The sequence below is a fragment of the Gymnoscopelus braueri genome, assembly GCF_963280865.1.
Source record: "Gymnoscopelus braueri genome assembly, chromosome: 8".
In the NCBI taxonomy this organism is placed as follows: domain Eukaryota; kingdom Metazoa; phylum Chordata; class Actinopteri; order Myctophiformes; family Myctophidae; genus Gymnoscopelus; species Gymnoscopelus braueri.
In genome coordinates, this window is record NC_137609.1 from 19032390 (window position 1) to 19293484 (window position 261095).

General features: G+C 41.1%; 3 protein-coding genes across 4 annotated transcripts in view; 2 read left to right on the forward strand and 1 right to left on the reverse strand.

Annotated features, from left to right (window-relative positions):
- The window catches only part of ntm (neurotrimin), a gene marked incomplete at its 5' end in the record, with an annotated part of 459203 nt that extends 453082 nt beyond the window's left edge, over nt 1–6121 (forward strand). For both annotated transcript variants that reach the window (XM_080436290.1, XM_080436289.1), the window contains one exon: nt 815–6121. In XM_080436290.1, coding sequence (XP_080292416.1) covers nt 815–915 — 101 coding nt within the window. In that variant the 3' untranslated portion in view covers nt 916–6121. The remainder of the gene's footprint in view (nt 1–814) is intronic.
- Nucleotides 6122–27906: 21785 nt separating this feature from the next.
- On the forward strand, nt 27907–33736 carry LOC308089814 (uncharacterized protein). The gene is made up of 5 exons (XM_080434742.1): nt 27907–28018; nt 29102–29173; nt 29265–29366; nt 29845–30470; nt 31023–33736. Exons 4-5 carry the CDS (start codon nt 30179–30181, stop codon nt 31952–31954), a joined length of 1224 nt encoding a protein of 407 aa, XP_080290868.1. The 5' UTR covers nt 27907–28018; nt 29102–29173; nt 29265–29366; nt 29845–30178; the 3' UTR covers nt 31955–33736.
- Nucleotides 33737–41808: 8072 nt separating this feature from the next.
- On the reverse strand, nt 41809–224265 carry opcml (opioid binding protein/cell adhesion molecule-like). The gene is made up of 7 exons (XM_080436391.1): nt 223854–224265; nt 138557–138792; nt 109229–109354; nt 55839–55976; nt 55417–55537; nt 46751–46902; nt 41809–43063 (listed from the first exon to the last, which is right to left on the reverse strand). Exons 1-7 carry the CDS (start codon nt 224009–224011, stop codon nt 42966–42968), a joined length of 1029 nt encoding a protein of 342 aa, XP_080292517.1. The 5' UTR covers nt 224012–224265; the 3' UTR covers nt 41809–42965.
- Between the last annotated feature and the right edge of the window lie 36830 nt (nt 224266–261095).

Below are 261095 nucleotides of genomic sequence, written 5' to 3' on the forward strand. Positions count from 1 at the left end.
CCAATCACCAGTTCTGTCACAGCAAACTAATGATCACCATTTAAGTTCCAGTGCAAGCAGTGAAACATGCACTGTTATGTAAACCTTTCACTGAGTGACCATATTCACACCACAGCCGTTGCTCTAACGTCACACACCCAAGTTTGATGCAAGCAGAATGACCGCCGTGTGAATATGGTCAATATAACCTCTCTTTTAGAAAGGTCAGCATCTGTTTTAGATGTGACCTCGTCTCTTCTTCAAAAGGCAGCCTCTGACACCAATACTATACAGGCAGGTTTGTGATGAATAAAACCTCACAATTTTAACCTAATCCTGGACTAATTGTAAGGAATGGAATATAACCTCCCAACAGTAGAAAATAATCTGTAGATTTCTAGATGTTAACACTAGTTACACTAGTTAGATGAGCAAACAAAGGAAAGCAAGGAAGCAAGTATGCATACAGTATACATACTTGAATGCAAGCTCTACACTGCTCTCTTCATGAAGGAGGTAGAGATTTTGTCAGTACTGTAAAGGTACTCACAAGGAGCTGACGTGTGAATGTGGTCAGTTAAGGTAGTGGTACTTCTAACATCAGTTCATACCAAAACTTGGTGTAATGCCTGATTTATATTTAGTTGTGTGCCGGTGTCGCGCCAAAATTAGCCGAACCTTAAGCTCACCTCGCATTGGAGCGCGACACGTTGTGTGTGAGCTTGTAGATCTGCTGTCGTCAGTGCAACTAAATATAACTCAGGTTGAAGAAGATGGTTGAAGCTAATCCGAAAAGGTGAATCTTATCCTGTTGTTGTTTCCTTGCCTCTGACAGGGCCGAGAGCAGTTCAAGATGGGAACGGTGGGGCGATGGGAATGCACTCACACAGCTGTCTACTCCTCGTTGCGCTTCTGCCATTTCTGCTTCGATTTTGAAGTGGAATGTGGGTCCGGAAGGAGTGTTTTTGTGGTGTTTTTTTTCTTTTCTTTTTTTTCCACCTGAACCACAAACTGATGCACAAAGTGCATGAGGTATTCTACTACATAACCATGTTGAACAACTAAAAGAAAGTATGTAACGAAAGTTTCTGTTTATATTATTTTCCCACTTTTTTACGTGAAGGATGTAACAAGTGTTTAATTTCTTGTTTTGATTATGTTTAATATTATTCCTCCCTAAATTGTATAATTTTATGACTGTTTATGTCAAAACAGACTTTTTAATTGTGGTGTGTCTTATTCAATTTTATTTTTATTTTATTTTATTTTTTCATCTCAACTCCACAAAGTCAAATTTACAGCAAGTAAAGAGGTGAATGTTAAATACCTCAAAGTCAAACAGAGACAATGAATCAGTATCACCCTGAGGCTTAAAGCCTGATATTATCATATTTTAATGTATAGTAATTATGATTCAATATGGTGATTTGTGAGAGGAAGTTGTTTTTGACCTTGAAGCATTTTTGTTCTCAGCATTATAGTGATATATTTTCAGTTGTGTTATGGTAATCATTTTTAACATATTTGTGAGAAGGGAAAATATAATTATCTAGGCAAATAGCCTGTTTTAATTTCTTTGTTTGTTTTTTGTTTGTTCTTTTTTTCTTTTTTACTAGTACAGTTGTACACAACATGGTGTGAAGAATAATTGTGTCATAATTAACTAGTTACTGGGAGAGGAAGACCATTCCAGTTGCGTGGAATCAAACTTAAGTAATGCAAATGTATTAACACCGCTGCAGTTGGCGGGAGGTTTTAAGTTATAATGTATTCACACGTTTACTACGCAGTTATTTCGGAAATGTTCTTCTTTTACCAGACCAGTACTAGAGGCCGAGGGGCCATTCACTAGAATCATGTGATAAAATGAACCCTCTTCCCATACTTTTTAAGTATAAATGCCAATAACCCAAAGAGACGTGAATTGTTTATACTACACAATACTTTCATAGTATTTCTGTTTTCACCAAGTCTCATAACCAAACAAATACTTAAATTAATCAATTATTTCATAGTTTTGTTTTTTAATTGGAAGAATAGATATGGGGTGTCAACCAAATCCGTATGCAATTTTGACTTAAACATAAATATCATCACAGTACATGATTTCTTCAGCTGCTCAAAGTTAATACCACTAGAGGCATCATGTGAAAATGTTGCAGTTCCTTAGTCTGGCTAGAGAAACAATAGATTTGTGCAAATGGCCTACCTCTGTTATCACAGTAGACATTAGCTTGTGATCACTAATGGCTGTCATGTAATGTGTCAAAATAGCGTAAGGAAAACCAAGAATATTCCCCCAAAAAACATACAACCTGACATCATGGGATTTTTACTTATACATGAAGCCAATCAATCCTGAGTACAAAGGTTTTTTGTTTTTTGTTTGCCATTAGAAGTAGTTTAATTAGAGTCTAAAGTTTGTATCTGTACAATCATCAAATAAGTACCAAACCTCTTATTACCATCCAATCATGAACTACAGAGTTTTTATAGCAACCAGAAACTTCTCACAACATGACTGCAGTGAATTACTTATTCCTTACTAATTATTTCTCATTCATTTTAAAGCAAATGTACAGTTTATTATAGCAACTACTACCCCAGCAGTAGGAAAAATAATTAATTAGAATAAAAGCATATTTCATATAGGGTACTTTTTATGTTTTAAAATGTCAGCTAAGGAATACAAGGAAACGGACATCATGCACCTAAAGGTGTGCAGTACTTTTATGCACTTGGCCACTGTGAGAGCTGCACACATAACACTGTTTGATTGTGTACTGCGCTGAATCATTGGAGGACTTGGATTACAACAAAATATCAATCAAGAACAACAAAGTATAACGAACAAACAAAAAGTTTGTGTTAGGTATGCTTTTACAGTCACACTGGGTGTTTTCAAAACATGGTTCTTTTCTTAGTTTTTTCCCTTGAACTCATTCTGCTTCTGGCTGACCAAAATGAACAGCGAAAACTGAAATTTTGTACATTTTGTCTGCTCCATTTTGGCTCTGACGAGGTCTGTCCTTTTTTTTTCTATTTACAGCTGGGTTTCTCTTTAGCTCAGGCCTTTTGTTGTTTATTTGGGTGCCGACGTGTGCTTCTTGATATGGGAAGGAGCCAACATCAAAATCAGAAGGCCCTATTCATTGAATTTTATTTCGCTAATCAGGGTCTTTCTTCTCCCACACAAGACAAGGAGGCAATGACAGCTATTGCGCACCAATATTCATCTGTAGCACAGTGATGTTTAAAACAAAAAAATCCCCTTTAATTCAGCCTTAAAAGATGTCGATCATATCTCATCTCATATATAATATCTGATTTAATCAGTAGACAGACTGTCAACAATTACTGGAAGTAACAGCAGTTCACAATGCACAACTCAAGTGCCCTGAGTAATAGAAATAGAGTTTTAAATGAGTACAGTATGTACCTTTCTGAACAGTCTGAGGTCACTAGGAATATGTGCATATTAAAACAATAACTAATTGCTTTGAGTTCTGCCAAAAGACTGAAACAGGCCATGTGTGAAAACACCTTGAATTTGGTGGACCTAAGGTGAAACATTATACTGTATATATATGTCTGCCCAACAAGGCTAATTTCTTTTGTAGGACAGCCAAGCACACATCGTAAAATCTGGGTCATTTATTTTTTTACTACCTCTGAGCAGTTTTTCAGCAATTTGTCTAATTACTTAATTGCACAGCAATTACCTGAAAATAATATGGACTTTTAGTTATACTACAAGTGGAAAGCTACGTTTATTTCAGGAGTATGGCTACTTTGAAATGTTATCACTCCATAGATTTCTTAAAGGACATTGGAGACAAGTAAATGTTGGCATATTATTATTTTATCCTTAATAATGTAGTTGTGCTACTTCTGCTGAGTTTAATGTCACATATCAAACACCACAGAGTTGGATTTCATGAGCACATATTGAGGACAAAGCCGTGTTAAAGGGATTACCTTAAGTTAAAAGGATTTGTATGACCCAGCGGAGCTGTTGTCAAAATATAGCATGCATTTGTGTGAAAGTGAAATAAAAGGAATTTATTAAAGGGCATTATTTATTTAAAAATCAATCAGCAATCAGGATGTTATGGTTATATGACTGACTATAAATTAACTTAGAAACAAAAATGCCATAAGGCAACTGTGACTGCATTTCAGAGTTAAGCCTGTACAGCGGTGACTTGCAACTAAAATGGAAATTCATTTTTGGTATTAAAAGTGGGATATGGCCACTTTTTTGGGAGACATCTGTTCTCAGAGACACGTAATGAAGCAAAGAACAGGAGACGTTTAGTAGTTTTATATTTACTTTTTTTTGGCATACTGTGCAGGACAAACATGACATTGACATGTCTCACCAGATGATTAAAGTGTAATTGTGCACTGGTTTATCTGTTGTTCCATTGGGGGTGACTATAGTGCATGTCTCAAATCACATCAATCCCCAGCATTACCTTTCTCCTATTTTTGGTGGGGTGTTCTTGAACTTTAATGCAAGAAAACATCGCTGTTCTGACAGATTGGCATTTGACAATGGTCATTGAAGCATGTGGAGGTTGCCTGTAGCTTGTATGAGGTACTTTGAGGGTTAGTTTGGATTTGGATGCAAAATGCTCCGTATTACTCATCACTAATGGATAGGGGGCAGATGTGGCCTAAAGGTTTGCAGAGAAATTAAATATATATAATGGCATTGAATTTAATTATATTTTCTGTAACACAACGGACCTCCAGTGCATTCTTTGGTTTAGTCGCTTGGGAAAATATGATTCTGTAACAACTCTAATAAGCTTTCAGTAGTCACCCTGTTATTATCATTGGCATTTGCTTGCGCCATTGACATTGCATTGTGCTGCATAGGGGGTGTGTCTGTCTCACCCAGCTCATTACAGGATTCCCAATTCTATACTTCAGAATAAACAGCTTGTTGACCACACAGATATTCCCTGGGGTAGCAGTCACATAGGAGTCAAACCAGAATGTTTTTTTGTGATGTTCGCTTAAAGGAGCACTTGACCCATTTTCAACCTTATCTTAATATAATTGGTCCTCACTAATGCTCATTATAAGAAATATACCATTTCGGTCTACTCGCTCTGTGTCTCAGAGGAGGGCCGTGGACAGTTCAGAAACCTGCCTACCAATGACATCATCTGCAGGCTTGATTTCAAACTTTTTTATTGATGCAAAGGCTTCTACTTCTGCGTGCTTACTTTCCGAGAACAGAAAGACTGTAGCTTGAAATCCCCATCCATGATGTCATTGGTAGGCAGGTTTCTGAACTATCCACAGCCCACCTCTGAGACAGACTGAGTAGATAGAAGCTGTGGCATCTTAAACAAGTGTTGGTGAGGACCAAATGGCCTATTTCAATATTCTTGGTTCGCCGCCAAAGTTAAATGACAAGAACTTGCACAGAGCACGTCTGAACACTCATTGATTTTTCTTTTGTCCCATCTGACAGGCGTGTGACTTGTGTCAGACAACTCTGAATTGCAGTCTGTGAATGGATAATTTGTTGTTAATATGACCAATGCCAGTGAATATTTGATAGACTCATCATTCACTCACTGTCTAGCAAAGTAAAGACGAGCGAGTGAAAACAAATGCTTAGGGTAGATTCAATAAAAGTTTAAAATGTTTATTTTTTTATGTATATATTTGTTTCTGTCTCCAGACATAATGCATTAAAAAAGACCATGTTTCTAGGAAAGTTTTAATCCATTAATTATGAAAAACAAATACTGACAAAGCTTGTATTGTACCTACCCTATAGTACTATTGATTCTAGGTGTTGTGTGACATTTGTTCAATATGAGTTGGAGAGTGGAAGAATTTATGAATGTGAACTTTGGTTAGACATGGAAAATCTAACTTTTGTCTGGAATAACAGCGGATGTCATCATAGCAGATGCATGAAGTAGTCTCATGATCTGTTTGACTTTTATTTTGAAGGATCGGCATTCATTCTGCCCTTTGCCTAGTTACAAGTTCACAAGGCTCTCTTTGATTCTGGATTATTCCAAAGTGGAGGGAAGATAATGTTCTATTCGACTCCCTGCAATGTAAAGGATTGTTGGTACATGTGTATTTTCTTTATGAAAAGTGTGTGCTCATATTTAAGACTGACAATAATAAAATGTTGTATCTTAACATCATGTCTTTGACATTTCTGTCTGAACATTTGCTTTTTAATGCACAAATGCACATGTAGATGTAAGTCTGATAACGTCTGTGTTTTCAATGAACAATTCAAGACGATATCGGGTTATATGTCCATAACGCAAATACTACTCTGCAAACAGACCAGACAACATCCCAAGACACACATACACGCACAACACAGTTGTCTTCAGTTGCAGCTGTCACAGCAATGAGAGCCCCATCGATTTCCTTGGCCCTCGGAAGCCCTGACCTTGGGCTGAGCTCATTGTGGGCTGTCCAGTACATTGCCAACGACCGCTAACTGCAGTGCCCTAAATGACATGCCTCTGTCTCTGAGCGTGCACACACAGTGTATTTCAAGGGTTCTGGGGGCCATCAATTATGCACTGCTACAGCAGGGGGCTGCCGTAGTGGGCTGAATCTGTTTCTCTGCCCCCACCATGAATGTTAATTGCATAGCTGTGCGGAACAGCAATTTCCTATTCTCATTCATTTTCTGTATAGATAATAATGCAACAGGAACATGGAGTGCTCCACTCAGCTCAGTCATCACTGGCAGAGCAGTTCTGGCCTTAGAGGAATGTTTTACTGTAAGATAAATTATTCAAAGTTAGACAGAGACAGACAGAGTTCTGTTATGTTCGTTTTTGGATTTGCGTGTTTTCTGGTGCAATTTCTTGCAGCTTTACAGACATTTACAAAACAGAGCTTTGCAGTTGATAAGCCACTGCTAAACTTTGGTTAGACAAATTAATTTTCTCTCAGTGGTTGAGAGTTGTTAAATAACCAATGCACTGTTGAATAGTTTCACTACTTACCAAACTTGAACCTTAGCTAGAACATCTGAACTCTGAAGTCACAATTACATACAGTGCAGTGCAGTACCACTGTATTAGGCCCACAAAACCATCTACAATGTTGTCTGTACAACTGGCAGCCATTAAAATTAGATCCGTTTATTTTGTCGTATTTCATACAGGAACGCTGCCCTGCCCCCTTTTTATCCCAATAAGTGCAGGTAGTAACTTTCTCAATTTAGGGAGTTGAAAATAAATAAATAAATACACTTGCACTTTTTATATCCCTTGTTTACGCCAGGCTGTCAGCATGTAAAGCCTTTGTATCTTTCTTTGATTTTCTCTGGGTGATTCACAAATCCTGGGTCAGTCCCATCTGGCAGAGAGCACTCTAGCTTCTTGTTGAGAAGAGCAGACTTGCCAGAGGCTGTTTTGGTCAGGGTTGCTGTTCTCTGACTTCAGCTTTTGAGAAAACTTTAGTCAGTCATTTTCAGTTATCATTTCTTCAGTTGTAAATAATTTTTACAGTCTTACTCAATACCTTGATGAAAAATACAGTGTGTTATGGTTTGTTGAGAGAGAGAAAAACTGTCATGAAATATACAGTATGTTTGTGTGAGAGAGAGAAAAAGAAGAAGATATGTATTTTCTTACAGCCCTTGTGATTACATAGTAGAAATGACAAGCCCTCAGTCTCAAATGAAACAAAAGGACTGCCCGACAGCAGGATTTACGAATGGCTCCATGCCAATATGTCAAAAGTCCTTTACTGCAGCCAAGCTGCTTCCAGCAGCAGATATATTATATATATATATTTATGTTTGATAATATAACAATTTAACTACATTTAATAAAAAATATAGTTGAACTACATTAACCCTGCTGTCCCTATTTTGGCCGAATTCATTCAAAAGTAGTGAAAACAGCAGATCCACAAGCTCACAACACGTTGCAATGTGATCCCTGAGCGCTATTTGTCGTATGAATAAGTATAGGCTCCTTTTTTCTTTTTTAAATGGAACCCTGACAACAACCACTTACATATAGGCTTTACAGGAGCCCACGATAGACGTTTAAACACAGGAGACAAGGCATTTGAACCTCCCAACTCCCAGCAGATGCAGTCTCCTCCCTCTCTCTCCCTTTCAGTATATTTCATCCTAATTAATGTCAAAATGGAGTCAAGAAATTAACGAGCCGTCCCCCCCATCAGTTGTGGATTTCTCATTCTACCTTCCCCATTTCCTCATCAAGGCATGGTCTTAATAGCTGGTAAACATTTTTGATTGTCTCACAGGACTGTGTGGGTGTGCTGTGGTTGACTGAAGACAAGAACACAGTAAGCTTATGAAAAACCAAAGAGAATACCATCTGTGCTGAAAGGAGGTGGGCTGCTGCTTCCTCCACACAAATTCAACTTGTTACTTATTGTTTTCCATATTCACACTCGTCCTGTTATTATCTCTGTCACAGAGAAAGGAATATTTACTAAAAAACTGGTTAAATTACCTTTTGAATCGACCTGAAATGGAAAAGTAAAGGGTATATTTTACTTTAGAAAACAAATCGGTCTCTCAGCCTGTGAAAATCTGTCCATATCTTGTATAATTGGACAAGATGATAACACAGAACAAAGCCTGGCAAGATTTACCAACTTTAAATCGATTGTTCAATAGTAATCAGAAGGATTTGTTTGAAGGAATGAAAAATTACATCTGTGGCTGTCTTTCACAGGGAGGCACTTAAAGGTAGGGTAAGTGATTTTCTTTGGTTAAAATAAGTGTTAAATAGCTCTATATTCTGATAGTACTCATTGCTATAGAGTGTTTGTTCAGTAAAAGGAGTCTCCTTGTCTCTCCAGCTCTTTATAAAACAGAAAATGCATTTTCGTTTCAGTTTCAGTTTCATTTCCAATTTTATCCGATCAGAATAGAGAACTCAATCATGATATAGATTAAACAAGTGAAATTGGAAGTGATGACACAAAGAAATGAGCAAGCAAAATTGGAACTGGAACACTATAAAAATGAAGCTTAAAAATGGGTACTTTCTCCTGATTGGCTGAGATTTTGACACCTACCGGAAAATGTATTTTCTGTTTATTAAAGAGCTGGAGAGACAGGGAGACTCCTGTTACTGAACAAACACTCTATAGCAATGATTAGTATCAGAATAAAGTGCTTTAACCTTTTAACAAAATACTTTTTGTTTTAACCCAAAAATATCACTTACCCTACCTTTAACCAGTTTCATCCTGTCCCTATTTTGCGCTTGTCATAGCAGTCACAGGTGAAAATAAAAACATAAAAATAATTATTTATAAGTTGTTTCTTTTTTTGTGCAGATTTATCCGCTCATGACGTTGACAACAATGTGATGTAAACACGTTGGATGCTTGTAGATTGGATATACTGTACTGTATATGAACAAGAATTGGCTTAAGGGTAACTGGGGTCTATTCCACGAAAGCAGAATTAAATTATCCTGGTTTGAAAGGCAAATCCAGGTTTGACAAGCCTGCGCTGTTCAGCCTGGTTTATTCAGTTCCACGAACGCCAAGCCGGGCTGAGAAGGAGAGGTTTGTCGAGCCAGGATCGTTAAACCAGGCTGAATGTGAGTTCACATATTCCTATAAAAGACCATGAAAGTCGATAGCAGAATCCTTGAACTTGACCAATCATGGAGCCCAAAACCAGAGCGGCGTTCTTCTCTGTGGCTGAACAGCAGCACTGCAGCAGCTCATGAAATCATACAAGGAAGTAAAATGTATAATAAGCAAGAGAGGAAACACAGCCGCAATAACTATAGATCCAGGGAGAAAGCGTGGCAAAGTATTGCAGACAAATTAAATGCACAAGTTGTCCAAAAATATGCAATTAATTTATATACAAATCCATAAATATATAATTCAGTTAGGCTTAAACATAAGGAGTTTAAGTGAATGTTGGAATTATAATTACACACTTTGAATAATTTTCTAATTTCTAATTTCTAAAATCGATGATCTACAAGTGAAAAGCTTGCCTTTTGGCGGCCGGGGGTCCCCGGTCCACGGGGGTCAACGGGGGGCGGGGGTCCGGGAGTACCCGGCCCCCCGTGTACTCCCAGACCCCCGTTGACCCCCAACAGAGGTCCGGGGTATACGGGGGTCCGGGGGTCCACGGGGGTCCGGAGGTACACAGGGGGCCGGGGTACAAGGGGGTCCGGGGGTCCACGGGGGCGGGGGTACACGGGGGCGGGGGTCCATGGGGGGCCGGGGACCCCCGGCCGCCATAAGACAAAAACATTTCGGGCTTGTAGATCTTCGATTTTCGCATAAGAATTGAATAAGTGTGGAAAAACTCATTGGTTTATGATTGGAGTCATTGGACTAACAGCTATTTCACAAAACTTGAAGAACAAGGCACTGGATTAATAAAGCTTGGCTGTTAGCCTGGTCCGGACCAGGCTAACTTCACAGCTAAATTGCCATGGTAACTAAGGCAGGATTGCTTCAATTTTCTTTTGTGAAACAGGATCATGGATAAACATATCCAGGTTTACTGGCTAAGTTAATCTGCCGAGCTAACTCAGCTTTCGTGAAACCGATTCATGGATAATTTAAGCCAGGATAGCCGATTAAACCCGGTTTATCCCTAATCCAGGTTTCGTGGAATAGACCCCTGTTTAAATCAACAGTGTTTTGACACTGAGGAAAGTATGAATGCTTTCTGTAAAAATAAATAAATAAAGGAAAAAATATAGCTGCAAGCAGCAATAAACGGGTCCGAGGCATGAGAGGCAAAAAGCGATATGCAACAATAGCACAATAAGACGTACAAACAGAATAGATTGAACTTGAGACAAAGCAGCCCATGCAACTAACAATGAAATGAGCATTCTCAACAGCTGAGCAAAGTGCTGAGGGATTGTGGCTAGCAATCCAGGGTTAAGAACATTACTCATGGACACTTCAACCCATGGCCATAGACAGGAATCGAATCCTCAACCTTCGGACTCACAGGCTGTCACATTAGTGATTGAGCTAAGGCTTCATCCAGCCTGACGGTGTCTGTTGAAGATCATAGGCTCTTGCCTTCTGCCATGAACCGAGCCCCTGTTTCATTAAAACTAAGATCAGTGGTTCACAAAGCATTTATCAATAGAGAAATGTGATGTCTCCTCTGTACCAAAACTAGTGAAAGTAGCCGATCTACAAACTCAGAAAGCGTTGCTAAAAAGGTTGTGAGATTGCAGAGGCCTCGAACCCTCAAATTTAGCGATAAGCGCGAGAGAGAGAGAGAGAGACACAGACAGACAGACAAAGTGATAGAGACAGACAGACAGACAGACAAAGTGATAGAGAAAGACAGATAGACAAACAGACAGACAGACAGAGTGATAAAGAAAGACAGACAGACAGACAAAGTGATAGAGAAAGACAGACAGAGAGAGAGACAGACAAAGTGATAGAGAAAGATAGACAGCCAAAGTGATATAAAAAAATAAAAAAAAAACATTGTTTGGGGGTACAAAATCATGGGATAAAAAAATAAAAAAATAAAATACCCAGGAGGACCCCCCCCCCCCCCTTGGGGGACCTACAGACACGGCGAAGGAAAACTGTAAAGCCACAGCCACGCATGCAAGCTGTTGCACATGAACTCTGCAGCCGCACTGAGGCGCTCCAACACAAACACTCTGACATTAAGCTTCACACAACAAACATCAGCACCACACACAACATTCACCACACTAACGTTCATTGTAGACAAAGTGATTGCACAGCCGCTTACAGCCATGACAACCACGTTAGCGTTAGCTACATGCTAACGTTGAAAGTGCGTTAGCGTTAGCCGCATGCTAAAGGCTCATGTTAAGCATCCTTGGGAAGTAAGCAGTGAAATACAACGATCGCTATCACAGTAGTGGACATAAACATGCGTTACATTAGTAGGAGGCTGCAGTGACCTCAAAGTGTTGACAATATGAATGACAGGGCGATTTATTAGAGACATGACGGTGATTGTGCTATCCAGCTGGGCTCGGTGCGTCCGACTGTAATGGCGGCAGCGAGCTATGTGAGGCAGTACTTGATGCTGCTGTCTGGAGACTGCCCTAAGCATGACACGACCAATGAGAGATAGCGCTTAGGTTGTTGCTAAGATACGGTGTATGGCACAAAGCGTCTCTGCCCCATAGCTTGTAGATCTCGCACACATGATTGGCGTAGCCTGCTTTGCCAGGTCTGCCTTTTGTATAAGCGATTTTGGGCGTATTTGGGCGTGCTTTTGGGGCTCGTTTGCATAGACCACGGCAGCGCTTGTTTCTCGCCCGTTTCACGGATGTGGCAAGGAAGGTGTTGGGTTGCGCTGCGCTGTGGGGTAGTTGGGGTTGCTCGTGCACGCGCATCCAGGCAGACACACACACAACCACAATCCACAATTGTCAGCCAAATTGTCAGTGGCGCATGCGCAGGTTTGCGGATTGTAAGAAAGGATAGCTTCGTCCAGGCTGATGTTGTCTGTTGAAGATCATAAACTCTTGCCTTCTGTCATGAACCAAACCCCTGTTTCACTCACACTAAGATCACTCGTTCACAAACCATTTACCAATAGAGAAATTGTATGTCTCCTCGGAACCGAAACTAGTGAAAGTAGCCGATCTATAAGCTCAGAAACACGTTGCTATCTGAAAAGTTGTGTGATTGTAGATCGGCTATTTTCACAATGAAGTATGTCATACATTGTAAAAACATACTCTCAAATAAGCATTTCATGTTATCTTTAACAATTGCACATGTATTAATTGATGCAGTCATGTTTGTGCGATGCAATTGAAAAGTAGCCTGCCCGCAGTGAGGTTTGAACTGCCGACCTTGGGGTTGTAAGGCAGATGCTGTAGCTAGAAGCCATTGGATCAACAGACCTGATGTTGTAAAAAAAGGAGGTCACACAGATGACACAGCTTCACGCAAATTGCTCCGAAATTTTGGGTTTTTCAAAACTGCTCAATATGACGGGAAATCTAAGGGCGGAGCTTACTGGTCAAAGTGATAGATGTGTTCCTCATGAGTCAAGGCACATGTGTAAGCAAGTTGCATGGCTTTCGGCCAAACGAGGCATGACTTAGGCCTGTTTAAAGATGGCATTTTCAAAAAATTGCTATAGCACCCCCCTTTGGCCAATTGGAGTAAGATTGGTTTCAGTGATATTTGGAATGACCCTCTACATTACTGTAAAGTTTCAAGCAAATGTGAGTCTGCATGTATGTGTTAGCGGCAGATGAATAATAATCATAAAACTGCAATATTCATTGGCTCATAAAAGCTTAATGTTTTCATTTATGAAGAATCCGCCACTAACCTTTTGTCGACATAGGTCCAAAGTACATGTATAGAAAGTTTCGTGCAGATTGCTCAAAAATCCCCGGAGTATAGTTTTTTCGCTGCTTTTCATATAATTCAAAATGGTGGGAGATCTAAAGGTCAGTGGTCAAAAGTCAGAGTGTGAAAGTTGTTCGGTATGAGGAGACGCATGTGTGTATCGAATTGAGTGCTACAGCGCCACCCTTTGGCCAATGGTTGTGAGTTTCGTGTCTTGGCCGAGATGCATAGCCCTCTACCATATTGCCGAGTTTCGTAAAAAGCGTATGCACGGTTAGACCGTGACAGAAAAAACGGCGGAAGAATAATGAAAGCCAACAGTTTCAAAGAGGTTTCGAGCCTGATAGGCCTCGAACCCTCAATAATGCCCTGTCAGTTTACTTATTCTGTAATTTCTGCTTTATTGCGCCTATAGAAGAAATCAAGTAGGAAAGTCTGCAAACAGAGAATGATGTTAAGCACAGATCAAGACTCACTCATCACGTCATAAATTATTAGCATTCACCTTAGCTCACTGAGCTGCCAAGATAATCAATACTTTGTCACTTTAATTGTCTCAATACGGATAGGGAATAGAACTGATTCATTCATTCAGACTCATTTGTCAAAGTGTCTAAAAAGTTTTTCTTGTGGAATCTCCTCAACAGTGAAGTATGATATAAGTTTTCTCTTCTCTGTTGGGAGAAAACTGAAAAAGTGATTGATGTGACAGTCATCAACCTTCACGGTCCCCATTCATTTTGTCCAAGGCCAGTGAAGGTGCATCGAGGACAAAGAAAATAGGAGTCCAGGGAATTACTGTATCATACTGTGCTTCCAGATTTCAATTCAAAGCCAATTCCAACCTATCATCTGTTGCACATGCATGTTTATGGGACCCAGAATATACAGTATGTACAGTGTGGACTGACAGACAGACAGACAAGAATATGTCATCGCTGTCAGGCATAAATGGCATAAAATGCACAAAAACGCAGCAATATATTCAGAATAGCTGACATCCTCTTGGGTGGGGGAGTAGTTTTCACAGTGGACCCTTGAATGAGCTGGATCCCTGAATCAGCCTGTCAGACCCGGACCCAAATGCCAGGGGGCCCTCTAGAAAATTGGACCAACAGAGACCTTTAATTTCAACCAAAAAGACCCCACATACAGTACAGAGGCACATTTTATGAACAGTAGGCAAGTCCTGTACTTGGAGCCCAGAGCTATAAGGGGCCCCCGAGGGCTCATTCAAGTTGGTCAGAAGGGCCCAATGGAATTTTCTGCTTGGCGTCTCAAGAATAGTCTCTGCTCACAAAAGGCTTTGCTGTCCTTTCTGGTTGCCCAAGGTCCCTGGACCTTCTATATACTTTAGATTAGAATAACTGGTTACACATGGCTGGTCACTATATTATGGTCTGAATGATGTACATACAGTATGTCTCAGGCTATAAAGCACCTGCTAGCTCATGTCATTATACTGTTACAGAGATCCTATAGATATAATAAATGTAGATATTGCATTTACCGTTGCTGTTCATTGGAGCGATGTGTCAGCACAGCTGCCATATTGGTTTGATATGATTAGGATATAGCATACTTAGTTAAAAAAAATCATACCAAAATACTTCATCTTAGTAGAAGTAGTTTAATGGTAATAAAACAAACAAACAAATAAAAAATGTTCTGCAGGTACTTGTATACAGCCCCAAACTGCATATAATAATAATAATAATAATAAACTTTATTTGTATAGCACCTTTCATGACATGAAATGCAGCTCAAAGTGCTTTACAGAGCAAGGATACAATTACAGTTAGAACCAATTTAACAATAAAGCAAACAAAAATAAAATAAAATAAAATAAAAGCAGTAAAATGCAGTAAAATGCAGTGGCCCTCGCCACTACACAACTACAACACAAATGGATATAACTTAAATGTAGTGACCACTGTCCTCTACAACACAGCTAAAGAAATATCCACACTTCACACAATTGCCAATATTACATGTGTACCTTGTGTACCTTAGTAATATATCTTCACACAATTGTCAATATTACACCTTAGTAATATATTTTCACTTAGTAATATTACACCTTAGTAATATATTTTCACCATGTTTACCACGTGTGGACTAGCCCAGGGGATCTGCTAACTTATCACATATGACTCTTAGGTTGTGAGCTCAGGTCAGATAGGGCCAGTAGGTACTAGCTGGATGACCCCATTCGTTTCCATTAGCGTTATACACTACAAAATGCTAACACGCTTCCAGTGGACATTTCTCAGTAACCGTAGTGCTGATTTAAAAGCGGTTTTCAACAAGAAACATTTTTACAATGTTTTCATGTGATGTGGTGCAGTCCTACCCCTCATTGACATATTTCATATTTGGGATCCTTTTCTAAAATGCGCTTTCTGTCACTCCCCAGGGACACACGTGAGATGCACGGCATGTGTGTCCTTGTGCACGTTGGAAAAGATGTGATACTGGACCTGATTAGCTCAATAGTGGGAAAAATAAGTCAAATAATTCACTAATTAAGGAATGCACTGTTTTGCGCATTTCCTGCTACTGTTTTTCTCATAGACGCCTCCTCCGACTCTGGGGCGTCTGTATCTACGGGTGCCATAACTGCCTATCAAAGTGACTACTGGCCAATCACAGCGCGTATTTTCCGGGACTTGGCAGAATCTAGTTGTATAAAAATATAACTGATTATATTAGCAACTAGTTAGTTGGAACTTGTCGAACTCACCTTTCGGATTTCTGAACTAAATCGGATTTTACTGCAGTCTAAACAGGGCCCCAGACCAAAGACGTGGTCAGTTTGTGTGCAGCTTGGGATGAGATTGGTTCAGAACGAAGATGTATTCAACAGCCTTCATCATGTTATGTTTTTGTCATTACTTAGTTGTGTCTTAAATTTACAAAGTGAGGCTTCACCACATCATCACCAAACTATAAATTACAGAGTGGCAACACGGCAAAAGTTTTGCTAAATAGTTATCTTCCAGGGATTTTTTTTATTTTACTTTATTTATTTGTTTGTTTACTTATATATTATAATGCTCTGCGACTTTGATGTTATAATTGCTTTCAACTGTCTTGGAGTCGTATGTGTTCTGTTTCAGTGCCATTAAAATATAGAACACAGGCTCATTTGTATTTGCTGTTTTTGTAAAAAGAAACAAAAAATAAAACTCAGGATGGTCAATTATTTCAGTCTTTCAAAGTTGATAACAAATAGAAATGTTTTGGTCCAAAGATGAAATAATAAATATAAAATTCATTGTTGTTTATTTATTTAATTGTGGTATTTATTATTTTATGTTTGGACCTAAAAACATCCATAGATTACCTGAATAGCATGATGAGGATGTTGGATATAGACAGAAAAGGCAATTCTGCAATGTGGCCTGCATATTTCATGTAGGCTATATTATTATCTATTTCAGTGACTGGAGACAGAAATGTTTTCTGACCATTACTGTTACTTGGATTAGATAAGGGTATTCTGGTTTGAAAATATGCATTTTAGATACCAAGTATACTTGATCCATAACTCCATGTCTGACATTTGTTACAAAGAAAATTGGTTGAAAACTCAGGGAGTTGTGATGATTTTAATAGTGGAGAGACCGTCTGCTTCAATGGACATGCAAGCATTAGAAGGCTGGCTGCCTTCCCGAATATGGTGGCCGCGGATATAGGTCGCTCCAATGAACTGCAGCAGCCAATGAGGTATCTAGCTTTGTATATCTATGTTTTTTCTGGGTGGGGCTAAACACCTCACCTGATGAGCGTCGACGATGACATGCTCAGGTGAGTTTCAGTGATGTCATCAGAGTCACTGAATAACTACACCAGTCTTTTGCCAAGGTACACCAGTCTTCTGATGCTACACCCGAGAGTGCATCGCCATCTTTTGGCTAAAATAATTATTCACTGCCTTTAGTGGACACCCCCCACAGTCATTAGCAGAAAAACTACAGCCTATATTTCATGACTTTGAAACCAATTTGTATATACTTAACAACTGTTTTTCAATGATTATAATTTGGCTGGGTGGTTTATAACATATTATTCTGTGGTCCGACACAAATTTAATACATAATACTGCTTATAGGCCTACTCATACTGGGTTAAGGTACTTCCTGTTTACGGGACCTTTAAGTCACGAAACCACCTCAACGGTGTATCACAGCTTTTCCATCATGGGACATGACAGGACACACATGCATGGGGAATGACAGAAACGATTTTGAAAGGGAGCTTGAATATGAAATGTGTCAATCAAAGGGGTGGGGCTGCACCACACCACATATAAACATTGTAATGTTTCTTGTATAATAACTGAAAACTGTTTTTAAATCACCACTACGGTTACTGAGAAATGTCCAGCTGCTTGATTCTCATGTCCTTTTTTTCTGTCAGCATTTTGTGCAAAGTTAATGGAAACTACTGGGGTCAGCTAGCCAGTAGGCTACCTTCACTATCTGACAAGATGGGATGTGCAAAATTAACCCAAATCTAAATAATAGCTATTACGCAGCAATTCGACTTCCACATGAAGCCACCCCATTATCTTCCTTGTTTTTTATTATTTTCTTCAATACACTGTAGCGCAGCATGTGGTATTTTTGATGAGATAGCAGGCTATTATATAACAGGTTATATTTACGGTATGGCACTGTAATTGTATTACACCACCATACTGTATTAAATAGAGGTTTTAGTGTTGAGTTTAATGTCTCCCTTTTTGAAGCAAGGGTTTAACATGTCTTTAGAGAGAGTGCTTCAAGAGATCAAATGATTATCCTTGGCGCCAGACACCTGATAGGATCGGCCAAGTAGCCTACTGGTCCGTTCCCTCTATAAGGTAAGCTTTCAAACACTTACTCGACCTTATTCATCATCTCACCCTCCAATCAATTTACAACATCACATGCCTGTCTCCTGGGTATTAGTGCAGCGGCTTAGCAATAAAATCGTGCACTTTTTGTAGTTGACGCATGAAACTTTCAGCATACAGTAGTTAGTAAATACCATAACATACATTTTCAGAAGGGGAGGGAAGTCAGATTTGACCTCTGAGAGGTCAAATACAAGATAATAATAATAATAATAATAATACATTTTATTTGTATAGCACCTTTCATGACATGAATTGCAGCTCAAAGTGCTTTACAGAGCAAGAATACAGATGGCCAAACACATATAATTTTGGAACTAAATACTGCAGAAAAACATTTAAGGCGTTCTTTCCAACTAAGTTGGGATTCATTTAGCTCCCATTCATTTGATGATACTTTGGAGATTGCCAGAACCCAAGGACACCCATTAAATCAAGGTCAAGGTTGTAATAAGTATATTTTATCTTGGACACTGGATTATACTGCAATATAGTGAAGTAGTAAGTAAGTAATATGCACAATAAGCCATAGAAACATAGAAGACTGAACTTGAGAGAAAGAAAACCATGCAATTAACATGAGCATTTTAAACCCTCACTAACAGTAAAACTATGCCTACCCCTAACCTCAAGAAATACTATGCGTAAGCCTAAGAATGACAAATCATGATCACCTCAACACATCGTCGGGGACAGGGATCGAAACAGTGACCTCCGGACTCATGGGCTGCCTTTCTTCTCATTGAGCTAGAGATCTGATAGCCCTGGCAATGTATTGGACCAACAGACCTGATGTAGTGAAAAAGGAGAAGACACAGATGATACCGTTTCACGCAAATAGACAAAAAATCCTAGGTTTAAGTGTTCTTCAAACTGCTAAACATTGCGGAAAATCTAAGGGCGGAGCTTACTGGTCAAAGTGATACATGTGTTCCTCATGAGTCAAGGCACAAGTGTAAGCAAGCTTCACGACTTTCGGCCAAACGAGGCATGACTTATGCCTGTTTAAAGTTTGCATTTTCAAAAAATTGCTATAGCGCCCCAATTGGCCAATTGGAGTAAGATTGGTTTCAGTGATATTTGGAATGACCCTCTACATTTCTGCAAAGTTTCAAAGAAATGTGAGTCTGCATGTATGTGTTAGGGGCAGATGAATAATTTTCATAAAACTGCAAGAGTTAAAATCTATCTCCTGGGATTTTTGCACGAAACAATTTACACATTGGACCTCTGCCGACAAAACGTTAGTGGCGGATTTTCCATAAGTGAAACAATGAAGCTTTTAAGAGCCAATGACTGTTTTTCATATAATTCAAAATGGTGGGAGATCTAAAGGTCAGAGGTCAAAAGTCAGAGTGTGAAAGTTCAGCATGAGGAGATGCATGTGTATCCAAGTTTCATGGCTGTAGGTCAAACAGTTCAAAGTTGGCATTTTCAATTGAGTGCTATAGCGCCAACCTTTGACGAATGAGTGTGAGAATTATTTCTTGATCATTTTTCATGACCATCTACCATATGGCAGAGTTTCGTAAAAAGCGTATGCACGGTTAAGCCAGAACTGCCAAAAACGGAAGAAGAAGGAACAGAATAATGCCAATAACAAAACGGAGCCTTGAAAAAAAAAAACATGCAATTAATGACAATAATCGAGGTTCAAGGTTGTCACATCTTGTGTACAGGAAAGAGAGGAAAACAAGACCAAAAAAATCGTTGTGATAATAATGATAATGATAATACATTTGAGTGCCGATTTGGCACACTTGCATCGACCAGTACACTCTTTCATGCAGTGACAGCAGATCAATTCATGGCACGATTTTGATGCTTCAGTGAGAGTGGTCCAAAACTGTTGCCAACCAGTTGTTTCCTTTGTCCAGCCCCAATCAAATGGCTCTGGCATCTCTGGTTCCAGGACCAATGCCTGGTTCCAACAGTCGACCTGGGGCCTGTTCCTCAAAAGGTGAATTAGAGCTAAAGCCTGGCTTTTCCACCTATCCTGGCTTAATTTAGCCAGGATTAGAGCTGAGTCGGTTCCTCAAAAGGTGAATTATCTTGAAGATTAGTTTAGCCAGTTCACCCTGGCTAAGTTTAGCCTTATCCGATTCCTCAAAAGAGAATTGAAGCAAGCCTAGCTTAGTTACCATGGTAATTTAGCTGTGAAGTTAGCCTGGTCAGGAGCAGGCTAACAGCCAAGCTTACTTAATCTAGTGCCTTGTTCTTCAAGTTTTTCCACAGTTAATTCAAAACATGTGTTTGTATATGGACTCATTTTAATGACCCTGCATTCAAATAAAATGAAATAAATACAATAAGATATAATCAAATTAATTACTGAAATAGTGTGTGACCATGAATCATAATCATAATTGTTTCACAATGACTCATGTGATATGTAATTGTCACTCTGTTATAGTTAAAACTATAGTTCATCTTGTTGTTAGATGTTTGATAATATATTACATTTTTTTTTAAATATTATAAAAAATGTCTGACACATACATACACACACATATACCCGTAACTAATAATTTATATATATATATATATATATATATATATATATATATATATATAAATTATTAGTTAAGGGTTTAAAGGAGCCTCTTTGTAAGTCAATGAGGAGCATATTTTAAATTATCAATTTCTAGTCAATGGAGAAATTATTTTTTATTTCTTGTCCACCTTTGGAGTTACATCATGATGGCAAGGTAACTACACAACCCAAACCTCTACCAAAGTGGTCTTGCAAATGTGGGGTTATTTATTGCGTGTCTCGTCCCGTCCCGTCCCCCCCCACTCATCCCGTCATGGCCCCCTGTCGCGGTCAACCCCCCCCCCCGTCCCGTCCTGTCCCGTTGTGGCCCCCGTCGCAGTACACCCGTCCCCCCCCGTCCCCCCCCGTCCCGTTCCCGTTCGTCCCGTTCGTCCCGTTGCCCGTCCGTCTCAAACACACACACACACACACACACACACACACACACACACACACACACACACACACACACACTGTGTGTGCTTGCAATACTTTGCCATGCTTTCTCCCTGGATCTATTTATTGCGGTCGCGTTTCCTTTCTTGCTTAAATACATTTTACTTCCTTGTATGATTTCATGAGCTGCTGCAGTGCTGCTATTCAGCCACAGAGAAGAACGCTGCTCTGGTTTTGGACTCCGTGATTGGTCAAGTTCAAGGAATCTGCGCTCGAGTTCATGGTCTTTTATAGAAATACGTCGCCGGCGAATCCCCGCCCATTCAGCCTGGCTTCATTATCCTGGCTGGACACAGCCTGTCTTGACATAGCCTAGCTCGACAAAGTTGCTCCTTTTCAGCCTGGCTTGGCGTCTGAGTAACGGAATAAACGAGGCTTTTCGGACCCGACTTTGTCAAGCCTGGATTTGGCTTAAGGCCAGGCTTTTTTAATTCACCTTTTGAGGAACAGGCCCCTGGTAGCAAGTGCACTTTATGTTGATGTGTTGCTTGACTGCTGCCTGGGTTGGAGGAATGTTCTCTAGTGTTCTTGACTTCTGTGTGAAGAGCTGTTTCCTGCTATCATTCACTTCCATGCACTCACTGGTTCGGTCATACATGAGCCCCACAAATTGAACTCACTTGGCATGCATAGGAGTTCACTGAAAGCCTCATTCACCTCTGGGAATGACTTCCAAGTTTCTTCTTTCCTCTGTCAGGGAACGAAGATACAGTGTCACACCCGGTGAAAGCGTGAAAGACTGAGAGAGTCAGACACTGTGTTGGAGTCATTGTGGCAACCATTTCACGAACAGCATGTACCAAAAGCTTGATCCAACACCAAAGGCAACCCACAGCTCAGTGTTACCTATCTTGCTGAATGAAGCCAAAGCCAGTACATACAGCCACATCAATATCAACAGTAGCCACGTATGGTCACCTTCTTACACCCCTTTTGCACAACATCTGCCACATGCAGAAGCAGAGGAGTGTCAGCCTCCTCTTACGTACATGGGGCAAGGCAGGCCAAGTTTGAATCAGCAGGAGAACAGAGCACTCCCCTTCCATTGGTTGCATAAAGTTCCTTGCCCTCTGCTAGAGGAATGTTAATACATTAATTGTCTGAACCACATCAGTGTGTCATTGTTGGTGTTGCCTATATAAAAAACCAGTGTTTGTTACACTGCCATTTGTTGATTCTGAGGAAATCACTGCATTTTGTTGGGGCATATTTTTTCAACCTAAATGCATTTCCTTTAAATCTGATATTTTAAACGTTTTTCTACTGTGTTTGGTTCCCAATTTAAGTTGGACAAGCGGCCATTTTGGATTTGACCTCTCACGGTCCTCAGGGGTCAAATCTGACTTCCCTCCCCTTATGAAAAGTAACATTATGGCATATAACTATGCTGAAAGTTTCATGCTTCTTACAAAAAGTGCACGATTTGAAAAAAAAAAACTGGGAGCTTAACCGCCGTACTATATCAGTTTGTTTCCCTCACTGGGCTGCTGCTGTATCTCACAATTAGAGCATTGTACTTGTGTGGTCTCCAGAACTGTCCCTCCTTGCTGCCATTCTCATCAACTGGCCCAATCAGCCTCGACTGCCAGGATGGCTTCTGCTCCTGGTCGGATACCGCTTCCGAGGGTGTCATTCTGCATAATCCCTCACACCAAGCCTGAATGTGCTCCTATATGTCAGCTTGCAGTTTGGCTTTCACTTCTCCCAGTGCACAGGTGGGCTCTCGCCATTTCTGTCCCATGCCTTCTTGGCATTCTCTCTCTCATTTTCACTGCTTGATTCTCTTGTTTATTCTGTCAGCTTCTTGGCATTAAGCACCCAGTTTCATGGCTCTGTCTTTCCTGCCTTCTCAGTGCGGGCAAACAGCCCTATCGCTGCTGCCCTCTCTGCATGATAGCAGTTTGTTGCTGATGCACGTGTTCTTGCAACACCTCCCTCTACTTTTGGACTCTTCTGACCTCTGCATCACATCTAACAACTAACTGGCCTGTTAAGGAATCATGTCTAATTTGTCCTCACATAAAGTTTCACAGCAACAGCAGACTGGTATCAGTTATATGTATCTTGCCAAACCAGTTAAATCCTTATTTACAAATACATAGAGTAGAAAAGTGTTCAAGGTTCATTGTGAAACTGAGACCAACAATTATTTATTTCTGAACCATAGCAGTTATTGTGTAGGCATTTTATCTCCCCTATAAGAACATACAAAATGCCAGGATGTGATCATGTTGAGTCAGCACTGTAAAAGCAGAATACTATACCAATAATCATAGCTGTGGTTACAGTATGTTTATGGATTTACACAACAGGAGAAGTAGTCCTTGGGCCCTATTTTCGCCTTATATTCGGTGCCTTACCCATTATTCCTAAACTTGTTTGGCATTTTTTACTATTTTTAAAAACATTTTCAAATAACAATTAGCCAATCTACATCGACATTGTGTGGGCTTGTATATTGTCTATTTGAACATTTTGAAAATGTTTTGTGAAAAAAATGTCAAAGAAGTTTAGGGATAATGGGTAAGGCACTGGCGAAAATAGGGCCCCCAGACTCTTCTCCCTTCTGGCTGTGGAACAAACTCCCAATTGCAGTTAGAACTGCAGACTCACTCCCAATCTTCCGCCGTAATCTGAAGACTCACCTCTTCAGACTCACCTCTTCAGACTCCACCTTAGCCCGTAGCCTTGAGGACCTTGCAAGCTTATGCAAAGGCTAAAATGTTAGATAGCATGTTATGTAGAGATGCCAGGTTCATTTGTAGACCAGGGCCCTATTCCACGAAAGGTGAATTAAATAAGCCTGACCTTAAGTCAAATCCAGGCTTGACAAAGTCGGGTCCGTATAGCCTGGTTTATTCGGTTCCATGAACGCCAGGCTGAAAAGGAGCGACTTTGTCGAGCTAGGCCTTGTCAAGCCAGCCTGTGTCGAGCCAGGATAATGAAGCCAGGCTTCACGTATTTCTATAAAAGACCATGAAAGTCGATAGCAGAATCCTTGAACTTGACCAATCATGGAGTCCAAAACCAGAGCGGCGTTCTCTTCTCTGTGGCTGAATAGCAGCACTGCAGCAGCTCATGAAATCATACAAGGAAGTAAAATGTATAATAAGCAAGAAAGGAAACACGACCGCAATAAATAGATCCAGGGAGAAAGCGTGGCAAAGTATTGCAAGCACACACAGAGTGTGTGTGTGTGTGTGTGTGTGTGTGTGTGTGTGTGTGTGTGTGTGTGTGTGTGTGTGTGTGTGTGTGTGTGTGTGTGTGTGTTTGCGACGGGACGGGATGGGGGGGCAACGGGACGCCCGGGGACGGGGGGTGACGCGACGGGGCGCACGGGGGGGGGGGGGGGGGGGGGGCTGGTGTTGACGCGCGATAACCCCACATTTGCAAGACCACTTTGGTAGAGGTTTGGGTTGTGTAGTTACCTTGCTATCATGATGTACCTCCAAAGGTGGACAAGAAATAAAAAATAATTTCTCCATTGACTAGAAATATAATTTAAAATATGTTCCTCATTGACTTACATTCAGTGAAGAGGCTCTTTTAAACCCGTAACTAATTATATATATATATATATATATATATATATATATATATATATATATATATATATATATATATATATATATATATATATATATATATATATATATATATATATATATATATATATGTCAGACAAAAATCTGTAATATATTATCAAACATCTAACAACAATATGAACTATATAGTGTTAACAGAGTGACAATGACATATCACATGAGTCGTTGTGAAACAATTATGATTCATGGTCACACACTATTTCAGTAATATAATTAATTTGATTATATCTTATTGTATTTATTTCATTTTATTTGAATGCAGGGTCATTAAAAATGAGTCCATATACAAACACATTGAATTGACTGTGGAAAAACTTGAAGAACAAGGCACTGGATTAAGTAAGCTTGGCTGTTAGCCTGCTCCTGACCAGGCTAACTTCACAGCTAAATTGCCATGGTAACTAAGGTAGGCTTGCTTCAATTCTCTTTCGTGGAATCGAGTCATGGCTAAACTTAGCCAGGGTGAACTGGCTAAACTAATCTTCAAGATAATTCAGCTTTCATGGAACCGATTCATCCCTAATCCTGGCTAAATTAAGCCAGGATAGGTGTTAAAGCCAGGCTTTAGCTCTAATTCACCTTTCGTGGAATAGGGCCCTGGCATCCTATAGTGTGTACAGGATAGTTTCAATGTACAGATGATTGATATTTTATGTATTATTATACTGTTTAGACTGATGATAGGTTCTTGGTTTACCTATGATCCTAGATTACTATTGCTATGCATTTGATGTATTACCATGTGTTTTCCTTGCTTACTGTAAATCGCTCTGGATTAAGAGTGTCTGCTAAATGCCTAAATTGTAAATTGTAGTGAACTTAATCTGTCATATAAGAAGCACATGATATGATGAATACTGCTACTTCAAGCCACTTGAAATGGGATCTGAAAAATCTAACTTATATATCTTGATCACATGACCCCAGAGATGAATTTTGGACAAAGTCTGTAGGAGTAGTAGCAAAAAGTGTGTTTTGAAGAAAACACTATGGCAGTAAATGTAATCGTTTATATTTTACATGTAAGTCGTGTCATGATCCAAGGAGTCCAGAGGAAAACTAGAAAAAGTGCTCCTCGGAGCACAGGTCTCCGCCAGGTCAGGTACTTATTGTGGCCTCCTGGTGGCGCTATAATAGGCCAATGTGAAAAGGGTAGCATTTCTTCAAGGAATTATCCTTCTTAGGCCTTTCACGGCAATCGGACACTGCATTCATGATTTGAGTCATTTTGTTCCAAAAATTTGTTTTGCTAAATTAGACCTGCTGGTGGCGCTATAACAGGCCAATGCGAAAAGGGTGGCATTTCTTCCTCGGCCTAGTGGGAATGCGCGTGTGAAATTTCACGGAAATCGCAAGCTGCGTTCATGATTTGAGGCATTTTGGCCAACTTTAGCCAATCAGGATATAATCTGGGATAACAGATCCGGGTTGATCACATGACTATAGAGATACTGTGTACCGATTTGCATGATGTTTGGATAAAATCTGTGGAGTAATATAAAAAAATTGGTTTTGCACAAATCGGCCTCCTGGTGGCGCTATAACAGGCCCATGTGAAAGATTTGGCCGGGCCAACGGTGCCGGAGATTAGCTGCTCACAGACAGATGGACGGACGGACACACAGACACACGGACGGACGGACTCGCCATTTCCGGCCTGGCGGAGGCAAATATGTTGATTGGTTTAAGAGTTATAGGCCAAAACATGAAGTAGACTATTGGAGCGCCACCATGAGGAGATTTGAACAATTTGGGGTGGAGGTTCTTCCTTGGCTTAGTGGGAATGTGCGTGCAAAATTTCCCAGGGAATGGGTGCTGCATTCATGATGTGTGGCATTTTGTGCAAACTTTGGAAGCCAATCATAGCCAATTGGAATGGAATATGAGAAATGTGACAGATATTTCTTGATCACATGACTACAGAGATCATGTATAATGATTTGCGTGGGGTTGGACAAAATCTGTCGGAGTTGTAACAGGAAATGTGCGTTGCAAAAATCTGTCTCATGGTGGCGCTATAACTGGCCATTTTGAAAACTAAGATGGGTGGAGATTCTTCCTTGGCCTACTGGGAGTGTGCGTGCAAGTTTCCTGCCTGCCGGTCTAGTGGTGCTTGTAGCACAGTGATATTCAACTGGCGGCCCGCAGGCCAAATCCGGCCCCAGCTGAGCTTTCTTGTGGCCCCTGGAACATGTTCTTGTTACATGTTCCAATGTTAAATTAAATGTCAATATTTTGTATTATATGGTTGGTTGTACAGGATGACAATTTTGAATGTTTTTCTTAACCGTTAACTGAAGCTTGTTAATGGTTAATCTACGGAGCCCCTTAGGGGACATTACTAGGTAGATTGTTTTAAGGGTAGGTACATTATTTTAAGAGCTAGGTAGATTGTTTTAAGGGTAGGTACATTATTTTAAGAGCTGGTGGTTTATGTTTTCTGGTATGGAAAAAAAAAACATAGGCTATAACATTTTTTTTGAGGGATGAGTTTTTTTTTTTGAGGGATGAGTTTTTTTTTTTGAGGGATGATTTTTTTTTTTTTGAGGGATGAGTTTTTTTTTTTGAGGGATGAGTTTTTTTTTTTGAGGGATGAGTTTTTTTTTTTGAGGGATGAGTTATTTTTTTTGAGGGATGAGTTTTTTTTTTGAGGGATGAGTTTTTTTTTTTGAGGGATGAGTTTTTTTTTTTGAGGGATGAGTTTATTTTTTTGAGGGATGAGTTTATTTTTTTGAGGGATGAGTTTTTTTTTTTTGAGGGATGAGTTTTTTTTTGAGGGATGAGTTTTTTTTTTAAAAGAGGGATGAGTTTTTTTTTTAAAAGAGGGATGAGTTTTTTTTTAGGAGGGATGATTTTTTTTTTTAAGAGGGATGATATTTTTTTTTTAGGTTATTTTTTTTTTTCATGCATGACATAAAAAAAAAACTTTGAAAAAAAAAAAAAAACTTGGACCAAAACAAAATATTATACCTATCTTGAAAATAAAACCTCTCCTTTTCAAAGTCGCTATTTATAGCATTTATAGCACTATAAATAGCATTTTATTTTATTTTGAAGGACAGGCCGTCCGTCAAAGGAGTTCCGGGTAAGTACGTCCCTTCCTCTTTGACCAAACTTGGTCACCGGACTTTCCACTCTCCACCACGGAGGAAATAGCTGGTCAGCTAACGTTTACTTGTTTACAAGGAAATTATTGTAAGTGATAATATGCTCTCATTAATCTACCGCTATCTGGGATAATGAATGAATGAATGAATGCTTGTGTACAGCTTGCTTACTAACGTTAGCCATTATGCTAGCTAACGCTAACATTAGCACCGTTAGCTCCATGGGTAGCACCCAGCTAGCACTGGCACTCAACGCCAAACCCACTACGTTAATGTACGTTGCCGATCATATTTATGTTGTATATGGAGTGCAGCGTTTCAAAGTGATTTAATTCTAGGGAAAGAATGTCATCATATTGGCTAGCAGCTGACAGGCGCAAGCTAGCATAGCTGAGCTATTGTATACGTTCGTGTTCTATCACATACATAACGTTGACATCGAAAATAGCAGATCTATAAGTTCACAACATGTTGCGTCCGCGACGCGCTGTGAGCTTGTAGATCTGCTATTTTTGGGGCCGACAACGTTGTGCGATGTAGCATATACCTACTGTAGCTTATTGAGGTGTTGTTGCTATTCTGTACTGTACTTGTAGCTTAATGAGGTGCTGTTGCTATACTCTACTGTACATGTAGCTTAATGAGGTGTTGTTGCTATACTCTACTGTACATGTAGCTTAATGTGGTGTTGTTGCTATACTGTACTGTACATGTAGCTTAATGAGGTTGTTGCTATGATACTTAACATTATTATTATAATGATGTACCGTGCATGTTCACATCATGTATACTTTACATTATTATTATTATCATTATTATTATGTACTGTGCATGTTCACATCATGTATACTTAACATTATTATTATAATGATGTACCGTGCATGGTCACATCATGTATACTTAACATTACTTGAGACCATTTTTCTTTTTTTACATGTTGGACAAAATAGCCAATTTTACATACATGTGTTTGGTGAGGTGGAATGCTGTGCGACGAATGGGAAAAGTTAGAGGACGACAGGATTAAAAAGTTGCACTCATCTTAGCTAGGTTGAAGGACAAATCCTCACATACTGTACATTCAGCAGTATTAGGGATGTGTTGTAAACACATTGATTAAAATAAATTAATAAATGGAGTGTAATTGTTTTGTATTTGGCCACCACTGCAGACTGCAGATGGGACAAATTCAATCCAAGCCATAATCAAAGAGTTGCCGCATCTAGTGGACACTCAAGGCATGGTGAGCTTACATCTCACAGAATAAGTTTAGTACAGACTAAATCGATTATTGTTTGTGCCTTACACATTTTTTTGTCTTTACCTGTCTGTAGATTTCTCATGATTTTCGATGTTAAATCCTGAGTGTACTGGGAGATGAACCCTGAATTCTCCGCGAAGATCACTCACATGGCCGGCCAGGAAGGAGAAGACGGGTGACCTTTGCGTCAACATACAGTAGATTTGCTCTCAGCAGGTATTCACATAGAGCTCACATATTCCGGGAGCAGTATGGGTTAGCGCCCCAGCCTTGGTCTCCAGCCTTGGTCTTCCGTGAGGAAGAAGCCCAACAAACAGTTGGATCATGCAGACACATTTTTTTGTAATATAGCCTAATATATAAGTTGGCATAAGATATTGATAGCTAATTGCAGTGACATTATTTTAATGCTGTTTAAGGGAAGGCATGTGTGTTCCACCTACATGTGCATGCACACTCATGTTCAGTAACTTTGGACTCAGACTCAGTTAATGTGGACTCTATTTGGACTTGAGCACTGCTGGGGAATTGACTCAACCTAGACTCCAGATATAGTGACTTGACTACAGCACTGGAGCTTTGGAGTTCAATTTAACCTGTTGTATCAACTTGTAATAATCTTGTTCTTTCCTCTCTTTTCTTTTCTTCTTCAGCCTGTGACAAACCTGGTGCAGTAGCTGACCGCAGCAACCACAGAGTATCCATATGTTTTTATGCTAGGGGAGGGGCATCAGTGTTCCCAAGCTTATGTGATAATAAATGGGGCGGCCTTGGCGCACCCATCTCTTTTGGGTGATGGGTGTTTTAATGGAGTTGGTACAATGTATGTTCAGGAGGAAGACTACGCCTTCAAGCTATGAGATTGTTACTAACCTTGCCCCTCACTCTACTCCCATGATCTATTTCCATTCCTAGCTCACTCTCTAGGTTACAAGCTTGATCGATCACCATGGTAACTGAGTCAACTCCGCCCTCGATTTATCTGCCATGGTAACCGATCACAGCTCCACCCTTGCCACTCACAAGCCAATCCGCGATTGGACCGTGATATCACTCAAAAAGGCATTAAGAGAGAAGAGCGTCGCTTTTTCCAGCACCGCAAACAAAGGACAACTTTTTCATCTTTACACCACAGCAGCGAGAGTTTCCTCTTCTCCAGCGGGACCTTCACAGGCGCGCCATGATGACGTCAGACAGCCGGCACGGGGTCCATCTACCAGCAGACACGACGGCAGCAGAGCGGACACTACAACGCCCGCTCGAAACACACGTTCATCAGGTGAGCCTGTGTTGTTTCCTATTAATGCAAACCATCCACCAGCATTGTCCATAATTACACAAGATATTTGCCAATCGAATTCATCTCCACCTACAGGTCGCACTCTGCTGAGCCGCCTCAGACCCCCAACTCAAGCAGAGGAGACCAGGCTTGTTCCCACTACCCCCATGCATCTCCCTCCACCCCCTGTGCCTGCTCCCCTCCCCTCCTTCCCTACCTTTAATCCTCTTTCCCCCATCCCTTCCCCCTCTTACCAAAACCCTCTGCAAAGGTTTTCACCCCCGTCAATGCAGGCTTCACTGTCATCCCACCCCCCTGCACAATCATCCAACTTCCCCCACACTTCTGTCTCTTTTTCTGTTTCCGTCCCCGAGGCCGCTAGCCAGCCCAACACCCAGATGGCTATCGCACGGGGCCGGCTAGCACCTTCACCCCCCACTCAGGTGCCCCCCCAAACAGCCATCGGCATCCTGAGCAACTTAACTCTCTCTTCTTTCCCTCCCTCCCCCGCCCTTGTGTTTCCAACCCCCCCCTTTTCTCTCTCCTCCGCAGTCGCAGCCCAGGTGCCACTGAACGCGCTGGCCCTCAACCCACAACCCATATCCAACCACCTCCGTCAACAAATCATCCAGGGTATGGACATCGACCTCTCTGCAATTCTAAAACCATCCACCCACACCTTCCAACCCCGGACAGTCGACTGCGGAGGCATCTCGATCACCCTCCGAGACCTTTCATCCACTGCCCCACCCCACAACACCCTCACCTGCACCAAATTCACCCTAGCCTTCTCAATTTTCAGAAATGTCATCTGCTCCCTATTCCCCCACAGAAGGCAAGAGCTAGACGACTACCTTTCCCTAATCATGGACATGGCAGTGCGGTTTGGTGGCACCTTATTTTATGAATACCATCGGCAGTTCGCAGCGAGGGCGGCTGCCCGTATCCAACAGTGGAACCTCGCTACCTACTGGGGAGCGCTGGACATAGAACTTTACAGCCGGCTGTTCACAGGCAGCGCCGCCATAGCATGCAACATCTGCGGCTGCCCCTCCCACCCCACCACCGACTGCGTGCTCACCGCACACCAGCCTGCACCTGTAGCCCAACCTAAAAGAGAGCCAGCAGCCCCAGTTCATTATTACAATCGCCCCACCCCATTCTCCATCCCTCCATCAGTCCCCGCCCTCATGGGAATAGGAACACAACAGTACCAGCCAGGCCGGGACAAGCGATCCAAACCCGGCCGCCCCATCGCCCAACCAGCCTCCTCTCAAGCCACGGACAAGCGTGGCAGGAAGATTATGTTTGTAGGCTCCCGCATGCTATGCAATAATTTCAACGATGCAGGATGCGACTCATCATTTTGCAAGCTCCTGCACGTATGCACCTACTGCGGAGGAGCCCATGCCCGCCACATGCCCCCACAACCCAACCAAACCTTCCAAAAGTTGACTGTCGCACCATCTGGCCACCCCCATTAACATCCCTGCCCTGGCCAAGGAGCTCGCATTCCACCCAGACCCCACATTCGTCCATTTTTTCATTGACGGTCTCAATCATGGTTTTTCACCCGGCCTCATCACACTTCCCGATCATTCCCACTCTTGCAATAACCTCCAGTCCGCACTAACAGAACCTGAAATCGTCACCACCCTGCTTGAGAAAGAAGTCAAGCAAGGGTTCATGATCGGTCCGTTCGATTCCCCCCCATTCCCCATCTACCGCATCAGCCCAATAGGAGTGGCCACTAGGAAGTATTCAGGGAAGAAAAGATTAATTATCGATCTATCTTCCCCACACGGTTCATCCATCCCCAGTATTAATAGCCTCATCCCCAGTGCAGATTTCACACTTCATTATTCAACCGTTGATCATGCCATTGCCCTGATCCGGCTGCCTGGCTATCAAAAGCCAACATCACGTCTGCCTTCAAAGTCCTCCACCTCCACCCAGACTCATGGCACCTTTTCGGCGTCTGCTGGCAGTCAAAATTTTATTTTGCAGTAATTTGGCTGTAAAAGTAGCCCAAAACTTTTCGACAATCTCTCAGAGCTCCTTTGCTGGATATTAAGCAACAATTACCGCATCCCGCACCTAGTCCATCTCCTGGATGACTTCCTCACAGTCGACCCCCCATCAGCCCCCCCCGCACGCAGTATCACGTGCCTCAAGACCGCTTTTGCGGCACTCGGAGTTCCCCTGGCCGATGAAAAAACAGTAGGTCCATTTTAAAAAATTGAATTCTTAGGAATCAATTTGGACTCCATCTCATTTCAAGCCTCACTCCCTACAGAGAAACTAGACCGTATTACACTACTCATTTCCAATTTTCTACAAATCACATCCTGCACCAAGCAGCAACTACTTCAGTTACTAGGTCACCTCAATTTCGCCACTAGAATCATCCCACAAGGCCGTTCATTTATTTCCCACCTCCTCCACCTCGCTGCATCCGTGCTATCCCTCCACCATCATATCATGTTAGACCTAGAATGCCGCTCAGAGCTTAGGCTCTGGCACCTCCTGTTATCCAACTGGAATGGCATTTCTTTTTTCTACAACGATTTCCACTCCTCACCAGAGGATTTGCAATTATACACCGATGCAGCGCCCTCTGTAGGTTTCGGGGGTTACTACAGAGGGAGATGGTTTGCAGATAATTGGCCCTTAGATTTTGTTTCCCCCCCGTTCGACACCGCCCACTCTTCAGCTTTGTTCGAATTATATCCAATCATTGTCGCGGCCTCTCTTTGGGGCCATGAATGGACCAGCCGCTCTGTTCTCATACACTCCGATAACCAGTCCACAGTCCACATCATCAATAAAGGTCGGTCAGCATCACTACCCATCATGGCTCTTCTCAGGCGTCTAACATGGCTCTCAGTCACCAATAACTTCATAATCCGAGCAGCCCATGTCCCAGGTTACCACAACACGGTAGCTGATTCACTCTCACGTTTCTCCTTCCAAAGATTCAGAGCCTTGGCACCATCCGCAGACCTCCACCCGACTCCAGTTCCTTCATTTTCCGAGATGACCTTCCCATAAACCATTCTCTCCATAACCTGGTATCCATCTCCCAAAATCACATCCTGCAAGGTATAGCTCCCTCCACACTCTCCTCCTACTGGACAGCTTGGAACAATTTCCAATCCTTTCACTCTACAGCCTGCCATTTCCGTCTCTGGACCTCGTTACACTCACCTCCTACATCAGCTACAGCCATTCTTCTCGGGCCATGCATCCACCAACCATCCGCGTCTATCTATCAGGTATACATTTTATTACTAAGATCCTAACAGGAGCACCTCACCCCTTTGCCCAGCACTCACACGTCACCCTGCTCCTTTAGAGCCTGAGAAGGAACAAGCCACGTAATCCTCCAGGCCGCCAACCTATTACCTCTGATGTTCTCGCAGGATGCATCAACATACTCCGCTCTGGCTATGTAAACCCATCTGTAGACTCCACACTGGAAGCAATGTTTCTCTTAGCTTTCTTTGGGTTTCTAAGATGTTCAGAATTCACTACCTCTAATTCTACATTCATTCCTCACTACCATCCCTGTTTATCTGATCTGACCATTCCAGATTCCTCCACACTAGTATTCTTGCTAAAACATAGCAAAACAGACCAATTCGGCAGAACAACGCCAATTTACATGTTTAAACTCAACTCCTACCTCAGCCCTTACGAACCCTTGGTCCATCACCTCCATACCAGGCACTCCTCCCACGCCTCTCCTTCCGACCCGTTATTTACCACTGATACCGGTTCAGTCGCGACCCGTCACTGGTTCCTCTACCACCTCCGGCAAGTTCTGACCAAGGCCGGATATCCCGCAGGTAACTTCTCCGGCCATTCGTTCCGAATCGGTGCTGCTTCTTCTGCATCTAGAAGAGGCATCACCGACCACACCGTCCAACTCCTAGGGCGTTGGACTTCCCAAGCATACCACACTTACATTAGAACCAATGTCCAAGACCTCAGGAACGCCCACACATCCATGGTCCAGTAAATGTTCTAATTAATGTCTGACTAATTATGCTTTCTCTTTTGGGGTCTCGAGTGATGGTGCGTCCACAGATTACTGCCAAGACGGACGCCTATCTCCTCAGACCCTAAGCCAAATACTCAGGTCCCATTCCCCTGGAGCCCCATGGTTATGCCTCCCCCCTCTCTGGGCTTCACGCGCCCTTCCACCCCTCATCAGGGCTACGCCCTTCCTCCCCCACCAGGGCTACGCCCTTCCTCCCCCACCAGGGCTTTGCCCTTCCCTCCCCCAGGGCCGCGCCCCCACTGGGCCCCGTCCTTCATCCCTCCCCAGGGCTACGACGCCCTCCGTCCCACACTCCCATTTGCGCCCCTTATCCAGGCTTCACATGCCCCTTCATCCCCACCTCCCCTTCCTCTGTTCTCACTCCCTCAAGCTCACCTCACCCTAGCCATCCTCTCACCATCCTCACACCTTACATCCTTCACTTACCCTCCTCACTAGATAAATCGTACCCCTTGTCTTCACTTCCTCATCCTCACCCCCTTCCTCATCACCTCCCTGTCTACACATCATCTCCTCCTCCATCTCCACTCCTACATCCCCACCCCTAAAGCCTCCCTTCCTTCCCCCCCCCCTTCCTTCCCTTCCTTCCCTCCATCTCCTAATCCATGCATAACCAATTCCTTTCCTGACAGGTCCATCTCCTTCTTTTCTAAATAAAGAATGTTAAACAATGTTTGGTTTGAAGGCGTGGTCTGTACTCGTGAAAAGCATTTTATGTCTTCGATCTCAATTTCCCTGAAACCATGTTCCCAGGTTTGGGAGTTCATTCAGACTTTCATCTTTGACATCCCAGGAAGCGAATCCAATGCAGTTAAATTAATGAGATCTCAACTTGCTGTTATGTAGGATGACATTTTGTTAAGGTGCATGGAAGGAGCTAGTAGGCTTCCAAGATTTCAAAAATGGGTTACCCCCCACACCCCTGTTCAATGGTTCAAGTCATCCTGATGATAGTAAAGTACACTAGCTTCCAAGAGTTACCCCCCTCCAATGGTTTGAGTCTTTGTCATGTAAGCTAAGTATACTTCAAGTGCAAACGAAAAAAGTTTTTTAATTGGTCAATATTTTTTTGCCAAAGGCTTTCTGTTAGCAACATGAATGTGGGAATGTATGTCAGCATAGCATGAGATAAATGCAACATTTAGCATGTAATGACTTATGTAATGAACTAAGATATAGATGTTTTGTGGGGTAATACTATTCAACAGAGTTCAACGTGACATAAGCAATTGATAATGTAGGAAACAGCAGTCATGAACATGGCAAAGCACAAATGTCTATTTGTAATTCTTGTATGCACTTTTAATTTAAGCTGTCATTTATATCAGTGTGTATATATATGTGTGTGTGTATATATATGTACACACACACACACACACACACACACACACACACACACACACACACACACACACACACACACACACACAGGACACGGTGCGCTTTGGTGGAAAACATCGGATTGCTGCATGGACGCCCTGCCAAGGTTACAACCTGACCTGACCATGTCTACAGCCAGCCATCTAAGAGGGCTTGAACAACACACCCAAAATGATGACACAGTGATTGCTGATGTATACATTTCTGCAAAGAGTGGCAAATAAAGACCCTGATTTTGTAGGCTATACGTGTTATTTCATGTACTTAACATGATTCTGTAGGCTACATGGTTGTTGTGATGATGAGGAGTTAAAGTGACCTATCTATTTGATGTATTTCAATAACTTCAATGACAACAGCTGTACCTGAGCATGTCAATGAATTAGAAAGATGACCCAAGACGACTCACCTCTGTGCATTCACATGCCATTTGAGGTACTTAATAGCTGCAATAGCAGAACATGACCCAAGATGATGAGACGATGATTAGCATGTTAATTAATTAGAAAGATGATTGTTAGAGTGAATCACCTCTCTTTCACTTGTAGAAGTAACTTATTTTTGATCAAAGTAGTTTTTCAATTCTGTAATCTCATTCACATAATATGGGCTCCAGCAGTAGTTAAATATGGTTATACTGTATACATGCATGCATGTATGTTTTTATTCTTTTTTAATTGGTAGAAGTGATTCTATAAATAGGCGAAGCTCTCTATAAGCCTATCTAGTTTTAGTTCTCCAATAGCTGCAATAGCAGAAGCATGAGGCATGTTAATGAATTAGAAAGATGGGGGCATTATATAGGGTATTTCGTCCCGGATAGAGAATTAGTCAAAGTTCCTAAGTTGTTCCCTGGGGTCATATTAGCCAAGAACAGTTGAGATATTCTCTCCTAAATTAAGTGCATACATATCTTAGCCAGGTCCTAGACTAAGCTGAGCACCGGCCGCCACGGAGAGCCCCGTGGACCCCCGGCCGCCACGGGGACCCCCGTGGACCCCTGGCCGGTCCACGGGGACCTCGGTGGAACCCCGGCCGCCACCCCCGCCACGGGGACCCCTGTGGACCCCCGGCCGTTGAAAATAAAAACTTTGAAGATGAAACAATACTTGGGAAAAAAAATAAAAAATTAACTAAAAAATGAAAAAGAAAAATTTGTATTGAAAAAAAAAATCTCCTTTTGAAAAACTCATCCCTCAAAAAAAAAACTCATCCCTCAAAAAAAAAAAACTCATCCCTCAAAAAAAAAACTCATCCCTCAAAAAAAAAAACTCATCCCTCAAAAAAAAAAACCTCATCCCTCAAAAAAAAAAACTCATCCCTCAAAAAAAAAAACTCATCCCTCAAAAAAAAAAACTCATCCCTCAAAAAAAAAAAACTCATCCCTCAAAAAAAAAAAACTCATCCCTAAAAAAAAAAAACTCATCCCTAAAAAAAAAAAACTCATCCCTCAAAAAAAAAAACTCATCCCTCAAAAAAAAAAAACTCATCCCTCAAAAAAAAAAACTTAGCCCTCAAAAAAAAAAAATCATCCCTCAAAAAAAAAAACTCATCCCTCAAAAAAAATGTTATAGCCTATGTTTTTTTTTTCCATACCAGAAAACATAAACCACCAGCTCTTAAAATAATGTACCTACCCTTAAAACAATCTACCTAGCTCTTAAAATAATGTACCTACCCTTAAAACAATCTACCTAGTAATGTCCCCTAAGGGGCTCCGTATTAATCAACCATTAACAGATAAGAATAAAATGTAGGCTACTATTTAGAATGGAGGAATATTAGTGACTCATTCAGGGTCCAAATTAACACCTACCAGCACTGCATTTGCAGTCAAGACACTGCTACAGGAACCCAAATGCGGGTAAATGTAAGTCACCCATAAGAATCACTTGGGTCAAATTGTTAAAGTAGCTCACTTCATGTACACAGGTGTTAAAATATGTATTAAGTATCAAAACGTATTGGGGTGCTGCTGGCCTACCGGTCCAGGCACATACCTCATAGTCTTCCAGTGTGTTGCGGGTTCGACTCCCGATCCCGACAGTGTTTGCTGTGTGTCACCCCCCTATCGCTCTCCCTATTTCCTGTTCTCCTACTGTCCTCTTAAATAAAGGCAGAACAAGCCCCAGAAATATCTTTAAAAAGTAAAAGTATAAAGACCTTTTCATGGTACAAAGAAACAAAACAGCCGGAAATGTTGTCTACTTCCATACTTCTAACTACTTTCAATGTAGCTTTCAAGTAGTTCGGCAATTATTATTATTATTTTCACCATGTCACTACAAACCACAACAGGCACATACCTCATAGTCTTCCAGTGTGTTGCGGGTTCGACTCCCGATCCCGACGGACGGTGTTTGCTGTGTGTCACCCCCCTATCGCTCTCCCTATTTCCTGTTCTCCTCCATCTTTGCCATCTTCATCCACTTCAAATACATCATAAGACCTTGTGCCCTTATCACCCGGGCGCTCAAAACAAACAAAATGAAAAATCCTTTCATTCATACGAACATGTAAACACTTCACCTGGCCCCTCACGTATTAGGAGGGCAGGGTGAGTCACCAGAACCAAGGACGGGTTTTTGATGAATCTAACATGGTTAAAATGGAGTTTGAAGTTACAATGGGTTTGTATAGGAAGGGGGCGTGTCTGATAAAATGAATATCAAATATCTAAATAATTAATCAAGCAACTTAGAAACTGTCTGAGGGGTTCACAAAGGCCTGAGTAGATGATAAAATGACCAAAAGTTTTTTTGAAAGTGAAATATCCCTTTAATATCAAAATCTAAGCCTGTGCACTATAAAGGACTGACAGAAATGTTCCTCTCAAACATCAAAATGCATGAATGCAGTGAAGCAGGCCCTAATAAGTTACCATAATGGACATAATGTGTCCATTATTGGGTCTAATCGCACCTATAGCACACAACAAACAGTAAACGGTTTTGTTGTCACGGTCTTGTGGCCCCTGACTTCAAGTAATTTTACGATTGTGGCCCCCTGCCTAATCTAGTTGTAGCATGTCGAGCAAAACGGCCCCTCCAACAAACTTTGAAAGCAAATCGTAGTCAATCGGAATAGAATCCGAAATATCGGACAGATGCATCTTGATCACATGAATACAGAGATAATGTGTACCAATTTGGGTGAGGTTTGGACAAAATCGGTAGGATTAGTAGCAAAAAAAATGTTTTGCAAAGAAAACACAAAACAGCAGAAAACTTGTCAGGTGGAAATGTACATGGCTTATTTGGGGAGTTTTCGGTCCAACAGTACTGAAGATTAGCTGTTCACAAACACACGGACGGACAGGGGCAAAAACATAGTCCATGGATTTTTTTAATTATATGACTGTTCAAGAGTTATACAGTAGGCCAAAACATGAATGGGCCTGTTATAGGCTTTCTCTTCCTTGGTCAAGTGGGAATATGCATGCAAAGTATCACGGCAATCGGATATTGCGTTCATGATTTGCGGCATTTTGTGCAAAACGGCCACTCTCGCAAACTTTGGAAGCCAATCAGCCAAATCGGACTGATAGGTCAACATGTTGATCACATGTGTGCTGATTTGCATGAGGTTTGGACAAAATTTGTATGAGTAATATAAAATAATGTGTTGGCCACCTCGTAGTGGCGCTATAACAAAAATGTGGAGCAGAGGTTTTTCCTTGGCCTCCTGGGAGTGTTCGGTCCAACAGTACCGAAGATTAGCTGTTCACAAACACATGGACGGACAGGGGCAAAAACATAAGTCTCCGGCCTGGCGGAGACAACCATGCACAATGTCAGATAGCAAATAAATAATTGGCAACTTGAACTCATATTTTATCATTTTATGGACAATTATACCATCTCTCCATCAAATGATATTTCATACCACAGAAATAATAATACTGAACTTTGTGGACTAAAATGACATCATGAAGTCATACTGTGTTTTGTTACTTAGGGTCAGATGACACGTATCAAACAGTGTGCAGAAATGGGAATGGGATCACACATTGTAAAGGCCAGACCGCACCAATGCAACTCCTTGCAACTGCCATTGGGGATAAAGGTTACAAGTAGTTGCATGTTGCAAGGAATTGCATTGGTGTGGACTGGCCTTAAACTTAAGTTAAAGAGGAGCATTGTGAACATTTGAAATGCTCAGAGGAATAGTATTCAAGCTCATTGTGGAATACATTAAAAGTAAACATCCCTTAAAGTTACAAGAGCTATTACTCTTAAACGGAAGTACTTTCTCTCTGTGTCATATGCAAAAACACACCTTAATTGTATTCCAGTATCATATTTCATTTTAATAGGGACTTGAAACAAGAAGACTCAAGCTCACTGACATCAATAGTATATCATTGTCATCTATCCGGCATAAAAAGGGTTAGAATAACCCATAACATTTTTTTTCTTATTATTCTTTTTGTATTACAGGCAAGAGTCTTACCTGGTTTTTGCACAAACCTTCAAAAGTTAGTTTACATCCTGTGGCATAGTTTGTGACGGACCACTTCATCACCATTCCAAACACATAATGCAACAGTTGAGTATAACAAAAGCATTTCCAATGACACCAATCCGACTTCTTTTGTTAGAGCCTGAAGACACTTATTCATAGGAATGCATACAGAACTTACTGTAGAATGTGGACTACAACAGGGTTCTCAAAGTGGGGTCCAGGGACCCTCAGGGTTCCTTGAGGGGGGTTCTAAATGGACCATTACAGGTCTGTAACTCGGAGAGTGTACAAATGTAACCAATTGGACCCTTAAGTGTTCATTTGGTTCCATTTGTACTCTCTCAGAGTTATAGGGGTCCTTAAAAAAATAAAATAGAACCACTGGACTACTGTATAATGCCTAATTTATGCTCCGTCATAAGATGAAGCATGAGTCAGGCTTAACAAAGCATCACATTATGAGTCACTTGTGCGGTAGGCTATGTATGTTTTTGCTGGAAAATTTCTTTTTTTTAACATCAGCCGAGAAAACCTAAAAGGTCTCCTGAAAAAGCACCCATCATCAGAGAACACAACAGTCATGGTAGCAGTATTGTGTGCTCTGAGGTTCTTACTGTACACTTTCACCCAGGCTGATAACATACCATTCATAACACCTAAACAAAAGCTTTGTGGTAGCTAAATTATTCAAGCTGATTAAACTCTCATTCTCAAACCTTTCCTAAGATATTCATGTAACATCTACTCCATTTGCAGCTTATAGAGGTGGAGGTTTGTACCAATTTAGCCGGGAATGTTTTTTTCTTTTTTTTTGTCCTCGGTTCTACTAATGGAGATGTATTTAGCCCTCCAACGCTACAGAGGTCACTTACTGTGATTCAAAACGCATTACTTGTCTACTTGACTAACATAGCTTGTGTGACTTTTAATCCAACTCATAATTGTATTATTCACATTAAATAAAATAGCAGGAGACTTCAGGTAGATAGCTGCATTAAAAAATAATAAATAAAATTTAACAGCCACTTGCCAGAAGCGAATACTTACTAATATGCCAAAACTGAAATGACTTATGCCACCTATGCTAATAACCGGTGGTCAGTGGGTGTAGGTGTACATACCACGGACTGGACTGTGTCATATTCTTTTTTTAATCATTCATGATGCAGAGATGGATAGCCACCCCCCATACCCTTTTACCCCCCACAGAAGCTTCAGAACCAACTTTGTTCTGCCGGTGACCCTGCACTTTAAAGCTGCATTGTGCGTTACATGGCCCCTACTGATAAACAAGGGCACAAATTATGATAACAAGCCCTTGAGTTTCAAAACAAGACAGCTCTCCCCCTCCGCTATGGCACTTCCCCCAGGCTCCCCAGCCATTGTCTATCAAAACACACACTGACTACTGCAGCCAAAGCCGAAAATAAAACTATGGGGAAACCAAGAATAAACAAATCAACCCCAGAGTTGGGGAGGAGGGGGGCTGTCTGGCAATAGTGTTAGTGACTATGCTGTGCTTGAAATGTAACTGCTATATAGAGTATGAAGGTCTAAACCGCATTTTGAGTTGCTAAATCATCATCAGCTGGATCACTTCATTGGAAAGATTCACTGCACTGTTTTAAAGCTAACTAAGCCATCTCCTAGTTACTTAGCCGCATTAATTATACTGTCTATTAGGCAGCCATATTAATGTAGCTATTAGATCTTGTCAACTTTACTACAACACATTAAATCAATTTAGAATGAGTAGGGTCTGTAGGCAGTTTGGGGGGCTTAATTCCTGCACATTAAACTGGCACACGGTTCCACATCTATGACATAATGACGCATATTTTACATGAATACTTTATTTAATCTGACTAAATGGCGTGAATATTCAAAAAAATAAAATCACAAAGGTGTTACAAATGTCCTATTAACCAGATTTTAAGTGTTCTCATTTGACATTTTGAGGACAAAGTTCTGTCAATACTGTGCATAATTCAGTTTCCATTGTACACACACAACAGTAGAATGAAATATTCAGATGAAATATGCTGTAGGACTTTGCCTGAGAAATTATATATTATATATGATTCAGAGTTTTGTATCGTTTATAGTGAATGACCTGTTATTCTTTCTGCATACAACTGTAAAAATACAGTAAAATTCAACAATTACATTATATTTCCCCGTTTTTTTCCTTTTTCTTTACTTAAAAAAAGCTTATGGTATCATACAGAGATCATACAGGACGTGACACACTATTAATCTGAATGTACACTTCAATATTGGGCAAAAACAGTCAACTATCAACGGGTACTTTTTTTTTTCCCTTCTCACATACAAAAGGTTGGGGAGACATAAACTCAGTAGTTCTACCATCATCAATTAGTGCATGATTCAAATCCTCCCCTCCCCAGTTGGACGCGTCATCTCGTCTCTTGGCAGGCCAACAGAGGACATACCCTGACGCAAAGCCAGAAAGAACACAAAAAAAGAGGGACCCACTGCCATTCTTGGATTTTCATTCTTCTTACAGGACTGAGAGTCTGTTGTTGCTGTTCAACACTGAGAGAGGCTTGACGATGCTCATTGTCATATCAGAACTTGAGCAGACACAATAAGGTTAGTGTCAGGGGGTATACAGAGCAGTGGGGGAGTAGTGCCGCTCGGCTGACATCGTGAATGGCACCAGGACCTGCCGGGGAAACATTTTCAACATGAATACCAAAGTAGATCAAACACACCTTGCCTGCATCACCTTTCTATTGCTCTCTGTGCCCTCAGATGCGACCAAGTAGTATAGGGCTGGGCAATATGACAATTTTGTACAATTTTGTACAACAAAGTATAATGTAAGCTTAAAGGGGTAGTTCACCCCCAAAATAACTTTTTTTCTATGGATTACTCACCCCATGGAGCCTTGAATTCATGGATATTTTTTTGTTTTTGTCGCATTCCTTCCTTTATTATTTGATTATAATAAATTTAGCCCCATTGATTCCGGTAGGAGACACAAATGCATTTGTGTCTCCTACCGGAATCAATGGGGACAAATTTATTATAATCAAATTATTGGCTTAGGAATGTGACAAAAACAAAAAAATATCTATGAATTCAAGGCTCCAGGTGGTGAGGAATACATAGAAAAAAAGTTATTTTGGGGGTGAACTACCCCTTTAAGTGGTTATCAAACGAATCAATTCAGTCGCTTATAAGAAATCAATTAGAACTTTTTTTGCGTTGATTGCTTGATATAAGAAATGAAAAACAATCATCGATTCTCATTTACTCGATTATATTTTATATATTTTTTCAGTTAATTGCCCAGCCCTATCGGGTATTGCCTGATTTATTGTTGTGTGTCGGTGTCTCACACCGAAAATAGTCTGACGTGTTGTGAGCTTGTAGATCAGCTATTTTCAGTGCAAAACATGATGCACTATAAATCAGGCTTATATGATTTTAGACTAAAAGGTTCGCAATCTCTTCCAGACAACCTACCGATCATTCCCACAAAGTTTCATGAACATCCACTATTTTGTTCACACACACACACACACACACACACACACACACACACACACACACACACACACACACACACACACACACACACACACACACACACACACACACACACACACACACACACACACACACACACACACACACACACACACACACACACACACACAGAGGAGTGATTACCCTGCCACAAATCACTGTGGGCAGGGTAATAATTCAGGAACTTATTCATTCTTCACAGTGTGCATGTTTTATTCTGATGCAACACACTAGATTAAATCATTCCTTGTCCTCAGGACAAACTACAGTATGAGTAGCTGAGGTTAAAGTGTCAGTGGAAGACAACTAGACTACCCGTCCTGTCAATTACGGTCAGGGTTACAATGTTTATTAATTTTTTTACCCTGCAAGTGAACGATGCTGATCCATGGAGCAAAGTGACAATCAAAAACCAAGAATGAATCCCACACATGTACAGTATATGCTTATTAAAATTGAAATGAAATATAGCAACCAGTAGCAGAGCTGCTGTGAGGGCAAAGGGTGTCAGCGCCCTAGATGCCATGGCTCAGTCCCGTAAGGGCTGTTTTTTTAGTTTGTTCGTTTTCTCAATGAAGATGTGCCGACCAAAGGAGAAAAAAACTTTAGTATGCTATAAAACATGGCAAAATGGATGAATAATTGTATTTCATTACAATCTGGAATCGATCCGAGTTTAAAAACATGTGCAGCTGTGTCTGTCATGACCGCTGTATTGCCGTGTCTACTTTATCTTTAAATAGGCTTCATGATGTTTTAGACTGCCGCATCTTACCATGTCTTTCAATGTTTTTAACTTTTGTTAAGAGCTTTGTATTTGCGCCAAATACAAAGAGTATTCTACACAATGACAACTAATTTTTCAACCACAATATAGCTCGCATTCTATGTGACTTCTATCTCTTTGCATCTATCGCTGAATCTGCAGTGTTGGTAATGGCCTAACTGCATACATATTGCCTCCGTGGAGACTGAACGCAATTCATACTTTGTCGCACGATGGTGTTGCACGTCAAAAATAGCACACCTACAAGCCCACAACGCCTTGCATCCGCAACGCATTGTGGGCTTGTAGGTCTGCTATTTTCTGTGCGCTGTGGGCAAAAATCAGACTTGAGACAGTCAGGCGCCGGCTCTCTATGCTGCTTTGCTCTCTTGGGTATTATTTGCATGTATAAACGGCACGGTGCTGCTGGGTCACGTCGCACATGGCCTGTCGCTGTCCACAGGCGGTGGTGCTGAACTAACCACCAATCGATGCATGTAGACTGTTATAGAGCGACGTGTGCTGTCCTTGGTTTGTCCATTGTATCGTGACCTGTTTTCTTTTGTGTGTCCTTCAGCACAAGTGTGTCTTGCAGCTTACTTAGCTCAACAAGTGTTTGTGTTTATTAAAGGATTTCATCTATTTTACAGTCATCAACATATACTGCACTTGTGTGAGATCAATTGTTGTTTCTTGTTTGTTGATGAATTGAAGTACAGGAAGACAACATGGCTCTCTCTTAACCACTTAAACCTAATATCGTTGCAATGGGGCAGAAATCATGTATCTCCATATTTCCACTTTTCATGTTCTTTGTAAATTGATGCCCAACTTCATTGTATAAGGGTCATGCAAAAATAACAATAGCTGATCTATAAGCTCATAACAAGCTTGTAGATCGGCTATTTTAGATTTTTTTTTTAAGTGAAAGTGGTTAAGTGTGTCTGAGTATTTTATAATTATTGAACCAATGGAAAGTATTAACTAGCCTGGTAAACCCTCCCTCCGGAAATCTCAATTCCATTTCATTTCAGGAGTGAGTCTGGCATGATCCGCCTTTCTGCAATATTGGCTCTGTATGCCAAACGGCCGGGCCTATCAGCGTCGTCGCTCATTGTTCTGTGATTGACAGCTTACGTTGGCCAATCAGGTGGCGAGTTCGAGTGAGCCCAAAACACGAACGGCAGCCATCTTTTTCTTGTGCGGCCAATTCTCCGCTATTTTTTTACTTCAAAAAGCTCTCTAACTTCTATTTTGAGGCACGGAATTTACTTATAAGATATCGTTTGGATAGAATTTAGTTGTTTAACTTCATATATGTGGTCAATTAATCATGACAAAGCCTATCTAAAAAAAAATAATTAGAGAACCGGTAGGGGCGGGCAGTGACACCATTGTACCCGAAAAAGGCAACCCATTTTGGGTATGGCTGTCTCAAAAGTCCCGTCGCGTCACATTAAGACTGGTGAACTGCTGATTGGCTGAAGGGGAAAAATTATCATTGGCTGAAGGGGTTGTCAGTCAACGGTATTACTCCCGCCCAACTCCAGCACAGCCAATATTGCAGACAGGCGGATCAGGCCAGACTCACTCCTGAAATCAAATGGAAATGAGATTTCCGGAGGGAGGGTTTACCAGGCTAAGTATTAACAAGAGCTTGAGACTGAATAGTAACAACATTTGATCCATTGGAATACAGGAGATTTTTTTCCATTTCCTGAACATTTACCATATCCGACTATCCGACAGCGGCGATATACTTCATTGACCGTGGTCTCCCAGGGGTCCATACTTGGTCAGACCTTTTTTCCCTCTACACCAAATCTCTTTGCCGAGAATAGCCGATCTACAAGCTACAAGCTTGTACAGTTGATCTCCTTGAATGTTCGTCCCAAAATAGGGAAGCTGGGGTTCATGTGGTTAAGATGACAACTCATATTATCTTGCTGTGTGCAGTTTTACTGCATGTTGCAGTTCATTAGAATGCAGAACGGACAGAATGGCACTACTGTTATGCTAATTCTGTTCTATATTTAACATTAAACAGCTTACCATAAAGGATTATGCTGGCATTGGTGTTTCCCATGGCATTCATGGCCACACACGTATAGTTTCCATAGTCTTCTTCCGAGACATTGAAAAAGACAAGCATGGATTGTTTACCTTCGTTCTCTATTTTCACTCCATTCAGTCCATTGGAAAGCCTGTGAAAAAAAAGTAGGCATGTTGAAGGTTTAAACATAAAATGCAAAACAGGCAGCATTATCTTTAATTTAATAGGGTTTACTGTTGCCAGAGTTCTTTACAAATGAAGCATCTGCTGCTTCTATTTATCCTCATTGTCAAATAATTGGATTGCAGTATGTATTGATTTGACTGTATATGTCTACATACTACACAGAACAAGTGAGGACTCCAACACGTTCCATTTCTGGAGCAATATGTCTGCATCTCTTTTTTTTGTACTACTGCACAGCACTCTTACAATTTATTTAGTACAGTATACACCACATTATCTGTTTGTTTGCAAACAGTAAATGTTGCATTGCAATATTTACTGTTTTGCAGGTAGCTGCAGAAATAGCGGCAAAGACAATAAACTGAATCTTAACATGTGTGGAATATCAGCATCACAGTAAGAAGATTCATTAAAAGAAATAAATCCATCCCTTGCAGTACCTGAGCTGAAACCCTACATGCAGTTCATGCGTATGTTAAATCAACAACCTTGCTGCACAGCAGTCATCAGGGTTCTCCAAAGCTCATATGACATGTTTTTGCTTGTTACACAGTTACGCCTGATTTATACTTGGCTGCACATCAACAAGCTCATCTAAAAGCTCACAACGGGTCGCGATGAGACGCATTGTGAGCTTGCTGCTGAGCTTGCTTGATCGGCTATTTTCGGTGCGCGACACCGGCGAGCAGCTAAATATAAATCAGGCTTTTCTCTTCCTGTGCCTTTATTTCCTTGTTCCATGTTTGCAAGTGGTACACCATTTATCGCGACAGTGTTGTCAGTGGGGACTGCAGGGGTGTAAATATAGACGGTACAGGCAGTGCATTTGTGCTGGGGCCCGTGGGGGGTGGGGAGGGCCCGTGGGGAGAACAGGGCCCTCCAACAATGTGTTGGCGGCGGAATACGGGCTCTCGCCAGTGATTCACATACTGTATAGCCACCTCATAAGTGCGCCGGTGTTCCAACTCATGTTAAATTAAAGAATTTCTATACTGTATGCCCTTGAAAAGTTTTTGTTTTGGTGAACTAGTCAGTTGCAATCTATAACAAAATGTATGCTTATTCTACAGCATAAACTATTCAATTAAATGAATAATTTATAATAATATCTCTGGTATTATGTACTATGTACTGATATGCAATGACGAGATGATATGAGTGGTTACCAGTGGTTCTCAAACCTTTTCATGTCAAGCGTGCAAAATGTTGTATTAGCTGTGGGCCTCCATCTGATTTTTTTTTGTGCCAGGGACTCCCATGGAAATGTGTTGTTTAGAAAATATTAAACAATGTTTCAAGATTGTTTTGAAAATAGCAGCTACTTTCAAATAGCCGATGTACTGTTTAACGTGGTTAAACTGATCCTATATTAACTCATTTTGACGGGCCTAAATGGAACCCCCTCAAGAACCCCAGATGGTCCCCGGTCCCCACTTTAAGAACCACTGGTTTAGACTGAACGTCAAGACGTCAAGGAGCAGAGCACATCTATCTGGGAGTGGCAGTAAGAAACGACCAGGACCAGAGAGAAAAGAACAGGGGGAGAAGGTAGTGTAGCAAAGCTCCCTAAATTAGATTCATTTTTTTATAAACTGTCACCAGCCCCCTCCCCCCCTCCTCCTATAGCAGCAATGCAGCAGCTCAGCTGGCAGCAGCATCACAGCATCGCTGCCATCAGTGAGAACATCCACCCAACAACTACCTTATGGCACTGGTGGGGACCGTCAGTTAACCACTTAAACCCTAGCATCCCTATTCTAGGGGGAACATTTGCCGAAAATAGCCGATCTACAAGCTCGTAGATCGGCTATTTTTGGCAAAGAGATTTGATGTAGAGGGGTAAAAAAAAAAAGAGTGGATCAAGTAGAGCCAACTCAGGTCAATATATATATATTATATATACGTTTATAAGTGGTTAAAGTATTGTGTATCGACCAGTGCGACCACATAAATGCAAAGTTTTTATTTCTTTATGACAGGATCGGTTTACAGCATTTAGATGCAGCTATAAAGATATATATAATGTGTATATAAGTTCTTTCTTTGATTGTATTCATTTAATTGAATATCCTACAATGTATTAATCCAATGTGTAATATGTCTGACAGTCCTTATCAGTTAGTAAGTTTCCACTCCTCTGTACTCCTCTGTCCCCTCCCCTTTTCTAATAAAGTGCTTGGACGGAGGGGAGTGCGCCATTGTGATTTTGGACCTTGTGAAGTGATTTTACATGGTGGTCACAATCCTCGTCGAGTAAAAGAGATCTCATGTGTCACGTGTATAATTCTTTATCTGTGTGTGATTAACAGCAAGGGGGTTTAAGATTACGATCAAGAACCTATCATTTCACTGGTCCTTCGTGTCGGATTTCTACGTCGTTTTTGGAAGAGGAGAAGAGGACGCATCGCAAGTCTATCGATAGCCAGAGATCCATGAGGGTCCTGCAAAGCCCTGGGGTGTAAATTCGCACCAGGCCGGTGTCCCAAGCAAGTCCGAAATCTTCTCTTCGACGAACGACTGCCGAAATCTGAACGTGATCACACGCCTATAAGAAACACGTAAGTGGTCCTGGTGTGGACATATTGTTGTTATTACTAAGGTGTAATATTGACAAGTGTGTTGTAGTTGTGCATAGATAAGCAACTACAGTTATAGTTGTGTTGTAGTGGCGAGGGCCACTGCATTTTATTATCTGCAATTGTATACTGAGAAACGAGTTTTGTGTGAGTGCAAGAGAGAGTCACGGTAGTTAAAAGATAAAGAGTCTGATAGCTCCCTCCGGAGGATTTAGTGAATTATCCTTTGGGGCAAGTCGACACGTAGTGGACCTTCCAGGGCATGATCCTTTTGTCTATGTTTAGTCTATATATCTTGTATAACCCCCATAAGACTCTCAGGGGTGTACGGTGTGTGGTTTGAATGTGATAAGTTAGCTGATCCCCTGGGCTAGTCCAACACGTGGTGAACTGGTGAATATTTGGGTGTGATACAGTTTTTGACCAGTATACAGCAGTGCCTAGAAACGTTGAAATACACTTAGTTAGGATAAGAACAAGATATTTACAGTGATTAAAATAATTTCTACACATTGAACAGAACATTATAATAACCACACATATTTAAGTTTTCACCCACATAATAGTAATTGACTGCTAATATGGAGAAGGAAAAAGAAGATACAGGTGCTCCTGTGAAACAAGTGATTGTAGTCGATGTTACCAACGAAGGAAATAAGCCAAAGCAGGGCAAGAAGAGAGGCCAGCCAAGGGCCCCCAACTCATGTTTTAGGTGTGGTCGTTTAGGCCATTTTGTGGCTGATTGTAGATCAAGCACAACAGTACATGGATGGGATGATATGAGGAAAGAGAAAGGCCAAACAAGGGCCCCCAACTCATGTTGTATATGTGGTCGTAAGGGCCATCTTCTCTTCGGACTGGCTCTTTGCGAGTCATGCAATATGTCTGGCTGGGATGATTAGAGAAGAGAGAAAGAGAAGAAGCTAGGAGGCTGTGCGCATCAGAGCGACAGCTACAAAGAGAGAGATTGTAGTAAGAAGAAAACGTTTTGTTTTGTCTAAAAGATGTGTGAATGAGAGAGTGGAATGTGCATTTTTGTGATCTGTATGAATGCCCCAAATAGATGCAGTAATCATTTAAACATTTCAAAATTCCATGTCGTGGTGCACAACGACATGTAAGGAGTGATGTTTAAATGAGAGTGAGAGAGAAGAGGAAGAGAGAGAGTGTGCATGTGTGTTCAGGTGTTAGTGTACATGAATTGTAAGTGAATGTGGTGTTTGGGTGTAATACATATGTACTATATGTAAAGTGTGAAGGGTAGCAAAAGTAGTGTGAACAAATGGGTTATGACGTGCGTGTGTGCTTGTATACGTGCATGTGTGTAGTTTCATGTACCGAAAAGACTGTGTGTGTTTGAAGCATGTGGAATGACGTCACTTACGTTGGAGAGTGTCAGGTACTGTATGTGTGCAGATTGTATGTGTGTCTGTCTGACTGTCTGTGTGTGCGCATGTGTGCGCATGTGTGTGTGTGTTCACATGTGTGCGTGAGTGTGCGCGCGTGTGAGCATGTGTGTGTGCTCGCATGCATGAGTGAGAGAGAGAGAGAGAGAATAAGAGAGTGAGAGCAATTCAGTGAGCCTGGCTCTGTGTGCGTGTGCGTGTGCGTGTGTGTGTGTGTGTGTGCGTGTGCGTGTGAAGTCCAGCCAGTTTCTCAAGGGAAATAGCTAAATGTTAAGGCCACGTTGTCAGGTTTCGTCTCACGTTATCTCGTGTGTTGATTTAGTAGTAGAATCTCCCACATGTGAAAGTATGGGGGAAGAGTAGCAGGCCACTGTTTACATTCAGATAGAAGAGCAGCTTAGATACAAGCACCAAAACCCAAGAATAAGAGAGAGCTCCTTGCAGTATGCCCCATATAGTTTGAATTGCGTTGGTAGAAGACGTTTTTGTTAATTTAAGACAGATGATGCACATTTTGGTCTCTGTGTTGGCCCTTCCTGATTATACTAAGTCCTTTATCCAAACTGCTGAAGTTAAAGAAGTTTTTTTAAATGATTTATGTCTTGTTGAAAGAGTAAGGTGCTAAGTGAAGGCCTCTAGGTTTTACTCCAAATGTCTCTTAACCCATTAAGACCTGGAACCTGTGTAAATTTTTGATATGTACTCAACCTCATCTCACTAAAGTTCGTTGTGGTATTTTTGAACCCCAAGGCCGCTAAGGGCATCGATGTTAAATGTCTGACTCTACAATAATAGCCAAGATGCATTTTCTACTTTGTTTTTTTTTTTGCTGCACAGTAGACTAGCAGAGGCACTTTTACGCCTGGGAAACGCTTATGTAGATAAGATAAAAAGGAACCTAGTCGCGCTTCACATTGAGAGTTTTTATTTGTTATGTCTGCCACCAGTGACACAGACCATTTCACACTTAGGATCTGAAGTTGAGTCATGACCATAGGTCATATCTCAAACAGGAGGGATGGTACACATATAATATATAATTAAGCAGCATTTTCACACTTATAATTTTCAAAATTATGCTAAACAGTTTTGTACATGTTTTTAGACAATGAAAAGGTAACGAAAGGCCATATGTAAGACTATTATTTCCACTTATTGAAAAGTGATGATACTGTAAAACTAGATTGAAGTACAGATGTGTCAAAACGGCCATAGCCATAATGCATCACATTAGTGGAGCTTTACATGAAAATAGTCCAAAGTGCAAATTATCTGTCTAGTCTTTTCTCTCTCCCTACAGGGACTGAAGCACTGGTGATCTGCATGCCGTGATAAAGATCATCAAGCGACAGGACCAGGACCAACTCTGCGCTGAGAGGGTCCGTTCCGAGTCCTGGTCACCAACACAATTGCTGTGAAACGTGTTATTTGGATCCACAAAAGGCCACTGTAAATTGGTTCGAACATTATCAGACATTTAAGTAATAGGAGTGCTAAAGCCAGCAGCGGGTGGGGCCGAGCTGATAGCGCTACGGTCAGACCCAAACCTGGAGAAGACTCCCATTAGAAAATCCCCTTCCCCATTCCTATTACACCTAGAATTGCACCCCTGGTATTTTTGTGAGTTTTTTTAATTTCTATGAGTGTATTATATATTTGTATTATTAAAGTTACTCGTAAATCGAGGAGTGTTGACGAAAATGTTACTCACCGCCTAAATCTAAATGCTTGGTATAATTACGCTAATCAAATTGCTAAGACTAATGGTGACAAGGAGTGTTATGTTTGCACACACATGCCTACATCTGCATCACATCCTACGTTAAATGCTGTACCGTTGACTGGTCGTGAATGTGATTGCCTCGAATCCAAAATCGCTGGTGAGCCTTGGGAGAAAATGACTTTGAAGTACATGCACCTGAATGGAACCAACAGCAGCTATCTGCCGTGTAAACCGTACCATCAGTTTAAATACGACCTAAATAGCACACTGTTGAGTCCTTATGTCACTCTGAAACCTAACGTAGTGTTCCCTACTTGTTATGTTCGCGCTGGCTCTGTGAATTTGGGTCAGATCAACGAACACAACTGTAAAAAGACATTAATGCTGACTCCCCCGTGTTTGTTTAGATCAACTAAGAATTGGAGGTTGTAAGAAAAATACAATCTCACTGGTAATCCCGTGCCAATAAGGTTGGTTTGTCTCTCTTTCCCCATCTTGGAGTGGGAAAGCTTATGTTACGTGTAGAGACAATTAACTATAGACGTAGCCTGTTCCTCAATGCTACAATGACCATGAAGAGGCCCAAAACCGTGAGTTTGAGTCAGCGTCGTTAATGGCCGTCCAGAATAGATGGACTCTTGACCTTTTGACTGCTGCGAGTGGGGGGGTCTGCGTTCTTATAAACACGACCTGTTGTGTTTATATTTCAGATGACATTAATTCCAAGAATGTTAGTGACGCAATGCAAAACCTTCGTGACCTCCAAAAAGCTATCAAAGGTGACTATCACCCTGCTCTAGAACAGGGGTGGCTGACGTGGCTATTTGGGGGGGGGTGGGTCCAAAGTCTGTGTAAAATCGGAACAATACTGCTTTGTGTTCTGTTGTTACTATGCGTGGTATCTGTCTGTGTAGGACCATGTATCAAAGCATTAGTGAACCGTATGGTCAATGAAAAGGTCGTTCAGACATATGCGGCGGTGTCTCAGACTGATGACGAGATGTGTCCTAAGAGCTCCACTCCACACGAGAGTGTGTATTCTCTTCGAGCCCTATTTGAGAGTGACATAGAAAGTAGTCCCAAGGCCACTGGAAGCGAAGAGGCAGATGGTTGAGTTGTTGGTTTGATTAATAAAAATCCTGGTATGATATCCATTGTGAAAATGTGAAAGCAAGAAAAATGTGATTGATGTTTTTAGGAGTATTAATTAAATGAACAAAAGCAGGAAATGACAGGATCGGTTTACAGCATTTAGATGCAGCTATAAAGATATATATAATGTGTATATAAGTTCTTTCTTTGATTGTATTCATTTAATTGAATATCCTACAATGTATTAATCCAATGTGTAATATGTCTGACAGTCCTTATCAGTTAGTAAGTTTCCACTCCTCTGTACTCCTCTGTCCCCTCCCCTTTTCTAATAAAGTGCTTGGACGGAGGGGAGTGCGCCATTGTGATTTTGGACCTTGTGAAGTGATTTTACATGGTGGTCACAATCCTCGTCGAGTAAAAGAGATCTCATGTGTCACGTGTATAATTCTTTATCTGTGTGTGATTAACAGCAAGGGGGTTTAAGATTACGATCAAGAACCTATCACTTTATTTTTGGTCCTACAATCCTCTTTCATGTCTGTATATTTTTGCGACACTGTAAATTATTATAAGGTATTACAACTATGAATATGATAGTTATAATACACTATAATAGATTATAACTGTGATTATAATACAATTTGAAGTCTTATAATGTATTACAACTATGATAATTATAATACACTATAATATAACAGTGATTATAATGCAATATAATCTATTTATAATGTATTACAACTATGATAATTATAATACACTAATAATACAATTATAACTGTGATTATAATACAATATGAAGTCTTAAAATGCAATACAACTACAGTATGATCATTATAAAACACTATGATCCTGGTCTAAATAAAAAGTCAGTGAGTGATCAGTCATTATGAAGTGTTTGGCCCCGTTTGGCCTAGCTCAGAGCTAACCTGGAATGGTGCCAAAATTGGCACCCTTTTCGGACCCCTTTGGCCCCACTGAGCCCACTTTGGCCCCACAATTTGCAAACCCATAAACTTTGCTGCCGATAAACACTATAAATACCACTTCAAAATAGAGGCCTCATAGTGAAATTAACACAGGATTCGGCTGTGCATCATGTTCTGTAATATCCTCTAAACCCAGCAGGGTAACCCATTCACATAAACACATTACATAAACACAAATATAATTTGCCTTTGGTGGCCATGGCTGTTTAGCGAAGGGTGTGACTATGAGGAAATGCATTTGAATAGTAAGCCGATAATGTAATTAGATCAGGTCGTTGCCCAGGGAGAGCAGAAAATCACGGAGAGAATCTTATGTTAATGAAACAATATGGGGAAAAAGCCATCACCTACAGTAGTATTGCTAGTGTGGGTCCTTTTAAATGCAGTAAATCAATGCCCTACCTGCACAGTAAAATCCTTAGTGTTCATTTATCCATGTGTAAAACAACAAATTTAACCAATTGGACCCGTACAGTTAAATTAACACTCAGGATTCTATGGCGTGCTTTTTTTTAAACTAGTTGGTGTCCCAATTGTGGACATCAGATTATGGGTGGAAGAAGATGAAGAAGAAGAAGAAGAAGACCACAACCTGTTTTGTGGTCAAGCGGTTGAAGTGGTGCAGTGTTTAAAAAGCAGTGACAAAACAAGGCCAGTCCTAAGATAATCACTGAACTGAAAAGAGGGACTTGCCTCCGGTCTTCTTTGTACCACTCAAAATCTGCTGTTGGTACAGCAGATGCCTCGCATTGGAGAATTCCTTTCTGTCCAACCGGAGTACCCGTACCTCTTGTCTTGGAAATGAACGGAGGGTCTGCAGAATGGATAACGCATTACAGTTGAATAAGTTGTACAGTAACATGCTATAATCTGCAAAATATACTGTACATAATAGTACAGGACAGCAACACTCTACAATACATGATGTCTGACACCTTCATATCATACTGGGTGAAGACATTATAGTGACTGCAAGGTAAAGATTGTAGGGTACCATTGCCCACAGTCACACAACGGTCATACTTGAGTATGACGTAAGAAGTACAGTAAGAGAAAACATGGCCACCACGTGAATACAGTCAATGGTGAGAGGTTGGTTTTGTTTTTGTTCTTACAGTTGACGGTGACTTGAACTGTCCTGGTGTCTGTAGCAGAGATGTCACTGGAGGCAATACATTCATACGTTCCCGACTGTTCTTTGGTGATGGCTGCCAACTCCAGATGTTCCCCCTCAGTGACAAATCTATGTACGCCTGTAGAAAATGAAAGGATATAGAAATAATACATCAAATTCAACACATACAAAAGCTTCAGAAGGAGAGTAGAACTTAGTTTAAAAGAGGCGACAGTGTTTCTTATTTCTTAGTATTTGAGCCAGTCATGTACAGTAAAACATGTAACACTTGCATGTTTTGCCCCCCTTTGTTGGGCGACAGGTTAAAACAATGATGATATTTTTGTATTGACTACTGGAAGATCGAAAAGAGTGAATGAAAAAAGAGCACATAGCTGGGCTTCCGCTTCCCACCTCCTGAGTATGACATAAGAGGAAAAATGGCTGCCGTGTGACTATGATCAGCTAAGTGTCAGGGCAATAAAAAAAATCTAAAAACTTTAATAATCGCACATGGACTGACACTCAAGGGGCACAAAATCACCATGTTAAACAGGTGTCTTCTTAAACACATCGTCCCTATTCTGGTCAAGTTAATCTAGGCAAACATTCTGAAAAAATATGTAAACATTTGGCTCACAGCACGTTGCGTTGAGAACTTGTAGATCGGCAAATTTTGACGAAGATATTAAAAGGAGGGGATGTATGGTCCCCGGGCAATGAATGATATACTGTAGTGTTTAAGAGGTTGAAAATATGCATGACCAAAGATGTAGATTTTATACATAGGCTACACAGGTCTGTGACTTAGACCTACTGCATGTTCAAGTTTGTCAACAAGTTATCAGACTGTGCGGAACACAAACAAACTGTGATGACTACTCACTTTCCTTTCAACATGACAAGGAAGAAAAATGCAGACAATTTATGCTAATTTTACAAAGAAAACTAATTAATTGCAATCAAACTACTCCGCTTGAGTAAGACCACAAATTGTCCCAGTCACTAGCAATGCTCAAAGCATGTTCTGGTGACAGTTAAACCCTAAGCTAGCGCTTGTGTGGGTGGGAAAATAGATAGGAGCACTTATCCCAATCAGTGGAAATGTCAATCCAGCAATATCTCTACATTAGCATAATATCATTATGTTTTCCCCAAATCCTCTACTGCTGCTGGCTGGGGATTCACAGGAAAGGTTGTAGGCTATGGATAATCAGCTTGTCGCATAGAACACCATGGGAACTGCTAGAAAGGAGAATTGAGTTATGTGTATCTATGTAATGCAAATTGAGGAAGAAAAGATGAGGTTATTGACCAATATTATGTTGATGATGATGATGATGATGATGATGATGATGAGGATGATTATTATTTAATACCATGGTCTGGCTGAATACTTGTTTCTGACGGGCTGGAATGTGTGCCTTAAAAGTGTGTATAGCCATGGAGAATGCTTGTTTCTGATTGGTTGATTATTTTCAGATAACTGCACACCTTAGACTAGAGCACATAGTTGGCATGTTTCTAGGTCTTCTCAGCTTTTCCCACTTGCTGGAGTGGTATGTCATGTTTAGTCCAAGGTTGTTGGAGATAGTGCCAACACAATTAACATTTACAGCCCCAAAATACGAATAATCACTTACATTGTAAATGTTGTTAAGTAGCAATGGTTTAAGCAGGATAGTCACCAACTCTGAGCTCTGTGGTTATTGAAAAAATAATGCATTCTGCGGAGGTAACTCAACACATTGTGAACACCATCAATTACTGTCAGGGAGTTGAGAGTCACATATAACAATCACCATCACCGTACATCTGCTATTTTTGTACTTTTTTATTTTATTTCAGACATGCACAGTACAAACATGCACACAAATATGGATGCCAGGTTGAAAGTGGTTAAAGGTAATGAGGATTGTGAAAATTGTTTTCAAAATCATCTAATCAACGTTTGATGAATTATTCCTTGACAAACTAAAGCTTTAACAGGCGATTTGTCCAGAGTTTGTCAATAGGCTCATTACAATTGTATTACCGTTTGATCAAGGTCTAGGTAAACATAAGAATCCCCAAGGAACAATTTGTTTACACAGCCAGCAGTAGATATGTACAATCATCATCAACAATCAACACACAAACAATACACATAAGAAAGAGAATTACATTGAAAAGGCCACTAGCAGTAGGGACAAATTAGCTTTAAAATCTCTTGGTCCTGCATCTTGGCAGATTGTATCTGCGACCAGATGGGAGTAAGCTGAACTCACTGAACGGGGGGTGACTGGCGTCAGCAAGAATAGACAGGGCTGTTTTTGTAACTCTGACTCTGAGGTGAAGTTGTGCCCGCAATTTTACTGCACATTCTGACAATACCTTCCAGCCTGTTCCAGTTTTTCATAGTAGGTGACACCCAAACCAGGAAATAAAAGAGAAGTTTAAAACAGATTCAATAAAACAAGTATAAACAGCCTCATAAAGGTGGTGTCAACATTGAAACTTCTAAGCTTTAGTGCATGCTTTAAATGCACTGAAGGGCCTCAGTGTTGTGTTCAGAAGTTAACTTGTCGTCAGTCTGAGTCAGACACATTCTAACTACTCCAACTTGGGTTATTTATATTTTGCCCCCAGACATGGCAGCATCTTTAGCATAACATAGAACACAAAATAACAGACGACAACAAACATTTGAGCGCTGAGAGGAATTTTGTTTGTCAAGCAGCAACTTCTTTACACAATACATGACAAGGTAACACTGTTGGAAATCTAAAACATGCTGTAATTGGTTCCCGGTAGTCTAGACCTGCCTATCATTTAAATGACAATAACATTATGTCTGCCACTGAAACCGTAACGTAACTGTTATCTAAATTATAGCTGTCATAATCATCATCATCATCAATACCAGATCAAAATGAAATTCTGGGTTGATCCAGATGTTGCAAAAATAGTAATAAGAAATACATGTATTACAAGAGCTCACAGTGTGTGTACAGACACATCCAAAAAGCCTCTCTCTGTTCCTCACAACAGAGAAATTAGTATATAACAAATATTTGGCACTTGTCCTTGGCAGTATATCCTCACATCACATGCCAGTTAAAGTCCCCAGAACATTTTTGTGCCATCCGTTTAGCCTAAATGTCTGACTGTACCTCGTGCTGTTTACATTTCTGTCGAATAAAGTATTCAATCAATCAATCAAAAATATACAGTACATGATCATGATATTGCACTGCAAGAAGAGGTATTAAGCTCACCGCCTGGGATGCAAGGCATGAAGTCAAGACTGAATTGTTCACTGGACTGTTCTTGAACCAAAGACACCTGAGATGAGGCGCCAGGACTAGCATGAAAGGAACCAGCAGGTAATTCCAGAATTTCATGAGTTGAACCGTTGCAGAGCCCTGCGGTCAGTCTCCAATTTTCTCACTAGCAGCTTGTATTGCCACAACCTACAGTATGGATCATTTGATGGCATAGACACTTCGCCTGCCCAGCTGAGTGCTGTGTGTCCCACAGGGACACTTTTCTCCCGTGCAAGGCCACTGGCCTTTTCTCATCTCCCTCACCTTGCGACAACGCACTACTAGTCCCCCTGCCTGAGGCGTCAGTCTGCATGGTGAAGGGCAGACTAGAGCTTGGATACCACCTGCTGCCATCTTTTATCCTGTGTGATGACCTTCTTGTCCTACCTTTAACTGTCCCTTTCATGGCTCCCTCTGGAACTGAAGCCAGCACCACCACCGCACGGAGGTGAATGCAGCCATGTCCTCCGGCACCACTCCATCCCTTATGGGACGGCAACACTCATATAGCCTCTTCCTCTTGACCCTCCGCTGAGGGTATCACTGAATTCCTGATGACTTCATACTGCAGCTTCCATCCCATGGCAGACCCCCTTCTCAATGGTACGTTCCTCCACCCTTTTACCCCTCCATCTCCATGTAGCCCCGACTATCTCTCTGGAGACACCAGATGTAAGGTCTCTAGGTCTCTGGAACTCTAGATTAAGAAATGACAGACAGCAGCTCTACACATACTGTAGTAGTGCGAGGTGAATTTAATACATGTTTAAATGTTTGAGAGCTCTTGTTTGCAATTGATTTGTTTGTAACCTCTTTCTTTGTAGCAACTCACTGGTCAATAAATACATAACTAAATAAATAAATATAGCATTACTAATAATAAATACATGGATCCTTTTCTCCAAGGAGCGATATACTGTAGAATGGAGGGGGTCTGGTTATAAAATAAAAAATAATCATGTGGATCTTGGGATCTAGCATCTATGACGTAGGTATTTGGGCAAGGTGTATTTGGGCAAAAATTGTAGTGTACTTCTGTGGACTATTGGCAGTGTGCATACAAAATGTGGTGCTGACAATAATTGTGAGATAAGATACACAGATACACACACACACACACACACACACACACACACACACACACACACACACACACACACACACACACACACACACACACACACACACACACACACACGCGCGCACACACACGCACACACACACACACACATCCCATACATGACTAGCCTCTCGCAGAGCCACGGCGTAAAAAAAAAAATCAAACCACTTCCCTCCTAAGACATCCATGATTCACCCCTCATCTAAACCTCTAATAAAGCCATTTAAGTGCCAGCATCCGAGTGGGGCACAAGTATTCTCACATGTTAGGATGCACAACCTTGCTACTGCTCAGTACAAGTGGGATGCTCATTTACAAGGGAAAGTGGGCTTCCCCATCACACTTCATAACTCTCCAAAATAATGGAAGTTTTATGAAGTGTCCATATTTCACTGAAGGACATTTTTACTCTCTCCACTGAAGCCCATCTCTCTTCCTCCTTACGCTGATTTATACTCCATCATGCAACGTTGTCTTGTGCCGAAAATAGCTGATTTAGAAGTTCACAATGCGTCGCATCCATAGATAGATAGAATAGATAGAATAATTTATTGGCAGTTTAAAAAAATCACAACAATGTCATTATTTAGGATAAACGGCAACGTGGATTATACACAAAAAGCCGAAGCTTGTTTCCATTGTGGCCCACATTGAGACATAGAACAACACGCAACAAACTGTACAAACAACCATGAAACAAAGAAAAAGAAACCCTTATATATAAAGTTGGGAGCAATACATATAAGGACAAGAGGTACCCTAAGAGAAGAATTCAATGCAGAGTGGGCTCTCCGGGGTAGGGATCTAACTATGACCAGTTAGTGTTAAGATGGAGCCATGATTTGAGATAATTCTTAGGGATTCTAGGGCTGAAGGGAGGGCATTCCACTATAGTGGCTGTGCGATAAAATGCATTTTTCCCATTAAGCGTCCCGAAACTGGGGGGATACGAGGTCATATAAACTTCCCCTGGTTTGGTACCTGTGAGCACCCCTCACTCTGGGCAGGTAATAAGTATTTGGGAAGAGAAGCATCTAGGATCTTGAAGACCAGACACAGTGAGAGATGAGATACTCTCTCCTCCACTCTTAGCCATCCCAGACTACTGAAGTGGACGGAGGTAAGATGAGACTTGGGGTTCAATTTTAGAAGTAATAGTCCAGGGGCCAAGCCATATTTTGGTACCACCTAAGGTGACCGTAAAGTTTTTGTATTTTTGTCTTCCTACATGTCTCTAGTTTATATTTTGGTATGATAGCCCTTCCAATCTTGTAGCTTAATGGCAGTTATCACTACCTACCGGCTAATGTATCCGGTAGGAGACACAAAGTAGAATCTTTGTGTCTCCTACCCCGGGCATCAAATTTTTGCGACAAAAAACAAAATATATCCATGTATTCAAGGCTTCATGGGGTGTGCAATTGATAGAAAATCATTGGGTAAACTCCTCCTTTAGGTTTCCCAGGGGGACTCTCTACCCATTCAGCTATGACCACCCTAGACCGAAGGAGTGTCAACTTTTACAAGCTTATGGAAAGCAGTCTTTTTGCAAACACCAGAAATCTGAGAAGTTATCAATTGCACACCCCATGAAGCCTTGAATACATGGATATATTTTGTTTTTTGTCGCAATAATTTGATGCCCGGGGTAGGAGACACAAAGATTCTACTTTGTGTCTCCTACTGGATACATTAGCCGGTAGGTAGTGATAACTGTCATTAAGCTACAAGATTGGAAGGGCTATCATACCAAAATATAAACTAGAGACATGTAGGAAGACAAAAATACAAAAACTTTACGGCCACCTTAGGTGGTACCAATTTGTGAAAATATCAGTGTTGGCCCCTGGACTATAACCTCACAAGCTTGTTTTGGGAGGTCTGCAGCTTTGTCTTCAGAGACTTGGAGATACCCCTGTAAAGTGAGGCGTGAGGTACATGCATAGTCAAAGTGACACTGAATGAGAGCACCGGCCAAGGTCCTCATTGCACTGCTGTTGACATGGAAATATCCTGCCCAAGAATCTTGTTCTTTGGTTGACCATCGAGATCACCTTCAACGTCATGTTTTCACCCGTGAGTTTGTTATCCAATAAACAACCTAAGTGACCTCTTCCTTATTTGTGACAACATTGTCACCGACTCTAACCGTGAAACCTGGGGACTTGTTGAGGTTGATACTTGACCCAAACAGAATGGATTCAGTTTTTCCGAGGTGCAATGACAATTTGTTATCTGAGAGCCATGATGCTGTGTGAGCTTGTATCTTGCCTTTTTTTGGCGTGCGACGCCGTTGTACGAATAAGCATTACGCCTCTCATCGGCCTTGTGGTACAGTAGTCCACAGCATGTCTGTTTACTATATCACTGTTGAACAGGCATGCCAACCTTTCTCTCACAGGGCTGTAATACTTCAGATAACGGCCATGGTGTAGTGATGGGGGTTGTATAATATTCTGATACTTTCTAAAACTATTTTTCATCCGTTTCATCTGTTTATTTATTACCACAAGCATAGCTTCAAGCAAACTCATAAATCGTAAACACAATGCTACTTATTTTAAGGTCATATTTTGCTCTGTGCCATGCCCATGAAAGCTCTTTACCAAAGTTCTTGACTGTCTGAGTAGAGCAGAGCAATGGTCACAGAGTTATATCCATTTGAAGTGTTAAGAGTTTTTACAGAGCAAATACAGGCAACGGAATTCAACCCCTTTAACCCCAAGGCCTCCTTCAGTGAATATACTGTACAATGAATGCCTCACCCCCAGTGAGAGTGGGCGCTCTAATCTTGTGTGTTCAAGCTACTGTACCTTAGTCTGATCAGATATCTTATATACCACTTAGATATCTTTACCACCTATGTCTTCCTACCAATCGTCTGGATATATTTAAATTAATTGTATGGGCTAAGCTTGGACGGACGGCAAAGGCAACCAGTGACAAAACCACGCCCTAATGTTTTTTTGTTGTTGTTTTTTTTAGGACAAGAGAGTAAGAGACTGTATGACCGATTAGTAAGGACCGCCCTCCATCCTTTGCATTATTTGAGTTTTCTTTTTTTCTTTTCCCGATTTGTTACCACCCATCTCTATCTAGCCCACACAGAATTAGAGCATAACCAGATTTATCAGTAGGCAGAGATCTCTTTGATCTGGTTGTGAGCAGCAGCATAGCCAGCTAGTAGGGATTTTAGACACTTCATGTGCTCTATTATATATATCTCTGCTGTTCGGCCGGAACCAGCTAAATCCAAAATGGTAATTGTTCAGGAAATGAAAAACAAAATATAAATTTTTCAGAAAATGAAGAAAACCTTATATTTTTAAAACAAAGCAATACTGCCTCATCAAACTTGGTATTGTGACTTTATATATTATCAGATACTTGCATGTGTCATTACATTATCACCACTTTACCCAAATCCAGTGCAAGTGGAGTTAGGAGGTTTTGTCCATCATTGATAAGAACAGCTGGCAATGGATCTCAAAGCTCACAACACATCACAACGCATTGTGAGCTTGGAGATCAGCTATTTATGGTGAGCGCCATCCTCATATACTATAGATCAAGCTGAATTCTGTACTTAAACAACTTTTATTTTAACATGCATTGTAAACAACTGTTACCACTGTTGTTCTTCTACAGTTGAGTGCAACAAACAATTCTGCCTCAATACTCAATCATGTATTTAACAAAAGCGATCATGGCACACCAACAATAAAAAAATGGCATATAAATACAAAATACATTCATGAAAAATAGAATCTTTAGCCTATCAAATCTGTAGCCTACTGCACTAACAATAACAACCACAGTTGAATTTACCTATCATATACCTATCAACATTTTATTATCACACTGTTGTGTGTTGTGTGTTGCGTGTGTGTGGTGGGTGTTTCTTAGTGCTTTAGATTGTCATAAAAGCTGTGAAAGTCTTTTGGCATGATCTCCTTGAGCTCTTGGAGATGTTTGAAACAAACTCCTGCACACACTCATTCTCTGTCCATTAACATTTAAAAAGAAAACACGAGCAGATGACCTTTGTGAAGACACCCTTCTCCTCTTTACTGGGGTGACATCTATCAAACCTTGCACATACATTCTCTTCTCTTCCCAGTTTATGTTCTCCCAAAAGCATTGAAAAATCTTCTCCCTGTCTGCCTCATACAGAGCAGAGCTTCTCGAGAGCCTGAGAGGAGGGGGGAGTTGTTTGTTTTTGACGGACAGTTTGAGGGTCCAATGGAGTTAGGAGTTTTCGTCAGAGGCTCTTTTTAATACTTTTCATATGTTATTATAAAAAAAAAATTACACAGATGTAGAGGGGGTTCAATAGCGTTGATTTATGAAAAAAAAAAAAAAAAACTGAAAAAGGAGTTAGCTGGTCCCGGCTGGACACTGACGATATATATATATACTGTATATATATATATATATATATATATATATATATATATATATACACTTATTATTATTATAACACCCTGGCTATTGGAAACAGTGTTTTTTTTTCAGTCAAACTGCAGTAGATTGTCACAACAGGAAGCCTAATTAAAATAATTAATGGGTGCTGCATACTTTGTGCAAAAGAATCCGGTTGTCTGAGCAACCAAAGCCGTTTCACTGGAAAAACTGGACACAATGTGACTGTGATGTGAAGCCATTCAAAGAAATCTTCACTCATTTGAAACTGCTAAACTGGAAAGTTATCCTTATTATGTAAACTAAACAAAAGGAACTTGAATTTTTAAATATTTTTAATAATGGTGTGGCTTCCCTAGCTAGGCTTACAAACAGTTTCAGACTTGTCAGCAGTTATCTGACTAACTGGTTTGAATCCCCACAATAAAAAGCAATATCTTAAAATCAACTGAAAACGTGAAAACAAATGTAAAATGGATCAATGTTCCATTTGGTTCCAGTTGTACACTCTCAGAGTTACAGAGCCATAAGACGTTGAGAACCAGTGTTCTCTAGATGACTGGCCCCTTCAACACCACACTGTAAATATATTTGACCCCATTTATACTTCATTCACATTTCACACTCATGTGTCTCTTATCAGGTTTCCACTATTTCTCACCCTAACCATAACATCATGAATGGACTTGTACGTGAAACATCACTCCAATTCACTGATTTATGTACCACTGCTATGAAAAGAGATTCTTTGTAATCTTTTAAATAGATTTGAAGAAGTCAATGTACAGGTGATAACATGTTTGTCCAGGCAGTTTGTTTTCCCTGTTGCTGTTTGAGCATTATCCCTGCTGCAAAACAGAGTAGACCCAGCAAGCACAGTCAGGACCCGGACCAATCAGTGACGTCTCGATTGGGGCTAGATCAAGTCAAACCAAGACAAGTCAGATCTGGCCCAGAATATCACCTGATTTCAACCAAAATGAATCCTGACCACAAAAACGTCACTTCCAGGACGTCATCTAAACACATTTCTCATCACCCAAAATTGCTGTCCAAATGTCCATATGATGTCCCGGTGATGACGTCCTGTAAATGACGTAAAAATCATCCCCATATGGGCTGTGATCTGGCCTAGTCCTGAACGTCACGGGGTGATGACCGGGCGTCATCATAACGTCATCATGACGTCATTGAGCTTGCTGGGGAAGCAATCATATTTCCTTATACTCATATACTGTATATATTTGCTTCCAAAAAGACACCTGACGTGCTCTTTCTTTTAACACATTGGGTGCCAGAGGTTTATTCAAATATTATACGTTCAGTGCCGGCTATTCTTCCATCCACTTACGTTGATACGTTTCGTGCTGTAGAAGCCCCAACGCGGAAGTGCATGTAAACAAAGCGTGCGTGCGAGACGGCGGAGGGTCCCGACTAACGCCTGGAACAATAATATTTCTAACGCGATCCTCCATTGCAGAGTGATCGGTGATCGAAAACGGCTCGCTTCCACCACGTTAAAAAGAAATGGAGATATTAAGCTTTTAGTCAAGGAGATAACATTGGAAAGGCCGACCGGAAGGATTTTTGACATGGATCCACATCCGGCCTCTCCTTCTCAGAAACTCCTTGGATGATCCCAAAGTTTCGTTAGAGTGCCCCACGTGGGCCCCACGTATAAAAATAAAATTGGGTCAAAAACGGTCCGGCACTCCTCGTTTGGATTCTCAAAAACGGTCCGGACCGTTTTTGGCACCCGATGTGTTAACCACTTAACTGATTCACTGCCAATCACGTAGATCTACGCGAATCTATTTAAAGCCGCCACGTGCCAATCGCGTAGATCTACGTGAACTAAAAAAAAAAAGTTTATTTTATATGTATTTTTTCCAATTTGACCCAAAGACCAAGGAGATATGATTTTTCGAAGATCTAGACTCCTATCCACTTCCTTGTTAACTTAAAACTTAAAAATTCTGTGTCTCGGCTACTGAGTACTTTTTTTTTCAATGAAAAATCTCTGGCACTGGCTAAAAAAATATGAAAATACCTCTGGCAGTTAAAGGTAGGGTAAGTGATTTGCGTTGGTTAAAATAAGTGTTAAATAGCTCTATATTCTGATAGTACTCATTGCTATAGAGTGTTTGTTCAGTATTAGGAGTCTCCTTGTCTCTCCACCTCTTTATTAAACAGAAAATGCATTTTCGTTTCAGTTTCAGTTTCATTTCCAATTGTATCCAACCAGGATAGAGAACTCAATCAGGATACAGATTAAACAAGTGAAATTGGAAGTGATGACACAAAGAAATGAGCAGGCAAAATTGGAACTGGAACACTACACAAATTAAGCTTAAAAATGGGTACTTTCTCCTGATTGGCTGAGATCTTGACACCTACCGAAACATTTATTTTCTGTTTATTAAAGAGCTATTAAAGAGCTGGAGAGACAGGGAGACATCTGTTACTGAAAAAACACTCTATAGCAATGATTACTATCAGAATATAGTATTTTAACCTTTTAACAAAATACTTTTTGTTTTAACCCAAAAATATCACTTACCCTACCTTTAATGGGTTAAAGGTTCTATGACATTCATTTTAACTTTTTTAATTTTTCATGTTTTTTGGGGGGTTTATGACCTCAAAATCTGAACTTTTAACATTCAGTGGATTTTCTGTGGTCTGAGGTTTTCTGAATAATTAGGCTGAAAAGTAATCTGAGCTTGGCCCTTGGGCAGTGAAGTCACAGGCTATTAATCCCACCCACTCTCCTCCTCGCCCCTCCCCTCCCCTATCCTTTCCTTTGGGGGGGGGGGGGCGGAGCAGAGGCGATGATTGACAGGCAAAATCCCTCAACAGCGACACCCGCAGACAAAGATTTCTTTTTTTCATTGCAGTTGAAAAGGCTTTAGAAATGTGAGAGAAAAACACTTGCCATGGATCACTGGAGTGGAATTTTTTGTTAAAACTTTTTATACACGTTTGAAGGACCATGAAATAGACTTTTAATGTGTGGTAAAATTGAATGTCATGAAACCTTTAAACCCCATACTGTATTGACCAGGGTCCCCCAGGGCTCAATACGCCTCTCCCATTTCTCCTCTTCGCAAAAATAGCCAATCTACAGTACAAGCTCGCAACACGTCACAAAGCGATGTGTGCGGTGATCTTGTAGATTGACTATTTTTCGCCAAATGTTCCCCTATTATGACGTGCTCAGAATATGGAGGCTAGGGTTCATGTGGGAGGTTGAATGTGACTTTAGTGTCCCTAGGGGAAATCTGTCATACACACATACATACATGTGGTTAAATGTGTTCCTTAATAAAAATCCTCTCTGACACATGTAAAATGACAGTGTTCATTTCACATACTACAGTATAAGACAAACCTTTTACAGATTTTTCACACGTGGTTACCTTAAAACACAGTATATAATGTACTGTACTGCACGTACTTTTGAGAGTGACCCATGTGAGAGTGAGATCATCACATCAGGTTCTTAGGGATAATATCAATTAACTGTAACATGCAAAGTTTTCAGTCAAGTCTGGAATTTAACAGCTTTTTTATGTTAACTGTAGATTCTCTAGTCCGATATTGCGCTGAGCAGAGCAATGGTCACTGAGTTATAGCCATTTGAAGTGTTAAACACTGTTGTAACACTGCTGTAGTGCCCCATATGTGTGCAATTTAGGTTTTTATTCTCATGCCAGACCTGAACGGTTTGTGCCAGGTTTGGTGCGGTTTGGCAGGATACAACAATTGTTGTTAGTAGTCATGACCATCAAAGCGATATTTTTGCTCAAAGATCACAATGTAATCTATGTGTATGTTACGGTATATTTAATGCATATTAAATATCAGACTTTTGTGGTGTTTAATTTTCATATTTAAAGGGATAATTCACGTTTGGGGTAATTTTTTACATCTACAGTGAGCACCCGAGACAGTTTTTAAGTTGCTTGATTCATTATTTAGATATTTGATATTCATTTCATCAGACACACCCCCTTCCTATACAAACCCATTGTAACATTAAAAAAAAAAAACATTTTAGATTTTTTTCATGTATTTATTTATTTTATTATTTTATTGTTATACGTGCGTGCTTGTCTGTCTGTCTGTTTCACACATAACTGACTATAATAACTGACTATATAACTGTCTATAATCATAGACTGGCCTCCAAGTTAAGTTTATTACCGGAACACGATACGTTCCCAACGACATCATTCCCAGCCTAGTACAGAAAGGTTCATGGGCTTGAAATTGTGACCTATCTTTTTAGTTATTGTGTGCAACTGCTGTAGTTAAAAAGATCAGCAAATGGTATCCCAATGTGCACCCTTTGGGCGGCAAAAGTAGGCAATAGAAAACTAAGATAAATTATGCAGATCTAGCCTGGTAAACCCTCCCTCCGGAAATCTAATTTCTATTTGATTCCTGGAGTGAGTCTGGCATGAACCGCCTCTCTGCAATATTGGCTGTATATGCCAAACGACCGCGCCTATCAGCGTCGTCGCACATCGTTCTGTGATTGACAGCGACAGTTGGCCAATCAGGTGGCGAGTTCGAGTGAGCCCAAAACACGAACGGCAGCCATCTTTTTCTGTGGGCAGTTTTCTCCGCTATTTTTTTACTTCAAAAAGCTCTCTAACTTCTATTTTGAGGCACGGAATTTACTTATAAGATATCGTTTGGATAGAATGTAGTTGTTTAACTTCATATATGTGGTCAATTAATCATGACAAAGCCTATTTAAAAAAAATAAATTAGAGAACCGGTAGGGGCGGGCAGTGACACCATTGTACCCGAAAAAGGCAACCCATTTTGGGTATGGCTGTCTCAAAAGTCCCGTCGCGTCACATTAAGACTGGTGAACTGCTGATTGGCTGAAGGGGAAAAATTATCATTGGCTGAAGGGGTTGTCAGTCAACGGTATTACTCCCGCCCAACTCCAGCACAGCCAATATTGCAGACAGGCGGATCAGGCCAGACTCACTCCTGAAATGAAATGGAATTGAGATTTCCGGAGGGAGGGTTTACCAGGCTAATGCAGATCAGGAAGAGCCTAAAAATACCTCACATTTCTTTGGATGATGCCATTATATTGAAAAGGATACCGCTGCTTAGACATTTACTCTAATCAAACAAATATACAGTAGTTGCTGTGGGCTACAAAACTAAAGGAGATTACAGTATATGTATTTTTTCCCCTGTTTGTTCTTCCTTCAAGTGTAAACAGTATGCAGAGAAATAGGACACTAACAGTATTTACAACAACAATAAATCCCCCTTTGCATAAAACATAGGCTAAAGGGTCAAAGATGGTGTGATATTTTTTGTTAAAATAAGTGGTAAATAGCTCTATATTCTAATAGCAATAATTGCTATACAGTTCAGTGACGGGTCTCCCTCTCTCTCCAGCTCTTTAGTAAACAGAAAACACATTTTCAGGTTAGGATACCAATATTATCCAATCAGGATAGAGAACTCGCACAGGACACAGGATAAATAAGTGCAATTGGAAGTGATGAAACAAAGAAAATGAGCAGACAATATTGGAACTGGAACACTATAAAATTCTCTACAAGCTCACAATGTGTCGCACTGTGACGCATTGCCTGCTATTTTCGCCTATTATGTCATACCCAAAATATGGACGCTAGGGTTCATGATTGCATTTGATTACATACAGTATAGCATATAGTCTTGGAAAACGTATTCCTCATAGATGTTTAATATCATCCTAATTATTAGACTGGAATTTGGAGCATATTCACAAAACCTGTCACCTTTTCTCCACAAGAGTGTAAAATTGCAGTGCATTATTCAAAGCTGCTATTGTCAGCTTAAAAGGGGGAAGAAATATTGGCCTTCTGCACCCACCAGCCATTTAATTCCTGTATGACTTCTGCCATATGCCCTTTAAATCTGGAGTGGTCGTTTAGCATTCTCCCTAAATATTAACTACCAAAGCTTCATTGAGATACCATCTGTCCGGGGGAGAAAAAAAATATTTTTCAGTCACAGCTGACTTTGGAAGGACACAGGAAACTGTCGGTGTCAAATGCATACAAAAGGCCTTCAGAAATGTTTTAAATGAATGGTGTGTGTGTGTGTGTGTGTGTGTTAGGGCATTCACCGAATAGTCGAATATTCGAATATTCGAATATGAAACCGACTATTCGACTATCAAACCACTATTTTTTTTTTTTGGGCTTTTCTACAGCAGACACGCAGCTGTGAGCTCTGGTGTGACGTCAACTCGCATTCCTTGAGTCGAGTCATCAATGCCATTAAAAATATATATATATATATATATATATATATATATATATATATATATATATATATATATATTATTTTATTTTTTATAATCAAATCGATTAATCGAATATTCTAATACTTATAGGTTCGAATACTAAAAATCACTATTCGTGAATGCCCTAGTGTGTGTGTGTGTGTGTGTGTGTGTGTGTGTGTGTGTGTGTGTGTGTGTGTGTGTGTGTGTGTGTGTGTGTGTGCACACACACTTTTAATTACAATATTTATACAATATCCTATTTTTTATGTAATAGGTGTGTGCTTGGTAAAAAAGCAACGTCCATATTATGATCTTTAAAGAGCAACGTCTGTGATTGATGGGGTCATAATGGCCTTGATTGGAGGACATATTATTTTATTTTCTCCGGCTCAGGCTGGTTCAACAGTCAGTCACTGTGTAACCTCTACCTCACATGCCTCACAGCCCCTACAGTTTGCCATCATTTAATATAAACACATCACAGGATGACAATTATGAGATTCCCCAGTGCCAATGATTAACGATGAATTGCTGACCATTATTGTTGCCCAAAACATCTAATTGTGAAATGCAATCATCCATGAATGTAAAAGGGCCTTTCAAATGACAATTATGACTTCTGTGTGAGTAAACTACACTAATTAAAAGACTGCTGACATTTGATAAGGGTGTAGCTGTGTTGAAAGTAATGGGTGCTGCAGTGCACCAGCACATGTGTTACTCTGCAATGCAATGGAAAACTAAACATTATCTTTGCCGAATAGAGGCCACACGCAAATCTAATCCTAATTTCCACTCATTTACAAACCATCTGTTAAAACATGATTTGTTTACCAATATTACAGTAAGTAACTCTTCTTCACCCAGTGAAGGTGTGTTTAGTTTAAACCCTATATATACTTAATTGACTGGAGTCACCCAGTGGTCTATAAGTCCCTTTCTCTTTTCCTTCTATACCAGAAAGGGCAGATCTACAAGCTCACAACGTGTCTCGCATAACACTTGTAGTTTGGCTATTTTTGCAGATTATTCTCCACAGAATAGGGACACTGGGGTTCATGTGGTTAAATAATGGGTTAATCCAACATGTGTGAGATTGTGGCCATGGATCAGGAGGTAGAGCGGCCATCTGGGAATAGGAAGGTCACAGGTTCGATCCTCGGCTCCTCCAGGCTCGGCGTCGAAGTATCCCTGAACAAGACACTTAACCCCAAACTGCTCCCCGGGCGATGTTAAAAATAGTCACCCACTGCTCCTAATACTTAGGATGGGTAAATGCACATGATGAATTCCAGGCATGTGCTGTTGGGCGGAAACCTTGTATGTCTAAAATCGTTACCTTTCAGGAAATAGAAAAAGGAACCTGTGTTCCAATGGATCCAATGTACAGTAATTATTATTTAGTCACAAGCTCATCTTGTTTCATTGGTTATAAAAACCCTCATCAGACAGACTTAACCACCTTCACTAAAAACCAAACATTTAAAAAGTGTGTTCATATGTGGTTATTATCTTGTTGAACAAAATGTATGAATAAGTCAAGAGAAGTGGGAACGCATGGTGGAGGAAACTTCCACGTTGGTACAGTGCCCCTCTCTATGATTTATTAAATGAAAGCTTATTCTGGGCATGTCATGAGAACATTCAGCAAAAATAGCATATCTAGAAGCTCACAAGGATACTACGTAATTATAGACACCTGGGGGACCCTGGTCAACAAAGCATATACATAGCCAAACTAGCCAAAAAACTGAGGTGACAGAGCCTTTGCAGCAGCTGCCCATAGGCTCTGGAACAGCTTGCCTCCTCATATTCATGGTGCCCAGTCACTGGAGGTTTTTAAAGCATCCTTAAAGACTCTCTTCTTCTCTATGGCTTTCAACTATAACTGAGTGTGTATTTATGGCCCTTCTTATGAGTTGCTTGCCTTGATGGATGGATGGAGATGGATATTTCATAAAGTTTGAGTGGAGTTGAGAGTTGAGTAGGCTTTACGTGGTTAATGTCGGTTACATAAAAATCTGGTACACTTTTGCTTGCTAAAAGCAGCAACCAACCATCAAGAACGTCCAGACATCAAATGTGACAAATAGTTTTCCAATTCATTGTCTTAATGACCACATGGTATATGGTAATGTTTTTGCCCCTGTCTGTCTGTCTGTCTGTCTGTCTGACATATCAAGCACAGCAGTTATGAGTTGCACAAAACCGGGGTGAAAGGTTGGCCCTGGGGCCCTGGAACTTCGCGCCGATTGGTCAAAAGAAAAAAAAAATCACACAAATTTAAATAACAGTTTAATATAGATTAACATAACACTACAATACTTTGAAAACATTGTTTATTATAGACCCAAGAAGAACTGATCCCGATGCAACTCGTTGTGAGCTTTTAGAAAAGAAAAAAAAAGTTTGGAAATGTTTATTTATTTTTGCCCCCAGCTGAAAACACAAGGTGCTCTTTTAAAATGCTGATCTGGGAGTGCATGAGGGTGGAGCGATTTTTCAGCAGAGATACGCACCACTTGAGATCGACAGAAAGGGACTTCAATAGAACTGTATGGAAAGTACAGAATATTGATAGTTTTTAACTAGCAGGTGTACATTTTCTTAATCACTTAACCCATATTTATAGTACTTCATAGACAAATAGCATAGCAAACATAGCCAATCTATAAGCTCACAACATGTGAACTGGCTATTTTCACTATTTTTTAATAAAAAAAAATATAATAGGGTACCATTTTCTAAAATTCTAAAATAGCAGATCTACTGTACAAACTCACAAGAGCTTGCAAATGTGTTAGGGTATAGGGTATAGGGCTTAAATGGTCACTTTTTTGCCACCTTCTAGTGTTTCTTTTTTCCCCCCAGAAATGACGCCTCTGTGTGCTTGCATATGAAAGAATAATAATCTGAGGAAGCATAATTTCTGTCATAACTAGGAAGGTTCCCTCGGTAGAGATGCCATGAGGCACGCTCTAATACTAATAGCAATGTATTAAGTAAAATTTCTACCTACAGCCATGAAAATATCCCTATTGTCTACTTTAGACTCTCTCATATACATTCATTGTCTACCTCTTTCCATCCTTCTCTCTGTCTGGGGTACTGTATGTGATGACAATGTTTTGGGGTTGTGCACAAGTATGAAAAAAATTCAGGGCAATGGTGGGAAGGGATATAAAAAAGGACGGTCATCACATTATTATAGCAGATGGCTATTTGGAGACAAATCTTTGGACACTGAATAGGCCTACTTCGAAGTAGTCATCACGAAGACAAACATGATATATCAGGCAATGACCCTTCCAGCAAAACATTTCGTAAGATCTCACATGTACTGTAATGTTGAACTGACTTCTGTCATTCAAATGTCTCTGTAATCCACAAATTCTGCTTGTTAATGCTTTGTGTCAATTATGTTTATCACCAGTCAATCAAAAGTTACGATATGAAATGTGTAAGTGTCAGGTTTTGCTGTCCCACTTCCTTCGCGATAAGCAAGGCATGTACTACAACACTGTCTGCTGTTATATCTGTTTCAAACAGGACACATTAATTGTAAGTAATAGTCGAATATAGATGCAGAAACTTGACTTGTTGTAATGACATAAGACTGGAGGAGGTGGGCTATGTTTGTGTTCATGCAGCAGCATTGTTTAACGTGCATGTCTCCGATTGGCTAGTTCCATTCCATAGCCTGGTGGGACCCTTATGATGATTGCTCTGTGCTTATTAAAACATTGTTCTTTTTAAATATTCAGGAATGTATGTGCTTGGCCTGCTTAGCATGCACAAAGAATATGACGCTAATCTGCCTAGCAGTATGCAAGATTAGCTGTGGACAGACAGACACGCAGGACCGAACGCATGATCTCTTAAGCTCGCAAAATAATATAGAATTTATTTTTACTGACCTACTCAATTTAAAGCGGGTTAGCTCTGCTTTCATGCCTGTCACATAAAATAAGAAAACAGTCGCACATCTATGAACAGCCGCTGCTCGTGTCAGCAAAGCCCGCCCAAATCAACACCCGCACACAAAAGCACCAAAAATCCCAAGATATACAGCTTGACAGTGGGGCGTGAAATTCCCAGGCTTCTGTTGCGTCAGTGCGATAATTCTACCTGATGATAATTAATAACGATCCACCAGTGAGGCATTCATGCACACGATCTCAGCTGTACCCTGGTGGCATTTGACAATGCCCCGGCGGAGACAGTAGTTACACATGTGAAATGAAAGGGGAAGTGATGTGTACAGGGAATACACATTGCATTCAGGCTTCATCAGGTATGCGACTGGTTTAATAATATGTAGAAAAGACTGATTGTGCATAAAATTCAGCGAAGGATGGCCCTGGTAATGATGCGATATGGGAGCTAGAGGAGATAAAGTTTAGAGAGCTCTCGGGAGAGGCCCTAACCCATTAGCAATTGCTTTTGGGACCAAAGAGCCTGAGTGCATTGAACAGTTCATTAATGTTTTTGTTCCTTTGAAACCTACAAGAAGAATAGCGTTCAATGAAATGTGCTCGTGGGGTTTCTGTTCAGGTGAGCAGGATTTAAGAACAAAGGACATTAGGCTACTGTTGAGTGGAAAAAGGAAGCGGACTGCGAACTAAAGCAAGCATCCATTACGTACACCTGAGCCCATACAGTATGTATATATTGCAGTGTGTGCAATATATAGCGTTGGTGGTACCTATTCAGAGTAACTGCTAACATGATGTCAGATTTGTACCACGAATTAAGTTAAATATTGTATACTACCACGTCAAAATGCATTTCTGGTCATAGGCAACTCTTGAGTGGCCATGCTATAAATTCAATTATGTTTACCTGGACACGGGTGGCTTGCCATGTGATGACCTCCATGAAATAAAATATATTTTAATACAGAATCTCATGGGGTGCTGAAGTACTCATTATGCGAAAAGGCAAGAGTATTTCAAAACCTTTACGGGGAAGCTGTGATATTTAATCACACGTTACCCTTTACCCTCACTCTGGAGATCAGAGTGGAAAATCTTTCTGACAGGCATCACCTATACAAGAATGACTGCAGTCTGCTCTCTTGTAACTAACGTCTGACAGCCACTCAGCATGTGGCCCTTTTCCCCTGTCTGCCAATGGCTCTGTCATCCCAGTAGGGCCAGGCGGACGTTATGTCAGAGGCTCTGTCATAAAGAAAAGCTTTTCACTTAGCTGCTACATTAGTTTAAGTGGAAATGCCACATCGACTTAGGAGACATTGCATTACCCACACTTATCTGTAATACCACATTCTGTCAAACAGAAGGTTCAACACATCTATCAAGACTTTTAAAATCACTTGCTTGGGTGTAAAATATATAACCATAACAGCAAGTGTGCTGAAACTTTAATGGCATGTATTCATCTCAAAGTCTACAGTATAAAAGGCTGAATCTGTTTGCTTTTGTTTATTGCAAAAGCCATTATGTAGAACCTATATTGATAGTCCAGAACAGCCACACTGCACTACTTCTTCTTTATTCATTTAATTAAATAGAATTCATGTAATTTTCAGTGGACACTGTACATCTGTTATCTGTATAATTCACAGCTATTTAGCGGACAGCAAATGGTTACTTCACTTTGGAAAAGTGCTACTACTGTAGCTACTAGCCTAGTGATCTTCCAGTAATACAAATGGGTTTATTCCTCTCACAAACAATCTAGCCTTAGTTTAGTAGCTCTACCTCTTGATGGCAGAATAATTGTCATACTGATAATGTTTTTTTTTTAAAGGGTTTTATTCATATTGTAGACTTAAGAGTCTATTAGTTATTCATTCAATATCTGGCTTACTGAAGTGGTGGTTTTAACCTGAACCAGTCAGTGTAAGGCAGGGCTACTCAACTTAAGATGGCTAAGGGGCCACTCAGCAAAATACCAAAAGTCCAAGGGGCCGCCATAAAAATTACGGTCCTATTTTGGATTTTTCGATTTTGTAACACACAATAAAATGTACATTTTGACATCATATTCAGGGGTGCACATAACTTTCCGTTTTGTCAACGGGGGGGGGGGGGGGGGTTTCAGCACGGTGCCCACCGGGACAGTTTTGTCAACGGGGGGGGGGGGGGGGGGGGGTGCTGCGCGAGAAAAAATTTGCTTCCAAATTCCGAATTTCGCCGTTTTTTTTTTCACTCACGCTGTTTGGTGAACCCCCCAAGGTTGGTGCCCTGTGCTGCGCTGCTTTTATCCGCCAAATTTGGGACGTTCACGGGACATTTTTGCACCATTACGGTACGTTCATCATCGGTGACTGACGAGTGCCTCTAACAGCCGCTGCGTGCAGCGGGCTGCGAGTCGCAGCCTGTCTGTGTGTCAGGATGCGAGGCTCACACAATCACAGCATGCGTCCCCCTGCGCCTATGGCTGTACATGGGGCCGACACGTGCTTTAGCGTGAGTGTGTGAGTGTGGCTTCAGGAAGTAAATCTCCAGGCTTTTATTTTTTAGTTTTGCTAAAAAATAAAAGCTTGGAAATTCCGGTCCCAGCTGTTGGTACGCAAAAGCGCCTCGCGTCGTCTGATGTGGTGCTCATTATTTATTTTGGGTGCGCATGCGCACCTGCGCACCAGTTATGTGCACCCCTGATCATATTCTTTTCACTGTACCAGTTTATTTTGTGTGTATGTCCAGTGGCATCAGTTCAGCAAAAGCTAAGGTATGGCAAGGTTAGGGTTGCCAACTCCCAGAGATTGAAATAAGGGACACCTATCCTGGGCGGGAAAATGTGGGGGTCAAACCCCCCCAAAAACCCCAAATGCATAGAAAACTATGCATTATACCTGTAACAATTGACGCACCTGTATGTATGTCTGTCTGTTTGTTTTTGAAAAATGTTTTAGCAACCCATACATTTGAACGGAAATGTATATTTTTAAAATGTATATTTTTATTTAAATAAAAATATACCATCGGGGTTTGACCATCGGGCCGCCAAGACGCGGCGTGCGGGCCGCATGCGGCCCGCGGGCCGCGTGTTGAGTAGCGCTGGTGTAAGGGAACCTTATTCTACAGTATATTTAAAAACATACTTTTAATATTAATTTAAAAGATAATGGTCTTCCACCTACCCCCCCAATCCCTGAAACTAATTTAAACTCTACCTACTGAAAATGTACAGCTACTAAGTGGTGGGGAATCCGTAATCTATAATGATGATGATCTTGAATGATAATGGCAGGGGACTATCATTAAGAAGTAGACATTTGCATATCTAGCTAATTTTAGAATATTCACAATTCTTAGTACTTGTGAAAGTACAAGTTAGTGGAAGTAGGGACTGGCTTTTCCCTATTGCTGTTATCCTGTAACAGAAGCTTAATCAACATCATCACACTGACAGGGATCCATTGATCTTTATCCCACAGCTAATGTAGTCCTGACCGGCTTCCCTCAAATCCCTGGGTCAAAAAGCTTCATCAATGAAGCTACAGTTTACCATTACAGTACAACCCCCATACCTTAAATGTATGTTAATGCACTTCCAAGCTTTGAATGTGCTACTCTACTGTATAGTTTGGTCAAATTGTCAAGCTCAGTTACAAAGATACCGTCACTGTCAGGCAGTAACCTTGTATCGCTATATTTCATTAGCTATTATCAGCTATTTACTATTCGCAATGTATGAAAAAATTGGGGAAAATTTGCAAGATTTCTTCTATAATCACATGCCCAAAATAGAGAGGCTAGGTTGAAAGTGGTTACGTCTGTCTGTGGATTTGATAAATATTTAAACAATGAAAAATATTAACAAGAGCTTGTGACTATAATAAACGGCACTGGATCCACTGGAATAAAGGTTATTTTTTTCCATTTCCTGAAAAATAACGGTTTTCGGCTTAGTTTCCACCCAAAAGCGACGCTACACTAAATAATACAGTTGGGTGTCCTTGGAATAACATTTCACAATAGAATGTGAGGAAACAGCAGCCCCGTTGGGCAGGACTAAATTGTAAAGCAGAGTAAATGAAGTGAATTGGGAATAAGGTCCCGAGGCTGCATTTTGACCTTATAAGTTATGTCCAACACACATACAGCAGTCTCCAGAGGCCTGGAATGAAAATATGACTACAGACATAATTCCTACTGGTACAACGTATCACAATCTCAGTAGAGATGACTTTAAAATGTGTTTTTAAAAAAAGTCTTAAAAGGAAATACAGAAGAGTAAGAAAGATTAATCAAATCAATTCATTTTAAGTGCTTCTGATTTAATGACAACATCTGTTTGTGCCTTCATTTTCTGGTGACCCATATCCTTGCTGAACAGGAGGAAAAAAAATCCATTCACAGCCAAGAAAGTGCTCTCACTTTCTTGGTTGGATCTTCTTAGAAGTTGACAGAATGGGGACAGTCTAATTTGATATATGGCGATAAAAATCTTGCTTTCTCAGCAGTGCATAACAAATTATATATTGAAAAATGGTTACACTTTATTTCACAATGCCCTAATTATGGCAAGATAACAGCATAATTATGAAGAAGAAAAAATTGCTTCACTTTGCCGGTAAGTAGGTTGTTTAAATGTTTGATAAATAATGCACGGAGAAACAAAAGTTGGAGGTTGCATACTTCAAAAGTACCGTATTGTATACTCCACAAACACACACCCAAATGATCCTGCAAGCTCACATGCAACAGGAAAACATAAAATAAAACAACAAAACAAAAACAGAACAACTTTTCTCTTCGCTATGTAGGAGTACTGAATGTATCATAGCTACAGTACAATGTTATTGAACAGCTGGGGGAATTTGCACGCCTGAGTCAGCAACCCAGTGTTCCACAGGCATTTATGACTAAAATACACACATAGCCTAGTAGAGAGATGAGGATAAATTGAGTTTCTGCGGTCTCAGTCCATGGTAAAAAGCAATATCATACTAGGGACAGCTCTGGGTGTGTGGAAATATATTAAACTTATTTGTGCTTTCTCCCTGTCGTCAAAGTGCAACATAGATTTAGATTCACAGGTCACATATGGCTGATACGACTAAGCGATTTCCCCACAACTCAAAATCTGCCTGACATAAATCCATTAAGGATTCAAAATACAGGCGATCTACCGGCTCAGTTCCCCAGAAATCCTCATTTGAGAAATTTAGGGGAAGCTGAAACATAATTGATTCATTTCTGGTGCCACCATTTCCCCCCTTGTATACATTTATACTTTCCTATGTTTAGGTTCCTGAAATAAATAATAGGCTAATAGTAAAGCACTTATGTTTATTTGGGCATAGCAATTTCCAATGACTTGTGTCTAATAAACCCAATATTGTCTTTTGCTGCTGTGGCCCTCCATGCATGTGCAGTCAATGCACATTACACACCACACAGTAAGTGTTCTGATGTCTGAGGCTGTGGGCATGATACAATGCAGGATGCAACCTAGGTTTGCTCTGTTTAACAAAGTGATGCAAACCAGAGCTCGTCCACTGGGTTTTTGCATTTGTATTGTTTCTCAGCAGAGAGAGATAAAACATTGAACGGTAACTAACTTCTCTGTTTCGTTAATGTCCCAGACTAAACATTCTCTGTATAAATTAAATTGATGGTATATTTTAGAAGTAGTAATAGTATAGTAATAGTATATTGTATGCGTGTGCATGTACTTGCGTGTGCAACCCTCCAACACCCACCCCCGAAAGCCACAATGTAATTCGACCACTGAAGTCATGTCATGAGCACCATGACATGACTTCAAGCCATTTCGAACTGTCCACTATATTGAGAAAAGCGAACCAGTAGCTATCAGTGATTCCATCCTTTCATTTAAACAAAACGTTGTCATAGCCACCATTAGCATATAAAAGAAAAACTTAACATCCTTTCATTGTGATGCCCTCACCAAATATCTGACTTCTTCGACACATCTAATAATGAGTGTGTCTGTCCATCTGTCTCTGTGCCAGTCTGTTTGTGTGTTAGTGCTATTAGTGGTGAATTAAAATGTCAGCTGTGTCATGAGCACCATGAGCACCATGAGCACCATGACATGACTTCAAGCCATTTCAAACTGTCCACTATATTGAGAAAAGCGAACCAGTAGCTATCAGTGATTCCATCCTTTCATTTAAACAAAACGTTGTCATAGCCACCATTAGCCTATAAAAGAAAAACTTAACATCCTTTCATTGTGATGCCCTCACCAAATATCTGACTTCTTCGACACATCTAATAATGAGTGTGTCTGTCCATCTGTCTCTGTGCCAGTCTGTTTGTGTGTTAGTGCTATTAGTGGTGAATTAAAATGTCAGCTGTGTCATGAGCACCATGAGCACCATGAGCACCATGACATGACTTCAAGCCATTTCAAACTGTCCACTATATTGAGAAAAGCGAACCAGTAGCTATCAGTGATTCCATCCTTTCATTTAAACAAAACGTTGTCATAGCCACCATTAGCCTATAAAAGAAAAACTTAACATCCTTTCATTGTGATGCCCTCACCAAATATCTGACTTCTTCGACACATCTAATAATGAGTGTGTCTGTCCATCTGTCGCTGTGCCAGTCTGTTTGTGTGTTAGTGCTATTAGTGGTGAATTAAAATGTCAGCTGGGGTCGTAATGTTTCCAACCCCAGATTGCCTTGTCTCTCCCAATACTGCCCTTGCTCATTTGACAGAAGCATAATTTTCCTCTGGTTCCCTGGGCCTTTCATGATCTCTCAGTCTTGCTATGATGGATTCACTGGTCGTTCTTTGAAGTTCGGCCCCAACTCCCCGACCCCTCGATACACACCGCCCCCGCTAATCTGTGGATGTCGTAATTTAATCACGGGACATTATTGCTGTCTCTCAAACCACCTCATTCACTTCAAATGCATGACCTTTACAGAAAATAATACTCAATCAGTAGTTGTGTTTTTCCCCTCAATCAGACCTGTTCTGATTAAAGCCAACCGCTAGATTAAAAAAAACTGTGTTATGAAATGCCGCTGCCACTGTGTGGGCTGATTACCCCATATGGAGATAAAAATCGTTTGATGCACTTTCTGAAGATTATGTCATTAAGTATTCAAACAAGCTTGTCCATAAATAAAACTACTAATTAACAGCACATTCTATACCTTCTGAATCCATTTCAGTTCCTTCTGGAAACTGCAGGCCTTACACTACTTTTAAAGCAAGAACAGCAACTTCCCTAGAGTCATTCAATACATTTAACTAATATCCACTAAGTTTCAATGAATTCGGTTTCTTGTATCTGTGCACACATTTCTCTCAGGAATTGCCTGTAGTACAATGATTCACCAGAATCACCACAGGCTACTGCATTATTAATACGCTTTCTTAAAACACCTGGTTCTGCATCTGGGCATATTTATAGGTCTACCTACTCTGATATCTTGCCTTCTGTTATTAGGGAGGCAATCTGTGGACCATGTCCAGTGCAATAAGGAGAGTGCACATTTATAGAAAATAAGTGTCTTTGCCAAATAATCTAGTTCAAGAACTTGAAAAACACATTTCTTCACTGCTGGTTTTACAGCTAGATGTTGCTGCTATGTGGAAAATAAGGGTTGCCCAGGAGGTTCTTCATACTGCTGCAATTGTCTGAAACCGTTTTGGAAATGTTGACTCATTCGGAACTTAACCCATTAAGACCTGGAACGCATCTGTGTCACTTTTTCATATGAGCTAAAAAGCATTATTTCAGACTTTGGCTATTCAAAAATAGCAGATATACAAGCTCATAGCTTGTAGATCTGCTATTTTTGAAAAATCGTGAAAATGTGTGCAAATCTTTGAATATATATTCTTTTAAAGCAAACATTAACTCAAATCTTTGCTTCTGGGGGTCCCTGGAACAAAATATTTTGAGATGGGGGTCCGCGGCCAAATTCATATCATTTTGGGGGTCCTTGACATGAAAAAGTTTGAAAACCACTGGTATAGAAACATACGTTTTTCAGAAAACCGTTAGATTTAGAAGACATTTTACGTGACAGCAAAGTCTACTTATCAGACTACACTGGATGTTGAATACGGATGAACAAGTGATGCCAAGGGGTCCATGACAAGAGTTGTGGGTGAGAATGCGTTGTTTTGGTGCATGAGATCTACTTTGCCCTTTGTATAGCTGGACTCCAGCCTATACACTGACGATGGTAGATCTCTCGAGCCGCTGGAGAGATCTACCATCATCAGTCTAACAGACAGTGAAACCACCATTGCTTTTAAGTGTTATTGTAGACTGCTAATCAGAATAATGCAAAAATAGAAAGTCAATTTACAAAACTAAAAAAACATCCATACCAATAATAAATCAAGATACATTCTGACTACAGTGTGTATGGATAATAATAATATTGATAACAATAATAATTATAATATTATAATAACTAGGCCGATGCCCATTGGGAACGTGGTACGCCACAAAATAATGATTTATACAGTAATGCCATATTCTCTTATTTCACAGGAAAATGAAGAATACTTAAGCAGTGGTTGTTATTGGCCTTCAATATAAAATGCAGAATGTGCAACACATCTGTTTTGCAGACAGATACAGTAGCATGACATCTCTTTGTTCTCCTGGAAAACTGAAGGTTGTGGGTGGTATCCATTATCGCCGGTAGCTGTAAGAAATGCCTCCTTCAATATCTCATCATCCTGAGATGATATGTTGTGTTTGGCAATGTGGATACCAAAAGAAGAATGTGTCCACACACTCACCAGGAAACAGACTGCAGCTAAACTAAATTTGGTCCAAAATATAAGTCCACATTTGTCAAACATATTCAGCTCTTCTCCTGTACTACATGAGAGAAACGCTGAATACTCTCTTGATTCACTCTCAGTGCATGGGGAAAAAGGTCTCAAAATACCACTTTTAGCACATAAACAAACACAAACTATGAGGACTTTGCCTAAACACAACAAAGGTGGATGCTGTATCTGGTTGGTAATATTATGTAAATAACTTTTAAATGTCACTAGGTGTCAGTGTAGGTCAAATTGACATGTTGGCTTGGTATGCATACACATAGCATAGGATGCTGGGTTTTATTGTATTGCCACACTATTCAAGAACTTATAAATGGCCCAGACACACTGTGTCATTGGCGCAAGCATTACTGAAGCACGTCAAATTAGTCCACTTGCCTTTAGAATGTTACAGTATAAGAGAGCCATAAAGATAAAAAAAAAAACACATTCTGTAGGTACCATCACTGCAACATCCTAAAAAAGAAATAGTTTATTTACCTTTGATAACTGAAGCTCTTCAAACAGACATGTGTCGTGTATAAAATATTACATGGGTTATGCCCGCCTTCTATAGGTGAATTTATAAAACGGAATCACAAGGGAGCATTGTGAGGTGCAATTCAGACGCACAACCTTTGCGTAAAATTCCTTTTCGGTTCAAGGAAGCGCTAAATGGAACAATCTACCCAATCTAAAAAAATGGACCATGGACAATGAAACATTTTTAAATAGGCTAACATTAAGGTTTCTCTAGTGTTCTTGGGTATCCTTGTATTTTAGGTCAAAACTAGGCCATTTTTACTGTTAATAGTTTTTTCTCCTGTTTTGGACCCTTTTATACTCTTTTGTAACGAGGGATAACAAAAGACACACACGCAAGCACATACACACGCCCACTGGGACTGTCTGTTACGTACCTCCATCATGCCATTCACTCTCTTCTCTTTCTCTCTCTCTCTCTGTTCTACTGTACATGGACTTATGCTGGCAAACTTAAAGAGCTATTGAACTTGAACTCGTTGTATCAGCAGGGTAGCCTGCTTTTGTACATCGTTCTCCTCATCCATATTTTTGCCATTTAAAGCGCTACCTTCAGCAGCTAAATATGCAAAGGAAGACAGCACTACTGTAGTTTCCACACACACACAAAATCTGTGCTGACCTTCGTCTACAATTCAAAATTATTTCAAACGATAATGTAGAACGGTAATACTTTACACACTGCAATGCAAGTTTGAACGATTTAATAACTTGATGCAATGTACACAGGTTTTGGCACGTCCACTTGATGCCTCCATTGTTGCTACAACCGTTAAAAACAATTAGTGCGTTTGATGACGGGAGCGTCTTGACAAAATCTTGTCAAAATCAGTCACAACCTGTACAGTCAACATCCACCACTCAAACTATCTTTCTAGACTCGGAAGGAAGACTACTACTCACATCATCTCCCAATAACAGTAGCCTGGCTTTGAATGACTTGGAAGAGTTATGAGTCAATTACTCCAATGTTCTCCATGCTCAAGGTTAAGTTAGAACATTGATGAATGGATCATTGCTACATTCAGTCTCCTGCAAATGGTTTCTGATCTTTTTCTCAGTTGATTTCTAGGGAAATAAGTCTTTCGTTCAAGTGCGACTCAATAGGCACTTGAGCCTAGCCTGGTAGCCTAGCCCTCCGTAAATCTAATTTCCAAGATTTCCGGAGGGTGGGGCTTTACCAGGCTAACTTGAGCCCGCAATAGTGGCGCAACGGAGAACCATCATTAGTGCCGGGTATAACCCAACAGCGTCAGTGTCTAGTGTTATGCTTTTTAAACTTTACAGTAAGTGGACAGCTGCTGTTGTCGGTAGATCGATTACATTTACATATCTATTGGAGTGTGGGTGGGTGGGGTGGGAGGCAATTGTTGCAATGATGGCTCATACATTGCCCCTACATTTTTTTCCCCCCTCTTTTTATTTTTTGTTGTACATAGTGATATTTATTTTGCTGATTTTTTTTGTAATGATATTCGAACTGTGGTGCCACTATATATGTATATGAATTGAATACCAAGGCCCTCATTGGAAACAAGTCCGCAAGGACTTTTATGAACGGACCTGTTAGACAAAGTATTTTTAAATGTAACTGTGCTGTTTTAATTTATTTGCCTAATAAAATATTCAATCAATCAAATACATACAATGGGTACATGAAGCTAGCTAACTTGACATTGTCACATAACATTGTACAATTTGTTTATTTCTTTATTCAGCTCACGTAGCAATATCTCCAGTATAATAATCAGCGTCTGTCAATCAGAGCCCTGAGCGCAGACGCTGATTGGCTCTTCCACTTTTTGGTTTCTGCAAAACGCTCAGACCGGTCCGCAAAAGACACATGATAATGTGAATTAAAGTTACAAAACTCACTTCATCATGATGTAATTTCACTCTCTCTCCCTTTCTCTCATTTGCTCGCTCTTTCTCTCTCTCTCTCTCTCTCCCTCTCTCTCTAGCTGTCTCTCACATATGCACAAGATGATAGCTGACTTTAGACTTTTTTGCCTAAATATCCAATGATTTATTTCACAAAATACAGACTTGTGATTTGTGTAGCATATTGTTATTCATTTAGGGCAGGTGAATTGATTTAAATCTGTTGTTCTTGTAGGTTAGGACTGACTCGTGTCTCAACCATTTTGTCATGAATTAAAAGCTTTGTATTTTTCAACAGAAAATACTCTGTCTCTGTCTTTATTGACAGCAGTTCAGGATTGGTTGTGAAAATAACAATGTGTTCACTATTTACAAATACATTAGAGGAGAAATTGAATCGAAGCAGGGAGAGGTTCAAGGCAGAAATGTGTGCAGACCTTGGACAAGTGCTTTGCAAACGGTGTGTGGTGGCCCACTGGTGTGCTGTGAGACTGTAAGGTGTGCCTTGGGATTTTGTGTCAACCATATATTATTATTGCAATATATAAAATTATACAAAACGTAATGTCCCAATACAGAGGCAAATTCTATTAAAACAAATTTTAACCACATTAAAATATAGATATTTATTAAAAAATAGTGAAAATAGCCAATCTACAAGCTCACAACACGTCACGATACGACACGTGAGCTTTTAGATCTGCTATTTTGACTATGAATACAGGTGTGCCTTGAGATTTTGACTTGCACATTGGCGTGCTTTGGGCACAAAAAAAATTAAAATCACTGGCTTTAGACATTACACCCCTGTCCCACCCTGGCGGCTGTGTCTTTTACACTGACATTGATTCGGCTCTGTGACTACCACCATTGCCGGCTCAAAGGCGGCACAACAATGCCCCTCAATTTCATGTCTGTACCTTCTATACATAATGGAATGCGCCTGTGGAATAACAGGCACAACAGCCTTGAACAGGCTGTGTAAAAGGGGCTATTGTAATAAAGATGAAACAATAGTAAAGCCTTAATAGATAGCTGAGATTAACAGACACATCTTTTGACTTCCATCTTAAAAGGATAAGAAAATGACATTTAGACCTTGAAACATTACTGCATTCAGTGGGAAAACAATACATTCGAATGCCTGTCTTCAGAAAGACATGAATGTGTCAAAGTGAAACAAGTTGTTGAAGAGAGAAAACAAAGGACAACAAGGACATTGTCCTCTGAATCCCAAGCAGAGAGAAAGAGATTTCTTCATTCTCTATTGCCATGTATAACAATAACAATGGAATGCTTACTGCCCATTCACTCTCGTAGTATCACTTCTAAAGATAATTTCTAAGCAACGAATAGAATGTACAGTAAAAAGTAAAACAATCTTCACAAGCACTTTATTTATTATTATTATTATTATTATTATTATTATTATTATTATTATTATTATTATTACTACTACTACTACATGTCTCTGAGATCCCTAGAGTTAAATGTAAGCGAGGAAAGGCAAAAATTCCAGTATTTTCAATCAATGTGTTTGGTAAGTCATTAGCCATTGGTAAGTCGATAGATAAAAGTGACCCTCAACAGATCCACAGACCACATTAGAAGCAAACACTGTGTTAGACTGCCCGCCGTGAGATGTACGGTAAAATGGATAGCAGTATTCCACAGAGTCAACCTCCAAACAAGAGCTTGTCAACCACAAGTGCTTCTTCTAGCCGTGTCTTCTTTCCATGTACTGAATATAGCTGAGGAAACCTGCCAGTTGAAAGAAGAGGCAAGCTTCACTGTCTTCATACTCAAGATTTTTGACCACTTAGAAAGATCATTGTTGTGTCGGAATCCATTGGAGGTGCAGGAAGCATCTCTTGTTTCACAGCGGCGTCAAGATGACGCCACTGAGTCATATAAGGAAAAAACCTTTTAGTTAGTTATTCAAATGACTCGCTAGCACATTTAAACCACTAATTATCTAATTAAAATTACTTAGTATCTCGTTGAATAGTTCCCCTCATCAGAATGAACTAATCTTGCCCTTGAGGACAGCAGTATAAATGAACAATCCATTATCTTGATATATAGCAATTAATTAGAAAACACCACTCCTCCTAACCTCCAGTCAAAAGATAAGATGCTGCAACCATTGCCTCCCTCCGTAGCGAAACAGGAAGGGGGAAAACAGGTGTGGGTGCAAATGTCCACCTTACTATGTGTTATTAATGACGAGGGTTTGAAGAGGAATTAGCTAGATTTGTCTGTGATTAATGACATAGGACACGAGAGCAGAAGCCATTCAGTTAGAACGCGCCGCACCTGTCTGAGGCTTGATGACTCTTACCTTGAGAACGCTACGGATGAAACACCGCTTGGAGCAAATTGGGAGCTCCGTGGCGTACTAATCTTTCCTTTAGCCTCCAAGCCCCTTCTACTCTTTCACAGCATTTTTTTTTCTTTTCCCCCCCCCACCGGTTCCTCCCTCACACTCTTGTGGTCCCAAACGATCTACAGTACCTGGCTCTGACTTAAACCCATTTTCACTCTAACTACACTGCTTTATTTTCTCACAGCCTTTGTGCCGTGTGTGGGCGGCAGGTCAAAACGAGAAAGTTTCACTAAAATCAACATAGCCCCCCCAGAAAGCTTGTACAGGCACACATGCACACACTGCACACAAATCACATGCCCTTTCAGTCAAACAACATACCACACTCCCACACTGAGATTCTGGAAGTGTATCCGGCCAATTAATTTGAAATGGAAGCTTGCTAAAAGACTATGTATCCCCAAAGCATGCAGGCCCATGCAACAGGTCACTGGCAAAAGCTTCATTTAATCTCCTAAGCATTATTTTCACTGGTCAGGATCATACAGTGTCACGCTGGCAGGTCAAAAACCATCTTCAACGTTACTATTAAAACATATATTTACGGTTGTTGGCTCAAGTATGACTGGGCGTTCCCTCTACGGTAATGAATTTCTACTGCATCCTAGCTTAATTTTTGTTGCAGATTGACTAGACTGAACAAAAACAAAAATATCATATCGTTGCTGTCAGGCAGAAACCTTGTATCTCGATACTTCAAATGTCAATGTTTTTTCTTTTAGTAAATTAACGTCCTACTTCATCATACAGGAATGTTGCATCAAAATACTGAAAATAACAAATCTACAAGCTCACAACAAATCACGATGCAACATATTGTGCGCTTGTAGATCAGCTATTTTCACTTTGTACCTTGTATGTCCTTTGGACATACAAGGTTTCCACCTGACAGACACAATATGACACATCACACCAGTCACACTATTGAAATCACTGGGGGGCAGCATCCTGGGCTATAACATGAGTTTGTCTTGGGCTTTAAGATATGCCATTCAGATATTACTGCCTCTACGTTCAAAAGTTATGGTTATGTTTTAAACAACCAGTGGTTTCAATTCAGCAAAAGCTAAGGTGTGGCAAGGTCACCTGACAGCATCAATATCAATGGCCAAAAACAAAACCCATTTCCTACATAAATGCTGTGTACACAGCAACAGCATCACATCACAAACTGCATCATTATTTAAACATATTCAAATAGAATTCACCAAGATGTATGTTAACATTCAGCGGCAGCCGTACCACCTTATAGGTAAAAAATATATAAAAATAAAAGGATAACACAACAAACAATGGCTTGAAAGTGAAAATACTCAATTTAAAAGCTCTATCATAGATGTAATGTAATGTAGATTGTTTTAATCTTAAAAAAACTAAAACTAAACTTTAGAGGTGGACATAAATGACTAAGCTTTCAAATGCATTCTCACCCTTCTATGGTTAGTTCTGTATGCAACACAATGTGTAAATCAATAACTGGTCTTTGCTCTGACATACATCATTCAGCACCATGGACAGCGTAAGTTCCAGAGCAGAAGAGGGCGAAATAAGGTTGTTTTATTCATGGGGATTTCAAAACAAATCTTTTGGAATTCATCATTGAGATGAGGCTTGTTCCAGTTGTGATGCCCATTTCAGTTGAAACTAATTAAAATATGTCTTGTGACAAGCAACTTAATCAATACTGATTCCATCCATACTATGCAACAATATTACACAATACAACATATTTGCAAGATCCCCAGTTTGTCCAAATCCAACAAATGCAGAGGAGACAATGTCCCATATGACACAAGCTATGCAAAATTATATAAAATGAACTCAAATTAATTGAATCCAACCACAGGCAATCATCCCATCAAGGGGTAACAACAAGGTATCAAATTCGGTTCCACAACTATTAGCATGAGATTAGTTAATCTATCATCACTGGTGGTGGTCCTCCAGGAAATTTGAACTCATTAAAATATAGAGAAAAAGGCTCTCATTTGATCTGAAATAACATCACCTCAGAGAATGCCACAAACAATGCGTTACATTTTCTGAGTGTCCTCCTTTTCATCTTACTTCAGCTCAAGCTCAAGTCAAACTTTTGGCCGTTTATCACTGGGCCTTGAGTAGGGTGATGTCTATTGGATTGTGTCATACAGTTGGTCACACCTACAGTATCCATGGTACTCAGGTCCATGACATGGGAGAAAGAACAATCAAATGCCTGATTGCTCCTCTGCAATCTACACGGGGAGGAGCAGCACAGTCAAGACAAAACAGCTAAATGAGCATTTTCCTGAATGAAGCACTTATTTCACCTGATGAAAACACATACCAGTAAAATAATCAGCCATCTGCTAAGCAATAGGCTACCTGGCGATACCCCGCTACCTCGGTTAAAAAAAATAAAATCTAATGCTGAAATGTTTCCTGAAATGTATTTTAACAAGCACATTTCAATACTGACCAGGGAACCAATATATTGCAGCTGCCACACCTTGCCACAATTGACACCCCTGACAACAAGGACAAGAGAAACAAAATTAAATCTTTCTCTATAGCAGCAAAATTCCTTGGATAATCACCTTGGATTTGACATTTTATTACATTATATAACGCAGTGATTAATTACGTGTCTTGTGTTGCTCCCCAGCTACATTTCCCTTATAATATCACCATTTTGGAGAAGAGGGTTACAGTACAGTTTGTCCAGAAGGAGATTACACCTTTGACATGGCACGCTCAATGGTGTCTGAAACCGTGCCATTCCAGAGGGCAGAAAGTACATTCAAACCTGAATGAAAGTCCTCTGTCACAGACAGTGCCTCAGTGCTTGGTGCAACATGCATACTCTTTCTATTTCACTTCTAGTCGAGATTCCTTGACATTGTATCAATTTGGTACCATGATGGTTCAACACTGTCACTTTTGTTCTCCCACTTTGTCTTACTTATACAACATGCTATTTCATTATTTTCCACCACCGAATAGCAGCCTAAAACAAGTTGTACGATGTATAATCAAAATGGTTGCTGTGTTTTTTATTGTTTTTTTCCGGTTGAGATGCCTGCTGACCCATGTCCCTCATTTATCTTAGAATTGTCCTGTGCAGCAATAAAAGGGGTATTTTGAGCTCCGCCAGTCTGCTCTACATAAGTGTAGATGAACAAAGCCCTATTTATTCAAGGACTATTAGGAATCCCAAAGTGTTCCTTGGAGTGCAATAACTTTCTATTTGGCCCAAGTGTACTCTGTAATTGTCCCAGCAGGATTATGGTGTTGTACAAAACGGCTAGCTTTTTAATAAGGTCAAAATAGCCAAATTATGAGCAGAATAATATTTCCACACCGTCGATTGTCCTATTTCTTTCCAAGGTCTTTTCTGGGATGCTTTAGCTTTTCTAAAATATAAATCCGGTAATTCTTCTATCTATCAGCCTGAGCAATTTCTTTGGAAATAATTCCCATCTGGTTAAAAAATATATAATATTGGTAGTCACGTCCTTGAAGACTGCCTGGAATAGTGTCATACAGGTGACATTACTCAGGTCAAATGATTTTACATTGAGGGGGGAAGAAAATAAACAAAATAAAAAAATAAAATAAAACTTTTCAAGCAAATATGGTTTAAATTGTACTGATGCTTTAAAGCAGTGGTTCTCAAAATGGGGTCTGCAGCAAAATGTATTAACATGTAGGATAAACATCTGTTTAACCATTTTAACCATATTTTTGGCTATTAAAAATTGCTGATCTACAAGCTCACAACACGTTATGTTTTGGGGTTCCCTGGCACAAAATGTTTGCAGATGGGGGTTCGCAGCAGCCAAATACATAATACAATTGGGGGTCCTTGACATGCAAATGTTTTAGAACTACTGCTTTAAAGGACCATTCTGAAAGAGAATAACTCCAAAACAGTATTGATTAATCCTATTACCAGCTCCTCCTTACAGTGAGTGTTGCCATGCTAAATGTCTCAGAAATGTATAGACCAGGGGGCGCACACTGGCCTAGTGGTCCAGGCGCATACCACATACTGTGGTAATCCAGCTTGACAGCGTGTCGCGGGTTCGACTCCCGATCCCGACGACCTTTGCTGTGTGTGACCCCATTTCCTGTCAGCCTACTATCCTATCAATAAAAGCAGAAAAAGTCCCAAAAAATATATATATAAAAAAAAGAAATGTATAGACCAATTTGGACCTCACTAACAAATTCTAAAGATGGGTAGGCCTATGGTTGACTTTAAAATGGACTGATTGAACCCGATGCGCTGAAAACCCAGATGAATCCATTCATATCGTCGATCATCCACATCACAGTCATGCTTGCTGGTTTCAATGTTTCAACCCTAAAGCAGGGGTCTTCAACAGGGGGTCCGGGACCCCTAGGGGGTCCTCAGAGTTACTACAGGGGGGCTGCCAAATATTTGTGTGATTTCTTTTTTTTACATTAATCACTTTAACCCCAGCATCCCTATTTTGAGGAGAACTTTAAAATAGCAGCTCAACAAGCTCACAACGCCTCACGCTGCGAGGCGTTGTGAGCTTGTTGATCGGCTATTTTCGGCAAAGAGGTTTGGTGTAGAGGGAAAAAAAGAGCAGACAAAATACAGAGTCAAAGGTCAAGTTTACTAATTATTGCCAGTTTAAGTGGTTAAATGTCTGACATTATTCATTAACATGAATCCAATGTACACTGATGACAGCACTGTCAAACAAAGAAATCTATGAAAAAGTTTAATATGAAACTCAATCTTATACAATATGTGATGGGGGGGCCCTGCTTAATTTTTCTCTCAGGTAAGGGGGTCCTTGGGCTGAAAAAAAGTTGAAGACCCCTACCTATAATGAATCATATCAGCGGTGCAGCACAGCACAAAATAGCATTAGAACCTGGCACCATATGTTGTCCAGGTGTGTTACCTGTCAAGTACTAGCCTACTGCTACTTTTCAACCACAGCTAACGAGATGAGACAAGACAACAGTATTAATCCATTAAGACCGGGAAAGCATCTGTGTCATTTTAAGATTTATTTGGCTAATAAAAAAATAGCAGATATACAACCTCATAGCTATGAGCTTGTAGATCTGAAATATTTTTAAAAATCGTGTTATTTTTTGCAAATCTTTGAATATATATATATATTTTTTAGAACTCCCAATATTTGCTTCTGGGGGTCCCTCGAACAAAATACTTTGAGATCAGGGTTGGCGGCCAAATGCATATAATTTTGGGTGGGTCCTTGACATGAAAAGGTTGGAGCACCACTGATATAGCAATCAAACAACAAAAATTATATGTATTTGGCAGCAGACCCCCCATCTCAAAATGTTTAGTTCCAGGGACCCCCAGAAGCAAAGAGTTACAAATGTTCACTTAAAAAAATATATACATTCAAAGATTTGCAAAATCTTTCATGAAAAAAATAAAAAAGCAAATCTACAAGCTCATAGATCTGCTATTCTTTAATAGCCAAAGTATAAAATAACGGTTAAAGTGGTTCAAATCTAAAAATGACAGACGCTTTTCCCGGTCTTAATGGGTTAAGAACGAATTCGGGAAAGATGCTAAGAGACAAAAGACGTACCATTTTTCCAGGCAGAATGGGAAGTGAATATCTTTTTTTGTCATGTCAAAAATGTATTGGCCTCCGCCGCAACACCTGTGCAGCGATGGTGAATAAAGAAAATGTGGAGAGAGACACTTTCTGACAAATCACAAATCATTTGACAAAACTTTTTTCCCAGACAAAAGTGAACAGAGTCAAAGAAATGGAGGAAGTGAAATCTCAACTAAAAACATGCCAGTCTGTTTTCAAAAAAGCCGGATGGTAAAGTTAAAGGCAACCATTTTCAGCCTCCCATTGTGTGCGCACAATGGGAGTAGTTGCTCACAGTTTAACCAATTAAATCCGGGAGCGCCTCCGCGTCAATTTTCGATTTGAGCTATAACCATTATTTTATACTTTGGCTATTCAAAAATAGCAGATATACAAGCTCATAGCACGGCACCGAGTGCCGCGCTATGAGCTTGTAGATCTGCTATTTTTGAAAAATCGTGAACATTTGTGCAAATCTTTGAATACATGGGGGGCAGAGGTTCTGCTGTGGCATCCAGGGAGTGTGTGTGCACAGTTTCACTGTGAGCAAGCCAACAGTGCCGGAGATTAGCTGTCCACAGACAGAATGACGGACGGACGGACGGACACACACACGGACGGATGGACAGGGGGCAAAACATACTCTCTCGCCATGCCTTTCGGCCTGGCGGAGACAATGACACCGATGCGTTCAAGGATTGAATGGGTTAAGGGCACACAAAAGGTGAGGACGTTTCCCATGCATTCACAGTGCTTCTCAACGTGGGGTGCAGGGACCCCAGGGGTCCTTGAGGCAGTTTCAGGTGGTCCCCTGCTAAATCATTGATAGTTCGGAACCAAACAGACCCTTGCAGATCTGTAACTCAGAGAGTGTACAAATGGAACCAAATGGACCCACAAATGTTGTACACTCTCAAGAGGTATGGGGGGGGGGGCTCTGGCCTAATGCTGGGGGTCCATGAAATTAAAAAGGTTTGAAAACCACTGACCTACACGGTAAACTGAACTTCCCTTGTTTAAACTTGCTTCCTTAACGACAGCCGGGCACCCCAGCCATTGTGGGCCACGACGACCAGCGACCCACACATCTCTGATTTCCCCCCATTTTTAGACGATCATTGCACTATTCACCAGCAAGCACTGTAGGGTAAATGCTGAAGATGAAGGACGCGATGGATGGTGCCGTGAGGCCGTGTTTTCTCATGAAGGCTTTTTAGTCATACGGATCAATAGTGACAGATGACCAGGGTGTTACCTCCGAGAATTGCAACCAGCAGCTGCCAAGCTGACTTTAATGGACTGGCACCTCGTTCCTGCCGTGCCAACTCTCCCACTAAGTGTGAGACACCACAGAAGATAGTTCTGACGTGAAACAGTAACAGACGTGAAATTAGATTTCATGCTATCATTGGGACTGCATTTTTTTCATTTGATTTTATATTGAAGTCAGAACTTGCTTGGATTATAACAGTGATATAATATATTACATATATATATTTTACACACATATATCGTAATTCATGATGTTGTGTTGTCAAATCATATTCTTGAACTCTTCTTTCTTTCTATATTTCTTTATTCAAATGGTCTGGTCGGCCGGGAATTGAACCAGGGATTCACTGTCAGGCAGTAAAGCTTATGTGGTATGTGCCCTAACCATTTGTAGCCCAATTATTGCCATATTCTGTTTGGTTTTATGTCTCATTCTATTTTAGCATTTTTCTAATTAACAGCTTATAATGAGATGTTGTCAGTCTTGGAAAATGGCCAAGAAGCACTTATGCTGGAAAAGGTTGCAGACATCTGCCATACATTATTATGTACAATACAGCAACTATTATAGCTGTGCTATAATAGTCATGTAACGAACAGTCTTCATTACATGGTATATTTGTTGCATTTTGGACCCATGAATTACATTTTCTTTGGCAACACTTGGTCCTCAACCTTTTATTGCAGTTCAGTACAAACACAAAACGTGTTCAAATGATAAACAAAACATGAAAACCTGAAGAGGGCCATGGGGCTGCTACGCATCACTTTCAACGATGAAAGAGCCATCTGAATAAAGGCTTTTTAGCTTTTTCACCAGAAGAGTGCCTTGGTTTTTTTCCTTTGTTGTGCGTTTTGAGTCCACAACCAAAGAGCACCTTCATTATACTTTTTTGGACTTCCGCGCACTCCAGACCCTTTATTTCTTCTGTGTTCCAATGATACTTGCGTGCATTCAAGTTTCAAGATTCAGTTTGTCATTTCCTTGTGTACTTGCATACAGTACTGTAGGCTACCTAAAAAAGTAAATGCTGTTCAACCCAGCCCATAAAAATAAAAAAATAACCCCCTAAAACAGCACCACTAAAAACACAACAAGCATATACTGTAGAACCACAAAAAAAAGACATGACAGAGAACCATATAAAACAGTTATTGTCAAAGTGCACTAAAGTCCACAGAGAGAAAGTGCAGATCTGTTTCAGTTCTTCACAGCTAGTATATGTCAAGGAGTGATGGGGCATGTTGGGGGTCAGAGGTACGTGGAGGGGGCATGTTAGTGGGGGGCACAGTCTGTACATGCGGTCCTGACTGCTTGTGGAGAGCATTTTGCTAGATTTCACACACATGCTCCTGTACCTCTTCCCAGACGGCAGGAGGGAAAACAGACTGCGGGAAGAAGGGTGGTTGAGATCCTTGATGATGCTAGAGGATCTGTGAATAATGCAGTGGAGATAAGAAGTCACCAGCAAGAAGTGGAGTGGGCCACCGATGAGCTAGCTCGCTGGCTATCATCACTGTCCTGTTCAGTTGGTGTCGTTTATTCACTTTGCAGTCACCAAACCAGGAAGCTGTAGGTTAGAAGGCTTTTTCAGTGGTGCAGGTGTGCTTCCAGGAACTTGATGTTACTTCCCCTCTCCACAGCAGCAATAACGTGTGATGGTGCCCACCGCCCCTCCTGAAATCAATCGCCATGTCTTTTGTTTTGCTGGCGTTGAGGGGGAGGGAACCACACAACACTGTTAGCTGCTCCACCTCCATCGTGTATTCATTATTATCACTGACGACGAGACACAGTATTGTATCGTCGGTTGTGTAACGTGATTGTGTTGAGTCTGGCAGTACAGTCATGGGTTAGCAGAGTGAACAACAGGGGTTCAGGAGTCAGGACGCAGCCCTGGGGTGAACTGAGATGGATCTTTTCACCCCATGTTGTTATGCCAATTCCCAAATTTTCCCTACACCCATGCAGTCCCTGTCGCTGCTGACCCCTACAGGTGGTCATGTGGGAGGCTGTAGACGAGCATGTGTCTCCGATACACATGAAATCACCAGCCGCTTCTCCTCACGTAACACCACGTGGAGGAACACGCTATCCGACCTAGTTCTTCTCCCTGCTGAACCGGCTCCCAGACAGACTTGTAGGAATCACTAGTGCAGCGAAAGAGATCGCACTCCCCGCCCAGCGTCCCACCCTCAAACATGGCCTATTGTCAGGATTCAAACTCCTTGTCTCCTCGGTGGTGGGCAGGAACTTTTCCCTTAAACCACCCGGATGCACTGAGATGGGTTTTGATGTGTGTGTGTGTGTGTTTTTAGACACGCTTTGACCTTGTAGGTCGTCTATTTTTGCTACTTTTGTGTGACACTGTATGACGAAGTAGGGTATTCATTTACGGAAAAACATAAAAAGTTTAAATATGGAGATATAAGGTTTCTGCCCAACAGCAACGATATATAGTACAGTATGCTGCAAAAGCACTGACAATTCAAGAAGCAATCAAAAGCTGTAACTATGAAATTAACAATTTTAGCTAAGTCGATCTAATTATACACTTCCGTATTTTAGGATGATAACAGTTACAGTAGTTTTGTCATAATATCCCATATTGTAAATTTGAAGCATTACAGGTCCTTATCAAACCAAAAACGGTTCTCTGTGGTCTTTACTGTGGACATACTGTGCAATCACATTTGTATTCATCTTCCCAGCTGCTGGCAGAAGTGGCAGTGTGTAGCCAAATGGTTTGGGATGTTAATGCATAAAAGATGCCTATAGGCAGTTTCTTGTCCAAAGCGGGCCTATACTGCATGCGTATATATCTCCAGAAATAAAGGATAAAAGAAAGAGGCACACAATCAAACACGGCAACAGCAGGGGTTCCCAAAATGAGATTTTATGCAGCACTGCACGTTCAATTCATATATTGTGATGAATTTGTCTCAGCTTGTGTATCCCGTGGGCAACCTGTGCATTTCTAATGAATTGCTGAGTGTCATTTCGCTTAAGAGCCAAATGGTTCAATGTCAAAGCAAAGGGACAAATTAAATCTTGGTCCATATGCCCTCCATGAAGGTAAATAATAGAGCATCTGGCCTCTTCAATAATAATAATTTTATGACCATAGCGTGGAAACCACTATGACTTTAACTAGCCAAGAGATTATATTTGGTGTAAACCTGTACTTGATGACTCAGTCTTATACAGTATATCAATGTATGAGATGTATGATTTCATGTATTATATAATTTATGCAGTATGACATCACCAACTCTGTTAGAAACTACTGCCTTCACAACAAAAACGGTTTCAATGCCACAACACAATGTCACAACAAAATGTCAATACTAGTAACTGGTTAAAGACATTACAGTAATCATCATCAATTGATACATGAAGCAAGATTTGTATCAAGTATTTAAGCTACAATCCAGGACTTATTCTATCAATAAAATGATATTTTAATCAATCTGTATGGTACAGTATGTTAATACTCATTAAAACCCAAATACTAATGGTGATGATTGAGACATTTTGACCCTGATTGACAATGTCAATAAAGTTATTTGAAGCAGACGGCGGAGCAGATTGGATACAAGATGCGCTGCCATCTTTATTGTAGTTTGAACATCACTGCAATTAGAGCGACATAAAACGTACTCAATGTACATATAAACAGTAGCTTTAACTTTGTGGGATATTAGTGTCAGTGATGAGAAGTGTTATGCAAATTAATGCCGGCACTAAATATGAATATGTAAAATTATTTATAGGCCTGCGGCTAGCCTTGACACCGCACATTTCATCATGGATTGCAGGGCTGTTTCCGGATTCTCTCCGTACAAACATAACATTACAGTAAATCTGACAACTGCACCTTCTTATTCTCTCAACTAATCATTCCAATAGAGATGAAATAATTGACAAACTAAATTAATTATAATCTAAAACTTCTTCTGTTCCACCTACGACCACAAGGTTCTAGAGCAGTGATACCAGGGCACTTGGTGGGCCATGAGAATATTGTGGGCCCCACAATATAAGTGGGCCCCCAAATCTGCCAGTCATGCAGCACTTCTACACCCAGAGGAGCACGGTGAAGGCCCAGAGGACCATCAGGGAACCCCAGTCACCCAAGCAATGGATTCTGTTCATGGCAATGTTCACACTGCTACCATCTGGGGCAAACAGTACTGGAGCACCAGGGCTCAGGGACAGTTTCTATGGACTGTGACTCCCAGACCCCATACAGTACTGACACAGCTCGTGTACAGTACAGTACATCCACAGTATTCTGTATTATAATGCACGGTTCACTTTATCACCACTACTGCAGGCTATATGTAACTGAGCTATTTATCATACACCTAGTGTATATTGCCATACAGTATATATAATATATAGGTTTATAGCCTCACAAATACGGCTGTGCAGGTGCTTTTATTTTATTTTTTATTTTTTATTTTGCAATGCTATATGTACAGCTTTTTATGACTATTTTGAATCATCCTACTTTTTTATTATCTTTGTCTACACTGTTGAGGAAGTACAAGAACGTCACTGCCTGCAATGCTGCTACATAGATTTACAGTATCGTAACTGCATATCAAAACCTTGAAACTTTCTGCCAATATGCATCTAAATAGTGTTATTTTGGACAAATTAATATACACAAAATAGAGTGATAGTGTATAGGAATTAAAACTGGATTCTAAACCACTTAATACACTTAATACAATACATTTTGAACACAAAATGTAAGCAATTTGCCTGAGTTCATCACACACTCCATGACAAGAATGACACTAAATTATATTCACTGAGGTGGGGGTCAGATGTGCGCTTTGAGTTATCAATTAATATGCCTCAGGCAAAACAACAGACAGATTGAATTAAAAGACTCTCATTAGTCTTTATAAAAGTGGTAAAATATGCAAAATATGCATATGGGTGAAGCGGTTTAGTAACTTATTCTGAAGCAATTTCCTTAGGATTGGTGATCAACCAGCTGTACAGCTAATTGACAAAACCCACAATATGCTTCATATCATTTGCTAGCAGTGGAGTGACGCTTACCATCGTGATTTTGGAGTTGTTGGTCTTTTAATGACCTTTATTTGTAAAATGTTGTGCATTTCACCGCCACTATAAACGTGTTACAAGAATGAAAGTTAGTACAAGTGGCAAATCAGGATTTGCTGCTGCAAAGTCGTTGTTTTCATCATGGTACCCATTCTAAATAATTAATTTAATGAATGTGCTTCTGCAACTGTATCTGTCAGTATGTTTTACCTAGGTAGGATAATATTGCAGTATATTGCTTGGCACTTCACTTCATTTTGTATGCAGTGAAGAGAACAAACAGCTCTGAATAAGCAAGTCTTTATTTAGCAAATGCCTCAGGCTGCTTTGATCTCAAAAGTAATTCTGAAATTGCTACAAGGCCATTTTTCCCTCATACCCTACACTACAGCTTACAACTCCTCCTCATAGATCCTTTTAAGCTTAATATTATACCTAGAGGTACACTAAGTAGACCCAGGGTTAAATGTCATATCTGAAGCATACATTGATTATAATGCCATAAGGATTTCAAGCACCACTCTTAAATGAGCAGCAGTTGAAGTGGGACTAGCCTCTCTCCTAATGAGAGCATTGTGCAAGTGTTTACAGAGTGTGTGTGTGAGTGTGAGTGTGTGTGTGTGTGTGTGTGTGTGTGTGTGTGTGTGTGTGTGTGTGTGTGTGTGTGTGTGTGTGTGTGTGTGTGTGTGTGTGTGTGTATGTGTGTGTGTGTGTGTGTGTGTGTATGTGGGTGTGTGTGTGTGTGTGTGTGTGTGTGTGTGTGTGTGTGTGTGTGAGTGTGTGTGAGAAAGTGGAGAGAAGGAAACCTACAGTAAAAAATGGTGGTGGGCAAGGCAAGGCCAAAGGCTCTACTAAGCTGAGACAGACTTTGAAATAAAGGGCGGAAGTTGGCTGTTACATGGTGCGTGTGTGTGTGTGTGTGTGTGTGTGTGTGTGTGTGTGTGTGTGTGTGTGTGTGTGTGTGTGTGTGTGTGTGTGTGTGTGAGAGACCAGGTCATCGGTCTATAGGAGACTCTTTCAGTCTCCTACCAGAGACTCCGCCGGTCATCAAATTATTGGCTTAGGAATGCGATGAATTCAAGGCTTCATAGGGTGTGTAATTGATAGAATATAAGTACCGTATTTTCCGCACTATAAGGCGCACCGTCAGTGCGCCTTATAATCCGATGCGCCTTATATATGTATCAATATTGGTTCCCTTGGTTTCCGCACTATAAGCCGCACCGTCAGTGCGCCTTATAGTGCGGATGCGCCTTATAATGCGGTGCGCCCTATATATGAAAATAATATATTTATTGAAGGTGCGCCTTATACTCAGATGCGCCTTATAGTGCGGAAAATACAGTAGTTTTTTGGGTGAACTACTCCTTTAAAGCTACAATATGTAAATTGTCCAACGTCAAGGTGGTCCACTGCCAAGTCCACTGGGACCACCAACCAGTCACTATGACTCTTGAGCCGAACACGAACGAAAATCAAGGCCATGGGTACCGAGGCTACTATGAGTCGGACATAATCATTTATAGAATTTACTTTGGGCCCTATTGACCGCGAAAGATACTTTCCCCACTATTTGGGGATAAAGCTTTGCGTGTGGGCCGTGACCATGGCTGTGTTGCTATTGTGCGCCACCAGCCTTGTCCCTAAAACACCTGCGCTAGCCCTTACATTATGCATAGTGTTTGAGCGTTACAATAATCCAACCAATCAGCGTAGCATTTTATTGCCATTGGAATAAATCATATTTGATACATAGAATTATCACCCACACGTTGCTGGTTATAGAGAACTTTAAATTATAGCAATTGCTTGTGTTATGGAGTAATTATACAGAATGGTCTGGTGTGGTTATAGCGAACGCAGATTTAACAACCTTTTATTTGTCTTTGATAAGCTTAACTGGCAACTGCTGATAAAAACACTTATTGACACAAGGAATTAACAGTCACACTTGTGTGGATTACAGTAAAATTGTAATAAAGTGCCGGTGTCCAAGTGTTGTCTATGCGGCTATAGACTGCGTCTGCACTCTATATGTAATGTCCAATACATTCCGATGTTTTTATTCCAAGCTGTAGCATTTATCGCCTTGGAATAAAATCATATTTGATACACATAATTAACACCCACATGTTACTGATTATAGAGAATGTTATATTATAGCAATCTGTTCTTTCAGAGTAGCCACCGGGCAGCACAAACCATTGTCTTTGAATAGACTAACATCTTATATAAACACAATTGACACAAGGAATTGACACTCACTTCTGCTGATTATAGGATAATTAGAATCAGAGATTCTTTGAGAATTAGGTGTGAGGAAGACATATGTTGTGTGACTCTTGCGTCTCTGCAAAATGTCCGGTAATATTTTTTCTGTAGCTATACAGAGACAGACACGGCGTGGCACAATGACGCTATGCGATATGACGGTACTATGCTATTTGAGAATATTTATCAGCTGCAAGAAGATTATTCTTCCTCAAAGAGAGGCTCTATATTGAGCGTGAAATGTCCAAACCTCTCCAAAATGTACAGGATGCCACCTGAGGCACGGTCTTGTGAACAACCAAATGGATAAGGCATAAGGGGAGGTAGAGAGGTCCCGCTATGCACTTCATGCGTGTGGGCACGATCGGAATTTTACGGATGGCGCAACGACATGCCCATAAGACACACCTCCAGCCGCAAACAAGGTAGTCAGCATAAGGTTTAACGGATAAGGAGGCCACACGATATCGTTTTGGGACAACGCAGCTGCCTTGTGCGTTAAAGAAGGCATAGCGCATAGGCATAGTGTGGCGTGAACCATAGGGCCCTATGACTCAGACATAACCATACAGTATATAGAGTTCCCACTGTATAAAAATACTCTACCATACACATTTGGTAAAACATTATGTTGTATTCTTGTATGAGCTTGTAGATCAGCTTATTATTCATATTTTTGGCACGCGACACCAGCACGCAACAAAGTCTAAATCAGGCCTACAGTATATCCCATAATCAGACAGGCTTATTACAATTTTTGCTTTGTTTTCCAGAGGGAGGGAAAGATTGCTGCCAAGTGGCATACAATCCCATTTTCTAAGGATAGGTTCTGTTACCTACTTAGTGAGAAACACCTGCTCACATGTCTTTTTCTTTTTTTTTTACCCCCTGGTGATTTCTGCATGGTTGATGTCAACCAGCCTGAGTATTATTCTCACTGACAAACACGTCAGGGAACATGGCATGCCATACATTTGCGCTGTATAATAGTGTGAATTGCAGTCATCATGGGACCAATCACTGACAGACAATGTAATGTCTGTCTATGGTGCCATAGTTTTGTCAATCACTCGCTGTGACACAGTGGGTGAGAAAAGGCTTCCTCACACTTGCCGACACGTCAGATTGGAGTGACCTTCGGAATTATTATTATTATTATGCTTTATTTTCTCCAGCTAGACATTTCCCAACTACGATTCAAATTAGGGGGGAAAATGAAATAAAATAAAAACTCTCTGCTGAAAAACTTTCTAGAGGATTGATTGATGTATCATGACGTGCTGTCTGTCATTCCTATCATCTAGATAGATGAGGCTTCATTTTAATGGATGCAATGACAAAAAATATGAAATCAACTGAAACTCAAAGGACAGCGAACGTCACAACAATCTGACAACCTGTGATGATGTGACTGTAGTACAAACAATTACATGAATGGGACAAAATAACGAACAACTGACAAGAGAGTGAGTATATGTTCACAACCTAATCAATATAATGAGTCTAAATGGGTAAAATTTATCCATTTAGTATCGTCCTTTGAATTCACTGCTCCCTGCCTGCATATATCTTATCTTTTTGGTGGCCAGCAGCCAAAGATTAAGTGGACATTGTTGAATAATTGATGTTGCACTCACTGACTTGAAATGAGAACAAGGGCTTATAGTGCACAAAACAAAGCAGAGAGGTAAATTGATAGGATTAGTGGCCATGACAGCTAAGAGCTCGTGGGTTTATCCTTTGCACATATCACAATAGAAATATCAGTTATGGATGTACTGTATGGAGCGGAGCCTTCAATGTCAAAGTTAAAATAACGTACTTTTTGTTGACAATAAGGATTAGATAGCTTTTTGTATTGTTCCTCAGGACAGTTTTCTCCTGTCACTTGCAATGAAATCAGTGAAAGGTGACATGTCTTTCTGCATCACCAGCTGCTACAGTACATTTGCTCGGATAGCTGACACCAGTTTGTGTGAACAGCTGAAATTATATACAGTGGGAAGAACACGCCACTAAATGGAAAGATTTGTGATTTTCTGGAAATGTGGCTTAACCGAGGGAGAAGTCTGCTCACTTTAGTACCATCCTAACAGACACAAACACTATCCATGGTCCATTATTACTGATGTTGACAAACATGAAAAGCAAATGGTGAGGGAGCTACAGTAGTCTGGAAAATGCCATGCTGCAGGGAAAACATTTCAAGTTCTCATTGTCAGAGAGGATTTCTTTGGCTCCCCAAACATCCTCACCATCGCCTTTCTTTTCATTAGTGCTACTGAAAAAAATGTCAGCTAAAATAACCTACATACTGTTCTCTTTTGACAGCAACCCATGACCAGCACACAACAACAGTCTCCCTACACAAGCCCAAATATTCACTTTCAGATCAGTGATGCCATTGTTTTTGCCCGTGGTCTGTAGCCTTGTTTCCATAAATATATTTCCATGAGCGTTTTGAAATATCACTATAGAAATTACGGTGCTTTTGAAATGGAGACGATAAAATGAAAATAAAAAAAGTACCCAATTTAGCAAAAAACAAATACAAACTAGAAAAAGTGCTCCTCGGAGCACAGGTCTCCGCCAGGTCAGGTAGGTTATTGTGGCCTCCTGGTGGCGCTATAATAGGCCAATGTGAAAAGGGTGCCATTTCTTTTTAGGCCTTGCATGGCAATAGGACACTGCATTCATGATTTGAGGCATTTTGTTCAAAAAAAATTGTTTTGCTAAATTAACCTGCTGGTGGCGCTATAACAGGCCAATGTTAAAAGGGTAGCATTTTGTCCTCAACATAGTGTGAATGTGCGTGCAAAGTTTGACCGCAATCTGACGCTGCGTTCATGATTTGCGGCATTTTGTTCAAAACAAGCCACTACTGCAAACTTTAGATGTGAATCTTAGGCAATGAGGATGGAATATAAAAAATTAAACATCATGTGTACCGATTTGCGTGAAATTTGGATAAAATCGGAAGGAGTAATATAAAGAAATATGTTTTACACAAGTCGGCCTCCTGGTGGCGCTATAAAAGGCAGAAGTGAAAAATGCAGGGCAAAGGTTTTTCCTTGACCTCTAGGGATGTGCGCATACAGAGTTTCACACAGATCGGTGCAGTTATAGGTAAAAACACAAATGGGCCTGTTATAGCGCCACCATGAGGCTGATTTGAAAATGTTCAAGTGGCATTTCTTCCTCGGTCTAATGGGAATGTGCGTGCAAAATGGCATGGAAATTGCATGCTATGTTCATGATTTGAGGCATTTTGTTCAAAACGGAGCACTCCTACAAACTTTGGAAGCCATTTTTAGCCAATCAAGATGGAATATGAAAAATCTGAAAGAGTCGTTTCGTTTAATGACTATAGAGATGCTGTGTACCGATTTGCATGATTTTGGGGCAAAATCTGTAGGAGTACTGTCAAAAAATATGTTTTGCACAAAGCGGCCTCCTGGTGGCGCTATAACAGGCCTATGTGAAAGGCCATTTTCAAAATGGGCCAGAGGTTCTGCTCTGGCATCCAGGGAGTGTGTGTGCACAGTTTGGCTGCGATCAAGCCAACGGTGCCGGAGATTAGCTGTACACAAAATGACACACGGACGGACACACACACACACACACACACACACACACACACACAGACTGACGGACAGGGGGTAAAACATACTCTCACGCCATGCCTTTCGGCCTGGCGGAGACAATAATAATAATAACTAGAAAAAGTGCTCCTCGGAGCCCAGGTCTCCGCCAGGTCAGGTAGGTTATTTTGGCCTCCTGGTGGCGCTATAATAGGCCAATGTGAAAAGGGTGCCATTTATTCCTAGGCCGTACACAGCAATCGGACACTGCATGCATGATTTGAGGCATTTTCTTCTAAAAATGTGTTTTGCTAAATTTGACCTGCTGGTGGAGCTATAACAGGCCAATGTTAAAAGGGTGGCATTTGTTCCTCAACGTAGTGCAAATGTGCATTCAAAGTTTTACCGCAATCGGACGCTGAGTTCAAAACGGGCCACTCCTGCAAACATTACATGTCAATGTTAGCCAATCAGGATGGAATATGAAAAATCAAACAGATCCGTCTTGATCACATGACTGATCATGTGTACCGATTTGCGTGAAATTTGGATCAAATCTGAAGGCTAATATCAAAAAAATTGTTTTACATAAGTCTGCCTCCTGGTGGTGCTATAAAAGGCAAATGTGAAAGATGCAGGGCAAAGGTTTTTCCTTGGCCTCTAGAGAGTGTGCATACAAAGTTTTACACTGATCGGTGCAGTTATAGGTAAAAACACAAATCGGCCTGTTACAGCGCCACCATGACGCTGATTTGAACATTTTCAAATGGCATTTCTTCCTCTGCCTAATGGGAATGTGTTTGCAAAATTTCACGGAAATTGCATGCTGTGTTCATGATTTGAGGCATTTTGTTCAAAACGGAGTACTCCTGCAAACTTTGAAAGTCAATGTTTGCCAATCAGGATGGAATATGAAAAATCTGAAATGAGCCGTTTCTTTTAATGACTATAGAGATACTATCTAGCGATTTGCGGGATTTTTGGCCAAAATCTGTAGGAGTACTGTCCAAAAATGTGTTTTGCAAAACTTCAAATAATGAAATCTTGGGTTCTGAACGTTTTTTTCAAAAACATATATATATTTGTTTACATTTTTTTCAAAAGCATGTGAAACACGTCAATGGCACTCAATGAGCAAGTGACACCTTATCTATGGAGTGATACTGTATCCTACCGATATTTCATAATCTTTTCCATTGGCTATAATCGGCTTCCAAAGTTTGCAGGAGGGGCCTATTTTTGGGGAAAACTAAAAAGGCCAAGAATCATGATCACAATAGACCCCAAATTTATATTACAGCCAATGTGTCACTGTTTGTAGCATAAACAAGATTTTTCCACCACGTTAGGTACACATGATCTTGGGAATCATATGACAATGATGTGATTCCAAAATTAGAAGCACATATTGATGGGCCTCCAAAACTGTTTCTGTCCATAGGGAGTGCAACAAATGTGAAATGTTTAACCGTATATCTCTACCCAGCCTGGCGGAGACATGCGGACCCCAGGACGCCCTTTTCTAGGTTAAATGTTCTTTTTTGTGACATTTTGAAAGTTTGCTTATAATTCACTTGACAATTTATGGAAAAATGGTTAATGAGTGCCCATGCTGGGTTGTGAAAGGTTATCAACTTCGTGCTTTTGGTCCTGCATTTTCAAGCGACTGACATGGCCGATTAGGACTGGCAATGCATAAAGACCCAGTTCAGTTGAAAGCATAGTGTCCAATATGAACATGGCACCAACTGTCTGGGGTTTCACGGCCTTCTGCTGAACATTCCGGAATGTGATTACGATCCATTCTTCACTTGAACAGTCGGTAAGGAGATTATGATGTTCAGTGGTCATAATAAGGAAAATGAGGGAGTGAACATGTTGATGGAGGAGGTAGGCGACAGTGTCTTGGCTGTGGGTGGCAGACTCCTTCTGGCTTCCTTGTACAGAAACAGGGAAGGAGGGAGGAACAGCTGGGCTGTAGATATTCATGTCATGTTGGAGGCTGAGCATCTGATCCTATAGAGGCAGCACATGACTCACGCTACTGAATGTTCAGTGGGAAGAGTGGGGCCACCGCCGCGATTAAAGCACAGAACACTGTGTGTGTATGTGACACACACACACACACACACACACACACACACACACACACACACACACACACACACACACACACACACACACACACACACACACACACACACACACACACACACACACACACACACACACACAACGCTACTTGGCTCCCCTTCAGGCTTTAGGTGCCAGCACAACAACCCCTACCAAGCCAATGTTGGCCTCTGGCCAAATCATTTGCACAGTTGATTGGAGCCTGGCCCCGTCAGGGCACAGGTTGCGTGGCACCAACCCCTCATCCTCCATGTTGAAAAGAAAACACAGCCTCACTCTACAGATTAAAGGCTGGCATTATTTATCATCATTTCAGTCAGGGTATATTCAAACAAAAGCTGTAAATTAATTTAATCCCATAGGAAGGGAATTTAATCCCATAGGACGGGAACAGCTTGTGTAGGCAAATGTTCTCATTAAATGTTGGGAGGATTGAATTGCCTGGGAAGATTGACAGGGGCCACATGCGGAGGAATTGATTCAGTAAACTTACAATGGAACTTAAAGTAATTCTGTTGAAGCTTTGTCAATATCCATTATATAGGAAAACATCTCAAATAACCACTTCATTAAAACTCCAGAGTAGAACATAAGTGAAGTCTTATAATGAAAATAAACTCTGGACACCAGGAATGCTTTGACAAAGAGTGGCCATTATACAGAAATTCTCCACATGGTATCTCATAATTCAGGGAAAATAAGAGAGCATAATAAGCTTGGTTGATTGATGATGAGCTTACCTCTTGCAGAATGATGCTTCCATATGACACTTGGCTCAGGTCGACCAATCGCCAGGCACATTAGATTGACATTGCTGCCCTCATTTACTGTGATGTCCGTCGATATGTTAGTGATTCTCGCAGGTACTAAAAGGGGAAAAAACGACAAATTATGATACATGGCTCAGTAGGGGGCAAGCTGTCTAGAAATGGGTCTGTGAGTTTGTCTGTCTGTCAATATATATGTGCCCAGAGCAAAATGTTCATGCACGCTGCCAGCAGGCAAAGGCAGTAAATGTGCATTATTTTCCCCATTATGTTTAATATCTTTTGAAATATTTAAATGTCAGTAAGAGGACTGGGCTGAACCCTTGCCCACATAATGGAGTCATACGTCATATATCATAGATGACTGACCACATGAAGACCAAGATCCACACGGAAGCCAAGCCAGTATTAAACTCGTCTTGTTTTTCTTCGTTCAATTAATTACATGCACCTTTCTTTCCTACTAAGTATACCAATAGGATTAGAAAATTCAGAGGATTTGGAAAATTTTACTATTACCTGGCTTTCTGTGATATCACATGATTCATTTATACACTGCTCATTAGATGAGCATTAGCCAGATATAAAGTAAAGCATAATTGACAGGCCAGCTGGAGTTAAAGGGACTACACCATGAATTTGAACTTTTTCTTCTTTTTGGTGTGTTTTTGGTCTCCCCTACCTCTCTTCTATCCCCCAAAATACCCCAGTTTGAACACTCAGGCTTTCACAGCAAATCTGGGGTTTTCTGTAAATTGGTCTCAAAACAGGCCAAACTGATTTGCACCCTGACTTGACGTCACGTCAGGGTACAATCCCTCATAATACCATAAACAATATGATATATATATATATATATATATATATATATATATATATATATATATATATATATATATATATATATATATATATATATATATATATATATATATTATTTTTTATTCATGGTGTAGACCCTTTAAGTATTGACAGTACTTGTTTATGGGTAACCTATGACTGACTGTGGGTTGAGATCAAAAGTCATTGGTTAGTCTTAGTTAGTATATAATTTAATTTACCCAAAGAGATTGAACATTATGCTAATGGTAATCCTCCTCACCTGATTTACACATGACCCTTATGTTCAACTTGCTATAATATATTCATAGCAGGAACTGTTGTCCTGTTTAGCATACCATTTCAATTTACTTACATGGCAAAGATATATTTTTTTTAAACAGGTGAGATGCATTTTAGTTACACTTACAGCTTGACTTTATTGAAACTGATCTCTGAACTTAAAAAACAAACAAATGCCACATTACCATATGAAAAGTATGTGTTCAACTCAAAATGGAAATTGACATTCAGTACATATACACATGGTACCCATTACACTGAGAAATGTAAAATAAAACCTTCAAATACATATCGTTGAGAAGAATTGATAGTGTGCATGATGGACTACACTGTAGGGTATCAGAGTAGGCATATATATATATATATGAATATACTGATTCACATGAACATTTATAAACTGACCGTTATCTAACAAATATTTGCAATTATCTACAGGAAAAAATTACTTCTTGATAAGCTTACAGTATGTCACTACCACTGTGTGTTAAAATAAATATATAACACTGTATAGTACATATTATGTATTGCACGTATAGAATGCATATATAATAGGTGGTTTTCACATTTATTTTGCCCAAGGCAATAGGAAAGTCAATATCTCAAGGCACATCTGTATTCACTGCGAAAATAGCCGATTTACAAGCTCACGTGACCAAAATAGGGACACCAGTTAAAAGATTAAGTACTTTTTGTACTTATAGTTGTATATATATATTGCAATAATGTGTGTTTTTCACAAAAATCCCAAGTCACGCCTGGACTTGTCTCATGGCACACCGTTTAAGAACCACTGCAAAAGTAAATCTATGAGTCTAAGGTCAAGCAGGTTATATTCTCTTTGCTGCAGTTATATTTTGTTTCCTGCTCTGTCAGAAGTTGTGGTTGATCTGTACAAGAATGCTCACCACAAAACATGCTCGCCACAGGTAAAATCCAGGGACCTCGGAACGGTCGGCAAACGTAACCTCAGTAAAACTATGTCTAACCCTAACCTTATTCCTGACCTTAACCTCTGTAAAGCTATGCCTAAACCTAACCTTATTCTGAACCTTAACCTCAGTAAAACAAATACAAGAATACAAGAACCGCTGGCGGCGAGCGGTCCGTGAAAAAAATGGGGGCGACTGTGTTTTGGGGCGAGCATTCCGGTTACCGCAGGCAGCACCTGCTTGACCATAATGAGCTCTAACCAAGATGAATGAATGAAATACTGCCAGTGTGTGGAAGAGGGGACAGGTCCTTCACCTTGATAATGCCAGGGGCTGTGTGATTAAAATGCATCTGTCTTGCCAATTTCCACAGGGGCCTATAGTAGATGTGTCACTCTTCATATCAACATGGCAAAGGTTTCGCGGCAGTAATTAATTCGGAAATGGGATCAAGAGGCTGCCGAAAGAGGAAATAGACACCTTCTTTGGGTGTTTATTTAATCATAGGCCTTCAGTGATGTGACTTCTTCTCCACTTATCAGTAACATTTTCACCCACATTTCCCAATCAAATTAGCTTATTTCAGAGCTAAAAGAGCAGATACGGTAGTTCATTAGTGACACGATGTGCGGCTTCCACCCGTGTTAACACTGCTGCACACTGATTGCAATGGCATACAATACATTGAGCAGTTGCTACAGTATGTGGCCACTCATTTTCACAAGTTATACTGTATATTCATTGTATCGTTTCTCATTTTGTATGCTCTATGAAGAAATATGATAAGTATGATGTACAGAATGTGAACAATGAACCAGTAATATAATCAGTGGCGTAGCCAGAACGCTAGCCGAGGCAGGGCCTAGGGAGTTGCGCGTGGGCACACATGCGGCCGGATCCTGCGCGTGCGTGAAGCGCTACACGATTTTCGGTTATTAGCGTTTTTTAATGCTTTTTTTGCAGGTTTGTGACGGATTTCGGGTACCTATATATACACTGTTATCAATATATAATGAATATGACATTAAAAAAAGAAGTTACCTACCTATGCCCACCCGTGGCTACGCCCCTGAATATAATGCCACTACAAATTCAGCCACCCAAGATGAAGTTGCTACTGTACAGTATGTGTTAATTAATCATCACATTGTCAAATAGCAATTTGAAATGAACAATGTAGCCTACAGTAGGCTACTTTGTTCCACAATTGAGCAAAGCAACAGTGTTTGTGTATGAGTGGGTAAGTGAGAGCGGTATCTCAGAGCTACCATGTCATGTCATTGGACAACCTCATGCAATATGTCATGTCGTGTTCAGTCATTACCATTTCAGTGAAGTACACAAAGACAGCTGAACGAGAAGGAAAATTCACAAATATTTGAGCCTGGTAAAACACATGAGGCTGCCGGTGCTTAGGAGGGGCTAGACATGAACTAGGTTAGTTTTCCCACCGGTCGGTTGAAGGCAAAGAGTGGTGACACCTGCCTTCAAACTGCCAAGTGTTCTCAGTTCAAAGGCAACTTTCCATGGGGGACTTACTTAAACCCATTGCATGTTGTGTTCTAGGCTCCAGTCCAAAGGGATGAAAGTGCCATTGAAGTGAAACCAAATGGCAGAGTGTGACGTGTTGTGAAAGCTCTTGTGACTTAACATGGGAATGGCATGCATTCATGACAGTTGACTAGAAGTGACATTACAATATTGCCTTGGTATCCTCTTTGTGTAATACGGTAATGTTCTAACATATAAACCACTTGAGACCTATGACCTATATATTTTGTCATATGGTGAATAAAGAAAATAGCAGAACTACCCTGTAGCTCTACAAATTGCTATTTTAGTTTGGGGAATTAAAAAAATATATTTTCTTTACATTTCCACCTATAATGTCATACCCAAAATAGAGACAGGGTTAAAGTGGTTCAAATGCATCACCCTATGCATCTGGAAAAGTAAAATATATTGAACCAGAAAAGGTGCTCCTTGGAGCACAGGTCTCCGCCAGGTCAGGTAGGTTATTATAGTCTCCTGGTGGCGCTATAATAGGCATATGTGAAAAGGGTGTAATTTCTTCTTAGGCCTTTCACAGCAATCGGACACTGCATTCATGATTTGAGGCATTTTCTTCCAAAAATATGTTTTGCTAAATTAGACCCGCTGGTGGCACTATAACAGGGCAATGTGAAAAGGGTGGCATTTCTTCCTCAGCCTTGTTCTAAAAAAAATGTTTTACAAAAGTCAGCCTCCTGGTGGCGCTCTAAAAGGCAGATGTTAAAAATGCAGGGCAAAGGTTTTTCCTTGGCCTCTAAGGAGTGTGCGTGCAAAGTTTTACACAGATCGGTGCAGTTATAAGTAAAAACACGAATCGGCCTGTTATAGCGCCACCATGAGGCTGATTTGAAAATGTTAAAGTGACATTTCTTCCTCGGCCTAGAGGGAATGTGCGTGCAATTTCGGCCTGGCAGAGACAATAAAATTCAAATAATTTGCATAACTAACATGAAGGTAGTGGCTGCAAGATAGCTTTGCAACCATACACGACAAGGTAACGCCACAACCAAAACTGCCCAGTGGCTCAGAGCTGTGAGACAAAAATGAATCCATGACCTCAACCCAGAAAAGCGTACTTCATAGTTGACTGGGTCCATTTAGAGTTGCATGGGATGATGCCGAGTAAACGAAGCGCCTAGGTGCACAGAGTTTTTCCCCCTCCGAAAATTCATTCAATCATGACTTTTAGCGTGTCCCACCTTCAATTATCCTAAACCAATTCTGACTGTGCAATGATATGCTTATCCCTTGGATTCAGGTAATGAGGCACACACAAGCTGATTGAAAATATAAACTTACATGAGGAGATGTACACAATATAAAGACTAATGCATAATGTATGCACCATCACATGACTGAAAATCACAAAACTGTTTGTGTCACAAGGGCCTTTCTCAAGACTAAAGTGGCACAGTGCTTAAAATACAACCCTTAATTACATGATTGTCCACCACAGCTGTGTTGGAGGTGTGTCCATGATTGCACGCACGCACGCACGCGTGCACCCACACGCACACACACAACCACACACCCCCCCCCCCGTGGGGATGCAATCTTGTTGTCAGTCATCCTTTTAAAAAAACCATGTTATCAATCAAGATAATCAAATAGAAAAGGGGCAAGACATAGACCAACTCTTGACAATTCCACACAACAACAAGATTGTCAACAGTTGTTCTATGTCTTGCCCCTTTTCTATTTGATTATCTTGATTGATTTGAGCCCCCCTCACACACACACACACACACACACACACACACACACACACACACACACACACACACACACACACACACACACACACACACACACACACACACACACACACACACACACACACACACACACACACACACACACACACACACACACATTTGAGTCAACGTGTTGTTAGCTTGTACATCTGTTATTTTTGGCAAGCGACAGCGACACTGTTGAGCGATGGAGTTTAAATTAAGCCAGAAACTACAATATTACAAAGAATACTGCTACTCTGTGGTTGATGTAAATCCATGAGTGGATTATTTTTATATTTTAAAATTTCTTAAATTATCATTTAAAACCAGAGGGCATTAACATTTTATGTAGATCGATTCTAGACAATAAACAGTCAAAACTGGATGCTCTGTGCTTATAACTTAACATGCGAACCATCAGATCAAACTCTATCAGCCTGCCACACTCTGCATCAGGCAATCTACCTCAAATATTGGATTATTTCCCTGAAATATGGTGCTTTCACCTTTATCTATAAATGTATTAATTAATTAATCATTATCAGATCCTATTGTACAGCATATGTATAATATTTGGAGAATGTCACATTAAAATCTCAAAGCTCAGCACACTTTGTGACTCAATCCGAATTATCAATGGTGTTACACTTATCTAAACAGCTTTAACTTAGATGTTCCATAAAGGCCTGTCTGGGATGTATTGCCTTCTTCAATGTGTTTGTCAATCTCCAGTTCAATGATACTCTGTTTTTGTTAGCTTTACGCTCTTGCCTGCGGGTCCATCTTCTCAAATATCAGACATATTAAACAGCTTCTTCTGAAATAAACGGTGTTGTAAACTGAAGCAGACTGAGCTACTGTTCATTTTCTGCTTTATTTCCTGAGGCAGGTTGGTGTTTGAGAGCGAAAGAGAAAAGGAAAACTTCTGGATCCATTACATTTTTAGGACAACTAATGAAATATTATTTTTCACTTGACAGTAGTGGCTACTGCCGAGTGTGTAGGTGACTCAGCGAGAGCACATGTATGCTCAATCTGCATGGGTTGGCTATGTGTGTGATGAAAATAATGAGACTGGTGCACCTTGGTGGCATACTATGTGTGGTAAGCAGTGGTGGAAAGTAACTAAGTACATTTACTCAAGTACTGTTTTGACAATTACTCAAGTACAATTTTGAGATACTTTTACTTTACTGGAGTATTTCCATTTTTCAATACTTTTACTTCTACTCCACTACATCTCAGTGGCAAATATTGTACTTTTACTCTGCTACTATTATTTGAAAACTTTAGTTTTATGTCTTTCCTTCGTAATGTACTTACATATGGGATATCATCGCCCCCTGGCGATGCACAGAGCACAATACATGGACTCCCGTTGCAATCTTATTGGATGGGGTCCTGTGACGCAAATCCGGTATACCGGACGGGGTATAAAACCCCCTGCGTCATTGGGATACGCCCTCTTCTTTCAATCTGCACAGCGAATGTGCACGAGTCACATCACAATCTACGGAGAAACAGGCCTAATCCCAGAGCGAGGGCACTTCTCTACGGGCATTTTCGAGTTACAGTTTCGTTATTATTATTAACACTCCCGTGTTTATCCTGCCTTTATATTACTTTCTTTCCTATCCTCTCCGTTTTCTGTAGCACGAGGCTCGAGCTAGCCTAGAAGCTGTTAGCGGCTAGGCCAGAAGCTAACAGCTACGGCTAGGCTAGGTAGCTACCTAGCCTTCTCGCCACGTGTCGGAGAAGGAGGAATGGAGGCGCCTCGGGCCTGCGGCCGACAAGGCTGCAGCCTCCTCGTCGCAGCAGATGACCGACACCGTCTCTGCATCTCCTGCCTGCAGGATAGTGAGTCTCAAAACGGTCCTTCTGGTGGCTCTGTGTACGGCCAAACGTGTCAGTGACATGCAGGCACTCTCGGTGAGCCCGGACTGCATGTGGTTCTCAGACAACGGCAAGAGGGTTTTGTTGAAACCCAACTTGGCGTTTGTGTCTAAGACTGGCGTGGTGGCTAGGGCCCCAGTGGAGTTGGGGGCTTTCCATCCACCGCCGGTCGGTGGAGGATAAGCGGTTGCACTGTCTCTGTCAAGTAAGGGCACTGAAACTTTACTGCCAGAGAACAGCGACCGGGCGTGGGTCGCAGCAGCTGTTCGTCTCCTTTGGTCAGTCTAACCAAAGGAAGGCGGTGGCTAAACCGACCTTGTCCGAATGGATCGTGGAAGCGATCAGGTTGGCCTATGAGAGTAGTGGGTCTGCAGTCCCGGAGGGGCTGAGGGCCCACTCTATTCGGGGTGTTTCTGCATCTTGGGCCCTTTACAGAGGGGCGTCGATGCAGGAGATATGCTCTGCGGCGAACTGGTCGTCTCCTTCGACATTTGCAGCCTGTTACAGCCTGGGTGTGGCGGCATCAGTGATGGCGCACACAGTCTTGGGTATGGGGCATGCTTCTCTTCCTGCTTGTTCTTCCTCTTAGGCCTCCCCTGGACCGGCTAGGCTGGGTCCGGGGGAGAGGAGGTCCTGGTTTTCATGTCACTATGGGGAAGACTGGGGTCTGTCCATCAGGTGCATGAGACAGACTGTTTCCTTCTGGAACCTTTCTGCGTCCCGGCCCAGAGGGCGAGGGGCGCCCATGAGGCCGAGGTCTCGCCTGAGGGGCGGGTCCTGGGGCCGAGGGCGTGCGGGTGGGTAGGGTCTAGGGCATGTGGCTCCCCAGGGGGCGTGCATGTGTCCCATATGTAAGTACATTACGAAGGAAATTTCCGTAAGTAATGTACTTACCGAAAACCCCTTCTGTGCGCATTTGTGGCGTGCAGAGGTGAAAGTGGGGGCGTATCCCAATGACGCAGGGGGTTTTATACCGGATTTGCATCACAGGACCCTATCCAATAAGATTGCAACGGGAGTCCATGTATTGTGCTCTGTGCATTGCCAGGGGGCGATGATATCCTATATGTAAGTACATTACTTACGGAAATAATACAACTGGGGTTACATACATAACCCCTATTTACTAGTTACTATGTATATTTTGATTATTATTACAACACATATATTAACCACTTCAACCCTATATTTCGGCCACTTTCAAAATATTTTTATACATCTATACTACAATTGGCAGACTGGCTGAACGGGCAAAGGGCAAAACGGGAAAAATCAACGGGAAAAAAAACTGCGCACTGCGCATGCGTATGCACCGCTGTTGCCAGATCGTGCGCGAGCAACAAGCAACCAGCTTCATGAAAAAACACAAAGCTGCGCGCTGCGCACTGCGCACTGCGTCGACGCACTTTCTCTAACCAATTTACACCCACTTCACGCTTACAACACCTGGACATGACATGGCAACCCAACCCAACCTCACTCTCCGAGCCTATCAGCGTCGTCGCTCATCGTTCTGTGATTGACAGCAAAAGTTGGCCAATCAGGTGGCGAGTTCGACTGAGCCCGAATGGCTCCGAGTGCAGCCGACAAAAGACGAACGGCAGCCATTGTTGTTTGTGCGAGTCAGGTGCGAGTGCCTTCACTTCTTATTTTAGCTTATAAAACGCTCTCAAACTTCTTCTTTGAGGCACGGAATTCACTTATAACATATCGTTTGGATAGAATTTAGTTGTTTCACTTCATATGTGTGGTCAATTAATCATGACAGAGCCTATTTAAAAATAAAAATTCAGAGAACCGGCAGGGGCGGCCAATCACACGCATGTATCCAAATAAGTCAACCTATTTTGGGCATGGCCATCTCAAAAGTCCCGTTGCGTCATGGCTGTCCCCCCCGCCCCACCCCCACCACACACACACACACACACACACACACACACACACACACACACACACACACACACACACACACACACACACACACACACACACACACACACACACACACACACACACACACACACACACACACACACAGGGAGAGAGGGGGAGAGAGAGGGAGGGTGGGAGAGAGAGAATAGTCAGCCAAACAGCGAGAGAGAATTTTCGCTGACGGACAGACAGAGACAGAGAGACAGAGAGGGAGAGAGAGAGAGAGAGAGGAAGAGAGGGAGGGAGGGAAAGACAAAATAAGCGAGCCCTCGCTTATTTTTGCGCGGACGTAATTTGTTTGTCATTGTGGTGAATGTTGTGTGTGCTGCTGATGTTTGTTGTGTGAAGCTTAATGTCAGAGTGTTTGTGTTGGAGCGCCTCAGTGCGGCTGCAGAGTTCATGTGCAACATCTTGCATGCGTGGCTGTGGCTTCACAGTTTTCCTTCGCCGTGTCTGTAGGTCACGGCCTGGAGACCCCAGGGTCTCCAGGGACCCCTAAGGGGGGGGGGGGGGGCCAACCCTCTGGGTTTTTTTTAATTTTATTTTTATCCCATGATTTTGTACCCCCAAACGACATTTTCTTTGGGGGGGTTAGGGGGGGGGTACTAGTTTTATACATTTGTAAACTTGTGAAATGAGACTGCGTAATGAGTACTTTCTACTTTTGGTACTTTTGATACCAATACTTTTGTACTTTTACTCAAGAACATTTTTTATTCCAGACTTTTAGAGTATTTCTACATTGCAGTATTGATACTTTTACTTAAGTAAAAAAAATTAGTACTTTTTCCACCACTGAAGAACATTGGGTTACCCGCAAGCCTTATGTCGATTAGCTCTAATGTTAACTTCAAGTCCTCCATTAAGAGCTAGCTGAATAGCAGCAGCTGGGCCTAATTATAACCATCATCTAGTTGAGTTGTAACAGTTTCCATACCCATGTTGTTTTTTTTGTTGTCTAGTGCATTGCAAATTGTATGAATTTACGATGGCAATCTGCAAGTATTGACAATACTGTTGACTTCTGTCTATTCTTGCCCATTGGCAGGCACACCTAAACCTAACACACCCATTATACATTGTGTTAGCTTCAGCTGGGTTGCTTACTAGCCTGCCATGTTTTTATCCTTCTGCAGTTTTGGAACAGCTAGGAAAACAAACTACAACATCAACCTAGGGTTGCATTCTCATTTAAAGCATCATAGTTTGACAATGAACACTGTAAGCGATGCGATGAATATTGGTATGAGTTACATGTACTACACATGGTGGTGTGTCTGTGGGTTTTGCACCAGTGCACTGGTGACAGTATTAAGTGTATATCTAACATCAGCTGAGTTTATCAGCTAATGTCAACACCGACAGCATGATTATCTTTTCAATCTGATCATGTAGTCCTGTGCTAACCAACAATAATCACTATTGGGAATTTTGCCATAGTGTTGACGTTAGAGGGGTGCAAAAGCAAATACGCGTGTAATACAGTCTGAAAACACTTAAGTATGTCTCCAGTACTTATTTCAGATGTCTTTATGTATAACCACATGGTAGAAGAACCTGTCCACCGTCATGGATTCTAGGGGCTCCCATCCACCGTGGAGCATCCAGTTTGCCGAGCATCCAGACGCGAACACAACTGCCCGTGTTTGAGGGAGCAAACTTTTTTTTTAAATGATTGGCTATTCCTAGTATTCTAAATAAAAAATATTGAATAAAAGAAGGCCAACTATCAATTTCCTCGTAATTGCTCTTCCAATGCTCATGCATTGAATCGCTATGTTACTGCAGAATAATAACAGTAAGGAGGTTTTATTACATTGCTCTCTCACTGTTCACATATGGGATCAGCGCCCTCTGGTGATGATATTACAGAAGCTTCACATTAACTCCCTCGGGCCAATTCCTATTGGCCCGGTGGGCCGTCAGTCGCTTTCCGGAAATCCCTACCCCCCGAGGGTACAAAGGACTCGGAAAGCGGAAGTTACGTTCTCTTTCGCTTCTTCTGCCTCGATGAACACAGAGCTACTACAAATCACATTCTACAAACAGTACGAGCCTGCGGGGAATTCGACGATCTCGACAGCGACGAGTCAGTTTCTCAGTCCACCGAGAGTCCCCGGAGCTCGCTACTCTCCCTTTTCCCTTTCCACGGAGTGGAAGACGAATTCTTCGTTTGCAAACAGCGGACGGACGCTACGGCTAGCTTAGCTTAGCCTAGCCTACTCAACACATGTCTCGGCGTGCTCTTCCCGCTGCTGCTGTTCACCACGACCGGGGTCCCACCCTGGATTTCCCCCCCCGTCGACGATGCAGCACCCGCCCTTGTGCCCAGCTACTCCACTAACTAGACTTTTTTTAGTTTATGAGGCAGACTACGGTCTGTCAGGGCCCCACTAAAATGTCTTGATCTCTGCCTCAGACCCGGTGGGTCTGTTGGCGTCTGGGTGCCGTGGGCCACGTCCCCTGGGGGGGCGGGCCCTGGTATAGGTTGTGGGTATCTTGATTTGAGGTTACATTCAGGGGGTTTATGTCTCCCATATGTGAACAGTGAGAGAGCAATGTAATAAAACTATAGGTTACTTGCGTAACCCCGGTTTTATAAATTGCGAACGAGCTGTTCACAAAAACGCCCTTCTTTTTGCTCGGCAGAAGGAAGCTGGTGTGAAAGAGAACGTAACTTCCGCTTTCCGAGTCCTTTGTACCCTCGGGGGGTAGGGATTTCCGGAAAGCGACTGACGGCCCACCGGGCCGATAGGAATTGGCCCGAGGGAGTTAATGTGAAGCTTCTGTAATATCATCACCAGAAGGCGCTGATCCCATATGTGAACAGCTCGTTCGCAATTTATAAAACCGGGGTTACACAAGTAACCTATAGTTTCCTTGCATTTGTGGTTTCAGCCTTGACACTTCATTATGTGTTGGATGTCAAGCATCATTTCCCTATGAATCTTTAAGAGACCTTGTTGAAGTGCCTGATGAAGTGGGAGACTACATTTACACACTACAATTATGTCTCAATGTTTGCTGATAAAAGACAGCCCATGTCATGACAGGCTGATTGTTGCATCAATTGCTGATTGCATGACAATGCCCACTGCCACAGGCTGTATTATGATGCCATATTATATGGACAAAAGGCTTATTTCAGCCAGGCACAATTTCATAAGCTGGACTATAAAAACTAACAGTTATTGTGTGCGCCTGTATACTGTAGGCTATATGTCCAAATACGGCTACCCTATCATTAATATTGTCATTTTAACCTTGACCATGGATTCCTTCATTTGCTACACAGCTGCTACAATATACTGTATGCACAGCAAGTTCCTTATGTTTGATTGGGTTTAAAAGCTGTCAGTCAGAATCTAAAGACTACTTGACACTTTCAAAAGCAAAAGAATGTGTTTATTTGAGCAGGCAAGTCAGTCAAGAACACATTCTTATTTACAAGACAGCCCGGGACAGCTATTCTCCGGCTTCTGAGAACCAGCTCCAGCTCCAAGGCCAGTGCCTTGGGCCCAGTCAGTCCAGCTGGGTTCGAACCCAAGGCCCTCTTGCTACAAGCTACAAGCTCACAACTCGTAGCACTGCAATGCATTGTGAGGTTGTAGATCCGCTATCGATCAAATGGTTAATATAACCAGAACACTGTAGAACCATCTCCCCATAAATCAGTGTCAAAGAGGAACAATAAAATAACACAGGTCATTACATATCATTTTATATGGTCACTGCCGCAAACCTTGTATGTCCAAAATCGGATATTGAAAAAAAAGATTATGGAACCTTACCATTGTAGTTAATACTTTTTGTTGGTTAGATTTAACCACTTTCAACCTGGTGTCCCGATTTTGGGCATGTTATTATAGGCAAACAATGTAATAATTTTTCAATAATAGCAAAAATGTCATATCTAAACTCACAACATGTCATACTGCAACACATTGCAAGCTTGTAGATTGGCTAATTTAGCTAGTTTTGTACAACAATGTCAAATGTCATCATAAAAGAATGTCATAAAAAGATCAAATATGGAGATACAAGGTTTCTTGTCTAATTCTCCGTAACATACTCACTATGGGATATCAGCGCCCCCTGGTGTTGATGCAGAGCTACATACCATAAACTCCCGGGCCATTCATTGGCTGAGAAGGGTATGTCACGTGTCCGGTAGACCGGAAGAGGTATAAAACCTCTTGCGTGACGTGGCTCATCCTCTTTCGCTTCTCTGCATGGCAGATGCAACAGCTCAAGACATACCTTAATAATAACAAACGTAACTTTGATCAGGACAGAAACCAGCTTTAGCCCACTCGGTGGTACTTGTACTAACCAACGGGTTTTCCTCCTATTAAAAAAAAATAGTTTTATTATTTCCGCTCCCGCGGCTATCTTCTGTTTCTTTCTTTTACTGCTAAAGCAAGTTTTCCTCCTTTGAGTTTTCCGCGCTCTTAGCCTTGCGGCTGAAAGCTAACAGGTTAGCTCGAGATGGAGGTTCCACGTCCCTGCGTATTGCTGCTCTGCCGCTTGATGATCGCCGGGGATGACCCTCATGGTTTCTGCATCTCGTGCCTCGGTCTCTACAGGGCCGAGGCATTTCCAAGATGCACCGGGACGCTGCGAGGACTGCGCTCTGTTCTCCACGCTGCACCTCGATAGCCGCTTAGCCAGGGCAGCGCCCTGGCTGCGGGAAGCAGCGCCCTGGCTGCGGGAAGCAGCGACGTCTCGTCCCCGGTCGTCGCGGATCCAGCAACACCCCGCATGGACACCGGCCCAGGGAACGTGGGTGGTGGGGCCCACCACGTGCGCTCAGTCCACAATGGGCCCTCCGGCAGTCCCGGCTGCGAGCGGCGTTAGCCCCCGCTCGCAGCACCTCCAGGCTGCTACACAAGCCGTGCTACGCAGCACTGCAGCAGCCGCTAGCACCGTGTCTGGGGGAACCACCCAGGTGCAACTACCTAGCGGCACTTCCTCCCCCTCTTCCCAGCCGTCTACTCCGCTGCCACAGCAAGCGTACCGGGCCAGCGGTGCGTCGCCAGGAGACAACGAAGGGGCTCCGGCGACGGCAGCATAGGCGAGGGGAGAACGAGGCAGAAGCTCGTGAGTGAGTTAGCCCAGACTAGATACGTTAGCTGCTTCGCTAGGTTAACGTCGCCTTAGTCAGGCAGTGTTTTTGTTGGCTTAACACCCATGCAACAGGTTATTAACAGCGTTGTCCTAGCCTAGCTTGCCTCGCTAGGATAACACCAGCTTGTTAGCCTTCTCACTCTGTGTATCGAGCAAACCTCGGGGGCTTCTGAAGACCTTGGACAGGCTCATCGGGCGCCATTGGGACATATGTTGTTTTTGTCATAAGAATATGTTAAAACGTTCATGCTGTTTACTGTTTCTGTGCCTGCTCTTGTTTCATACTCATGTACCAAGTACTTAAAGCACATTAGCACATTAGCAGACTCTCACCGGTGCACAGACCGGTTCAGCCCCCCCCTCCCCCCCGGCCGTGCTGGGGAAGAGGACCGTGGCTTTACAGGCCTCGATGGACAAGATGGACGGCTCCTCGACTGCCAGAAGGCCATGTTTAATGAAAACGAATGTGTGTTTAAAAGTACAAATTTTTTTCTGCCAAAGAAATAAATGTGTTACATGTTACAAACGATCTCGTTCTTTCACGTGGCTTGAGAGCAGCGGAGCAGTGGAGTCCCCTACCGCGGGCTTCTCTGCTCCAATGCTCTCTGTATATAAGCCCATAATGTCTGTGATGCCCGAACTCCGGTATCCCAGACATTGATGGGATAATATCTGTGCAGGTAATGAAAATGTATCAACGTTCTCAATTACATAAGCCCACACTGTCTAGAACACCCGAGTCCCGATGTTCTAGACATTGTTGGATAACATCTGTGCATGTTTTTGGATCATATGAAGGTAATATAAAAACCCACATCACCCCTGTCCGCCAGAGGGCGCAAATGCGCCAGTGGAATGGGGTCACGCCGGTTTTTGCCTTCCGTCCCACAGGAAGTGCCATGACCCCTTGGCCGTACCGCCTCATGTTTTGCAGGCCACGTTCGCCTTTAACGAGCGACAAAGCATCCCCTACGGGGAGGAAGGTTTTGTCGCCTCACAGGCTTCCGTCCCACAGGAAGTGCCCACGCACCACTGTGAACCGGAAGTACTTCGGTCAGACATGACCCCTTGGCCGTACCGCCTCACGTTCGCCGCTGGAGGGCGACAAAGCACCTCCTAGAGGTTTGTCGACACTCCGTGCAGAGCCTTTGGGCCCAGACAAGATGGCGGCGGCCAGAGTAAGTTAGGAAGAGAGTAATGACAGTAGCGTCGATCCCATTGTGAGAATGGAAGGCGGAAGTGCTCTGTCTACGTCAATGAGATAGTTCCAATGTTGGAACTATAGCCCATAGAGGCCCGCTTTGCGGCGAGAGCAAAGCGTGACGTTACTCTCTTTTCTACACTCTGGCGACGGCCAAGGTAGGATTACTCATATATATATCCAGTGGTGTGATCTAGTTTTCACTGTATATATCTATGGGCTTAATTCTGACGCCGGGGTTTTTTCCCGTGGCCAATCACGTGACTCCTCCGAGTCCTCCGTTGGCCAGGGCTTACCAGCGCTACTAAACGAGGGCCACACACACGGCCCCGTCTGTCCAGCGTCGCGTCTGTCCAAGTAGCAGTGCTGTTGGTTCCCATGGGAACGAACAAGCTGCGGTGACGGACAAACCGGATGCTGACGTCAGGCAAGGTCCCCGTGACCGGTCACGTAGACCCCGCGGGGTCCTTGGGACAGACCGTTAGTACCTCTACTGCCTCGAGCGGTCACCTCAGGGTTAGCACCGCCGGCGGCAGTGGCAGCGTCACTGGTCCCCATGGCAACGGTCCCCATGGCAACGCTCCCACTCTCCGAGCGGCCGATGACGTCACGTCCAATCCACTCGCTCGGTGTGTGAAGCAATGGAGGTTTGCAAGCCGAATGCTTAGGTATTGCTCACAATACTAAAGGGTTTCAGGCTGCATTTCTCCACAAAACCCCCCGTGACAGAAAAAGTATTGTTTTCCCGTGCAAGGGGTCCAGCAGCCAATACTCTGAGGGAGGAAGTCTCCTTCCTCTTGAGCTTGGGCGCTATTAAAGAATTACTTCCGATACTTCTGTTTACTATCCCAGTACATCAGCGTTACACTGTGTGTGTACAGGGTTTTTCAGTACAGCAGTGACACACTGTGATTGTACTGATCAACTCCCCTGATCCGCAACAACACATTGTGGTTGTACTGGTGTGTTTTCCACGTGCTCTTATGCATATAATCTCCTATGTCGGACACGGTGTTGTTCCTCTCATGCAGAGGATAAGGCAACCATGTCTCTGAGAGAGGGGGTTCACTCTCTCTCCATAGTGAGTATGTTACGAAGAATTTGTCAAGAAACGCGAGGTTACGTTGTAACCCCGGTTTCCTTAGAATTCAGAGTAACATAGTCAGAGAACTATCTATGAATCGGAACCAACTGGTTTTCTATTCGTAATATTTTCTGGTGGAAAAGAGGGGGGGGGGGGGTACGACCCATTCTGAATCTGAAGGGTCTCAATAAATACTTGGGTCAAAGAGCGGACCTCTGTCTCCGCCATTTTGGAGGGACAGATGCCCCCTTTGCCGTACCGCCTCACGGACTACAGGCCTCGTTCGCCACTAACGAGCGACAAAGCACTCCCTAAGGGGAGGACGACTTTGTCGACGCTCCGTCCGGAGCCTTTGGGCTCAGACGAGAGGGCGACGGCCAAGGTAGGCTTACTTCGGACGGCCCCGTTTGTCAGAGTGACAGCGCCGTTGGTTTCCATGGAAACAGACAGGCTGCGCTGGTGGACAAACCGGATGCTGACGTCAGGCAAGGTCCCCGTGACCGGTCACGTGACCCCGCCGGGTCCTAACGGACCGTTAGTACCTCTACTGCCTCGAGCGGTCACCTCAGGGTTAGCACCTCAGGGTTAGCACCGCTGGCGGCAGTGGCAGCATCGCTGGTCCCCATGGCAACGCACACAGGGTTAGCGCTGCTAGCACCAGTAGTAGCGTCTTTGGTCCCCATGGCAACGCACACACAAAAAAAAACGGTTCCCTTGGAAACGGATCTCAACGTTTCTTGGCCCATGGTGATTTAGCCTTGACTAGCTTGTTAGCTGCTAGGTTTGCAGAACCTCCAGTCAGGCTACTGTTGCTTCGATTGGCGGCTAACTGGCCTCACTAACAACAACACATTGCAGTGTTGTTTTTTGGTGCAGCGCTTAGCCAGCCCCGCTAAAGCAACACCACGGTGGCCACCTTCCACCGCTACCCTTCCACGGTCTCTAACGGCCCCGCATGTGCGGGTCCGCTGGATCACGTGGCGACATCACCGGTCCAGTTGGAAACGTGTGCGTTGTCCGCACTGGGTGACATCAGAGCCCCTCCTGACTCGCTTGCTGAGGCAGCTTGTTGGAGAGTTTGCAGTCCGGAACTGTTTTACTATCCCGGTACTTCAGTGGTACACTGTGTGTGTAGGGTTTTTTTCAGTACAGCAGTGACACACTGTGGTTGTACTGGTCAGCTCCCCTGATCAACAACAACACACTGTGGTTGTACTGGTGTATGACCCTCTCTGCGGACGGTGCGTTAAGGAGATGGGTGGACCAGCATTGTTTTCAATGCTTATTTCCACGTTCCTTTCTATCCACCACAGTCAGGAGGTGGCGCGGCACACAGACGTGGCCGTTTCCCCACTTGACGTCGAGGGGTTTTTCACCGTCACCGTCCGTCGAGCGTCTTGGTCCCGTCTCAGCAGACCACCTTCATAGGGGATCTCGCTGGGCTAGACCAGGCTCACGGCGCGTCTGTCCCGGGCGGGATAGACAGCGTTTCGGCCTAGGGTCTTCTCGCGTGAGGCGACAAGTCACATACAGGCTATGCGTGCAGGCGACGGGTCTCATGACTTCGGCCTTACACCCGTTTCGTTTGGACAAGCCCCACGTGTGACCTTTTTTCCCCGGAGGTGGATGTGGGCTCTTGGAGCCCCGTCCACCTGAGGTTGTCATGTCCTGATCGGAACCGACAACACCACGACCGTGTGCTATGCCAAAAAGCAGGGAGGCCTGGCCTCTCCAGTGTTGGACAGGCTAGCTGGCGATCTGACGCTGTGGTGCGACGCGCGCCTTACGTCAACCAGAGCCTCACAGGTACCGGGCCTCCTGAACAGTGGAGCGACTCTGTTGTCCAGGGGCATTTTTTGGTACGCAGATTGGCCTCTCCTCCGGAGATAACAAGCCAGATCTGGGCCAGGTTGGCCGACTGAACTGCTTTATGCATTCCCGTCACTGGAGTTGGTCCTCTCAACTTGTCAGACTCCACGGACTGTCAGTGCCACTGGTGGCACTGGCGTGGGGCGCATGGAGGTTAGGAATAATCCTCTCCTCTACAACGAGCCCTGGGCCCTCCCCCCGATCAGAGATCTGCTACGGCAGGCAGGGGTCGGAATTTTCCACAAGCAACCTCAGGACCTAGACCGGTGGGCTTGGCCTGTGAGGGGGAGACCTTGACTTCTTATGGCCTGCCCCCTGAGGTGGTAGCTACCATCCAGGGGGCGAGGGCCCTTTCCACGAGGTCTGCGTACGACGACAGGTGGAACCTGTTCGTGTCATGGTGTCTGGGTCAGTCACCGCCGGTTGAGGCCTTCCGGGCCTCGGTACGCAGCATCCTCATGTTCTTGCAGGACAAATTGAACCAAGGTCTGGTTTTCTCGACGGTTAAGGTGTACCAGGCGGCCATTTCCGCTTGTCACGTGGGTTTCGATGACATGACGGTTGGCCGACATCCGCTGGTGCGTAGTTTTATGAACGGTGCCAGGCGGGCCAGGCCGGTCTCTAGGCCTCTGTTCCCGGCCTGGGACCTGGCGGTGGTGCTGGGGGCGCTTTGCCTCCCACCGTTCGAGCCTTTTCACTCTATGGATCTGGAGATCGTTAGTCTCGAAACGGTTCTTGTGGTTGTTTTCACTACAGCTACACGGGTCAGCGACATACATGCGCTCTCAGTAAGTTCGGAGTGCATGAGGTTCTTGGGAGACGACAGCAGGGTTTGGTTAAGCCCAACATGGCGTTTGTTCCCAAGAACGGAATGGTGACCCAGACACCGGTTGAGCTGATAGTTTTTCATCCGCCTCCTTTCGCTTCGGCAGAGGATAGGCGGCTGCACTGTCTCTGCCCAGTGAGGGCGTTGAAGCTCTACTGCCAGAGGACGGCGGTCGGCCGGTCGTCGTCGCAACTTTTTGTCTCCTTCGGCCCAGATGGTCGGAGGAAGGCAGTGACTAAGGCGACGCTTTCTAGATGGAGTTTGGATGCCATTAGGCTGGCCTACGTCAGTAGTGGCGCTCCAGTTCCAGAAGGACTGAAGGCTCACTCTACTAGAGGCGTGGCTACTTCCTGGGCCCTCTCCAGGGAAATGTCGGTCCAGGAGGTGTGCGCGGCCGCAAACTGGTCGTCTCCATCGACTTTTGCGGCTTTCTACAGCCTGGATGTGGCAGCGGCGTCAGTGGCGCACGCTGTACTGGACATAGCGGCTGTCTCTAGTTAGGGTAGGGGAGGTTAGGCAGGTCTTTTGTGTAACCCGCCTTTTTTCCCTTCTCTACCTTCCTTCTCTTGAGTCCCCTCGGAACCACCGTTGGTAGGTTTCCAGGGGAGGAGGCCCTGTTTCCTTGTTTTCACTTATGGGTCAGACTTGTGTCTGTTCATTAGATGAATAGGCAGACTTGGTCTGTCAGGGTCCTTTTCTTTCAATTATATACCGCACCCCGGCCCGGAGGGCTGGGGCGCCCGTGAGGCCGAAGGTCACGTCCAGGGGGACGGGGCCTTATGGCTAGGGGGCGTGCGGACCTGAGATTCGGTATGGCTATAAGCCCCAGGGGGGTTTATGTATCCCATAGTGAGTATGTTACGGAGAATTAGACAAGAAACTCAGGGTTACGGATGTAACCCCGGTTTCTTTAGAATTCGGAGTAACATACTCACCTAACACCCCTGTTTGTGTGCATCTGCATGCAGGAAGCGTGTTAAAGAGGATGAGCCACGTCACGCAAGAGGTTTTATACCTCTTCCGGTCTACCGGACACGTGACATACCCTTCTCAGCCAATGAATGGCCCGGGAGTTTATGGTATGTAGCTCTGCATCAACACCAGGGGGCGCTGATATCCCATAGTGAGTATGTTACTCCGAATTCTAAAGAAACCGGGGTTACATCCGTAACCCTGAGTTTCTTACCAACAGCAATGATTTAATATGTTATATGGTACCGTCAAGCACAACGAGTAATAAAGGCAATAAGAAAATGGTAAAAAAAAAAAATTATGATGATTAATAATCGTGATTACAATATTAAGCAGTGCAATTGGGATTCTCATCATAATCGTGCAGCCTAGTGGTCCGTGTCACTGGGAGTTTCTGAGTTCCATCCCTGACTGACTCAAATCAAATACTTAAAATATGGGAGCTGATGTTTCTCTGCTTGGCATTCAATGTTTAACCCATTAAGACCAGGAACGCATCTGTGTCATTTTTAGATTTCTTTGGCAATTATTTTGAAAAATCATGAAAATGTGTGCAAATCTTTGAATATATATGTTTTTTTAAAGCAAACATTTTCAACTCAAATCTTTGCCTCTGGGGATTCTACAAAATAATGTCTTCTAAATCCTAACAGTTTTCTTTTTTTTAAACTTATGTTGCTATATATCAGTGGTTCTCAAACTTTGTCATGTCAAGGACCCCCACAATTTATTTGGCCACAGACCCCAATCTCAAAATATTTTGTTCCAGGGACCCCCCCCCCCCCCCCCCAAGCAAAAAAAATAGTTTAAAGTGTCTTTAAAAATATACTGTATATATATATTTAATATATATAATTTCACGATTAAATATATATATATATATATATATATATATATATATATATCGTGAACAAATCGTGAACAAATGTTTTTACAATTTTTACAAAAATAAAAATAAATAGCAGATCGCCGCGCTATGAGCTTGTATATCTTTCTTTGAATAGCCCAAAGAAATCTTAAATGACACAGATGCGTTCCCGGATTGAATGGGTTAAAAGATAGATTTGGGTATAAGCCCCTGTAATGGAGCGGCTTCCTGTGCAGAGGGCTATACTGTATGCTTACGGTATAAGCTGCTTCATGCCTCAGAGACGGCACATAATCTCCTTAGCAATGAGCCACATCAGCTCGAACAAGGCTTGCTTACTTTTGAAATTATGCATCGGATGAACCCATTATTGTCCAATTTTAATGGCTAATTGGCAAATAATACACATTACGGCACTGTGCCAGGGTAGCCCAGGGTACGATTCTACCATGGAAATGTGCAGACAATTGAATAGTAAACAAATGTTATGGAATACTGCATTTGAAAGGTTATGTTTGCCATTGGATGAATACCAATGAAGGTGCTATAACAATCAGGCATGTGCTCGTTTTGTAAACACTGTCGCTGCGTAAAGGCAAATGAACGCAGCATCTATCAGGTCAAATACCCATAAAGCTCAGTAGGTGAGAAATGTAATGTGAAATACCATTACCCACCCAGCAGCATCAAGAATGAAGGAACACTTTTAATATGTTACACAAGTAAAGTTTATAGGGCTTGCTCTCCAATTTCAGTTATCCTAATGTTGTGGAATATTTCAAATGCCTCATTACTTGCACTTTGCGGGAAAGAAGAGTAGCTTCTCTCTGCTCTATAATGAGGCCTGAAGCTTATTAGACCGATGTGCATTGAATTTGAAAGGGCCAGTGCTTCCTCTTTCTTTTCCCCATAGCAGAGAAGGCTTGGGTCCTAATCACAAAAACACAGAGCCACATCATTACACTTGACGAAACTAAAGGGGATAATCCTGCAGTCCATTTACGGTGTTATATAATTGAATTGAATTACTCTTGCCCTTTAACGTATCACACTGTCTGTGGCATTATTTTCAAGAGATGGTGTACATGTATACTGCAACACCCTCACCCCAAATGCTTGCCCTGAAATGGCCACATGAATCATAGTGTTCCTTAACTCATTAAAACCGGGGAAGTTTAGATATTAACCACTTTAAGCATTATTTTATACTTTGGCTATTCAAAAATAGCAGATACACAAGCTAATAGCGTGTTACTTTGTGCCGCGTTACAAGCTTGTAGATCTGCTATTTGTGAAAATGAGTACATTTTTTTAAAATATATATATGTCTTTCAAGCGAACACTTTTAACTCAAATCTTTGCTTCTGGGGGTCCCTGGACCAAAACATTTTGAGATTGCGGGTCCATTGCCAAATCCATATCATTTTGACATGAAAAAGTTTGAGAACCACTGACATAGAAACATGTGTTTTTCAGAAAACTGTTAGGATTTAGAAGACATTGTAGAATCGCCCTCAGGTCTTAATGGGTTAACCAAGTCTAATGTGAGAAGTGTTGCTAATGCAGCTGCTCCCCGTGGTCTAGCCCTGCGTTGTCAGTGTGTGCCACTACTGCTGGGAAGGCTAAACGGATTAACAAAATGCTCAACTCACTGGGTTTTCCCTGTTAGCTAGGATTGGAAGAAGTAAAGACTTAAAGGCTATAAAAATAAGTTAGGGCAATGATCCTTTATTTCGTTCCGTGTTTACATGTTAGAAATATGCAATAATTCAAGCAGGGACAAATGTCACCTTTATTCAAAAACAGACTTCTGTCCTCAATATTGAAATGGAATGGTTAGGTTTAGGATTGAGATTGATGGGTTCAGTGTGCGAAAACCATTAGCTATTACCACCATATGTCCTACTGTATGTGCCATATAATGGATGGGCTCATAGCCCTTTTCTCACAACTGGAAGATACTGAGCAATGCATGATCCATCAATAGCATGTTGCATTAGTAGCAGGACCATGCACAGACTCTTGGAAGGGCTGTTGCTAAGGGAAAGGCCATGGGGTCATCAAAATAAGTAGTGTTTATTTTAGTGTACAAGTGGAAAAGTGTGGTGCAAGAGGAAATGTCATGGAGGTCACCAAAATCAGCAGGTTTCATCCTCCGTGGAGCATGAAGGTGCACAGCACATTCTATGTCAATTCATGCTGTAATATTCACAATAACTTGTGAGGGCCAAAGACAGATGGATGGACCTAACCCATTAAACAGCCTATCAATGGAACCTAGCAAGTTCACACATGAGGGTATGACATGCATGAGACAGACGTGCTAGGCATGTCATAACACCAGAATTCTCAGGAGGGTAAAACGTGAGTCTCTGCCAATGAATGGATCAAATGATTTCCTGAAAATCTGTACTTGTGTCTTACAGAGAAATGGGGCAAGGCTCATGGGTGCCAGTCATGATGGCATTACCTAGGGAGGGCAAATGTTGGTTGACTGCTTCTGAAATCCTAACCCTAACCCAGCAAAATAAAATGGGCGATCATTGAAGGAAAGGCCAACCAATCATAATTTATCCATGATCAGAGTTTTTTTTTAAACAAAATCAGTTGAACGCATCTGTCATTTGCCTGTAAATATGAAGATAATGCTTAATTATCTAATCAGGTTTAGTACTGGAGGGTTTAGATTCTGGAGGGATTAAAATAGTCAAATTTGCCATTTGCTTCACAAATTCACAAATTGTGTACATTGTATATCTTATAAGACTTGTCAGATTGGTGCACTTGCTTGTGCTGTGTCAAATTGCAGAGCCTTGGGCTCTTTCTCGAGCACTGTTAAGTAGTACTAATTGACCCCAATAATCTGAAAATAAAATTTGTAATTATTATGAAATTATGTTAAAATATTAAATTAGCGCACTCAATCATTTTATTTTGATCAGCATAATTATTTAGAAAGTTGCTTCATATTTAACTAGAAAAGTGCACTCATCGGAGTGCAAGTCTATCCAGGGCCCGCAGATTTTGGAAGGCAGTCATAGCCAAATGGAATGGAACCTGAAGAATCTGACTCATACATCTTGATCCAAAGACTCCAGAGATAATGTGTGTACTGAGTTGTGTGTGTTTGGGACAAGAATTATAGGAGTAGTAGCAAAAAGTGGTGTAAAATCTACTTCTGGCACAAATGGTCTGTATGGGAGTAGCCAGTGATCTAAGGAATCAATTTTTTTTATTATTTTTTTTATTGTACAGTTCAATAGTTATAGGCCAAAACATGAAGTGGGCTGTTATAGTGCCACCATGAGGCTGATTTGAAAGAATTGGGGTGAAAGTTATTCATTGGCCTACAGGGAGTGTGCGTGAAACGTTTCACGCTGATTGGTCCAACGGTGCCGGAGATTAGCAGCTCACGGACACATGGACGGACAAGGGCAAAAACATAGTCTCCGGCTTTCGGCCGTCCGGAGGCAATAATCTTCCCAACTCCTGAAATTGTGGCAAATGGCAAATTATGTTCACCAGGCATGAATAGCAGCTAAAGGCTATGCACCTGTGCAGGGGATAAACATGCGCTTCTACCCCCTTGTCTAGTACACAATGTGCGAGTGAAATTAACCATGTGGAATAGTACATCCAAATACCATTTGTTTCCACTGAATTAATTAACCAGTTCCTTGTAATGACAGTGTTGATACCACGATAGCTAAGATCAAATTACTTTGCTAGATCAGTTACAAAGTCTTTAGATCATAATAGCCTTATTTTCCCTGTTAGCTTTAACGTTGTAATCAAGTAATCAAGTGCACCACTCTAATTAACAATTTCACTATGCTCAGTAAGTACAATAAAGGGTTTGAAGTACAGTAACTTTTCCAAGGCTTACTAGTTCACATATTATACGTATATAAAATAAAAGTCATATACTGTTCTGATGCTGGAAAACCTTTTCTATCTTGCTCAAACAGTGTATTTCATTTTACATTGAAACTCTTGAATTATTTGGAAAAACTATGAATGAAATATTATGGTTCAATTTCTGTCAAATATGTTCTTACTGTTACAATGCTACCATGCCAAGCTTCTCTTCTATGACTTTTTAAAAGGGCTGGTTCAGAGTGTTTGACCTACAGTATAATGTTATTTATTACTGCCACCAGCATTTTCTTTACTGCTAGCTGCATCTGGCCTTCTGTGCTCGCAAGAGTGGAAATGGAATCCACACTACTCTCAATGCACCCCAAGAGAATAAAGTTGAATTTATAGTCTTTGATACGCTCTCTTGCAGAGAGTATCAAATTCACAAGGGCAATACTGACAAATCCAGTCAAAATCATGTTTTAAATACCACAAAAAGCATTGGTCATAACGGTCATCTATTTAGACATATGCACAATTAAAGGGGCATCAATATTGAATCTAATGAGTTTCATAGATTAATTGCACACTCATGTGCAGAATGTACGTCTCAATTTGAACATTAGGCATGCATCCCATGCACAGTAACAAGAGTTGATTCAACTCTGAGGGAGCAGAGTTAAATTAACCCCAATAATGTTAAAGTGTAATTGAGTAGGAATAATGTGGGCAGGAGGGTGGGTGGTGGGTGCTGGTGAAGTGGGTGTGCTGTTCGTATAAAAACATTACCGATCTGCAAGCTCACTACGCTTCGTATCATAATGCGATGTGAGCTTGTAGATCGGCTATTTTCAAATATCCAATGTATATAGGGTTAAAGTGGTTAAACTGATTTGTATGCTACATTAACTAATTTAACTGGGGATCCCTGGACCCCCAGCCGCCCCCCCAAGGACCCCTTTGAGAACCACTGCTATAGCATACAGTTTCTATTAAATACTTAACAGATTCTAACTTATGAAAACTGTCTCTCAAGTACCATATCTCTGCAACAAGTTCCCTAACAAGTTGCACAAAGCAACCATTGCAATGTGACAAAATGATACCAAACACTGCAGACAAAAATCTAAGCTTACCCTGACTCATGCAAGAAGTTAAAAACTGTGTGGAAGAGAAGAGTGTTCATGAAGGTAATGACCCTGAACCAAATTACTTGAGTGTTCACTATGTATTTAAATACTTGTCAGTCTGCCAAACAGCTACAGTACTGTAACTCAGTTGCTAACAATCAAAAGTGACAAATGTTGTCAAAATAGCATCAGTTCAGATTTAACTCTTAGTCACAAAATTTCAAAATATGTTTGAGTTAACCACATGAACCCTGCAGTACTTAGTTGACCGGAGTCCTCCAGGTTTCTATACTAGGCCGCCTCCTTTTCCCCTTCTATACTAAATTATTTGTGCTGAATTTTCACCCCAGAATAGGGACGGTAGGGTTTAAGTTGCTAAGAGGGTAAGGTTAGAGTAGTTGAAATGCAGCTGTTTCACAAAAGTATCCCAATTACTTATTACAGTAAATCAACAATCCCATGTTTCTAAAATGATAAATAGATACCACATAAAGTCAACAGGTATCATTACGTTTGCTAGTACCATGTATAGTGAATTAGAATCCCAGCTGTTAAAAAGAAATGTGGATGTTATGAAGTAATGTAGGTGTCATTATGACCCTAAGATCTTGCTGTAGACTTTCACGATCCAAAGGAGAAAAAAAGCAAGCATTGCAGATATTTGCTTATACAAGGAGCAGAGCAAGCTTAAATTGAGACAGTTTAACTACCACTTCATGTTGATATCGATTGGGTCCTTGGTATAACTTCTACAATAACCATAAAATTATTCTATAGGGTATGCATTACAATGCATTCCTGGATGCTACTCTTTCTGACACTGTTGCTTAACTGCAGACGGTCTGGTTTTTCTGTGCAGTCACCATGGAAGCAGATGCCCTATATTCCTGCGGGTATCACTTGACAAGGTCACTGGGCTGATTGATGCTAGCCTCCAGAGTCCTTCCCTGTGTTCAGGTTCAACTCGGATCTCCATTTCAGTGGTGCTAGAGAGAAGAGGGCTTGGGAGAGTCTATGGGGACCAGAGGAACACTAACATCCCCATGGAATTAATATTTCATAGCCATTAAGGTGGGATTCTATACTGTACTCAGGCACAACTCGCATCTGAGTGTGACATAAATGTATGCAACCTCCCACCAGGAGAGGGAAATCCGCTCAACGAACGAGCTGAGAGGCAATGTAATTTACATGACTTTATGCTCACTGTATTTGAACGCTTGCACTGCTGCATCTACAATCAGACGGACACAAACTGTACATCATGCCACCATGAAAGCTGTTCCATCCTGGGAGACATATTTGTCACACTATTGTATGTTTTTCCAACCTCACATACTTACTCTATATGGAAATAGCCTGTTGCAAACCCTAAATAAATTGTCCACTCGATTACTGACACTTTCAAGCACTATTGGCAATAAAGAGGCCAGAGAGGCCACATATTAAACATTTTTTTAGGAATTATTTATTTTCCTTTCTTGCAAAACTGGTGACAAACTCCATCTAAATGTTTAAATTGAGGCCTTGATATCCTCTTCACCAGATTACACTTGTTAACAATGAGGGTGGTCTTACTCCAACAGATTAGAACCTAGTGATAGATTTTCATTGCACTGAATAGCTGCATAATAGCCATACTGATCATTTCTAACTATGCATAAATAGCCCAGTGGGTGGTGAACAAGGGAGTGTGCTAAACTGATGTAGCATGCACTCACTATGCTCCTTATTATAGGTGCATTTTATGTCCCAAAATGAAATATTACAACACACTTAAGGGGACTATGGTAATACCTGGGCTGAGACATTTTATATGAGGCAATCTGACAATTTCAAATTCACAGTCAATCCAGGAGCAGGTGTACTCTAGGAAGCCTCTTTCCATAGAATAAGCACCATTTATTTTTCGCTTGTTGTCTTGGTGTATCATAAGAATAAGCTGTGAGCCTAATTGATACTTTGTCCTATGATGGTGTCGCACATCGGAAATAGCTAATCTACAACCTCACTGCAAATTTTGGCACACGAAAATTTCGTAATAAGACTGAATTAAGCTTTATAAGCAAGAAGAATATTGTGGCTCCTTTTGAGTTTAAAATATGAGCTAGCAGCATCCAGGTAATTCATGAGGTTACCGAGGGTCAGACAAAAAGGACAGATAAAGTGCAGTGGAAAATCTAATTGAATACGTCTATCCAAGCAAATGCTAAGATATAACACCCTGGGCTTGATTAAAAATGTCCTGTATAAAGCACCTTCATCTAAGCTTCAGTAATGAGTTAATAACACATAATTATGAACCATATCGCGTGACAGAAATGCTCCACGTTAATTACAGTTTTCGATGAGGTCTCAGCATCACCAATTTGTTCATGAAGGACACGTGTTGGTGAATTTCTTCCGCTGAGCTGATTAGTGGCCGCAGTGTTTTTCAAATCATTTTATTACCACATTCTATAATTAGGATCAAACGTTATGCATAAGGGTTAATTTGTATTACGTGATCTTATGTTGGTATGAAGTTGCTTACGTTTTTTTTATAAGGCAACAAAATAAGCCTCTGTGGTTTCAAATCTCTAGTGGTGCAATCGGCTGACCTTCAGGTCAATGTGATTACATTCCTTTTGTCAGTGGCAGTGTAATCCTACTGTAAAAATATGATTCACACCAAAGGAATCTCCTACAATTATTTAATCTAACTTTGAATTGTCAGGTGTTAAAATGTCTACATGATCTGGACTTCACAGGCAGCCCTATAGCTGTGAGTGTTGTTTTTGGAGACTAATCATGAATTAAATAAGATTTTTATTTGAAAAGATAACAAGAGTCTATCCACTGGCAGCTAAGGTCAAAAGCCTATAAGCTGACCCATTCGGATTTAGAATAGTGGTTTAGAACAATGGTTCTCAAAAACAACAGATCTACAAGCTCACAGCGTGTCACTTTGTGCCGTGCTGCGAGCTTGTATATCTGCTATTTTTGAATATTTTTACACAAATCTTCTCTTCTGGGGGGGCCGGGCCTGGCACAAATGTTCAGATGGGGGTCCGTGGCCAAACATATATACATTTGGGGGTCCTTGGCATGAAAAAGTTTGAGAACTACTGATTTCGAAGGCCTCAGGTCTTAATGGGTTAAATTAACAATCAGGATTTTGCTGGGCAGGGATAGAGGGGTGAGAGCATTTTCGTTTTATTTACCTTGAACAATGAGATGTACTTTTGTGGACTTGGGTTTCTTGTTTGTGAGGATGGAGCAGACGTAGGGTCCTTCATCGTGGACGTCCACATTCTGGATCATGATGCTGTACTCCGTCACCGCTGTGTTCTCCATCAGCACGACGCGAGGGTCCAGGGACCACTTCTCATTGCCTGCAAACAGAATGGTGGTCCGGTTCAACCACGCCACGCGTGACACCTTGCTGTCCACATTGCATCTGGTAGGAAGGAAGATAAAATAGGTTACTGATTAATATTTAACCACATTAACCCCTTTTTTTTTAGGGCACATTTTCTGAAAAACAAATGCATTTTAATGTATTCAAAAATAGTAGATAGGGCTGTCACAATCATGACATTTTAATTACTTGATGATTAATTCATCACAAAAATAATTGCGATTAACAATTGTGTTTTTGGCATTCAACATCGGAACATATAAATACAAATTACATTTATGTTAGCCTTCGTAAACAAAAATTGCACAGATATGACAAATAATTTAAATTATGCAAAGAAATTACTGACATTTAATGGTTTTATATATTTTTTAAAACATCTAAGTAGTGGAGATAGCCAATATACAAGCTCACAACGTGTCGCATCGCGATAGGAAATTATGTAATTATAGTGAGAGGCCTGCATTAACCCTGGTGTCCCTATTGAGGGGAAAATGTAAAAAAACGAATTCCTTCTTTTTTTTGAAGATCTACAAGCTCACACTCGCTGTGAGCTGCATGATTCATGTCATGTTTCCAAAAGAAAAAAATTAAACCAAAGAAAGTTTTAGAACAATAGGTCAACCTGTCTTAAACTCTCAATAGATTTTCAAACTGAAGTCCTGACTGAGATTGGTTTCTGGAAGTGGTTTCTAGAAGATGACATACCATGATATTCACTGCTTGAAGCTTAGAGCAATCAAGACCACCACACTATAAGATATGATATACTTTTTTATTGTCCCCATGGGGGGATTTCCTTTGGTCCATCCTGCAGTTCCACATAAGGGAAGGGGGGAAAAAATCAGTATCACAATTCAAGTATACACACCTGCTGACAATGACAACATAAGAACATATTGCACTACCCACATGGCCCACATACTGCACAACCCTTATACATAAATATAGACTGGTGACATATTGCACACCCCTTATGGCCAATGACCATGTTCCCACAATCCACAAGACGACACACTACTATGTTTTCCCTATATGGAGACACTTGAATTTATTTCAGCATCAATTCTAAACGTGACCGCAAACCAATCAAAGCTGAAATTACCGTAGCCTTTCTCTGCGGAGGGGACTAATGCTGCCAGGACAATCAGTGAATAAATTAGTCCCTACCTGGTAAAACTATTACATTTGTATTTACCTTGCTTTCTAAGAGATTTGGTGGATAAAAAATATGTTCAGGAAATGTACAGTACACCACGCAGAACAGCAAAACATACAATATAACTTTACACCCCTCAACTTGTTTTTGTTTGTTGCCTTGATCTTACGTAATACCATCTGAATGGGTCCACGGTCGAATGACCACTGTGACTCTGATTCTTGTGTCTTTTATCGTTCACGTATGCTGTGTTGTTATCTGTTCTTTATTGCTTTTTGTATGACTGCTGAAATTGCCATGGTGACTACATTTATCTCATGGGATCAATATATGTCTGTCTGTCTGTCTGTCTGTCTGTCTGTCTGTCGGTTTTCAACACTCCCTTTGCTAAAACACCTACCATTTATTTATTTGCCGTTAGGATTTGTTAAAATCAAATTATCATAGGATTTCTCAGAACACATTTTGGGCAAGTGACGCTGTGAACATTATTTGGTAACATTCAGAGAGCCAAGATGAACTTTGAAATGTCCAACAGTGATGTTAACCCACAGGTCATGAAGTAGCCTAAAGCCTATGTCTTTGTACCCAACCTATGTTCAAATCAGCATAACAGAGAGCCTCCCACACAGATGAAGGGCTCCAACAATAACTTCAGCCTCAAGGGTCACATGGCTACTACAGTACAGTTGCAGCCAGCTTCTACATCAGTGAGCCTGTTCTACACAGGCCTTAGAGCATAAAAGGTACTCTAGGTTCCCACTGAATTACTGATCAATGCCCTATTAAACAAAACATTCTGTAATCTGCACACACATTTTTTTATTTTTTGTTCTGAATTGGCATCCAGGGAGTGTGTGTGCACAGTTTCGGAGCGACCGGGCCAACGGTGCCAACGCACACGGACGGACACACACACGAATGGACACAGGGACGGACGGACAAGGGGTAAAACATACTCTCTCGCCATGCCTTCGGCCTGGCGGAGACAATAAAACTAAAGAAAAAACGACAAGGATTCACCCCCTACCCACCAAACTGACTGTCCTGACTACTACAGACTAAGACCTACAGTAACTGAGATCAGTCAGATCAGACATTGGTTGTACAAGTGTACACATCGCACAGACACCTGGCACTGTTGTGCGCCTGTGTGCAAAAACAATGAAATAATTGTCCATGTCAGGAGGTTGTAGTCTGCAGTCTTGAAAGAACCGGAAGCTGAAGCAGCATTGGGAACAAACAAAAAGACACAGAGCATTTTTACTCTACTCTGGTGTAGTATGTGCTCGGGATAGGAATTGAGAATATGGTATTATAGTTAAAATGTGCTACAGGCACTGGCTGTGGCTTATCTAAGCTGGTTGTTCCTGCATTAGAAGCAGAAGAGAAGGAAAAATAATTTGCTCAGGCTGAACAAGGCTAAAAAGCCAACAAGAGCTCTACACCTCCGTTATCGATGGGAGACCCGATTTATTAAGGGTAGAGCAACACACCTCGCTGCCGCTGATGGTTGTGTACACACCGGATTATGCAATTTTTGGCCACAGAAGGTGTGTCACACTCGCAGCCTTTAATGATGTCCAAGAAGAGTCTCAGAATTTTTTTTAATTATGAAACACATTAAACCTTAATATATAGGTATAGTGGATGTACAGTATGTGGCATTGTTAATATGCAGATCCATTCTAATTTGCCCTTGTGTCTTGTGCTGTAACACATACATCTCCATTAAAGTGTGTTTGCTGTGACAGGGCATTGGTACAGCCAAATTGTACTGAGGTCTGCTCTTACCGAGTGCTTTCATGCGAGGTATTTAGTACTCAGTTTTGACAGGGTTTTGTCCAACTAAGGGACCTTGCTGACAAGAAGGCACATCAAGGTCTTCAACCTCTAAATCATAACCCAGACAGCTTTCAAAGAGGGTACATTTCTGAGAACCAGTATTTGGGTACTGTCCAACAATGGGTGACATTGTCAAAAACTATTCTTCCTTCAGTCGTGTGACAATTGATGTACTTTTCTAAATTACACCACATGACAAAGGGCTTTGTGCAATGTAGCCTACTTTGAATTGATTCTTTCAACTGCACTTCAGATTACATTTGCTGTGCCGTCTAGACACTTTAATGTGGTGAAACGGTTAAGACTGGACAGCCTACATGTCTAAAAACCTACTCTAAAAAGCTATATTTACTTAAGGAAAAGTAGATCCAGGTCATATTGTTCGCATTCTCAATATTTCATTTTATTTTCTGTGCTACATAGAAAGAAAATATCTTTGTTCAAGGAAAGTCAGGTAGCCTACAGTTTTGGAGGAAATCCTCAAGGACCAGGTTCAATTAGATCGTTTATAGCACTCAGTTATCATGCATGTCCTCATGCATATGTATGAAATATGAAAAAATGTAAGTGCAAGTTTGTTCTCAATTTAGGGTCTAAATACATACTTAGATGCTCAGTAATTAAAGCTCAGTTTGAGACTGATGTGCTGCCAAGTATTTAGGGTATCGTATTACAATCATCCAGATGTGTAGATTGCAAAACCATCTTAAATTAAACAATACTACTGCATATACTTCCAGGTTCTAAATCTAAATGGGCATAGTCCTCTGGGTGTGCTCCAGTCCCATTACGTTGGCAGCTGTCCTCCATGAAACTCCTGTTTATTTTTTACCTTTGCTTCATATGTATATGAGGGGTGATTGAAATGTTCTGACATACAACATTGTAGCTAACCCCTTCAAAGAAATATCTCCCCAAGTGATATGCAATGTGGAAGTAAAATACAATATAATGTACAGCATGTGCATTTTAATTTTTTCCCCTCTTTTTTAAAACACGCCTAACCTTTGCGATCAGCCCTTCTACATCACTAGAGGTTCAGGCCGCTACGCGGCCCTCACTTCTAGTAGCCTGGCCCGCACATCGGAGACAGAGACAGTACAGATTACTTGTGTATAATTATTGGAGTTTATTTGGAATAAGAGTAAACTTTTTATTGTGAAAAAAAAACTCTGTCTGAGGTCACAACCTAAAAGATCAGCGGTACATGTTATTTTTGTTGTTGTGTAACAGAGAACGTTTTATTGTGAAAGAGTTAACCGGAAGTGGAATTCAGTGTCACTCCGTCTGAGGTCACAGCCTAAACTGCCTTCGCTGTAGCGGGGGTCCTGACGCTCTGGTCCGTAGCTTTTAGCGGTTATTAGCTTACTATTAGCATCGTCTATGGGAAAGGCCATGTTAACGGTTAGCGATTATTACTATTAGTATCGGCTAAGGAAAAGCCCATGTTAACGGTTAGCGATTATTAGCTTACTATTAGCATCGTCTATGGGAAAGCCCATATTAACGGTCAGCGATTAATAGCGATAACATTCTAACGGAGGCTACATTCTACGTCAATTAAAAAATTATAATTCTTTGGAAAATTCCACAAGAGGCCGCTCTAACGCAACTTCGGAATGATCCCTCGACTCTGAAGGAATGGACGGATGTGACGTCATCCCAAAAAACGTCACTTCCGTACACTCCTGTTAGGATTTGTATAAAAACACATCTAGCTCGAATGTCTTCTTTTTTTGGTGAAAACTAGCCATATTCAACGGGCGCAACAAAATGGCAGATCGTGGTAAAATGTTTTTACTCCGGTGGATAGACGAGACCCTCCCCCACCCCCCAGACACTCTTTGTTTACATCCACGTGCACAACGTGGCTTCTGCGGCTCTCCAAAGATCGTCAAAATAAGGTAAAAAACGCTGGCACGAGCGGATGAATTCATTAAAGGATCTACACCATGAATTTTTTTTTTTTAATAATATTTAATATCATATTGTTTATGTCCCTCAAACGTTTTTCAAAAGGTTTGAGCCTAAATCAAGCCTCATATATACTCATTCCAACTAACTTCTCTCTGGCTTATAAAGCACTTTCACCTGCAATACCACATTGTCCTGTTTGCCACGGGGCGCTATTGAGCCAGTTTGTATGCATGTTGTCTCCTGGTTCTGTGTGGAAAACTGAAAAACTGGAGGGATTGTACTCTGACGTGACGTCACGTCAGGGTGCAAATCAGTTTGGCCTGTTTTGAGACCAATTTACAGAGAACCACAGATTTGCTGTGAAAGCCTGAGTGTTCAAACTGGGGTAATTTGGGGGATAGAAGAGAGGTAGGGGAGACCAAAAACACACAAAAAAGAAGAAAAAGTTAAAATTCATGGTGTAGTCCTTTAAATAATACCTGGCAGTGAATGTGTTAACTCGACAAACATACTTCACTCTTGTCATATCCTGCTCACCCAAACAAGTGCTATGCTTCCTATCACAGTTGTGTTTCAGATGGAATACAATACCTTATTTCCCCACTTTAGAATCTGCATTTTCATATGATATAGTACCTCATATCACCCTGACATTAATATTGAAGATACTGTAATAGACTAAAAGACCCTGCATCAAGAAACAGTAACATTCAATAATAAAGCAAAATAATTAATGAAGATGTCTAAGTCCAATATTTCAGAGAAAGTTTTCATTTAAAGGGGCTTGAAAGCCTAGGCTGATTTTGTAGTTAGTTTTTCGCTGCAGCTGTATTGCTTACATCACACGGTGTACTAAAAGGTCAGTATGCGGCCACCCATATTTTTTACCTTGCTGTAGTTATTAACCTGAACTGGGAAACAAACTATAGAATCAGCCTCGGGTTTCATCACCCCTTCCACCTCTGTCATAGTAAAATGGATATTATCTAGGTCCTGGAAGTCCTCAAATACCAACTGTAGAGATCAACTGAATGTATTGTTTTGAGAAGTATAATACACAAGAAAAGCATGACTGTATAAAGATCAAAGACATGATTTATTTCACACCACATACTACTCCACTCCAACAGTCTGTGCAAACACTCACTGGCAATAGAAAAGTAAACCAATGCCAAAGTTTAAGTATTGTCAAGTCATGTCAAGTCTATTTATATAGCACCAAATCACAACAATTCCCTCATGAGCAAGAACTTGGCAATGGCAACAAAACACCCCCCTTTAATGGGAAGAAACCACAAGCTGAACCCGGCTCTAGGTGGGCGGCCATCTGCCTTGACCAGGTTTTAGAAGAAAAAGAGAGAGAGAGAGAGAGAGAGAGAGAGAGAGAGAGAGAGAGAGAGAGAGAGAGAGAGAGAGAGAGAGAGAGAAAGCGAGAGAAGAGGGGGGGGAGTGGCGGGAGCGTGCAAGAGTGAGTGAAAGAGGGGGGGGGGGGGTGTGCACAGCAACAACAGCAATAACAATAACAACTATAATAACATTCTGCAGCCATAATCCACGGAATAATGCTACAGTCCATTGTATAATGATCATCATGCTTCACTGGGCGAACTGTCAGCACGTTTGAAATTTTCAATTTATAAAGACTCTGTGCTGATTTGCATATCTTTAACATTAGCTGGAGAGCACAATGGAACATTTGGCCATCCATTTACAACAATAAAATACACCCTGAACTCTCTCCCGAGTCCAGAGTACACAACTGGTGACAAAAGATTCATATTCAGGACAGATCATTGTTTTCTCAAGCCTCCGTGCCTAGCCTTCCACTCACCGGACTACAGTAGATGAATGTCATAACTCATGTTGTGCTGTATGATGCACACAGTCAAAGGAGATAGCTAGATGAGAAAGCAGATCTATTACAATGTTCAGGGTCTCCATGTGAAGCAGAAGTACATCTTAATGCAACTTGTAATGCATAGTTAAAGTATCTGTATACAGTCATCTTGGTTGCTTGTAAGAAAGCCATCATCCGGAAGTGACTACAGGGCACACTACCAACAAAACAAAATCTACAAAAAATCAACAGCCATATACCGTGAATGCAACATCCAATCAATCACATATTGAGGGGCCTCATACGGCGCACCTCCATGAGCGCTTTCACTTCTACCCACAAATGTGAAAGAACCATAATAATGTCACATGTCTCCCCCCTTTTCCACTCCGTCCATTGGCTCCCATTGCCCGCAACACAGGTCTACAAGGCAACCAAAGGCATGGCACTGGGGGTGCCATGCCTTGAAAACCTGATTCAACCTTACAACCCCTCCCGCTCACTCAGATCAGCTAACACAGGGAAGCTGTCTGAACCATCCCTAAAGCACATGAGACAACGCTCCACACATCACAGACTCTTCTCCCTCCTGGCTCCCGAACTGTGGAACAAACTGCAGTCAGAAATGCAGATTCACTCCCAATTTTCCTGCAGCAATCTGAAGACTCACCTCTTCAGACTCCACCTTACCCCTTAGCACTTCAATCTCTCTTAATGTTAGCCTTCCTTTAGGAAAATTCCCAAAATATTAGCCACAGTAAAGGGTCCTTCTAGTTGTTACACTTGGGTGCACTATTGAACTTAAGAATTACCATAAACTATTCATAATTATTCAGGCAGCGTTCATGTATTCAAGAGCAAGGTCATCAGAACTGTATACCAAATGGATGTTACTGGCCTGTCACAGTTCATAATAGCTAGTAGATAAGTCATAGGCTGGCTCCAACCTCATGTCAACGATTCCACATCATTACAATAGTGGCTGCCAGATAGCACTGAGTGCACAGCCTGACCATGTTCAGAATATGCAAATATTAATGCACTTAAATTGGTCTGTAGTGTGCTTAACTGGTATTTAACGGGTGCAAAATGCTTGAAACCACAAAATGATTTAGTTTCCAAAGCATGTCAAGACATTTCTTTTCTCACATTCAATAGACAATTGCCACAGATATTCAGGCCATTTTTGTCACAGGCGTTATGCTAGCAAGTAATAACACTTCTTCCTTCAGTCTAAAACTCATAAATCCTGCGCCCTCCTGCATAACGGATGACAAGTCTACCTCATTTAAAAGCATGTTAGACAAAAAGAGATCACTTTTGCCAGAATAATGATGTGGAGATGCTTTCTCAGTGCTCCCGTTTACACTCAAAAAATGAAACTTTTTTCCACCAATACAAAAAACACACAAAGGTTAGTTTCACTCTTCAAGCCTCGGGAAAAAAACTAAGAAAACAGGGTCAGAATGAGGGTCAGTGCTGGTTGTATAATGTTTTCTTAATGGCAATAACATGGCAGCTCTGTGATACTTTCATGAACCTTGACTCAACCCTTATGCCAGCTTTGATAACGTACCCATGCACAAGATTTAGAGTATTGACACTGGTGGGGAGTAGTGTGCACAATTACTGGAGGAAGTTTATCTAATAACTGACTCCTGGCTTTCAGGTGATAAGAAGCGGCTGGACACTTCATGTGCATGGGAGAATCATGTTTGTCTATATCCTCCCTCATTACCAACTGTAGCCCTTGGTAGGCGTGACACAGAAGTGTGGTGCAAATCGGGATTTGGTATAATGACTAAGAAGAAAGAGAGGAAAAAGTGCTCCTTGGAGTGCTTTCGGCGTGGCGGAGACAATAATAATTATCTGCAAATCGACAAACATACATATGTTGCCATACTATAAATTATTACTCATGTGGTAATTGCAAATTTTTGCATCTTGCACAATCCTGGACTTTGCACACTAAACCACTTTTTAGCCCTAGCAATTATATAGTTCATGTTGTTCATGTTCATTACTTATTTAAGGCATCTCATCCTAATCATCTACTGTACAGTACATACAGTAGGACTACAGTCACTCTTGGAAATAAATATATTAAGAAAAATATATATCATAAATATATATCATAAATATATATCATATCATACATATATATATATTAGTGCAGTACACTATTGTTCATCTGCCTCTGCTCCACTATCTTCAAGACAGAAATCTATGCATTTGTGTCAGCTGAAAGGTTAGGTGATCATGATTAGTAATTTCTTAGCATAACCGTTCAGATCTCCTTTACTGCCACGAATCTGCTGAGGTCACATCATGCTCTATAAGCCGCTGTTTACACAGAAAAGGGGAACGATAATTCAATTGCCCTCCCGATTCAACATCGTTATTCTATCAGGATTAAGATAGTAAACAACAGTGACAGTGGCATCAATTTGTGTTCATTGGGTTTCTCACAGTCACTACAGAAACTAATCTCAAAATGATTTGTTCTTCTTAAATGTTTGATTTCCTCTATGGCAGCTTTAGACAAGGTTCCAAAAGCCTCATCACAAAATTACCTTTTAACATACAAAAGCACTTATGCACTGCTGGTAAAAAATAAATACAAATAAAAGACAGGAAAATATTTGGCAATTTGGAGAGAATAATTATTTTTCCCTGTATCTGATCTGGTCAATCTGGTCAAATAGCATACCAGTGGCATTGAATATAATGCCTTTAAATACTACAAGTGATACCACCAGTGATTTATTTATCATTATAGGAATGGCAATATGCAACATTAATATGTTATATATTATATAGACACTGGGGGCCCTATTTTAACAGCAGAACTTTGCGCCCCGGGGGTATGGCCACTATCTAAAATATTACTACATAGCCCATTATGTGGGCGCAATGTCTTAGTGCCTGGCACAACACATCCTGAATTAAACATGGGTGTGTTTTGGGCTTTACATTAATTAAACCAGCAAGTTTTAGTCAGCCTGGCTGCACCAAATTTAAAATGGAGGCGCTGATTTCAAGGTATGTTGTTGTTGTTAAAGACATGCTTCCTATTTCTACTAGTTTTCATCATAGTGAGCTACAATAGATGAGAGTTGTCTTGTGCATTAACAGGCCTATTGAAGCAAAATAAATAAATAAAAGTAACGCAAAAGTAACAAGTAACGTAACTAGTTACTTTTATAGCGCAGTAACAAGTAAAGTAACCAAGTAAATTTTTTTTTAAAGCAGTAAATAGTAAATGAACAACTTTACTAATTTAAAGTAACGTATGTAAGTGACAGTTTTCTTTGCTTGGAGATGAGCGGTGGGGAGAGAGGGAGGGAGAGAAAGGGAGAGAAAATAGATGCTAGAAGCATCTATTTTATAACCTGACTGTCAAATGGAAGAAGCTTGCGACACACATTTTGTTTCACAGCCTACTTCCATCTGAGACTCCGGTAGCAGAATCGATGACAGACGGCATTTAAATTTTTTCAAGCTACTTGGCAGGTGATTGGATGATCCCGCCCCTAGCAGCCGCTGATTGGTTCTAACACGCAGCGGACCGGGCAGCTTTACTCCCTGAGTGATCCCAGACCTCCTTCCTGAAATCAAATGCAAATGAGATTTCCGGAGGGAGGGGGGTTTACCAGGCTATCTATTTTAGCCGCTATCCTATAATTTAGGTAGTTTACAATTAGTAGGAGCCTATACACTTTATTACAGAATATCTTCAAATACCTCTCATCCTGTGAGAATGTCATGAAACTATTGTCTCTTCTAAAAGAAGAACATAACTGAAAATGAGTGAGTGATTATTAAGTTGATATGTCAAGATATCACTGATGTATCTTGGACATAAACGAGGAGACAATGCTGGAGGAAGGTGTGATTTTCTTTGGATGCCCTCATCTCCTGAAATTAAGCTATATCACATTATTGATGCTGCTTGATGGTTGCACACTCACTTTTCCTCAGAAGAAAATTGTTCCAATCCGTCATTTAAATAACAATGTGTCAAGGTTCAATTGCACCTAGCTCTTTAATGGAATGGGAGAAGACTCTTATTGGTCCAATTTGTTATGCCCAAAACACACCCATGACTAATTCAGAGGCTTAATACCACCCATTTGTGCTTAAAACCGAGCTTTTCACCCAGATAACATGCCGCCTAACTAGAGAAATTGAGGTGGACACACCTCGGAAACATTTTGTGCCCTGTGTTTTAGACCGTGTGCCATAGATCGTCTAAATAGGGCCCTCTGTCACATGCGCACGCACGCATGCACACACGCACACACACACACACACACCATTGTTCAGTGAAAAACTGAAAAATACAACACAAACGCACTCTACCTCGAACATACAGTATACTCCACAATTGATGGAATTCATCACATTGCGGTTTGCAATCAATTCACATCAATCTCTCTGTTTACACTTGCTCTTATCATCGGGCATTGATGGGATCTAGCCTCTGACATCTACTGTTTCTTTGTTCGTGTAAGAAAGAGATGAAAACTCGAAAAGGAGAAATACCACTATTACTACCAGCACAACTAATAATAGGGCCAACAAGTCACTGCAGCATTGGCCTTTAATTACACGGGTCTTTGGTTACATTGGTAATAAGGCAACACCAACCTCTACACAGCAACATCCTAAGTATTATTTTAACTCTGAAAGGGTCAATATTTTATACTTTTAGAGTTAAATGAACACTCACAATTTTTCTGTGTCCAATATTCCACCAATGCTGGCTTAAAGCAACTCTGGACAGAACTGGATCAATGAAATAACAATTGTCACGCTGTTGTTATTCCTCTAATTCAGCTGGAATACAATCACGGTGAACTTAGTGTTACTCCTAATACCTGAGTGCAAAGTGAATGAGGCTGCGAATAGAAATGGAAAACATGGCCAATAGGAGGTGTTGCTGTAACATCAAGTCTTGGTCAATGAACAGTAATTTCTCAAGGCACTACTACACTATATCCACTGCTGCCAAGCTCAAGCCACCCTGCTACATTCACTGTGAAACAAAATAACTCAAATGTCACAAACATCACTCCAAAAGGGGAAATTAAAACAACAAAAACAACAAAACATCTTTGCTTCGTTTATCTTCTGCATAACATGTCATATTCTGATAAAGTCATGTTGTCAAGGATATCTCCGTCTCATTGCATGAGGTTACAGCATTTTGACCTACTTACTTTGCACATCCTAATAAGTAGGACACACCTATTGCATTTCTCCTTTGTCAATATCCATAATCACTAGAAGAAATGCAATCGGGACAGGAGCAATATTTTAGACAGTTTTCTTTCTTGAAGTAAATTGAAGCTAATAAATGTACTAACAAGCTATCCATTGTGTTGTGTGTGTGTGTGTGTGTGTGTGTGTGTGTGTGTGTGTTTTTCCCTTGCATGGCTCTCCAGGAATCTTTTTTCACGTTTTATACTTTAAAAAAACATTTGACTTTATTTTGTATAATGGTACAAACTTTAAAAAACAATCTCCTCTGAACGGAAGAACCCCCGCCCCCTTCCAGCAAAACATACAACTCTCATGTGACGTCAGAGCAATTGATATCGCCACAGTTTCGGCACAAACATGGGGATGAATGCATTCTTGTTCTCACAATTGTCTCTCGATTTTATTTATCCCTCAGGCATTGGCTCGTTTGTTGTTAGGCCAACGAGGACCTACATCCCATAGCCTGAGAGGATGAGTGCTCATGCAAATGTTTCAACAATGGAGAGTCAGGGCCCTGATTAAAGGTTTCATGACATTCATTTTCATTTTTCGTTTTTTGTTTTGTTTGATGACCTCAATTACACCCCAAAAAACAGAACTTTGAACATTCAGTGGATTTTCTGTGGTCTGGGGTTTTCTGAATAATTAGGATTAAAAAAAGTGCTGGGATTGACCCTAGACTTTGACGTCATAGTCCATTAATCCCGCCCCCTCCCCTCCCCTATCCTTCTCCTTTGGGGGGGCGGGGGGGGGGGGGGGCGGAGCAGAGGCGATGATTGACAGGAAAAATCCCTCAACAGCGAAACCCGCAGGCAAATCGTTTTTTTTTTCATTGCAGCTGAAAAGGCCTCAGAACAAGGAGAAAAAAAACTGCCATGGCTCACTGGAGTGGATTTTTCAGTTAAAACATTTTAATACACATTTGAAGGACCATGATTAATACTTTTAATGTTTTGTAAATCTGAATGTCATGAAACCTTTAAAGCATCTCCCCTTCTATCTATCTCAACAAGTTAACACACATCGGTATGTTTCACACATTTGCTCAATGCTGCTACTGCTGCCCAAAATATCTGATCTCCAAGCAAAAAACCTCCTCTAACCACCTCTAAGCTAAAAACAGCTGTAAAAACCTTTATTTAATTTTATTTCATTGGATTAATGAAGGAATAAACCTTTGAGATGCCACCTAGGAGTGGAACACAAGTCTTTCAGATCGGATGGATTGAAACGAGGTGAGTAGGGCTTTCTGTCCATATGTGCGTAATATGTGCGCTGTCACCAGCCGACGTTTCCTTTTTGCTTGATATCATTTGATGGAGAGACAATACAATCATTACTGATACACCTAATGAAAATAGGCACTTCAGTTTATAGAGAACTTTGAATTAGAATTATAATTGACTGAGTACTGCTTAGTTAAACTGCCAGTGTCCTTACAACCAAATATTTAGTTTTGCACTTAAAAACCATGTCTTAGCGGTAGTCTTTTTAAGTCAAGGTGCAAACTAGCAGACCGCATTGCGCCCTCTAGACAGCTATCCAGTCAACATAATGTCTATAACACTCAACCATGCATCAACATTACATTTAAGTATGCAATAATATTAAAGACTAAGATATGATATTATTTGTTGAACATAGTGGTGTGACTGAGACTGCTATGAACTGGTATTTAAAAGCTAAGGGCTTCTTCTCAATGGATAGTTGTGAATGGGGATTAGTGTGAAACAAGAGGACCTCAACAAAATAGCAGCAGTAAGGTGGTGGTGTAGTGATAGGAATGCTACTACAGTTCGGGAATTGTACTTCAAAAGGATAACATGACTGTCATACCATGACAGTCATGGTGCCGAGTCCCCCTGGTCTAAAGTTGTGTTCGAATTTTTTTTTTTTTTTTTTTTGTAATGTATCAGAGTGCAATACACCTCCCAACCATTAGTGTCGCATGGTTGAAAGTATCGGAGACAATTTGGAGAAAAAGGCCGGTGATGGGATTAAAATGCTTTTTATTGAACAATACGGGAGATACGAGTACTTATCGCGGTTCGCGTCGCCTTGTAACATCCGTGGCTCGGTGGTAAGCACTTTATATTTGAAATCTGAACGTTTATGTTTATGTGAGAGATGGCAATGTGAAAAAATCTAACACAACTTTAGACCAGGGGGACTCGGCACCATGACGCTTGTATACAAGCGTCATGTGAACCATGGCTACCTTCAGCAGTGCATTGAAAGAGCATGACATTAGCTTGTATAACTGGGCAAAACAGCATGTTTGTTTTGTCTGTTCGTTACTATTTAGTAGCTACTGTCCAAGCCCGAAAATTAAATATGACAATCCATTACCCTTGAGGAAAATCAGAGGTAATTTTTGTTAAATCTTTATCAAATGGTCAACTACTGTAGGACAGAGAAAAACTAGAGGTTACGAATGTAACCCCGGTTTTAGTAGGTTCGGAGTTTACTACTCACTATGGGATATCAGCGCCCCCAGGCGATGGACAGAGCAACACACACGCTCCCGATGCCAATTACTGATTGGCTTAGGGTATGTCACGAGTCCGGAAGACCCGGTAGTACAAAAGCTCCCCGTGACATAGGCTCTTCCTCTTAACATTCTCCTCTCTACATGCCAAATGCGCACAGAAAGGGGTGTCTGGTGAGTAGTAAACTCCGAACCTACTAAAACCGGGGTTACATTCGTAACCTCTAGTTTTACCACGGTTCTCCGTTTACTACTCACTATGGGATTCATAAACCCCCCTTGAGGTAATGAGCCACACAACCCTGACAGGCCCGCACGCCCCTCAGCCCCTAGGTCCCGCCCACACGGACGTGACCTATGGCCCCATGGGCGCCCCCAACCCACCGGGCTGGGGTGCGGGATAGATAACCAAGCTAGGCCCTGACAGACTCCAGAGTCCGCCTAGTTACTAACAGGCAGACACAAGCCTGCCTCATAACTCAATATGAGGAAACAGGGCCCCATCTCCTGGGAGCCAGCCCAGCTGGTCCCATGGAAACCCAAGAGGAAGTCGAGAGATAGGGAGAAAAGCCCCAAGCCTACTCCCTTCCCTCCACTGGCCTGGAGGCAGCCGCTACGCCTAGGACCGCGCGCGCCAAGGATGATGCCGCCACGTCCAGGCTGTAGAAAACCGCAAAAGTCGATTGGGACGACCAATTTGCGGCTGCACAGATCTCCTGGATCGAAGCTCCCCTGTAGAGAGCCCAGGATGTAGCCATGCCTCTAGTAGAGTGAGCCCTCAGACCCTCCGGGACCGGGGCACCACTACTCACATAAGCCAACCTAATGGCATCTCGGATCCATCTAGAAAACGTTGCCTTATTGAACGCCTTCCTCTGAACTCCAAGGCCCAAAAGAGACAAAGAGCTACGTCGATGAGCGATTGGCCGCTGTCTTCTGACAATAGAGCTTCAAAGCTCTCACTGGACAGAAACAATGCAACCGCCTATCCTCCGCCGAAACGAAGGGAGGCGGATGGAAGGCTACCAACTCACCCGGATCCGGGGCCACCCCGGTCCTGGTAACGAACGTCAGGTTAGGTTTAAGCAAAACCCTCCTGTCATTGTTAAAACACTTCATGCACTCCGGACTCATCGAGAGTGCATGCATGTCACTGACCCGTTTAGCCGTAGACAGGGCCACCAAGAGGACCGTTTTGAGACTAATGATCCTCAGATCCACAGACTCAAAAGGCTCGAACGATGGACGGCATAGTGCCTCCAGCACAACCGTCAGATCACAGGCTGGGAACAGTGGCCTGTTACCCGGCCTGGCTCTCCTGGCACCGCACATAAACCGGCGCACCAAGGGGTGCTGGCCCACCGTCTTGCCATCGAAACCTTCGTGGCAAGCGAAATGGCCGCCCAAAACACCTTCACTGTTGAGAAGGATAAATCCCGATCTAGCCTCCTCTGCAGAAAGTAAGAATGCTACACACCGAGGCCTGGAAAGCCACCACCACTGGTGACTGTTCCAACCACCATCTGACATCGTAAGCATTCCTCGTGGACATGGCCCTTGCGCCCTGGATGGTAGCCACCACGTCAGGGGGAAGGCCACACAAGCTCAAATTCACCCTCTCACGGGCCAGACCCATATGTCTAGGTCCTGAGGGCGTCCCCCCTCCCTGCCGCAGCAAGTCCCTGCCGACAAGGAGGGCCCAAGGCACGTCGTGAAGGAGAGGAGTTATCTCCTGACCTCCACGTGTCCCATGCTGGGGCCACCAGCAACATCAACAACCCTCGGAGCCTGACCCTCCCCCACATGGGGAGGATCAGCCCCATTGGCGGGAAAGCATAAAGCAGTTCGTTCAGGAGGCTCGGCACATGGAACGCCTGAATGGACGCGAGACGTGAGTCGCATCACAGCGTCATCTCGCACGCTAATCCGTCCAACACCAGGGAGGCCAAGCCTTCCTGCTTGTTGACATAGCACATGGTCGTGGTGTTGTATGTTCTGATCGAGACATAACAACCCCGAAACCGAGCCCCGAACTGTTTGAGAGCGAGGAAAAAACCCTGTGAGGCTGGCGTCCGTGGTGATGACCTTCTGCGATATCACAGCGCCTATACTGACCCCCTGGGACAGAAAGGCCACCTGCGACCACGATCCGAGTGTCTCCACGCACCCTGGAAACACCACCACTTGCTGATAGCCTGAGGTGAGTGGGATCCGAAGAGCCCGCAGCCACCTCTATACAGGTCTCATGTAGAACCTGCCCAAGCGGATTAAGTGAATGACTGAAGCCATGAGACTCACCGCTTGCATGCCTAGTTTGTAAGTGACTTGACGCCCCACGCGAAAAGACCTCACACAAGCTAAGACGCTGTCTAACCTGCCCTTGGACAGCCACGTTCTGAGCGTGTTCGAGTCCAGCGAGATCCCCCAGAAGGTGGTCCGCTGAGATGGAACCAGAACGCTCTTCTGGACGTTGATTGTGAACATAGCGACGTCAGGTGGGAGAGGGCCACGGCCGTGTGCCGTGCCACCTCCTCCTCTGAGCCTGCGGCAATTAACCAGTCGTCGAAGTTAAGTCGACAGACTGATCCCCTGTCGCCGCAGTGGAGCTATGGCCGCATTCGTACACTGCACGAGCACTTGCAGGCTTAATGACATACCAAAGGGAAGAACCGTGTACTCGTACACTCCCCTTTGTAGCCGAAGTGCAGGAATTCTCTGTGTGGCCAGACTGGAACGTGGAGGCAAGCAACCTAGAGGTCGATGCCCGTCCACCAGTGCCCCTAACGTACCGTTCGCAACAGCTTCACGGTCGTCAACAATTAAATGGATACTTGTTGAGGCCCTTCAGATTCAGAAAGGGCCGTACGCCCCCCCCCCCCCCCCCTTTTTTTTCTCACCAGAAAAAGCTTTGAACAGAAACCCAGTCGGTTCTGATTCGTAGATATTTCTCTGGTAGCGCCCTTGCTCAAGAGAGAGAGAGAACCTCCTCTCTCAGAGTCATGGCTGCTTTTATCTTCCGCATGAGAGAGACACACTTGTCTGACATAGGAAGTAACACAAGGCATGTGGAAAACACACCAGTGCAACCACAATGTGTTGTTATTGTTCAGGGGAGCCTGGTCAGTACAACCACAGTGTGTTACTGCCGTACTGAGCTTAACCAGTAAAACACAGTGCAACGCTGATGTACTGGGATAAAAACAGATTCGGATTGCAACCCTCCCAAAAGCTGCTCACCGAGCGAGCTAGTCGGGAGGGGGCGCTGCTGTTATCAGTCCCGTGGGCAACGTGCACATTTCCACGGGGACCGATGACCTCGCCACGCGGTCCAGCGGACTCGTACTGTGGCGTCCATTAGAGACCGTTAGTGTCTGCCATGCTGTGAAAACAGGCCTGTCAGGCACAATGGGCTCATAGAGGAGGCCATCGACGCCCAGGGACCCCCTGGGACCCCTAGCGTCGTGACCTCCTGACCGGGGCTGGATAATGTGCTTGTGTATTTTAAGACATTTTTAATGGAACAAAATAAAGCACAGAGACAGTGTAAAAACAACATAAACAGTTTAACATACTCTTATGAAAACCCTTTATGTGTGTCTCAAAGCACCCGATGAATCTTTTCGCGGTTGCTCTTCATCCAGGAGCTCCCACTCTGGATGTCGCTGTGTAGCCTCGTCCTTCGTGGTACAGACGCCGGCTCTGAAGAGGCTAACGAGCTGGTGTTGTCCTAGCGAGCAAGCTAAGCTAGAACAGCGCTGCTAACAACCTGTTGCTTAGTGAGGCTAGCCATTCGTTGAAACCATCCGCCACAGGTTCGAGGATCTCTTCCTCGGTGGCTGCGGGAGGTTCTCCCCGTCCGGGGTTCGTCGTGGACACCTCCTGGGTGTCCTGGTACGACGGGAGCTCCAGGAAATCTTCCCCGTCCTCCGCCATGTCGTCATCGTGAAGAGCCATCGACTCCTCGCTGGCAGGGGGGAGGGAGGGCCGCTGCTAGCATGCTGCGGTGGGGACAAGCCCCCATCGCAGCAGCAGCGGCGGGAGGTGGCGTCAGCGTCGTGGACGCTTTAGTCTCAGCATCGGCACCGGTGGGGGTCCCATGAGCTGGGGCCGCTCGTGCTGCACGACTGGGGTCCCCGGTCCGGTGGCGGTGGAGGTCTCACCGTTGTCTCGTCTAGTCCAGCCGACCAGGGTCCTAGCCCTGACAAGCCGAGCGTCAAGTTGAGAAACGGTGCACATCGCGCAGTTAGGGCACGCATCTGGCTCACCCGGGTGGGTCCTGGTGCAGAACGCGTGATCGACCCCCAAGCAGTGGATGAAGACGCGGTGGGGGTCGTCTGCGGCGATGAGGGGGTCGCATTCCGCGAACCCGCAACTCTTCGGTGGTTCCATCTTGGTCCTTGGTCTGGGAAAACAACAGGCTAATAGCCTAGCTAGTAGCGTAGCATAGCTGCTAGTATTAGCCTAGCCACTGAATGAATGAATGAGCTAGTAGCTGCTAACCGGCGTTAGCAGCTAACCGGCGTTTTCAGAACAGACCAAGAATTAAGGAAAAACTTGAGGAGATAGGAAAGGAAAAATGAATATATAAGTCTCGGGAGTGAACTTATAAATAGCAAGATTTTTCCAGTGGGGAATATTCCTTATTCCCGCTAAGGGTTTTGTTGTAAAAATCTTTCTGAGTACTTTTTGTGTGTGAATTAGTCTGCGCATATGCATGCAGAGAGTAGAAAAGAGGAAGAGCCTATGTCACGGGGAGCTTTTGTACTCCCGGGTCTTCCGGACTCGTGACATACCCTAAGCCAATCAGTAATTGGCATCGGGAGCGTGTGTGTTGCTCTGTCCATCGCCTGGGGGCGCTGATATCCCATAGTGAGTAGTAAACGGAGAACCGTGGTAAAACAGCCAGACAGGCACACACACACCTGTTAGTTAATAACATTAGCTATACAGCAGCAACATAATCACAAGAAAAACTGTATAGTACAGATTCTTCACTGAACACCTCATTGTGATTTATCATTTAAGTGGCTTCATTCACAAACTGCACAAATAATAACTTACTTTTGGAAAGGGAGGCCACGCCACTAATAATGCATGGCTTGTGAGGTAGTTATTTTGAGAAATAGAAATGTTAAATTTTTTACGACTGTCTGAAGTCACATTGTTGTTAAACTGCAATTCATTCTTTCCCCACACCAGTGAGTATTAGAAACCAATAATGCTTTACAGCACAACCCAGATCAACAAGGGCAGGACCAGGGTTTGTTTTCTATTAGTAGTCTGCCTTAGAGCATAAAACAACTGTGCACTGTTGCAATATTAAGAAACTTTCCTTTAAGTGTGCTCAAGCCAAGCATTACTACTCTGTCAAAGGGACCCATTTGAAAACAGAAGTCTTAGTTGCCTTGTCTTTCTAGTTTTTCAGATAACATCTGTGGTAACTCTAATCAGATAATGTGTATGAGCCTTCTCTTTAAAGACCAAAAATATATATATATTTTTTGTGTGGTTAATATGTTTCTGAAACATAACCATGAAAATCCTGGTAGTTTTCTGCACTCTGCATCCTACTATAAATGTGCGAAATCTCTGTCCGTCTGTCTGTAGTTCAAGTATCTCGCGAACCTCCCGTCCGACCGACTTCAAACTCAGCACATGCATCACCACCAACAATGGATTGGATAGGCAGTTGTCTAGATCCATCGATCTAACCGACACGCCCATATATGGACCATCCAACTTCAAACTGGCGCGCACATCGGCGAGGACTCGAGGCAGTGCGGTGCCCGGCATCGAGGCATTCGTTTAGGCGGTTGTCCAGAACCACCAATCCGAGCGATATGCCCATACTGTGCATGGGTATGCCCATATATGGGTATACCCATATACAGTATCGGCATTTACTGATGACATCAGGGATCTCCATACATGGGCATAAAAGGAGCAGAAGCAGACAGACAGATATAGAGATCTCCATATATGGGCATAAAATGGACACAGACAGACAGACAGACAGACAGACAGACAGACAGGTAGACAGGTACAACGGGTATTGCATAATTAGTAGGTGGGGAATGCATTCAAAACTTGCATTGTTCCCACCTTGCATCGTTCAGTAGACCGGTGCCTAAAGTATTAATATGGCATCTTACCATTAAAGTCTGGCTTTCAGAGTTCCACTTCATGACAACTGATCTGGAGCAAGGCATGCAATTAATGCAGGGCATGCCATTCAGATGAGGGGTAATGTCATGAATGAACTCACCAATCAGAGCCTCACTAAATACAGCATTATGCAATGAGGAAGTATGCAGGGACACTGAGGTAAACAAAACAAAACAAAAATCTGGAATACTAAATGAGGTCTAAGTAGAGTAAAAAACTAGAAAAAGTGCTCCTCGGAGCACAGGTCTCCGCCAGGTCAGGTACGTTATTGTGGCCTCCTGGTGGCGCTATAATAGGCCAATGTGAAAAGGGTGCCATTTATTCTTAGGTCTTTCACGGCAATCAGACACTGCATTCATGATTTGAGGCATTTTGTTCCAAAAATGTGTTTTGCTAAATTAGACCTGCTGGTGGCGCTATAACAGGCCAATGTGAAAAGGGTGGCATTTCTTCCTCAGCCTAGTGGGAATGTGCGTGTGAAAATTCACGGAAATCGCAAGCTGCGTGCATAGTTTGAGGCTTTTTGTTCAAAACGGACCAATCCTGCAAACTTTGGAAGCCAACCATAGGCAATGAGGATGGAATATGGGAAATCGGACAGATTTGTGTTGATCACATGACTATAGAGATACTGTGTACCGATTTGCATGACGTTTGGATAAAATCTGTAGGAGTAATGTAAAAAAAAAAGGGTTTTGCACAAATCGGCCTCCTGGTGGCGCTATAACAGGCCCATGTGAAAAAATTGGGGCAGAGGTTCTGAATTGGCATCCAGGGAGTGCACAGTTTCGGAGCGACCGGGCCAACGGTGCCAGAGATTAGCTGTTCACACACAGACAGGACGGACGGACGGACGGACGGACGGACAGGGGCGAAAACACGTTATACTCTCTCGCCATGCCTTTCGGCCTGGCGGAGACAAAAAGGTAATGTAAAGCTACGTTAGGGATGTTTTTTTGTGGAAGAAAAGTACTTGTCATGTCATTTGTTGATCAGAGATTTATTTCTCTGAGAACCAAACCACACTTTGGACATGGGAACTGCGACTTCAAAGCATTGACTAAGGAAAACAAATGTCAGACAAATACAGCAGTATACAGTATGATGATAGGGAATTTAAAATGTGTATAGTGATATGAAGCTGTCAAAAAATATCTGACACTAACAAAAAACGAGACCAAGTGATAATTATCCTCACACTATTCATATCACACCAAAACATTCAAATGGGACTACTGAATACATTTTGTGAATCAGTCAGTATGTTAAACATGGATGTGAGCCGAATGTGAGCTGTGACTCTTTCAGCTACAGTGCAAATCTGCAATTCTGATGGAGCAATTAAATTTTAATGAGGGAAAATATTGACTAATTTTTACTTTGAGTGTTGATATAATTGACTAATTTGAGCAGTAGAAAGTGGACAATTCTTTACTAAACACTCAATGTTATACCCAACTAGCAACTTGCTTAACCACTGTTTTGGTCCCTATTTTGGGCATGTAATTATAGGCTAAGATTTTCAAAGAGATTTAAAAAATAGCAGATCTACAAGCTCACACTGTGTCACAATGCAACATGTTTTATTTTTATATTGTTGAGATTGCAAACTATTTAGAATTAGAAAATAGAGTTTAAGTGGTTAAATGACTGAGCAGTGGTGATCTATCATCACAGCTTTCTGGACATCTCACTGCAAGCCCTATCAAGTGTCATTTTTGATCAATGGAAACAGCTACTTCCTGCATGCTGCTGGAGCTGTCATGTTGTGAAGGTGCACAAGATTGACAAATTCCGTAATCTATGAGATGAGACAACAAGGAGATGATTGAAAAGGGCAGACCAAGCCCTTTAGCCCAGAAAGAAAATGGTTTGCGAGGCATACTTGCTCTTCAGCACAAAGGATTAGCGCTAGTTTTGTTAGTCAGACCACCTCAACATAGGCAGTCAACAAGCAGCTATAGGCCTACATATCAAGAGGACGTTTTTTTACAACAGACACACATGTGATCATGTTCAGCACATCCGCCTCCATTTGATTCACTATTATTCATGTCCTCTGTCTGTTAGTCAAGCCAGGCAATATAGAAGTAAAGTATGGTAAGTACATTTTGATCAAATCTATAGCTGAACAGACAGCGATCTAGCAATATACTCATAAGATCATGCTGTTACAGTAGATTATTACAGAATCCTCTGATGTGGAGAAAATCATTATTTTACATCCTCACATACAGTATAGATAATCGCTCTGTCCTTAACTTCAGCGGTCAACCAGTTTCATCATGGCTTTATCATGGCAATGCTTTAACCTTTCATCGTCACACTTAAATGTTCCTTCATTTGAATTTATATACTTATAATTTTTTTGGGAATAGGCTATACACGCACACGTATCGTCATTCATTCTACCATGTCATTGCCACCAAATATTCTACTAAAGCTTCCAGTCCTGTACTAGTGGATTATTGAACTGGGGTAAGGGGACGCAATGGGAGAAAACCACTAACATTTATTTTCAGCCATCATGTTGAGTAGAGAAAAGCCTTCAACTGAACCAGCATGTGGAGATAAAATGTACAGTAATGACCGTGGATTGATTTATCAAAATCAATCATCTTCCATCTTGTTATATACGGTACCACATTCTTTTTGTATGACTAGATTACACACCATCAAAACGAGTCGGAAACACTGACTTAGCGAAACAACCGGTGCCTTTATTCAACAATACACAAACATGCACACTGTGTTTGTTCACACCTGATGAAGTGCACAAAAAAAACAGTGTATCCATTTCTTTTTACTTGTTTGAAATGCATGACAATGGAATGTAATTGAATCCCCTAGAGTACTGGGATCTCAAATCTAAAACTGTCAGTGAATCTCAAACTACATATAGCCTAGTGAAGCATTGCCATGCATCCTTGAGAAAATGAGTACGCAAAACAGTTGTCTTTGTATGTAAGATCATTTAATTTTCACTTCTCTCCAGCATTCACATATTTGTAACACTAGCTATTGTAACCCACTATTAACAGTAGTGACAGCCTTAGCCAGCCAAGTCAGGCACACATTTTTTATATAGACAATTGAAGGCAAGAGAATGAGAGAATCTGTTGCAAACACTATTGGCATTTTCCAGCACCAGCATTGAGTCAAAGCATCAATCCTCTGCCAGCATACTGTGGTGAGAGATGAGTATTTAAGCCAACTTGAGAAGGCAAGAAACATCAACACAAGGCAGACAGCATGGGCTGTGAGACATTTTACCAATTGGCTGCAGCTGAACCAGATGCACACTGACCTTTTCGAGCATTGGAAAGGACGTATGCATAATATTATGAAACCATTTTATGGCTGTTTGTAAAACAAAGGGGTACATGAATTTAATTAGCAGGTACAGTAGCTTGAGCCCAGAGCTAGTATTTAAAGCAAAGCCTTTACCAGTCAGTCTTGTATTTGAAGGATGTGGTGTTAGGTAGCTAATAACATTTCTTGTGCTGTTGGGGAAGTTGTAATGGTAGGGTAGACATAGAGCCAAGTACTAGCTGGCACTGTTACACAGTGACCAGGAAATAATCTGCCAGTCATACACCTGGAATCACCACACCAAAGCACCCCCATGACAAGATTTGGTTTAAACCCTGCCTTCACTTTGGGGGTCGAGGGAAACGAGGTCAGCAGAGAAGAGACAGCGTCATCGTTCATCATCCAAACAAAACGAGAAAAGCCCAATGATCCCTTGTGCCCCAGTTTCAACCGTGCAGGAAATACCTTAGCAAGCTGCAGCATTTGATTTACTCCCACGTAAGCTCATGAGCCACCAGGGGTTATTACGAACACTTACTCCAAGGGTTAGCAAGGGGCATCAAAAAAGGGTGCTGATTCATAAACACGGATACCAACTCACTTATTACACGTTTGTGGATTTGTGTCATTTCACCAGACACATTAGATACATGCCACATTTCCGCATGACACAAAGGCAGTTCAGCTGTGGCCAAAAAAAACAGACCACCATGATGTTTCAAAGATGTCAAAGATTCCTGAAATAATGTTATAAGCGAAAGAATGACTCAATGACTCAATGCTCCTATGCATTATGCAATAAAGTGTCAGAGCAAGTCTGAGGCTCATCCGTTTGTCTAGGACCAAATAAAAAATAACCCCCAACTACTATAATATCCAGTGCTAGAGACAAGAATGTGGAGAGTATACTGTAGCAATCTATAAAGGTATGTATGGACTATACCACCAATAATAATGTAATCTGACGCTCGATTCAGCATCAAAATGTCTGTGTTATCTTAATCTTAGCTCAGAATAGAGTGACAGATATGTGACACCATCAGAGAGATCACTGCCACAGTAAATGTATGTATCAAGTTTAATTAATGGGATGCAGATCTCATACAAAGGAATGGCGTTAAAAGTATATTTAATCAATAATCTCACTGTGAGATGCACTTTGCATCATGCTCCCCCAGATCTGTAAGGAGGCTCACACAATAATGATCTACTGCATCAAACACAGTCTCTCTCACACACACACACACACACACACACACACACACACACACACACACACACACACACACACACACACACACACACACACACACACACACACACACACACACACACACACACACACACACACACACACACACACACACACACACACAAAGAGGAAAAAAAGGGGGGGAAATGACGAAAACACATGGTGTTTTTATTCTACCAGGGCCATGTTTTATCATTACTGATCTGGGAGTCACTGAAGATTTATTGGACGCCCTCGCTTGACACCTGAGAAAGATGGAGTGATATATCTTCATTTCCCAGTTGCCTGACAAGCCCATTGCAGCAGTGAAGTTTCTGAAATTGTTAAGTTAACCGCTGAAATATGCTATTGTATAAACACAAAAGAACACTCATGGTTTGTGTGTTGGCTCACCTGTGACCTGTAACTTCAATCTGTGGGAAATTGTGCATGCATAACCGTGAAATACAACTAAAAGGCGTTTCCCAAAGCGTCGAGCAGACCTCAGGATTGTTCAGACTTATCAGCCCGTTGATAGTGGGTATGGAAATCTGCACATCATTTCACGCAATCCCTGCATGCGCACGGCAGAGCTGGGACTATCAGTTTTCAGTTGACGTCTGGCTAACATGCATGACGGAGGCAGAAGAGAGCCCAGCCCGTACAATTGTCAATCCAGCCGGATGGGAGATGGCCAGATGGATCTCTGATGCAGCTGTCCATCAGCCTTACAATCACCTTTCTTTATCTTTCATCAATCTGAATTAATACAGACAGGGTCTGATAACTAGAGCAGCAAATCCTGCCCTGCAGACACAGTTTTCATTTCCACATTCACCAGGAAAAAAGTGAGAGGAAATCTGATAACTTCTATAGCCAGAGATTTATCAGTCAACAAAACCATTATCCATGATTCCATTATGAATGTACTTTATATCAGTTCCAATATGGAAGTGATAACCTACAAAACAGGTGCTCAAATGTCTAAATCTACCGAAATAGGGAAAACATAATAAATGTTTGAATAGTGGAAAAAAAAGTAATTTCCCTACTTTAACCTTATTGATGCTATATATATATATATATATATATATATGGAGGGTGCCACCTCCAAAGTTCTCAAGAAACTTCAATATGTGCAAAACTCTGCTGCCCGCCTCCTCACCAGAACCCGATCCAGAGACTACATCACCCTCCACAACCTTCACTGGCTCCCAGTAGAACACAGAATCGATTTCAAGGTACTGATCACCCCCTACAAGGGCCTCAACTACCAGGCTCCCCGCTACCTCTCTGACCTCCTCCAACGCCACGTCCCCTCCCGCTCCCTCAGGTCTGGTGATGCCAACCTCCTGGAAATCCCCCAAAAAACAAACAATCCACCTGGGGTGACAGGGCTTTTTCAGTTGCAGCCCCCTCCCTTTGGAACTTACTCCGACTTCACATCAAAGCTGCCCCCACCCTTGCCGTGTTCAAAGCCTCCCTTAAAACCGACTTTTTCAGACTCGCTTTCCCTGCCTAACTCAAATCAAATCTCCCTTTCTTCCTTTTAGTCTTAGCTTAATGTTTTTCTCTTTTCTCAAGTTTTTGCCTTTTATATACTACTCTCCTAATAATTTTCTCTTTTCTCAAGTTTTTGCCTTTTATATACTACTCTCCTAATAATTTTCTTTTTTAAAATTTGTTTTGTAAAGCGCCTTTGGGTACTATGAAAAGCGCTATATAAGTGTGATGTATTATTGTTATTATTATAACACAGTGGAAAGGAACTAAATCACTGAGGTCAGATACACTGGGATGTCACACCCATAGGTGATAAATGCACTTTCACAGCTGATAATGAGGATTGAGGAATAGGTGGGGTTCTTATCACAGTGGGAAGAATACTTGCGCAGAGTAATTAACGCTTGATCTAACATAGGAAGAGACAGGCGGCCATAGAGGCAGGACAGACGGTCGCCTGCCAAACTAAGATCTCGCCTCCCCTAGAAAACCCAAATAACCCGAAAATGTGTCATTGCGTGCTTAATGTCCTCAAAGTCACGCATCCAGCGAGCTTTGAACTGAGAAGATTGGACCTTACGTACCAGAGATAATGGAACAGCTTGAAAACGGCCACTTTCGCCGGGGGGGGGTTAAAAAAAAAATCTCGCCTGCCCTAAATGTAATTCCTGGGGACGCTACTGCACTATAGTGAGATGATGAGACAGTGAGAGAGACATGCATGGTAAGACAAGCAAACATCCTCCTCTCGACGGTGAGACATTCAGACATCCTCCTTTCGATGCTGAGACGTGCCCACATCATCTTCTCGATGGTGAGACATGAAGACATCCTCCATCCTATTGTCGATGGGGACACGTGCCTACCTCCTGTTCTCGAGGTAGGTCTAGCAGGCCAGGCGTTTTTCACTGGATAGTACTTCATTGGATAGTTCCGCCCACCCCAGGTCACAAGTAAACGCTTCTGAACAACGTGCAGATTTCCTCCTCTCAGTGTTGAGCTTGTGGATCTGACTCATCTACTTTCTTCTGCTATTCCAAGACCAGCAATCCCACAGGAGGCTGGGTTCACACACAAATACAAACTGCTGCCAATCACAGTGTTAACACTACCATTAGCAGTCTTACATGGCACTACACTGTTGACGAAAACATGTTTTTCAGAGGAGACTTGGCGGCCTACTTGGGGACCACATTCCCGCAAGTCGGGGACAATGTAAGTCGGGAACAAGGCAAGTTGGGAATTCATGCCCCACCCGGTTATGCAATACCCATTGTGCCTGTTGTCAGAGTACCCAGTGCGGTATACCATTACCATACAACCGATCGACCAAATATGGAGATACGGGGATCCCTGATGTCGTCATAAGCTTCTCATGTCCATGATGTACATGCCATATCGGCATTAAAAGCTTGGCCATTCAGGGAAGCAGGGAATGCCTACCCCCAAACACAGATTTGGCAGATGATCAGAGATCTCCACCTACTGATATGACTGGGAACATCTAAATTCAATAAATGGGCTGGGCCTGGGATGCCAGACAAAACCAGAAAAAGTGCTCCTCGGAGCACAGGTCTCCGCCAGGTCAGGTAGGTTATTATGGGCCAGCAATGTTCGGAATTCGCCAATCAGGATGGAATAGGAAAAATTGGACGGAACCATCTTGATCACTTGACTATAGAGATAATGTGTACCGATTTGCATGATGTTTGGACAAAATAATATAAAGTAATATAAAAAATAAAAGTGTTGCAGAAATTGGCCTCCTAGTGGCGCTATAATAGGGCAATGTTAAAAGGGTGGCATTTGTTTCTCAACGTAGTGCAAATGTGCGTGCAAAGTTTCACCGCAATCGGGCGCTGCATTCATGATTTGCGGCATTTTGTTCAAAATGGGCCACTCCTGCAAACTTTAGATGGCAATCTTAGCCAATCAGGATGGAATATGAAAAATCAAACTGATCCGTCTTGATCACATGACTATAGAGATCATGTGTACCGATTTGCGTGAAATTTGGATAACATCTTTAGGCTTAATATCGAAAAATGTGTTTTACATAAGTCGGCCTTCCTGGTGGCGCTATAAAAGGCATATGTGAAAAATGCAGGTCAAAGGTTTTTCCTTGGCCTCTAGAGAGTGTGCATACAAAGTTTTACACAGATCGGTGCAGTTATAGGTAAAAACACGAATCGGCCTGTTATAGCGCCACCATGAGGCTATTTTGAAAATTTTCAAGTGGCATTTCTTTCTCAACCTAATGGGAATGTGTGTGTGCGAAATTCCACGGAAATTGCACGCTGTGTTCATGATTTGAGGCATTTTGTTGAAAACGGAGCACTCCTGCAAACTTTGGAAGCCAATTTTAGCCAATTAGGAGGGAATGTAAAAAATCTGAAAGACACATTTCGTTTAATGACTATAGAGATACTGTGCACCGATTTGCGTGACGTTTGCACAAAATCTGTTTGGAGTACTGTCAAAAAATTTTTTGCACAAATTGGCCTCATGGTGGCGCTATAAAAGGCCCACGTGAAAACGTTGGGGCAGAGGTTCTGAATTGGCATCCAGGGAGTGTGTGTGCACAGTTTCGCTGCCATCAAGCCAACGGTGCCGGAGATTAGCTGTACACAGACAGAATGACGGACGGACACACACACGGACGGACACACACACGGACGGACGGACGGACGGACGGACAGGGGGCAAAACATACTCTCTCGCCATGCCTTTCGGCCTGGCGGAGACAACAAACCTAAAGCAATTGCTTTGACAAACAATACCAATACCATCCCATATGAAGGACCACCCTAAAATCTGCAATGGTAATACTAAATGGTAAATAACTGCAGATATCAATATGATTTGCTGTTGGGTATAAGCAAGCCAGTGTAGATTGGTGACTCCACTGTTGGGTCCATTTGTACACTACACATTACTGAGTAGCAATGGGCCATCTGATGTCTGGTAGACCCTTTTCTATTACCACAAATACATTTCAGATTTGCAATAATGAGCAGGAGAAATTATTGCGAATGTTCCTGTCATTTCGAATGACATTTCAAATGACGGTTATACGCACACGCATGTGCGCGCGCGCGCACACACGCACACGCACACACACACACACACACACACTAAACACCAGGGGATGTAAGACACAGCTAGTAACACATCAAATGAATAGCCATGGCTGCCAAATCAGCAGTTCAAGCAGAGACCACCACGTTATCTGGATAGGATGTAGGCCTAGACTTCCTGATGATGATTCACAACATGACTTCCCTTTCAAAAACACATCAATCCAGGAACAAATTGGCAATAACCAGGATAGACACTGCATGAGCCATTAGGTTCACCATTCCACCCACACACACATGGTGATACAAGAAGGGATATGTGGCAGAGCACACATTTGGTAAAGCATTCATGTTCCTGCAGTGTTGTGCGGTGTTGTTGGAGCCATAATTGTGATTAGAAATATATTGCAGCCTAATTGTACCACTCAGAATTAGAACAATGACTTCGCCTGAAAGACGTTTCAAAATATACGATATGGACAAAATAAAATATCACAATATTTTGGACCAAATACCTCAATGTTGATTATATTGTGACGATAACCCCCCCCACCAAAAAATAGTAATAATGTAAAAAACTAAAAACAAAACACACACAGACACTTTTTGAAAGTATAGAATAAGAGATTAAAACCAGGAAAATGCAACACACAATATTCAACATCCCATATGATAGAGCCTCATATATCATATAATATTGATATATTGCCCAGCCGTAGTCACTATGAAAGTTGCTGTTTTGTGTACCCTATGGTGCAAGACTGAATATGTCATCTCTTATCCAAATCAACTCCTTGTTCGCATGTTTTGGATTGAAGAATATTATGATACGGATGGAGTAAACAGCTGCATGTGGCTTTGTTGTTCAAAAGAAATCCCCAAACGATTGATCATCTATTCCGCTGGTGGCTTCAACTAATCATTTCCCGGTGTTACTAAATGTGGACACCATAACAGCTGATTTAACTTCTTTCAATTGAATTCAATAAAAAATAAATACAAATAAAGTGGGAACATAACACTAAAACTTCAACTTCAGTAATAGAATGATTTCTGAATAGCTTGACTGGAGCCCATTTATAACATTGGGTTTAAATGTACTGTAGGTGGTATGTAAAGGATAATACAGTATAGAGTGAGGCAGTCATTATTGGACAATAAATCCCGAAAGTTGGTCAAATCCAACTCACTGTACAGTGTACATGATCTGGGTTATTACTGTACATGGCTACTTACAAGACAAAAACAATCATGTGTCCTGAAATACTGAATTAAAAAAGATTTTAGTAGCTTACAAGATTCTGCCTCAATGGCAACGTAAACAGAGGGAGAGCATTGGTCTGTTATTGAGAACAGTGGTTCAGTATTGTGAGATAACAGACAAAAGTATCCCTTGATTGACCAAAGAGAATTGAGCATTTGACAAAGATGTGTAACAATGTCTGGTACCACATCGAGGGATTCATCAAGGATTTAAACAAGAATGTCAGGGATATGTTTCATTCTCTATAAGAGGATGTTTTACAACTTTGGACATTAGATGCCACAGAATTCCACTCTGTATTACAATGAAGGATTTACAATGCTCACTGCAAAACCACTAAACACAAGACGGGTGAATATGCCCACATACTTAACAATCTCACTGTCAAAGCATTCAGCAGGCCATTTGTTTTCTATTGCTTATCTTTCTTCTAGGACACGCAAACACGACCACGCACACACTTACCATTAGTACAAAAAAACACAAGCCACCCACCCCCACACACACACACACATCGAGACAGCTTCCAAAGACTTAGATCAATCAAACATTTCTTAACAGAGAGGAAATGTTAGTATGTATTATAAACTGATAGTATATTTGATTGCAATTATATAGGTTAAAGCTTCCTGAGACAATGTCTAGTTGTCTAGGTGAAGTGGCTCAGTGTCTAGCTAATTCCATGGAATGTTAATTTGACTTAGACCCTAGTAAAGGTCAATTTAAAGGGTCAAGAGTGACCACAATGGAATGATCTATGTTTTGTTCTTAATGAGTGTTTGTTCTGTTTAATGGATAACAGATGTGTAGGAAGGAGGAGTTTGTGGAAGTGAAGTGTATGTATAAGCCTGTCTCACTGTGGAGGGACATCATTAACATTTTACTAACACTGACAGGCCTGTCCTAATAAACCAAGCTTAGAATGATTCTTGACTCCTTTTCAGTTATTAACAGAACCTGACCACTGAAGTTACGTAGTAACAATTGGCGTCACGTTGGTGCGGTGTTGCAGTTTGACCAGGTAAGCAGAATGTGTGTTGGTGTTATATTATGCTTTTTCTGCTTGCCTTTGTCATCTCTCACTGTTTGGTAACCTGTGTTTTGTTTAATTGGATGGTGGTTTTCATTTCTCCTTTTTTGGTGAAGTGAATGGTTGTTGGTTCTTGGTTGTTTTGTTCTTGCAATGTTATACTCCACTTGGTCAATGGGCTTGTGTTAATGTGTTTGTGCCTCTGACCCGGGCTGTGTTCCTATAGGGGACAAGGGTATCTTGACTGTTTTAGGGCAGTTGAATGTGTTGGCACACAGGGTCTGAATCTCTGTGTTGGCTGTACTAATGTTTTAGGTTGTTTCATTATTTTGGGCATTATTATGGTATAATTAGATTCGGTGTTGCCTTCTTGTGTCAGGCGAGTACGCGTCAGGTTGTCAGTCGACACATCTATTTCTCCTATACTTTTGTTTACTTTGTGATGCAATCTCTTCATTTTTTCTTAAACTGTGTGGCAGTTTATTTTAAGCTGGCGTATATGGCGTTGCAGCTCGAGGGCATGACACATGTCTAATTAGGTGGCTTGTATACTTGAGTTAGTTACTTATCGCAGTAGGTGGCCTTGATATACTGGATATGTAGGTGACAAGATTGGTTTGGCACACCGCTGTGTTAGTGGCTGGTATCATGTTAGTTGATATTTACTGTTCTAAGTAGGTGGCACGTATAGCTACTGGATATGGTATGTGACGATGGATTTACCGCGCTTTTTTGTGTTGTATGGGTCATTGTTGTTCTTTGATTGGAGTTAATGTCTGCAGCATCTCCAAGTGCTCATTGCCCAGGTGGTTTATGATTGTTGACGAGATTTGTTAGTTATAGGTGAAGGAGTCTTTCTACTGCTTGTTACTGCATGTTTTACTAATTCTTATAGGCCTACTAGCTATGATTTAAAAAAAAAAAGGTAACATGGGGGGTAAATCTGGTAAAGATGTACAGACATGTAACAATGGGATCAGATACAAATCTGAAGATGATTTGCCTAAGAAAGAGCGCAAAGCTGTTAAAAAGCTACTGCTGACTAACCCACATTTGAAGCAAGTGCCTAATAAAGTGCCTCAAAAGATGACACCACGTGAGTGGATGTTATCCAAATTGGGGATTTTTTATGTTGAGCCTTACTTAACACTATTATCAGAATGGACAGATAATAGATATCCCAGTGATGGAAGTTTTGACAAAGATAAGATGGATCTGATACGCTCTTATCTTGTCACAAACAAATTGGTTGCAAATTCTGCATGGGATTTTGAGTACATGACCACTTGCTTCAAGGCATGGGAACAAATCAGTCCACAATGGCCAGCGTTTGGCCTACCCAAAGATTCAAGGAGACAAAAGTCATCCGCAATTACTAATTTGGCTCTGATTGATACGTATAGTGTGATTCCTGCAGATAGCAAGCCCGCTAAGGGTAAAATAAAGACACAATCCTGCTATCCAGCCTTGCAGTCATTGTCTGATGCACCTCCTAAATACACAGAGCAGGGCCACAAGGATGAAAGCGATTTAAGGTTTACTGGAGCCCATGGCTCTGATCATGATACTAGTAACCAGTCATGGGCTCCTCAGATAAAGGCTTTGATTATTTTTCCGATGATCGACTCTCTGCCTACACCTAATTTACATAAAAGGCAGGCATGTCTTCTTAACTGGATGAACAAATGTATTAAGGCTTTTGAGGACATAGACAGTCGTACCACGGGAGACAGTAATCTCGTGCTTTCTCGTCAATTAACCTGGTTGAAGGAAGCTATGGCTTCTGAGTTCAAGAAAATTGTGACATTAGCTAATAATGGCAAGGACATGGATACCATGTCATATGGCCCAATCGAGGCTATGCTGTCCGCATTTCAAAATGCAGTCAGACAATATGAACAGGACAAGACACTGCAGATTACCTTTGGCAAGGATTATGACAAGAAACATACCAAGGGCATAAGTGCCTTAATTGATGATGTTTCTGTCAGGGCATTGCATAAGTTAATAATACAATTTGCTCGTGAACAAGAGAGTGCACAACAACAAAAGACATTAATAGTTGATGCAGATAAGAACCTGAATGCCCCGTTGATAGTATTTGACGGGAAGGTGATGGAAAAACCATTGTCACTGGCTGAGCTGTCTAAATTCACGGATGACGCTCCTAAAGTGTTTGAGAATCATGTTAGATTTCTTAATTGGTATAAGAGTCTATTGATGCATGGTTCTATGTCTGGCAAGGATTTGCGCTATATCCTTACCACACTGATGCCAAACATTAAACTTGACACATTGATTGAAAAGTGTCCTACTCTTAAAGTCAAGTATGATGGGCCTATAGACACTAAGGACCCTAAGCTTACAGACAAATACCCATGGTTAGACCCAGATCATAGAGACACCCATGTGGGAGAGATGGAGGCATTCCTAAAAGAGCATGCCGCATTGGGAAAGGACATTACACATGTGCTGAACTGTAAACGTAAACCTGGTGAATCCATGTGTGATTTTGCAAATAGATTCCAGAAGTGCTGGCGTGAGCAAGCTAAATTGGAATTAAATGAGGAAGCAGATGCATTCTTTGCCTCTATGATATTGAATGGCATGGATGAATCCTCAGCGCACACCCTGAAATTGTCTGCCCCAAATGTGCATTCATTATCACCAGTAGACCTGTTGAAGAAACTTAGAGAACTAGATGCTGTAGGATTATTTCCAACAGTTAAATCTAAATTACAGGCTCCACAACTGATCCCTCAGTATGCAGGAGGTCAGTTTCCATACCAATGACCTCAGAGTATTCGGGAGGCCAGTTTCATAATGAGCTGCCTTTTTGGGATTCTTCCTAGTTCCTACTTGTGATGTATACTGGATTTTGGGTCTAGCACTCCACTGAGAAAACATGTTGTTAATGCGCAATCTTTTTTCTTATTTAGTTTGTTTGTCTGTGTTTCTGAGTATTATCAACAGGTTCTCGAGTCTCTGCCCAGTCCAGGGGATCAACTGCTGCATTCATTTAGTCCTGGTGACGGACCACCCGTCCATGCTCTTCTGTCAACACGGACTGCATTTAAGGTCAAAGGGCAGCACCCCTACCGAGCTCAAGCAGTCTGGGGAAGGGCTCATCATGATCACAGATAACACTACTACTACTTTATGATAGAAGATAATCCAGACCAATTGTTCCTAGACTTAGAAGTACATCAGAATTCGAATCATCCATTTGCTGTGAATTTCTGGTATAAGGCTATGGAACAAAGTTAGAAAAATTACGCCCTACTCTTGTTATGCCTGTTCTTTGATCCCTTATTCCACAGAGGAAGTTTTTCCTTTCATGGCTAGGCCACTGACGGGACCTGATGGACTTCCAACGTTGTGTATGGTGGCTTATCAATATATTATCACATTCTACGGTAGGCGTGCAATCAACAGAACAGGTAAGACCGAGACCAATTATAACACAGAATAATTTTCATATGGGTAAGACTAATGGACATAGTTACCTTCAGAAAGCGAAGGTATAGGCAATTTCACTATTGCTATACAGTGTTGTTGTATTCCACTTCTACGTATGTTTGTCATGAAATCTATCTCCTCTGTTACTAACTTTACTATGGTACAAGCCCCAATGTCTAATGTTATAGTTACTGGCGGTACATGTGGTTCCAGCTCAAAGATTTATCTTGATAATGACTCTATGTCATCTTCTGATTCCTCAATAATGGAGAATATGTTCTAAGATCTTTTCTTTCATTTCTTACATAGGGTTGGTGAAGATGGAGAGGAGGACACAGTTGCAGAGTTACTGAGACCCGGCAGGAAATCAGTCCTCAGATGTGGCCCTGACCCTTGGTTGACATCCAATACCGGGATGTTGAAACGATAGGATGAAAGAGGAAGAAGCTAGACCCTAATGGGGGTCAAACACCATGGGGTGGTCTCTGCACACAATAAGATGTAGTCACACACACTTGGCCAATGCTATAGGCTCTATTTCTCTCTGTGTCTCTATCTATCTGCCTATCTGTCTCTTTCTGCTCTCTCTTCCTACCTCTGTCTCTATCTTGGTGAGAGGTTACTGGTAGTCCAGTTTTCGTTTCTTATTTTGGTTAGGGTACATTTCTGTGTTTTGATAGGTGAGGGGAAGGAACTGGATTCGTCGGCCCATTGCGTGGCTGGTCTGGTGTCCTTCCTAACTTTTGTTCTTTTTGGCTGGGATCTCTCACTGTTTTGTTTGATTTTACGTAGGACATTGGTCCAAGTGTGAAAAGTATATTGACAGAAACATAATTTAATAGTTATGCCACAATAAATATCAATGTAGTTAGAAACTGTGTTTTTTTATATACTTAAAATGGTATATTAATGTTATTGATATTACGATGTGGTGTGTTGTTAACTACAAATCAATCCAGGTTTTTGTAATGATCGCCCTAGGTTGGTTGGTTGGATTTTTAGGGGATCGTGGGGGAATTGTTCCTAAGTATGATATAAACACAAACGGTTTACATAGGTTTTTTCGCCTTCACCTGGATGTTGGTTAACATTTCATCACTATATCATGTACATTTTACTGTGTTAAGTTTGTCGTGTCATGACATATATCCTTTTTATTATACTACTTGTTTCAATTCAAATTTGTTCGACAGTATTAAACTGTAATTTGTTTTATCCCTACTGCTACTATTGCTTAATGTACTAGTTTTGATTGGCTAACGTCACTCTTCACAAAAGAAAAGAGAGTGACCAAAAAAAAAAAAAAAAAAAGGGGGGATTGTTAGTATGTATTATAAACTGATAGTATATTTGATTGCAATTATATAGGTTAAAGCTTCCTGAGACAATGTCTAGTTGTCTAGGTGAAGTGGCTCAGTGTCTAGCTAATTCCATGGAATGTTAATTTGACTTAGACCCTAGTAAAGGTCAATTTAAAGGGTCAAGAGTGACCACAATGGAATGATCTATGTTTTGTTCTTAATGAGTGTTTGTTCTGTTTAATGGATAACAGATGTGTAGGAAGGAGGAGTTTGTGGAAGTGAAGTGTATGTATAAGCCTGTCTCACTGTGGAGGGACATCATTAACATTTTACTAACACTGACAGGCCTGTCCTAATAAACCAAGCTTAGAATGATTCTTGACTCCTTTTCAGTTATTAACAGAACCTGACCACTGAAGTTACGTAGTAACAGGAAAGGGCTGTTGAGCAGAGCCTTCTAGTTGTGGAACGGCAAATGTGAATCCACTGTCAACAACAAACGGGCTGACAGGAATCTGTAATGCCTTGTCTACTGTCCCACCAGACTGTTATACTCTTCTGTTAGCAAGAATGCGTCCAAAGTTCAGATACGCCTATCTAAAAAGACCCCTTTCTCTTGTGTTCAGAGGATAGTATATTAGCCACTGCCTATCAACTAATTATAAATCGTACTACCAAACAGTTTTACAGTGTAAGATGGGATCATCATCACAAGGATTTATATTGCAATTAGAGAGAGAGAGAGAGAGAGAGAGAGAGAGAGAGAGAGAGAGAGAGAGAGAGAGAGAGAGAGAGAGGGAGAGAGAGAGACACACACACACACACACACACACACACACACACACACACACACACACACAGAGACAGACAGACAGACAGACAGACAGAGACAGAGGGAGAGGCAGTCCAGAATTACAATATTGAAGCTGTGCACAGTACAGAATGTATCCCTAATGTCTTCTTCTGTACGTGATGCTTCCCAGCACCGAATAAATGTTTTTTTTTCTTCCTGTTTGGCTTTTGTGGTTAAATAATGAATAAATAACCAAAAAATGACAGCTTCTCTGCACATTAAAAATGAATGCAGAGGATTTCTGGGCAGAACTTCTTCCAAAACAGAATAACTTATGTCTGTAGAGTGGAGCAAAGATATAATCAAATTTTGAACATATTCTGGCATATACAAGTAGTCAGAAAACACAATTTATATCCCCAACCCGCCCCCAGTATGAACATGCACCTGCTCACTCATACAAATCCCAGACACAAGCATCTCCTTTTCTCTTTCTTGTGCTCTCACTGACTCACTGATGCACTGACTGACTGACACACTGACTGACTGACTGACTGATGCACTGACTGACTGATGCACTGACTGACTTGCTCTCCTTCCTCTCTTTCTCTCACACACACACACACACACACACACACACACACACACACACACACACACACACACACACACACACACACACACACACACACACACACACACACACACACACACACACACACACACACACACACACACACACACACACACACACACACACACACACACACACACACAATGCCTGAAGCACATTTACAATAAACTAGGCATTCCCTTTTCCGTTACACAAGCCAGGCCAGAATAAGGGAGTAGGGATGGGGAAGAACCATTTCCTGTGCCCCAGGGGCAGTGCAGGAGGCTACACACTGAAGATGATTCCAAAGGCCAAACATGGAGTAAATTCCTCCCATGGTAAAAGTATACCCCCCTGCCCCATGTCAGAGCTTATCACTGTGCTATATGACAATGTCAGAGAGCATGGTGCATCCAACCCTTAACACAAACTCCTTGCAGAAGCTTGTTATTTATCAGAGTTGTTCTCTGCTGTTGTTAACCACTTAAACCCAACAGACTCCTTTGTACGTCAAATAGCGAAAACATCCAGTGTAGCTCACGACGTGTCGTGATGTGCCACGTTGTGAGCTTGTAGATCTGCTATTTCTCGCATAATGCACGCCTATTTTCGCCAAATGTTCGCCTATTATGAGACGCCCAGAATAGGGATGCCATAGGCCATAGGGTGCATGTGGTTAAAGGGATATTTCACTTTCAAAAAATGTCTTGGTCATATCATCTTCTACTCAGGCTTTTGTGAGCCCCCCAGACAGTTTCTAAGTTGCCTGGTTCAGTATTTAGATATTTGATGTTCATTTTATCAGACATGCTCCCTTCCTATACAAACCCATTGTAACTTCAAACTCCATTTTTAACATGTTAGATTTATCGAAAACACCCGTCCTTGATTCTGGTGACTCATCCTGCCTCATCCTAATACGTGAGGGGGCCGTGTTTTTTCGATTACTTTTTTCATTTATTTTAGATTTTTTTTTCATTTTCCAAAAGAAATATAAAAAATAAATGAAAGAAGTAATTGAAAAAACACGGTCTCCTCACGTATTAGAAGGACAATATCAGTCACCAGAACCCAGGACGGGTGTTTCTGATGAATCAAACATGGTTAAAATGGAGTTTGAAGTTACAATGGGTTTGTATAGGAAGGGGGCGTGTCAGATAAAATGAATATCAAATATCTAAATACTGAATCAAGTAACTTAAAAACTGTCCGGGGTGCTCCCAAAAGCCTGAGTAGACGATAAAATTACCAATATTTTTTTTAAAGTGAAATATCCCTTTAAGTCAAACACTTGGACCTTTTGGATTAGCATTGCAATTTCTAAATTGGTATTACAGTAAAAAAAAAAAAATTAAAAAAGAATCACAAACGGAAATTCTAGGAAGACATTTAGACATTAGTCGCTTGATTAATGCTAAGCTAGTCTTTATTGGAACAATAACAAATGTACTCGGGGTCATTAGTTTATCAGTAAAGTCTGTGCAGCTCAGCTATGGGATATGGGGACTGGTCTCTTTTGGGTTCAGTTAAGCTGAATGTGCCATGGTGTGTGAGGCTCAGTCTGTTCAGCATATGGCTGGAGAATAGTCAGCAGCTTTCATTTTGATGCCCATTTCCCATTACTGACAACAAAAGAGCCTTAATCTGTTACCCTTGTATAATCAGAGCATTCTGATTTCTTTGCAAGATATTACACAATGCTTATTGCATACCAGTGTGATTGCAGACCATTGGCTTTTATAAGACTCGTTTTTTTCCCCCTCCTTCAATAAGAGCCTGTTCCTGACTTCAGAGCATAAATCATGTCCAGCAACTAAAAATAGCATTTCTATCCTCTCTCTAGACTATCAACACCTCTCTGCAATAAAGGGTTCTCAATTAACTTGTAGAACGTCAACATGAAATCATTATCTTGCTGATGAGATGTTGACCTCATTCCAGACTGCAGATCTAGCCAGAGAGAATCTATAAGGGTGTGGACATTTCAAAGCCTGCGAGAGATTTGTGAGATGTCACTGCACCCAGAGCAAAATTAAACTGGAGGAAAGAGAAAGAAAAGCAAGAAGCCGCCTGAGCTGGCAAGGCGATGAAGCTTGAGGCGAAAGGCCGTCGTTCCCTCCACTGAGTGCCATTATTTGCAGATTGCCAGTCAGACTCTGCCACCTCGCTGAGAACCTATCCTCTGGTCAATCAAAGATCCACTCAACCTCAGAGTATAAGTTAATACCACGCCCGGCGCCTCTGTTTTGTCGCTGGAGGTGGCGCCGAGAGGTGTTTTTGGAAGCTCTTCGGTGGGCTTGAAAACCCTGTGCATTCTGTCACCGAGTGACCATGGTGCTTTCTGTTCAATTGAAGCTGTCAAGCATCACGGGTGCAAAACGGGCCCAGATGGATTCGTATGAGCTTTCCATACTAAGATTGATGAGGGAGAGCCTGGCAGAGTGAGGGCTACATGGACGGACGTGCCTCTGTGCACTTCTGTATGTACACAGGCTTCTCTGCCGTTGCTGCAGAGGATCTGCAACGGCAGATTAAATGTCACAATGGATTTGCCATCAGCCCAGTACACATTCCAATTGAATGTGTTAAAATGAATTTGTTACGAACGATTCAGTGTAACCTGGGATTAATTATGCACGCTTGTGCATAGTTGGAATGTCATCCAAGTAGACCAAAACATAATTGATATCTTCATGTGTTAAAACCTATTACAGTATATCATCATGACAGTGGTTACCATTTCTAGTGCAGTTTTACATCGAAATCAGATGCATCTAAAAACCTGTACAACCAAAACAATGCTTAGGTTTTTCAAAAATGGGAAACACATTGTTATTGTAATATATAACCACCTGTAAAACAACTCAATCACAATATGAACTTTACCCAGTTTCCGACAGTGGTATAAACCACAAGAGGTTGTAATGAGAAATCTTGACATTTCTTGCAAGAAAAATTGCAGATAGTGAGTGGGAGTGTGACCAGAGGAAAACATCCTAATCTTCATACACAGTATTCTGGTTTATCACTTGTATCCCAGTCGAGGTTTCCTTAAAACCACTTAAACCCTATATACTTCGTTGACCGGGGTCCCCCAGGGGTCTAACATTGGCCCCCTCCCATGCTTTCTCCTCTACACCATATCTCTTTGCTGAAAATAGCCAATCTTTTTTTTTTGCAGAATATTCACCTATTATGACATGCCCACAAAGGATGGTAGGGTTCAAGTGTCTGCTTAGGCTATGTCCATCTTCATTACCTGCTCACATACAGTATATTGCAATAAAGGTAGTCATACACAAAATATTACCATGTTTATGCAGAAGACATGAACAAACCTACAAATGGCATGTTGAAGTATCAAGGGTACCTCTTTGGTACCTCATTGTGATTTTACCTAGCCAGTACAATATATCATCTCTAGATTGTAGATTTACATTATTGAAGATTCTAGAATAATGAAAATGAGTTATATAGACTCGTACAAAGCAATGGTGTGATTGAGTATCCTGAATATAAACAGGCTATGGGTGACCTTAATGTTCTCACTAGGCCTTTCACGAAAATACTCAAGCCTTTGTAAATAAATAACAAGTATATTCACCACTGACTTTTTCACTCCATCCACGCTAATTATCCACTCTTCCAGTGTTTACAGCTCATTAGAGCAGCCTACCGACTTGTTGGCTGTAGCAACGCATATATATATAATAGATTATAACAAAGAGTGACTCATACAGTAAGTCCATGTGCAGTCAAGTGGAACACAAGTGAGCTCACTCAATTGATGGTAATAATTTGCCAGAGACTGGAGAACTTTTGGCAAACTTCTGGCAAATGTATTTTCAAATACCATCAACTTCAACATCAACATTATGATTTAGTCTTGCACCATATTGGTGTGGCTTGGACTCTCCGTGGAGAACCTTGTCAATCAATAATAAAAACGGCATGGATACCTTTTATTTACAAACTTAACATTTCAAGTCCATTTCAAGTTCAAGGCAGGCCTTTTTTTCATCCTGCAACATACAAAATGTTTCTGTCCAGTTGTGTATTCAATAGACAATAGACTTGTGAACGGAACAAGTGAAACCAATAGACTCTATTGGGGTCTTCATGCAGCAACTGATTTTTGAATTTAAAGCACGATTCTGCCACTCGGTTGTCAGATTTGCTTTAGTAAAATTGGCTGACCACTCAAAGTCTTGTTTATTGAGGAGTTTTCTACATCTGGAATCTGACCATCTTACAATGCCTTCCTCCTTTATTCTGAAACATTGTCATCCAGAGTGTTTTGAGTAGATGGCAGAACTTGGAAGATCACAGTGTTTGTATAATATACTGTGACACAGGCTGACTACAAACCATTGTGTCTACAGTATACCCTCTATCTAGGAGTTCCCCAAAATAATCCCTGAAAGTCTTTGTTCCAGTGGATGTGTAAGGTCTTACTTCAGCCTGTGCTCTACTCTACAAGATCAAAGTGAGCTAAATTGTGCACTCAGTCAGGAGCATGGGAATCTGAATTCCATATAAATAAGCGTTCACAAAATAACCCAATTCATTCCCCCAACCTAATTTAGCAAGAGTTGCGTTTCACTGGAAGCTGGGAACTGTTTACCAGGCGGCACAGTAATGTACCAACAATATGAAGACAATAAACAGAATGCTTGGCATAATCATTTGAGGATTTATGGTAATGTATTCTGCTATGAATAGATTCAGAAGATCCAAGAGTCATGCTTATGTTTCACTATTTATTTGTATAACCTCATATTCCAGTCAAGTCCTGTTGACCTATTACACAGTTAAATCCTGAATGTAAATCCAGTATGAAAGTATAAAAATGGCTCCTTGGAAAATCTCATTTTGAAAACAGCTCTATAATGTTTAGCCTAACTCTTGAGGGACCGCATAACGCATTGACTTCCAACTCCTAATTTCATTTTACAAGTACACAAGGTGTGCTCATGAACGGAAGCATGAAATGGAATAAGTGGGGTGGGTGATAAACTCATTTAGATACTAAAGAATCCTGCTAATTAGACCTCATTCAATATTTAAATCCTAACAGCACAACATGGGACCAGACACCTCCAACATGCAGTGTATTCTATTTGCTTAATGTTGTGGTAGTTTTGAATGGCATTACAATCAAAGAAAAGATTACACTCTGGCAAGAAACTATGTTTCTTTCTACCATGTGTAATAAAGTGATACCAGCAGGTTGGTCTCTATCGGTGAACAAACCCCTTGTTAGCTGTTGGGCAGAAACCTTGTATCATTCATTTAGAAAAGTATGTTGTTGTTTTTTCATAAATGAATTTATATTTTGTTGTATGACAGTGTCTGGCAAAAGTAGCAAAAAAACTGCTTTATAAGCTGTGAGCTTGTAGATCTGCTATTTTTTATTTATACATTTTTTAGCTCTGGCAGATTTGTCTGTTTCCAGGCTAATAGTGACATGCCCAAAATACAGATACCAGGTTAAAAATGATTCAGTTTGTGTATGGGTTTTATAAATATGAACCTGTGACTAAATAACTACATTGGATCCATTGGAACTATTTCTATTTATTGTCTCTTTTATTGGTCGCTCCGAAACTGTGCACACACACTCCCTGGATGCCAATTCAGAACCTCTGCCCCAAATTTTTCACATGGGCCTGTTATAGCGCCACCAGGAGGCCGATGCAAATCGGTACATAGTATCTCTATAGTCATGTGATCAACACGGATTTGTCCGATTTTCCATATTCCATCCTCATTGGCTAAGGTTGGCTTCAAAAGTTTTCAGGATTGGTCCATTTTCAACAAAATGCCTCAAATCATGAACGCAGCTTGCGATTTCCGTGAAATTTCACATTCCCTCTAGGACGAGGAAGAAATGGCACCCTTTTCACATTGGCCTGTTATAGCACCACCAGGAGGCCACAATAACGTACCTCACCTGGCGGAGACCTGTGCTCCGAGGAGCACTTTTTCTAGTTTCTCTTCTATTTTCCATTTCCTTAAAAGTAAATATTTTGGACATACAAGGTTTCCTGCTGACAGTGACGATATAATGCCATTTTACCCACTGACTCCTCATATATTATTCCTATAAAGCAGTGGCGTTCACTAATTTTTGGACAGGAGCCACTTTGGTCAGAGGAATTCATTCTTGCATCCACACATAATTGTCTTGCCCTGTTTATAGGTGTAATATTATGTCATTACACCATAATTTACTATATTCCCTATCTGCTGCCTTATTGGGAATGGGGACTATCAGTATAATCTCAATTTCATTACTAAAATGAATAGGATGTTTCAGGTCATACATAGTTTAATTGCAGCAAGACATCATTTACAACAATGTGGTGAAGAGGGTTGATGGGAAAGGCCTGAATGGACATAAATGTAATTATCACCTACATGGCCTATACATGTGCAAACACTTATTTCAACATGAATGTAAAATTGGTAGTACTTGCTAATAATATGCTGGTGGGCGAAATGCTGCATTTTACGATGGCTGCGTGAGATCTGTCCCCACTGATAAGATTGTTTTGACTTAAATGCTATATCCTCTCTCAGCTTAATCTTTCTATGGGAACTTTCAAATCACTACTGGCATTTGTTGTACTTCTAAACCCTTTTTTATTCACATGCTTCTGTGACCATCTCTCCCCAAACAACCTTCTTCTTATCTAATAACTTTACAAGCATCATTCCCTTAAGGATTACTAGGAAATAACGTTTTCTCTATATGAATGTGGGATTACTGTGCCGGCATGAAATCCCAATGTTAAAAGGGTGGCATTTGTTCCTCAACGTAGCGTGAATGTGCGTGCAAAGTTTCACCGCAATCAGACGCTGCGTTCATGATTTGTGGCATTTTGTTGAAAACGGGCCACTCCTGCAAACTTTAGATGTCAATCTTAGTTGGATAAGGATGGAATATGAAAAATCTAACAGATCCATCTTGATCACATGACTATAGAGATCATGTGTACCGATTTTTGTGAAATTTGGATATAATCTGAAGGCTTAATATAAAAAAGATTGTTGCCAGACCCAGGGGGTCTGGTTGTCCATACATGGGCATGTTTTGTACCTGTTTTCTCCATACATGGGCAAAAAGGTAGATAAAAAAAAGGCAGATGTGAAAAATGCAGAGCAACGTTTTTTCCTTGGCCTCTAGGGAGTGCGCATACAAAGTTTTACACAGATCGGTGCAGTTATAAAAAAAACACGAATTGGCCTGTTATAGCGCCCCATGAGGTTGATTTGAAAATTTTCAAGAGGCATTTCTTCCTCGGCCTAGTGGGAATGTACGTGCAAAATATCACGGAAATTGCACGGTGTGTACATGATTTGAGGCATTTGGTTCAAAACTTTGGAAGCGAATTTTAGCCAAGGGATGAAATATGAAAAATCTGAAGGACACGTTTCGTTTAATGACCATAGAGAGACTGTGTACAGATTTGCAGGGTTTTTGGACAAAATCTGTAGGAGTACTGTCAACAAATGAGTTTTGCACAAATCGGCCTGCTGGTGGCGCTATAAAAGGCCCATGTGAAAATTGCCCATGTGAAAATTCGGGGGCTGAGGTTCTGAATTGGCATCTAACGAGTGTGTGTGCACAGTTTCGCTGCGATCAAGCCAACGGTGCCGGAGATCAGCAGGCCTTTCGGCCTGGCGGAGACAACAAAAGATCTTCTTAGATTGGGGTACCAGAGACAAAATCTTATCAAATGGGGGTTCATGGCCTAATGCATACAGTGGGGATCATCCCATTCAACACATTCTGTGTCGTCGGAGCCCCAATTGGATATTGATGATGACCTTACTGCTGTACAGACAAACATAATCATGGGTGCACAGGTGAGTGTAATTATAAAACATGGGCACTGGCAGTGAAAATCTGCGTTGGTTGGAAACTATCAATGACACCTGCGTTCTATGTTTGCGCTGCTTTGCGCCTGGACGCAAGATACGGCCCTATATCTTTAAACCTTCATGTGTCTGATGGTTCAAACAATTATGCATGATCCTAAATATTAACATTTCTAATTAATCTGACATTGAACATTAAAATAACCAGAATTTGGGGTGAAGGAAAAAGACAGAAAGGACATGATTTGCAATGAACGCTATGGGGGATTAAGAAATGCTCTTGACAAATTAAATTGTGCATTAAATCGTGCATTACATCACAGAAAACCTCTTAAATGCAGATGGGATTACAGGGATATCTTGCATTTTCACCGATGATACAGAAAATGGGCTTGGCTAATGTTGAAAATAACAGGTGTGCTAAATTGCTGTGAACAGAATGAGCTCTCAGCGTAGTGTGCCTACGTGCCATGAGCATGATCACATGCACTGCTGGACCACTGAATCCCAATTGATTAAAAAGCTATGAACCATCTGCCACCCTTTGAAGCTGTATATAAAGAGATTGATGATGTTTATCATGTTTCTATAAAACTCCTGAGGTGGCTCCGGAGCCAGATCAGAACTGGCCTGCAAATCAATATCTGTAAGACAGACAAGTCAAAGCTGATGGAGGCATGATTTGAGCTGTGAGTGTGTCTGTGTGTGTGTGTCTGTGTGTGTGTGTGTGTGTGTGTGTGTGTGTGTGTGTGTGTGTGTGTGTGTGTGTGTGTGTGTGTGTGTGTGTGTGTGTGTGTGTGTGTGTGTGTGTGTGTGTGTGTGTGTGTGTGTGTGTGTGTGTGTGTGTGTGTGTGTGTGTGTGTGTGTGCGCGCGCGTGCGTGCGCGCGTGCATGTGTGTGTGTCCTTTAGTCTGGAATTGAAGCATCTGCCACCAAACACAACCATTCCCTTTCCCTTCCCAGTGCGGAAATGGGTTTCAAACAAACTAATAAGTCAGCTCAAAATGGACTGAATCCTACGAACGTTCACAAATAAATAACAAAGAGAGATCCAGGTGGATTCCAGTTCTGCTTCTACCTCATTAGCGCAAAGCTATCCCCTTTAAATATGCTGTATTTTCTGCAGATGACAACAAAGCCAAACACTCCCTACTCCTACACAATTTTACTCCTACACTCTGAGTTAAATTATCACTGAGGATTTTACTGTATTCTTGCTCACAAACATTACTGAATGCTGATACCTAATGGATCATATCTATCTAGCTTCAACTTTGTCTCAATCTATTCTCTCTCATCGATGGTTGTAATGCAACAGTAATGCACCAATTAATCACATTTTCTGTGATGCGGTAAAAGCGGCATGAAGCCTTCAGAGTTTGTCTCCAGACAGGGGAGAAATCAAGCCAAGTAGGCCTACTGTTTGCCAACCTGTTTTAGGTTCATCATAAGACAGAAAATATATCAATCACCTTTTTATTAAAAGATGATTACCAATCAAAAGGTTACCGGTATTCATATTTAGTGTTGTTATTTTTTTCCCAATCACTTACTTACAGTAGGCCATTTTCTTTCTTTTTTTTGTCCAGCCTATTAAATGCAGGTAGGCCTACTGTACATGTATGAAAAATGTGATCATGTGGATCTCAGGATCCATATGGGAACAGTGCGGCTATATGTGGATCATGGACTTCATGTGGTGGACATGTCTATTACGTATCCATGATGTATTAATCACTCTAAATTTGGGCGATGAACCCGATCTGACCACTTTCACTTCCATTATAAATTAGTTATAGTTATATAAGTTATATATTTCAAAATATAAAACATGTGTGAAACAGAAAATGCATGGAGGTACTTCCTTGGCCTATTAGGCAGCGTGCACAAGAAATGTGTGATCGGTCCAATGGTTTGCTAGATTAGTCCCAGACAACACACAGATGCACTCACAGACAAGCACCTCTTCTAGACGTCTTTGCCTCCTATAGAGCTACGCCGTAAAACGATAGACAGATAATACATAAATACCAAAAGCAACAACAAACTGTTAAAAATCATAGTATAAGCAGCAGGACGACCACCATTACCCGTTTAGAGTGAAAATGTGTTGTTACAGATCAATCACACCTTCCCCATGGATGCTGCTGTGTACCGCTCTATAAAAATGTTAGAGGCCTCAGGGCTTGAAAAATTGTGACCTTTCTGTAATCTGCAAATACAGTCTAAAGTTAACAACAGGGATGTTGAACGCAATGTCAGTGAGAGCATGAGGAGTAAGATAAGACTCCCTCGGATATAGTGGATACTCATTTTCAAAAAAATAGAAACAAAAAAGGTCTCTGCTCTTCATATCTTCAGAATTGCTATGCCATCAGCTCTGGTACACAAGGAAATATGAGTTTATTTCTACACTCAAATGACTCTGAACCAAATTGTTTCTATTCCCAATATGTAGCAAACTGAGTCCCAAAACAACATCGGACTTGAGGCTCACAATGAGAATAAATGTCCGCAAACAAGAAGGTCCTTCGGGGGGAGTTACTGATCTGGTGAAGCCTGCGAAAACTTTGTGAAGAAGAGCCTAGCAGTTTTCTAACTCTGAGGTGATAAAGCGGCACCGATTCGGAGGGCCACGGCTCATTTCACTCAAGACAAGGGTATGGATTTGGAGCAGAGCAGGAAATTTCCCACTAAGTTTAAAAGTGCACCAGAAAGACAGTCCACTATCAAGGCTTACGAAGGTGGCATTGTCCTTGTTCTCGAGCTAATTTTATCAGATGTACTACCACGGTCTGGAAGCATTCTATTTTATTTGCAGGACAAATGTGCCACCCGTGAGGCAGACAAATGAGTGCAAGGCACTTTGCGGAGAACAACATCATTGGCCCTGTGAACCCTCACAGCCATAGATTCTCCACAGTGTGAGCCCTACAGTATATCCAAGAGAGCACAAACAAGGCCCTTTTAATGATTAATTTAAGCACTATCAGTGTCCTGTTTAGATATTAATCTATATGGAGGGCACCTTCCCATAGAATTTTATTCGTCAGCAAATTACCATATTATATGTGCTCCCTCCCAAAATGAAATGTTATCTGTTATTTTGAGAGTCCAATAGTACATCATCATCTGCCCCGGTCCCAGTATGCAGGACAGAAATATTCCAGCACTGGACAATGTTTTCTCGTGCTCCAATGTTCTCTCACACTGTATTTTTGGTTTTGTATTTCTGCAAGGTAGGAAACACCACCAGCGGGAGAAAGGGCTCACTGTAGCAAGACTGTGTAATGTGAAGAGAGCCCACTAAGGGGGTTGACTCTGGCAATGGTTCACACTGACACACACAACCAGGGGGCCGGGCAAGAACGAATGAACGGCTACAACACTTTGACAGTTTAGAAAAAATGAAAGAAAAATACTAACCTTTTCTGTTGTGAACTCAGTCACAGTGGTTTTCAGTGAAATTGAACTGTACGACAAATATGCTATATAGCCTTTCACGTTTGTAAAAGACAAGACACACAGTAATATGAATTGTTGTTCACCCAGTAGACAGTGAAAAGATACACTTTTGATCTGCGACAGCCATTACTGACCTGCTAGAAGGAGGAGGAAAGCAATAAAAATGCCAGAGAAAAAAAAATTGAATTGGAAGACAAACAAAATTATGTGCTGTAAATGTCTGCCAGTGAACACGCGGTTTGCAGAGCAATTTAAAACATATCACTGGACTTAATTGATGTGTTTGTATATTCCCTCATAATTATATCACTGCTTTTGCGAGCCCAACCTCTCTAGGGAATTTCAAATCCACAGGCCCTTTAGTAGTTTGCCAAAGTACTACTTCCATGTTGAAAAACAAAGCAATGATTACATTAACGATCACTTTCACAGATTATGAGCTTCTGTAAAGATGATGAATAATCCAGTACAGTACGTATAATCATATTTCTTCAAACAGTAATGCATAACGTCTCTGCCGGGTGGAAACCTCATATGTCCAAAACTGTTACGTTTCGGGATTCAAATTCGCTTGATGCTTTTGTGTGACGCTGACGCTGTAGTATGATCAAGTAGGGCATTAAATCACAAAATAACACAAAAAGTTAGAATATGGAGATAAGAGGTTTCTGCCCAGACAACTATTCCACAATCTCTGAATGCTATATAGAGTCTGGAACTACACCTCCCGAAATCTGAGTCAGGAAGCTGGCATTTCCGTTCAGGAAAATATATTTTAAAATATCTTTACATCTTTTAGTTCCATTTCTGCTTAGCAGCAAGCTATATATGCTTAGACTATTTCGATTTATATTAGGATACATTTGTGCGACTGTAAAGACGAAATGGAAGTGAGGAGGAGGCTTCACATCAGCTTAATATTTTACTCATCAAAAGAGCTTCCGTGTCCCAGACTGTATGACCGGAAGCATTTGGAAATTGTGATAGGCAACAGTCTGGCCACGCGAAACTAGCCCGACAGCAACGGTAAGCTAGAAATTGGACAATGTGCAGAATTGAGTGTTCCCAAGTGCACTCGTTTCTGTGGCTAGCTCATCACTGTGATAGCATCCCAATGATAAATTAGGATTTTGGTCAAGAAGAGCACCACGGCGGGTCACTAAGCACAATGATTAATTTCCATCCCAATGTCCTTAGCCTATAGGGGCTCCTGCAGGGTAGGAGTCTGCACAATACATGCACTCTGCAGCATTTTGCACTCTGGCCTGATATTATAAAAATCACTATCTGAATTGTGCCATATATAATATTAATTATTATTGTTATATTGTTATCATTATACGTTTTATTATTACTACATTTTACTGGAAATAATTCATTAATAATAATTCAACCAGATGATACTTTTTAATTGACATCAATTCCAAGGAGGAGGAGACCATATTTCTCAGTATACAGCACAATGTACGGTATCCCATCGTATTAGTTATGTATTACATAGTGTAACTGATGAAATAAAACTGCATGTGGGATTAAAGTGTATCTCAAAGCCCAGCCCTACAATTAAATCTTTATGGGCATCTTACCTTTGACCCCCACAGCCGGTAATATCTCCTCATCTCTACTTTGGGGCTGTAAATTTCATGCTGAGTTTTAGAGGGGTCACTATAAACAACCTGCTGTTCATGGTTCTCATTATTCCCAAGGCCAAATGGGAAGAGGGGGCAAGGAGGTGCAGCAAATTGAAGATCACAAGATCATAAAATTTCAATATTCATGGTCTGAAGCAGATACTGAGGATAATGTATGGGCCTTGTTGGTATGAGGAGATTGCTGCAACACAAATATCCTTCTGCAAGTTTCACATTGAACATTAAACACAACACTGTCTGAGATAAGTGGTCCATGTGTCATAATTATGCCCCTCTAGTCAGTATCCTGTTAAGGTAATATGCACTGCTTTTCATCATGAAAGGCACAAAGGTAGGCAAATATATAATGATGATGATACTGAAGTTCAATGCCAAATTTCATCTTGTCTTTCCGCTAGAGTCTCATTAAGTGCTGGGCGGAAAGCCCAATTTTTTAGATGAAAAGGCAGGTTAAAAGCCAGGCCTTCTCAGGTTTGTTGAGACAGATGTTTCAAATTCAAGACAATCTTTTGATTTATTCCTCTCTTCTCAAAATGATGTACCGACAGGTTGTTTCCTCGGGTGACATGACAGATGGAAACGGCTAATTACCTATCAGTGATTATTTATTGCTGAATCTCAAAAAATGTTCAAAGCAAATGCATACACGACAAAGTACACAAAGTCAAGCTGAGGACTGTGCAATTGCTATGTGATGTGAAGAAAGGTGGCATCTTTTATCTGTGGAACGGTTCCAAGAATCAGTGTAATGAGGTGTGGTTTGGCGCATTACTATCTTACGTTCAGTGAGAAATGTCAAAAATCCATTAGCTTAGAACAGAACAGATATCTCCTTACTATTTAGAGAGTGCATTCAAATTAAGATGCACGCCTATGTAGGTGGGTTCACGCACACTGCTTTCAATCAGAATTCATCCGAATTCAACACAACACTCATGTTCAACTTCAACGACATTGACATGGGAGTCAGCATTGAAGTTCAAACATGAATTAATTATCTGGGCCAGATTATCTATATGCATAACAATAAGAATGTCTCTGTGAAACTTTGGAGACCAGAGCGGTAAGGAGAGAGAGAAAGGGAGAGAGAGTTAAGGCAGATTATTTAAATAAGAACCCTACACTTGTCATGTAAGAATATCATGTATCCATAGCCTCCTGGCTTTCTTTATGTCTGTACAGCAGTAAGGTCATCATCAATATCCAATTGGGGCTCCGACGGCTCACGGAATGCGCAGCGTTCTCTGTCATCCGTCATTTAAATAGCAACGGCATGGAGCAGGCACACCTGCTATTCAAAAGTAATGAAAGCTGACACTCTGATTGCTTTAATTAATGTAATGCCCAAACACACCCAGTCTAAATACAACCCCTTTGCGCTGTGTGCCACACTTTCCGCTCAGATAACATGTAGTTTAACTATACCACAATTGGTTTTGGACACACCCCAGATGCAGTTGTGCCCTGCCCTGCGTTATAGACTGTGTGCCATAGATCAGTGGTTCTCAATCTTTTCAGGCCCTGCCCCCCCCCCCCAAAATAATCATATTAGAACTGGGGACCCCCCACCTTGACAAGCACTTGGAATTGTAGGAGTTGAGGCATTACATTTAGTTTGACTCAGTTCCACAGATAAATATTGTGAAAATGGCAGATCTACAAGCTCACAACGCCTCTCAACGCAAGGCGTTGTGAGCTTGTAGATCGGCTATTTTCAAAATTTGTACCTCTTTCTTATTTGACAATTTGGCCAATGTTTGACCAGTTTTTATATAGTATAGTTTTGTTTTTTTTAGGTATTAAAAACGTCTTCAAACTAAAGCCCTTAAATTGTCACTTCACTGTCATCTGGGGACCCCCCAAAAATCATGTGGGGACCCACAGGTTGCGAACCACTGCCATAGATCTTCTATAGGGCCCTCAGTGTACATTTATACATTTAGGGTACTGGGGCTGTATTACTCGGCTATTGTGGGCATACAATGCCAAATTCAGGACACTATGGACAAATGAAGTGGCCATCCTAAAGGTTAGATGAGTGAGTTTGTTAGGCTACACGGTAAGCAACACAGCATCTTGGCTTCAGTAGCCGCTGCTGCCAGTAACCTATCTCCACGCAGCAATGCCTCAGCCACCGTCGAAGAAGAGAAAGATACTTGTTCAAAGCAAACTTTTAGTTTCAGCTCTATAATTCATGGCATTCCTTGAATTTTTATTGTTTAAAAAGACTAAAACGCACGTGACGTCATTAAAATACGGTTCGGCCGGGAAAAAAATCACCAATACACCCCTGACCCCAACACTGCTGAAGTGCTCTTGAGCAAGGCCCCAACTGCTCCAGTGGAGCTGCTCAGTGGCCAACAGTAAGACTGTGGTTGTACTGGGGTAGCTCCCATGGGTTTTAATGTGTGTGTGTCTGTGCGAATCATGGGAAGCAGGGCGTTCCTGAAAAAGACACTTCGTTCTCAGCGAACCTCCCCAGGGTAAATAAAGGTACAAAATAAATAAATAGCAACCGCACCTGCACACATCACCATTGTTACACACAAATCAGGTGGTTGAATGGCCCCACCACAGCGCCGTGGGCTTCAACGTATTTATGCGTGTTCTTGTCTTACACTTTGCCCCTTGTCCTAATGTTTCATACCCAATTAGATACGTATGTGCAAATGAGGCATACAATTAATAGGCTCCACACTGTCCATACATATAAACATGCATGCATGCATGCATTCACACACACACACACACACACACACACACACACACACACACACACACACACACACACACACACACACACACACACACACACACACACACACACACACACACACACACACACACACACACACACACACACACAAATTTGGCTTGGGCTTTTCAAAGATATGACAGATATTAACACACTGACCGCCGGGCCCGTAGTTCTACGGGCCGTTAAATCCAACGCTTAAGCGCCGATCCCGTAGCCTACGGGCTGTGGTGCTTTTTCCTTTTTTTCAATTTTTTTTTTTTTTTCAATTTTCCGGTACGGCACATTTCATTGTAACACCACCGGAAACAGAATTATTTGGGATCCGGTTTTGACGATCACGCCGGCTCCCATTCTAAAGCGCACACTGAAACGCCATTTTCTTCGATTGTAGTTTTTCTCCTCGCTGATCACTGTTTAACATAAACCGTTCTAACTCAACAATGGATGCCCCGTTTGACACGTGGTTTGGACTGGTAGACACAGGGAGATGTCCGCGATGTTTACAAACAGTGCACAGATCAATCTTAAGGATTTTAACGACGTCTATGGCGACGTGAAAAAAACAAAAAACAACAATAAAACGTTGGCACTGGTGAGTACATTATGAGATTAACCTCTGGCGGTCAATGTGTTAAGGCTAAAAACAGATTTATGACATTGACTCAAATGACATCATCACATGATCAGCCTAATGAAGGTGATCTTGGAAAATTGACGAGGACATTTGGAAGCGACTGAAATTAATATTACTAGTCCATACCCATGGGGGGATATGCGCACATGATCTGGCAACCCGGGAGGCAGTTCATCCCATAGCTCGCGGGGCCATCCCACAGCTGGGCAGCCGTAACCATGGCGACATTATTTTACACAAAAACGATAATAAACAGCTGAGATTTGGTGAAAAACGGGCTTCGCTGTTCCGTGCACATGGTAATGGTCAATGGCTGTGTGCAAATCAGATCAATTGCTCCAGCCACTGAGGAGAACTGGGCAGAACAAAGTTTGGCCTCACCACCACTACAGAGCTTTGTAGAATTAGTAGGATAATAATAATAATAATGACCAATGACCAAGAGCACTGGTACAAATGTTTGCATTCTGCATGCAATCGGCATTCTGTAAGTAAATCATAAGAGTCAAACATAAACCTGATTTCATGTTGAATTGTACACAACAAAATTGTTGTGTATTGCTACAAACCATATATTTTACAGTTTGGCAAGTAAATTAATGTTATTCCATTGTGATACTACTTATCACCCAGTTAAACCCTATACTCCATAGACCGCAGAGGTCTATACAAATATCATTGTCAAAAAGTGCTGAAAAGTGCTGAAGCTCACAACGTGTCGCTTCAGTTCATGTGGTTAATGATATAAAAAGAAGCTGATGCTGAGGCAGTTCAAATTTAATAAATGATAAATGACCAGATTTAACGTCAGATAGGCTATACAATAGTAGTTAGGTCATAAGGGCCATAATTTCGTTTTCACAGCAAATTGCAGAAATTCACAGATACAGGGATCTGCATAGCACACAGAATGAATCCACAAGCAGTGGTGGAAAGTACATTTACTCAAGTACTGCTGTACTTACCGGATAGGCCTTAGGTTAGATCACATATTTTAACAGCTTTTTTTATTTATTTTTTTGGTGAGATCTGACGTTCATAGTGACTGAACACTATGCAACCAAAAAAAATAAAATAATAATAAACAGAAGTCTCGCTAGACGAGATTGAAATCTCGAGATTTCAATCTCGTCTAGCGAGACTTCTGTTTTTTTTTTTTTTTTTTGGGACAGTGTTCTGTCACTATGAACGTCAGATCTAAAAAAAAAAAAAAAGCTATTAAAATATGTGATCTAACCTAAGGCCTATCCGCGCACCTTTTAAGGTGTGGCGACTCAGGGGTGGAGTTATGAAAATTTTCTACTGTACCATTCATCCTAAGATATCATAACGTCATAGAAAAGGTAAGAAAACTTTAGTCCAAAATTCTCCTTTAAGTACTTAAGGCCGGCCCTCCCATTAGCCAATTTTAATATAGGATTATTACAAAACCTTTTTTTATACTTTGGCTATTTGAAAATAGCTGACCTAAAAGCTCAACGCGTCGCACTGTGAAGTGTTGTAAGCTTGTAGATCTGCTATTTTTTGAAAAAATCTAAAATAGAAAAGAGTACAATTTACTATGGTACTGTACTGTATTTTGATGGCAATGTTGAGGTATTGCTTTTACTTGAGTAAAAATCTGAGTAGGCCTACTTATTCCATCACTGCTTCAAAGCAAATGTCCTCCATGGATGAATTACTTCCTCTTACTTCCTTGAAAAGACAGAGCCAATGTGTCCACGTATAGTATTTGTAAGTGACCTGATAGCTAAAGTAACCATGGCAATGCTGAGGAAGCGGAACCACATTTGAATGATGATTTTACATTTTACTATTTTTAGCAAATCTTTTCAGAATTTGTGTCCAAGCCAAACAGGTGCACTACGAACTACATCTGAACTTCGCAGTATTCAGTTAAACTGAGCCTCATGTTTAGTGCTTCAGTTAGACATTTGCTACTGGGTAGAGCTGGAGCACTTTCACAAATTCACTCAATAACCATGTTTCTAAAATTAATAAATAAACCTGTTTGTCTGTTCATTTTTGATAGCCTGCAGGCACCCCTCTGGGTGCCCTTTAGACATATTGTTTTTGTTTAGATATCAGGTGACCTTTTTGTTGATTCGTGCCAGGAACAGCTTTTTTTTTTATTAAACAACTCATCTGGGATCTTTCTTGCAACAATGTTTGAGCTGTGCCTGTCACCTCTTGCTGTGCACTCAGGCTCGACTGTGTCGAGGACAGTGGTGGACAAAGTACTCAACCCCAGTAGGCTACTTGAGTCAAAGAAGTATAGATACTACGGGTCAAATATTACTCAACTACAAGTGAAATTTGCTCAGTCTAATTTGTACTTGAAGTAGTACTAGCTTCTAAAAATAGGTATAAGTAAGTATAAGTATAAAACGTATGTTTAAAAATAAATAAATAAAAATACAAATTACAAAGTGAATTTTGTTTAAAATCAATGCAGTGAATTTATAAATGTCCCCCCAAGATAAAAAAAAATGTCAAAATTCATTCAAGTCAAAAGTACAATATTTGTCTTTGAAATGTAGTCCAGTGAAAAACATCCAGTATCCAAAACACATAAATACTCTAGTAAACTACATATATATATATATATATATATATATATATATATATATATATATATATATATATATATTTTTTTTTATATTATTTTTTACTCAAGTAAATGTACTTAGTTATTGTCCACCACTGGTAGAAGGATAAGAGCATTAACAGTTTTATCACATTTTTGTGAGAATTGGGTTGACATTTGTACAAACCCCAAAACTAGAAAAAGGTGTCGCTATAATAGGCCAATGTGAAAAGGGTGCCAGTTCTTGGGTGCCACGGCAATCGGACACTGCATTCATGATTTGAGGCATTTCTTTCCAAAAGTGTGTTTTGCTAAATTCGACCTGCTGGTGGCATTGTTTCCTCTGCCTAGTGGGAACGTGTGTGCAAAATTTCACGGAAATTGCACGCTGCGTTGAGTGCGTTCATGATTTGAGGCATTTTCTCCTGCAAGCTTCGGAAGCCAATCTTAGCCAATCAGGATGGAATATGGATAATAGGACAGATCCGTGCTGACCACATGACTATACTGTGTACTGATTTGCGTGATGTTTGGACAAACTCTGTGGGAGTAATATCAAAAAACGAGTTTAGCAAAAATCGGCCTCCTGGTGGCGCTATAACAGGCCAATCTGAAAAATTCGGGGCAGACGTTCGGCTTTGGCATCCAGGGAGTGTGTGTGCACAGTTTCGCAGCGACCGGGCCAACAGTGCCGGAGATTAGCTGCTCGCAGATAGACGGACACACACACGGACGGACAGGGTGCAAAACATAGTCTCGGCCATGCCTTTCGGCCTGGCGGAGACAACAATCATCATGGTACAAAGTAAAAATCTAAATAACCACGTCAAAGTGGTATGTCTATACTATAGATAGACGGTATGTCTATACTATAAACGTAGACATACTACTATAGACTCCATAGCTAGAGCAAAGGATGCTCCTTGAGGAAATTGAGATCAAAGAGTAATAGTAGCACACATCCGACGTCTTGAAGGTAGGTGCTGGAATCAAAGAATACAAAGTTGAGCTGCAAACTGTTGTTGCTCTCTTAGTCAGTTTTCTTTATTGTTCAATTACAGGTGACGTTTCGAGCCCATGCTCTTGTTCTGACTCATACTCAGTCTGAAGAAGAGCGTGGCCTCGAAATATCACTTGTAATTGGAAGATAAATAAAAAAACAGACTAAAGGGGCAACAACAGAGCGCGGCTCAACTTTTTATTCCTTGAGGACATTGGCAATCTGCCCACAACCTGAACAGTGGCCAGTACATATCATGTGAATGGTAAGTGTAAATGGTCTGCATATAGCATATTTTTATCCAGAGCACTGTACAATGCTCTTTACATTCATGCATAAACCATACAAGACACCAACCTGCTCATTGAGAGCAGAGTGCCTTGCTCAAGGACACTAGACACAAAACCAGAAGGATTGAACTGGGAACATTCCGGCTCCCAAATAGCCGCTCTACCTCTTGAGCCACTGCCAGCCATGTAGTAGTAGTAATACAGTAATAATAATAAAATAATAAAATGATTTGTATAGCACTGATTTAAAACAAAAAAAGCGCAAATCGCTTCACAAAACAAGACCAGTGGGTGAGGTCTACAACAAGCAATAGAATTGTTTGAAGATTGTAATAGGCACAAAAGAATAATAGAAACAAAAAAGAAAATACACAGTGTAATAGTCTATTATTAATAAATAAAAAGACACTGGGAGTTTGCTGGTCTTACATCATCAGGCAGGTAATTCCAAATTCTAGGAGCCCTTGTGGGAAAGTCCCAATCATTTTGCCTTCAGTCAAGACCATACAACTATGGAAGATGATTTAAAACTAGAACAACACTTTTAGAACCTGAACACCAGGACAACTTCCACAAAAAGAACTTGAAGAAGAGAGCTATTGTTAGAAAGAAGACCGGGAGTGTGCCCTTCGATTAAATGAGATACTGCAGGAAAGCATCAGACTTCAAACATGTCCCCCTGAGCCCTCAGCATAAGTTAATCTAGGTTGGATCGGCTAGCTAGCTGCTACAGCAGCACCACAAGGCTCAGTTTCAGCACATCACAGTGGAAGATTTGTTGTTTTGGATTCATAAACTAACGCACTAACACCAGTTTACACACTTCAAGGAATTTTCATTTTAGTGCCAAAAGACTCCTGTCAAATTAGGAAACAGGCAAGCAAGCAAGATGAATACGGTAGCAGAGGCTATGCATTAGAAAGATGAAAATTCAGCACCTTGATAAGTTGAGGCTTCTTTCCATGCCATTAATCATCAACAAAGGTGGAGTCTGCTTATATCTGTGTGGATATTGCCAGCTACAGTCTTTATTTTGTAGTTATTTTGTTGACACTCAAATGCTTTATGCTGTTATGCAATGAGCCTCAAATAACATGGAAGATTAATCTTACAATTGGCTTCTTAAACGAGGTCTACCTTTCACCCGCTACATACATTTTCATTTAGTTTCACTTACAATCAAAATAATGTTTTAGCTAAAAATGACTTCAGCAATATATACAGTGCTGTACATTCTTTTGAATCATATCTGAAAAGTAGGTTTTGAATAGAATGCCTCTAGACACCCATGGCATCATACGGCTTTACTATTTTGCACTAAATAATTGTTGTAGTCTTGATGACTTGCAGCATGGCCAGACATGAAGACTTTGGGTTTAATGGCAAGCGCCTATTCGTCTGAATGGTAAAGGTTATGGAATACCTTATATGGAGGAATTAATTAGGGCTGGAGGCAGGTATGACATTTATATGACCAAGGTGATCTCCCATACAATGAAGCCCAACATACCTAGATGTACAAGTCTAGGAGGTGCTAGTAGGTAATAAGATGTTAAGCAGCAGTGCACAGTATACTGTGAGTGTCAACCAAAACCAAGCATTGTACAATTCATATAAGGAGTCAAGGAGACAGGGCAAAACATCTCTTTATTTTTACTATGATGAGCTGAATGGTACATTCAGTAATTCGTTACACAGGTTTACTGATAGAACTGTACCAAGATGGACATTTCTATGTCCCTAAGCCTCTAATGATGCCACAGATGACATCCGATACGGGAAGCTTTTTTGAAATGTTTCTATAATTTCAACTCATTCAGCTTTACTTTAAGTGATGATTTATCGTATGCTATTCAGTCAATGAAAGCTATGCACGTTCAGGCCAATAAAGGCGAACAGCTGCTGTGCGTTAGCCTCTGGCACTGGTTAACTCCGTTTGCAATGTCCGGTTGCCGTTTGATCCATTGCTACTGTATATTGGATTAGCTAACATTGTGCCGCTTGGCAGGGGAAGAAAGAAGTCTGCTTGAAAAGGCTGCAGGAGGGACTGAGTTACAATCCTCGCTGCATTGTTTGCACCTTACTGGACCTAGCATTAAAGCTGCATTGAGCCTTTTGATTGGAAATTGTCTTCGTGGTTGATCATGTTGAAGTTGTTTTGTTTTTTTTTACCTTGGTTTCAAATAATTCCAATCATACCATGTACATCTCCTTAACTGTCTGCAATAATCTGCTGGTACACCGTGACTGCAACAACATCAGCCAATAGCCTAAATCAGCCAATTATTGCTTGCTTGGTTTGCGATAATTTGGCCAACTACTGGCAGTCTGGCACCGAGTTATTATTCTGTGAAAGGGATCTTGAAAGACACTACAGTATCATAGCAGATCTTCAATATGTAAATGAATCACACAGGAAGAAAAGTGTGTCAGTCAGCCCATTAACCAACTCCATCTCTCAGCACCTCATCTCTCAGGTAGTATGAAGCCGTTATTTCATATTTCAAATGAAGGCTCTATGCTGGTACTCACACTAAATGTTGCAATATTCAGAATGATAAAGTTTAGCAGTAATCAGTCATTCATTTGCTACATTTTAGGGTTACCTACTGTAGTGTAATAGTGTACGCTTTAGACCAGCAGATGGAGATCTTGCAGTATGTTGTTAATTTATTTAGTGGTGTGAGTTGGTGCTTGTATTATTAGTCTGGATCAGGAAGAACAAGTTACTTCAACTGTAATGAATGCTTGAATTTCACTGAATCAGCAAACTCCGCTGCTACCGGCTGAACTGTTTGGATAGATTTCTAAACTAAATACTACATCCCCGAAACACAATGTTAATGTTATTTATTTTTTTCCTTCATTCTTTCTTCAACATTGAAGTAATGTACAGTATGTGCATTTATCTGCCAACAGAGTCTTCTTGGTGGTATCTCTTAATAATTCACTAAGATTTAATGACTGGTTGTATATAATTAGCTGAACATTACCAACTGTGTTTTTGTCACTGAATGAACGTGTGTTATCTAACACAAACACAAGTACCACAAACACAAGGCCTACTACTGTCACAATTACACATATGGGCCATTTCTTGCCTTATGCCTCATCCCTAGAGTATTTTTTATACTTTGAAAAACTAAGTAAATTGTGAAAAAAAACTGATCAATATCTACGCGTTCTGAGCTTGTAGATTGGCTATTTTCACTATTTAAAAATGTTTTTCAAAGTATTAAAAAATGCCTAAGAAGATTAGACATAAGGCAAGATAGGGCCTTCTTTTGAGCTAATCACAATTATTTTAATCGTTTCTGTATAGCTGGATGAACTGAACAGAAATGTCATATTTCCATCATTATTTTCATGTTGTTGTCCATACTCTTTAACCTGGCATCCAAAATTTGTGCATTTAGGGCAAAACATTTTGGGAAAAATATTAAATATGAAATTATTAATACATTAGCAGTAATTTCTTTGTATATTCAGTGAGTAGACCTTTATGTTCAGTTCAGCTCTGTGCATGCAAACAGGAATGTAATGTTCAATGCCAAAAAAACACAATTACAAAGCACATGAAATCATAGAATTGCATGATTGTGACAGTGAGAGGAAAAGAGCTGTACACTAGCATATAAAATAACTGCTGAACAATCACAAGGATAAAGTACAGTACAACTAATGAATGGTACACAGTTGCCAAAGGCTGTCCAATGTAAATAATGCCTACACAGTCACCACTGGTTTATATAGAAACCTTAAGCAGCTTACACAACACCTTACTTAATTTGCTTTTCTACCTGCTGCCTTACATCATTGCACACATACAGTACAATACACTACACTACACATATGGCATATGCTGTTTAACTAAATGCCCTTTCAAGGCTAATCACAATTGACTTGAGCAGTACCAAAGGAAGCATAATGAATGGATGCAGCAGACATAATGGTTCTGAGATACAGATAATTTCATTTAATCCAATTTAATCCAAAATAGAGCACGGCAAGATAAATGGTTAGCATTGGGAACAATAAGGGACTGACAGCGGTTATTATGCCAACAATTATTATCTAATTATCTGGGTTATTCAAAAGTAATTTAACCGGAAACTAGATTAAAGCTAGGCTACATGTGCATTTTGATTTGACAGATCCATTCATGTCCTCTGAATCCCAAAGATTTCTTTTTTCACCCATTTAATTTGACTTTTGTCATTTCTTTTCCCATTCTCCTATAATTTGACAAACCTCTGTAGCTCTGTAGTCATGTCATGGTGAGGCTGCCCGGTTCTCCTCAGTGGCTGGAGCAATTGCTCTGCACACAGCCATTTACCATTACCATCTGAACGCAACAGCGAAGCCCGTTTTTCAATTTTATCAAATCTCAGCTTCTTATTAGCGTTTATGTGTCAAACAATGGGAGATAACGTTGCCAGGTTTCGCACGAGAAACAAGCAACAAGGTCTATGAAAAGAAGCGACGGGACGCGCGGGGGGGAGAAACCGCGCGACAGGACGTGCAATAACCCCAAGTTTGCAACTACTTTCGCCTGCGCCCTTCACCGGGTATGGTCTAGTAACTGTAATTGAAGTCTAATAAGAGACCATGTTGCCTATGATTCATGGCATTCACCACTGGGCCAACAATTTCCAGCTCTGTGCAAGTGACAGCATGAAGAACACCATATAGCATATGATTTACACATTTCCTAAGAATTCATCCATGACCGCACGTCATCCAGGAAAAGACCACACCCCTTAAGGATAGAAATGCGTCACTTCAGGTTTAAACAATGGCTTCATATTCAATTACATAACATGTTGCTTCTATAAAAAGGTGGGTGCATCAAAGCTGCACCAGGAAAAAATACAAATGACACATACTACATGCAGTGTATTCTACAAAGCTAAATGACAAACACTGTGCTTTCAGCACTACATGTAGTAGCATTCTGCAAAGCTACTCTGGATGCTTCACTCATAATTGTGGAAAACCCTGAGCCAACACTTAATACACAAAATAAAGTACTTAGAGAAAAGCAATGTCAACAACTCAACAATAACGCAACACTGCAGTTATCCATCTCAATACAGATAGCAGCTCAAAGGTGCGTGAGAAATTGAATAGCATGAAGAGTGCCACATGGTTTGAACCCAGTGTACTAGCAACAAGGCTGATGGCTCATTACATGTAACAGGTGGAGGAAAAGTACCCCAACGAGTCATAATAGCATACATGTCACGGCTGAGGTTAATTAGTCTGTAGTGTTGGGATTGTAGTTGGCTTCACAGAGACTGTGGCCAAGTAATGACATGTTATTGTCTCCGCCAGGCCGAAAGGCATGGCGAGAGAGTATGTTTTACCCCCTGTCCGTCCGTCCGTCCGTCCGTCCGTCCGTCCGTGTGTCCGTGTGTCCTGTCCGTCCGTTACCACCTAATCTCTGGCACCGTTGGCCCGGCCGCTGTGAAACTGTGCACACACACTCCCTGGATGCCAAGTCAAATGTTTCAGATTGGCCTGTTATAGCGCCACCAAGAGGCCGGTTTATGCAAAACATAACATTTATTGATACTACTCCTACAGATTTTGTCCAAACATCACACAAATCGGTACACAGTATCTCTATTAAGCGTGCCAACGTGTCGTCACCAGCAGAAGGGGCAAATCAGCCTGCGGGGGCGAGGCATTGGGCGTGGCATTGGGCAATGTTAAGTCAACCTGGTTTTTACCCCTCAAAGATGTCCGCAGCTACCAAAAGACACTTGTTGACGCCCCCTTCAGGATTTTTGGCACGCTCTATACTCATGTGATCAACACGGATCTATCCGATTTCCCATATTACATCCTGATTGCCGAAGATTGGCTTCCAAAGTTTGCAGGATTGGTCTGTTTTCAACAAAATGCCTCAAATCATGAACGCAGCTTGTGATTTCCGTGAAATTTCACACGCACATTTCTATTAGGCCGAGGAAGAAATGCCACCCTTTTACCTGTTATAGCGCCACCAGCAGGTCTAATTTTGCAAAACACATTTTTGGAACAAAATGCCTCATATCATGAATGCAGTGTCCGATTGCAGTGAAAAGCCTAAGAACAAATCGCACCCTTTTCACATTGGCCTATTATAGCGCCACCAGGAGGACACAATAACCTACCTGACCTGGCGGAGACCTGTGCACTGAGGAGCAATTTTTCTAGTTTTTCTTCTTTCAATTCTGATGTGCGTGCCATTAGCATTTTATATCGATCAGTGAGTCAGGAGCATTGAATGGATCTCTGCTCTGTTTAACACAGAAAGATTGTTTGCTTTGTCACAGACTGTCAAAGTTCTATTTTGTATGCCTTGCTGCATACCAAATATCCATTTTAAGATATGGAATTTTAAAGTGACAATAATAATAATTGTCATTTGCACATACCTGGAACTCCTCATGTACATTTACAGTACACCGAATATCGAACCGGCAAACTTCCGACTAGCAAACATCTGATGCCTGGAGGAGCCGAGGATCAAACTGGCAAACTTACGATTCCCAGACGGCCTCCCGCCCGATCCACATGATGTCTGGTTGTAGTTTAGCTTAGAGTAAAGCCCACACTCTTGATTTACACTTCATTTAATTGTTGATGGTTATTATCAAAGTCTATTGAAACAACAATATTCATGATACCATTATTGACATTTTTTTATTTATTTTGCCTGTACTCTGTGTTCCGCCAATTCCCATGTTGCATTTCGTGGGTTAAGCAACGGCCTGGCAAAGCCATAACTATATGGCTGCCATTATATCAACCTGATTCATATTTATATCTGAAGTCAAGATCGCAATTTTGGAGTACTCAGTGAACAAGGACAATGTCACAGTCCCCCAGGGTAGTGTCTAACAAGCAGAATTTAAGTGTGCAGTATTAAACCCCAGTGTTGTTTCAGAGACACAAAAAATAAGACTGCTCAGTGCTATAGCTTCTAATGGAGTGTTAGCCCTTAAGCCTTACAACAGATATTTAGGTCAGGTTGAATGTTGACACCCAGGTTGAATGTTGAAACGGTTTCCAGTCATCTGAAAAACGAATAAAAAAACGTAATAAAATAATAAAGAAATATAATTTAATGAATGAATAAATAAATAAATACATAAATAAAAAAATACCCTAACACTCTTTTCAGTAAGAAAGAAATATATTTTTAGAAGTATGTATGGCTAAGGATTAGCACTCTTTTCAGGGGTAGAACTTATTGTAAGCTTACGGTCCATATCATTAAAAGGCATGTACGCTGGAAACATATTCCAAAGTCTGAAACTCTGTTAATTGCCATTAACTTATAATTACACACACTGACAGATAGAAGTGAACAGATAGAATGACAATTTGAAACATAATCAAGATTTCTAAATTGCATTAACAGTGCGGGAAAATTGAGATCCATGTCATGAAAATCAATTCATTAAGTCCTGGGGTTTCAGCTACAAAAAACACTTCAGTGTTAATTTATCCATTTGTAACTCCAAGAGTGTACTAATGTAACCAAATGAACCCGTTAGGGTCATTCCCAGGTTCCTTTTGGAAATGTATATCCTTATTAACAACAACAACACTGCCTGAACAACTTGGAACAGATTTCCTCTTTCCAAGAGAAATCTTGTTGCAATAATGAATCAAGGCAAAATGTAGATTTTTATGTATTTGAACCAGCCAGACCGATGTGTATTACCACCCGACATCTATCAAATACTCAGGAACAGTGGAGGGAAAATGGACAGAGATGTTATATTTTTGAACACGAATTCCTTTGCTTTAATAGTAGATTGTCACCTCCTTGCTTTCCACATTACTGGTAGCAACACATTGCCAAACACTACAGTTGAGTAGGGATAGTGTTAGATAAACACTGTGTGCAAAAGCTAAACACACTGTCAATTTGGATTCAATTAGTTTAAATTAGCCCATCTCTTTTCTCTGTTTATGGTTGTTCCCAACATAATCCTATCACTCCTTGTCTTATTTAGCATGTTTGTCTACAGTACATTTTTGTTTTGTGATTGCACTTTAGTTTTATGGCATTGACATTTTAGTCATTTGTGATTTAGAGCTACACAATTAAAAGTTGAGTTCAACATAATGCAGCCGTGAGAATATAGTAAATTATTTAAAAAACGTTGTCAATGTAAATGTAATGACTGATGCATGTTCTGCTAAATGACAGATGTAGTCATGCTACATGGTTTTCAGCACAGCATATTTTACTTCATTGTGGCTCCGTTTGCGACAGCCGTGGCCAGAGGCAATATGTTTTTGCGTTGTCCTTCCATACGTCTGTCCATCCGTACGTATGTCCCATTTTTGTCTCAGGAACACATTGAGAGAATTTCATGACATTTGCCACAAACATTCACTTGGACTCAAGGATAAACTGATTAGAAGTAATGTAGGTGGTCACAGGTCACTGTGAAATCACAAAACACATTAATTAAATTATATATGATATTTAAGTAAATGTCCATCCCACCATTTCAGTACTTTTAAAATACAATAGAAATCCTCAAATATTGCAGAATCACAGATCCTCCTCATCTGTGATTCTGAGTATAGTTTAACGGCACTATCCTTGAGATGGCATTGGCCAGGGAACTGAAACAATGGAAGGCACTTTTCTCTGCTATATTTCCCCATTAGGGAGATCTGTTTTGTTGGAAGAGTGAGGGCTGCGATGTCCAAAAGAGGCTAGAGGATTACGAATGATTTGTGTGGTCACGGGAGACCAATACTTTGTGTGGACAGATGGTTGGAGACGTCTAATTTGAAATTAGTTCAGACTTCAAGTGGAACGATAAAAAAGAAGAGTATAGCGTACACGATTGGAAGAGTCACTTTAATGGCTAGCAGTAGTGGATCAATCCATATGGCACGACTTAAATGGGCAAGCACGCGATGAAGAATGTGCGCTATTCAATCACTGCCATGGGTCTGCAGCAAGTATTCCTGAAAGTTCACGATTAAAACCCTCAGTGTTCTTATGCCTGTGGCAGTGACAGCCGTGGCTGGAGGCATTATACATCTGGGTTGTCCGTGTGTGTAAGCACGTACGTACGTACGTATACATACATAGATTACATACGTAGGTAGGTATGTCCATCTGTCCGTCCATGCCAACCTTCTACATTCTGAATGTGATATCTCAGCAACACCTTGAGGGAATTTCATGACATCTGGCAAAAATGTCCACTTGGACACACGGATAAACTGTTTAGAAGTAGGTGGTCAAAAGGTCAAAGGCAAGGTCACTATGACCTCATGTCCGTCCCAACCTTGTGAACGCGATATCTCCGGAACACCGTGAGGGAATTACATGAAACGTCCACCTGGACTCAAGGATGATGGTGGTCAAAGGTCAAGGTTACTTTGATCTCACAAAACATGTTAATTTCAATTATTTCATTGTCTTCATTCACGACACATACTGGACAGACACGGATGTAAACGGAAACTGGTTGGTGCTGCAACCACAACATACTGGGCTATTTCTATAGTTTTAACTCAAGAGTGCAACGGGTCCATTTGGCTATATTTGTTCACTCCCTGAGTTGTAAATGGATGAATTAACACAATCTCTCCACTTGGTAGGCGAGCAAGTGTTAGTGCTGACACAGCAGAATGCAGAACTTTTCCAAGGGTACCTTCATTGCCTCTGCACAGTATGTCCTACTTCTTCAGCAACTAAGAGTCAACTTCGTCGACTTAGTAAGAGGAATTTTGTTGGTGTTTGTCAATTGACAACTTCTCATTTGCTGAGAGGAAAAAGCAACTTAAATAATATCACTATTGTGCAGGTTTATTCAAACTATTTTCAGGGCTGCTGAGTTTTGAATGTAAAATGATGGCAGGTTAAACCCAGTACATATGAAACTAGAAATTCTATTTATTTATTTATTCAGCTTTCGAAACTGCAAGATGGTAGCTTTTAAAACATGTGAAAGGTATTTACTCTGGGTTATGAATTCCTTTGAGCGTCTCTGCAGTGCTTGAGAGACTTCCTTTGTAAGCTCTTATAAATACAGCTTTGGTGCAGACTTCCTCCAGTTTGTTATGTTCATTGTCAAATTGTCCATTAAAAGGTTAATGTTCTAACGCATATACTGAAAGTAAGAGGAATAGAAATGTGGCAAGAATGGTACAAGAAACGCAGAGGGAGACTGAATGCAGCCAAGCGTGAACGGCCTGGCAGCTAGTGGCTGAATGGACGGTGTTCCCACTGATGAGTATTAATGATATCAGAAAAGTGCACCCAAACATGTGTGAGGAGGGGAAGGGCAAAGACAGGCTGTAATGGATGTGGCTTGCGCACAGGTGCATAGGTTTCTGGATATTAAAAATTAATGACCATCTCCGTGATTTACGACAACACAAAGATGCTGAAGCCTTACTTGTCTAAGATGGATGTCCAGGGAATAGTAGAAGAAGACTGATGTAGCCTCTGTGAGCCATCGTGCATGGCACATCTAAAACCTGACCTCCGGGTATGTAAACGACATTACTGCACCGTGTCGAGTATTGATATTCTTAAGTTACCGAAGAGAAGAGCCGAAGGATTCTTTTCAAGGGGACAAGAAGAGAAAAGCACTTGAACTTGGCTGGTCAGTCTCTGTTGTAAAATCAATCATATGACAGAGGGAGAAGTTGAATATTGACCACAGTAGTAGTAGAACACCATATTAATTCTGTTAAGTAGTGTGCTGACATGCACATGTCCTTTTGTGGGTTTTCTTTAAGGGTTGATTGGTAGCAAAACCAAACTGCTAATTTATTTATTCAACTTTACTTACTGTAACTTGTATCTCCTTGATTGATATGATTCTCTCTGGGTGTCCAGAGTGCCCAGCGCAAGGAAGTGCTGTCTTAAAAGGCCATTTATACCATCTAAATTACCCAGCTCCACAGCAACAAAAGCCAATGTGTAGCTCAGACTACTAAGGAGACACTGCATTTGGTTTCAGAGCATTGACCATATTCAAAACCAACCATTTAGCTCTTACATCACACTTGGGGGTGGGACACATGTCCGTAATGGTTGTGTCGTGTGACATTATAAATAAGCTCTGACTTGAACTAGTTCTAGTTAAACTGGAACACAACAATACGGTACAATGGTGCATTATATGAAACTTAATCATTACCTCTAACTCTTTACTGTTTATGAATTTCTTGTTCTTCTTATCCACACGTTTCCTAGGCTGTGTGGGCATCACTTCCTGTCGATTTGATCCAATGAAATCCAGTGATATCCAATGAAATCGACAGGAAGTGATGCCCACACAGCCTAGGAAACTTGTGGATAAGAACTTTGCCAGCTAAGTCTTATCAGGTTATAAATAATAATGGGGGAAGGATTCAGTGCTGAATCCTGTGTGCGAGCGTGCGTGCGTGCAAGAGTGCGCTTGCGTTGGGGGGGGGGGGGGGGGGGGGGGGGGGCTGAGACACCGAAATTAACTGTTCAGCTGTCTGTGTCCTGAGTGTATTCAACGAAGCATCTGTGATAGGAGGTACGTAGTCAATAACAACTAAGACACATCCAGTCTCACTAAGCTCCTATTCTCCTCCTATAGTCTGTTGAAACACTGCATCTGTTTTCTGAGTGTTTGTATGTCTGGTGGAATGCATGTCCTCCCACCTCCAATGGTCAGAAAAAGGTGACTGGACAAAAGTATAGCTGTAAAGATAAGTAAAACTAAAATGACTAATTTCCCCAATGTCCTTGGCACATTATACAGTAATAGATTCTAACCCTCCAATAGAATCACGCACTGACCAATCCAATAACAAGCAAAACTGTATTCATATATCAAGGAATTAATTTGTTTTATTTGTACAAGGGCCTACTCTAGGACCATGCAAGTCAGAAACTAAACTACAGTATGCAAGTCGGGAAACGATGCAAGTTGGAAATGCATGCACCTCCCGGGTTATGCAATAACCATTGTACCTGTCAGAGTACTCGCTGTACCCAGAGCAGTACTGGGAACTGGGAACGTGACACAAAGCTCGGCCAATCCGTGAAGCTGATGGGTTGGGTTGGCCAATCAGGGAAGCCATTGCCTACACCCTCACAGGCACAGAGATTCGGTGGGTTTTTGGGTTCTGGAAAACCGCCAGCCTCATCGAATTCCCGCTCAGCACTGCACCCCCGGATCATCGGCGACACATACACCAAGTTTGAAGTCAAGCGGTCAGACCGTCCCCGGATTATGCCCGGCAAAGACACACACACACACAGACAGATACATGTTTTGCAAATGTATAGATCATAGATGTATCTGCAGCATTAGGTCTGAAATAATGTCCACTTGAAGAAATGATACTTTAAATGGTTTATTCTGTTATGCTACTCTAGTTGGTCATATGCAATGCTGTTTCATAATGCATAATGGAAGGAACATTTTAATTTAACACTTTATAGCCGGTCAGATCAATTTAGCTGGCTACTCCAGACCTTTTAACTCATCTCTCTTCCTCCCCCACACGTCACTCAGTCTCTCCTCTTCTCTCCAAGAAGAGTTTTCTGTATATCTATATCTATCTATCTGTCTTATTATGTGGTGTCTACTGTATGTCCATGAAGTCACAATGTCACAAAATATAACCACCACCACACAACAGTCTGCAACTAACTTTGAAAGACATGAGTTGTTAAGACACTTAAGAAATGTATTGAATTCTTTCTTTCTTCTATATGGCATAGCAGTGGCGGCCATTTTCTGGTTCCATCGTTCCAGACCCCATTCATTTTACCCATATTTATTATGGGAATATATATATATATATATATATATATATATATATATATATATATATATATATATATATATATTTCAAGCCTAGAATCAAGCCATCCACGATGCTGGTGATTCATGACCATAAAGCATTTGATTCTGTGTGAAAAATAAACTTCATTGATATAAATATTTTTGGAAATCTCTATGGGAAAAATGAATGGGGGCTGGAGAGATGGAACCAGAAAATGGCCGCCACTGCAATGCCCTATTAAAAAAAAACTATTTACTTTCCAGGTGTTGACCCCCGGGCATTTTGACAATGACCTGTCCTGTTGATATTTTAATTTCCAAAGTGTCATGGAAGAAAAGCCTCAGAAATATGTTAAATTATCTTGGGAGAAAATGTCAAATGCATTTAATCCTCTGAGAAGCGTTTCTCAAGCCCAGTTCATAGTCCCGGCACCCCATAATCGCCGAGTAAAGTATTCTGATGTCTGCAGGGTCCATGTGGACAATTGGGCCCAAAGTGGACTCTAAGCAGCTCAGTCATTTTTCATTTGTCATATTTAAATGTTGCATTACACTACATACTAGTCTAAATGACACTATACACTGGAGCATGAAAGGCAAGACAGTCCACTGAACTCTTAATCTGTATATTCGTCTGCTGCCTGTTTTTAAACATTACATAAGCACCTTAAGAAATGGTTTGAACAGAACCTGGCAGTATAATAATCTATGTAGTACACCATTGAGTACGCCTTTTATGATGGAGAAACCAGAAATCTTCATGACTCACACGCAACAGTTTTGGATACAACCTTTAACCATTGTCAAGTGTGGGTTAAAATACATCGAAACATGCTCGGTTCCAGCTTGACCTAAACAGACAAATAATGCTATATTTGTATACTGTATATAAAGCAGGACTGTGTGATTTTGGAGATGTCTATCTGGGTGAGCCTCCGCCAACTAGTGATGAAAATAGCAACGGACGAGGGCTCGCTTCACTATACGATGGTTTATGTTTTCCGAGCAGGCGAGCGGCAGAGAGTGCAATGTGTGAAGCAATGTAATCCAAAATTGCAACGCACTGCTGATTTGCAAATAACACACACCCTACACCTCTCCACCTGCATCAGCCAAACACACATACACGCCACTGCCACGGTTTCTTTGTGCTGGCCGAAGTAATTCCCTTTTTGTACATTACCACACTATTACCTTAAACGGGCATATTGGCATTAGGTGCTGGTCCCTATTTATTTTTCCTTTGTCATTGAAAATGTTTGCCATTAGTGAAGAGGACTGTCTTTAAGAGCAAATCAAACAGCAGTATGTATTTAAACACAAGATGCTACATTCAAGTTGACCACCAAGTATGACATTTACTGATCATCCAATATCAAGTGAAAAGCTCAACGTTACATTGGTAACTGTTGTTTTCAAACCCCCATGCCCATCACACAACAAAACTTCCATCTAGGTTCAGGGAAACTGTCATCTGAAAGTAATGGCTGTCACTTCTGCCTCCTATTAAACCAGATTCTTGACTTGCCATTTGAATGAACTTGACAGGCTTCAAGAGGATGTGTATGAACTTACACAGGCTGATACAGTTCCTCCAAACGATTGAAGGCTCAGATCCAACAACAACAAAACACTGGTGCTGTGATCAGAATAAAAAGGTCATGATTACTGGGCGTTTGTAGGACACGTGGCCACAAGCACAAAATTAGATAAAGGTTTCCGTCTTTTAAAGAGGTACGAATCTTGTGATTCTAGAATATACCCTGACAGGGTGGAGCAGGACCGATGCAAAGATGCAATCAAATCAATTACATTGATTCAAACATTATTATTAGCATTCAACCTTCCAATGGCATGATACTGACAGCTGCTTGTTATTCAGATCGGCATTCTGCCATCAGGAAATAACAGATCACAGAATGCCTTGATTGACCAATCTGAATTGTATATGCAACAAAGCAGTGTGATAAGCTGTGCAAATTATTCTTGTTGAGGGACTAGTGTCAATAAGGGCAGGTACACACTGCAGGAGATTTGGTCCGATATTGCTGTCGCCGACCTTTTTTGGCGCTCGCCGACAAAACCTCCCGATCTGACACAGATCGGCCTTTAATCGGCGAGCTAATGCTCGCTGTGTGTGAAAGGTTCCGCGAGACGATGTGGCCGCGATTATCCGCTCTGCGACGGCTTTCCGACCGTTTTCAGATAACTACCATGTTAGATATTCAGATGTGTCCCAGACAGGACAGCAGACAATATCGTACAGTATGAAAGGAGCTACGACCAACTTGCGAGGAGATGCACGCTACAGCCAATGAGAGCACATTACAGCCACCGTGGGTAGGGGAGCGTCGCTGGATCTGACCACAACAAACAGTCCCTACCGCAATATTACCGTCCAGTCCTGTATTAAGTTAACATTATAAAACAAAATGAGAGAGTGAGCGAGCCTGGTGGGCTGTTTATTTTAGAGGAATTGTACAGAGAGAGAGAGACAGAGACAGAGCTCTGTGTGTGTGTGTGTGTGTGTGTGTGTGTGTGTGTGTGTGTGTGTGTGTGTGTGTGTGTGTGTGTGTGTGTGTGTGTGTGTGTGTGTGTGTGTGTGTGTGTGTTGTGAGTGCAGCATGTGCACGCTGTGTCTGAACAGCGTTGCCAGATGTTGCGAGAGAAATAAGCAACCAGGTCTATGAAAACAAGCCCAAGAAAAGGCCACTTGAGCACTTTAAACCTATTTACAAATACATTGGATATTTGAAAATAGCCGATCTACAAGCTCACAACGCGTCGCAGCTATTTTCAAAGAAAGATCTTGAGAAAATTGTGGAATATTTCCCAAATCCACACAAATCTTGTATGGGGGTCTATGATGGCACAACATATTTTCAGAAGGGGGGTCTGCGGACAAATACATATTATGTGTTGTTTAAACCACTGGTTTAAACAACATTAGGAAACAAGGCCAAATAAGCAACTACACAAATAAGCCCAAAAAACGCACCCCGCAACAACCAATATTTACAAGCAACTCTACAGAAAAACAAGCCCAAAGTAGCTTATAATAAGCGGACATGGCAACTCTGTCACTGACTGCTTCTGCGCACTTGACGTGCGAGAGAGTGAGAGAGAGTGAGAGAGAGAGAGGGAGAGGGAGAGAGAGAGGGAGATCGAGGGGCATATCACGGGATACGTCGATTAAAATGAATTGGAATAAACACAAATGTATGTATTGGGTCTGACTCTGGAGATAGCATCCTAGTGAACTATCCTACAGTGTGTAATCCCTGGTCGGGGATCAATCTATAGTGTGGAAACCACAACGATATATGACAGCCGATTTCAAGAAATAAACTCCTGCAGTGTGTAATGCTTAACGATCAGATGACCCCCCGACCACGTTAAGGTCCTGCAGTCTGTACCTGCCTTAAGACCTACTTGAACTATCACTCCACAAAGTTTTGAGCTAAATCTGACGGAGAGGACAGACTGTGATGAAGCGATACATCCTCATTTAAAACTCACCCTCTAATGAGTAGCGATACAAGAACTACTCAAACTCAACAACTCAAAAATAAAGCATCATGTTACAAAATATAATCAAAAAAATAATAATAATAATAATTCAAATGAATGACAATATTTAATAAACACTTAATAGGATATAAGATATTATAATTTGAGTGGAATAAAAACACAACTCTTTATTCTATGTTTGTTTGGATCGATCAATAGATAGTTTTTTAATAATCAGAATTAATAATTATGCACTGGCATGCTTACTGTCAGAACTATCAGAAAAGCAGCAGACTTCTGTATAAAATAGTCATTTCGGATACAATAAACAAGGCAGCTGACAGCAATACTTTATAAGTTAATATTTAGTTATCTTGTGTTGTTTAGTTGTTATGGCTTTTCTTGCCTTTATCGATAGTTACAGACAGCGTAGAGCAGTGGTGTCCAAACTTTTTTCAGAGGGGGCCAAATTAGAAAATATGAAAACACCCAAGGGCCAGCTTGCTCGCGCGAACATTTTCGATTATAGGCGGATTTTGGGCAAAATATGTGCGGTTTTCAGGCGGATTTGGGGCGTTTTTGGGCGTTTTATAGTTACTTTATTTCGGTTTTAGGGTTAAGCAAGAGCTAGAGAAGGTGCAGCCATCCTGAGGCGAAGGAGGAAAATGCAACTTTCACTTTTATAAATCTTTTTATTTTTTTGAAGGTGCAGGCGGGCCGTTCATAATACTATTTAGGAATGAAGCCAAGGGCCGTATAAAATGTGTCCTCGGGCCGGACTTTGGACACCACTGGCGTAGAGAAACAGCAAAGGTCCACCCAGGCTGCGAATCAAACCAGGGTCTGGCATCAGAGCCTATGTGGCACATGCCTTAACTACTCAGCTATTGGTGCCCCATTGACATCAATACTAACCTGACAGTTTAAAAGATGGCTCAACAGTATCATGTACTTGTGTAGCCAGTTACATATTGTTTAGTTGCCAAGTTAAACTGGGCATGAATGGGTAAAAAAAGAAAATCTTGTATATAGTAAATTGACAGCACAGTATTCTGTAAAATGGTACTCTTATTTAGGCCCATTTGTCAAATTTTACAGCTACAGCCAGACAGGCTATTTTATACGTTATTGATTAAAAACTATACAATGAATGTCCAGGTAAAGGTTTGTTTATTAGTACCTACGGGTACATTTGTTGTGCAGATGGAAAATTCAGCAATCCAGAGTTAAAAACAAGACATCACAGGAATACAGATTCGAAGATATCAAACAAATAATTCATAGTATGCAAAACAAGTATAGTATCAAAAGTACTATTAGAGTATTAAGAAGATAACTCCTAAGAAAGGCATTACAACGTGCTCTCACTCACCCGCACGAGAACACACACACACACGCACGCACGCACGCACACGCACACACACACACACACACACACACACACACACACACACACACACACACACACACACACGCAGAAGTTGTTTATCTGATATTGTCTAACTGACGTTTAAATGAATATGGTATGGTATTGCCAAATGGATGCTATTACAAATGCATAGTATTTTTCTGAATTGTCCTGTGCTACAATGAGGAGTCATAAGTCATTAAATGCAATCCAAAAAATCACAAAAACCATGGCATAATGTGAGATCACAAATGAGCTTTGTGATTACATTGAAACAGACTGCACATCTGACATTAACATTCATGTATTCCAAATCATGTATCCTAAGAATTTAGCATATTTCAAGTTGCTAATATAGTATGCAAAGATGAGGAAGTATTCCGGCATTTCAAGTCTAAATATGAAAGAGTTCATGTTTACTTCTTTCTCAGTCCATAATGATGATAAAAGCAGATATTAATTTAAAAGCAGGCTTATTATAACTCTGCAATCCATCTTTTTTGGGGGGTAGGATATTTCTTAATTTTTCTATTCCCTCATAATAATTAATGGAAATGTCAGCAGATGTAGCAAAGAGGTTTTTTGGAGAGACAATCTGTCAGCAATTACAGACTCTTATGTCCATTTATTATGGAGGGTCCACAATGGAGACTGATCCCATGATAAGCAGAGTAAACTGGCTCCTCAGAAGGAGACTCAAGGACTTCTAGAGTGGAGAATTCAAGTTGGTTTATAAAGAATGCAATTGTGGCTATGCTTGGAATGCTAAAAGTATGTCATTGTTAACAAAATGTGGCAAACCAATGCCCTTTACACCTGGCATTAATGCTTACTTACTAAGTGTTTTGAATGTGTTAGGCCAAATTACATTTACAACTGGCATTTAAGTGCATCTACACATTCACAGTATACACAATGAAACTGCACCTTTCCAAAACAAAATGTTTGCTGTGGACATATTGTCCTCTTCCATCCTCCAGAAAGATAGCAAATGCACTGAAGAAAAATCCATGTTCTGTTTCTGGTAGTGTTATATCACCTGGTCGCCTATTGCTTTTACACTATGTGTATACTTCATAGTTGGATCTGTGCACATGTGGCAGAGCAGTACTGCCTGTAGCCCAGGGGCTTATCTGCCTTGGCCAAGAGGGATTCCCCTTTGAAAAAAGGGGAACCTCAGATTTTGGTCAGTACATGGCTTGATTATAATTTCCTGTTTCATGTCAAGTGAAAATTGTGTTGATTACAGCACAGCTTGCTCAGAGCGTTGAATTTCTTTTTGACAAAACTCTTGCTCAGTAAAAATACTATCAAATTGTTTATTGAAAAGCTAAAATCGGTAAACTGTATGTATATATATATACATGTCTCTCCTGGTGGAGAGAGGTAATTGCAACAATATTTAAACTACAATAAAGATGGCGGCACATCCCCCTTCCTTGACTATTACGATAGTTTGCGGGTGCCACTTGATGAGGAGACCTAAGTGGATGGGGCACTAGGCGAGACAGCAGGGTTCCCCTTTCTTTCCCCCCTTCCCTTCCCTCTCTTCCTTTTCTTTTTTCTCTCCTTATTATTATTACTATTATTTTTAAACATTTGTGAATTATACATAAGAGATCATTGTTTCAATAATATATAAATGTATATTTTGTATTTTTATTGTTACAGTTATGTATGTTTATGACAAAATAAATTGTTGCAAGATTTGTATGCTACATTTGTATGTATACAAATACATTTTAAAAAAACTGTTAAAGAGAAAGATGGCGGCACATAAGGGGTCCAACTCTGCTTCAAATAACATTGTCAACCACTATGTGTCCTACCTGACACCAGGGTTGAAATGTCTCACAGGAAAAGTAGGGAGACCACCTCCAACCACTGCAGATGTGCTATTTATATTGCATATTGTAACGTATGCAACCATACTAAACCGTAACTTAAAATACATACCAAATTGTAGCTATAAACCAGTATTAATATTATAACCTGTATAAAAAGGTTATCTAATCAACATATCCGGCGAGTAGCATAATAAAGGATGCTTCAAAAGGTCAAAGACTCTTTCCATCTACCATTGACCAATCCACACAGATATCCTCAACCCACATACTGCTCGACTTCCATAGATGACAATTTGGAAGAACACAGCAACAGCTGACTTTACCATCCAATCAGCCTGGGAAAAGCACATTTTGATTCAGTCTTAGTCTTCAGTCTTTTGACTAACACACCATTTAGTTGTAGTCCTATTTTAGTCTTCTGAAATTGTTTAGTCTTTTAGTCTTAGTCAAAAACAATTACACTGCAGCAAATTCTGATTTAATCATAGTCTTAGTCTTTGTTACAGTTTCAATCAACGGGGTAGCAGTGTTTCCCAAAGAGTGGGTCGGGACCCATACGCGGGTCGCGGACCCATTTATATGGGTTCCGAGCGAATACCCCGTTTTTTCCCCCTTGTTTTTAATTATTATGATTTCAAAAGATTTTCAAAACTTTCCCACAAATTCACAATTTTCTACAAGTTGATTTTTTTTTTGTGAAAACAAACATACATTTTTTTTAAATCCATGAATTGGTGGGAGAAAATACTTTTTAAAAATAGTGAAAATAGCAGATCTCTTGTGAGCTTGTAGATCGGCTACTTTCACTAGTTTGGGTCCTCGGGGGAGACATAAAATGTATTTTTTGGGTCTCAAGCTAAAAAGATTGGGAACCACTTAACTGGGTAATAGGCTACTGGCGTGGGGGCCTTGGGTCGCATCTTTCTGCTGAGCTCTTTATTTGCAGCAGCAGCACCACATCGTTCAATTCTGATTTAATCTTAGTCTTAGTCCTTTGAATAACACACCATTTGGTTTTAGTCCTATTTTAGTCTTCTGAAATTGTTTAGTCTTAGTCTAGTCTTAGTTGACTAAATATCAAAACCTTACGACAAAATTAACACTGCACCCAACAGGTCCCTGGAGACAGTGGTCAACCCTTAACCGATTCAGGACCGGACATGGCCCCTACTTGGCCAGCCTTCATGAATGTGTGCTTGCGGAGAGGAGCAAACAGTGGAGCACATCGACTTCAGGAGGTCGCGGAGAGATCATGTGCCCATCCTCATTTTCGGCGCTGCAGTGGAAAGGGTCAGCGAGTTCAAGTTCCTTGGAGTACACATCGAGGAGGACCTCAAATGGGAGACACACACTACACACGTGAGGAAAAAGGCTCAGCAGCGACTCTGCTGGCTCCGCCGCCTGAAGAAGTTCTGAGTAGGACACCGCATCCTCAGACACAACATCTCAGTTGAAGGCGTTCTATCAGGCTGTGTTACGGCCTGGTATGGAAACTGTACTGGCCGAGAAAAGATCAGCCTACAGCGAGTAGTGCGATCGGCAGAGCTCATAATGGGAGGCGAGCTCCCCACGCTCCAGGAGCTGTACAAAAAGCGGTGTGTAGTCAAAGCCCAGCGCATCATCAAGGACAAGCACCCCCTACAACGACCGCGGCCGGGCAAGGGGGCCTACCGCAGTATCAAGAGCAGCACCACCAGGTTCATGAACAGCTTCCACCCGGCTGCCATCAGACTGGCTCATGCCTTGTTCAGCAGACACAGCCTGATGACAGGCGGTGTCGTCAGGCTGGTCTCAGACCTTCGCTCTTCCTTGGACCGACCTGTGGATTATACCAGTGTCAAGTCTTTAACAACTTAAACCCCTTGTACTGTAAAACAGACCAGAGTTGGCTCTGTACATTTTCCCTCTATCGCTGACAATGCATCGCTTGATCTGAGCTTGTAGATCGGCTATTTCTCCCTCAGAACAGGGGGTGTTCAAGTGGATCAATGAAATTGTACGTATATTTTATTTGTTCATTTGTAATGTGTACGTAGATCTGTAACATTTTATCATGAGCATTAGTGAGGACCAATTGTATGAAGATTGAAAAATGGTGAAGTCGTCCCTCAGGGCTTTTCAGGGTCTTTTCCGTTTTCGCTCTACATTAAATATCTTCGCTGTGTTGTGAGCTTGTTGATCTGCTATTTTCTGCGAAAGTTTCCCCCAGAAAACGGATGCTGGGTTAAAGTGGTTAATGGAATAGAGTAGTTTAGTGCAGTCTTCAACAGAAACAGACATAGTTCAGATTGACTAGGTCAGTCACAAAAAAATCCAAATCTCTGAGACGCCTCTGAGGAGAAAATACCAGTAGTTTTCTCTTTTTGCAGGCTGTCTCCCAATTTTTCAAAGGAAATATCTACATAAAAGTAAGAGCAAACTTTTTTTAAAGCACCTTTACTGCCTTTGGTAGGCAGTACAGTAGCATTCCAGCAAGAGTAGCAAGCCTATTTCCATTTTATTTTTTTACCTGACTGGGAAAAATATATGAAATAGGCTATCCCTCTATGAACAGACTGCTTGGTTAACTATCCTTATAATATAGTTCTACTTATCACTCAAGCACTCTCAGACCCTTATTAATATGAGATTCTCCAGCAGAGGAAAAAACACCATAGCATAATACCACAGTGTCATATTATGACGCACCTACTGGCTGGTGCAAACTATAGGGATTGTGGGTCCATATTCAACCATTTGAGGCTAGTCTCAACTGATTATCTTCTCAAATGGTCCTGTAGATTTGTAGTGTTTACAGACAGAATATTAACACACCCATTTTGAAAACCTAAATCTAAAACCTATTTCATCATGAATCATCATTTACAAAATGATTGAGCGTGCACAAAAACAGACCCTGTGATGTGACAATAAAGCTGATTCTGATTTGATATTCGAATGACTGAAATTCCTGTTGTGTGACGGCAATAGCTTTGGAAAAGAAACCCACAATAGTAATTTAGTCGTTGACTCACAACTGCATTCATGGTAGTGAACAGGAAGAAGGCTTCCACTGTCTCCCAAGTCAGATGGATGGAAGACATGAAAGATATAGCAATTAAAGCTATTGTGGCAACACTATGAACAAGTATTAAATGTTTAAACAAGGCACACACAACTAGTATGACAAGATGTGTATGTCTGCTGTCTGCCTCCATGTTTGTTTTGTTCTAAGTCTGCTATAAAAATGGGCAAAGACTGATTGCAAGAATAAACGTTAAATGTGTGACTGCTGTTTAGAACAAAAGTCTTGTGTGCGTTCTAAAGACTGAAACACAAAACATCTGTGAAATCTGTCTTTATGTGAGGGTTCTGCCAAGTTGTCAACACTGGTTAGAATTTGAAAACTCGTCTAGCAGCAAAGACATGGCAACAGATTGCGTTTATGTAAGTCCCAAACAGCAGTGAGCCAGCAAGCTAATGTTGTGTTAACAATCCAAATCCATTAGCGCATTTTGTTAACATTCCCTGACTAGGCATAGTTAGCCTACAGTAAATCAGTAATTCTCAACCTTTGTAATTTCGAGGACACCCAGCATGATAATTATGCATCTAGGCCATGGACCCCATTCAATTAGATTCGTATCCTCAGAGTTAATTTAACTTTAAGAGTGTACAAATGGAACCTTAATAGATTTGGTTCCATTTGTGCACTCTCGGAATTACAGACCCATAAGGGTCCATTTGGTTCCTAGCTATCAATCATTTGAGTACCCCCTGGAACCCCCGCAATGACCCCTGGGGGTCCTCTGACCTTACATTGAGAACCTAAATTACTAAATGACTGAAATATACACTATAATTTCACAAGTGTTTAAACCCAAAATACTCTTTTCTTTTGTAATATGAATCATAAGTTAATATGGCTCTGATGTTTGCACCAATTTTGCCTTAATATTAAAGTGTTCTGTTTGTCAGCTTATGCCATATCTTGTTCTCAAAAACCCTGATAAGCCGTTATTCTGGTTTTAGAAAGACTGGATAAGTTGCCTGTCATATTCTGATATTATCTGGGATACTGACACAGTCAAACATGTTATCTCATTTGCTGTTGCTCTCTGTGATCTGAGCTTTCCATTCATTCTGAATCCACAATTCCAACCATACAAGTACAGAAGGACTACTACTAGTTACAGGGTTTGATGAGTTGGCACAAGTATCAAACCTCTGGAGGTAAATGAATGCCATTTGCAGCAACCAATGCCTTTAAAGGACCCCAATGGAAACAAGCCAATGGCTTTCTTGGGGTTTTTAATTCCTATTAGCTGACCTTGTATTGAACTGTACTTTCATGTGCTTTTTTCTGCAAACTTCTAATAAAGTATCAATCAATCAATGGTATTGATGACAACCACTAAGATTAGCCACTGTTTTTGGTCATTAGAAATATTACAAAATATTACAAAATAGCAGATCTACAAGCTCACCACGTGTCAATATGCGTTGTGAATTCATCATACGATGTAGGGCTTAAGTGGTTAGACAGCTTCAGGAGGAATGAGTATTAGTTTATTCAAAGGTCCAAAGGGGTCAGACAATCATAAAGGTTTAAACTTGTGTATGTGCAGGTGTCATTCCTATTGACCTACAGTACAGTATGTAGGGCAATATCAATTCTGGCCATCCAGATAAAATGAATGGGACTGCCAATTGATTGTTCCTTAAAACAGGTTGAATAATGTCACAAGAGATGCCACATACTGCAACCATTAAGCCTACATGTATTTCAGTCTTTTCTTTTCTTTTGAATGTATAGTAGTCAATTATGCCTGCACCCTCCCCGCACATTTCTGTGTTGCCACTGCTGTTCTACCCTACTGCCTCACCTGCCAGTGAGAACGAAGCCCACACCAGGACGTATTGCCTTCGTCCTACTCCTCCCGTTCAACACCCCCCACTGACAGGTGCCGCCCTGGCCCGTACGAGTTGCTAGCGCAGCGAAAAAGACCGCCCTCCCCGCCCAGCTTCTCTCCCTCGAACACAGCCAATTGTATTCATATATAGATGCTCGGCCAAGCCAGGTGCACCGGCCTATATGTTTTAACATCTTACTCTGTTCTCTAAATATATTTGCCAACAAAACCATGGTACAGATGTTAATGTCAACAGATCATCAAATGTATGTCTATTCAGAAGTATGGTACACTCCTGTCAAGCAGGGGCAGAAGCAGTGTAAGGCATCCTTCATACAGATTTATTTATTTATTTATAGCAGCTTCAACACCCACCAGAATCTGCTTCAATGAATGCAATGGTGGTCTAATGGTAGAATAATCAAATGCAGAAAAAGAGCATTGGATATATACATTCATATTCATTTCTATTCTTTACACCTCTTTTCATTTGTGCTCTGAAACTGTGCTGTATCGTGCTGCCCATGTGACAACACACTTCAGTGGTATAGTATCGATATATATAAATACAATTGAATTCCCTGTTAGTTGCTCATAATGTTGGTGGCATACTGTAATCCCAGTAGGTTATAGGTATAGCCAATATTCAAAACTGTATGCCAATATGTGCCACAACGTAAAGCTTTCTTAGATTTTAAATAAATAAATAAAGAACAAAATCTCAACAGAATTACAATAAATGCCCACCTCTGCTCTGTATAGCTGCAGCATGGTGTATTCTGTTACTTTGGTTTTCAACAGTGTTACAAGAAAGCATCAGTTTCATACTTGACATCATTTTGAGTGCACTTATCATGTTTAATATATATACTGTCTGGATAGGGCTAGACATTTCTATTTTAAAGTAGCCTACCAGACAACTGTGTAGCTGAGACCATAACTTCACCTTCTGCTTGAGCTCCACCCAAGTGAAGTAACATCCCTATTGATTCATGTGTTACGTTATATCTCCTGTAAAAGTTCCCAAGTGTGTGTTGGACATTTCAAGACCTTGCTTTATTTAGCATGTTTACGACATTAGATATATAGGCTAAGATGTGTGCGTTGAGTTTCAATCAACGGGGTAGCAGTGTTTCCCAAAGAGTGGGTCGGGACCCATACGCGGGTCGCGAACCCATTTATATGGGTTCCGAGCGAATACCCCGTTTTTTCCCCCATGTCCCACAAAAATTCACAATTTTCTACAAGTTGAAAACAAATTCAAACATTTTTCAATTATTATTTTATAAATCCATGAATTGGTGGGAGTAGGTGAAAATAGCAGATCTCTTGTGAGCTTGTAGATCGGCTACTTTCACTAGTTTGGGTCCTCGGGGGAGACATAAAATGTATTTTTGGGGTCTCAAGCTAAAAAGATTGGGAACCACTTAACTGGGTAATAGGCTACTGGCGTGGGGGCCTTGGGTCGCATATTTTCTGCTGAGCTCTTTATTTGCAGCAGCAGCACCATATCGTAAACTGATTTAAAAAAAAGTAGCCTCCCTGATCTTCACAGTCATTAGACTAAAATCAGATACAAGTAAGACAGACAGACCTGAATATTCAGTCAATAGGCCTACCCAACCCCCACTCACACAGTATCTCTGCTCTGAGAACCCTCAATAAGATATTAGCCAGATCAATAACATTCAAGGGCAATGGCAAAAAACGCGAGTTTTGCGATCAGCGCACTAACTTAATTAAAACGCTCTTTTTGGAATACAGTTGCATTAGGACTGAAATGACAAAATAGTATCAGTTGTAAGCATGTTATAATTATGCCTTATAATAAGTCCTGGGCATTTGTGTGCTTGTGCCAGGGAGCATGTGTGTTGTTAAAGAACAAGAAAATCAAAAATCTAAAATATTCCACATTTTATTGCAAGAGTTTTTGAAAATAGCAGATCTACAAGCTCACAAGGCTTCCTGAGCTTGTAGATAGGCTATTTTCAAATAGCCGATGCATATAGGTTTAAAAGTGCTCATGTGGCCCTGCTGCATGTCTTGTCAACACGCGCACACAAAAATAGATCATGGACAACAAATAAATAAATAAATCAAACAGGACTTACTTCAGAACGGCACTGTCCCCCTGTCTCACGGTGATGTTGTCCCTTAATAAAGAATCCCCGCTTTTTGCTGGAAGTCCTGCAGGTACAAGGAACAACAATTTTAGTCCGATGACAACCAGGCATTTCCCAGGTACAGCGAAATAGCCACACATTCCCATGATGTTTGTCTCTCTGCGCAACTTCCACGAAAACTTAAGAAATGTCAAATATTATTCCTTAACGTCTTCCGCCACAAACGACAGGACCGCGATGTTAAAGCTATAAATACTCCTCCACAAGATGCGCTGATGATTGTGGGCGACCTGATTTGCCCCAATTAAACAGGCGCTGAAATGCCGTCTGTCTGTCTGACCGTCCGTTGCGCAAATGTAGTAGAAAAGTATGATCTGCACGCCTTAGGATTTCAGTAGACTATATAATACAGTCTCTCACTGTTGAAGAAACATCTCTCGCTGCCCTAAGAAGTGGCTTCGGTGGAAAAAGCACCGACGGTGTTGTTTGTGTGGGAGAAATGAAATGAGGAGCGTCTCTGATCGTCTCTGGGCTCAAATTGTAATCGCCGTGAAATGGATGCTCAGAGCGCACAGCGCAGAGATGCATCACCCCCAAGTCTCTTGTTTTCTTGATGCCTGGAGGAGAGGAGACTGTATAAAGCTGCCGACTTTCAAGTCAAGTGCAGGAGCTGAGAGACTGATACATGCAGTATAGTTTATTTATTTGCTAACTAGCCTAAAGTTCCTAAAGTATTTACTCCAATCCTCCTCACACGCAGCTCACTTTCCGTAATCACTACAGAATCACTTGAGAGTGTGTGTGTGTGTGTGTGTGTGTGTGTGTGTTTAGGAATAAGAAAACGCTCGCCCCAAAACACAGTCGTCCCGGGGCAATTCCGGCAACCTCGGAACGGTCGTCACCTGGTATTCCTAAACTTAAACTCAGTAAACTATGCCTAAACCTAACCTTATTCCTAAACGTAGCCTCAGTAAAACTATGCCTACACTTAATTCCTACACTTAATTCTAACCGTATCCTCAATACAATAAATACAAGAATACAAGAACCGCTGGGGGCGAGCGGTCAGCGAAAACAAATGGGGGTGAGCGTGTTTTGGGGCGATTCTTCCGGTTACCGTGAGGAGGACTCAGTCTCGTCTCTGCAGTACAGCCTCGTGTCGTGTGCTTGGGTTTGAGCTCAACGATGTCGCTGACAAGAACTCCAAAAGCTTCGGCAAGCGACGCCGTTGTACGGAGAATGAATTGGGCCAGAGTTTCAGCTGTCATCTGCACATAATCATCCCGTCAAGCACGCTTATACACTGGAGAATTAACTAAGTTTAGACGTGTGTATTTCAGGCACACACAATTTCCATTTCCCGGTGACTTTCACCGGTGAGTAGCCTAGTACAGAAACCCGTGCGTCCGTCATTCGTTTATTGCAGCTTGTCAAAAATGTATTTGGAAGTGATGTGCTTAAGGAGGTGGTGGCGCAGAAATCTGTAGCCTACAATTTTATAATCACGTATTAGTGTGTGTGTGTGTGTGTGTGTGTGTGTGTGTGTGTGTGTGTGTGTGTGTGTGTGTGTGTGTGTGTGCGTGCGTGTGCGTGTGAGAGAGAGACTCATTTGAAGGAGGAGGGAGATATATGAAGGAAAATGGGAAAATGGGTAGGATGCTTTGATCTGATGCTGCTGTAAATTGTAAGTTTATGTACGGTGTACTGTGTGTGTGTGTGTGTGTGTGTGTGTGTGTGTGTGTGTGTGTGTGTGTGTGTGTATAAACAATAGGAGGGAGGGCATAAATGACAAATGTACTTTTACTGCATCTTACAAATGGCCCCTGACTAGCCTATAATAAAACTTAAGAGTGGCAATTAACTATGCATCTAACAGAAGCACTCAGAAGCATTAATTTGACCACCAAGAGAAGGCTTGAGGTTATTTCCTTTAATGTTATCGTAATCATGACTTTGTCATGGTATTTGATGGAATGCTTCAGTGAAAACATTCTGGTCAATTACATGTCTTGACTGGAAAATGATACAAGAATGACACTTTGCATCATCATACAGAATATGCCTGCTGTTAGTGATTTGCATTAATTGCATGTCAAATTAATCTAAAACATATTTTTTTGGTTAAAGCACTTACTATAAAAGAGAAAGGCATCATTTAGTCATCAGCATGTGGTATTTTTGTATTTTAGTGCAGGATTCTGGTTAATTGCTAAATTGCAGCACAAATGTGTTAAAACCAAGTCTATCCTCTGGCTAATTTCTATTACCCCTATTTCCACCATTATTGTCTCCGCCAGGCCGAAGGCATGGCGAGAGAGTATGTTTTACCCCCCGTCCGTCTGTCCGTGTGTGTGTGTGTGTGTGTCCGTCCGTCCGTCCGTCCGTGTGTCCGTCTGTGAACAGCTACTGTAATCTCCGACACCGTTGGCCCGCTCGCTCCGAAACTGTGCACACACACTCCCTGGATGCCAATTCAGAACCTCTGCCCCATTTTTCACATAGCCCTGTTATAGCGCCACCAGGAGGCCGATTTGTGCAAAACCCATTTACTCCTACAGATTTTATCCAAACGTCATGCAAATCGGTACACATTATCTCTATAGTCATGTGATCAACACGGATCTGTCCGATTTTCCATATTCCATCCTCATTGGCTAAGGTTGGCTTCCAAAGTTTGCAGGATTGGTCCGTTTTGAACAAAATGCCTCAAATCATGAACGCAGCTTGCGATTTCCGTGAAATTTCACACGCACATTCCCACTAGGCCGAGGAAGAAATGGCACCCTTTTCACATTGGCCTGTTATAGCGCCACCAGCAGGTCTAATCTTAGCAAAACACACTTTTGGAACAAAAGCCTCAAATCATGAATGCAGTGTCTGATTGCCGTGAAAAGCCTAAGAAGAAATGACACCCCTTTCACATTGGCCTATTATAGCGCCACCAGGAGGCCACAATAACGTACCTGACCTGGCGGAGACCTGTGCTCCGAGGAGCACTTTTTCTAGTTTTTTTTATTTTTTACCAGGTTGCCAAACCTGGTCTATATCTACACTCGTTAGTGGTCACTTTTTCCCCATTGGCTGGTCCTTTTGCGTGACTTTTTCCTCATGGCTGGTCATTTAGCCCATGAGTGCTCAATGTCCTCTCAGAATATGGGATCTAAAGACGACCCGCAATACTGTGTTCGGCCACTGTATGTATCTGCAACCTGGTATAATATGACTGTGTCATATTTCTATTGTTTTAGTAAACCCCATGCATGTCATTTTCAAGGGGGTCCTCAACACAGTTGGATACAGAAAATACAGCACATGAAACAATACAACACAAATACTCACACATAAAGGCGTAGCTACTCCCACACACACCGATTACCCCAAAAGTGCCAATGTACACCTTCGGTGACAGCTACACTGAAGAGTTAAACTTATCTTCTAATGCCTGAAATGAATGCCCAAACATTAGGATTGATTAGATTAGAGGATAGAGCTGTGTTTGTTTTGACAAGAGACCCACACATTTACCTAATAAGCAGTTGTTGAATTTATTCAGAGGTTGTTATTGAGAAATTATGATGATGACTTGGGCCAGAAAATTGGGCTAAGATAAGAGTTAATTAAAACTAGCCTGCAATGCAAAACAAGTCCTGTCTAAATGCACATGTTAATGCTTTTTAAATTAAATCCTCACCGCTGACCGCGGCGGAATCTAAAGATATGTAGGCTTAATAAGAGCCAAAGGTGTGTCTGTGTGCGTGTGCGTGTGCGTGCGTGCGTGCGTGCGTGCGTGCGTGCGTGCGTGCGTGTGTGTGTGTCCTCACCACCCTCATCTCCCACCACTCCTAGGTGATTAACCCATTAAGACCTGGAACTGTGTCATTTTTAGTTTTGAGCTAAAAAGCTTTATTTTACATTTTGGCTATTCAAAAATAGCTCGTAGCGCGGCACCGAGTGCCGCGCTACGAGCTTGTAGATCTGCTATTTTTGAAAAATTGTGAAAATGTGTGCAAATCTTTTAATATATATATTTTTAAAGCGAAATTTTTTAACTCAAATCTTTGCTTCTGGGGGTCCCTGTAAAAAAAATATTTTGATGGGGGTCCGCGGCCAAATACATATGATTTTGGGGGTCCTTGACATGAAAAAGTTTGAGAACCACTGATATAGAAACATAGGTTTTTGAGAAAACTGTTGAGATTTAGGAGACATGCAGAATCGGCTTCAGGTCTCAATGGGTTAAGGTGCTATACCATTTGGTCATGCAATGTGATTTTGTAACACCCTGCCAGGATAACATTGTGGCTACTGTTAACAATGCTCTAGTCTATACCGATATAAAGGCTATAGTAATTACACAATGAACGAGCAGAAACCTTATGTATATCTAAAGTACCTATTTCAACTATGTTTTTTTGTCAATTAATTACATACTCCGTTGTAAAGAGTGTTGCACAAAAATAGCTGATCTACAAGCTCAGAACATGATACGTTGTGAGCCCGTAGATCTGCTATTTTCACTATTTTTCAAAGATTTTGAGCTTGTGACTAAATAATAACTACATTGAATCCATTGGAAGACTGTTTTTTTTTCTCGATATCCATGAAAAGTAACGGTTTTGGACATGCAAGGTTTCCACCCGACAGTGATGATATATACCTATTGTGCACTCAAGCTCTTGCAATGTTATTTTAGGGGTTGTTATAAGACTGCAATCCATTCAATCCATGTCATATACAATAGGCTGCAGACCCTCATTGTTCTGCCCACAGAGGGTCAGGTGCCCCTGGCCACCTTGCCAGACCTCCAACATGAGCAAGGGTGCCATGCATGCAGGAATGACAAATTAAAATGGCATTGATTGGTGGCGGTGCACAGCCTGTATACGAACCTTTCATCTTGCACAAAATAAACAAGGAAAAGAGTGTTAAACTGCCATTGCTATATACTAAGAGTGCACAGTGAAATCCTCAGTGTTCATTTAACTCTAAAATGTAACCAAATTGAGAAATGGATCATTTAACACTGAGGATTTTACCGTGTAGGCTTGGTTACCATGCTTAAGTGGACGGAAACAAGAAAAGAAAACTTATATCAATGACTTTTTGACTGTTTGTCTGTGCTAACACTTCCTCATAGATTTTATTGCTCATTATTTTACTTATGCATGCAATGACATTCACTTAAGTTCCTGCTGAAGCAACATTTACATTGGACACTGACTGGTATTCAAATAATGCAGACTCATCTTTATTCATATCATGACAGGATGCTGTCTCTGCCCAGTTTAATATGATGCTCTATAGCCAAAACAGGCATTGGGAACTACTGGTTGAAAAGTGTTTATTGGATATATCCATTACATAACATAATATTGCATTGCCACTAATTGGAGGACCTAAGTCAGTAGTTAAGACACAGTATTTGTTTATAGTGCACAATTGACAGCATTTGCTCTTGGGGAAACAATCTAACTGTTTTCACAGTGATATAGCTTTCCCCTAGGAAAGCTATATGTGACTCTCCCCTTGATCCAGACTTCAGCTGTCCCCACAGACTTATCAGAATTACTTTCAGATGTTTTTCAGGCATAAAGAATAAAAGCTTTTTTTCCTCTTTTTTTCTGTAGCCATCCTTCCAGATTCAAATGGGTTTATTTTGTCACTGACTCAAACAAGGACAAGCAGCGAAATGTTTGAGACAAGGTATACAGTGATCGCTCTACAGGTGGGTAAGTCATAAATACAATAATATTTGTCAAAACAATTATATGTATCAGTCTGTATGGTAGAGTTTTTTACTTTGTTAATACAATACAACTAGCACGTCTGCAGTTAAATAAATACATGCTTGTATATGAGCAATTCCTGGAATGACACAATACAAGCTTGTAGATCAATCTTTTTGCTATTTGTTGTGTGACCAAGTATATAGGACTTAAGTAAGTGTTAAGGGCTTATATGAGTAACTTTGGTATCTGTCAGATCAAGGCTTTTCTCTGCTAATGTTTAACAGTCTATGACTACTGTAAGTTAGCCAACGTGTGCTCGCCACAAAAACATGAAATATTTAAGAAGCTGGCACATTTGATGATCCAAATGTTCAGACATCTTGTATATCAATTGGTGTAATATTCTCACTGCTTTCAGCCGGCACATGCTCAGCAGATATGCTGATACAGTCTATCAGAGGCTCTCCAGCTGACCTCTGCATGACTTTCTGTGAGGGTGTGCACATGTCGGCCACTGATACAGGACATATTATTTATGATCTTAACCCTTTGTTCAAATTCCTCTAGCTCAGAAATCTAAATGTGCTCCAAAAGATTTGAAACAGCAGCCAATTTAAGCAACTCTGTTCATTCCAAGGTGTTTAGCATCCAGTAGTGTTATAGCAGCTGGTTGACGGTCGCAATTCAACCCTCCAGCAATGGAACAATACTTTTATTGTTTATCGTCTAAAACATGAGAGATACGTAATGATGTGAAAGGCACCAACAGACATTTAAGTGTGTCTCTAATGTAAAGGGGAAAAGTTGTATAGTGTTCAACAAGAGTAGGAATAATTGCACAAATGTTAGACATCTTTCCTTCCAAAGTCAGATGGTATAAAAAAATAAATATTATTATGACTATTTTGGATGTCACACTATTACATTTTTTATGTTTGTCCCTATACTGCTGAGGAGGCTTTGTGAGTACAAGAATGTCACTGCCTGCAGTATTGCCACAGTACATGTGGCACAGAAAAACCTTGACATGTTAACTTCTGTTTCAGTGTTACTGAAAAACAAAACACCAAGGTTTACAGTTCTCTGACTTGCAGCCATCTATCTTGATATAATGAAATCTGGGATTAGCACTAACTGATTGAGATAATGATGTCATCAAAATGGCATGTCTGCAATTACCAAGGAGGAAAGACCCTTAATACGTTTACAGTTTAAAAAAAAGTGATAAGACTAATGGAGAGTTGGAGACCTACAGTATAGTAGATAATCTCCCAGTGTCATTTAATTTACCACTACAACCCATAGGTTTTATGTATGTTGACTCTTTCTCCTGATGGAGAGAAGTAGTAGCAACAATGTCAGAAATACAATAAAGATTTTGACACATGAAGTGTCCATTCTGGGGACATTTATTGACATCGTGTCCTATCCAACACCATTGCTGGCATTTCTCAATGGAAGAGTAGGGAGACCATCTCCAACCACTGTTTTTATTATTTTATTTATTTAACTGCAGATGTTCTAGTGTAGTATTAACGTACGGTACAGATTGCTTAAAATATAATTGTATTTATTTTAAAAAAAGTTCTGTATTGTAGCTTTAAACCAACAACATTTGAAAACTAACTCATCTGTAGAACAATCAGTATAACCTTTCCCTTGGCAAAACACAAAATGCTAATTTTATTGATGTCAAAGCACTTTAACAACAAGCATCATATTGTATCAGGAGAAATTCACTCTGCTAACTGCTCCTAGAAAGAGAGTTCTGGCATGATTCAGAAAGATAGAGGTAGTCCCCAGGGACAAATTCCACATGTCTGCTTTTCTGCATTGAAACTTATTGTCAATTTCCAAAACGCTAAATTGATGATTTGTATGTATGCAAATGTAGTTTGTATTTAACCCTGAGGTTATAAACAATTTAGATAGTGACAACAAATTAGCAAAAACTGAATTGAGTGTAGCAGCTCACAGTAATGCCTATTTAGGCAGAAACTGTCATCCCAGAGATGGATTCCCCTCACTTCAAGGTGAATGCAACTGTGAGAGCAATTTCCATTCAAATATTACTCAAATGAAACTAATATCTTCGGATAAAATGAATCAACCACTCAGATCAAATTTGACAATGACATATGGATTGCAGTTAGGAAACTAGGGAAAATATATACGCAACGAGGGAATATCTCAAAAGAGGTTATGCTCAATTTCAGATGGTTAATCGTCCAATTTCTAGGCAGACAGGAGCCAATCAGGTCTTATCAATAATGAATTAGTTTTCAGGGCCAGTACAATTGCCTCCGATTTGGAAAATGCTACCAGTGTACGTATTAAAGTGTGTGTATAGTTTTATAAAAGCCCATAGGAGATTTTTCAATGGTGGATTTGTGGCATATTCATACTTGCTTGGTAGTATATGGTGCTTTTTATTCTATGATCCCCTAGGTAGTCGTACAGTAGGAAAATACTGTAAACCATGGCCGAATTACACACACATACAGACACACACACACACACACACACACACACACACACAGTAATACTTCTCAATTGTTTGATTGACCAAAAAAGTAAGCGATAGAATAATACTTAGTAAATGAATAGTTGCAGCCCTAGTTGACAGCATATAAGAACATAAAAAGGGTGCATTTGTAGCCTATACTTCTTGAATTGAACCTGACAAAGGTCCATTATGATGGACACATTGTTTCTTTAAAGATGTATTGGAGCATATACAAGTGTGCAGACTCTGTCCAATTTACTGAACCTCAGTCAAGAACCCTAGAAACAGGATGTGTGAATGTCTATTTTCACACTGTATGTGTATGAATCCTCTGAATATACCAGTGATTCTCAAAGTGGGGTCCGGGGACCCCCAGGGGTCCTTGGTGGGGTTCCAGGGGGTCCCCAGGAAAATTGGTTAATATAGCATCAAAATCAGTTTAACCACTTTAACCCTACAACACGTTGCTGTGAGGTTGTAGATCTGCTATTTTCTAAAAGAAATCTAGAAAGAAATTAGAACAATTTGGAATATATGTGAAACATTTTTAACTACACAAATCTTGTATGGGGGACCCTAGCACAAAATCTTTTCAGATGGGGGTCCTTGGCCAAATACATATTCAATTGGGGGCACTTGACATGAGAAAGTTTGAGAACCATTAGGATATGCAATATTTTTCAACACAAGAAGTGTCCCACGAATCTATTGCGTGTTAAGTAGCGTTCTTAACCCAGTTTGAAGCCCATAATTATCTACATTGGATTGGACTTTTAAAATTATATCTATTCATTTTATTATTCCACTGCCTATTGACCTCCATTAACCAAATGAGCCCTGGTGTTCCTACTCTGGGCATGTCATAAGAGGCGAACAGTCAGTGAAAATAGGTGAACAAAATAGCAGATCTAAAAGCTTGCAAACACATCGCAACATAACGCTTTGTGTGCTTGGAAATTGGCTGTGAAATTCTGTTGAAAGTGCTATTTCTAAAGCACATACTGTATTCATTAATGACCAGGCTGCATCAGGTAGGTATACAGAGATGAATAAAACAAAAGGCAGTTAAAATAATACAACATCCAGATTCAAATGCTCATGGCCTTTACCTAATGCACTTTTGGCATTCGTGTTGAAAAGCAATTACATTTGATGAAAACCATTTGCTCAGATAGATATATACAAATGTATGTTTATGTTTAAATGTATGTGGGCATACCTGTTTATGCACTTACATTTAGTCCAGTAATGCCCTTTGCCATGAAACAATCTGCTCATAAAAATGCTAAACTATGCTTTCATTTAACCCACAATGTGAGTCATATGGTCTTTTGATCTGTTAAAGCTCTAATTAGATCTTTAATTTTAGTGTCGCCTTCAGGCCCAATGGGGCAAGGTTAACCTTGGCTCCATTTATCTTTCTGTTTTGTTTAATGGCTGCACTGCAGTGATTTCAACCTTTTTTAATTTCAAGGACCCCCAGTTTGATATGCATTAGGCCACAGACCTCCATTTGGGACCCCAATCGACACTATACATTCCTCAGAGTTAATTTAACTGAGAGTGTACAAATGGAACCAACTCAGAGCCCGATTTTGAGAATCAGTGCGGTACTGTACTTGGAATGGATGCAAATTGACATTGGTAAGCACACACAAAAAAAAGCAGACGAAAAACTACATTTCATGCAGATATGGGAAGATAATATTGGGACTGAACATACTGTAACCATATGCATGGGGTATCACTGACACATACAACTGATATAACAGTATTGCTGTCATTTCCGTTTCAATTTCAAAGTGCCAATGACTAAGGACAAATCTCTGTCTTGTGTAGACAATAAAGTTACATTGATTTGAACTGAATTGAAACAAGACTGCGTCTAATAAACAGCGTGGCCTCCCACTTCATGTGGCCAGTCTATCATCAATCTATGATAAATGACTCCATATTTGGGAAAGGTTTCAGTCCGATCAGACCCCTGTTCTCTTCCATTATACATTAAAAAAAAATGATATACTTTTTTTTAATATATATATATATATATATATATATATATATATATATATATATATATATATATATATATATATATCCTATGTTAAAATTGTTTACAAACACGGGCGGTGTTCCCAGCACCGCCCGTGTCTGTTCTGAGGAGCGCTGTGGTCGGCCACTGTGGCCAGAATATCGGGAGATCACCAGACATCCAGAGAGCAGAATCTGTGACCGCCCCTCCAGAGCATGGGAAGCGATAGCGGACGATGGGAAAAGAAGGCTGCCAGTCAACCATTCGAATCAATTGTCAAAAAGTCACGTGAAAGGCCCACATTCCGACATGTAGATATAGGACTTGGGGAAAATGCATGGAGGTACGTCTGTGGCCTACTGACAGTGTGCACAAGACATTTGGTGCTGATCGGTCCAGTGGTTTGTGAGATTAGCCCCAGAGAGACAGACACACCGACAGACCAATTTGTAGACAAGCCGCCTGGCTTGCCTCCTACAGAGACATGCTGTAAAGAAAATTAGCAATACCCGACACTGTATATACACAAATATTCTGGAGAGTTAGAAAAATATGTTCTTCAGATATGAGATGCTATTACAGACAGGCTAATAAAGTGACTCATGATTTATATCTGTCCCTATCACTTTCTGTCTGTCTCGTTACTGCACCTATCACCCTGTCAAACAATAAAGCAGTAAAATTAGAGACAAAGATAGAACACACAGATATGAAGACCATCTGTGCAGGGATATTTCATACTGCTGGAAATGTGGTTGGTAATTGTCTCTTCAAACACCTCAACAAAATGATTAATCTTTTGTTAATATATTGGATTACTTGCAGCAACAGTTAAGCATATTAAGTCATTATGAGGAAGTTTTTTGCCTTCCTTAGAGAACAGAAATCAAATTCCTCTTTTTCACTCATTATCATATTCAATTAACTCAGCTCAATAAAGGTGATTGTTTATTTGTATACTTCACAACAGCACCGGCAAATGGTTCACTAGGGCATTACGATTCATCCAACAGTTTTCTCTTTGGCCAACCAATTTCTGAGCTCACTGTATAAAAGTCTGGAGGGCACAATTACAACAGGCAATGGAAAGGAAAATGCTGGCATTGAGAAGAAAAATGAGGTTAAATCTCACTCATTTTTTTCTTATCTCTGGAGGAGAGAGAACCCTGAGAATGTACGGTATATATTTCCCATGTTACAAGCTTACATTATATTCCACTCACCTCAACTTTAAAGCCATTTGTACAATGCCATCTCAACCTGGTATTTCTTATTGGTTGCTGTTATGTACATGAAATAGGGCCTGGAGTGTACGTTATCATTCTGTGAAATCACCATTCTTTTCTGAATCTTCACATGCAAATGTCTAAAGTTTCAAATAGCAACTACAACAATAATGATAATCATGCTTATTATGATAGGTAATTATTACAATTATAGCAATAGAAATTATATCAGTAGAGGAAGTAATTGCAGACAAGATAGATGCAGGACCAATGATTGAAGACATTAGAGATGGTATGACTCGATTAATTCCAGACACTAGATCTTAATTAACTTGGCATAAGCATACAGATGATTTGTGAGCCAGTGGGATTTACCCAATGAGGATGATTGCTTAAAGTAGATCTGCTCCCTCACCATTCATTTTCTCAGATTATTTATTAAGGACCAGAGCAGGTCCATCCTGACTGAGATCAAGACTTCTCCTCAAGAGCATTAAAAATATGATTTCAAAGGTTTGTGTTAAAGACAGTGTTTTTTTTATTAATAAGTTAAAGCTCTATATTTTGATAGTAATAATTGCTTAAGAGTGTTTGTTCGGTACCAGGGTTCTCCCCGTCTCTCCAGGTCTTTAATAAACAGAAAATACATGTTCAGGTGGGCTGCCAAATTTGTCTGCTTATTTATTTGTGTCATCACTTCCAATTTCACTTGTTCATCCTTTATCCTGTGTGAGTTCTCTATTCTAATTGGATGAAATTGGTATCCCGACCAGAAAATGCAATTACTGTACTTTTTACTAAAGAGTTGGAGAGACGGGGAGACCGCTGTTCCTGAAGGAAAAAACCGCCCTATAGCATTGATAACTATCACAATATATTGAGCTATTTAACACTTATTTTAAAATAAAATAACAATATTTATTTTAAACCCCCAGTCAGCCCCAAAATAGCACACAAAAAAAATTAGCTCATCTACACAAACTCAACGTGTTGTGAGCTTGCAGATATTTGATTTCCGTTTTACCTTTTGTTTAGTTTTTTAGTTTATTGAGCATTTTCAGCCATAATGACCTGCCCAATAACGCCAGGTTGAAAGTGGTAAAAAAATAATGTATAATAAAATATATATATTTTTTCCACGATTCAACAGTATCCCACATTCTTTGTCTATGCTCAGTACTGTATAAGAATACATCCCAAAAACTAAAATTCATCCTAGAGTCAACGGAGTAATTTCAGGGCCAATGTGTTTCCTCTGAATGGTATTACAGAACTAAGAATGCAGTGGGGCTCTTTCAATTTCCTGTTTTTAACAAGGATGAGTCAAAAGACCTGGAGGAGAGATTTATTAACCTTATCAAAAGCACAAAAAAAAAGAGGACAAATAATCCATTCTTCTTCCTCACTGTGCCCCTTCAGCAGAAAAGCCCTGGGGAGTTGTATAAAGGGTGCTAAAAAGATGATGTGAGAGAGTGCTAGAGACACAATAATATTATGTTCAGAAGCGGATTGAATTCTATTGTTGCCATCACATCTGGAAAGAGAGAGAGAGAGAGAGAAAGAGAAAAACATAACAAAAGTTGACCTGATCGGACAAACCATAGTTGTGGATTTAACATTCAGGCATTTAGCAGACACTCTTACTTATCCAGAGTGACTTACAAAAGTGCAAGGTCACAGTAAGTTCCATGACCATTAAGCATAAAGTGAAGTAGATGGGGTGTAGCTGTAGCAAATATCAGTTGCCTGGAGAGGCAACAGGAAATGTCACCCATTGGGGCATCGGAATTGGGAAACTTTTATCCATGGCAAAACGTTCCATCAGTGTTCTCTAAGAATAAGTGGAGCTGGTCTACACTGAGGACAAGAGTCAGTGGTGTCAGTATGAAGATCAACAATGGTAATGGCAAATTGCCTGACTTGTACAATAATATGTTGCTGATTGGAGGAGTAGTATGAATGAATGGTTTTATTTCTGTCTTAGGCGATGTAAAATAGTATACAGTTACAGTTAAAACCAGAACAGCGTATTGCCTTGAGGGCCTACCTTCAGGGTGAAGATGTCTCCTGCCTGAGGGAATTAACCCAATCCAATCATATCATGGCATCATTGCAGAGGAGTGTGGTAATTAGATCTATTCAGTTTAGACTACCACAGCTCATGATGCTGTGAAACCGTTTTGGATTAGCTCAACCCTACTGATATAGTGCTATTAGTAAATCAGGATGGCCATCTCTGTCAGTGCAAATAATGTGACTGCTTCTTTGAAAGTGTGAAATAATTTATGTCACATCAAATTAAAACATTCATGATCACATCATCGCAAGCTATGGCTTTCCAAGATGTAAAGAATTTAAGAATGTAGTCTAAACTGTGACAACGTGGGAAACAAACGATGACCATGGGCAGCCATAGCTGAATGCTAGAGAGGCCTTCTGGGAATCAGGTTTGCCCCCTGGCCCAGTCTATGTATTGAAGTGTCCCTGAGCAAGATACTTAAATCCTAAGTGCTAGCTGGATGCTGTATTAAGGAGCACCCACTGCTCCTAATAGTTAGGATGAGTAAATGCAGAGGACAAATTTCACGTATGTGTAAATGTACTGTGACAAAAATACCCACTTTGCCTAGACTAAACTTTTTATGCCCAAGGCACACACACCAATGGGCAAGTCAAAATCTCAAGGCCCTCCTGTATTCATAGCAAAAATAGCTAAATGGTTTTGGAAATGTGTGAGCTAAATAAATAAAATAAGCACCAAAACAGGGATGCCAGGTAAAAAATATATATTAAAAAAAAATAAAAAAAAATATACACACAAGTGTGTAATTAATTCATGGATTCTTAATTGTTGAGGGGGTACAGTATATAGATAGAAATTGCCTCTGTATTGGGAAATGAATGCGCACAAGTTGTTAAGAGTCAAACACAGGAAACGATGGGATCTTTGAAACGCTAACATTTAAATATTTTCATTTCATTGTCTCACACACTCCCTGAATGCCAGAGCAGAACCTCTGCCCCAAATGTTTCACATGGGCCTGTTATAGCGCCACCAGGATGACGATATTTGCTCAACTTTTTTTTAAAATATATTACTCGTACATATTTTGTCCAAACATCACGCAAATCGGTACACAGTATCTCTATAGTCATTAAACTAAACGGGTCTTTCAGACTTTTCATATTCCATCCTGATTGGCAAATTTCAAACAAGCTGGCCCACAATAACCTACCTGACCTGGCGGAGAGCTGTGCTCCGAGGAGCACTTTTTCTAGTTTTTTTATTTAACTTACAACACAAATACATTATGTTTTGTTCTCTAGTCAGACCCTATCCCAGAATGCATTGCATTTGAATAGGCTAGTGCTACCTGAACTCAGGTGAGAAAGTCTCCCTTTGTTAGGAGGAAAAGCATGCAGCCTCTGAGGTCTGGATATGTGAAAGCTATATAGGGAACACAGTTACTCCTTAAAAAATGTCAGAGATGTCTATAACTAAAATATAGTACTGCACGTATCATTTCACTCACCCAAATAGATCCATAATCTGGCTGGCACGATTCTCCTATTACACAAATATTTATTTTAGACATAGTATAAGGGAAGGAGGTCCGGCACACTTGGATCAATGCAAGTTCATGTAATAATAGCCAAGGGTTCGGTCAGATGACCTTCATCAGGGCAGAGCCACCTTCACAATGAAACAAGCCCATAAACAAGCAATCAGCAATGAAATTACGCCTGTGCTGTCTTACTCTTGCCCAAATGGGAGATATAGTTCAGCAAACATTTAGTTTGTAGTCCTCTCTAGATGCACACAAATGGCTAACTTGATGGAATACATGAAGTACAGTGTGCAACTGATGAACTGCCATATCCTGGCTAATGCCTGGCTAATGTCCTGGCTAATGCCTGGAACGATAACATCTCTCACGAGAATAACAATGGCGGAGCGATCGTGCATACAAAATGAGTCGTTTTCCCCAGCGTAAAAAGTTTCGGAGTTATAGGGGTTTTAGAGAAGGAGATAGAACGGAAGCGGATGGGAGCCATGTTTTTTGGCACGGTGATCCATCTGTCCTTTCCTTCTCAGAATCACCATGGGTGATTCCAGAGCTGCTCCAGCCCCTCCCGTGTGGAAAAAAAAAGAAAACACAGTGTTCGGCACCGAAGCGCTACTCTGTGAAAACACGGTTCAGACCGTGTTTGGCACCTGATGTGTTAATATTGCTCCTACAGATTTTGTCCAAACATCACGCAAATCGGTACACAGTATCTCATATAGACATGTGATCAACACAGATCTGTCCGATTTTCCATATTCCATCCTGATTGGCTAAGATTGGCTTCCAAAGTTTGCAGGATTGGTTCGTTTTGAACAAAATGCCTCAAATCATGAACGCAGCGTGCGATTTCCGAGACATTTTGCACACACATTCCCACTAGGCCGAGGAAGAAATGCCACTCTTTTCACATTGGCCTGTTATAGCGCCACCAGCAGGTCTAATTTAGCAGTGTCCGATTGCCGTGAAAGGCCTAAGAAGAAATGACACCCTTTACACATTGGCTTATTATACTGTAGCACCACCAGGAGGCCACAATTACCTACCTGACCTGACGGAGACCTGTGCTCCGAGGAGAACTTTTTCTAGTTCATTTTATTTCAGACTTGACATGACAGATAAACCGAGGGTTGACATTGTGATGTTATTGCACCATCATATGAAAGACTTTACAATCAGCTCATTTGATTTAACAAGAGTGGTAAGTCTGCCTCTTTAGTAGGACTAAACCTGACTTGATATGTATGCTTTGCATATAATTCATACATGCCAATTTCAGTTTTGACTTTTAGGTGAATGATAGGATAGATACAGAACAAAAAGGGATGCACGCACATCTCCATAAAAATTTGCAGGTGCTGGACTAAAAAATACACACCATAGAAAGAAGAGGAAGTCCGCACACTGTTGACGCTCCAGCGACCACAATTTTATTTAAGGCTCACAGCACACAACGTTTCGACCCCTTCGGGTCTTCATCAGGTATACCTGATGAAGACCCGAAGGGGTCGAAACGTTGACCCGAAGGGGTCGAAACGTTGTGTGCTGTGAGCCTTAAATAAAATTGTGTTCTCTGGAGCGTCAACAGTGTGCGGACTTCCTCTTCTTTCTATGATAGGATAGATAAGCACTTGAAGATTCTAAACTGCATTTAGCTCTTGTTTTTAACCTAAATAATTTCAGACATAGTTTCTGAGCTCTGCTGTGAAATGTGTGGCCAGTTACATATTTCTCACGCTGGGTCAGAATGTATACCCTAGCATTCTTTTGCACAGATTGAGGGGAGTGATACAAGGGCAGAGACGGTGAGCTAATATCAACCCTACGGATATAACTGTTTTCAGATCTAGGGCTGATAGAAGCTGACAGTAGCTGAATCAATGCAAGCTAAAGTAAAGTGCCACCAGGTGCTGAACTGTCACTGTGACCTTGCCATGGAAGGAACTCACATGGCGTGGGTTGTACACGCATGTTGTGGGCTGGTGTACAAACCATGGCTGACTTCCCAGCTCACTGTGTACACAGAAATATATCACTATCTGCTTAGGCCCGATTTACAAAAACAATTATAATAACTCTTGTAAATTATACAAAAATATTATATATTATATGTTATAATATGTCATACAACTGTACTGTTCTGCTATTATGTTCTGTTTTAACAAAAGAATATTGTATGGTACATGTCATTTCATGACACAGCTGTATGGTTGTAATTGTCCATGAGCTACATATGTCACTTCCGCTTGACGCAACTACTGTAGTAACGCTGAGGAAGGCCGACATGCCGAAACACCTGTTTGGTAGACAGCTGCTGCGGAGCTTCATCATTATTAAAGACTCGTAAACTTCTCCTGAGAGTGTGGATGTTTCTTCCTTACTATTTCTCAAAACTAAGCAGTTCTTATTCGAACACATTAAATAGCTGTGTAAGGGGGTCTAATAAGGGATACAGACTGCTTTTTTACCACAGCGTGGTGCCGACATGCACCACTAGTGATGGTTGAACCCTACTCTGTCCAGAGCCCCTTTAGCTTTATACTTAGGTTTATCCTACTGCACAGCACATACAGTATGTATCAATTAAACCATTTAAGTCTACCATACCAGCCCAATTACTTTATGTAATGACTGGTATGTTTTTTTAAACAGCCAATAAAGTATTCTATCTATCTATCTATCCATCCAACTCTAATGGCATGGAAGGGGGGGGGGGGGTTCCTTCATTTACCACTCATGGTGTAACCAAAAACACCCATAACAAATGGATTAAGGAATGAATGACACAAAACAACCTGGCACATGAATCCCTAACATAGTCCCCAGAACACATTCCCAATGCACATGGCCCCTTACAGAACCAAGCACACCCCGGGGCATCCTGGGAAATCTTCCCCACCCACTGATAGCCGGGGCTGGATATATGCACAGGCATTCTAGGCACATGCCACTAGGGGGCCCAGACAGAGGGGTAAAGCATATCAAATGTCTATATATTAAATGATATTTAACATATCAAATAAAGGCAATTAAAAAGTGCTCTAAATTTGTATTTAAATGCTAATATATTTACATATTATTTATATAGACCTACAGTACACACACAATGTATGGAATTCAGCACCATGGACAGCACTGTTTTTCGTGGTTGCAAATAGAACTTTTGTAGCTAATTCCATTCTCCCCCCATTAAAGCAATCAGGCAGAAGAGCAATGAGAGGAGAGAGAGAGCGAGAGAGAGAGAGAGAGAGAGAGAGATATGTTTCTACGCACCTACCCCTGCTTGCTGATTTTACAGTCTGCCTAGAGTAATCTATCCATTTAATCCGGCCTTGTACACAGTCCCTACCTGAGGGATTCTACTGTCCCCAGTAACCCACTCACTCACTCACTCACTCACCCAACCCCATAGTCCCGGAGGTGCTGGTTCAACTGTCTCTGTCTTTCTGGTGTCTCCTAGGGAGACACATCTGGTATGGAGTGGCTTTCCTCCTCCCCCCATTTCTCATCTGCCTCAGCGAGAGGCTGGTACGGTGCCAGTCAGTCCTGGTGAAGGACCACCTTGCAGCCCCCACACCTTGCAGCCCCACCAGTGGGACCTGGTAGACCACATTCGACAATTTGTGCAGTACACGGCTCAGGCCACTTGCTGCTAAGCTTAGGTGACACCCCCTTCTCCTGAGAGAGGTTAAACACCCTCACCAAGGCCCCAGGAGTAAAGTCCACATTTATCTGGACGCTGTTCACCTTGCATGCTCTGGCCATAATGAGACATCAGCTGCTCTACTATGTAATATGATACATTTGCTTTGTCAAAGTGCACCACACGCGATGTGCACTACAATGTTATAAACGGATAAGTGCAATGAACCGCTAGCATTGTAGCTATACATAGAAAAATGCTTAGCTACTGTTACATGTTTTATTGTTCTAATAAAATATATGTATGTACAAAAATTTGTCATGTTGAGAACGGCGTGGCTCCCATGTAGATCTCAGACGGCCAGCCTGTAACATCAGTCGTCTATGATGTATGATGTATGACTCCAAATTTGGACAACGTTTCAACCTGATTCAAGCCCCATTGACTTCTTCATTTTTTATTTTGTGGGCCATATTTATATTTGATAGCCATAGTGGAGAGAGACAGGAAACAGCAGGAGAGATGGGCCGGATTTGAACACAGTTCGGCTGCGCAAGGACTGAACCTTAATGGTATGTGCTAAAAGAAAAGTTAAATATTTCATGTGAGTTGAGATTTAAATGAGTTGAGCCTATTTGCAGTGTGCACAAGTTTGGCACAGATTGATCCAATAGTTTGCAAGATTAGCGCCGGACAAACACACAGACTTGATGAAACTATTCACTGACACTTGAAAGTAAGTGACCAACCCATTCTCATTCCCAACTTGTCAAATATGTCCACTTAGTCAAGTACCCCGGACGTCTCTGGCCGACGCCATGAATGCCCTGTAGCATCATGTTTACGTGTGCAGTAGTCCAATACACTTCTATAGAAATCTCATGGCATCGATAATTAGATGCCAAAGACATCAGAAGCTTGATTGATCTCAGCGTTAGCTGTTGACATATTGCTTCAGCCGCCTATTCATATTGCGTCAAATGGAGGAGGATGAAGGCAACAGTTCTGCCTCTTCATGTTCAGCCATATCCGCGGTACGGCTGAACATGAAAAGGCAGCATCATCGAAAACAGGAAGAAAAACAAGGTCTAGTAACAGATTCCCTGTGGATCTCGTACTTCATGTGGCCAGTCTGTACTATGACGTGGGGCTCCATATTTGGGCATTATTTCAGCCCGATCTGTTCATGTTCATGTCAATATTTCACAAAATATTAAATGTGTGGAAAAAAGATGTGGGGAGATACTAACGAGCACAAGAAACAGCCACGCTGTTTATCTGGGCGACAAAGTAAAACACGTAGCAAATAGCAACCTGTGATGGTTCACAGCATAGTTGCGTACCAACAGCCGCGAGGCCCACCAGCAACACCTGCTGTGTTCTCAGCCAACTCCCTTCCCACACCATCAGCTGGTGTTGATCGAATCCTATAGCACGTTCTCATTGTCTTTGTGACTATAAATAATATAATAATAAAATTAATAAATAATAAATAAATAAGGCAGTGGTAATGTGATGAAGACATTTTCACCCAGCATTTGGCTCTCAGTATCCAACCTCGGGCGCAGCTGCCATCAGCCCTCACCTAACGGTTAAGGGCAATAACGAATGCCTGGGTCATAATCTAATGGTATACTTAAATGAGAGCTAAATCAAACGGGTAGAGCTGGCGTGTTTTTAAACACAACCGCCTGTATTTGTAAATCCCCTTATTTAGGTATCACATACTGTAATGAAGCTTTACATACTATTCTCCAGAAAGTTGGTAGGTTTTGGCCACTTTCTAAGGCTATTTATTACAATGCATGTTTTCTAATCACCCTGCATCCTTCACACCCACGTTAGTTCATTACATGTCAAATATATTTTCTTACTCATGGGCTGCTTTCTAAAAGTGCAAACTTAATAACTTAAAAGAAAAAGTCATTATGCTGTAAAGATGGAGTAGGACATAGAAAGTGTGTGGGATGGTAAGGCATAAGCTTTATACAGATCTTCAGAATGGTCCCAAAGGCACACCTATATCATTAGTATACAAACACACTGTTTTAGTATTCCAATACAATATTTCTCTAGTTTGCGTTTACCCGTGCTATGAGGATATACATGCGGCAACGATCCAAAAATGACCTTTCTTTATTTCAAGTCCCTCTGGGATTTAGGCAGGTAGGAATGTAGCCTATTTTCCTTTTTTTTCTTTTTAGCTTTTCACTGGTTGCAAGAAACAAAGTGCAAGGAAATGAAAATTTGGGCTGGCCAGAATAAGAACGAATACTATCTATTGAGATGTTTTTATGTATATATATTGTTTTCCTTCCCACTTCTTCAAAATAGGACTCGACAGTTGAGATCATTTGTTGATGTGCTGTGCTGTGGTACTATTATCAAAGCCGTATGAAGTGCATGTTAAATATTAAAGAAGAACTGCGTCTTTGGACTGTTCTCTATGTGCTACTGTAGCATACAGTAAGTCAGATTTAAGCACATGAATCCTAGCATCCCTATTGTGGGCATGTCACACTAGTTGAACATTCAGTGAAAATAGCAGATCTACAATCTCACAATGTGTCGCAAAACAACACGTTGTGAGCTTGTACATCTGCTATTTACCGCGTGGAGATTTGGTGTAGAGAGAAAAGTACATAGTTTTAAGTGATTACCATAGTAAAAGGATGAGGTTTGGCCGAGTATAGGCGCATGGTGATGGGTAGGTAGTTCAATGAGATGGGGTTGATGTCTTTTGTGGAGGTAGGTAAGACATACATTGCATTATGGCTTTTTAGATATTAGTCCATATAGACATAGTAAATATATATGTTGCCGGTAAGACATGGAGTCCTTGACAGTACGTCTTTTGACATCAGTGCAAGACAATAGTCATAAATAAGAAAGGTCACCAATGATCTGGCTCAGCACTGGCGCCTCCCAACCGCTGCGGACAGGGTATTTACTTACTCTGTCCATAAATAACCCAATCCTCCTTCATTCAACAAGACTCTCTCAGGTCACCACAAGATTAATACCCAGGCCTAACCCTGAAATGACTGAACTGGCAATGATGACTAATGTCCCACCAGGAAGGACTTGAGGTGCCACAATCCCTCACTGTCACAAAGTTTGCCTTCCCCTGGAGGACCCTCCCCTGCACTGCACAATAATGGTCATTTCTGACTGGAGCCGTTTGGAGTTTTATCAGGGAAAATTTATAAACTTGAGGGAGTGCTGTATGTTTCCTCTTCCTTCCTTTGGTAGCACCACACTGCGCTTTGACAACATGTTGTAAATCAACACAATTCTGTTTTATTACAGAGACCCAGATGGTTTATTCATCTTCATCACACAGTAGGGAGACCTCTTCCACCCATGTTCAAAAAGTATTCTCCTTATTCTCTTTTCAAAAGATTATTCTGTCTGACTGTGATCTTATTCAGTTTTTTTTTCGTATTAAATTTGTAATCTTGACATAACTTGGCTAGAGTAGCCATACGTTCCATATCTTTGAACAATTACTTGTTCAAAACGGGTCCAAGACAGTGGAAAAAAACAACAATTTGGGCTGAGTAAGCTGAATGTCAGGACAGTGATCTGAATTAGAAGGAATCTGATATAGTACACTGCATATCAGATCACTTCTTATTCACCATCACAAAGCAGTGTCCTGGTATTGCTGAATGCAAAAGAAGTGCATACAGCATTTTTGTTAAATTATAGTGCTGCATTTTGACTAATTCAAATTACAATTTACAGTACCTGTAATTAATTCTCCATGTTCCAGATGAATAACTACAGAGAAAAGGGTGTCATGGTTACTTGTCAAATTAGCCTTCATTGACATTAATTGGATACCCTCACCCAGCAGTAATAATTATTCCTTTTATAGTGTTTTTCAGAGGTGTCTTAAGATGTGGGTTAATTTCATGTACAGATATGCCATTGATGCTGCCGTCCAGTGGAACATTTGCAATTTAATTAGATACAATGTATTAGCTTTGCGCTCTAGATTAAATACAATGTTCTCTTACCAGCAATTACTGTAGTATTCAATGTGAAACATTCTTCTTTCCTTCTAAAAGCACCTTCAGCAGGCAATGTATAGCCCACTACCAGGGAACATAATAGGGTACCTACCTACCTACACAACATTCAGCAGGAAAGAAAAGCTACTGTATTGGCAGCTATTCCTACAAGGAGACCAAAGTCTTAAGAATGCTGGGCTTTCAACAATAATGTAGTTAGTATATCACCAATTCCATGCTTGCCGAATGCAGTAGAGCCTGCTCAGATAAGCGGCTGTCATTTGAAATACCACTATCTACTGACAGTTTGTGGGACTCAGCGAAAATAGGATGTGACGCTTGCGTATTTAGAGAAGAGTTATTCACTCTTATCAATGACTGGGCAAAGTGACAACTTGCCCATGTTAAAGTGAAGGGTCAGAGTCAATCACACTCCCCTTTTCCAATGAACCACTCAGGTACTGTTAGGGTGGCAGTGGCTCAGGCGGAAGAGAGGCCATTTGGGAACCGGAAGGTTCGGTTCGAACCCTGGCTCCTCCAGGCTTAGAGTTCAAGTATCCTTAAGACCCTAAACAATCACCAGGTGCTGTTCAATAGTTGCCCACTGCTCCTAATAGTTAGAATTAACAAATTCCAGGTACAGAATGTGCAAATGTACTTGGCCAATACCCCCGAAACGAAAATGGGACAGATTTATGTAAATGTTATTATTAGTGAACAGTATATTTGTTTTTAATTTAGCCCTAGATTGATTTCTTTCAAAGTGATCTGGTGGGCTTCCCGCCAAGGTCACTTATTCTGGTTGTCGTTAGGGCAGGGGATTTTCTTTCAATGCTGAAGTTGCAATGTCAAATATCAAAAAATGTCTGAGAACATTTGCTTGCAACATTCCAGCATCTGATACGACCACAGCTTTAGTATTGAATGTGGATGTCCAGGTCATGTGTTTGTATGGGAGGCTGGAGAATGACTCATGACACATTTGTGCTTGAGGTGCCCCATTAGAATTGTACATGGGTCTGACACTAAACACACGCTATTCTGGGCACTGCATTGACGTAGCAGACAGTGCTCAGAGGAAGTGGATGGTGGTAATACCTGATTTATACGAGGTAGCGCGCCGTGTACCGCACTGAACATAGCAGATCTACAAGCCCACAACACGTCACAGCATAATAAGGCCTTGTGAGCTTGTAGACTGGCTATTTTCGGTACACGACACTGCTGTGCAACTAAGTATAAATCACCCATAAGCCCCTGACTTTTGCTTCCACACTGATATCCAAGCTACTAGGAGAGGAAGATTTCTTTAAACGACTATACCATGGCCCAGATAGTTTAGGTGTTTTTCATTATTCCCTAGTGGCCATAGATAGTGTGGGATGATATGCTTTCATTTTGTCGGCTTTGTATCTGGTGTGGTACACAGATAAATCAGCGAATGTATAATCAGAGTTAAATTAACACGCAGGATTGTTCTGTGTATTACAAGATAGCAAACAGTATAGAAGGCTTGTTAATAAAAAGAAAAAAAGAAAAGCGATATGCAAATAAATACAGTAAATTGTCACTGACGGGTGGAAACCTTGTATGTGCAAAATGTGATTTTTTTTATGTTCTTTTAATAATAAAAAATGAACAATACAAGCAAAATAGCAGATCTACAAGCTCACAACGCATCGTGATGCTACTATTTTCGCTACTTTTGCTACATTACTTTTACTGTCGCAAAGGGCATGAATTCATGGGGGGGAAAAATGTGGATATACAAGGTTTCTGCCCGACAGCAACGATAAGCACTTTTTTCACAGGCATATGACTAATTATCTTTACTCAGCACCACTGCTTAGTAACTCGTGGTTTCAATGAAATGAGCCCACAGATTGTAATACAGCTCCACAATCCCTTCCGTATCATCCCCGACAAGGCACACTGGAGCTAAGCAGATAAATACAAAAAATATGATTCACATTTATCATACTGATATTACCTTAATTGTGTCGCACTAGGGAAGGAAATTAAACCCTCACCTATTTCTCTGCACCATTTGTCAGAGTGTGAATGGCAGTTAACATGTTTTGGGAATGCCTGCGAATGCTTGCTGCCGGGGTATAAGACCAATAATACGCTCTATTGTCTGAATTAAATCAGTGAAAAGTTGGCAGTTAGTTGCAGAAGCTGAGCCACAGCTTGACATTTGAAAAAAAAACCTAAACAAAACAAAACGAAAGGGTAAATAAGTCCTCAGACTGCATCTAATGCTGGTGTTTAGAGTGCAATGACCTTGATATTATAGGCAAGGCTGTACAGGTTGCGAGGGATTCTGTCTGATTCAATGCATGTCTTGAACAAATCAAGTGTTTCCATTTCAATTCCCTTATTTAAGCCTAGTAGAGTCCTTGTGAGTAGGAATACAGTACATAATAGACTAGAGCTGTGGTAGCCTATACAGTTTGTGAGCTCTACAGGAATTGCCCATTATTTGTACATTGTTTAATTCTTTGCTGTCATGCAAGATAACAGGGATTAGAACATTATACAAAGCCATTTCTACATATAATTAATCACAGTTATCAAAAATATAGTTTTCTTCACTAAATCTGGTATCTTTCTTAGATGGTATCACTCTCTTAGCCATATAAAGTTAGCTGGGAATTTAAAACCACTCAAACCCTATACCCCCCCAGCGTTCAATCCTTGGGCCCCTCCGTTTTCCCCCCTATACCAAATCTTGTAGATGGGCTGTGTTCACCGAATGCTCACCCCAGAATAGCGACGCTACGTTTCAAGTGGATTTAAAACCCATTAAAACGGGAGAGTCATTTTTTGATTTGAACCACTTTAACCATTATTCTATACTTTGGCTATTCAAAAATAGCACATGAAGTCAACTGATAAAGCGTGTTGTTGGATTATTTCAGTAAATTATTATGCTAATAAAATTACTTTCTTTTATTTTTTCTATTTTAAAGGTATTTTGGAAATTGCTCTGAAGTCGCTAAGTGTATGGATGACAAGAGGGATGAAAGCAAGAGGTAAAAGTCAACTTTTGTTTAACCCATTAAGACCTGAGGCAGATTCCGATTCTACAAAAATCCTAACAGTTTTCTGGAAAACGTGTGTTGCTATAATATCAGTGGTGCTCAAATGTTTTCATGTCAAGGACACCCAAAATTATATGTATTCAAAGATTTGTCACAAACGTTCAAGATTTCTCTAAAAATAGCAGATCTACAAGCTCATAGCGCGGCACGAAGTGACACGCTATAAGCTTGTATATCTGTAAGCCTTTGGCTGTTAGGTCTTTGAATGAATTACAGCGTGCATCTACAGTAGAGTACAGTATATTTTAACATGCACATCAGACACCATAGCCTGATTTATACTATATACTTTACTGTACTGTACGTTTGACGGTGTCCAGTGCCAAAAATAGCCAATCTACAAGCTTGTAGATCTGCTATTTTCAGAGCAGGGCACCGTCATACGATTGAGAATAAATTATAGCACTATATGTCTGCTGCTAGCAAGGACATACAAAGTTGGAGAGCAGAGAATACATTATCAGCCCCTGCCCTGCCAGGCAAATCATGGCTGAGTCTTTGCTCTACAATATTTAAGCCAATTATGCATACATTTACAGTCTATTTTAGGATGTTAAAAATACTGGTCAATTAATATTTGCCTGAGCTGTGTTTGACTGAGGTGGCCGCTGCAATCAGTTAAGACACACAGCTCCAAGTTTTAATCAGTGAACCTGAATTTGTCACTCACTGCACCAGCACTCCCATGAGGGTAAGGATCTCTGTCTTTTTATAACTCTGTCATCCACTGTGCAACTCAATTTAAAATGTTCTCCCCTATGCACCCATACTTCTGGATGTATATGTCATGGGTTGGACATGAGCAGTCCAACACCTGGGAAAGTTAAGAGATTCTGCTCGTTAGTAAACAAAACCTAAAAACGACTAGAATGATGCATAATATAATGTTTGTAAATGTACTGTATATGTTGGGTATTTACATCTTGTATTGGCCTACCTGAAAGGGAGTAATTGTCTATAATAAGATTATAGTTTTATTGCATTTTTCTCGACTTGAGTGTCTGTGTGTAGGCTGTCTGTGTGAGAGAGAGAGAGAGAGAGAGAGAGAGAGAGAGAGAGAGAGAGAGAGAGAGAGAGAGAGAGAGAGAGAGAGAGAGAGAGAGAGAGAGAGAGAACCTTATATATAGTATATATATACTGTGTATATATATATATATCGTTTTCTTGACTTGAGTCACATATGTACAGTATATATACTGTACATATGTGACTCAAGTCGAGAAAACGACAAAAGTTATTGCAGACAATGTGTTTTATAGTCAAATATGTCAGTGGCCTGCTAAAGGTAAAGCAATAATTTAAGTTATGAGAGCCCTGCATAGATTAAGAACACACTATAAAACTACTACATTGCCTTATGTTCAGAAGTAAGTATTTTCAGATGGCACTGATTATTAAAGACGGACTCCAATCTATAAAGCCACACTTCAAAAACAAAAAACAAATACTTTTATTTTGGTTTCTGATGAGTTTATTGACCAGCCCTTCCTCTGTTGTCCTGGCCGTTAGTTGTGTTTACACGATGGCATCTTGTAAAGTCTCTTGTGAGGACATTAAATCTCAGAGTGATGATTCATTGTTTCTTAGAAAAACATAAAACATTCCCCAGCACTAAAGACTGATTTATACTTAGTTGTGCGTCGGTGTCGAGTGCCAGAGATAGCAGATCTTCAAGCTCAGAACGCGTCGCACTGAACGTTTTTTTTGACACGCAACACTGACACGCAACTAAGTATACAGTAACTGAGACTTTAGACACCCAAAATCGACCTCAGATGAACATTGTATTTTGAGTGACGTTAGGATTTTGTGTGACGTTAGGTGTGATGCTAGGTGGAGACCTTGTCTAGCACTATTCCTGTACTCTCAATCTCACCCACTCATGCTGAAATCCACCAGGACCACATTCTCTCCTTGGTCTCCTATAGATGAGACAACTGTTATAAATGTTTGAATGATCTCACTGCTTTATGTTACTCCTCTGTGTCAAACCACGTTGACTGTCTTATCTTTGTGTTTAGTAAATAATCCCTTGTCCTTTCATTTTGATTATGCATTTTCCTTTGCTTAAAAAAACAAAACAAAACAAAAGAAAATACCTTCTGTAATAAAAGATGTACTGAAACAATACAAATATTGGACCTTGAATCCCTAGTGTTGTGAGAGTATTGACCTCAGCTATGAGTGTCTCGACTATCAAGTAAACTAAAAGGCTTTGTCACACAAACACAGCCCAAGAAGAGAAAACATCAAGGACAGACCCCACAAATACACAACCTACATATCCTCTGCATCTAATGATTTAAATTATCACCATAACCTACTTGGTATTAAATTAGCAAAGTCTGAACACCAGATTGTAGTAAAACAAATGAAGGAATATGCAGCCTATGTTGATTGGTATGAATTCATCAATAAGATATCCTCTATATTTCCCCCTCTATACCTTGGTGGAGGGTACAAAGTGGGGTGTTTTTATACATCTACGTGCTGTATCACTGCGCTGGCTAAACATGTGCCTTTTAAAAGATCGAGGATTGAGGAAGGAGCCGATCGATCATACTCTTCTCAGCTCTCAGTGTTAATCAAGGAGAGAAACCAAGCAGGGCTAGACTGCTTGCCTGTTCAGCTTCCCTGATCAGTCTAATAGCCCAGTAACTAACTCATTGGCCAATAGCAGCTTTTCTGTACAGTATCTACCATGTATCCTCCACTACCATGTACAAAGATGCTACGGATGCTATCTAACCACGTACACCCTCTATACTATACCCTCGCAACTTTACTTGGTACGCCCTTTTTTCACTCTACACCAAATCACTTTGACAAATATAGCCGATCTACAAGCTCACAACGTGTCGTGTTGCAATGCATTGTGAGCTTGTAGATCTGCTATGTTTTGTGAACTTCCCCCCCAGAATAGGGATGCTGGGGTTAGAATAGAACATATTTTTTTATTGGCATTGCACCATTGAAAGTAGCAGATCCACAAGCTTGAGCTTGACGATCTGCTGCTTTTGATCATTTTGAATTTGAATCCTGAAAGTAACAGTTTTGGACATACAGTATGAGGTTTCCACCCGACAGACGATATTCACACACGCCATTTTCCTTTGGAGTGGTTAACCACCAGCGTAAATGCAAAATGGCTGCGTCACATGCTACCTTTTGGTGGTTGGAACATTATAGCACAGATCAAGGGAAAACTGAACTTTCTGTGACTTAAACATGTTAGAAACTGTCGGAAGCCATCGTGTTGGATAAGTGGAGGCCCTCCTCACAGAAACAGCTCGACACAAATCCGCTGGCTAATGATTTCTGTAATGTCACACATTAACAGTATATTCGCCATTCTCTTCTAGTCTTCAGTCACAGGTGCTAACAAGGTGGAAAAGTGGCCAGGAAATGTATCACCTTGTTACAGTGGTTAATGAAGAAAAAAGGTTAATTTCAAACCTTTGCTTTTTTATTCAGTTTCCACTCATGCTCAAATGCTTTATTTGTCAATTTCAAATGTTTTAATTGAACTAAAATGTATTAGTTTGTATACAGGGCCGCTTCTCCCTACACACACACACTACGCAGGTTGCGTGGGGCCCCGCCTACCCGCCAAAAAAAAAAAAAAAACTGGAAAAAAAACGAACCCAATCCGCCCAGAACCGCGAAAAAAACGAACCCAATCCGCCCAGAACCGCGCTGTGTCCCGTATCATGCTTAGGGCCCCTGTGGAGTCTAAAGCGGCACTGTTTGTATACTATGCAGTGTGTGTTGTGCATTCTTTAAATATATATATGTAGCACCCCACCCCTGACTGTATTAACCAGAGTACAAAAGATGGGACGTTCTGAGTTCTTAACGTCCTAAGTTAAAGTTTTACCTTTACTCAATATCCAAATGTGTAATGACATTCACTCACTACAACCTGTAAATAATTATTTCCAGACACTGCATGTATATTTTAACATCCTTTACTTGAATTGTTAGAATTTAATTTAATTTGTGTACCCAACACTGACAATAAAGGGTTAAATAACAAATGAAAAACAATGAAAAAACAGAAATAGGCATCAACAAATCTTAATACTAATAAATTGGACTTGTAATACACTTAAAATAATGAACCTTTTAAGCCTGTATTACTAAAAATGTATTGACTTTGAAACAAAAATAAACCTACAGTATAGTATGTTTTTAAAACCCAAAACTCTCAAATGAAATAGTTTAGAACTAAAACCTTCCCTAATTCTAATTAATCCTACTCTAACCTGCTAACCTCCTACTAACTCTGTAGACACCTCAAAACTCAAAGAACACAAATACCCTTAAAATGTGTGGGCCCACACACTCACACACACACAAAATAACAAATGTTGCAGGCCTGTTTGATGATACTTGAGCAGCAGTAAACCTCTTCACTAGGAGAGCAATACAGTCACTTACAGCAGCTGATGGGTTGGCAAAGATGTCAGGATGAGGCTAGGGTATGGTGTGGCAGTCCATGAATGTCTCTTCAGTGGGAGAGCAACACAGTCAATTACAGGAGAGAAGCTGAAGAGATGACACTGATGATGGATCCACAACTAGCAGAACCACTTCTTCATCAGACAACCCAGAGCTCACAGTCCAGAATTCCAACACACCCCAGCAAGGATGACAGTCTTTGAGTCCAGTAGCTGCTAGCCAGTAAACAGGCTAATGATGAATGCTAGTCCTTGACTCCAGTTAGCCACTTAGCAAACAGGGCCAAATGTAGTGCTGAATAATAGCTTTCCTCTCTGTCTTGCTATTAATCACTGAACACCTGAATATGACTCCTGTCAATACTCTTGACTAGCAAAGATGCTTTTTAACAAAAACGATTATTTTTAACACATAAATTGCACTGAATAAACGTTTTTCTCTTCCAATCCAATCTCACTCACTTCCTCCTTTTTCTCCCCTCTGTCTCACTCCTCCCCTCTCTCCACACAGCTCTCATTGTCCATCAACCTGGATGTCCCGCCCCATAACCAATGACAATCATTCAAACCAGAGTGAACATTTTAACATGACAAACAAGTGTAAAGTAACACCCTCTGAAGGAATATTTACTTAGCCTTTTAATATGAATTAAATCAACCTTTTAAAGTTTTGCTTTAGGCTTAGATTATGAACTACTAAATGATAAACGTTTTTTAATATAAATGAATTAGACACGTTTAATGTTTTACTTTAGCAGATATTGGACTATTAAATGATTTCCATTTGACTGCTTACTTTAAGCAAATAAACAGGACTTTAGACCTAGGGTTTTCCCATCAGGGCTACATATATATTTGTACAGCAGACCTACAAGCTCACAACATGTTGCACCCAGAGCTTGAAGATCGTCTATTTTGAAAATATTAATGTTAATCAGACATAATCCAAATATTGTCAATACTGGACTGCTAAAAGACTGGCTAATATTAAGACTGCTGGTGAATGTTTAAGCCTTAGCCTTAGGATCCAAGCAGGGGAGCTAAACTGAATTAATTTCTATAGCCTTCATGTACATGTGACAACCAGGATAATCACAGAGCTTTAGGATTCCATATCATATATCCTCCCAGGCTAAAACATTTAGATTAGCCGTACCAAGGTTATGGAAATCCAGCGACCAAATGAAGTCATAGGGGAAATGTTCTATCTTAAAATGGCTTTAAATTGATCTTTAGTAGTTGTTTTTTGTAGTTGTCCAAATGTTTAAAGCAGTAGGTAATCCATTATATTAAGAGCTGTGAAAGTGATTACTTGAGTCATGCCAGATTACACCTAATTATCATCTTGTGCATCCATAGAGTCAGCTCAGCTGTCGTACTAAACGTAGGAAATTATAAGCTGTAACAACACTTAAGGGCTGTATGTGTCCACTGTCCACCAAGATGTTGTTCTCCTGAGCACAGTTTATGTTATGAATTGTTTTCAATAGGAGTGCCACGTATTTACACTGTGCTGGAACTGGCAGCAACGTGACGAGTCGCTGCACTTTTGCACTGCGCATTAACATCCGCAGAGTTGAAATAATTTTTACTCTGGGCGTTTGGAAGTGTTTTTATAGGAGAATGCCGTTATCAGACGGGAAAGAAACACTTTGGTGGACAAACAGCCTTAGTTTGGTTCCATGATAAATTATTTGCGATTTTATTGACATCTAGGCCCTAGGGTGCAACAGCAAACTAATCGATGTAATCGAACATTTAAAAAAAGAGGACATTTTATTAAAATAATCAATTTCTTTTTTTTTATATACAGTTGCAAAAAATCCTATATTAAAATTGGCTACTGGGAGGGCCGGTGGGCGGGCCAGCTGGCGGCCCACGGCCACGTCACTCTGACTCAGACATAAGCATAAACAACACGCTCTCTATACAGTATGTCGCAAAGTGACACACTTGTAGATTGGCTTTTTTGTGTGGCACCGGTTTACGACAAAGTATAAAATAGGGCTTAAGTGGTTAATCAGACTAGTCGATTTAGTCAATTATTTAAAAAAAAAAATCTATTGCAATTGTTTGCATCCATTTGTTAATGTAAATAAAAAGCGCTTCACAATTATTCGATGAATCAAAAAAGTATAGAATAATCACTGAGAAAATAATCGATAGTCGCAGCCCTATTGACATATTTGGGGTTTTATGGAGCACTGCCAAAACTGTACTAGATGTACCTAATACCTCTATTCTGTATTACTAGCTGCCCCAAAGGGGAATCTGCCATGGGGCAAATGCATTACCCCAGCCATATGGCAGACATCAGCACTTTTGAGGTATAGAGGCTATTGAGGATGAGGTTGGAGAACATGGTGCCACAAGAGGGATCCCTTTGAAGGATGGCTCTCTGTTATATTGGGGAGGGGGAAATTGGAAAGCACTTGACAGATCCCTTGATCTCTACTGACTTTCATCAAAGGTTGGATAGCAAGATAGAGGGATTACTTTGCAGTGTTTGCAGGCTTTGGTGTTGAATTAGTTATGGCTTAAGAACACAGGGAGGTTTCTTGCCATTTAAAACCACACTTGTTCAGATTTCTTGCAAGGCTCGGGGTGAATGTGAGATTTGTAGTTGATTATTACCCCAATATGGTCATGAACTGATATCATAACACTTCACAATAGAATTAATGCACAATGTTCACATCCCCGTTTACGGCAAAGATTATTCAGTATGACAAATGTGGTATTTTTAATTGACGTTAGTACCGGTACACAGTAAAATGTTAATTTATCCATTTGTAACACGGACAGTGAGCAAATGTAACCAAATGTAACCGTATAAGGTTACATTTGTACACTCTCAGGGATAAATTAACACAGAGTATTTTTACCGTGTACTTTGAAAGTGACTATTGATGGTTTGAGGTCACTCTCCAATGATGTTCCTCAAAGCCTGGTTTCTGGGTCTTTCATCATCACTTCCATGTTCCCCTTTGACCATATCACCACATGGCACGGCCTTCATGTTCACTGCTATGCGGGTGACACAGAAATCTACAGTACACACACACACACACACACAAACACATCTTCATTGCTATACCACGACACACAAATCTGACATGTAAAAACCAGATGAATCTGAGGCTATACATACTGCCTTTTGAAATTGTAAGTGAAAGTGGGTTAAGTGTGTCTGTGGGTTTTATAAATATTGAACCATTGAAAAGTATTAACAAGATCTTGAGACTAAATAATACTGTGACTGCATTGGATCCATAGGAACCAACAGATCGTCACTGTCGGGAAGAAAGACCCCCCATAAAGTAATGCCTTACTTCGCTATTCTACAGTATCACAAAAAAGCAAAAAAGTAGCAAAAATAGCCGATCTACAAGCTCAAAACACGTTGCTCTGCTACTTTTGCTATTTTTGAATTTGAATCCTGAAAAGTAACAGTTTTGGGCATAATGATAATTCAATCCGACAGCAACGATATTCTCACATCATCCTATAGTGAGGGCATGGGATAAGATGTGACCAAAACGGCCAGTGTTAATTTCGTAGACTAAAACTATGACTCGACTCCCTTTTTTCACTGACAAAAACTAAGCACACAGCTAAGTATAAATCAAGCATTACGATGCCATCACGGCCCGCCAAAATACATGTTTGTCTACTAAATCAACTGTAGATTTAGTTGACTAAAACAAGTGTTTCCCAACCTTTTTGGTGCCAAGGCACACCTGGCATAGCCAAAAGATCCCAGGGCACACCTCGATATACGGCGCGCGCGCGCACACACACACACACACACACACACACACACACCCCCCCCCCCCCCCCCCCCCCCCCTTTAGGCCCGAAAACCTGAGAAAAACGAAAAGGTGTAATAATGTGCTTAATGGCCTCAAAGTCACACATCCAACAAGTTTTGAATTGAGCAGATTAGACCTTCTGTTCCAGAGATAATGGCCAAAACATGTGAATGTGTGAAAGAAGCACCACCGAAGAAGAGTACACCCAGAAATCACGTGATCACAACAACAACAAAAAATCTAGGCACCTTTCATGTTACAGGATTTATACAAGTCTGTTCTTCTCGGCTTTCTGTTGTTTTTCTGCTGTTTTTCAAAAAACAAGCCACATTCAAACGGCCATAGCTCTGGAACGAAGTTTTTTTCCCCCTAAACTACGACACCCCCGTGCTTGTAATGAGCCGTGAGGACGGAGGTCACGGAGAACATTCCATGATTTTTCAAAGGTACAGTAAAATCGTCGTTTTCGCTGGTGAGGGGAAGGTAGACGGATGAGTTAATTAATTAATTCCTGGCAGTGAAAGAGTAACGTTTTTTTTTCGTCACTTAACCCATTTACATTAAAACCTGGAAAGCAAAATAGCAGATCTACAAGCTCACAGTGCGTCACTTTGTGACTATTTTAGGCTATTTTTTAACATTAAAAAATTACTTGAAAGTGTTTGAAACATTTTGAATAATTTAGATTTATTTTTACAAAAAACTTCTCTTCTGGGGGTCCCTGGCACAAAACAAAACATTTTGAGATGGGAGTCCATGGCGAAATACATTTCAATTTGGCGGTCCTTGGCACGACAATGTTTGAGAACTGCTGGTTTAGAAGGCATGTAGAATTGGCCTCAGGTCTTAATGGGTTAATGCCCTACTTCGTCGTACAAGAGCATGAAGCAAAAGTGGTGAAAATAGCTCACGCGTTGTGCCGCGTTGTGTGCTTATAGATTGGCAATGTCACGATTTCTGAAAATGTTTGTTCCATTTTCCAAGTAACGGTTTTGGATAGCAACGATATGCATTAGGCCAACTCCTAAGCCTTCCAACACCTTGTTGATTCCAGTGGTAATCCAGTGATGCTAATGTTCTGAATATCATTTATATACCCGCTTTCACATACATACATTTCACATACACTGAGCCCATATTTCGCCGCAGGCTGAAAACTCACCTCTTCAGGAAACACTACCCTTCCTCTCTGCCTGACCTACTTGTTGTTAACTAGTTGTACGAACGCTTGTTTTCTATTGCTGTATTGTTTATTGGATTATTGAGTTGTTTATTGGATCTTGTTTAGTCGATACACTTATTTGTTTTAGCTCATGCTCATTTGATTTAGCTATTTTGTCTCATCTGTTTAAGGAAATAGGTAGCTGATATATTGCACTTTTACCTTAGCGCTAGGTATACTCTTGGTTGCTTGTTTTTGCAGAAAATGCACTAAAGACTTCTGGTGATTAGTAGTTTTCGTTCCCTACCTATGTTGAATACACTTATTGTAAGTCGCTTTGGATAAAAGCGTCTGCTAAATGACTGTAATGTAATGTAATGTAATACACTGTATGTGCATATTTGCTCTTTTAAAACCTGCTTTTGATCTCTTTCCCTTTGCTCTCTCTCTCTACCCCTGTCCTCTCTCTTCTCATGGAATACTACAAAATGATGCAGAGCGCACAAAAAAAATGTTTTCACCCACTCCTTTATACCTGTAAACTGTGATGTGACAAATAAAACTGATTCTGGCTAATGTTATATTGTGTTAAGTCCTAATGTACAACACTAATATTCAAGGCAAGTAGAAAACTACAGGAGATCCCTATTCCAATTAATACAATTGTCTGTAGCTTAATAAACCTTGCCAAAAGCTGTGTGAAATGCTAATGAATCGTAAAGGAACTAACAATCTTCCCATACTTGCTGTCGTCTGTAAAAAATGTTTATTAACTCCACCCAACCACACAAATCAACCTGCATTAACACTGACAGCTACTCCATTATTAAAAGAACATTCTGCTCATCTCCACTGTCCTTATGGAAATTCTGACCATGCAACTGTCCAGATGGTGTAACATACAGACACACAAACTGAAGACAGCCAAACCTCTGAACCGCAATCTGTAGGTGGACCCCCACAGGCTATTGGAGACCGAATCATCAACACACAACAGATTGCGAAGTCAGATATGTGAGTGATACAGTAGTTATCACACCCCCTCTCTCTCTCTCTCTCTCTCTCTCTCTCTCTCTCTCTCTCTCTCTCTCTCTCTCTCTCTCTCTCTCTCTCTCTCTCTCTCTCTCTCTCTCTCTCTCTCTCTCTCTCTCTCTCTCTCTCTCTCTCTCTCTCTCTCTCTCTCTCTCTCCAAAAAAGCCAAAAGCCAGCTCAACAAGGTCAGCAGAACTGCTAAGCAACAGTACAGTACATGGACAAATTGAGTGGGTCAGTTTGTCAAGAATGACAAAGGCTCAGCATGGCATGTCAGTCTGCCTGCTAACTAGAACGGACATTCTTCATTCACTTGTAATTATCCTCAAACTGTTTTTGTTGTATTTTTCTTTTCTTTTTAACAGCATGGCGCCAAAGAGGCCAGCCGTCTAGTCTGTATGTCCTCACAGAAGTAGACCCATCACAGTACAGCTCATTCGAACCACACAGCTGAGCAGACGATTAGCACACTGTTTCCCAAACAGTGGGTCGAGGCACATTTGTGGGTCGTGGACCCATTTTTATGGGTCGTGAGTAAATATCCCTTTTCTGTATATTCCATTTTTTCAACACGTTATGTTTGTGAGCTTGTACATCGGCTATTTTCACTGGTTTGGGTCCTGGGGAGACAAAATGTCTCTTTTGGGTCTCAAGCTAAAAAGTTTGGGAACCACTGGCTTAGCACACAAATGTGCAGACGTTGTTCAAGATATACACATCCTATGTGGCGGAATGTAAAAGGATGAAGGAAAGCAATTCTCCCATATAGTAAAGATTGAGCAAATGTTTTCAATTAGCATTTTAAGATATATGCTACTATGTTGGGGGATTTAAGCCAGTAAGCCAGATAACTGATAATTAGTTTAGCTACAGTAACTGTCTGAAAGCCTTTTCAATTGCACAGAGAATGCAGACTATGAGTCTTGTTTCATTATTGCAGAG

Bases quoted from the DNA above. Each gene is read 5' to 3' on its own strand.
- LOC308089814 (XM_080434742.1), top strand. From the start codon at position 30,179: ATGGTAACCGATCACAGCTCCACCCTTGCCACTCACAAGCCAATCCGC. The intron at 30,471-31,022 runs GTGAGCCTGTGT...TCTCCTCCGCAG, and splicing joins TCGAAACACACGTTCATCAG to TCGCAGCCCAGGTGCCACTG.
- opcml (XM_080436391.1), bottom strand. From the start codon at position 224,011: ATGGGAATGTGTGGCTATTTCGCTGTACCTGGGAAATGCCTGGTTGTC. The intron at 109,355-138,556 runs GTAAATAAAACG...TTCCCCTTTTAG, and splicing joins AGTACATCTCATTGTTCAAG to TACCTGCGAGAATCACTAAC. The intron at 43,064-46,750 runs GTAAGCTGTTTA...TTTCCCCGGCAG, and splicing joins TGCCAGCATAATCCTTTATG to GTCCTGGTGCCATTCACGAT.